The sequence below is a fragment of the Phodopus roborovskii genome, unplaced genomic scaffold, assembly GCF_943737965.1.
Source record: "Phodopus roborovskii unplaced genomic scaffold, PHOROB, whole genome shotgun sequence".
Classification (NCBI taxonomy): domain Eukaryota; kingdom Metazoa; phylum Chordata; class Mammalia; order Rodentia; family Cricetidae; genus Phodopus; species Phodopus roborovskii.
In genome coordinates, this window is record NW_026126470.1 from 26,284,182 (window position 1) to 26,572,539 (window position 288,358).

General features: G+C 46.6%; 2 protein-coding genes across 2 annotated transcripts; both read right to left on the reverse strand.

Moving 5' to 3' along the window:
• Positions 1 to 36,708: 36,708 nt before the first annotated feature.
• Positions 36,709 to 37,184, reverse strand: LOC127227485 (keratin-associated protein 19-3-like). The gene has a single exon (XM_051191832.1). The coding sequence runs from the start codon at positions 37,044 to 37,046 to the stop codon at positions 36,741 to 36,743; it is 306 nt and encodes a 101-aa protein (XP_051047789.1). The 5' UTR covers positions 37,047 to 37,184; the 3' UTR covers positions 36,709 to 36,740.
• A 49,045-nt stretch (positions 37,185 to 86,229) lies between these two features.
• On the reverse strand, positions 86,230 to 205,304 carry Tiam1 (TIAM Rac1 associated GEF 1). The gene is made up of 26 exons (XM_051191808.1): positions 205,157 to 205,304; positions 195,173 to 196,146; positions 181,348 to 181,795; positions 175,782 to 175,954; positions 166,453 to 166,677; positions 164,252 to 164,437; positions 158,986 to 159,132; positions 156,862 to 156,936; positions 153,988 to 154,158; positions 147,622 to 147,726; positions 141,225 to 141,306; positions 136,706 to 136,792; positions 131,055 to 131,279; positions 119,816 to 119,916; positions 110,660 to 110,839; positions 108,948 to 109,016; positions 108,561 to 108,686; positions 106,208 to 106,316; positions 101,296 to 101,475; positions 101,041 to 101,159; positions 97,076 to 97,184; positions 95,001 to 95,059; positions 94,415 to 94,517; positions 92,657 to 92,744; positions 91,938 to 92,110; positions 86,230 to 88,714 (listed from the first exon to the last, which is right to left on the reverse strand). The coding sequence occupies exons 2-26, from the start codon at positions 196,133 to 196,135 to the stop codon at positions 88,245 to 88,247; spliced, it is 4,773 nt and encodes a 1,590-aa protein (XP_051047765.1). The 5' UTR covers positions 196,136 to 196,146; positions 205,157 to 205,304; the 3' UTR covers positions 86,230 to 88,244.
• Between the last annotated feature and the right edge of the window lie 83,054 nt (positions 205,305 to 288,358).

Below are 288,358 nucleotides of genomic sequence, written 5' to 3' on the forward strand. Positions count from 1 at the left end.
TATTACTACTGGTATTACCTTGCAGTTTGTTTGTTTGTTTTTACTGAGCAATGCATAATAGACTTTCCCTTAGTCACCTCACCAACCCCCCCCCCCTTTTTCCTTGGACTGTGACAGAGCAAACCAGTGCAGAGGCTCTTCCATCTGGGATTCTTGTTGAGTACATTTTCAGTGTAAGTAAATCTGATGTCCTTGATGGGAAGCCCCATGAAAAATTACCCAACTCTTATTCTGGGAACCTGTGGTCAAGATGTCCCAACGAACTGAGTTCCTGTTAAGATGCCTGCTGTAGCAAACCTGCCCCTACAGCTCACTGTTTACCTCACCTTCTGTTAAACTGCTTGTTTGCCCAAAACCTCCACCTGAAGCTGCCTACTGAGATACCAGGTCATGGTTTTTGCCTTTGAAACCCCTTACTCTAAGTGCACTTGAGTCCCAAATACCTGCGTGTAATTCCAACCAACTGGAATAAATACTTTCAATTGGCTGATGTTCCCTAGGAATAGAATTCCACAGGTTACTAACTAGCAGGAACAGAGTCCCCCGCAGATCCACACAGAGACTCCAAGGATCTTGTCGTCCCTTCCACAAACTCTTCTGCCCACACCCTGCCCCTCACCACAGCATTAAGCAATCAGCCAAGACAGAAGTAAAAAATCATCGTCACATATCCTATGCCTGCAGTCTCTTCCATTCTCCAGGCTCAAATGAAAGTGGCATTTAGACTCACTTTTTAAAGTTTAAAAGAAAGTGGAAAGTGGCTTGGTTTTGACTTGGCAATCAGAGTGCCCCTTAAACATAGTCCAAAGGATGTTCAATTTTCACCTCAAGCAACAGAGAAAAATGAGGCTTGGCCTTAATGGACCTACATCAGGGTGAATAGAACCCGATCCTAGGAATTTCAAGCAGCCCTGGGGTCTTTTTACAGAGCTCAACCACAGCCTCTGCCTCCCTGTCACAATTTAATTCTGGCCTGCACAGCACATCAGAATAGTTGGGGATTATTTTTCTAACTGGTTGAAACATAAAATATGTGTCCTGGGACTCTACCTCCTGGGGGAAAAAAATATGCTAGAGAGTAGGAATGAAAAGAGATGGCCCAGTTCTGAGAACTCTAATTGAAGCAGCATGTAGAATGCTCAAAGCTGAGCAGCCTGAAGATGCTCAGGGGTTACAGTCTAAAGGATCCCTCTATTCTCAGAAGCAAGATGTCTTCACTTTCTGTAGTTATGACCCCCTGTCATGGAATCCCAGGCCTCTTCCTCAAGTAGCTCAGCTGGCCCCTCCAGGCCTGTGCTTTTAGCCAGAGCCCTTAGTGACTCCAATGAGCTCTGCAACTCAAAACATAGAACAATAGCGTCTTTTGCACTGTGGACCCCAGAGCAGTGGCATCTGAGTCTCCTGGGTCTTGTTTGTTAAAACTGCCGATTCTCTCATTCCACCACAGCCCTAACAGCCCTACTGACTCAAAGACTCTGGCAATCACAACCCAGCAAGACCAGTAGTGGTGGGTGTTAAACTCTAAGAAGCACAACCATCCTAAGTTCTTGGGAATCGGCTTGGAAAACACTGCCATGGTCAAAATGCACACAGGACTCTAAGACGTCATCGTCATAGGAGCCTGGGACAGCCTGGAAACCCTAAAACAGAGGCGTTCCTACTTAGCATGGGGCAATGAAACTATGGGAAGGAACAAAAGGCACTGGAGGGGAAGTGTGAGATGATTACTACGAAAGGCAAGAACAGGCCTCAGTCCTGACCCAAGACTCAGCTTAGTGAGGGAAGAACCTTTATTTCATACGTGTGATGTGTGAGCACATGTGTGCTTTCATGTAGAGACTGTGTGAACTAGAATTCCTAGAAAGAAGCATCTTCAGAAGGCTACAAACTAATTTAAAAAAAAAATCTCAGTCACTGGACAGTTTGAGATGTTGCTGATCCATAGCCTGACTGCAATTTCTTTTGGGCTATCTTTGGCTCCTTAAGAATCATCCCCTGCCAACCTCTGTCTCAGACCCAACATCCTGATAAACAGATTTAAAAAAAAAAAAAAAAAAAAAAAAAAAAAAACCTTTGGAACATATCAACCTAACAAAGCCCTATTCTCTACTGATGCGAGGGATAAGAAGGAGGTTCCTAGTTGAGATTCCTTGCCTGCTCTACCTACTTAAATGTTTCCACGCACGTATTTTTTTAAAATTCTTTGGTTTATAACGGTCGTTGGCTTTAGAATAGACTATTTGGCTTTAGAATAAACTATCTCTCATTCCCTTGAGGCAAGAGTTGTGATCCCCACTGATATGGGAGGTCCTTCTGTATGCTGTGAATATGTGTTGCTTTTATTGGTTGATAAATAATTCTGATTTAGCCAATGGTCCCTTGTAGCTAGGCAGGAAATCCAAACAGAGCTAGGGAATGAAAGGAGGCAGAGGTGGGGTGCCTTGCTCTTTAGATTTCCTGTTGCCTAAGGGTGTTGATGTCTTTGGGGAGCCAAGAATGCTAGGATGTTGGCCAAGTCCTGGAAGAGCGGGCTGTTTCTCTCGCTGCCCAGGCTCTTTAGGGCCATCTTGGGCAAGAGAAGTACATGCAGTGTCTGCGAGACTGGACCACTAGAGCTAGCCGCTGTGAAGCTATCTGGGATACAGATTTTGAGGGAACACCTAGACCTGTCAAGATGCTGGAAGAGATATGTATTAGGGGCAGAAGATAAAGCTAAGAAGTTCGGAACATTTTTTTTTTCCTTAGGTGTACATTTGAAACTTTTTAGACCCATGATCCTGGTAGTTACTGGAGGGGAGTCCCAAGACCAGGGGAAGGGGGAAGAGATCACACCTTCAGGGATAAGTGGAATAAGAAGATGGAAAACAGGCTGCTGATGGGCTGCTGATGACATTTATCTGGAGTCTATTTGACCCCTGAGAGGTGGATTCAAGTCAATTCCTGAAGCTTACAAGAATATGTTAGGTTTGCAGAAAGAGGTAAGTTTTAGATGTGTTAGCATTACCATTGTTTGTAATCTATACTGAAATCCACATTGCAGAAAAGTCAATAGACTCATGCCTTGGAGTCATAGTAGAAGCTTGGAAATACAAAAGATTTGGGGTTAAAAGCATCAACACTTTTCCCCTACTCAATAGACTGGATGTATATAGATTACACAGATGTTCCTAGAGCCATGAGAAGCACTTTTAAGTCTATACTTAGAAGACAACCAAAGAAATTTTAAAATCTTGACCTTTTGACTACGATAATAATAGTCAGTGCTTACCAGAACTTACTAATAGCTTATCAGAACTCCTTTAGGTAATGTTAAAGCTCTGAACTTTTGAGGTCTTGATATAACAATAGCATAGAGAGGGAAAGAAATCTGAAACATTTTTCTTTTCTTTTTATACCTTAGGTCACTTTCTTATTACAACTTAAGCTCTGTATCCTCAGACCTTATATAAACTTTACACCTTTATTCTACCCAATAATTCATCACAAGACACAGATGGTTGATTATTGAGAGCAGTCCTTATAAAGCAAGTTCCTTTAAATAAATAAATAGTTATATGCTACATTGAAATCTGATTAGTGAGTTTATCTCCTTTTACAGTCCGGTAGCAAAGTAAACTGTGTCTAGGCCCAGTAGTAGCTCTAGGAAATTGAGGCCTGCTTTTCACATGTGAAGAGAACTGGGAAGGTAGCTGAAGCCTTGGTTGCTGCTGTTTAATTGACAAAGCTATCACTAGCCTAGCCCTCAATGCCATCAGCTCCTGAATCTATTAAAAATGACAGACTTACCGGATAGCTGGAAAATCATCGTAGGTTCCTCTGTGGTCCTAGGGCAGTGGCAGTCTTCAGCCATCAGGCCCAGAAGATCCAACAGACTTCCTTGTGGAATAGGAACTTGGGAGAACTGGTCTACCTTGTCCAGTTAAAGTGAGGCAAGCAGCTCCCAAGTGCCCTGCTTGTCCACAGCTAGGACAGGGTCCTGGCAGCCAGTGAGGTGAAGGGCAGTTTTACATCCAGAGGCCGGCTTTGGCACATTTAAAGCAAGCTCTAGGTGGAGGTTCTTCTATTCCCACCATCTTCTTTGGAGGAGATTAGGGGTGCTGCCAGGAGCTGGCATGTCTGTCAACCACAAAAATGTTTTATTTAACATTTTAAATGCCATCTTCAGCAGATCTCTGAAGAGTTTGAGAACCACTATATATTAAAGATATCTAAACTAGACAAAGTGTTTCAGGCTTAACTTGGAAAACATATACAGGAGGCTAAATAAAGGTTGTTCCTATAATTAATTATATGAGTATTTAGCATAACTACAAATATAGCTCTGATCACATTAAAGAATTTGATCATTTATAAGGTGACTATTAACTTGCATGTCTTAATTATCCTTAACAGTTTACAATAAGTTAGTATCTTTTACAAGACTGAGACTTTACAATCCATCCCTGTTAGGTTTAGCCTTAAAAAATAATATTTTTTTAATTGAAGCTCTTCTAGTGGCAAAATAAAACTTTCTATTCGTAGATAAAGTTCAAAGAGAGACTGGCAACTCCACTGGTCCTTTCACAGTACACCGTTGTGGAATATTTTAGTTTTCTGTGTGGCTTAGTATACCAAGTAGCTGAAGCTTAAAAGGCCAGATAAGCCTAAATTGGAAACACTGGGGAAACTCTCCCAAGCTTATCACAGCTATCAGGGACAAAGTCAGAACAAATGCCAGCGTCTAAACCAGCCATGGGCACCCGGATGATGCAATGTATGTAGTATGTGCTCCTAGGCCAGGAAAAAAAAAAGGAATCCAAAAAAGCATGGACTTGGGTTACCCAGAAACATCAGCTGGGGTGATTCCCTGTGACAAGCCACCACATGGTAAGATGAGGACACTGGGTATGGGACCTATGGGTATCCCCAAAGCCTCCTTATTACTCTCTACAAATCTAAAAACTAGTTTACAGTTTCAAAATTTTTCAAAATTCATATTTCTGTATTCCTGTGATAAAGAATAGATCCACACTCTTGAATTTTGCAGGGACAGAGGGTGGCCCTGGACATCGAAGGATGCTTGCTAAATATCAGCTATAGCTTTTATCCTGGATATACTAAAATAGTCCCTCCTACACTGTATACAACTATCTTTTTCTCCTGACACTATCAACTCTACCCTAAGAGTGGAACAAAATCATTTCTAAGGACCACTGTCATCATGTAAGGTACAGAGGTCATAATACAAGAGCAAACGCATTCAAGTTCAATGCTGGTTATACCATTTCCAGCTGCACAGCCTTGGCTAAGTGACTTCACATCTCTGAGTCCAAGATTTAAAATGAAGATAGTAAGAATCTATAAGTAGACCAATGAGCTAGCTCACTGGATAAGGGGGCTTGCAACCAAGTCAGATAGTGTGAGTTCCATTCTTGAGACCCACAAAGTAGAAGCAGAGAACAAACTCCTATGAGTTATCCACTGACCTCAATACACACATACAAATACCAAATGCATACAAACTCAGAATGAATGAATAAACAAATATAATGAAAATATTTGAAAATTGTGAAGAATAAGACAAGAATTTTCAACTGCCTAAATATAATCAACCACAAAATATCACCATCATTAAACAGAAGCAGACACCCACAGCTAAACACTGAGCTGAACTCCTGGAATCCAGATGCAGAGGGAAGACAAGACCAGGCTACAGACACCCACAGAGACACCTGACCTGAACAAGAAGGAGCTAATAGGCCCCCAGCATTGAACCAACTCAGACCCACTTGAACATGGGTCTCAGAAGGCCTGGCAGTATCACTCTGGCACAAAACAGAAGAAAGGGACTCCCAATTGCCTTTGTCATATAATTGGGTGGGGGGAGACATTATATGAGCGATAAGACGGCAGTCACCCCAAAAGGCTCTCGCTTCTACGTGGAGACGAGCTTTTCAATGTCTCCTGCTGAGTATGCCTGTAACCAGCTCATGTGCATATTAGGCTCTGAGTGGTGGTCTGAGAATTCCGGCCCTACCGTGACATAAACGGCACATAGCCTTCCTCTCTCTGACTTCCCACCCACTCAGAAGCCTAACCTCTTAGGAATTCCCTTAAATTCATTCTCCCCTCAGGTGGATTTCCCCTAAAACTTGAAGTTTTTGGTCATTTAACATGAGGGTAGCAGAATAACCCATAATATTTTAATAAGACCTATGGAAGTAGGATTTTTTTTTTTCCCACTCCTTAGAATTCTCTACAAAATTCGAAGGCACCTTCCAATTTGGGGCATTTAGCTACAAGCACTTAGAAGGGGAAGAGTCATTTTCAGAAACGTGCTGCTACTGCATTACAAATAGTAGGGCTTGAACGCTTGACGAAGATGCTCAGACCTTTCTGCACCCACTGCCTACCTAGTGACTACGGTAAGTGAAATGAGTGTTGGGCAGTGAGAGAAAGAAGATCCGTGCCTTACACAAGCATCGTAAGATACTCTCAGGGCCCTACCTCCATTTTCCATCCCAGAGTAACAGGACAAACAAAGATCATCCTAATTTTCAGAGCTGGAAAGAGTGTCTTATGTCCTGAAGCCCCCATGAGGGAGCAAGGGGAATGATCGTCCTCACTAAGTCACGAAGGGGACTTAGCTTGAAGGGGAAGGCCATAGAGAATCCCCCAATCCCTCTCAACACTCCAACACCACATCCTAAGTTAGCCCCTCCCACCATCCTGATGCCAGGACAGCCAGTCTGACACTGATCCAGACGCACCAATATTCTGAGTCCTTCCATGTTCTCTGAGATTTCCTGAGGTCCACAATTGTCCATCTGCACATCTTGCCATAGGAATCCCTCTCAATGTTCAGCATCAATCAACAAGAACATGTTCCAAATCAAATGCACATGTGCAGGATATGCATGGAAAGGAAGGTATGCAGATGTGTAAGGAATGGCTATCATGAAAGCAATACTGAGCGATAAGGAAATAAAAATGAGTGTATCTGGGAGAAAGCAGAGCAGCCTCAAAGCCGTCTGCGATTCCTTGAGAGGAAATCGGGCAGCTCCTGAACTTGCTGATAGCGATGCCAGACTTACACAGGTCCACCATCAATTATAAGTCACAAAACAAGGGAAAACTCTAAAGATTTGCATCGGTGGTGAGGTGTTTCCAATTTGGGGTTCATTAAAATGTGAAAGAATAGAAAGGTCAGGAAAACAGAATAATTACGTGGCTGCGAGTATGAGAGCAAGACCTTGAGAAGTCTTTTAGCCGACCCCATGCCTCCTGGGCTCCCACACAGCCACTCAAATCAAAAGCAGTCCGAAGAATTGAGAAGATACTGCTCCTTCATGATTAGCCGCTCTCCCTGGGTGGGAGTGAACGGTAATTTACCACCAGTGTAAGCAAGAGGGGAGAGTGCATACAATCTGCATACTAAACATGGGAATACTAATAAAGACGAACGATTCTCCTCTCTGCAATGCCCCGCTACCAAGCCCCTTCCTTCTGCTCTGCTTTGAGGGGGGGTCTACTGAAACTCATATAATATTTTATTTTTACAAGAGAAAAGAGTTCCACTTAGGAATGCCCCAACTTTGTATATTTATGCCATGAGCTTCAGTAGATGTTTTTATCTTTTTTAAAGAATGCAGCCATCCTTGTTGAAGGAGGTGTGCCACTCGGGGTGGGCTTTGGGATTTCAAAAGCCCAAGCCAGGCTCATCATGCCTCGCCTTCTCTCTGCCTCCATCTTGTGGGTAACATGTTAAGTTCTCAGCTACTGCTCCAGTACCCTGCCTGTCTGCATCCATGCTCCACGATCATGGATGCTCTGAGACTAGAAGCAAGGCTCCAGCAAAATGCTTTCACTATAAGTTGACTTGGTTGTGGTATCTCTTCATGTTAACATCACAGTAACTAAGGCACTTGGGCTGGAGCCTAACCGTGATTTGAACACACACATTCATCTTGTCTGCCTCCTGATGCATTCTAACTAGTTACCAGGACTTCCCTCAGGACTTCTCTTCTTTGATCCACTGGGACCTGGAAAGACTGTGATCCAAAATAAGCCCTGCTTTCCAAAAAAAGAATGCATGCAACCACCCCTTAGTAGTCTCAAGGGATTGGTGTCAGGGCACACTCGGCCACCTCTGTTTCCAGACAAGCAAGTGCTCAAGTTGCTTGGATAAAGTGGTAATACTGAATAGAGCCTACCCATGGCTTCCCACAGGCTACATCATCTCCAGATTGCTTATGCACAGTACAAAGACCATGAAAACATCTGTTACCTTGTGTTTCATTTCAAGAATAGTAACAGTAAATGTATGCAGATGTTCGGTGTCAATTTCTTTTCTCAGGTAATTTTGATACATGGTTAGTTGGCTCCGCAGACACAGAATTCACAGGAACAGAATTCATGCAAACAGCCAGCCAGTTGTGCCGTCCATGCTAAAGAATTGGCCATTAGCTTCTTCCCAACTGCAGAGGGAAGGTCTCTCTTTGTACCTGGCAGTGAGCGCAGCCCCTGGCCGCCATAAATCAGCTGGGACTGTTTGAAATTCAACTCAGGAGCTCGCTGGCCCATGCCGCCTCTATTCTTGGCTTATATAATGTTTCAAATAATCCCCCTATTAAAGTAAGGATTAAATCAAATCATGCATGTTCCAGGTGTTTAAGGGGCCTTTGGTCTTTGCCATTGTTATGGGTCAGGTGTTGAAGGCCTGGTCCCCATCTGGTGACAATATTGAGGGATGACTGGATCATGAAGATGCTAACTCAATTATGTAACCCTTTGACATTCTAACTGAACAGACTACTGGGAGATAGAAGGAACTGGAAGATGAGACCTTAGGGGTAGGGAGGGGGGTCACTGTGTTGTGACTTTAAGGAGGATATCTTGTTGCCTGTGTCTTTCCTGCCTTGTGTCTCTGCTTCCTGGCTGCTGTGCAGGGAACAGCTGTGTCCCTCCGTCCTCTACCTCCCCAGCCACAGAGCCCGCCAGCGCTGAAACCACCCAGACCAGGAACGTTTCTTCATGTAGACATTTCTCTCATACTCTTTTGTCACAGCAGCTTAAAGCCTAACTAAACACCAGACACCCTTGCTCAGAACAAGCAGCAACAACAAAAACACTTCAAATGAATCTTTCAAGATGAAACTCTGACTTTGAAGTACTTTGTGTTGTTTTTAATTAAACCGGTCTTAGAGTGCAACTTTCAAGGGAAATAAGTGCTTTTTTTGTTTGATTTAGCTCGAGGCCAGGCCCCATGTGAAGATCCAGAATCAGTGAAGAGATGTTGATAGCCGAGTTCTGATCCCTGGGAGTTGTACCATCTAGGGCAAACAGTACTGCAGAACCTAGTGACACTTGGGTACCCAGGCTCCAAGAGAGGCATGGGCACAGCATCAAGAGCTACTGGCCACGGCAGGCACCCTCAGAGCAAAGGCCAATAGCCTGAGACTGCAGGCAGAGCTCCACAGGGACAGACAGACCCAGCAGCAACTAGCAAAGCAGGGATGGAGTCCGGTGACAGCTGAATGTGTTTGTTCTGACAGAAAGGAACCCGGGGCTGAGGAGGTGGCTCAGGCGGAAAAGCACTTGCCAGGCAAGAATGAGGACCTGAATTCCAACCTGCAAAGCTGGGTGAGCCATGCCTGTAACCCCAGTGCTACGAAAGCAGAAACAGGAAGACTCTCCAGGACTTGCTGCCCAATCCACCCAGCCAAATGTGCTCCAGGTTTAGCCAGAGACGGTCTCAAAAAATAAGAAAATAAGGCGGGGAAGTAATAGAGGAAAGCACCTGCGGTTGATCTCTTCTCCCCAACTCCCCCCACACATCCACTTGCCCATGCATACTCTCACACACACAAATAAACACATATGCATACATACACAAAAAAGAAGAGGAAGGAAGGAAGCAAGCAAGGGGAGGGAAGGAAAGGGGAGGGGAGGGAAAATAAAACATGAATGCTGCAGTCCCATGAGACAAGGGACCAGCCTGGACACTTTCATTCTGCGTAGCTGATAAGGAATCTGAAGGTCCCGAGTCAACACATTCACAGTTGTCTGTCTGGGATTCTGCAATCTTCAAATCAACCCTGCCAGCCATTTGCATCTTTCTTTCTTTCTTTCTTTCTTTCTTTCTTTCTGTCTGTCTGTCTTTCTTCCTTTCTTTCTCTCTTTCTTTCTCTCTTTCTCTCTTTCTTTCTTCTCAGAATTACGGCTGCTGCACATCTCCATGTTTCCTCATTCCCTGGTTCTGTTGGTTTTATATTAGGGTTTACCTGCTAGTGTTTCTTCCCAAGATGGCCTTCCCTAGAAGATCCACAGAAACGCTCACGGCTATTGAAGCTTGGCTAGGAGACTTTCTGCACACAACTGCCCTTGGAAAGTCAACGTGAATCAATGATTCACTGCTGGGAATGAGGACATTTTCACAGATCCCTAATGACCGCAAAGGAAGAGCTAGGGTAAAGTGAGGGTCCAATGTAAAACAAAATACGGGCATTGAGAGGAAGGGAGCTGAGCTGCACAGCTCCCAAGCGGCCAGAGAGGAAAGTAAATGTCTGCATTGCTGTGGAGACAAAGACACCAGCCTACAAAAATGTCCAGAAGCCGTAGAAGTTAACTCCTACGAGAACATTAGGAGGAACCCACTCCTCAGAGGGTCTGGGAAGCCCACCTTGCTCCGAGCCTCCTGAGTTTTACTCTGACTCTCTCCTTTGCAAGCCATAAAATTGTACTTGACTAAGGCATAAGCAAACTCCATGGCTGGAATACTTCCCTGCCTGATATTTGCACCTAATAGAGCCTGATTGATGCTAAAGATGTCTCAGCATAGCAGGTAACACCATGCGACTTGGCTGTCCTTCACATTGACAGGGGCCCATGTAAGAGCTGGAACATGTCTTTGTAGCCTGCCTGGTGTCTCTGCACCTGTGATTCTCAGTGGCTTCTCGCTGGCTCCCAGACTAGCTGGCAGAGGCTGGGATTGCTGAAGACGGGGATTCACCTCTTCACGGTATCACCTCCCCATGCTCATCTCTGAGCCACGGGTCAGAGCGGGGGAGGCACAGGTACCTCCACCATCTTTTCCAACCTCCAGGGTTTGGATCAGGCAGGGCCCTCGCTGGGAGACATCTGCTCCAGAAGCATGCCCATGCAATTCTCACCTTGGGATCTCATTTGGCATGTGTCCTGAGATCGAGTGACTATGATAAACTATAAGAAAGACAGAAGCGGATGCTCTAGGCAGATGCCTCTGAATAAGATTGTTGAAAGCCCAAGTTCACCAGGAAAATAATTTGGAACTTATTAAAAATAATTCAAACATGGGTTAGGTCCCCAGGGAACAATCCCTTCCTTCTGATGGCAAAGATTGGAAGGGCTGCACTGTTTTAAAAAAAAAAAAAAAGTGCGGAGAAGAACCAGTTTGAAAGAATCTGGCTTTCCTCTAGGTTTTTGCAGGAAACAAACTGGCTTCTGGCCTTCCTGAAACTGTCACCCAGTAGCACCAGCCGAAGCATAGGCACAGCCCCACCCAGATGCCCTGACTCCATCCTCAGTAACAACGTGCTTGCGGCGTAATCTATTACGAGTATAGTTAGAAGCTTCACGTACGAGTATAGTTAGAAGCTTCTCTTAAAAGTCTGAAACTAACTGGCCCAGCTGGAGATCCACACCCTGAGAAGGAGCTCATCCCTGACAGCCAGGACCCAGAGGTGGGATATGCCGGAGACTAGGATAGGACCAAACAGGGCTGGCAAAATTAATTAATTAATTAATTAATTAATTAATTAAAGTATTCCTAATGACATTCTGCTATACTCATAGATTGGTGCCTAGACCAATGGTCATCAGAGAGGCTTCACTCTGCAGTGGATGGAAACAGAAGCAGAGAGCCACAGCCTAACGTCAGGCAGAGCTCGGGGAACCCTGCAGGAGAAGGGGAGGAAGGGTTATAGCAGGCAGTGGTGTCAAGTTCACCACGAGAAAAACCCCCGAGCCAACTTACCTGGGCTCAAAGGGGAACTAACATCCAGGAGCCTGCATGAAACTGACCTAGCCACCCATATTGCATATACAACTGTGTAATTTGGTCTTCTTTTTAGACTCCTAACAGTGGGATCAGGGGCTGTTCCTGACTCTGTTGTCTGTTTGGGGGATGAGTTCCGCCTCGGACTTCCTCATCCAGCCTTAATAGAGGAGGAGGTGCCTAGTCTCACTGCAACTTGATATATCATGGTTGGCAGATATCCATGGGGGCACAGATGTATCTGAAGAGGAGGATGGGGTGGGAAGAGGGGAGGTGGGTGTTGCTGGGAGGAGAGGAAAGGGAGGAAACTTTGGTCAGGATGTAAAAACTAAATAAATAAACAAAAAAGTCTAAAACTAATAATGTGCGCACGATATAAGTTGAATAGCTTACTCCCTGACCCTTAAAACTAAAGGGAGGTGTGTGTGAGCAAGATGGGCATTATACTGGTAAATTATCAAGTACTATTTCCATTAGAAACAAACTCTGGGTGCATGGTTCTCCAAGCCCAGACTGCTGATGTCAAGGTTCTCAAAACTTTCTGTCCTGGGTGAGGCTTTGTAACATGAAGAGAAAAACAACAAGCAGCTAAGGGGGGTTAAAAAAAATTCCCTGTCGTGGGGAACAGTCAGAAGATAAACAGTCTCTGACACTACTATCCGATATCCCATGACATTCAAACGCCTGAATGGGAACAGGCAGCCATCCTCAGTCAGGATCCAGCGGACTGACTCAATGGGGCTTCCTCTGTGTGTTTCTTCTGGGTATGGTATACCCCCAATTTGATGATAATGCCTTTGCTGGCTGGGCTCTCCACTGGCTGGGCTCTCTACTGGCTGTTGCACACATTTGATTGACTAATACGTTGCTGTCTATCTCCTGCTCCTCACTATGCATTCTTTTACTTTTGCTTTATACATACTGAGTAAACTCACTCATGCCGGGGACGCAGCTTAGTTGGTAGAATGCTTTGTCTAGCATGCGTGAATCCATGGGTTTGATCCCAACCCTGCTTTGACAGGGTTCAGTAGTGAGTGTTTTCCAGACAGTGAGTTCCAGGACAGCCTGGACTACAAGAGACCTGGTCTCAAAAGCAGAACAAGAAACTCACTCATCTAAGCCAGAAATATGGTTACCGTAGATCACTGTCTGAGCCTCCTAGAACAATATAGCCCTGCACTCCTATACTAACCTATGTACTGAGAAGTAATGAGACTTGACCCCTTAATATATCATATAATATGAATCATGATTCAGATCCCATTTTAGATGGTGCAATGGGGGTGCAGAAAGATTAAACGCCATCCCCTGGTTCACACAGTTTCTTCAATGTAAAGCAAAGCCCGGATTCACAGCTTGGCTGAGAGTCTATGCTGCGATCTCCCCACGCAGACCACCATCTCTCTAAATGCCTATGTGTACTGGTTGGATGAAGGAGTTAAACATTCTCCATATCGGAAAATGTATTTTAGGTTGTTCTGCTGATTTGAAGGATGCTCAGAGAGTCTCCAAGCTACCTTTGGTAACCATCTGTGTGTTCATGCCGAGATCATGTGATCCGCTCTAAGTCACCCTTTTGTTTTTCCCTGGAAAGTGGAGACTCGGGACGATAGAGGGGTTTCCTTGAAGGCTAAGGTTTAAATCTTCACCTAGTTATTAGGAATAAAAAGGACCAGGAAACAGCCGCCTGGTCTGGTCCCAAGTTAGTCCTGGGTAAATCCTAACCAGTTCTCTTAATTTCTTTCCTTGGATTTTTTCAAGCTGTACCCTGAGAGATGATGAGTAGAGTTAGTAATAAATAGGGACAATGGGGGGGGGGGAAGCTGGGCCTTACATGCCCGAGATATAGGGAAGATGGGCTGCAGCTCGGATGAGAATATAAAGCTCACACTCTGTCTCTAGGGACTCATCTGAGAGCAAAATAGGGAGGAATAAACCAGGCAAAAACCTCCCCTTGACGTGGTCAAATTAAAGCGGGACCTAGAGGGGATGACCCTGGGCAGAGTGGAGCTCAGGGATCGGTCGTGATGCACTGAGCATGGGCATGGAATGAGAAGAGAAACATAAGCTGGCCGGACTTCTGAATCCCTGTGCACCCTCAAGGGCAAGGAAATGCAGTTTCCCTGGGGAAACCTGAGGGCAGAGAGCCGTTAAAGCACACAGCGGAGCTGTAAAGGAGCAAGTAAGAGTCAGGCATCATGAGGCAGGACAAGAAATGGTCATTACTGCCTATTTACCAGAGATAAATTCCGCCCCCCATGCCCCCATGGCTCCCGCTAAAGGAAACTACTCCATGATTGGTTTAGAAGTAGGCAAGAAAGAGAGCCGATGACACTGAAATCTATGATGGATGAAGATTTGAGGTGAGTAGGGACTAGAACCCTGGCTTTTGAGCCTTGATGACAAATGTCTTGATAGGGAAATGGCACTTTCCTCTACACACAGAGTGACTCCAAGGTGACATTCAGGTTGCAGTGAGCCCCAGCCTGGTCCACTGGAGAGAACGGACTCATCATTACTGCCATGTGGAACTGGGTAATTCTCTGGTGGGGGCTGGGGGATCCGGTTTTTGCATATTTCAAAATGCCAAACAACCTGGATGCCAATGGCACCACCATCCCAAGTTATTTTGATCCAAAAAAAAAAAAAAATGCCTTCAGTTATGGCCAAAAAATCCCCAGCAGGTAAAACTCCTCCTGGTGAGAACCACAGGGTAGAATGAAAAGATTAGTTAGTCATGTACTCTATTGAAACTTTAAAAGGGAGAGGAGGGCGGAGACCCATCTGTCCTACATGACATGAGGCACTTTCGTGTTAATCACACAGGATGATTGGGGATTCGAAGCACTTTCACTAATTATTTCAACAAGGGCTTTAACAAGGGCCCCTCCAGATGCCCATTGTTTCTTTGAGCTGCATTTTGTCTTACCCCACATCCTTTCCCCCTCCCGAGGCTGCCAGCTCTCTCCTCTAGTTAAAATCTGGCAGAAGAGTTATTATTTCCTTTTTCTTAATGCTTGTCAAAGTTTAATCAGTCTGATTACCAGACTGAAAATGAATGGCTGCAAAATTTGAGTTTCTAAAAACAGGAGATCAATCAGCACAATTGCACACACCTGATGAAGGCTACCGGCGACAGGGTCCCCCTTCCATGCAGCTGAATCCTCGAGAAGACAGCTTGACTCTCCCATAGCCTTAGATTATAGTGTACAGATTAACCCTCCTATTGCAGAAAGAGTCTGATAACTCATTCCTCAGTCTGTCTGGGTTATAACAGCCAACGGACTTGACAGGCTACTTCAGAGTCATAAGTCCCTAGTGTGGTGCTTGAAGGTTCAAGGCAGAGTGGGCATCCTGGATTATCAGAGGTGACATGAATTCAGTCATGTTCCCTTAACATTCATATACTGAGGTCTTGGGGCTGGGGTAATAACTCACTAGGTAAAATGTACACCCATGAAGACCAGGGTTCAATCCCCCATCGGCCACATAAAAACTGGGCACAATAACATCCTTCTATAATCCCAGCTCTTGGAGAAGAAGAGGCAGGGACTACCATGTCCCCAGGACTTGCTGACCCCAAGTCTAGCCAAAATGGGAAGCCCCAAATTCAGTAAGAGACCCTGTCTCTGAACATAATAGAGGAAGACCCTGACCTCCATAGGCACACTCATGGATGAGTACATCACACAAACTAAAGGAAGGAAGGAAAAAGAGAGGGGTGGACAGAAAGAAGGAAGGAGGAGGGGAGAAAGGAAAGAAGAGAAGAAGGAGAAAGAAAGAGAGGGAGGAAGGGAGGGAGGGAAGAAAGAAAAGGAGGAAGGAAAAGAAAGAAGTCTTAGACCTCAGTATCTCATACTGTGAGTTTATTTGTAGATAGGTGATGGGAGATGTCATTCTGTAAATGTTTCTCTTATGGGTTAATGAATAAAGCACTGTTAGCCAATAGGAAAGCAAGATAGGCGGGACTAGGAGACAAGGAGGATTTGGGAAGTAGTAGGGAGGAGACTCAAGATGGAGGACCTACAGGGTAGTATGCAGGGCTCTCTCTCGGGTAAGATAAGACCATGTGACACACTTAGATTAATAGAAATGGATTAATATTTAAGACAGAGCTAGCCAATAAGAAACACTAGTAACTGGCCAACAGCATTATATCAAAAACAGTGTCTCTGTGTGTTATTTGGGGCTGGCACAGCTGTGGGACCAGACCAGCAGGAAAAAACATGCTCATAACAAAAGATAGGTGCTTGACAAACATAATTAGATAAGATGAAGATACGATGGAGTAGGGTGGACCCCTGTTCTAATTTGACTGGTGACCTAATCAAAGCTCTAAATATGTTCTAGACACAAAGTGTGCTGTGAATATTAAGGCATTTAAAGTTTAAGAACATGAGAGATCACACCAAACCACTAGAAGCTAGGAGAGAGATCTAGAACCGATTCTCTTTCACACCCTCTCAGGAGGAGCCAATCTGCCCCTACCTTCACTTCAGACTTCTAGGCTCTATCAGCTGTGTCCAACCTGCAGCCTATGGCTGTGTGCATCCCAGGTAGCTCTGAATGAGGCCCAACACATCTGTATATAACACCATGCTGTAATAGTAAAATGTTACACACTCCTTCATGAGATAAGAAGTTGCATAGTTGAAGTCACTCAGTCTGTAGTGTCTCACCTTCAAAGCCTCCAATTTGACACAGGAATCCCACACCCACTTTTGCTCTGGTGTCCCTCTTTACTGCCACAGTCAGGGCATTAGACCAAATCACACTCCCTCAGCCTAGTGTGAAACATTCCTCACTACATTCAACTAATGGCATTACCACAAAGTATCCTTTTATCATGAGTAGAATTCTAACATGGCCCATTAGCCTTGGGAACTATGTCTGATGTGTTCACAGATGTCTGAACTTCACCCAAGGTCATTTGTGTAGCCATGTTCAATGCATTGGCCCCAAAGCATTGAACCTCCTTCCTACTTCCAGAACACACGTTTTCCATGTGTGTGAGGGAAGGTGTTCTCCAGAATCTTTTATGATGGAAGAGTTTTTAAAAGAAATTTTCTTTTTGTGCCATTACATAGCTCTGCAATTGAAAAAAAAGAGGCAAATTTGAGTAATTAAGAAAAATGCATAATTTTCTTCAAAGCATTCTATGATGGTTGGGTTTAATTGTCAATGGGATGCAACCTACAGATGTTCAAAGAAAATTAATCAATAATAGCTCTTAATTTCCAGACTTAAAAGAGTAAGGTGAGTTTGAGCTCCTCAGAGCATCATTCATGTTCTCAATGGGGAAAATAATTTTTGACATTTTATGGTCTGGCAGAGTGGTCTTCAAGCTATGGTAGGTTTGACCGTGCAGCAGGATGAAGAGTGGTTCTTTGGACTCACTGTTGACTTGGGCTCCCATGGAACTGTCTACATGTGACTCTAATGCTCAAATATCCACAGAGTTGCTCCTAGTATTAAAGACTTGGTCCAGGACTCTGATATTCCCTGACCCATCTCAAGGATATGAAAGGTTTGCCGCAGTGACAAGTTAAAGACCATCCCTCTGTCCAGAGCTGGTGCCAGGCAATGGCCATGCCCACTTTGCTCTCATACCAAAGGAGACACCACCTTCTTCATCTCAAGCACAAAGACCTGGGTTTGATCTCCAGACACCACATTTAAAAGAGCAAAACAAAGGGACCGAGTGCAGGGACACAGCCTTGTGACCCCAGTGATGGGGAGGCGACAGGCTTGGTAGCTAGGCAGCCTAGACTACTTAGTAAACTTTGATTCAGTGTACCAAAAGAAAGGTAGACAACAGTAAGAAACAACACTCAAGTTTGTCTTCTTATGCCCACACATACATGCCCAACACATGAGCAAGCACGTATGCGTACACACACACACGCACACACACACACACGCACATGCACAAGAAGTTTTCCACTTGCTTTGAGGCTAAGATTTCCTGAGGCTTCAAAATCCTGGCCCAGAAGAAATCAGCTTCCCATTCTCACACAGTAACACGTCAACACCAGGAAGCAGCCATCTAACACAGGCTCTGTGATCATCGGATTCTAAACCCCAGCCAGAGAAGACCTGAGTCCATCTGTCTGTGGTCTCCAGGACCTTTACCAGTAAGGTCAGCAATAATAGGCAGCGTTTAAAATTTGGAGGAACCGGGAGAATTGGTTTCCTTCTTCCACAACAGAGTCTGTGGCAGAATCTTTTTTTTTTTTTTTTTTTAATCCAGTCCATCCACAATCAATTCTTGATTTAAGGAATTATTATGAAAGTGGGGTAGGGGCCTCAACACTGTACCAGTTGATCCAGGAGGAAATAGTTTTCGAAGCTTTCCTAAGTCCATTTTGGCTGTCATCTTATACAACCTGTCAATGAGTAATTCACGCACTGGCACTGGCCCCCAGCCTGCTCTTGGAGTACACATGTGGTCTTAGCCAGCTGGGCTGTCCCTGCAAAGTGATGCAGACCAGGAATGGATTTTCTCAAGGGCTGGAGGCCAGAAGTCAGAGACCAAGCTGCATGTGAATTTGATTTCTCCTATGGGCTCTGCTTTCAGCTTACAGAAGGGAATCTGAGAATCTAGCCATATTCAAATATCTCTCTGCTGTCCCTTTTCCCCTCTTCTTGGAGGGATCTGAGTCCCTTTGAGTCAGTTAGGACCTCACCTTCATGGTCTCCTTTAACCTTAATTTCTGCCTTAAAGGCACAGTCTACACAGGACAGTAACACAGGCGCTTCAACACAGGAGTTTTAGAAGAGAAGATTCCTCCCATAACAAGAACAAAGCGTCCGAGGGTTTCTGCAATAACTTTCTGCCTCTGCCTTGAGATAGTCAGAAAAGAAAGGCCCCATGCACACTTCCTACCAAGGGCAGATTGAAATGTTCAAAGAGACAGAGGGAGATAAACCACTGGCCAGGAAAGGTTCACTTCTCCACAGACCATCCCCATACAAGAGTCTCAGCACTCATGAGGCAGGGGCATCTCAAGTTCAAGGCCAGCCTGGGCTACAAGCTACTTCACAACACAGCCTGTGGCTCTTTCCAATGAGATCCTTCCCCTTTCATTAATCTTGTCCCATTGATGTACATTTCTTCCAAATAATTTATCAAAAGTCATGCAAATTAAAAAAAAAATTTTAAAAAATTTAAAAAAAAAGTCATGCAAATTAATAACCATTTCAAAAGACAACTGGAGAAAGCCACAGGTTAGAAGACCCTGTCCCCACCACACACACAAGCACAAGCACACTGGAGTGCATGCACGCCTGTGTGTGAGTGTGTGTGTGTGTGTGTGTATGTGTGTGTGCGCGCGCTCGCGCGCGTGTGCGCGCCACACACACACAACACACACAACACACCTCCTTGCCTTGACTGGCAGGCTTGCTATCTTTTTCAGAGCTTTGTTTTGCTTCTCATGTTTTCCTTTTGTCTCCTTTGGATTTCATTTTGATGTGTGAGTTCTGTTGCACGCTCCCTCAGCTCAAGGACAAGGGCAGAGCTGACACAGGCAGACATAAATCACGCGGTTTCTCTACGGCACTTGTGAGAGTGCGCTAGGATTCTTCCCTCCTGTGTTGCGTCTCATCTCTTTCTCCCTTCTGTGAGCTTAGACACATCAAACACTTTGTCAGGAGCACATAGACCATAACAGTATTAGCCCTGCCTTGGAGTGGAGACTTCTCCTTTTCCTTTCCTTGCAAGAGAATAAATTCCTCCTGTCAAATTATGCATTTTGTTCCTAAGAACATGTTCTGTTTCTATGTCCTTAGAAATCTGCTGGTTTAGCGTGCACATCTTTAGGTGGCCTCGTATGTGTACTCTGTGTGACTGATATGTGTGATTCAGTAATTCCACTCTTGTGACAATATCTCAGAAAAACTGATCACTCTCAAACTATGTAAAAGTGTGTTTGCAACCAACAAGTGTCTGAAAGCCATGCTTAGCATCATGTGCAACAAAAACACTTCAAAGGAAATATGACCCCCTGAAAAATGTTTTCTGAATGACTTATAGTCCGCTTACAAATGAGACAAAGTACAACTCTTAAGGAAAGAAAACTGTGTAAAATGAGAAATATTTACAGCATTTCTACCCTAGTGTTCACGCTTGGCCAGGCAAGCCTGAACTTCACCAATTGTTGGGATGAGTATCAGAAACCTTCCTGGTTGTGCCCACTCCAACCTGCCATTGTTAATTAGCTGCTAATCAGTTCTGGAATCACAGTTAACATCTGGCCACTTTTTAAGCTGATTTTTAACATTTCGTTCCCTTGGAAACATTATGTGCTGTGAAGGCTTGCTTAAAATAGACTGTCTGAGCCTTTGTTTCGTGATAGAAAAATTACACAATTGTACTAAATATTTGGTAGCACTTTCTGCCTTTACTCTTTTACTGGCCTATGTATTTGTCATCTTGCCATTCAGTTGTCACTGATATCACTAAAAGTCCACACTGTGTCACTTCAGTTAATACCCAGAGACGGACTACAGCATGTCTGCTCTACGGCCCAGTGGAGATTTGTCTGCACTGCTATAAGCAAAATATCTGAGACTGAATAGTTGGAAACCAACAGAAATTTAGTCCTCAAACTTCCCAGAACTGAGAAATCTGAAGCCAAGGCACCAACAAATATGGTCTGCTCTGAGCTACCACGGTGATGAGGCTATCTCATTGCCGATGGAGAAGAACTTGTGAATGGTGGGTCCCTACCTCGTAGGGAAAGGAAAAGCAAGGGAACCTAAGTAATTCCCTGCACCCTACTATCAAGGCATTAACCACATCCATAAGGCCAGACCCCTCAGGATCCAGTGCCCTTACTAAAGAAGACGTGCAACTCTATCATCCTGGGACTCACACGTGAATTCTGGAGGAACACATAAAATGCCAGTCCTCAAACTATATATTTCCTGTCCCAGTAGAGGTCAGTAGCTTGCACCAAAACATAATAGTCAACCAGCTTTAATGCTCAGCACACTATTTTGTTTGGTCGGCATCCCTTCTTTTCAAAACTTTCCTGATGGAGGAAGCTGTCTGTTGATGTACATTCTGGAAGCTTCCCACTGCCCTATAACAGATGGTTCCAGAATAGATAAGGTCTTCAAGATCTTTAAAAAAAAAAAAACTAAACTAAACTAAAACTCTTGACAATGACATATTTTGTAGAGGGTTCTTGATTGCTTAACATGGATTGAACACACCTGTCAGAGAAATCCACAAGAAGTACAGTGTGTGGCAGGGAGGCAGTACACAGCCATCTATTCATACTGTATGATAACAGACTCTTAGATGAGAAAGCAGAATGATACATTTTTAAGAGAGTAAAATACTACAAGATTTCAAAGGAGAGCAAACTCATCTAAGAAGTCACTGGAAAGTGGCCATGTAGAAACGTCCGCCCTAAAACAGAGAGCGGATATTGAGTGGTAAAGTTGGGTGTGGGACCACTGCCAGGGACGAAGCTAAGAATGAAAAGACACTGGCTACTCAGGTCTTAGTACAGCTCTTCTATTGCTCAGCATTACACTAATATTTAACCTCTGGAGGACCTTTTCCTACTCCGTGAAAAGAAGAATGTAAATAGTGTCCCTGGGGCTGAGAAGCGGCTTGGAGAAAGAGCATGCATCGCATTTAATGAAAACTGGAGTTCAGTTTCCAGCTTCCATGTCAGGTGGTTCAAAACCACCTTCAACCCCAGCTCCAGGAGGATCCAATACCTCTAGTCCCTGTGCACTTGCATTCATGTTCACATACCCAGACACACATGTAACTTAAAATAAATACTTTAAATCATATTCATTTCAAACTGAGAAGAATAAATCCCTTAATGCCAAGTGTTTAGAGCAACATCCAGCACTGAACTGTTGCATCCTTTGCTGAATATCATCATCACCATCATCATCAACATCATCACCATCATCATCACCATTGTCATTATCACCACCATCATCACCACCGTCATCATTATCACCATCATCATTTGTAGAACTATTTTTGTAGCATGCTAACTTTGTATTCGCTCCTTGAGACTTTTGATAGCTTTGGTTAAAATGCTACTGAAGATCCCAGACTACATGAGACAAAGAGCAGAGAAAGAATGGATTAAGTTTGGAGACAAGATAATTGCTTGCAGTTGTGAGCAAAAGCAAAAAGGAAAATTACCGACAAAAATAGACACAGAGAGACTGTGAGACAGGAACCTTAGAGAGTTTCTTAAGGTTATGAAAGCAGCAGGCAGGCCATAAGGAAATAAACAGAAAGAGGGAGGAGCTAGAGACAGTAACTCCACCCCTCCAACTTCTGCTTCCTGTGACTAAATGCACATGTGCTCAGAGATCATTTAAATGACAGCCAGGGCCTTCTCCCTCTCTTCACAACGGGTCATCGACATCTTCTGTTTTCTGCCTCACTCTAGTCTCACATCTTTTACCAACTCTTTTTACCTCTACCTCAAACCCTAGAGCCAAGATGAGTATGACATGAGGTGACAGGGAATGCAGGAGTCAGCCTTTCCCCTACAGCAAGAATTTTTAAGTGAAAAGTTCAGTACTTTCGGTGGTTATATTCAGTTCATGCTTTGTTAAAATAAGTTATCGAGTCTATAAAAGATGATAACGATTCCAGTTTCCAGAGAGAAGACAAACTGAGAAATGAAGAGAAGGCTGGAGAGGCAGCTCAGTTGTTGAAATGCTTGCTTTGCAAGCACAGGACCTGAGTTTAGTTCCCAGAACACACAAAAAGCAGCTAGGGTGTTAGAGCGTGAACTTGTAATCTCAGCACTGGGGACACAGAGAAGGGCAAATCCAGAGGGCTCACTGGCCAGTCAAGCCTAGTTAGAACTAGTTAGAACTAGTAGGAGACCTCTTGTCGCCTGAGGAACGGTACCCTGGGCTCCACATGCTTGTGTTTACCATACACATGTGTGTGCAAGTGCACACACGTACGCACAGAGACAGAGAGGGGGAGGGAGAGAGGGAGGAGGAAGGGAAGGAGGGAGGGAATAATGGAGGGAGGGGAGGAAACAGCCTAAAGGCAACTGGACCCTAGGCCAGATTATCGCCGAAGCACAATTACATGGCTGCTTGTTCAGTAGTTTCCTTGTTCAGCATTTTCTTGTGTTCACGCTCTTATGTTAAGGACTCCGAGTCAAATCTGTCCTCTGAAACTTAAAATAGCCCCAACGTGAGCAGGGTCATGTGCTGCAAATCTCACCGGGTGATGGGAAACATTAGGGCAATGCTGGCGGTGTGCTCACGTGGCATGGTGGTGTGGAAGTCGAAGAGAAAGAGAATTCTTCAGCTGCTATGGGAAATGGCGATTGAAGAGGCAAGTGAGCTGAGCCTGAATCTACGCTCTGACTCAGTCACTCAGTGAATGCGAATTGCCTCTTTCTGTACTCATCCTTAAGCAGAAGTCCCTGTCTTACTAGAATGGCGGAAACCTCCACCCATCCTTCCCCAGAGCTCTAGCAAGGTTCTGGAGTATGATGCTTAATGTTACTCTGACAGGGTGTCTCCTGTATACTCTCCTGTATCTATGGGAAATTCCTAGACTGAGTTAACAGAGGTGGGAAGATCCAGATGACTCCACCCACGGAACAGGGAAGATCAAAGGGAACACGGGCATCCCTCACTCTCCGCTTCCTAACTGCACGAACACGGTGACCATCTAACATATTTCTCCCTGCATCGCTTCTGTGTCACGATGGACTATACCCTCAGACTATGAAGCAACATAAACCCTTCCTTCCTCGGATTCCTTTCATCAGGGGCTTTATCACCGCGGTGAGAAAATCAGTAACGCGCAAGGCACGGACAGAGCCCTGACACAGGCGTCTGCAAAAAACGACCGGCAACTCTGGCCACAGAGGTTTCTCCCTGTTTCCACTCACAGTGGCTTCGGGTCTGACAGCCCTCTGCCTTTTCCATGTTGTGTCCATAGCAAAACCCTTCTCGGCGCTGCCATGCGAGGCCAGACACAACCCGTGCCAGAGCAAAGGCTTCCATTTTCTCTCTACAGTTTCTCTAGGGACGCAGATTATGGGTCCCCTTCTCCGGTACTCACAGAGTGTGTGTGTGTTCCTTCCAGCATCCCGAAGAACGTTCCAGGCTGGGCAAAGGGTTGGGTGGGGCCTTCCTAACCTATTTCTTCCATACACTGGGTCCATTCTTTGTTCTTATCTGTGTGTTAATCTCTTCTCTCACAGCTGTGGCCCAGTGCCAGACAGAATTCATCTAAGGAAGGGAGGGTTTGTGGTGGTTCACGGTTTCAAAGGATATGAGCCCATCACGGCACAGAAGACGTGGACCTAAGACAGGGTGAGCAAATGTGAGTGGCGGAGACGCTTCACACCAAAGCGCGGGGCCCTGGCCAGAGGCAGAGTGATGAGTACATCTCTAAGGCACACCCACTGCAACCCACTTCTAATATATAAACTGCAAACACAAAAGGTTCAGCAACCTCCCCAAACAGCTGCAGCCGCTGGGGTCAGTGGGAAGGGCCCCACATTCCCCTCACATCGCCTCCCTCGCCTGAGACCTCGGATTCTTTGAAACCAAAGCCAAAAAGGCCTTCCCTGCTCTGCCCCACCATTTAGAGAAGCAAGCATCGATCCTGCTGGTGTCCATGATCGGCAGTGAAGCAGAGGAGGCAGCGCGGGGCAAAGAAGCCCGTGGAAGGGACTGTGGAGTGAACAGCAGAGGTCCCCTGCCTCTTCGCCAAGGAGAAACAGCCTTGTGGAAGACAAGCGCCTGACGGAAGACCTCGCAGGTGTTGGAAAGCATCACTAGATGATAAAGAACATCCCCCACCTATGCAGCGACCAGACACCATGAGATCCACCTGACCGGAAACCCAGAGACGCCAGCCATCCCAGGCGAGGCTACACCCACCTCCGAGTCCCAGCTATCTGAGCCTCCACCAGCTTTTTAAAAAGAAGTGAGTTCAGAATCCCTGCAGAAGCCCGAGACTGCCCTCATCAAATATCCGCCCAAATTAAGCTTTCCAAAGTCTTATGGGAACTGGGACAAGGAACTCTGTAGGGACACAAGATCTACAGTGTGCAGAATGTTGGTTAGCTCTAGGAAGGGTCTCTGAGGTCTTTAAACTCCAATGTGCAACCTCAGTTTCTTTCCCCTCTTCATTAGGTAAATTTCATTACTGGTTTTAAGTTTTGCCATTTACTGAGAATAATACCTTCCACCAAGAGATATTTATTCCACTAAAGAGCATCACTTCATTATTATCTCCACTAAAGAGCATCACTTTTGCATTTCTGGAAAAACCCTAAGCTCCCAAAGCTCAGCCGGCCGGTGCCTTGAACTTCTCATAGGAGGTGACATACTCTTCTTTTCAAATAATAATGGAAGCAAGAGACGCATCCCCAAGAGAGCTGACGCTGCGCCGAGTCCCCCACCTCTGTCTTTTCTTCAGGGAACCAATCTTCCGAACCCCAGGTTATATGTTCACACCTTCACACCTCTCATCCGTTACTGATAACAGTTTGTTATCGCTAGGGTCTGCTTGCTGAGGTCTTCAAAACACAAGGGTGGCCCTCTTCCCTATGCTGTGTTTACGCTTGCCTCCTAGGAGCTACAGCAATCAGACAGACAGACCAGACAGACCCACGCCTCCTCTTTGAAAACCAGTACACGGGCAGTGGCTAACTAGGCGTGCATCAGGCGTGTTCAGATAAACAAGCTTACGTGTGCCCTCCCCAGCCCTTTCAAGAGAGAAGAAAAAAAAATTTAATTGGATTGGCAACCAGTCTAATCTGGATCTCACTGGAACTCTCTATCAAATGTAAATTTCTGAACTGCTCAAGGGCATAGCGGGAAATCCCTCAATTCTCACTTCAGAAGAAATGAAGAACACAAAGCCCCTCACCGTGGGGACTCTGTGAGGGGCTGTAACAGAACAGGCCAGCACCACAACTGCAACCGCAACTGTGAGCTATGAGGTCACTAAATTCTCTGACCTATCTCAACTCAAGAGCACAAACTGCATCTGGAAATGCCAAGCGGGATCCCCACTGTGTAAGCTCTAAACCTGAAACTAAAACAAATCTATTTGGTTTCCTTCGGGGATATTGTTTCCATTTGTTGACACCTCTGTGGAAGTGTCTGAGTCCACTCTCTGTCACTATAATTGAATAGGGGAGACCAGGTAATCCATAAAATACAGGAGTTCGTTGGACTCTGATAGTGATATAGAGGCTGGGAAAGCCAAGGGCCTGATGGCAGCATCTGCTTGGGCATCTGGTCAGGGCTGCTTGCCTCATCTTAACACGCCAAAGAGCATCACACGTCAAAACAGCAAGCTGGTCTCACTAATCATCTCAAGCCAAAGCCCCATGTCTAAGTACCATTCACACAGGAATCCGGGGTTGTGTTTCTCATGCATCAACACATAAACATGTTTTCATTTCGAGAACCAGGGTCTCGAGTAGCCTAGGCTGGCCTCAATCTTGCTATATAGCCTAGGCCAGTCTTGAACTCCTGATCCTTCTGCCTCCACCTCCCATGCACTAGATTTGCACGTGTTTCCTACCACACTGAGCTGCCACGAATGAATGAACAAAATTCTGGTGTGCACATTCAAGCAAACAAACAAATGAGTTGTCTGTGTCTTCTCCACATAAAGGAATCGGGAACCATATTGCATCTGTCTGCCAGGTTCCAGGTCTCTCTCCTCTTTCCATTCTGTCCTTTAATTCAACCTAAGGACAGAACACTCCTGTCTCATTTTGTCCTGTTATTTCACTGATGAAACTCAAGAAGGTAAGTGAGCCGGGAAACAAAGCATCCAGCAGATTTAACCACAGAGGGCCAGTGTTGACAGGCAGCAATGAACCCTAACCTCTGACACAGCTTGCCTGTGTCTAGCCTCTCTCCCATGGCCTGGGGCTACCTTGAAGCCAGTCACACTAGGACAACGGTGCAAGGAAGTAAGTGCCCGTGAAAGAAAGACTTAAGACCACCGTGCCCTAGAGCCATGGACTGTGATGCTCCAGCATCTTTAGGGCATGCAGACCCCGGAGGAAGTGACGGCTTCCCTACCAACTCCGAGTCAGCCAGGTCTTGCAAATGGCAATGGATTCCACTGGAAACATGCCTTTCCAACACTCCAACCACCTCCTTCAGCAGACCTATGCTCTAGAGCGGTGGCTCTCAACCTCCCTAAGGCTGTGACCCTTTAGCGCAGCTCCTCGTGTTGTGGTGACCCCTACCCATAACACTATTTTTGCTGCTACTTCATAACTGTAATTTTTCTACTATTATGAATCACAATGCAAATAGTTGTGTTTTCCAATGTGTTTAGGTGACCCCGGTGTAAAGGCTGTTCGACCCCAAAAAGGGGTCACAACCCACAGGTTGAGAACTGCTGCTCTAGAGTCTAGAGCTTTATTCTTATGTCCTGAGTACCCCAAATCAAGGAACTGGACAACTAAACATATCCCTGTACCCAGAAGCAGCTATACTTATTCAAACTAGGCAATCTAAGTCTATGGAGCCTGCCTCATACGCTCTCTCCCATAGAAACTACAGTAAAGGCTTTTCCCCCACCCAATTTCCCAGATCAACTTAGTGCTTCCCTGTGTGGTTCCTGGTGGTGTGGTGTAGCCCTCTCTTGGACACTGAAATTGTAGCAATCTTTTCAACAGCAACCATCTACTGATTTATCGGCTTTCCTCTACCCGAAAAAAAATCACCTATGCGTGAAAATACACACAACTTACATTCATTAAGCCCTAAAACATTACAAGTTAAAGCAAGCCAGGACCCAGCAGGTAACAGTGGGGGGGGGGGGTGGAGCACTGTCCTCTAGGGATATCCTATGTTGGCAGGGAGAGGCCTGACTGCCCTTCCTTGAATCTGTCTAGCAAATCCCCAGTGAGCCTCCCATCCAAGCAGCCATCAGAGTCCTTGCTTTTGTAAACCAAAAGACTTGTCCACTAGAATAGCATCCATTCTGTTGGAGCCATTCCTCTAAGCCTAAGGTACAAGGAAAAGCAGAGAGGAAATGGTCCTGCTGATGATGAAAGTCTATCTTAAAAAATTGTAATCATGTCTGTGCTATACAGCCCCTTCCTTACACACTCCCATCATGAGTCAATTTCTACCAGGAAAAGGATTGCTTCAAGGTAGCTTCAGTTCCGGAATGGCATTTGCATTGTGATGGGAGCAGAGAGCACCAGCCCTCAGTCTTCCAAGCTTGCATTAGAGGTATTTTGGGGATTGGAACAAGCTTGTGGGATTTATTGTAAGGTTTAGGAGGTGGAGATGTGAATGGGGACCAGATGATTTCCCTACCCGTGGTTTTCTCAAGGTATTTCTGCACAAGACTAAAGCAGAAAAGAGGTTTTTTTTTTTCTCCTGCATATTTAAAATACAGTCTGCTTATTATAGATCAGATTGAAGGTAGCATGGACCTCTTTTCATTCCAAAGAGCAGATGAAAATGGAAAAGTGTTAGCTATTCTAAGAATCGTATAATCACAATTATCGATTTGAATTCCAGTTGCAAATACTTGCAACCACCCCAAAGCAATTTATCATCAAATACATCTTGAGGTTTTTAATTGTGTACACTTGAATGTATTTGCATATTCTCTGCACACTTCATCATCATTTTCTTTCCTGATAAAGCACTTTCCAAAGAAACTGTGCTCTGGCAGTTCAGAAGTGTATTGTTCTTGAATATCTCCCAAAGCTGTGGGTAATTGCTATCATAACCTAAATATTCTTAGAATTAAAAGGTAACCTGGATCTTATAAAATGGTTGCCACAGCACTGGCTTAGGAAAGGCTGGTCTAGGCGTCCAGTATGACGTCGCTCGTGTACACGCCCTGTGAGTTATTTAGGAAACTTGGCCACTGCACGTGAAGCTTTCCAAAGTTCACCTGGCCGCTGCCTTTGTTAGGAGTGAAGACATTACAGAGGAGAAGGGAAATGCTAAATCTTATTAAAGGGAGCCCTTTTATGTGACTCCTGCCTCCTTCCATCCATCCCTGACTCAGGGATAAAATAGATTGAGAGTCAAGCAATAGTTAATGCACCACACATTAAAAAAACAAAACAAAACAAAAATGTTATCAGTGACACTTAAGGTCACTGCAAGGTCAATGCAAACCCAACATCCCCACCCACCAGCCAATCAACCAATCAATAACATCGGCAGGGTTGGAGAGGTGGCTCCATGGTTAAGAGCACTTACTCTTCCGATCCAAGATGGACAGGCTATAACTGCTCGTAACTCCAGCTCCAGGGACTCTAACCCCTCTTCTGTCCTCCACAGACACCTTCATACATGTGCACATACACAGGCAGACACAATTACAGGCCCTGAAAATCTTTAGAAGAAAGTAATAGCTTTATAGAAGAAAAGTATGCATGGGTGAGGTAATGATAGACTTGGAACAAACATTGCTGAGGCTGTCATTTTTGTGTGTAGAAAATATTAAGTCAAACCCCTACTTGAATTCATGCACAAAAATCTATTCCGGTTTTTAATGAAAATGTAAACAGCCCAGGGGTATCTGTAGATCCAATGTGCTTGCAAAAGGAGAACAAAGTCGGTCTAACCAACTGGGGCCAAACTCAGACAACCAGAACTCAAGCTGAATCTTCTGAGCTTTTGAACCGGGTTTCTTCTTCTCAGCAGACAGCACAGCTCCCAAAGATGGGACAACAGTGTTGAAAATGAAGGAGATGATGGAGAGGAGCCAGGCTTAAACAAAAAGGCTCCAGAGATGCAATCTACACTGTTCTCCATACTATCTTACTGAGAAAGGATTTCTCCCACTTAACGAAGGCCCCCAAACAAGTTAATGTGATGTTTATAAAGTACTTTCCCATCATTTCAGACCTAGCAATGGAATCCAGCCACCTCAGTACCTCTTGCTGATGCCAGTCTAGTCAACACCCCATATCATCCAGCTATGTAGCAGCCACACATAAGGAATGGAGACAGGCCTTGATTCAAAGGCTGAGTATCGCAGATAAGGTTTTGTTTCTTTGATTTCATGATCCCCACAGAATTTATGTTCTGAAAACAACAGCCATTCCACATAGCAGCCACTGAAAAAAGAAAATAACTAATGTCTTAAAAATAAAAATAGCTTACCCAGCATGCTCTTGGGTCTCAGGTCAAAAAGTAGAGGTTAGCAAACTAACTTAGTCCCTTCCTTTCTGCTTGGGTTCAAGGTCTAATTATGTAACAATGGATATGAGGGTCTATCAAATGTACAGTGGCCAAACGGGAATGGGCCCCATAGGCCCCTGAATTTGAAAGCTTGGCCCACAGTTAGTGGAACTGTTGGGGAAGGACTAGGAGGTGTGGCCTTGTTGGAAGAGGTGTGTCCCTGGGAGTGGGTGGGCTTTGGAATGTCAGAAGCCCACACCAGGACCAGTGTCTCTCTCTGCCTGCAGACTGGGATGCATAGCTCTCAGCTACAGCTCCACTGTGAACTCTGTCTTCTCCCCTCCACGATGACCATGGACTAACCTTCGAAAATCGTAAGCAAGACCCCAATGAAATGCCTTCTTTCATAAAAGTTGCCTTGGTCATGGTGTTTTTTCACAGCCTCTAGAGACATGTAGCCAATTAGGACTCTAAGGAAATGCAAATAGCATGATTCAAACAAATGGAGACGAAGTAACCACGGTCACTAACTAGGGTGATAACACCCTAGAGGTTTTGTTAATGACATGGCCTGAAAACTAGAGTAGAAAAACTATAAAATATTCTCTATGCAAACCTCACAACTGCCATCAGATTTGGAAATAAAAAGTCATCCCACTTCCAAAACGAAAGATTCCCCCCCCCCTTTTTTTTTTTCTTTCCTTTTTCCCTTCTTTTTGGTTTTTTGAAAAAAGGTTTCTCTGTGTAGGCTTAATGCCCTTGAACTAACTCTGTAAATCAGGCTGGCCTCAAACTCATAGAAATCTACCTGCCTGTGCCTCCTAAGTGCCGGGATTAAAGGCCTGTACTACCATGTCTGGGTGAAAGATTTTTCTTAAATAAATAAAACACAATTAGATCACCCTGATCTACCACATTACAGAAGCCCCCCCCCCTAAGCTTTCCCTTCTGTCTCTCTCCCAACTGATTAGAGTCAGAGATGCCAGACATTCCTGACTCCTTCAGAGAAATGGTTTCAGAGACACCTGGATGAACATGAAGAGAGCTTCAAGGTGTGAAACCAGGGGTCAACTGGCATTGCTTTCCATGAAACACTCTCATGAAAATTTTGGATTGCGTGAGAAAATGTTGGTAGAGGATGAGAGGCATCGTGCCTCACATTGAGTGCTCAAAGCCACTGTATAGATGGACTTCTTTAACCTGACAGTTCTCTATCAATACATAACACGTTGGCCAAAACGTCATGGCTTAAACAATTCATGTAAGCATCCCACAGCTCTGTGGGTAACCAATCCAGTCAGGATGGCTGATTTCTCTACCTAGAACTTTACAAGACCAAAGTCAAGACTGCAGTCTGGCTAAGCTTTTATGAGAAAATCCTTGAGAATAACTGAATCCCAAGATGGTTCAGAGTGCTTGCAGAATCCAGGGCCTTGTGAATGTGGGTCTGAGGTCCCTGGTCTCTTATTTCTTGGAACTTCTCTATGACCATGAAGGCCACCTATGTTCCTTCCAAACCCACAAAACCGCTGCTTTTTCCTTGTGCTTCACGCCTCTACACCACACTTTCAGTGGAGACAATTCCACTTGTAAGAACTGAGATGACTGCATCAGGCTCATCCAGGTCACGGTGAGGCCAGTTGTGTCATTTAATATGATGCAATAATCAGAATGGCTTTCTGTCACGCTTCCAGCTTCCACAGATTAGAGAAAGGAATTTTTATGGGGGCCATGGAAGAAACTCTGCCTACATAAATGAAGAAGAGGATAAAAGCTAAGACCACGAAGGGAAAGACTGACTTGTTTTCAATTTCTCTGTTTAAAGTCGGGTAAGTTGTTAAACCCTGTCTACACTTAACCCACTTTCCATGACTATTTAGGAACACGGGGATCCATTATCCCTTTTCTTATGCACCACACATTACAAGATATCAGCGTTCTGTAATACTTGAAAAAGTAGATGACTACAATAAAACAATTCTCCATACACAACAGAGCAGTTGGACATTTGAAACTCACAGGGGTTGTAGCATGGTGCCCAAGACTTGCACAAGCTCAAGCCAGACAAAAAAAGTCCCAGCATGCTTTGGGGAAGGTCATGAAATACCATACCTAGCTGAGGAGCTACTGGCAATTGATAGCTATCGGGAGAGGAAAAGTCAGTTTGTTTTAGGCATATGACCCTGAGAGGTCACCAACACTCCAGTAGATGGCCTTATAGGCAGGCACACACTAACAGCACTAAGTAAACCCAGTGTAAAAGAAGGAGAAGAGGAGGAAGAGGAGAAAACACATGAAACTGAGGAAACACCATGGAGAGACTAAGAACATAGAGGAAAGACACAATAAGAGTAGGGGAAGATCAGCTGTTCCAAACACTGCAGCGCGGAGGCACAATCGAGGAAAACCAGGGTGTGTTGAAGAGAAAACATCACCAAGTCAAAGGAAGACGCATGACGCCGCGCCTTGCCCTGAGCTTCTGCAGGACGCTGCGCCTTGCCCTGAGCTTCTGCAGGACACTGCGCCTTGCCCTGAGCTTCTGCAGCTGTCACCCTCTTCCTGACCTTTGCCTTCCTTCTGTTTCTAATGCTTGATGGTTTGGGGGGATGGAGAACTGAAGTTGATTTTTCTTGATTTAACTGACAATAGCTGTAGCTATCCTTTTTCACCCAGCATCTGGCTCCTGGATCTTTATTGGTAAAAATAAAGGGATGGATAGAGGCTTAGTTAAAACAGTAATGTCTCCCTATGTTGAGGTGCCTGAGGCAGCCATGGCGGACCCCTGGCTGCCCAGACACCTCTAACTAGCTAACTCAGAGAGGCAGAGAAAGCAGCCAGCTGACCGGACATCCTCCTTTGTCAACAAAGCTTTCTTCCACCATCCCAAACCAAAACGGGCCTCCAAACTCAAAATCCCTCCCTACTACTTTCGGTGCATCTCTCTATCCATCCCTCAGACTCTCTATGGCTACTAGATGCTTGCTCTACCTCTCGGGCTATGGTTGATTTTATTTAATCCTGTTCTCAATAAATGGGAAGCTCTTGGATTAAGGGTGTGTAAGAGAGCTGGGCTATACCACAGCTAGAAGCAGGTTTACCCGATAATCAATGCAATCTTGGTTTTCAGAGTGTGATCAACTATCCTGCAACATGCCCCATTTTGTCTAAATGAAAAGTTTTAACTCTAATGCGGTAAAACTATATACAGTAAGAATTACAATGTCCAGTCCATTTGTATTTGGCAAATTTGGAGAAAGTACTCTATTATCATTCCTATCTTGGTAAGTCCAAAGTTTTGTACCTAAATCACTCTTTTGTAACCAACCTAGTTGTGATCGAGGGAGAGGACCAGCTGCCAATTCTCCCTTCCATGGGCAGACAGGGACGTGGAATTGAGGACTGAGCTCAGCGGCTAAGGGGGCACAGGTGAGCCCTTCATTTCTCCCACAGCAGCACGTCCTGCATGCCCCTCTCCCTCAAAACAGTGAGCAAGAGAGCATGGGCCGTGAGTCTGAGGCAGGTCAGACCCCTGGGCTAGCTCAGTAAAGCCCCAGAAGGAGCCAAGTCATTAAAACTGAGACAAAATAAGAAACCCTTGGGGGATGAAGTCACTGAGAAAACTATTTAATGATGCAATGTGGTCTAGCTAAACTGCCACAGCGGAAGATGTTTTTCCAAGTCAGGCTTACAAATAGTCTTTGATCTGAATTCAGCTATTTCAAATTCAGACTCAGCTACTTCAAATCTCACACTCTGAGAGGAGCTGGCAACTGCAGAAGAGGGTGATGCAACCCAGCTCTAGGGTTTTACGTTTTCTACCTATGCGTGCCTTCCACATACTGCTCCAGTCACCCAAAGGGTTAAAAAAAATTACTGACTTCAAGAAGCACTGAAAATGTATTCCTAGGAAGTGTCCTGAAACGTAGCGTTAGTTTAATCACATAAAGCTAATGCTGGTCCCCGGTGTCATTTAAGCCTCAGCTCTAATATCTTGAGTGGGGTTTGCAAGTGGACTGACCTCGCAGCATAGCGCTTGCCTGGTATTGGCAAGACCCTGGGTTCATCACAAAAAGTAAAACTTTTAAATTTCCAAAGGAGTTTCTGAGGTGGCATGTGGTGTCATCTTGTCTGAGATCATCAGAGCGGCTGTCAGAAGTTTCTTTTCAGGCTTGACATGATCATGGCATTCCATTTAGCTGGTGAGTTGGAAAAGAAAGTACAGTTCCCCCTGAGCCTTGAAATTTTAATCTTCCCTATGAAGATAAATCTCAGTGAGCACTCAGGCGAAGTTGGATTTAGTGAAACATTCTTGTGTGGCACATTATTTCTGTCAAATGGAAGATCCTAGTTGCGCGAGTGGTCATAAAAGCAGCTGCCTGGCCAAGGTTTGTGCTGATCTCTCTGTTCACAGTCCCCATGAGTCTTAGTCTCCAAGCCACCGGTTTTTCACATACACTCAGACACTTCTTCCGTAAGCGTGAGAAAATGTTTGCCATCAGCATTCGTTTTGTTAGAGCTCCAGTCATCTTTCTCAAATGCACCAGACACACTTGTGAATTCTGAAGGCTTTCGTGACCAGCATTAACACTAGCACTGGGAAGATGGCCAGGTCGGCAAAGGATTTACTGTGCAGAGCGGGAGGAGCTGAATTCACATCTCTGAGCAATACTGTTTGCTGACATGCTCACAACCCCATGCCTACCCTGACTTCTAATACAGTCCAGGACTGCTTGTCCAGGGAATGACGCCTCCCTCAGTGGGCTGTGCCCTTCTATACCAACCGCCAACCTAGATAATCTCTCAAGCCAATTCCTGGGCAGTCTTCAATAGCGACTCCTTTCTTAGCTGACTCTAGGATGGGTCAAGTTGAAGCTGAAGCTAGCCAGGACAGTGACTGATCACCTTGGAACCCTCCCCAGGTAGAAACAAGGAACTTACTGTCACCTCAGAAGTGCCTTTTTCTAGCACTGCCTTCCAAAGGTAACCACTGTACTGGCTTAAACCTTAATGACAACCTAACTTAGTTGTGTCTTGTTTCTTCTAGTTTAGAAACCGAAATACACAGGTCTTCAGCCAACGTATTCTACTATGGCAACGTGTCTTCATTCAAGCTCGAGACTGTGAGGTTTGCTCAGGTTACTGCATGCACACAGCTCTAACTGTCATAACAGTGTAGGTTTTTTGTGATAAGAATACATAGTTTTTTTCCATTCTACTATCCATAAGCAATAATTTTTTTATAATAGTGTCTGTTATAAATGATGCAAATATCTTCCCTCTCAGTGGCTTGCTCTGACACTAAATAAATTTAACATGTTTCTTGACAAATAGCAAGACCGTGTATGTAACCCCATAAGGAGACGCAGGGAAGGCGACTACGGAGGTCCTAGTGAGGCATTTTGTCAGATGCTGGAACAATACTTATACATAGAGATGAAGCTGATGAACCAGTGAGACAGACAGACAGGTAGACAGACAGATAGACGAGAACGTGGAGTAGGAAGAATGTGGAAACATGGACCACCACTACGATTCCAAATTTCAGATCGCATTTCAGATGACCACTGGACAAATACAACTGGTGCTACATTATAAAAGCCCTGGGCAAGCTTCCTGTGACTAGGTTATATGTGTCTTATATGATATAATGAGCACCATTCCTAATCTACTGTCCTCTGGTGACTTACAAGTGCCTGACCCTGACATGGACCCTGAATACACAATGATAAGTGTGGAGGCACAGATCTGTGAGCGTGGGTCTAATTCAACGCATCAATAAAAATGAAACCAAGTGAAATAAGCCAGTGGTAGGGTGACAAATACTACCTACATGATGTATCCAAAAATAGGCGAATTCACAGAAGCAAGAAGCAAAATGGTGGCTGGCAAAATCTGGGTAGAAAGGGAAACAGAGATTTAATATAAAATGGTTGAAGGTTTGGATTAAACGGATGGATAAGATCTAAGAATCAGCCAAACAACACCTGCCTATAGTCAACAGTGTGCTGTGAACTTTGCATTTATTACAAGGTGTTACAATTGAGCCGTGCCTCAACTGGTAAAGTGCTCTCCTGTATACAATCCCCCAGCTTTAGCTTCCAGCTCCAGACAAACCAGGCAGGGTTGCACACACCTATAACCCCAGCACTCAAGAGGCAGAGACATCCCAATCAACCTCTGCTTCACAGTGAGTTCTAGGCCAGCTTGAACCACATGAGTGTTTTTAAGTTCTCTTCCCACAGTCAAATAAAGTTTTGGAAAGGAGATACCATTTACTGACTGAAATGAATTTATTGAAACATGAAAGTGTATATCATATTGTTGTAATGAAAGGAAAAGAGATTAATAAGAGAGATTAATAAAAGAGACTGAAAAGGAGGGTTCCAGATTATTCTATGGGAAGGGCTCTCTTTGCTGTTGTCTCTTAATTCTGGAGTTTCTTTTCAGGGCTGTCTTGATCTTGAAGAGAATTCATCAGGCAGCCACTGCTGATGTATGCGGCTTATTGAGAACTCAGCAGAGCTATAAACATGAGTGGACTCCAGTAGTCCAAGGATAACTTCACTCTTCAGTAGAATCCAGAGAAGCCATAGCCTCCAAAAGATGAGGGATGGTAGACACCATATCTGTGGTTTCCATAGCTAGAACCATATCCGTAGCCTCCAAAGCCATGATTGCCCAGTCTATGGAAGCTGCCACTACCACAGCCATAGCCATAGCCCAGGCCATTGACGCCTCTGTGGTTGTAGCCATAGCCACTGACACCTCCATGGCCATATTGCAGGCCACTAAAGCTTCCATGGCCGTAGCCCAGTCCATTGAAACCTCTGTGGCCATAGCCTCGGCCTCCATAGTAGCTGCTGTAGTGGCTCATGGTGTCAGGAATTGTAGAATGGTTTAGAGGTTGAGGATAAGTTTCTTGCCTGTGACCATCACCAACCTCTCGCAGGTTTTATACCCTCACTGGCGGGTGGGGCAAGCCACGCCGCATTATCCCATTTGCGGAGATGGAATTGCGTAAGAAAAATCTCATCTACCTTATTGGGTAAAACTTTAGGGCAATTTCTTTCACTAATTAAAGATATTTTCGTTTGGTTTCTGTGAAGTTTGGATTCCAGTGGTAACGATGCTGCCTTCAAAGACCTCTCCTTTGGTCCTCCTGTTTAAAGCTCTATAATCAGACATGAAAGCATCAATCACCTCCAATTTCATCACTTGGAATAGTTGGTTCATTACAGCCCTTTCCCAGTACCTCTGATATGGCTTCTGCCTAATTTATTCATTGCCTAGGTATTTAAAGATAACCTAGTACACCTTGTCCAACAGCTGGAGATGGAGAGATCGTTGTAGGTATGGACTTCTCATCCCAACACATGACGGCAGTGCCTTCATCTCTTCTCATTATAATTACTAAAACATCTCAACTTTACTAATTAATGGGATTCACTAAGGTACTTTTATTCACTTATACGTTATATGCCCATCATGCCCATTCACCCACCTGCCCTCTCTTCCCTTTTTTCTTTCTAATCTTATCTTTGCTTCCCTATTGCTGCGATTAGACACCATGATCAAAAACAACTCGTGGAAGGAAGAGGGCCTACTTTATCTTACACTTCAGGTAACATTCCATTACTGTAGGAAGTCAGGGAAAGAATCCAGACGCAGGAACTGAATCAGAAGCGACAGAGGAATGTTGTGTATTCATTTGCTTATTCCACGTGGCTTGCACGGCCTGCTTCCTAATAAAACTTAGGCCACCTGTCCGGAGGTGACACCACCCTAAGGGCTGTGCACATTAGCTGTTATTCAAGAAAATGCCTCACACACTTGCCTACAGGTTAATCTGGTGAGGGCACCCTCCCGGTTAAGTTCCCCTCATCTCCGAAATCTCTAGCTTGTATCAAGTAGACAACAAAACAAAACACCGGGACAAACACTTTTCTCCCAGGCCCTAGTAATCTCTCTTCCACTTCCAATTCATCATTCATTTTTAAAGAGGAAGACGTGACACTTGACCAGCCAGGTCTGGCTTATTTCACTTAACATGGTGCCCTTTATAGTCCCATCCATTTTCCTACACACGACAGGATTTCATTCTTCTTTATGAACAATAACACATAATGAGGGGCCAGGGAAATAATTCATCCAGTAAAATGCTTTCCTCGGAAGCTTGGGGACCATGTAAAAAAGTATCTGATGTGGTAGCACTTGATTATAATCCCAATGCTAAGAAGACAGGAGATGCAGGAAGATCACTGAGGCTCTGGCCAGTCAGTTTGGACATCAGTGAGTTCCAGGCCAGTGAGATACTGTTTCCAAAGCAGATGGATGTTGTTCTTGAGGATGACACCTGAGGCTGGCCTCTGATCTACATACACAGACACACACACACACACACACACACACACACATACACACACATATAAACACACACATACACACACGTGTGTGTATAACTGCATCCACACACATATATACACACACACATACACACACATACACACATGTATCTGCAACCACACACATACATACACACACATACACACATGTATCTACAACCACACACATACATACACATGCACATAAAAAGCAATAATGCACTGTGTACATATATCATATATCATATTTTCTTCATCAGTTCATCTGTTGATGGGCACCTGGGATGACTCCATATCTTAGCTCTTTGGACAGAACTATAACATGCATGTACATATACATATATATGATATTCATATCATATTCTGACACCATTTTCTTCAGGTATGTACCCAGATATCACACAGCAAGTCTTAGTTTTTCTCTTTCTATGTGTGTGTGTATGTATGTATATATCTGTGTGTGTGCATATGTAGCCTCTACATTATTTTCCACTCCATGGCAGCTATGTAGTGTTTAAGCATTCTTATCTTAGATTTTATTTATTTTTATGTATGTGGATATTTTGCTTGTGTATATATATGCACAGTGCCCATGGCAGGTGGAGGCTAGAAGAGGGCTTCAGATCCTCCTGGGACTGGAGTTACAGACGGCTGTGAGCTGCCGTGCGTGTGCTGGGAATGGAACCCTGGTCCTCTGCAAGAGCAACCACTGCTCTCAGCTGCTGAGCCGTCTTGCCAGCCTTAACTGTTCTCTATGTCTCTATCCATAACAGAGCTTTCATTTTTGTGGTTGGCGCTGTTGTTTGATAATAGTCTTTTAAAGAGTGGTAAGATTGAGTCTCGTAGCTTTGATTTTCATTTCCCTGAAAACTAATGATATCTTATTGGACATTAGTATTTCTTTGCCACCTTTTTTTTTTTTGGAGAACTTTTCTGTTCAGATAATTTATGTCTAATTGGATTACCTGAGTTTTTAGCAAGTACAGTTCCTTATATATTCTAGAATGTTAACCTTTGGCAAATAAATAGAAGACACTTCTGTAAAAATCTAACAAAACATACTTGACAGTACAATAGGGCCATTTTTAATATTCTGGCAGGATCTTGAATACACTTGGTGCATTTTATACTGTTTATGAAATGTTTGATAGGTCTTATGTCTTAGCACCAGATTTTCCACTATTTTATATTCAGATAAGGCTATGGGAGAGATGAGATGATGATAGTAAGGGTTAATCAAAGTTGAGTGAGTATGGAAAAGCCACGTAGAAACCTACTATCTTACAACCGAATTGAAAAACAAAATACAGTTTGAAGGCAGATAACCTATGTGACTAGATAATAAAGCAAAAAAAAAATGAGGAAGAAAAATTTTAAGACACAAAAATGAATATAATTTTCTTTTTGAAAAGAAAAATGAATCTTCCTTAGCCTGTTTTCTATTTCAAAAACAAGGCACTTTAGACTTGGTGATGCACTTTGACTCATGGTTCTGAGGTGGGGAAGGCCAAGAGTGTAGTGCAACATCTCAGCTTCTGGTAAGGGCCTCCTCCTGTGGTAGAAGTCAGCAGGACAATCAGGTGGAAGAGATAAAGGGGGGGGGTGTTATATCTGCTGTGTGTGCCTGGCAAACCCTCTAACCAACCTGTTCAATTCTTAAAAGATCCATTGCCAACTCTGCCACACGGGCAACCAAATTTCAGCATGAGTTAGGATGGGAGGGCTACATCATATTCTAACCATAGCAGAAGCTCAGCAAAATATCCCAAAATAGGGACTAAAACCCCTACTAGCCAACCAATCGTATCAAGACCAAGTTCAAGCCAGGTATGATTGTAAAGAGTATGGTTTTCCCGCCCGCCGCCTGGTCTTCTCCCGCCGCTGCTCCAGCCCCAATTAACACACAGAGACTCTGTATTTGATATAATTCTGTTGGCCCGGTTACTTGTTTCTTATCGGCTAGCTCTGCCTTAATTATTAACCCATTTCTGCTGATCTATGTATTTCTCTTACCTGGGAGCCGGCGGCATACTGCTTTCTCCCGACTCTCCATCTTGGCTCCCTTCCTCCTTCCTCTTTCCTCCTTGTCTCCTAGTCCCTCCTATCTTGCTTTCCTATTGGCCAACAGTGCTTTATTCATTAAACCAATATGAGAAACATATACAGAATGACATCTCCCATCATCTCCTCTTTTCTGTCTAAATAAAAAGAAGGGTTTTAAGCTTAACATAGCAAAATATATAGCACAACAGTTATCAAGTAAGAATCACAGTTAACAATATTTAGTCCATTAACATTTAGCAAGATTAAAAAACTATTCTATCATCTATCCTATATTTGTGAGTCTAAAGTCCTATATGTGATTTATCTTTAAGCCTAACTAAGGAAAACTATAACCATAACTATCTGTCTTCAACTCCTTCAAAGACCACAGAAGGATAATATATAAACTCTAGAAATGACAGAGACAACTCACTGCCTGGTCACCCGAAGTTCTTTTGTAATCTTCCATCTTCAGCCCATAGGCCATAGTGTGTCTGGCAGACTCTTCAGCAAAGCAGGAAACTTTAAACTATCTTCTTGTATTGCCAGTTTGTCAGTCACTTTTCTCTGTCCCTGTAGACTGGCAGACTCTTCCATGAAGCAGGATCTCTGTAGCAATGTCCATCTTGAATCAGCAGTCACTTTTCTGTGGGTCCTGCATGTCCAGTTTATACAGCATAAAGTCAAACAGTCCAGACAAGAGCAGTATCTTGTCCAAATGGCTAGTCTTGCCATATTGGAAGTAAACTTCATAACGAGTTTGTTTCTTCAATGTCCATCTTCCTTTCTGATGCAGGTGGTGTTGCCAGAAGCATTTATGTCTCACTGTCAAGAAAAACCCTAAACCATTTTAAATGCCATATTCTATATGTCTTTGAAAGGTTTGAAGAATGCCTATCTATCTCAAATACATCTCTGTGTATCTTGAAAACCTAGCTAACTTAACTCTAAGCTTTGACTATCATAGGTAATTATCTATAATTTGTACTACATTATACAATACATTTCTGAATGAACTATATAAACACAATACCTAAACAAAAGGAGAAATATACACATCACAAAATTGACCTTAAATTGTATCAATAAATGAAAATCCATTCCAAAACAAAGTATTCATATCTATACCATAATCCCTTTTTTATCTTTAAAAAGATATTGGTTGTGATCATTAACCACTTATAACCAAGTCCATTTAAATGAAAACAAACATTTATAAACAATATTTGGGAATTTGGGCATCGTTCTTTCCAAACTACTTCCTGCTGGTAAAGGTGGCTGTCATGGGGGAATCCTAAGAAGACACAGAAATCCTGGCTGTAGTCTGCAAGGCTGTCTTGTTCAAGCTGTTTTGAATGTTGGATCACCAGTGACTCTATTTCAGGGGGTCTGGCTTGATCAAACCACATTAGTCTGGAAGGAATCCACAGATTTTTATTTTCTGTGGAAACAAAAATAGAAATCCTTTTCCCCAGTAACTTGTCCTTGAACTTAAATTTTTGAGTCAAAGCATTTTTAAAATATATAAATTGAATTAATTCAGCAGCATTTGTTTTAACAGTTGTTTCCTCAGCAGTCAAACAATACAAAGACAATATAATACCATACAGTAACCAGATTCTCTCTGAGCTTTTCATTTTTACGGGGCTTTATTATTACTCTCTTCTAGTTTTTCATTTTTTTGAGACAGGGTTTCACTGTGTAACTCTTATCTGTCCTGGAATTCACTCTGCATACCAGGTTTGCTTGGAATCACAGAGATCTGCTTGCCTCTGTCTCCCGAGTGCAGGGATTAAAGGCGTGGGCTACCACACCCAGCTGTTCTCTGTCTTTTTAAAACCATTTATTTATTCTCTCCCAAGCCTATGAATTTTTTAAAACACACTGTAAACCTTTAGCGCTTTTTCTTAATGTGAATCTGTCTTTACTGTAAATCTTTATCTTTTTGTAGCCACAAGTCTTTTATCTGGTAAACAACATTGCTGAAATGAAAGTCATAGGTGTTCCTGCTGTGTTTTACCAAAGATGGCGGTGGCTATTTTACCGCCAGCATTGAGAGCTGTGATTACTGCCTTGGTCTGCACTGCAATCCAGCCCCATGCTGCCGGCTTGGAGATGTGGTCGCTGCCATTGCCAGCTCTCATACACACCAATGAATTGTTAGCAGAGTTTCTTAAAAGCCCTGTGGTTTTTTGCCGCTTAAAGGAGCCGCGCAAATATCTGCTTGTCTCTCACAGAGTCCTAACCAAGAAAAATGCTGTTAGTAAGAAGCCTTGCTTGTCTCTGTTATTTTGTTTGTAAAACCCTTTTTTAAGCTTTTGTTAAATGTTAAGTGGAAGTTCTTACTAGCCACGTGGGCGCCATTTGTAAAGAGTATGGTTTTTTCCGCCCGCTGCCTGGTCTTGTCCCGCCGCCGCTGCTCCAGCCCCAATTAACACACAGAGACTCTGTATTTGATATAATTCTGTTGGTCCGGTTACTTGTTTCTTATCGGCTAGCTCTGCCTTAATTATTAACCCATTTCTGCTGATCTATGTATTTCTCTTACCGGGGAGCCGGCGGCATACTGCTTTCTCCAGACTCTCCATCTTGGCTCCCTTCCTCCCTCCTTGTCTCCTAGTCCCTCCTATCTTCCTTTCCTATTGGCCAACAGTGCTTTATTCATTAAACCAGTATGAGAAACATATATACAGAATGACATCTCCCATCATATGATGGCATGCGCTTCTCACCCCAGAAGTCATGAGGCCAACACAGGGTGAATCACCAGTCTGAGGCCAGGTTGGGATTCATACACATAGCCAGTCATTGTCTCAAAACAAAACAAAATGCCTCAAGTTCTAACACACAGGCAGTATGAATTACTTCACATTTCTAATAGCTACAGGTAGAATAATATCATTTTGGAACTGATGAAACAGTCTCACTTTACGGGAGGTAAACCAAGCTTGGAGATGAGCCCTCATCCCCCAGTGATGTTTACAACTCGAACTGAGAACTTTAAGCTCCACCTTCTTCCTTTCCCACCAGGCCATACTTTATCACATGCTTGACAGCATCAAAGCAAGGAACATTTCATTACACAAGAGATGGATGAAAGCTGCCCTCTGCCTGCCCTTCTGGTGAGCCCTGACACCCTGACTTTGGATCTGTACAGTGGTGAGCCATTTCTTTTCTCCTGGCCAGAACTCAAAGGGCTGAAATCAGAGAGGACTGCTGGGAACCCACCTGTCCACAGTGATGTCAGCACAATCTTCTGACACTGATTAGCCAATCAATTTAAGGCTGGACAGAGAGCTGGAGTGCAAGTCTGTACGTTTTACAGAGGAAATATGTATAGACTCTTGCTGTGTATTGTTTACTAAGCAGTGGATGCTAACAACAGCAGTTTACCGAGGAATGTAGCCATCAGTGCCTCTATAAGTAATCAGAACAAAACCTCAGGGCATAGACACCATATTCCTGCTTCCACGGGAAGCGATAGGAAGCAGGGTTAGGAAATTAATCTCCCACTCAAAATGCTCATCAAGGAGGGCGCTACCTCAGGAGCAGCCCTGTGGCAGGGCATGGAGGTTCATCCTTGGGTTCCTCGCGGCTAGAACACTTCAGTGCTATGCAGACTGGCACAGATGGGTGGGCCTTATACTACTGCACCATCCGATCATGGCTGTGGGAATGAATAAGCCTGCAGGGCGGGCATCTCTGCAGCTGTTTATCCTCAAAGGCACTCAAAGTCGATGCCATCAGTGTTCCAGCCCGGAGAGAGACCCAGCAGTGCACCCTGCTGTCACTAAGCACAAGATCCAGGCCCCTGCTGCCTACACCACTCAGACCTCCCTCTGGCAGAATCTATATCGCTGTGGCTTCTGGGCTCTTGGCTCATTCACTGAAGACAAATTTGCCAAGGGAGAACAGATGGATGTGTCAGGGAGTCAGCGTCTCCCTCTCCCTCCTAGTAACCATCCATTGACTCTGGGGAATCGGGGCCCTGGCTTCCCCAGCTCACTGGGGACAGTTCCAATGTGTGTACTTTCTACAATGCCTAGAATTCCCCACAAGGGCTTAAGCTCCATTCACCTAAGCAGCAACTGTTAATAACCTGATATTTACTGAACATCACCTTCCTTTCTCACCTCCCAACTCCCGCCAGTGCCCACCCCTCCTAAAGAATGTATTTGTGTTTGAACCCTTGTCTCGGGATCCTTGGGGGGGGGGGTCTTTGGCATGGTCCCCATATCGAAAGGCATGCCTGGTAGACTCAGGTCATCGAGTCTCCTCTGCTAAACTTGACTTGTAGAGACAAATGCCACCAGGGGGAAGGAGGCTGTAACACAGGGACATCTTTCTCAAGAAAATAAAAAGCCGCTCCACACAATTTGGTCTGCAGTAACAAAGTGCTAAAAACTGGGTGGCTATAAGCAACAGAAATTTATTTCTCATAGACTCAGAGGCTGGCACATCCAAGGCCAAAGCAGCAGCATCTTTAGTGTGGTTAAAACATACTTCCTGGCTCAGAAAAGCATCTCCTGAGTCTGGGCATGGTACAAGTTGTGAGCTGGCTGCCTTCCATAAGGGCAGGAACTGTGTCCTGAGCATTCTATCCTCATGGCCTTATCTCCCCAAGGCCCCACATCTTAATCCCATCATCTCAGAGAAGCATTTCAATGCATGTGTTGGTGGTAGAGACAGGTAGACACTCAGCCTGTCCCCCCAGCTGTGTTCGATACGCCAAAGCATAAGAACAAAGGAAGAAATTGGATCTGCACAACTCCACCTTCCTTTTCTCAAGGTAGACATGAAGGACGGAGTGAAAATGTTAAGACAGGCAAACACAATTGAAAACAGTCACATTCCAGCCCACAAAATCTTCCCACACAGGCAGAAGAGAGGACACCAGGCTTGTTACTGATAAACACTGAGCTGGAATGTGAAGCATGCCCAACTCAATCTGTTAAATTCCAAAGACAGAGAAACCTCCCACAATTCCATCACATACGTGTTCTCAAACAGTAACTGTTCCTCCGTGCAGACTTCATCGCACCTGTTGTTACATGTAGCTCATCCTGCAATCACCAGACACTGGAGGTGGCCATCTGTGTCTGCTAATCAGATTTATCCAGGGGACTAAACTGCTCACATCCTTCTCATGGGAGGCTTTCTGGATCAAGGCACCTGCTGAAGCTAGGCCGCCACCCTCCTACAGACACATGAAGAGACACGTCGAGCAGAAAGGCGTCCTGGGTGTAAACTAACAGACAAGAGGCTTATTCAGCTTTTGAAAAGATTTACATAATTTCTGAAAGACGGAAGTTATCACTTCAACTTCCCCCAAATCAAAGGCTCCAAGGAAGAAAAAAAAAAATATATATCTCCTCCCATATTTTCCACAGAGAGAAACTAAGTCCGTTTTTTTTTTTTTTTTTTTTTTTTTTTGTATCTGCCCTTACAGTAACTGCACCCCAGCTTCTGAGGAGATCCCTGGTAGGAATACAGGGCAATGAGCCAATAAACAAAGGGGAGAGATATACAAAGCTATAACAGAAGGAGGCCCCTGCTAAATCAAGATGTCCCTTGTCACCTGGGATGAAACTCTGGTTGACTGTAAAATGGCAAGATCTCAGAAGGTTTCAGCAGAGAACTGAGGTGCCCTGGCTTATGGCTGATCCTGGTAGCTTTGCCTGAGCAGGGCTCTGACCCTGGGATGCAATGGGTGCTCACGACCATGAACAAGAAGTAAAGCTTCCAGATGAATCTGTCACCTCTGCAGAAGGAGAGACAGAAAGCAAAAACAGCTATGAGTTAGAGGGCTCCCCACCAAGATAAGAGCCATCAGCCAGGAGCCAGAGGGCTCCCCCACTAAGATAACAGCCATTAATGCACAGGAGAGACAAGGGAAGAGCTCACAGAAAGGCCTGTGCAATAAATAGTTGTGGGCTGTGTATGGAGAGAAGTCGGGGAATCGGGAAGACCCTGGATAGTTCCTGCCTGAAATAGGTTCACAAAACTGAACAAGGTTCTCTGCCTGGTACTGCAGAGGTTGGGTGTGGCCATGAGGAAGGTACAGAGGACAGAGTCCTCCTGACTGCTGGCGCCTCTGCCAGCTGAGGAGAGGGCCACCGCCTGCCTTGCCCAGCTCTCCTCCTCCCTACTTTGCAGGGGTGAGTAAATCAGGTTCGCAAAAGAATAATTACAACTGCTCCTCATTGTTTCTGTCATTCTGTCCCTACCTAACCCTCACTTCCTGTCCCCTGGATCTGTGGATCCCCTGGGGTAGAGACTAGAGCACTGTCTACACCATGATCGATGTCAGCAAAACCATCAAGTCTCCCAGGGTTTCCAGGGCAGGAGCCATGTCACTTTGACAGTCACTAGGGAGGAACACTTCCCGAAACAGTAGCAAGTGGTTGCACTGGGGAGGCCAGCGTGAGAGACACAGCTGGGAACCAGCTTGAGACAGGTCCCCAGCTCACTGGAACACCTGCCTGAAGACATTTCCCTTAGGATTTATTTACCCTTCACTGACAGCTGTCAGCGGCGAAGAGCTTCGGGTCTGTTTCATGTCTTTAGAAAGCATGGTCCTCATTTCCCAGATGTGGAATGAGACAACTCCATTGAAAGTCTCCAGAGAAACAGTATGATAAGGGGGGGGAGGGGGAACAAGAGAGGGGGAGGGTGAAAGAGATGGAGGAAGCAATGGGAAAGGGGAGGGAGGGAGGGAAGGAGACAGGGAGAGAGGAGGAGGGAGGGAGGGGGAGGGAGGGAGGAGACAGGGAGGGAGGGGCAGGGAAGGAGGGGGAGGGAGGGAGGGAGGAAAGGCAGCAGAGAGGGAGGGAGACAGGGAGGGAGGGAGACAGGGAGGGAGGGAGACAGGCAGGGAGGGAGACAGGGAGGGAGGGAGAGGGAGGGAGGGAGGGGAGGGAGGAAAGGGAGCAGAGGGGGGGAAGAGAGGGAACTGGTTCGTGAAATGACAGAGACCAGAAGAGCTATAATACAGCATCTACATATAAAGCTACAAAACCAAGAAAGCCAACAGTACAAGCAGAAGGAGCTAGTGGCATTAAAACTGGCCTGTGCCCAGTGTCCCAGGACACCCCAGCTCGGAAGGTGAACAGACAGGGAGCTCACCCTCCTCTGCCTGTGTGTTTCTGGGCCTCACAGAACTGGGAGAAGACTACCCACGTCGTTATGTACGGGCTTTTATTTTTTTTAATTCAGGCAACTGACTTCAACTGCCAGTCTTTTCTGGAAACCCCTTACAGATAACAGAAACTTACCAGCTGTGCAGCCCACTAAGGTGGCCTATAAAATTAACTATCATTACCGAAGATACGACTGTGAATCCAAGACGTAGGGACGAAGACATCATCCAATAATAAGTACTTAAGTGTCTAGTGTGTAATGAGAGCCCAGTAAGTGCGATTTTCTATTTTTCCACTATCGATATCATCACATTTATTATTTATAGTATTCTTTCATTCTTTGTCAATAATCCATCTCTGTCTCTAACAAGGAAAAAATGCTGAGCTAACCTGACTATCCCTGTGAAATGCTGAAAGTAAGTGTCCGCCTTAGCCCAAGAAAGGAATAAAGATGGTCACCCGTCTACAGCTCAGTTCTCATTACCTTCTCCCGGCTGCCAGGACTCTCTGGCTTCCCATTTCAAATGTGCCAAGACAGTAGCAGCTAACTTCAAGGGCATCCGTTGCCTTCATCATAGAGTTCTGCCTTTTTCCTTTGTATTTCTCTTGGTTGGATGTTACTCGAGGCAAATGGTAGGCACTAAGTAATTGCTTGCTCAATGCAAGCTATTCTTAAGCTGTCTCTTTAATTGCCTCTCTCTGCATCAGAGAGAGTGATTGGGAGCCTACCAAGTAGAGCCTGAAGAGGTGGCCTACACTGCTTTAATTGTATTAATATTTTCCCTTTGACACCTACTGAGAAGAAAAGGTGAAATGTCCTTTAAATTAAATTTTCCGGCCTATGTGTCATGAGAAGTGTCATTTGCTAAGTCAAAGCCAATAATTGCCGTTCCCTTTTGGATGGCTGTCATGGTGCTGTTATCCCTTTCCCCCTCCAGGCAGGGGAGGCGTCCTAATGTACATATTAGTTGCCTCTTGCTTGCTCCTCATCCCTCGTTGGCCCTAATTAAATTTAACATAAACTTTGGCCTTGGATGAAGACAGAGGCAAATCTAGCATCAGTCCTTGAGTTATGAAGCCGCAGCATGATTTGTGGGTGGCCTGAGATAAGATACCACTCTGAAGAGAGAGGGCACCACCCCAGGAGAGGGGCCCAATAGGCTCTTCTGGCCTTGCCTGTCACATGGGACCAAAGGCTGAGCTTGACTGGGCTCCCTCTGAAGTCACCTAAGATTTTAGAGGACTGTTACCTCTGTTCTTTAAGCCTTGCAGAGGGACGGGACTTAAAACCACACCACAAACACTTAGTGCACTTAGCGCTGCACAGGGGACAGGCTTGGCTAAGCCTGCTTTGGAAGCTGGAAGTCAGGAAAGTTAAACAACCTAGAAAGAGGAGCAGCTGGCCCCAATGGCAGCCTAAAGAGATTCTTCTCAAGTCTAGCTCGTTGAGACAATATGCTTAGTTTGAGGAGAGCAGGAATGAGTTCCTTCCTCCTCCATGATGGAAAGTTGATGGGATCCCTCCTGTATAGGGTTCCTTCAAGTAGCCACCGCTGCTCAGAATTCAAGATGGAGACTGTCATGCCATGTTGGAAGATCATTCTACAACATTTGCCCAAGAGCACTGTACAAGCAGAGACTGGCCTTGAATCCTGGCCTGGGACTCAGAGTAGGGGCCATGGGGTGGCCCTCTAGGCCCATGTGTTAAAGGCTTGGACCTCAGCTTGGCAGTCAGAGAAGATAGTGGGACTTTAAGAGTTGGTACCTGGTGCAGGTTTAGCTCATCAGGGATGTGTCCCCCAAGAGCATTGTGGGATACCACTCTCTTCCCCCACCACATGCTTCCCACTGTGGTGTGTGCTTCCATAACTACAGGCTCAAAAGCAACAGAGCACGCTGACCCCCAAGCCGGAAGCTCTAAAACTAAGAGTGGGAGTAACCCTTTCGTTTTTATGAGTTCATTGATTCGCTGATTCTGCTGCAGTCACAGACAATAACACAGGCCGTTTCTTCACATGTGGCCCCAAAACCCTGGAGAAGAGAAATACTTTTATAATTACAGTAGGCTAGAGGTTGGCGAAGTCTTCATCCTCAAGACTGATCACAGGACTCAGTCTGCATGGCAGGTATGGTGCCAGCTCTGAGGGGGGAAATGAGGGGGACCAGGTAAACTCCTGGCTGCTGGCAGACGTGGTGAAGTAGAGATGTTCCGGATGGGGAAGAATCTGCAGTCTGAGCAAAGGTGGAAAGGGAAATAAAGGGTGAAGCCGAGCTGACCGAGAAGAGGAGGAAATGGTGTTGTTAAGGAGGCAAACGTCAGAGTTTCACAAGCTGTTCAAGCATAGCTCATTCTCTAACATGGTGCTCCCCTAGCCATCAGACTGAATGATCCACAACAGATGCTAAGGATGAGCTGGATTTCCTAGTTCTTCCTGTAGAGCTTCCTACAAAGGAAGCCCTAAGCACCTGACCCCCAGCATCTGTCTCTTTGGTTGGCTTTGTAAAAGTCGTGGCTCCCAACTTGGGATCTTCTCGCCACAGCCAGCAGACGTCTCTGCCTTCCCTACCCCTTTGGATCGCTCCCTTTTCTTTCCTAATTTTCTCCTTCCCTCAGCTCTAGCCAAGCTGATCTTCATTTCCAGAACAGGAAAAAAAAAGGGGGGAAGGGGTTACTCTGAATTCCATTTCCCCTGGGAGAGAAGAAAGTCAGGGTGAAGGGAGAGAGGAGAACCCCAGACAGGTCCCCAGGGATGTCTCAGGGATCCTCGGCCAAGAACCAGGTAAGGGCCCTTGTTAGGAAATCACGTGGATGGGTGGGCGTCTGTGCACCTGTGTGTTTGCCTGTGTGAGAGAGTAAATGTGTGTTTGAGAGTGTTTCAGTGTATTGTGTGAGAGTGTGAGTGCATGTGAATGAGTGTGCGTGTGAGAGAGAGAGAGACACACACAGACACACACACACAGAGACACACACACACACAGACAGACAGACAGAGGGAGGAAGGGAGGGAGGGAGTGTGTGTGCACATAAGCCAGGCTGGGGTATGGAGTCCTTCCTCACAGCTCCCTCCATAGACTGCAATGCAGGAAAGAGATTTCTCTCACCACACTTGCCAGAAAAAGTTCCCTGACTCAGACCTCATAGATCACACAAAGGGTGTCAGCCCACGGTTGGACTTCTGTGTAGCCACCAAACATGGTCAGCAACAGGAAGTCTAGACTTTACCAAGCCATGGAACTCTCTGGAGAAGGTGCTCTGAGACCTCCCCCCCCCTGCAAATTTTGAAAATTTGTAGAATGTTTAACTGTAAAGCATGCCCCTCAAATTTGATTATAAGTAACGATGCCACAAAAAAAATAAATAAATAAAGCCAGGTGTTTGGTGGCGCACACCTTTAGTTCCAGCACTCAGGAGGCAGAGGCAGGCAGATCTCTGTGAGTTTGAGGCCAGCCTGATCTACAGAGCAAGTTTCAGGACAGGCTCCAAAGCTACACAGAGAAACCCTGTGTCAAAAAAAAAAAAAAAAAAAAAAAAAAAAAAAAGCACCTCTTAGCATTTAGCTCTAGAATCACCTATCTCTGAAGACTTTTGGGAAGAAATCTGTGGTTTTTCGACAACATCAAGGAGCATCAGATCCATGATACAACTAAACCAGAGAGCATAATTGTTGCTAAGACTTAAAGAACACTCGGGGTCACACTCCATGGTTATGTTAGTATCCCCAAGCTGCCCAAATAGAGCCAAAGTAGCCTGCAGGATACCCAACAGGAAATCATTTCCAACACGTCTGGAAGCTGGAAATTCCAAGACCAAGATGGCAGCCAGGTAGGTTTCATCACAGGCCTCTTTTGGCTCGAAGATGGCCAGCTTCCTCTGTGCTCTTGCACAGTACAAAGAGTTCTGGCTTCTTCTTCCCAACCTCTTATTTTTATAATTTGTTTGTCTGTGTGTGTAGGGAGGGGGCACATGTGCCCAGCACACACCTAAAGATCAGAGGACAACTTGCTAGAGTTGCCTCTTTCCTCCCACTGTGTGGATTCCAGGGATCAACCTCAGACTGTCAGGCTTGACAGCTGAGCCATCCTGCTCTCTTCCTACAAAGATACCAGTCTTACCTGAATAGGGCTCCACCGTTAGGACTGTCTTTACTCTTAATTACTTCCTGTAAAGTCATCTTTGGAGGTTAGAGCTCCCAGCTCTGAGTTGAGGGTGAAGGACACAACGTAGTCTATAACAATAACGTTCTCCAGAGTTCTTCATAATTAACTCTCACAATGAGAATTAAAACCTCCCTGCAACTGGAGTGGAGCCAATGGAAAAACAATGTTACCTTCAAAAACTCCTGACATCCCGAGCCAATGAAGAAACATGTTTCCTTCAAAGATAACCTAACATCCTTGCTTTCTGCTGACATCGGGAGCCTGAAGACTTCCAGATGTTACTTATTTTAAAAATTGTTTCTTAAGGGAAAAAGCAAAATTATGGGGACACTTGTATAGACTTGCTGCTGGGTTAGAAATACTGGATGGTAACCACAAGCCTGTACTTAATTACGGGTATAGATTAAGCCCCTTCATAGGTAGAAGCATGCACGCATGTACACACACACACTTACTTTTCAGCAGGGTGCCAACCTTACTGCACGTGATGCCACACATTATTCCCTGAAATTCCCTGTTCAGAGCATATAGTCACCATGGACAGGTTTCAACCCCAAATATAGCCTCGGTGAACCTGGAAATCTGCGGTCATTGCCCTGTTCTCCACGGGGCTTATATACTAAGCATCTCACAGAAGAGCTAGCACTTCTGTTTAACAACGGCTTTGCCAGTGACACGCCCTCCGTCAACCTCTTGGTTCTTGAAACCAGCAGTGCCCCTACCAGACCCCATCCCTCCCACCCCAGGCCAGGGTCAGCCAGAGTCACAGTACTCAGTACCGTGGTGGCTGTCCCAGCAACACTTGCCTGTCTACCTTCTAGAAAACTGGCACCCTTGTTTGTGGTGTTTAAAACGCCATGTGCAGTGCGTTTTGTCAGAAAGGTCGCTTTAGTATCTACCAGAAATTGGCTGAGTTTTTAAAATTCATAATAGGTTCTACTTTTTAAAAAATGGAGAATAAATAAACTAGGCCAAGAAAACACAGCTGAGCTACCAGACTCTACAGTAACCAACAATCTGTGAATAATGTGCTTATCCAGCAGAGGTCCCCTCACCAGAGCTTCTCACAGGCCCCCTAAGAATAGGGTTTCCAATAGCAAGGGACAGCTTCGGTGTTAAAAGGATTCACTAAAAAAATCACGTAATGCATTATCTGGCAAAGCAAGGGACTGGCGTTGTCAGAAGAGCAAATAAAACATGTCCAAATCTACTGTTTTAAAGAAAAAAAATAAAACACTGCTTTAAAAAATTTACTTTTAATTTCAAAATCCATCCTGGGGAAGGTGGGTATATTTGTGCTCGCTGGAGTCATTTCCATGGGTAATTTCACATCTCTAAATGTCACTGTGTTTGCTGCCTGCTGTGCCCACCCCATCACAAGAGAGCTCTCCAGGACCTCCCCAGGCAGTTGAGCCCCACATTGTTAACATCTGTTTGCAAGAAGGCCCAGAGAAAATGGCCCTGAAAATCTGTTAGTGAAAGCAGTCTTTATTGGATATGTAATTCTGATTTATTATTTTAATCTCTCAGAGTGATGGGGGAGTAGGGTGATAGCTCGATATGTGTTTACAAGGTTTAATAGTCAAAGGCAAGTAGATAGCACATCTAACTTAGTATTTTCCTAAACTTTTGAATTAACTCTTCACTCCATCCTCCCTAGCCTCTAGCTCACTAAGCCACAGGCAGATTGATGTTTAGAACCCACCTATGTGTCTCGCCTAGTTCCGTTAGCAAAATGTCCATCCATTTCCCCTAAATGTCAGCCTATCATTCCTGTATGAATAAAAGCATGTCATTGTGCACGAATACATACACATGCATATAATCTATCATGCCTGTATGAATAAACAGCATGTCATTGTGCACGAATACATACACATGCATATAATCTATCATGCCTGTATGAATAAACAGCATGTCATTGTGCACGAATACATACACATGCATATAATCTATCATGCCTGTATGAATAAGCAGCATGCCATTGTGCACGTATACATACACATGCATATAATCTATCATGCCTGTATGAATAAGCAGCATGCCATTGTGCACGTATACATACACATGCATATAATCTATCATGCCTGTATGAATAACAGCATGCCATTGTGCACGTATACATACACATGCATATAATCCATTCATATGTAGAGGATGGCTCCACATCTTAGTGAGAGCAGAGCAGTGATATGCATGGGCACAGGCACCTCTCTGATGACCCGGCTTTATTTCCTTTAGAATATGACGGCTGGATCTTATCAAAGCGAGACAATAGTTAACAGAATGAGGAGACCTAGAGACTAAAAGAGAATGTTTGCAAAGTATCCACCTGAGACAAAATTAATATCCAAAATACAAAAGGAAATCAACACAGTAACAAAAGTTCCCATTAAAAATGGGCAATCGGTGGGCTGAAGAGACGGCTCAGTGGTAGAGAACACAAGCAGCTCTTGAAGAGGACCCAGGTTCAGTTCCCAGCACCTGATTTGAGCTGTTCACAAAAACTCCAGCTTCAAGGAATTCAACACCCTCCTCTGGTCCCCACGGGTACCTGCACTCAAGTAGTACACGCTCACCACTCAGGCACGCATACGCATAAACTACAATAGGTAGATAAATCTGTTTTTAAATGGGCAAATGGTACAGAAAAATGCATGGAACTGGAAATTATTAACAAGCCAGACCCAGACAGGCAAATATCACATGGTTTCTCTCGTAAAAGCTGTTATCCTTTAGGTCTGCAAAAGAGGAGCTGCAGACACAACTCAGTGGATAAAGCGCTTTCTGGCACAAGCATGGGAAGCCGAGTTCAGCTCCTCAGCATCCATGGACAATCCAGGTAACAGTGACACTCATATGTGATCCCTGTACCTCAGAGCAGGGGACAGGAGACAGACGTGAGCAGATGTCACTGCTGACCAGCCAGTCTAGCTGAAAGAATGAACTCAACACTGACCGAGAGGACCCTAAAAACAATGCAGAGAGGGAGAGGAGACACCAGACTAGCCTTGTGCAGGCACACAGGGTGAACTGTGCACACGGGCGCACACACACACACACAGATGCATACACTCTGCACAAATGGGACGGGGATGTGTTGAAATGGAGAGAGCTTGCCTAGAAAGCAGAAGACCCTGTCAGTGAAAAAAAAAGGTCAACAAGTCTAATAACTTCATTAATTATGAAGAAAGCACAAACCAAAACCCTACATCAGCTTAGCCCATGGTTATCTTCAAAAGACAGGAAATGGCATAAGCTGGCAAAGAGGTGGCCAAAAAGCCACTCCGCACACTCCCACACGCTGCTGGTGAGTGTGCAAACCAGGGAAGCCATCGTGTAGAGCAGACACAGCCACTGTGATCACTAACAACCACTAGTAGAAGTCGCCTGAAATAGACCTGCACAAGACTAGACCTTCCAATAGCAGCCCCAGATGGGGGAGGAGCTTAGGGTTCCCTACCCTTCCCTGATGAACTGCTGGCTACTGAGAGACTGGGGGGGGGGGTCAGGGTCTTCAGAATATACCCACTGGTAAGCCCACCAGACTCCAGGGTTAGTTCCAAACTCGTGGTAACACAAGGGGTCCTTGTTCTGCAGCTGGTGTCACTGCTTGGGGAGGTTTGCAGGTGTGACTTTGCCATACCAGATATGTCGCTGGGAATGGGGTTTGAGATTAAGGTCTTGGCTTATTTCCAGTCTGTTGTCTCTACTTTGTGTCTACAGTAAAGGGCATGAGCTCTCGGCTCCCTCCAGCCGCCACGCCTGCTACCACACTTCGTGGCTATGGAGGACTCATAGCCCAAATAAACTCTCCCTTCCGTGATTTCCTTGGCCATGGTGCTTAAGAGTAACTAATACATCAAGCTTGTATGGGATCCCAGAATGCCTCACCTCACCCTGGATGGGAGCAGGGTGCAGAATAACAAAGTTAGGCAGCTTTCAGTGACCTTTCTGTTTTCTGCCCCCTGAGCTCTAGACACCTCTAGACACCTCTAGACACCTCAGCCTGTTGTCTCAATTGCCATGCCTGGCATTCATAAACAAGGGGAATAAAATGCAATATGCAATCATCAAAGGTGAGAGTCATTTGCCCTATGCCCAACATCCAAACTTCTTGCACTCCCTAAATTTCTTCATGGTAACCAGATGTAGAGACCTGTAGTGCTCTTTTGATACTGAGACACTGTGATCTTTGTTTATGTGTGATTTTCATGTAATATACAGATGCATTTGGAGCGAATGTGTATACATCTGCATAACCCCTGCTCTTATTAGGATAGAGACTATCCCACCATATACACTCAGATATTTCTTATGCCTCTTCCAAAATCACCACCCTGTTCTGATTTCTCTAATAACTGGTAAGTTCTCTGTGTTCTAGAATGTCATAGGAATGACATCATTCAGTATGTGTCCTTTGGAGTCTCCTTCACTCATTTGATGTCATCATAGGGTGACACATGCGTCACTAGCTTCTTCTATGTAATACGTTGTATGAATGCTTCATATGGCTCACCAAGCCACCTAATGAAAATCTGAGACATTTTTCATATTTTATTATTATATTATTATTAAAGCTGCAATAACCTTTGACATGCAAGCCTTTTGGTGAAAGCATACATTTTTGGTTCATTTAATTTGTTTTCCATGTATGAATGTTTTGCCTACATATGTGCACTAATATGCATGTAGGCCAGAAAAGGGACTTCCTGGATCCCCTGGAACTGGAATTACAGATGTGAGCCACCATGTTAGTGTGAGTTTATCGTAGAGCAAAAAGCCAGGAATTTGCCACTTTGTCCCATTGTGGGTATGGTCCTCTCTTCACTGACAACCTAAAATGTGTGACTTAGTTTAACAAAAAGAATCACAACTTGGGAGATGGAGGCAGGGGGATTAGAAGTTCAAGACCAATTTCAAGTATATGTTGAGTTTGAGACCATCCTGGATTACATCAAACCCTGTTTTAGAAAAACCATAGAACAGAGAGAAAGAGGGAGGGATAAAGAAAAGAAAGGAAATGTCTGGGGAGATGACTCCCTAGGGCTCGCTGAACAAGCAGAAGGACTTGATTTTACATACACATAAATTTCAAATGTAATAGCTTGAGAATCTTCAATCCCAGCACTGCAAGAATTCAGAGGCCAGTTATCTGTTATACACAGCCACAGTGGGCCCTGTCTCATGGTGGGCCAAGGCAGAGACTGACACCTGAGTATGTCCTATGACAAGATGTTCGTTCACACATGCAATCATGCATACACACACACCTCATAAATACACATGTACACACACCCCATAAGCACACAGACACCATAAACACACATACACAAACACATTCCATATATGCATACACACCCTATCAGCACACATGCACACACACATGCTTACACACATACATGTGTGTGTGCACACACACCATACATAGAAGAAATAAGCTTCATAGTAAAAAGAAATGAAGAGGAGAAAAGCCATCCAGGGTGAGTTTGAAAATGCTTTCCAGCACTTCGGGGTATCCAATTAAGCCCAATAAGTTGGCAAACAAGTTTATTCTAAAGATCTGATGACAGACAATGATGACTGAGAAAACTCAGTTCTTTAGCTGGAGACATTTCATCTTCTACTCCAGTGACCATCCCAAGAGAAAGTGACAAAAATGACTTCATCTTTTCCTGGTAGCCACCTCTATCAGCATATTCCAGTAGCCTGATATTAGAAGAACTATCAATTTGGCCATGTAAGTTATGCCTCTGTCCATAAATTGTAGGTTACAGAGTTTTCAGACTAAGATTGTTATATGAGTAACAAAATGTTATTTTTTTAAAAAGCTCCATCTCAAAAGAATGCAGGCCTGTTGACACCTTGATTTAAGTCCAGGAAGATTCATTTCAGACCTCTAGCACCAAGCACTACAAGGTAATAAATTTATTTTTTTAAAAAAAATCATGCTGAAAGCATATACACTCGACCCTCAGTATCTGAGACGGAATGGCTCTAGAATGCCAAGAGCTATAGATGCTCACATCCCTCACATGTAAAAAAAAAAAAAAAGCACCACCATTTGCACACAACCCACAAACATCCATTAGGTCATTTCTAGATTACTTACCACACCGACACAAGGTCAGTTCTGAGGAAACAGTTGCTTTCTGTGCTCTCCAGGGACTAATGTCAAGAGAAAGAAGTCAAATGTGTTCAAGACAGGCACAATTCTCTTCTGAAATATTTTCTGTTCACTGTTGGTTGAATCTGAGGATGTAGACCCCACAGATAAGGAGGTTCAGTTGTGTAGATAGCTGTCAGCTAGTCAAAGAGCCATGACTTGTAGGGTTTATGTTCCTACATCAGACAGGTTGATGCGGGACCCACTCCCTTGACAAGCATCAGTACACGGTGGCGATAGCTCTGTGTCACCCCCTGACCCGTGTCTTAAGTGGGCCTGTCATGTCTACACTTTTACCATTGGGAGCCCTGATCTTGCATGGACGTTCAGCTCTGGTGCTGGAAAGATGATAAAGAGGTGACAGGAAGACAGGGACGGGCCGTGGAGAGAACAGAAAACCCAAAGCCATGACCCAGTCAAGCACGTGGAAGGGTTCCACCACCGTGGACCACACAGGTGAGATGTGAGCTGTCCAGGCTGTGCCCCTTCTCAACCCTTGAGCTGTAGGAAGCAAGCAAATAGAATAGTTATTTTAAGGCAGCAAACTCAGGGAATGGTTTTCCTAGCACTAGACAGGGTCATGTGGGGACCTGCCGGAAACCAGTTGGTGAAGGAAGACGTTTTAAGCCTGATTTATATAGAGATGGCTCTGCCTAATAAGCTCAGACCTGCCAAAAATAGGCAATTATCACACTTCTGTCAAACTGCAAAGGCGGCCCTGAAGGACAATGTTGAAGCGAAACTCTCCTGGTGGACAGAACTCGAAGCAAGCACGATTTTGTAGGTAGCGCTTTATGACCTACGAACAGTAGCTGACAGCTTGACAGGACAGGCAGGCAGGCCCTGGGAATGCATGTGGTTTAACTCGCACGTTTTTGAGAACATCACACATGAGCACTGTATCATTTCATCACTCCTGCTCCTCCCCACAACTCCTCCCCTGCCCCATGCCACTCCTTCCCAAATCCGTGGCCTCCTCTTCCAAATTATTATTGTTAAGTATATACATATGCAGGTTTTGTATAAATAATATATACAAATGTATAGATACAAATATGTGCGACCTACTTAATCCATTTAGTATTGCTCATATGGTTGTGTGTTCATGGCTGACCACCCAGGACTGAACAACCTATTTGGGAGCTTTTCCCTCTCCCAGAAGCCACTGACCACCTGTAGCTCTTCATCCAGGGGTGAGATCTTGTGGAATTCTCCCTGTCTGTGTTAGCTGGTGCTGCCATTTTGCAGGTCTGTTCAGGCAACAGTATTTTGCTGAGATTTCATGGGTGCAGCTTCCCTGGCACGTTACAAGAATGACCTATGAGCAGCTACGCTGGACCTCTGGCCCTTACAACCATCCTGCTCCCTCTTCTGTGAGGTCCCCTGACTCTTAGCTACAGAGGCTGCATTGAATTGTATCCGTGGGGGCTGGACATCTCATACACACTTGTTCTCTGCATTTTGAACAGCTTTGGATCTTTGTGATAGGTCCCATCTGTCAGGGACAGGCAGGCAGACAGGCAGGTAGGCAGGCAGGCAGGCAGATAGACAGGCAGGCAGTCAGGCACACACACACACACACACACACACACACACACACACACACACACACACACAGGGATATTTCTTTGATAAAGAGTGAATGAAAACTACACTTATCCATGGACAGAAGGGTAAGCTTTTAGTACATGGTTACAGATTACGTTGGTTTAGGGAAATGTCAGCAATAGTTTCTCCTCTACTGTATATCATCTCTCCAGCCACAAGTGGTTGGCTAGGTCTACAGTGCCTGCCTGGCATGAAGTCCCTCCCATTAAATGGGCCCACAGTCTAACCAGATAAAACGCCATTATTACACTGCTAGGGATGTCTTGTCAACCTGGCCGCTGCTGTAGTTCATAGGCCGTACAGCCGGGAAGGACTGTCCATTGCTCCTCTCCCTTCACAGTTTACCTAACACCTTCTGATATAGATGGTCAATCCTCAGGGAGGAGGAGACAAGATCAGTTCCAGCTTCATTCCTCCAAATCCTGTGTCAAAGGAATGTGGTGTCTTCAGCCATGGGGGTCTTACCTTCAAGGCACATGATCGTTTGTTTTAAATAGTGACAAAATAGTTATTGGGAAGAGGTATAAAGGCAGAACTTTCCGCATGGAGAGGCTGAAGATGTCAGAGTCTATGTGACTTTCACTAAAGAGAGACCTCACCATAGTGGGGATTTCCTTACCATGTGCACTCATTGACCGACATACATGAGATCTACCCACGTCTACTTCAAGCTACCCCCATCCTTGCCCAGTAGCACCTTCCATCGGTGGACAGCATGAAAGTAATGGAGATGTTCTACAGCCTCAATAAAAATAGCTCAGCCCGTTGCTGTCTGAGTACGCAATGCACCTGCGGCCGCGCCCCATGTGGAATGGCTAACATGGCCTTACTGCAGGGGAATACTGCTCACTGGAGCCCTCACTGGAAGACCAGCGATTCAGCCTCACTGGGAAAGGCACTTACTCTCCATGTGAGTTTGCCCCCCACCTGCACCAGCTCCAACCCAGCTCAGTATTTCTGGATTCTGAGAACTCCCCCTTAGTCATCACAGTTGCTTCGTGGTATCTTGATCCAGACCTGGGAAATCATTTTCTATCAGACAGGGGTGTGGCAAGCTCAGGATGCAGAATTCACCAGCCTTGCCAGGAGCCTGCTTAGCAGCCACCCTAACAACATGGGTGACAACATAGGAGTGCTGAGGACTGGGTACTCAGGTTATGTTCTTTCTTTCCCATAAATTTGGCAACCAGAACGTGGGCCTCAGAGCAGCCACTCACTTGGTTCTGTCCACGGTAAAATGCAGGAGCCACATGTGGGCCAGCTGATCACTGACAGAAACTGCCCATGGAAAAAGACAAAAACTTCCCGTTGAAACAATGATGCTTGTTCTTTGGATTCCAAGCATGTTACTGCAAAAGGACTCATGATTAGGCAATCAGGAGCAAGTGCGTGTCACCAGCTGGCCCAGACACTGAGAGGTGCCCACCAGTCTGGGGACACCCGTGGACCATCTGCAGCAAGAAAGACCTTGAGACAACAACTCCCCGATGACGTTCTCTCTCTTGCCTCCGTCTCGTCTCTAGGCAGAACGGGTCTTTTGTGCATGGAGAAGTCGGACTTGAGCCTGGTAACATTTGTGGATATATCAGCCATGGTTTCCTTTACCTCTCCTACCATGCTAGTGCCTGTATCTGGCATGGTCATAGTCTGTTGGCCTATCTTATTATTTAAATCACAAAGTGAAAAAGAAAGGATGTAAGAGAACCACCACCTAGACATGGATTAAGTGACAAATACTACATTATAATTTTGGATGGAAAGTAGTTTCAGGGTGTTTGAGGCATGGCAGCTTCATAGTAGAACATTAAATATGAACTACCAAGGTGCATGGATGTCAAGCTAACCAAGTGGACTGTGTAATTTTACATTACATCAGCCTGCCTCCTCTAATTCCCAGGACTCTGAGATTGACATTGAAATCTGAACTTTGACCATAGCAGACTGTCTCCATAATTCGGGTCAGCCTTATCCAACCAGCTGAGGGCCTTAACCAACCTGGAGACTGGCATCTCTAAAGAACAGAGAATCCGCCAACAGGCTCTCTTAACATCACTGAGTCGCTGAATCCCAAGCTACACGAGTCCAGGCTACAGAGTTTGGACTTCCCAGCCAGCATCATCACATGAGTCAATTCCATATGATTATTAACAATAAATCCTCTATGATGAATACATCAATTAGCTAAATCCTATCAGTTCTGTTTTCCAGAAAACTATGATAAATATACTGACCAACATCCATTCCAGCTGCACAACCGTATGCACAGGTAATGGCCCGTCTAAGCCTGTACCAGCCCACCTCTGCGGCCTTTCCTTCCACACTCCTTGTGAGTTCTGTCCTATGGGTGGCCAGAGCAGTGGCCTTTCTCTGGTCCCCTAAACCCTCCTCCCACCCCTTCTCCATCTCCTCTCACAACCACGTACGGTTTTAGCCCTTTAATAATTCTCTCACCCTATAAAACTCACAATGGCCCGTGACAGACACAGCATCGCTCACACGTGTACACACGCACGCATGCACACACGCACACACAATGTTCTCGGCACAGAAAATTAAAGACCAATACTGTCCAACAGTTCTTGCTTCTGGTGTCACGCCCCTTCATATACTTGCTCGCTGAGGAACTATACTGCTCGCTGACTGCAGCCGGGAACGCTTCCGAGACAATGCCGGGAAAGATCCCTGGGATCTAGAACCATGGCCATTGCCTGGAGGAGGGTTAAGTTCAACATAAAACAGTTCTGAAGATGAAGGGCACCTTGCACAGAGAGGCCACTCCATTCAAGGGAGCAGGGACCAGTTTCCCACCGCTTACTCACCATAGACACTGGGACAAGGAGCTGGTGTGCACACTAAATGTCCACCAGGTTCTCTTTCCTATTTGCATGTCATCTAAATATAATGAATATAACATGATTTCTACGTTACTTCTGTGAGATCCTTCGATCCTATATTCTGGGATAACTATGCATTATAAAAGGGTAATGACGGTCTCAGAATAATACCAGAAAGCCATAGAATCTGTGTTTATTGCTTACCATATGCCAAGTGATTTTCATTAGTTGTTTTGTAATCTTCTTGAAATGCTAAAAACCACAGTTTCCCATCTTTACTGTATGGATAAAACATTGAAAATCAGCAAGTTCTACTAACTTGCTCAAATCTCTCAGTTACTAAACATAAGACTCTAACATCTTTGTGACCTCAAATCCCATGGGCTTTTTTTTTCCTTTATGCTATTACACTTCAATCTGCATTATCAGAACATAATTAACAATATTGTTACATGATTATTTATAATAAAAGTTTAGTTGAAATTTTTCAGTTGAAATTTTGCATGTACCTTTTTTTTTCTTTTCCCATTTTTTTTTCACGTGCATGCAGTGTGCTTGTGTGTGTTGCACGTTTCTGGGCACACACATGTACGTGTGAAAGCATGCTTGTGAAGGCTACGGTTGACTCATCCTGGATCGCTCTCTTCCAGCTCACTGCCTTGGAGTAGGCTGACATGGCTAGCATAGCCAGCTTGCTGAGATGGGGGGCGGGGCATCCTCTGACTCCACCCTCTAGTGCTGGAATTGCAGGTGAGGCTTTTCCATGGACTCTGGGGACCCTAACTCTGGTTGCAAAGCCGCATGTTTACCGCTAAGCCACGCCCCCAGCTTACATTCCCATTCCCATATGCCTTTGAGAGCACCTATCTTACTGACTACATTAACAGAGGAGCAGCAAATTAGTTCACGGGATGTTTTGTATGCTCAAATCACTCCCAAGGACTTGATGCTCTTATTTAAGATAGGAAAACCAGAGTGCTAAGAAGCATTCCAAAGTTGGTCAGGGCGGACGGTGCTGGAATTCAGAATGTCTCATGAAGCCTGTTCTCTGCCTTCCATGTGTCCCTCGGGCTGGGGACCGAACGGGTCCCGTGTTTCCCAGAACCCGTGTTCTCACCTCCGTGTCCTAACACCATTTGCTGTTGATTCTCCCTTTAGACGGCTCCCTCAAACAGCATCTTGTTTATCTCTATGACAGTTCCAACTTCCGGCTCTAGTTAAATACCAGGTAGGCTCACACCACCAGTGCATTTGCATATGAGCAATCAGTTGAGCAAAGAAAAAGAAACATCTCGGAATCTTTAAACTGCAATGTCTCTACCCATCACGGCTTTCCCTTCCCCAAACACTCCTCAGGACCAGCTCTGCCTTTGCTCCTAGCCAGGATTCAGACCCGCGGAGGATTTCACTGCGCCCTGAGCTGCAGCTCACTGCGGCTGTTTGGGATGTTTACGACAAACTGTCCCATCTACAGTCAAAGGAAAAGATGTTTGTGTCTTTGTGACAGGAACCTGGGGACAGAGTTCCATAACTGTTTTCACTACCACCATCAGCTCCAAAGCAAATAAAATAAAAAATGAAGCTGAAGGGAAGACAGTTGGTTTTTAACTCATTACCATGAGGGAACATGCAATTCATAAAAGGAGAAACATCCACATAAATGCCGTGAGGAGAATGAGGCTGGCATTTAGAAAGCTCAGCCCATGCCTAGAGGACCACATGTGCTCCCCGGCTGCCCAGACAGACACGGTCATTTCCGTATCTTACAGGAACAACTGTCAGGAAGAAACTCTAAATTAGGAACGTCTCCAACTCAAAAGAGCAGGTTTTCCCATCATACTTTACTGCCTTTGTGCACAAAATTACTCAAATTTCTCTTCAAATCTCTGAAAACGAAGTTGTATGAAAGAAAATAAAATCTTAAAAGGGGGTGCTCTGCAAACCCTCCCTTTTTTCTCATATCTCTTATTCTATTTATAAGTACCACAGTGCTTAAGCCCCAGTAAAACTTGCTTTGAAACTCTGAAGTTTCTAATAAAAGCAAACAGGAGAAAATGTCCTCTCATCTAAAAAGAAAAAAAAAAAATCTAGAAATGCTCTAGCCCTACCAATCTGCAGTTCCAGAAGCCAAAACCCATCCCAACTGGATTGTGGGAGAAACCCTTCGGCCCTCCTGAAGAAGACCTTCCTCTTCCTAGCTGGTGGTTTTTATGGCTTCTCACCCAAGATGCCCTCCCTTCTCCTAACCCATGGGAAGTTAACCAGGCCAGAGTCTCCTTACTTACCCTGCAACTGAATTCTGAAAGAAACCAAAGGGAGAGAATAACTAAGAAAGCTCTTCCTAGAGACAACGATCTACCATTGTTCCTGATGCCTGCCTCCTGGTTCCACACATTTCTTTTCCTCCTTCACATTTTCTCCAGTCTCAAATCTCTCTCCCTCTCCTCCCCACGCTCCTTACCTCCCACCCCCATCTTCCTGCCAATCCTCTAGTATCCAACCTGAATTCTCATCTTGTCCCTTTACCATCGAATCAAGACTACATTGCATGAGCCCTGGGCTTGCTGTGGTCACGGGCACCATGGAGGCTACAGTGAACATACTGCATCGGTGCAACCCTGCCTGGACTCTTGCATGGAAGAAGGGAGCCAGGGGCTGCCAAGCTGGCTGGGAACTGCCCATGGAAGAAGTTATAGGCCAATGTCAAGACTTACTACAAAGAATGAAAGGGTTAAAACAGTGGGTCACGTAAAATTAGAGCTGATGTCACATTCAAGGACCTAATCATTTTAATAGGACTCCAAATTATTATATGGAGAAGTACTTGGGACGAAGCTGATAGGAACATCTCCTAAGGTGCGGGTGAGGTTGAAACAAGATGACATCAGAGACACAATGATTCTTCGCAAGATGTGATGGAGAGAGCATTATAACTTATTCCCAAAAATGGAGGGCGTGTGAGCATTTTGTGATGACATAAATACATCAGTTTTAGTCCTAGGACCTTTCTACACAATACTCTGCTTCGCCTACCACTCTGCCTGGAAAGATAAGGATATTTTGCACTAATTAAATGGACAGTTTAGCTTAGAAAATATCATTTCACTCAGGAGAAAAAAATCTAAGCAGAGAGTTGAGGAACAAAGGAAAATGTGTGGGGTTTTATTTGTTCATCTGTTTTAAGGTTCAGAGACCCTGGGAGAGGATATTATTGTCTTAGTTACTTTTCTATTGCTGTGGCAAAAAAAAAAAAACACCGAAGCCAAAGGACCTTATAAAAAGAAAGTGTGTAACTGGGTTTACAGTTTCAAAGGGCAGAGCGAAGGCCTGGCGGCAACAACAGCTAAACACTTGCACCCGAATTCTCAGTAAAGGAGGCAGAGAGCCCACCCCCAGTGACACACCTCTTCCAACAAGGCCACACCTCCTGATCCTCTCCAAGCTGTTCCACCAACTGGGGACCATTCATTTAAATATAGGAGACAGTGGAGGGCATTCTCATTCACGGGAAGTTCAAATGAGATGTCCCCCACAGACTAGGGCATTGGAACAGGGCTCCTCAGTTGGTGGTGCTGGTTGGGCAGGCTTAGGATGTATGGATGTACATTAAAAGCTAGAGCCCTCACCCTATTACCAGTTTGCGCTGCTCCTTGCTTGCCGTGTTCAGCATCCGTGTTCCTGCCACCACGCCTGCTGTTTGCTAGCACAGTTCCTCACCTTAACCCCAAGCACCGTCCATCCTTGTTTCAGTCTGATGTTCCACCAGAACAATGGAACAGTGATGCAGAGGGAGGGCCTGAAGGACCGGCTTGTAGAGTTGGGTCACTATTTGGTGGCACCAACCAGGGAGCAGAGAAAGGGACCCGAAGCAAGGCTGGGTCTCAAAGGCTCTCAAAGGCCCCGAGTCCAAAGTCGTCTAAAACTTCTCACTCTCTGAGAAGCAGCAGGAGCCTGTGGGGACATTTCACAACTGAACTGTGGCCACCAGAGCTCGTGAGGGAGTCATGCTTCGCCTGAGAGATTAGCAACTTAGAAAATCCTATCCAGAGTGGGGAAAGCCAAGTTTTTAAATAACGGAAACACACCACTCTGTGTACAAATACTTGGAGGGTGACAGCTTCGCGTGATCCTTGAGACACTGAAAAGGCCATCACACATAGAAGTTCAATGTCAGTCAGCTGTTGGAGCGGCAGGGCTGTGAGGGCAACAGCCTGTCTCCCAGCTGGTGAATGCACACTCTCTAGGGCCCCCTTTCCGCCACGTGACCTCTGCTCTCTGCTTCCTCTGTTTTGGGACCAGTCCCTCTCATTACCTCCCAGTCCCTTTCCTCTGAAGGCTTCTGGTGCAGTTTGTCTCTTCTATTGTTCTACTGTTGGATTTTCCTCTGAAAATAGACTTTAACGCCTTAAGCAAGCAGAGAGGAATAGTTGAGACCTAGAAGCAATTTGGAGAGAACGTGTGTGTGTGTGTGTGTGTGTGTGTGTGTGTGTGTGTGTGTGTATGTATGTTTATGTGTGTGTGTGTGTGTGTGTATGTATGTTTATGTGTGTGTTTGTGTGTGTATGTGTGTGTGTGTGTGTACATAAGCATTTAAGAGTGTCCACTGAGGTAGGAGCTTGGATGTTGAATCTTCTTCCCCCACCCCAGAAAAAAGATATTACTTGTGCCCAAATTCCCTGAACCTTGTGAACCTTGTCTTACTTGAGAAACAGCATCATCACACATGGGGTAAATTAAGCATCCCACAGGAAGATTGTCCTGAGTCAATCAGATGTCCCTAAAGTCAGAGAAATGTCATGAAAGAGAAACAAAGATCTTCCAGACCAACAAGAAGGAAATAGCAAGAGAAGGTAGCAACCGAGCCAAAAGTGGAAATACGATCCACGATCCATGCAGCCACAAGCCCAGAGATGCCCCAGGGACTAGAGCCCAGATAGGAAGCAAAAGGGATACTTCTCGTGCTTCTGAAAGGAGCCATCTTTGGTACCTTTATTTCAGACTTTGAACCTCCAGACTGTGGCAGAATAAAATTCTATTGTTTTACGTCCCCAGTCTGTGATTCTCTCTCTCTTTCTCTCTCTCTCTCCCTCTCTCTCCCTCTCTCTCTCTCTCTCTCTCTCTCCCACCCCCCAAGGCTGAAGGAGCCATCAGTGCAGGAAAGGAAGAGCTAAGAGTTGAGAGCCAGGGCCACACCCTAGGAACAGCAGGGCTTCCCAGACACAAGCACATCTTCTTTTACTGATTGAACTGAGTGTCTTCTCTTACACCTGAGAAGACGTGGGTCTCAAAGTGGCACAGGCCCCAGGGTCATAAAAATCAGCTGACATTTTCTCTAAAAACAGCCTAGAAGCCAATATTGAACAAAGGTTCCCATCATTTAAAAACTAATTTTTTTAAAGGAAAATAAATAGGTAAACCATTCAATCTACATAATGCCATGGTTTCCTGTGGCTTCATCCCACTTCCGGCGGCTGTGTATTTCAGTAACCCCTCTTTTCAACTCAACACCAGCTATTAAAGCCAAAGCTTCCTAACAGCATCCTTGGCCAATTTCCAGCCTTCGGGGAAATGGTGCACAAAATAATGACTTTGTTGACATGAAAAAGGGGAGAGAGAGGAGCAGAATGTACGGAACATGAAGTTGACAAGGTGAGACTCGGTGTCCTGCCGGAAACAATGGCCAATTTACATCCCTGGTTCCTAGAAGCAGGATCTGCCCAGACAGTTAGCAAAGCTGTCTGAGATGCTCACAGCACTCCACAGCTCATAAAGGGCCTCCCCATTATCCTGGCTTCCTTCCGTTGTGGGGATGGAACGTTACACGGCCAACTTGGGGGAGAAAGGTTAAGCCCATCATCAAGAGACACCAAGGTGGGAACCCGGAGGTGGGAATTGAAGCAAGAACATTGTTGGCCCTGCCTGGCTTTCTCAGACTGCTTTCTTGTGCCGCCCAGGACCAGCTCTCCAAGACATCTCCCATCACATGTCAATCATTAATCAAGAAAATGCCCGGAGACTTGAGCACAGGCCAGCCTGATGAAGGTGATTCCTCAGTTGACTGTGATTCCCCAGATGACTGTAGTTTGTGTCACGTGTACAAAACCTAACCCGCACACCCATCTACTTCCTCATTCAATAGCTTTTCCTCCAGCCGCAACACAGACTAGGGCAGAACAAGAGCTCACCCATTACAGGCAAGAGCACGGGCTCCGGAGAGCTGAGAGATTTTCTATAGCTGGAGACTCTTAAAAAGCGGGGCCCATTCCTTTGCAAAGCAGCGTGATGCCAAGCCTTGCCTCCGTCCCTCAAAAGCAAGAAGTGGACCTTTGCATCCGCTGAGCTGCCTCTCAAATCTCTACACGGGCCTGGCGGAGTTATCTTTTGGTTCTGCGTGCATTGCCCTGTGGGCAACTGGGTTAAAAGCCTACGTTCCAAGATGGCGGCGCCACGTTGGGAGGTTCTAGAAAGTTTAGGAGGTAGGCCTATCTGGAAGAGGGAGGAGTCTGCCTGAGTGTACCTGGTGGCCGGCCCCTTCCTCCTCTCTGCCCGCTGTCCACAATGAGAAGAAGGTTCTCTGGCGCACACCTTCATCTTCGACTCAAGTGCATGGGGCCAGTGAGCGTGGGACCGTGAAGGCAAACAATCCTGCCAGGCACTTTTCCTTTTCACAGTTCTTACTCCGGATGAGCAAAGTCACTCACCCAGAGACAGAGGGCAGGAACAATCTACCGTGGGATTCCAGAGCCAAGAAAGCCTTCTCCCCGAGGAGCTACACTGCAGCAAGAGCTCCTCCCTTCCCAGCTGCAGATGGACAAGGAAGGAAGGAAGGAAGGAAGGAAGGAAGGAAGGAGGGAGGGAGGGAGGGAGGGAGGGAGGGAGGGAGGGAGGGAGGGAGGGAGGGAGGGAGGAGGAAAGGATGGATTGGATGGCCGTGGGAAGAAGGAAGGGAGGGATGAGGGGAAGGGAGGGGACACTCATCCATAATTTACCCTAACTGTGAGGGGACCTCATGTCCTTCTTTCCAGCTACTTGACACATTGATCCCCACATCCCCGTCCATTTCCTCTCTCTGCAGCCCTCAGATTAAAACTTTCCTAAAAGCAGATAGGGCCTGAGTGAGGAAGAGAAGGGGGTGTCCCCAGGACACCGAGCATACAGGAAACAGTGCGCCGGGGAGGAGACCGGGGAGGGGGTGATAAGGGGGCAGGGCTTCTCACCATGAGAGCTGCACGCACCCACGGCCATTCTGCTTCATGCTGAGCCCATAACTAATCGGATGTGGAAGTTCACGTCTTAAGTGAGGAAATCAGAGGAAGAGAAGTAAAAGTGCAAAGATCTATTGTTCAAGGTCAAGCACGGGGTTCTGATCAATAGAAATGCTCATGTTGTACATGCGCATGCACACACACACACACTGCACACATGTACATACATGTGCACACATACACACCTCAGTCCAGGAGCTGCAGGAAGGGACTGATACATTATTTGGTTACTTGTTCCCCGTTGGTGACACTGTTTGGGGACATTATGGAACCTTAAGGATCTGCAGCCTTGCTGGAGGAAGTGTGTCGCTGGGAGTGGGCTTGGAGGGTTATAGCTTTGCCCAGTCCCTGCTTACTCTCTCTACTTCCCGTGTGCAGCTGAGACGTGATTGGTCAGCTGCCTGCTGCCCCCTTATGGGTATCTTAATCCTCCAAACCATAAGCCAACATACACAATGCTTTCCTCCAGTGATCTTTGGTCATGGTATTTCACCACAGCCTCAAGTCACTAATACAAAAGAGTTCCCTAATATGAGAGACAGGTCTTCTGATTTGCCATCCCCTAACTACAAATTCTGGAGCTGAGTTATACCAGACTTCCCCAAATTCACAGTTTTAGAAATAAACTCCAATTGGTAGTTTCTGTCATGCTAAGTCAAACCCAATTCATGGAAAAGGGCATACGTTAAACAATGTTGTAGAAAACAGAGTGAAGGGTTTCCATGGAAGAAGCTAGCATGGGTTTAAACAGCGTTCTAGCTGATGAACGCACTCTATCAGATGTAATGATTCGTTTTTAAGGACGGCATACAAAGTAACGGGACCCATACGGCATCTGCACACACGCGGCTGCATGCGGCTCCACCGTTACTGACTCTCCAGTTGACCCATATCTGATTCTTTTCGCCAAAGCCTGGAGCTTTTCAGTGCAGCCAGGAATCTTTTCCGGGCCATGTCACTGAAGGGCCATCAGCCCTGGGGCACTGCAGAGATTCGACAAGGAAAGATCCCACTCACTTCAAGGCTGGCTTGGAAATCGATGTGGGATGGGGGTGGGGTGGGGCAGGCTGTCATGTCAGACTCAGGAAGAACGCGGTGATAACTGGAGGTTTGCAGCCATCTATCCCAGTGTCCCAAGTTCAAGCACAAGGCCACCTGAGTGGCACAGGGCCAGGGGTCCTGGGAGTAAGGGCAAGGGCCTCAACAGCACACTGACCACCTGTCCACAGCGGGGCCCGCGGCCAGGGTGTAGGTGGTCTCGTTTTAGCCTGTGCTGGGAGAAACTCACATTATACAGAAACAGAAAAAAGTTACACTGAGCATCAGGGGCCCCTGACCACATGGACCGACCCTGTCTGCCTTCTAACCTGCCCCCACCCCACCTTCTTCTTAAAGAGACAGGTTCCACCAGGCTCTTCCTTCGCCATTCTCTCCTCCAGAAACAACTAATCCCCTAACTGGCTAATGGTCATTCCTTTGTAGGCTTTCCAATGTTAGTAAATATAAACTTAGGTTGCAAACTCCACACATGCTTGTTACCTCAGCTCTGAAGGAGGCAGATGCATCCTGGGACCCGATGGCCAAGAAAATGTAAAGGAGAGACACTGCCTCAAAAAACAGAGTCCTGGAAGGGGGGGGACCTGACCCCCTTCTCTTCCCTCAGTGCAAGTATTTAAGCACGTGTACCTACACACACACACACACACACACACACACACACACACACACACCACTCAAATAGACAAACACATAAATTAATGGGTAATTTTTTAAAAGTCTGAATACAGTGCTTGAAAGAACAGGGTGAGAGATTCATAGGAATCACAGAGCTGTCATTTGACAAGCCCTACAGATAATAAAAGCCTACCATTTTATCTATTTATTTAATTATTTATACAGCTGTAGCACCTGAGACGCTGAACTGTTCTTTGGGGTCACACACCAAAGAACCGCACACATTTGGGGTGGATCTCTACCCCTGCACTCACAAAAGCAAATATCTACATGAAAAGCAACACCAGAACTCACAAGAAATAGAAAGCTGGTCTGCCCGTATCTGCCTCGGTGTGACAGGCCCTTAGAGCCACAGGGTGTAAGACACAGACAGCTGGCCAAGGGCCACAGGGAGCCCACTGATGGCTTCCATGGGTCCTGCTGTGAGAAGCTGTGCAGACAGGCAGGCTTTCTTTGTGGCTCTAAACGACCTCACAGTCATGCTAAAGAATTCTTTGCATCCAGCCCTGGGGTGATCAGATAGCAGAAAACACCTGTATTTGCAACTCCTTTTCCCTCTCCAGAGTGCGGCACAATCGATCCCTAATCTCTGGGCAACAAAGCTCCTTTTTATAAAATGTCATTTTTCTCCTCTAAGTGATAAAATTTGATTTGGATGGTTAACTTTCCACTTAGAAGCCTGGCTGGACACTTCTTTTGAAGAAAGGCCAGGAACACCCTGGGGGAAACACAGGGAGGGGTGTTCATTAGTGGTCAGTAAAAAACACCATGGAGAAGTAATAAAATCTAGGTTTCTTTTCATTGTTTAACAAAAGAACTTCTAGGAAGTCATGAGGTAGAAAGTGAGTTTTGACTATCAAATGTCAAAATCTTAAATGCTTCACAGATTTAATAGGGGCTTTTCTAGACACAGCCTGTGGTGCTCCCTGTGAGGCCAGAACAGGTTAGAGGGCACAAGTTTGTAAGCGGTTCTCTCTCTCTCTCTCTCTCTCTCTCTCTCTCTCTCTCTCTCTCTCTCTCTCTCTCACACACACACACACACACACACACACACACACACACACACACACCTTGCCCCCACTCGTGCATGTGGCAAACCCTCAGGCACCCCTCACCTTCTATGCAAGGTTCCGTCCTGGCCGGGCACTCACCACCTAGCTAAGCCTGGGACCACCAGGGAGCCAAGTTTCCAGCTCTTCCGTGCTGAGAACACAGGCACACACCGCCGTGGTTGGCAGTTATTTCATGGATTCTAGGGATCAAACAGGTCCTCACGCTTGCCAAAAAAGCACTCAATCAACCGAACTATAACACAACACAACCCTCAAAAAAAAAAAAAAAAAAAAAAAAAAAGTAATTAAGGAACAGAACCTAGATTCCTAAGGCCGGACTTCTTAGGTGATCATTTCTTACAAATATAAAACTTATTTTCTGTACCTCAAAACTGGCAAAGGTTCGGAATGTCGATGCTCTTTGCGTAGGAGATTGTCATTAGCGGAAATAGAATTCACCAGGGAAGAGAACAAGCGTTCAAAGAATGTAAGCGGAAATACCGCTCAGGTACCCACACCTGTGCTGCCCGACGTTTTCAAAACGGGAAGCTTGAGAAACCAAGGGGAAAACAAACAATGGAAGAAAGAACATAAGAACTATACATTTTGGCCTGAGCAACATTGTTTCAATTTGTTTCGTACCCCACAAAAAAAAAAAAATTTTTCATGGTGAACGAGCGCCCTCCTCTGGTCAGATGGAGGAAGTTCAGAAACTTCACTTGGCCAAACTCAAAATTCAAACTCTGCTACTTTTGAAAAGAACTGTATTCAACATTAATCTAGCGTCGTACTTCAAAACAAACCCCACGAACTAACAAAACCAACTCAGAAGATGAGAACTCCCAGCAAAATAAGAAATGAGAATTGGACAGGATCTTGCTCACCTCCACCCTGTTCTTTCACGGTTTTTCTCCTCTGGTTAAAGTGAGTCGAGTCAGCTCAAAGTTAGTCTCTCCAGGTGGAACAGCTTTCCCTAAAGAGCACACTAGAGTCAAATGCAGAGGCAGGTAGAGGCAAGGTACAGGAGGACTCGGTGGCTGGCCCAGGTTCCACACAGGCCAGATAGCTTGATGCCAACGCTGGGTTATGTATTTGGGACCTCCATCCGTCTGTGACCACCTCTTCACCATTGAGAACAGCATAGTGATGGGCACTGGGGAACAGATGCAGGAGCATCTTAGGGTTTCTTCGGATAAACGTCCAGCAGGGTGTTAATCGCTCAGGTGGAAATTCTATTCACATTTTCAGGCCTTTCCCTGAGTATGCTAATTGCAGATGGTACCATGTTACACATGCAAGCATGTATTACACATTGAGCACATTCTGCCCATGCTCTCCCGCCCTCCCCTTTCTCTCCCTCTCTCTCTTTGTTCCTCTAGAGTAGACAGTTTCACTGTGTGTGTGTGTGTGTGTGTGTGTGTGTGTGTGTGTGTGCACGTGCGCGCGCGCCCATATAAAATCCAGGGTCCACAAGTGAGAGACAGCATGCCACATTTGTCTTCCTGGGGCTGGCTTCTTGTTTTGATTTTAATGAAATTTCCAGTTTCACTGTCCATTTTCTGGCAAAATTATCGTATCGATGTTCTTTTTGTCTGGAATTTTCCCAGTGTGTACACAGACCCCATTTTCTTGAAGACTCTTGGGACTGTGTTCTGTGTTCCCATCAACAGTGCACAAGTGTGGCCATCTCTCCACACCCTCATCTCTCCACACTCTCACCAACAGCTGTTATTTTTTCTTTGGCCTTCACCATTCTATGGGCATGAGGCAATATTTCCCTGTGATTTTAATTTGCATTTCCTAATGATGAGTGACATGGGGCCTCTTTCCATATGATCTGAGGCCACCTGGACATCCTCCCTGAAGACTGTGCATTAAGCCTTTCCGCCATTTCCCACTGGCTCTTTGATAATGCTGAATACAAGAGTCCTATCATAATATCTGTGTGTATACGTATATATGTACATATATGCATACACATACCTTATATGAGGTAATAACATAATTCCATCATTCCCCCTTCCCCCCCTTCCCTCCCTGGAAACCCTCCTTGCTCTCTCTCAAGTTCATGGCCACTTTATTTCATTAATTGTCCTTACATGTGTGTGCTTTCCAAAAAATATAAACACAATCTTTTCGTTTGTATAATGCTTAGTGTGTGTGTTTTCAGGGCTGGCCATTTGGTATTGGGTGCCCAATTGATGTGCTCTTCCTTGGGGAAGACTATTTCTCCTATTCCAAGCCACCCATACCTGTTCTATAGGTAAACTAGGAATAGCATGGGATTTTGAAACCTCAAAGTGACATACCTCCTCCAACAAGGCCACACCCCCTAACCTTTCCCAAACAGCTGCACCAATGGGCACCAAGCACTCAAGAATATTAGCCTATGGGAGCCACTCCCAGTCAAACCACCACCTGCCCTGTGTTTCCTTTGACTTGCACTTTTCAGGTCTGATGTCATCACGTTTGTCTATTTGGGGGGTTTGATGTCTGTGGTTTGTACATCATCCAAAAGACTCAACTGAAGACTTATTCGTATTTTTTCTGAGTCCTATGAAGGACTTATACTTAACTTATTGTCACACTTGCGTTAGTTTTGTATGCAATGGCAGAGAGGAACCCTGACTACATTTATCCATAGGAGGAGCCCAGTTGTCCCAAGGTCATCTCCTGAAACACTGTTCTTCCTCCACTGGGCAGAGTTAGTGACCTCATCTAGAGTCAGCTGGCCACAGATGTGCAGGCTTCTTTCTAGAATCGTGTGATTCTATTCCACTGGTCTGAGTGACAATCTGCATGCCCGGGTCACACTGTTTTGTCTGCTGTGGCTTTGTAGCAAGTTTTAAAATCAGGTCTTGTGAGTTCTCCAACTTCGTTCTTGCTTTCCAGCATTGTGTCTGCTGTCTGGGAGCTCCAGCAGCTAACTCCACCTGGCTTTAATTTTTCCTGGCATTCCTAAAGTAGGTGACTTTACCTAAAGCTCCTGTATTTCCGCCACTCTTGGAATAGGACACATAGACACATGCACGCCTCCAGTTTGACCCATCCTCCTGCAGGAAGAGCATGTACCTGCTGTCTGGGCTCGCTTTGCCACAGCATCTCACACATGAGGCTTTGGCGTCCTACAGTGCTGGTTCCCATGCCATTTATCAACACTCATACTCCCAAGCTCCATGCCGCCCACAAACAGCTTGGCAGATCTCTGTGGGGTTTGTTGTGTTCCACACCAGAGCAACTGCTTTTCCAAATCAGTTTCAAAACCTGAAGAATGTAACAATGCTATGTATCAACTCTGGGTCACCTTGCATCAGAACTGGAAATGTAACTCCTGAACATCATCCAGCGGCTCCCCTCACTTTATGCTGCTCTGTCCTGTGAACTTGGGTCAAATCCTTCTAAAGGATCCCTCTGTGCACGCTAGTGTAGCCCAACCCTGATGGACAGCCACTCCCTCCTCAGCACACCTCACCCTACTCATTTACTTCACCGATAATCCAAGATGCAGCTAATGGCCAAGCCCAGGGCTTAGGTCTGCATCCTCCGTGCTTGGAGTGAGAGAGGGGACCAGAAACGAAGATGAGCAGATGCTACCGCGAGAAGGTAGGATAGACTTCTGTTGAGAGACACTGATAGATGCAAGGAAGGTGTTCCTCTTTGGGGCAGCCACAGCTGACAGATTTCACGAGGTAAGAGGACGTTGGGGAAGGAAGGGCTCCAGGAAGGGCTGGCTGGAGAAGACATGGAGCCCGGAAGTGGTGCCTAAGGCGGTGGCACTATCCCTGAGATGGGAGGGTGGAAGTAAGTTCCGTTTGGGAAATACTAGCTTTGAAGGGTCACAGAGATGACCTTGAGTGACACCTCTCAGCTGTCTTCATTTTGTCAGCACTGGCTGGTTCTCATTCTGTAAGCCTTTGCTCCAGCTGTCAAATCTTCAGAGACTTGAGTTAGTTCCCTTTTCCTATTCCTTGAGATTTATTTATTTTTATTTTATGTACATGGGTCTTTACCTGCACTGGTCTGTGTATCACATGCATGGAATGCTTGCAGAGTCCAGAAGAGGGTACCCCGCATCCTTGGAACAGTTGTTAGCCACCATGAGGGTGTGAGAATCGAACCTGGGTCCTCTGGAAAAGCAATAAGTGCTCTTCTGCTGAGTCATCTTTCCAGCACCTACCTTAAAGCTGAAGCCTCCACAAGCACTGCTGGGTGGGCATGTGAGACTGGGTAAATCCTCTATAAAGTGAGAGGATGAGAGGAAATTGCATCCGGGATCCTTCCAGCTTCTAACACGATGCAGCACTTCCTGCATCCATCGCGAGGGGGCACCAGAGTGGTGTCCTCACACACAACTTGGAGGGACCCTCCCCGGGCTGCCTGACTATCAGAGGGTTGTTTCGAACCAAGGTGGGAAGTACGGCAGAAGCGGTCCTCTCTCCTGCGACAGGCAAATACGTGTGTCTCTAAAACTTCGTTTTAGCAGCAGCAGCAGCCGCCGCCAACACCGGGGATCCCTATAACTGTCTGACGGGCATCAAGGCAGACGCCACTGCCTCGCTCTTCGATGCCTGCGTTTTAATTAAATGTACGGATTGTCGAGGGAAATTGGATCCAACTGGCATATTACAGCCATTTGCATGCCTTAAACACTGGGACGTTCCCATCCCAACCCAGGGCAGAGGCTCCAGAACTGCCTGAGGGCAGATTCCTGCCAAGGACCCCTCACATCAAGATTGCTAAACTAGCTTCTATTCCTCCCTGGCGGAGAAACTCAGGACGATCCTATAGATCTCCACCAGGGGGCAAGCAGGGTATGTGGTACCTACATAGTTGATTAGCACAGCCGGGGGTTGTCCTTCCTATACCGATAACCCCATAAAAGAAACACCTGCGGAGACTTTTAGAGACTAGAAAGTCCCTTTGTTGTTTGGAAGAAGCAGGGTTCGCGTCGTGATCTTTGTTGGCCTTGCTCTAGCCAAGGCAGGGATGCTCCGGTTTAGAAATGCATGCTTTTGAGGCGCTGTCCCTCTGGGAGGTCTTCCTAGTCACCATTGGTGGCGCAAGTCACTTTTTTTATAAGCCTTCATTTCCAGCCTCTCACCTGAAGGGTACTGGGCCCATGCATCGACTGGATTTCTGAAGACAAAATGAAATATGCGAGGAAGGTGTTTTTGAAATGTGGGATATGGATGCCCCTAGCTAAGAGGCTAGGGTTGCATTGTTTTGTGGGCACCAGCCAAGCGTGTAAAATTATTTCAACATCGAAATGGTGCCGTGTAAGTCGAAACTCACTTTCTCAGCAAGTGTCTGAGGGCCTAATTTAAAAAAAAAAAAAAAAAAAGGTCAAAAAAACCCTTCATAAACACCAGGAAGAATGCCGTGGGAAGATGTCGCATGGTTAAGTTTTAACTGAATCTGCTGACTGAGGATCCCTTCGTGGGTACACACTGAGAGGTGCTAAAGGGATAGCTAAGTAGGGTCCCCTCTTTTAGTTCATTGCAACTTATATTTAATACAATTAAGGTATTATCAAATATAAATTTAGAGATTAAACTAAAATAAATACTAGGTGTGGCGATTTAACAGGGACAGAAGGATTGCCATGAGTTCAAGGGTAGCCTGAGCTACAGAGTGAGCCCTCATCCTCATAGATAAACGATAACAATTGGGGAAACGGGGGGGGGGGGTCTGGGAATCCACACCCCTTAGACGGCACATTGCATTTTGAGTCCTTGTCCTCATTCAGGGACAGAATTCTTTCTAGGACAGAATTCTAGGATTCTTTCTGCCAGTCACCTGGAGTCTTTGGTAATTTAAACTAAAATGACAGAATGACAAAAGGAATATACAGAAATGGATAGGCTATAGGATCTGCGAGGCCCAGAAGCGTTTGCAAGGACACGGGAACCTCAAGAAAAGGCTCAGCCTGCACAAGACAAGAATGGAAAGTTGTGAGGAAATGGGATGTGACAAAGAGCCATGAGCTAAGGGTGACCGCTGAGAGCACCTTGGCCTTCAGATCCTGATGGGAGACGGCATTCAGTAAATATGTTTCTCATACTGGTTAATGAATAAAGCACTGTTGGCCAATAGGAAAGGAAGACAGGAGGGACTAGGAGACAAGGAGGAGAGAGGAAGGAGTAGGGAGGAGTCAGCATGGAGAGAACAGAACCGCCGGCCCCCACTCTCCATAAGACCACGTGGAAATACATAGAAATGGGTTAATAATTAAGACAGAGCTAGCAGATAAGAAACTAGTACCCGGCCAACATCATTATATCTAATACAGAGTCTCAGTGCGTTAATTGGGGCTGGTGCAGGACAAGACCAGCGGCAGGCGGAAAAACTTACTCCTTACATATGGCGCCCACGTGGCTAATAAGAACCTCCACTTAAAATTTAACAAAAGCTTTAAAAAGGGTTTTAGAAACAAAAGAACAGAGACAAACAAGGTTTCTTAGTAACAGCATTTTTTTTTTTTTTTTTGGTTGGACTCTGCTTTGCAAGAGACAAGCAGATAATTCCGAGGTTCCTTTAAGGGAAGTTTCCTGACTCAGCACAAGCGGCAAAAAAAAAAAAAAAAAAAAAAAAAAAAGCACAGCTCTAAAAAAGCACTGCTAACAATTTATTGGTGTGTACGAGAACTGGCAACCACAGCGACCACATCTCCAAGCCGGCAGCATGCTGCTGGATGGCAGTGTAGACCGAGGCGGTGAGCACAGCTCTCCATTGGCATCTCTTCCTCCTGGGGTGATAGGCTCCTTGCCAGTCAGGTGTGGCAGCTGGTGCCTGTAACCACAGCACTCTAGGACTCTCAGGAAGGAACTGACATTAGTTTGAGGCCAGCCTGGGCTACCAGTGAAAGCCTGTCTCAACAGACAAACAAGCAAATACACTGTCCCTCATCCTCTGCTCGCCTCCATGCCCTGGTACACGTTCCGTCCCCTTTTTCATGAGTGTCTTATGACTTGTTTCAGAGGACAAGGGGGATGGCAAAGAGCCCTTCCTGAATCTCTGTTCTCGGACCCTTAGGCTCAAGAGAGTCACTATGCCAAGATGCCACTTGTGGGGAGGGGGCAGTATGACCTGAAACCCATCACCTTCCTGGGAAACACTGATGAGGAGGTAGGTGACGGTCTTCCAACAGGAGGGTTTAAAGTGCGTACTTGAGGGGTGTTTCTTGGACTTGATTCTGCCGCGTGTAGAGATCTTGAAGCAGCAGCTGTGCTTATCCACATTAGATATCCTGGCTCTTATTCCATAATAGATGCTCGATAAATGTCAGTGACATGTTCATTTCCAAATTACTAGAGCAAGTCAGATCTCGCAACCTTCAGCTCCACTCCAAGGCAGGAACGGACGGGATTTCTCACCAGCAGCTGATATGGACTAGTGTCCACAGCTTCCTTCCGGACTAGATGCCCATAAAAGAGTTTAAACCAGATGTCTGACCACACAGCCATACAGCATGGCTCTCTGTCATGTCAGTCACTAGGAACAGACATGCCTAGGACATACCTATGGAAAGCAGGGCATGGGCACATGCCTACAATCCCAGCCCTTTAGCAGTGCAAGGCAGGGGGATATATGTTTGAGGCCAGCCTGGCCTAGAGACACCTGAGCCCATTCCAAAAGGCACAAACGGAAATAAATATTTGTGCATGTGCATATGGTCACATTTCTATGAGGAAACAGAAAGTTAATATCAATAGGATTTAAAATGATGCCATGAATCTCCATTTTGGATACCAGCCTGTGTTGTTTTGATATCTGCACAGACATGGCTCCATCCTGACACAATCTTGGGGAATCCCTTTTGACTCTTGGCCCCGAGAAGAGTCCTGTGTGCAGCTGCACCCAGATCTGGCCCCGGGGGGAACCCGAGCTCCTTCTAGACCCAGGTTCCTGACTTTTGTATTTGTATCCCAGCCACAGAAGGGACCAGGGAGACACTTCTGCAGGAAGGGCACCGCCCCCCAGGTTTCTCTGCATGGCCTAAATTCACCTCTTATCCTTGCAGAGTTTCTCTCCTCAGAAGGTTCTGGGCCGGCCTTGCCTGGCGTCAGTAACCCCAGGTCCCCTTTCTGTCATGAAGTCTGGTCCAGACACATGCCAAGCTAAGCACTCTCGGCCATCAGCTCTGGTTCCAGTGTCCCTCCTCTGAAGTGCAGGTTGACATGTCCGCTTGCCCTCATGAATACATTAGTATGTCACAAACGTGCTGGAGGGAACCAGCATAGGCCTGCATGCTTCTCCATTTCTCTGCCGAGAGAGGACATGATGTTCACACTACTGTATGGTTTGAACAAGAAACACCCACAAGCGCATCTGTTGGACATTTGGTCCCCGGCTGGCGGTGCTAATGGCGGAGGTGGTAGAAAGTCTCCAAATCAAAGCCTAGCTGGAGGAAGTAGGCCATAGGTGGGTATGACAGTGTTGTGTCTCTGAAGGTCATGCCTGGACCCCATCCCCTCCTCTCTCTGCTTCCCACCCACCACGAGGCCATCTCTTTTAATCCGCCACGGTGTTCTGCTCCACCAAGCACTGTGGACAAAAATCTGTGAGCGTGTGGACCAAAGCGAGTCCTTCCTCCTCCCAGAGTGTTGCTGGCAGGTATTTTTGTTGGAACAATGAGGAAAACTGATACCCACCTGGTTCGTCACATAAGGAGTCAGGTGCAAGGTCATTACCAGCGATTGCCGCCATCTCCATCTTAGAGTTCTCAGGCTCTGCAACCATGGCAAATTACTTCTCTGGTCTTTTGCGACAGCAGCACAGAAGGACTAAGATACTAATGCAGTTTGGGCACTAAATGGCTCCTGTACCCACTGCCTTGGTCTGCAGGGTGGCGCTATTGGGAGGCGCTAAGGACCTTTAGGAAGTAGGGGCTGGTCCTGTGTCCTTAGGGCATTGAGGGCATGGAGTGTTCGTACCTGAAAGTGCTTCTGCCATGACTTGCCATCCTCACCAGAGGCCCAAAGGCTTGGGGCCAGCTTGTCTTGTACCCTCTAGGGCCCATGAGCTACAATATAAATCTCTGTACTTTGTGTGTTAATTGCCTGGAGTCTTTTGTTATAGTGACGAGAAGCTGACTAATGCTGACACCAGTGTCTTTTCATCATCATAGAATAATCCCCGACAACCAGGACCCTCTCTTAACAACTGCAACACAAGGAATAGAGCCTGAGGGTTCACACAGCCCCTGTGCTCAGGTAACGCCTATTGACTGAGTGAATGAATTGTCTGGACAGACTTCAGTGCACAGACAGAGCTAACTGTTACTGTGGCATGTGGACCCACTTGGACAATTTATGAGCCTCCCCACCTGTCACTAAGGATGCTTACAACTTTAGAGCAGCTTTTCAAGGAAGAGCATGACAGGGACCAAGAGAGTCTTGTCAACTTCAGATACCATCAAGACGCAGGCCAGAGGAAACGGTTACTGAAGAAATAGTGGCACCTGGGATCCACTTGACTACAGACAGAAACATACTCTCCCCAACCCTTACGCAAGCTTAGGCCCTGTGGCCTCGGTGTGAGACAGAACTGTAGGGTTGGTGGGATAGCTTGAATATAACTGGCCTCCATAAGCTCACAGGGAGTGGTGCTCTTAGGAGGATGGCTGTGTTAGAGTAGGTGGGGCCTTGCTGGAGTTTGTCAGTGTGGGGTGGGCTTTGAGGTCTCATATATGCTCAAGCTGCTCCCAGCGTCTCAGTTCACTTCCTGTTGCCTGCGGACCAAAGATGTAGAATTCCCAGCTCCTTCACTAACACCATGTCTGTCTGCACACTGCCATGTCCCACTGATTTGGACTCAACCTCTGATCTGTAAGATATCCCCGGTTAAATGCTTTCTTTTGTAAGAGTTGCCATGGTGTCTCTTCACAGCAATAAAAGCCCTAAGACAGTTGGAAAGAGTCCTCCATCTTCCAACATGCCCCCTGGTGGCCAATTAATCTCTTCTTCCCGTCATTCTTGTCTTTGGAATTGCCAGCCTCATCTGGCCACAGCGGCACACAATCAATGCCTTGGCCTTTTAAACATGAGATGCTAGCTCCCCTCCTATTCCAGCTAATCAGGAGAGTTGGAGAATTCAGCTTTCTTAAGCTCACCCAGCCCGGGTAATGTTCTGGAGAGACCTGACCTGGAGTTACAGGTCCACGTAGCATCTCTAGAACTGGTTACTTTATATTACAGCATTGTTGGGTTCAAACTGTGGTCTATGCGGCCATATGCAGGTAGTCTTGGCATCTTACAGTCTCCAGGGGGGAAATTCCATTTGGGTTAATCACGTTTACAGAAGCAGGACTGATAAAGTGTAGAGTCGTTTCATCAATGCATCTGTTTTCTTAAGGTAGTTTGCAAGTGTCGGCTTTTCAAGGAAAAGAGAATGGGGTGGGTTTTCACTGAAGCAAGAGGTGTACAAAGGCAGAAATCAACTTTCAAAGAGAGTAGGAACACAAGGACATGTGGCAATCTGAACTATGTCGACAGAAGGTGAATTTCTAGCCCAATCTCTTCCTCCTTATCGCGTCTACCTCCCAGAGGCAATTTCATTTCTGCGGCTTCAAGATTTTCTTGATATTTACCAGGATGCAGCAGATAAGAGCATTGGTATTGTCATCTATGGGAAGCGATCTGCTTCTCCTCATCCTTGGTAATGAAGTACATTCTATAGCATACACCCGGCTTTTGACACCTTGAATTATAATGGTAAAAATCAGAGTTGGTGTCTTCTGCGCTTTTCATGCATGTGAGAAGTAACTGGGATTACATGAGGTCCTGGGGGAGGGGCCCGCATGAAGGCATCAGTGGCTTTATTAGAAGGAGAAAGTCCAGTGAGATTTACTGTCTCACCACTAAATGGCTTTATCTCTATGTTTTGATGTACAGATTCTTATCAGAGGACATCGCTATTGGGCCCCAGGGGCCCAGACCGATCAGCTTGGCTACCACCCAGCCTGGGGGGGGGCGCTTTGGGTTGACCCCCACCACCTGCCCAGCACCTACCCCGTCTAGGACCAGCTGGAGCTTGTGAAGGACCTGGTCCTCTGGAACAATACCCACAAGAGCTCCAAGACCTGTGGCAGCCACAGGAAACCCCAGAGGCGTTCAGGTGAGGATCCAGTGATGGCCTTGAACCAGACCAGTGACTCCATGCAATGAACATTTGCCAGTAAGACTGATGGGACAGGGTGTGCTACAGGACACACCGAAGCCTCCAATGCCACCAGGAAGAATGAAGAGGTGTTGGAGAGGCAGGAAAGAAGAAGCAAAGAGATTTTTCTGTTGTTGTGACTTTTGTTTTGTTTTCACTTGGGGGTTTCTGTTTGTTTATTTTTGCTTTTGTTTGCTTACTTACTTTGTTTCCTGTATGGATGAGGGGAGGCTATGGAGAAACGGGAAGTTGAGCAGAATTGGGGCGCATGTGAAACTCCCAAAGAGTCAATAAATTAAAAATTAAAAAAATAAAAAAGAACCTAAAAGGAGGAGGAGAAAAGAGGAAGGGGAGGAGGAGGAAGAGGCTAAGCTAGCTATAGAGAGCACGCAGCCCTACTTCAGTCCCCACAGTAGTTCCAGCCCTGGGCTCCTGCCCTGGATGATGCACTACAAGCTGTAAGATGAAATAAATGAATGGTCTCCTCTCCAAGTTGCCTTTGGTCATGTTTTATCACAGTAACAGAACTCTGAGACCGCTTTACGCCGTGGTTGTTGGCTTTCTCCAGGGCATGTAGACAGACAGGACATGGTAGAACTCCCAGAGTTGGGACCGGTGACCATGTGTGAAATGATATCCCTTACTCCTTCAGTACCACCATTTCTTTGTGCGTGTTTGGTGTCTCAGGGGTCCTTGTCCCTAAGTGTGATCAAGGACAGTTGAGAAGAGCCCCTCTCTTTTCATGGAGCAGAAGGGAGCCGGTGTTGGAAGGAGAAAGCCTGCACTTAGGTCACAAGCACACTCCCAGGTGGATGGATCCTAAGGACACTGAGTACGGGGGCCTGGACTCCCTTAAATGGTCCACGTCTGTGAACTGCTGGGAAGAGATATTTTGGGTCCAGGATCATTGCTCTCTTGCATCTGAATCGCCTCTCTCCCACTGCTGCCAAAACATTTCCTGGGACTTGAAAAGGTTTGTTGAAAGCCCAGAACCCTGGTTTTCTACAAACACGTATCTCTTTATGCAATGGCTTTTAATAAAAGGCATCAAAGATTTGTTTCAAGTGAATAAAACTTGTTCCCAAGCCTGCTCCTCCCCTGACCTTTTATCCAGTCCACAAACTAAATAATGCTATTCTTGGAGCCATGTGCCCAAGTTTGACACCCAACTGCTTACCATCTGTTTGAGCCAGAATCAGGTCCCAGGACGTCTCTGGTCAGACCACCAAGCCTGAGCTTTCTTTACATTTTATTCTTAAAATGTCTGTAAGGCTCTTGGTTGGTTTTTTGTTTGTTTGATCGGTTGTTTTGGTTTGGGTTTTTTTTTTTTTTTTTTTTTTTTTTTTTTGGCCCTTTCCCTCCCTGTTAGTTGTGTGAGATCTTGGGTAAAGAATATATTAATTAAGCTTGTCTTGATTTTACTACTATAAAAAAAAAAAAAAAAAAAAAAACTCAGTCTTTAGATATGGAGGCAAAACAGGAACCAGCATTATGATTTGGGACCACAAGCAACCCAGAGACGTTTACACCTGGGTGCGTGGGGCAGTCTGTGTGCTGTGCTGCACAAGCCGTGTCTCAAGCATCCCCACTGTGTGTGTGTGTGTGTGTTGGGTTTCTTTTTTGTGTGTTTGTATAAGACAAAGTCTCACTATGTAGCTCTGGCTGTCCTGGAACTTGCTCCGTAGAGCAGGCTGGCCTCACGTTTAGAGACCCGCCTCCGCCTGCCGAGTGCTGGGATTGAAGGTGTGGGCCACCGCCCCTGGCCCTGCTTAGGGTTTCTTATTCTCCAAATCTTTAGACAATGATTTAAAAAAATATATCACTGAGAATTTCATTCATTAATACAGGAAATATGATCATATATACGATTCCTCAGGAATATGATACCATCTCCATCCACCGAGTATCATCAATACTGACCTTAGCCCACGAAGTTTAATATTATTCATTTTTTTATTGGTTAAAACGTCAAGCTTTGCCAAACATCTTTCCCTTGAAGACCACAACAACTACTACATTTTTCCTTTCTCTGAGACAAGGCCTCACTGTGTAGCCCTGTCTAACTTGCAGCTAGCTCTACATCCCTGAGTGACCTCAAGCTTGCACTCATTGACTCTGCCTCCTGAGTGCTCACGTAACAGGCAGGTGTCTCCTGCCTGGCCACAAGAACTAGTTTTTAAAAAAAAAAAAAAAAAAAAAAATCACAGGCCACCAACTCACCAAGTAAAAGCAATGCTACTACCTGAGTTCATTCTCTGGGATGTATAGGGTATGAAAGACCAACCTGTGTGGGCTATACCATGTCATGCATGTGCATGTACACACACACACACACACACTGTGGGCTATCCCTCTAACCTCCACAGGCACACCATGACATGCATGTGCATGTACACACACACACACACACACACACACACACTAATGTAATTTAAGAAAAGACAATTGTAGGAATTTTCTCCCCTACATTTAGTTCACCATCCTCATCGTTCTATCCAAAAAGGCACAGGGTCACCCAGGCCCTTTTTAGTACTTTTATTGTTGGACAGGCATTTACAACGTTCCATTCATAGACCTAAAAACATAAAAATAGACCTTCTTTCAGCTTATAAAAGAAATATATAAGAACTTTTGACATAGACACATCGTGACCTTATGTACAAGAGACAACGGCACCTCTCTAAGCACCAGGCTTTCCAGTATTTCCAATGGATGTGTTACAGGGAGACTAAAAATGCTGACTATTCAACACCTCTTCTTCCGTTTTCCATCCGGACACAATCGACCCCGAGACAGTATGAACAATGTGGTGATACAAAGGGTATAGAAACCATTCTAAAGCTTTTTAAGAAAACCAGAAGATATAGCAAAAACTTTAATAGAATAAAACTTTGAAAAGACCAAGCTCAAAGCCCTGGAAACCGGAAAGGGGGAGGGAAGAGGATAGGAAGGACAGGAAAGCAAGCGGGGGAGGGGGCTTAGAGCATCATGTTCTGAACTCTCTATGTGGAAATATAAAGTCATAACTGATTCTTATAAAATATAATTGCTAAAGCTACTATAAAATTCAGGTCTTTAAAGTACCTACCGATGTATCAAACACCAAATAGATATATATATATATATATATATATATTTATTTATTTCCAAAAAGAAAGTTTTCATATTATTTAAACCCTTCTTAGGGAATGGACATCATGAAATGGGGAGGAAGGAGGAACACAGAGCTATAAACCTTTTTTTTTTTTTTTTAAAAAAAAGAAAGTGCTATAATGGGTTTTTTTGCCCTTCCTATTTGGACATCCATCTAGAAGAGTAGGCCCCTTAGCAAGTTTACCCTGTTGCGTTGGCATGAAGTAAATGTTAGCCACCGAGGATGTGTTTGAAGAGGTTCTGAGATTTGGTTGTGGACTGTCAGGGAAGGGGGAATCACCTACGGATGAAGATGCAGTTTGATGGGAAAAAAAGCAATGACCACCATGGCAACCCATGAGAAGGAGGCTCCCAACTCTGCCATGTGCAACAGACACACACTGCCCGTTCCCTGCCCTGTAATCCAACCAAACTCCCATCTCAAATATAGATTCAGACATGTAAAAAAAAATCTGTTTCTCGGGGAAAAAAAAGTTTATTCTTAGCATGAGCTTCTTGTTGGCCATTTATATATAAATATAAAGTCATCATGCCTCACTGGCTCTGCAAAAAGTTATATATTCATTTTCAGACTGAGTTACACCTAACACTGCAAAATTCTCATCTCTTTGTGCCCCTGCATCTCAAGAAAAATACAAAAAAATAGTGTTTCTTTTTCTCTCTCTCTTTCAGTGATAAATTTGGATCTCTTCCCCAAGAGTTTGGCATCTTTATAATTCTCTGCAAAACTAGAGCTTTCAAACACTGACATAGAGTAAGACCAGCTATAGACGTAAACAAAGGAAAAATAATAAAAGGCTCATCAAACAGAGGCGACCACCCTTTCCTCCCACATTCTTAAAATACACGGGTATGCTCAGACACTGAAGAGGGAGGAGTCGGAACACTGCAGGCTGTACAGATCTTTCAATTTGTCCCACGTGCGTGCGTGCGTGCGTGCGTGCGTGCGTGTGTGTTTAAAGGTGGTTGTTTCCCAGCTGAGAGACTAGATTCAGAGGGGACAAGCTGTGATGTCTGTGTGTATGCTACCCTGTCCCCCTGATACTTTGCTTCGACTGCCGGGGTGGGGACAGACTGATTTCCAGTGCTATAGAGTCTTTGTTCTAATTCTCCAGGCCCCGATGAACTGAGAATAAATAAAAGCCCTTGGTAATATACAGAAGGTAGGACTTGAGCTTAGCTGGGATTCTGAACGATTCTCTCTGCTGTCATTAAGAATGACAAAGGTGGGTGGCTACATGGCTTCAGACCTGAGTCAGCTGCCAGAACCTGTGTGCAAGAGTGGAACCTAAGGGGACATTCCCGTGGACGGCACAGGAGGGTGAGCGGAGTGGAGGGTGGGCCGACGTCATATCTACACACAGTCTCTGGGGACAAGAGAGTCAGATGTCAGTATTCAGCTTCCTGGAGGGGGCAAAGTCCTCCCGCCTAATCCAAATGACTTCCTCGCTCGCATTCTCCAGGCCTCCATTGATGCCCGACAGGGCGGCTTGCTTCTTGAGCTGTGTCATGCGGGAGGCATGGCTATTGAGGGCTCTCCGTCCTCGGGCCCGCTGACTGATAGAAGCAGCCTGAAGCTGCTCCTGCAGGTCTCTGTCCACTGAGGCGCCCTTCACGGACTCACAGAACTCGTCATCGTCACTGAGGATGTCTGTCTCCTTGATGTCATCCTGCTCCTCATACTGAGCAAGATCAAACTGTTCCTCTACCCATCGGTCAGTGTCCCCACCACTGGGGGGCTGCTGGGGCTCTTTTTCCGGGCTGCCAGCCAAGACGGCATCGGAGTCAATGGTAAACCTGTTTCGAGCCAGTCGCCGCCGCCTCCTCCCAAGAGACTTGCTTGGGGCAGACACTGCGCACACACACAAAAATATAAAAAATAAACCCCCACACGCTTTACCATGAGATGTAAACCCAGCAAGCAAAGAAAAGAAACATCAGAGGTGAATGGGCTTCGGGGGCTCAGGTCTAGCCCTTACCGCCCTTTTGATCTGAGCTAAAGATGGTGCTGTAAGGACAGGCCTAGAGATGAAGGTCAGGGTCAATAACACGAGAGGCTGTAGGCTATGGGGAAGGAAATAATCTACTCTGTCCTGGGCACCCACAAGACAGGCAACACAGACGCCTGCTGCCTCCCTCGGTGTTGGGTCAGCGACTGTCCTCAACACAACCATGCTCATGGCACAGAGCTGCAGAGGTTCCCAGGGTCATCTAGCTACAACAGAGGTCTTTGGTGAGCCCGAGAGAGGCTTCTAGGTTTTGCTGTTTGTGTAGAGACCACAGTGCTGTCTGGAGCACTGGACTGTGACACTGCTTTCTTGGGGCTTGAACAAAAGGTTTCTTGGGGACTTGAGTTAGACAGAGGGCACCACATTCTCTGGGAGATTTTATATGAAAAAACCAGCTGCCAGAGGGAGACACAGCTACCAATCCACTTTTTGTGCCGTTTCTGATTTGTCTGATATGAATTCTGAGGCTAAGCACATACAGCCTCAGTCTCAACTCCTAACTACATGCTGTCAATCACCAACTCTTCTACAGTGGGATTACCACACCAGCACCCGACTGGAATGAGAAATAAACAAGAGAGACCACTCCAGCACCGGGAACAAAGGGCCATAGAAAGTTACTGAAAGTTAAAACCTTGGTGTTCGTGCATCTACCTCACTTTACGTCCTCCAGGAAGGGAGGGTTACTAAAGGCAAGCAAACAAACAGTAACAGCGCATACTCCCAGCACACACAGACACACGCAAGCATGGGCTCTTGTGGGAATGATGCCGCTTCTCCTGGAGGAGCACAGTGGCTGTTGCATTGGGTGCCCTGAGGTGAAATGCAGGGCAGGCTTTCCACAGCCTCTGACACCAGTCGGGAGCCGCTGTCCTGAAACCCCAGTCTGAAAAGCAGTGAGGCTGCTTCAGCCCTATCAGACGATGACTACTGTCAGCACCCCGAGTGCCCCATTAACTCCAAACACTGAACAAACGGACACCGCTCTTGTCTAAAGGGAAAAAGAAGACCAAATCCGGGTCAAAACGGTAGGAGATGAAAATCTACTTCTCCACTGGGGGAAAAGTAAAAGCGTCTATTCAGGCTGAGCCTAACTCCATGGAGTACAGCCTGACTTTCCCCCAGTGGCTACATTCAAATGACACCAATTCATTACTGGCCTACTGGAAACGTGAGTGATCTTCATGACGGAGTATTAGGGGCCACGTGTGATCGTGCCTGCACCTTTGAAATGTGCCAAAGTGAGACAGACGGGCAAGCAACAGCAAAATATGAATTAAAGAATATTGATATACAAACTCTTTTAGCTGCTCCATGAGTTCCAAGTTTTTCATAAGAAACGTGTAGAATATAAAAAGGCCTAACTCAGTCACTGGCTGACTCTAGAGTATGTGTGACAAGGGCATTTGCTGCTATCCAAGCTGCACACCTCATATGAAGTGCAGAATGAATCAGGGTTTGAGTGTCCTCTCTGAAAAGGACACTCAGTCACCCGGCTAGCATTAGTGAGTCCCTCTCGGTCTCAGGGAGACAGTCTTTGCCTGAACCCCTGAAGTGCCATTTTATAAATCCAGGAACACGGACACTAGATGATAGTGAGTTACTTCAAAAGCAGAATGAATAGAAATAGTTTTCAGCAAAAAAAAAAAAAAAAAAAAAAAAAAGTGAGCCATCAGGAAGAAAAAACAAAACAAAAGCCCTTCGATCAAACAAATCCAACAGGCTATGGCATCACAGCTTCTTCTTGATATCCATAACAGTTTAGGGCAGGGAGTGGGCCAGTTTTATCTCCAAGAACATCTCAGTGGAAAACCTTTGGTATGTCCCATAGGCAAAACATGTGTGCATGTGTGTGTGTGTGTGTGTGTTTTCTCTTTTTCTTTCTTTTTTTTTTTTTTCAAATATATTTCTGATTTTAGGTTCCTAGGTTAACAACAGAAGCCTACCCAAGAGTGGTTAATGTCCCTGAGATTGGAGGAAGAACAGCACATAAAACACCAACAAATTTCTCTCTTGCTGTAAAGCGATGAACTGATTTTATAGGGGCACACCTTGAGAAGCTGCGGATATGGGTATATGCATGACTCTCAGGCTATTTGGAGAACCTTGCAGTTTGGGGGTGTTGGGTTATAGGTTTTCAGTAAGCATATCAACTGGCGGAAGAACAGACTTAAAGTAGCCTCTGCCAACATTCATTAGTTAAACTCAAGGGACCTAAAGAATGTCAAGTGAGTCACAGCTCTTCATGAACCTCTGCAACACAACTGAGAGCTGGTGGAAAGGTTAATTGGGTCAAAGGTAGAAATCTTTTTCCTACAAATGTAAAAGCAATTTCTTTCACTGGATCCCTCCCTGAAAAACTCTGGGCTGCATCTTAGGAAAGGGATGATTAGAAGGTTGATGGCATTGAGTCTGTCCTGGTGTGGTCTGTGGCCATTTGCACATGGTAGCAACGGTGTCCCTTGCTGCTCCAGAGAAAGTCCTCTGAGAGCATTTCCTGGGGAGCAGTTAAACTCCCCATTCTTCTTTTCCAGTAGCAACTGACACCTTCCCCAAATTAACACCGAAACCAAAACTAAAGTTGGAGGTGAGGTACGAAGTGGGGTTACCATCCTCTGCGTCATTCCTGCCTGAGCAAGGGACCCTCACTGAGACCATGAAGAAACCGTGTCCTCAGAACAGTGGGCTATGACCCTGCTGACACCTAGCTCGCTGTTTTTACTCAACAAAGCTGGCTGTCATGCAAAGCGGAGCCTCATTCCATAAGCAGGCTAAGAGCGCCCCTTCCAAAAGAGGATGCATTAGCTTGCTGGCTTGGCCAATGACAGGAGCTCACCAGCCGAGAGGAAGGCAGCGAGGGGAAGATGAGGGAAGGGAAGGGAAGGAGAGCGAAGGAAGGGAAGAGTCCCCAGGACCCACCAAAAGGAGACAAGGCAATGAGCCTCACCCCGTGGAACAATGTACCCTACATTAGCCCCTAGAAGGCCACACCTAACTCCTGCTCCCCGGAGTCCTACAGTGGAGCTGGGGTGACGGGAATCTTGTAGGTCTGAATCCCCATAGTACCTGCCCTGCTCATGGCTGGCCGGGCACCTTTAAGTGCACATAATCTCTTGCCTCCGAAAGGGACATACTGCTGGGACGAGGGAAGGCTTTCCGTTTTCAGGAGCTGTCTTCTGTGTTTATCTCGAAGGATCGAGTGCACAGCCTTTAGGAAATCCTTTCTGCTCTCTGGGGAGCTGCGAAAAGAAGAGTTACACATGTTGGGAAGCCAGCACTCAACAGAGGGAATTCATAATGCCATCAGGGCAGCCAAACACGCCCCCCCCCCAGGGCAAGAGTGAAAGCCGCCCCGACTGCTTAGCCGCCTCCTTAGGGCAGAGACGCTGCATCTCGTCCCTTCACACTTTGCAAATCATCTTCTACAGCCAACCTGGGACAGGATCCCACCAATGGTGAACGGACAAGGGGCAAAGGTGTCTCATACCGGGAAGCTGCCAAAAGTGTGCTCTCTATACTCAAGCCACAGTGTTACATGTAAAACGTCACTAAGGAAAAATGAACAAGACTGTTGTAGCTTTGCAGCTCACCCACAATGCCTAACCCTGGCATGCTCACCCTCCATGGCTGCCCAGCGGGCTCACCCTGGATGGCTGCACTCTAATGAAGTATTTGTTTACACATCTACTACTATTTGGCAAGCGTTAACTCCCGGCTGGTCCGCAGTACAGACAGGAGGAGGACAGTGCCCAGGTCGGGGCTTGACTTCCCAGAACCCCGCTCACCTGCAGCAGAGATGGAAGACCCGCTCTGGCCTCCCTTCCGATTCCGACTTCACGTGGACAATTTCACACACCGAGTTTGCCTCTGCGTCTAGATAAGATAATGTCAGGTTAGGCATATTTCAGTAGACTTATTTACATTTTTTCACAGATGAATTTCTCAAGCTTGATATCTGCTTAAACAGTGCAAAGCAGCCTGAACCAACTTTACTTCACTCCAAACCTGAGTTAAAGGGACAGGCACTAGAAGCTCAGTGAGTGCGTGAATACACACACACACACACACACACACACACACACACACGTGTGCAACTCCAAGTGAAAGCCAGAGAACAACTTGTGAGGTTCCATTTTATCCTTCCACCATATGGGTCCTGGAGATCAAACTCAGGTCATCAGGGTTGGCGGCAAGCGCCTTTACCCCAAGAGTCAGCTACCTTTGGTTGAACTCACAGTGCGGGACCCGTGGATACAGAGGGCCAGCTCTACTGGCTGAAGCTCTGTCTGGCCCACAGTGCTGCATTGTGTTAAGTCATGAGGAAAGTGTTCGTGAAAGGAGCCATTCACCGCAGACACTGACACACCTCGGTGTTGGCCTCACCCGGTGATTCAGAAGCCTGGCCACCAACCCTCCCCTGAGACTGCATCAGCTAACTCTCCATCTGCCGAAACGCCCCAAACTAAGGGAACAATCTGAAATCTCCAAGTACTGATTCTTGAATCCACTGGAATGTACCTCATAATGTAGCATTGTGGCCAGTCTTTTTAATTCAGTTAAAATATGCTTTTATCCAGACGGCTTTAAATTTGATTAGAATGAAAAACAGAGGTTGGGAGAGAGAAATGTCATTGTCACAAAGACTGCTCTGTTTTCAGAATGTGAAGTCTTTATGTGTCTGAACCTTAATTAAGGCAAAATTCCTGGCTAAGAAAGAAGCCTACAGCTTGCCACAGAAACCAGCCCTCCACATTTATAAGCCCGGTATAAGAAAACATGATCAGATAACTCATAAGTCTATGGCATTAGAAACACAGATGTCGGGGGGGGGGGGGGCTGGAGAAATGGCTCATAGGTTAGGAGACCCGATCACTCTTCCAGAGGACCCAGCTTCATGTCCCAGTAGCCCCCACATGGCAACTCACAATGGTAACTCCCTTTTCTGGCGCCATGCACACGGTGTACAGAATACCGGAAAACAAAATCCAGTACATAAAACAACTTTTAAAAAAGAGACACTACTATAGCCTGAAAATACTATCATGGCTGCTATAGACCCATGATCCAAAAACACCTGCAAATTTACCTGCAAATCGAGTCCAAGGAGCCCACTACCCCAAACAACTTTGAAGAAAATTAATAAACGACATAGAGTTTTATTTTCTATTCACATATGAGGCAATGGGGATGGAGGGAGGGGTTAGCACAGAAGGTAAAAGGTGCACTGGCAGGCCGAGAATGAGCACACAAGCAACTCCCGTGCCAGGGCCAGAGAGATGGCTTAGCAGGTAAGGGTGCCTGTTGCCAATCCTGAAGACGTCTGTCTGAGTCCCACATGAGAGAGGAGGAGAACCAACTGCTAGAAGTTGTCCTCTGACCTCCCCAGAAGTGACAACACACGCACGCACACACGCGCACACACACACACACACACACACACACACACACACACACACACACACACGCGCGCGCGCGCGCACGCACCTAAAATATAATCGAGTATAAAAAAGAACAAATGGAACCCTGGCACACGTTGGGCTCACCTGCAGTTGGCAGAGCTCGTACTTGCAAAGCTTCAGTAGGGATCATATGGCGAAACCGGAAAGGGTCCCACTCCTCATAGACGGAGAGCCTGTGAGAGCCAACCTGCGGGACGGAGGCAGTCCACTGTTTTAGAGCAAGGCAAATTTACCTGGACCAGCTCCCCTCACTTTCCACAGACGCGGGAGCTCAGTGTATCAGCGCCAGCCAAAGGGACATCACATCCCCAGCACGCACTCTGGGTTTTACTGGCAGACATGAGAGGCTGCATGATCAATATGAATGTGACGTTGTGCAAACGGCTTTGCTAATTAAATATGAGGGTACTGGAGAAGGGCAAAAGTGGCGTTAGGAGGGTTCTGGCCGTGGGAGACTGCAAATGTATTCACTCGCAGCATCTTACACATGAGCCTGCCTGCCTGCCTGCCTGCCTGCCGGGAGGAAGCCAGTCCGGGGGAGGGCTAGGGACACTGTAGGGACACCGACAAAGCAGAGAAGAAGCTTTTGCTGACAACGGTAGAACTGTGCAGACACAACAGAGGAGTAGACAGAGGCACCGGGAACACGCGGGGAAGTAGGGACACTTACAAGTTTCTTCTTCTGCTTGGTGCCATCTTTATACACCAGGACCACGGCAGTTTTGAAGACTACAGCGAAAGATAATAAAAGCGGTTACAGTATGAAGCGTATAGGGCGGTACTGTACAGATACAGTTACGAGAGCACGGGGATCCCCAGTGGTGGACTACCACCCACCTTGACCTTATTTACCACACCTGAAAGTCAAAGCCTGCCGGGAAAGACGTTCCTGCCTTTAATCTAAGTAGAGAAAGACTAAATAAATGGAAATAGCCTCTACCCCCCCAAAAAAGGGTGGTTTTGCCTTCTTATTTAATAACACAACAACTAGCTGGGCTGACTGTAGTAGCTGGAGGACTAATACAAATGCCTCTAATAACCCTGAAGGTGGCTTGCATTTGTGGAAATGCAGCCCCCTCTGTGTATTTCCCCTCCCTACTCTCTATCTAACAGTGCTCATAATCCAGGAAATAAAATTCACCTTTTCAACCTAAGGGAATGAAAATGAGTTAATGAAATGGAACATAACCCATCTCTTCTCAACAGTAAATAGGGTGGGAAGGTATTGGTAGAGTTATGTATAGCCTTCCTTCCAGAGAATTCCTTAAGCAACGCCAGGCATGGTTAACCTGGCAGGGGTCTGAAAGGAGACCCAGGGTTGGCATCTAGAAGGGATGGAAAGACGATTCCAGCCCATCTCTGGTTCTTTGTGTCAGTCTCTGCCATAGTTTAAATATCTGTTTCCCAAAAATCCATATGTTGACAACCGACCCCAGATTGTGGTGATTTGAATGAGAGATGGTCCCCGTAGGCTTGGGTAGTGAAACATTTAGTGCCCAGTGGGCTGTCCTATTTGGACGGGTTAGGGAAGCTTTAGGACGGACCTTGCTGGAGGAAGGGCATTTCTGGGGAAGACTTCCCAGCCTGGCCCCATTTCCAGTCTGCTCTCCTGGATGTGGTTGCAGATGTGATCTCTCAGCCCTGCTGGGACCGCCTGCTGCCATGCTTTCTCTGACACAGCAGACCCTCCATCTGGGAGGCCTTGGCAGTGGTGTTTTATCACAGCCACAGAGAAGGAACCACCCCGAGGGAGCGGCTTTAGAAGCAGGGGCTCTGGGAAGTGACTGGCCCAGGATCAGCCACTCTGAGTACAGTGAGTGCTCCTGTAAGAGAGGCTCGGAAGAAGTTCTGGCTTCTCTGACATGTGGCATCTGAAAAGTGGGATCTGGTACCCCAGACACTGCCACAACATCCCAAGGAAGCTTCATTCTCTGAGCCTGAGGACTGGTCCAGACACGTGGCAGCTGGAGGAGACACAGGCTGGTATGTCAGGCACAGGCTCTGACCCTCTGGAGACCACGGCCAAGTACCTGGCTTGCTTTCCACCCTGCTTCGGGCACAACAGCCTTCCTCTGTCTGCAGGAGCACTTTCGCCTGCCTCCTGCTTATGATGTTGCTCAATCCCTTGAGCCCTACGATTCCTGGCATCCCTTGTCAGAATAAAACACAGCTATTTCTGTTTGTGTCTTATTTTGGTGTCCACTAACAGTCAGGCCCATCTTGTGAGGCAAGATGCTAGTGGCATCGGGCAGGACAACATCCATTTTGGGAGAATGCTACACTGTGTCCTAAGACTAGAGTTTTAAACCAGAGCAAAAGGACAAGCAGGCCGCCATCCACAGCTGCCTGTTCAACAGTGTTCCTCTGCAGGGACTCTTTCCCACTTCGCAAGGCACTTCCCGTTAGTTAGTTGCGCCCAGCTACTCAAAAGAGTTTGCTCTTGGTTTTTCATTTGACTTTTGTTTATTGTCAACCCATTAAAGACTCGTGGACTAGCAAATACAATTATTCTTAAAATAAGATGTTAAAAAAAAAAAGGTTCCTCGCCTGTGAAATCGTCACAGCCACTGAGTGGCCACTACCCTGAGCCCATTCATAGAGAAGGCTTAATTTATATTTGTTTATATTTATTTCAAAGAATTAGTGGCTGGAGCAGTAAGCTATAATTAGCTTCATTGTAATAAACCATCTCTTGGAAAATAAGTCAGCTGTTTCCCATCCTCGGTTCCCTCTTCCGACACATACCAAAAGCTGCCAATTCTGGCTCCTTCTTCCACTTTCCCAGCGAGGCGGGTGGGTTCAGCCAGACGACAGTGGTGTGCAACAGCAAGTCACCCATGCTGAGATCTGCAACCTGCAAACCAGAGACAGGCAAGTTTTCAGAGTGCTGTGATCCACACGGAGGCTTACGTGCGGTTTTAAAATACGTTAGGCCGTTGTCAACTACAGTTCATAACAATGTTGCTCCTAAAAAATACTGGTTTTGTACGGATAATTAAATATGGCTAAACAGCTTTATGTGGTCATTCTACATTGCACATGAATCAGAGTATCGCGCTGTGTGCTACAGACAGATGGCTTGGACTTACCACAGTTTGACTTAATGTTTCAACTTGCAGTGAGCTCACTGAGCAATTAAATGCATTTTTAACATCAACATTTCTAAGTGAACAAGGGTTTACCACGATATGACCTCACTTGAAGTTTAGAAACATCCAACACAACATTTATTTATTAATATACATGAAGAAAGTTTAAAAGTAACATAGAAAGCCACACACCACATTTTAAAGATACTTTCTCATGTCAGTAAACACCATCCCCCACTTGAAGTTGCAAACCTAGAAATGCCAAATAATGTCATCACAGTTGCCTTGTTTGACCTGGACACAATATGATGAAATTTTAATGAAAAAAATCTGTTAATTCAGACATGTCCAAATTGGAATAAAAATCAACATTACCAAAAACCACATGGGATACACACACACACACACACACACACACACTATTTTTTCCTTTGTTCTATGTTTGTCCTATCCAAATTTTAGGAGTGATAACAAAAGGGTATAATATAAGCCAAGGTTCACACACACTAAATATGTGAGATCCAGTCTACAAAATTCAAGTCCAATGAAGGAAATGTCTCAAGGAGAACTAAAGGTATTGGTGGCGAATGACAAATGAGTTTAGTCTTCAGGAATAGTGAATCCAATAATCTCCTTTTCCCAATTCATCAAAGAAAACCTTACTTCACTTTAGAAGGGGAAAGGCCAAATCACAAGTCTGAAGATTTCTTGCTAGACTTGTGCGGAATGAACAAGGAATGCCTCAGAGGACAACTAACCCTGCTCTCGGCAAGGTCAAGTACCAACACTCAGACAAAGGGTTTAGTTTTAGCCTCTAACCAGAAGTGGTGACCCAAAGAGGCTTTATAGTAGCCTCATGTTCACACCCGACAGCACCGCAGTTTTTTCAATCGCCAGTGGTCAAGGAAAATCTGAGAACACTCGATGGAAAATCCCCACCAAGCCATACACTTAAATTGACAACATTCCAAAGACTACGATGAGACCTCACACCATCCCTCTTCATCCTTCCCGGAACTTCCACTATCCAGAGTGTCCATACCGTATGCGCCACTTGCCCATTTATCACTTAGTAGCCATACTGAACGTTAAATCAACTGTTAACGGTAACACAATATTTGGTTTAGTTAATAATGGCTCTAAAGCCCAAGAACACTGACACTACCAATTCCGATATAAAAAGCCAGAGTGCTTCTTTCCCATTCAAAAGACAAAAGGTCATAGCTCAACTATCCAGCTAGCTTTGCTGGCAGGTCAAACTGCAAAGGTGTGGCCACCATAGTTACGGTGGAAAAGCTGAGTGTGTGTGTGTGTGTGTGTGTGTGTGTGTGTGTGTGTGTAGGGAAGGTTCATGTGATTAGGGAGGTTTAGAGACTGTTACTATAAATGTTTTACAGAAGAATGAACAGGTAGATAAAGTCACAACCTCTAGGCTGGGGATACTCTTGGGTCCTGTCCTGTCACCCGGGCAAAGGCCTGCATCCCAGGGAGAAAGGACAAATCCTCTGCGGTCACCGCCCCAGGCTCTCAGGCCCTAGTGTTACAGTGTGCTGGAGCCATCCCAGCTCTAGGCGGGGGAAGGAGCTATGCAGTTATGTCCAGTTCAGAAGTGGCCCTCACAGACTTCCTCGGGCTGTAGAAAACCCAGGTTGCCCCATTTGCAACTCAAAAACTCTCTCCTTGTGCATATAAACCCAAGGGCTTGGGCTTTTGTGTGCATCCTTGTGTGCTGTCTTTACATCTCCATCCTGCCTTCTAAATGTTATCTTTTCCACAGTCTGAAACCCTGCAGCTCTGTCTCACTGAGGACATGTAGATGAGCCTGGGGCTGGCAAGATGGCTCAGTGGGCAGAGGCACTAGCTGGTGCAAAGAGAGAGATGACTCTGACAACTGTTCTCAGCCCTCCAAACACTGGTATCCACACCCACACCCACAAATGTATGCAATTTTAAAAAATCAAGCAGCTGGATAATGGCCCTTTGTATTTTTGCAGGAGGCAATTTCTGCAGAGTAGGCGAGCAAACTTCGCCAGCTTTTGCTCCCACCCTCCTGATCCCTGCAGAAGCATGCACTCGATCCCCGTCCCTGAGGCAGAAGTAAAATGCAGAATGGAATGCTTTCCCGTTGGACCTAGGAGTATCGCGACACTTCAATCGCTACTATCGCGACACTTCAATCGCTACTTTAATCGCATCTTTACAGCTCACCTCAGCATTGCCAACATTTTTTTCATCCAGTGTAACACAGGAACAATTTTTGATTCACTCTGAGCCTTTCTTAGCTGTGTGTGGCCCTCCCTGTAGGGCGGGATTTTGGATACAGGGAAGAGAATTATTGTCACTGGAGCCAGCATCCACCTACCAATCGTTTCTCAAGTACCAACCCTGTGGCTGGGACTACATACATGTTAGATATTCTAATCCGGGGCCTCAGGGTCACCCTTGCATGCATTCACAGACAGAAACAGCCCAGACTGGGTAAGGACATCCACTTCTACATGCAGTGCGGATTAAGTCTGGAGACCCCAAAGGCAAAGAGCAGAGCGTCAGGAACATGTTTGCTCTACCAATAAAAAGCTCTGGTGAAAACAGAAATTCATGGGTAGCCTTGAGCATAACTGTCAATTGGAAGTTTGGGACAATGAGCACGGGGTACACCTGTGAAGGGCTGTCCAGGTGAAGGCTGGCCTGGGAGAATGCCGGGCAGGGATTATCTTAATTGCCTTGGGAAGGTTCATCTTAACCGTGGGTGGGGACCCTGGACTGTCTGAAAAGGAGAAGGCAAGCTGACCGCCAGCATGCGCACACTGTTCTCTCTGACTGACAACACCATGACCAGCCCCTTCACATTCCTGCCACCGTGACCTCCCCGCCAGAGTGGGCCTTTCCCTGAACTATGAGCCAACTGAAGGCCCCTTTTAAAGTGCTGTGCCTGAGTATTTTATCAAAGCAACAGGAAAAGAAGCTAAGACACATGGTCTTCAAAGGTGAGAGGCCTACTGTTGTGCATCAGTTGCCTCAAGATCTGAAGCGTTCCATGTCCCAGGAAGTGTCTCGAGACAAAAGGCAAACAATTCGAAATAGCTTCAGGAAGTCCCCGAAACCAACCAGACTGGCTAGGCCCCTCCCTTGCAGAGTTAACAATAAAGGCAGCCAAGAGTCACTCTCAGTCCAGAGCAGCTGCCTGGAAGAGGCAGAAACCAGCGGAGCTACCTGGAAGACGTGTGTTTAGACCAGAGTCACTGAACAGGACACCCTCCACCCTGCTGAGCTGCGTGCAGGCTGGGCAGTGTGCTCCAGGCTCCCAGCTTTGTGAGCCGTCACTCATGCTGGGGTGGGCTTTGGAGGCATAGCTGTCTCTGAGTCATTTCTGCCCCTGTAAGTGACCCCCTCACCCATATTCCTGTAAGTAACCCAATAAAACTCATCGGTTCACCAAGTAGAACTTGGGTGGCCTTTGTACTTTGGTCTGTCACGGGATGCTTGTCCGGCGTGAGTGGACGCACGTGTGTGTTGCATCTCCCCAAGGAAAATTCTTGCTGTGCAACACCCACCAGAGAGAACAATCTCCCTTCATAGAGAGCATGGAGGCCGAGCGTCGGGGGAGGGGAGCCTCCTCACCTCTTTCTTCTCTCCTGTCTGCTCAGCAATCAGTTGGTCGAACACAGCCCCAAACTCTTCGTGGATCTTCTGCATCTCATTGATGTGGCTGGCAACCTTGTTCATGGTCTTGATGGCCACTAGAAGGACACAGGCATTGGAGGGGGCTGTGCAGAGGCCAGGCTGGGTGGGGCGGGTGCAGTCGGGGTGTGGAGAAGCTGGGGGAGGGGGAGAGGAGGGTGGTAGGATGGGGGAGTTGGGGGAGGTGGTGCTCACCATCCAGGTGGTAGTGCTCCTCGCTCTCAGCATCAGTCAGTGCAAACAGCTCCCTGAGCAGAAGCGGGTACTTGAGGACCCTCTGGATGGGCTTGATGAGGTAAGACTCCAGCGTGGAGGAGTGTTGCTGCCTTGGGTTCTGGGCGTCTAGGAATGCCTTGAAGGCAGTGTCCGTCTTGGCTGGAAGGGACAGAACACAGACCGTCAGGTCGGCACACCCCAGGGGCCCCTCCCACCTCGTCTCACACTGGCTCTAATTCCAAGGCTTCTTTTTCTAGGACTGGGCACAGCAGGCTCCGGGGAGAGGGAGGAGGTCTCTGCTGAGGCACACATGACGGGCCTGTCAGTCATGTGTGTTTGACAGGGATGAACACTAGTTAAAGGGTTTTGTGCATCCTCCTACACTGACATTTTTGACTCTGACTGTCCTTGGGGAAGACTGCTCTTCCCAGGCCTAGCCAACTCCTAAAGATAGTAAATGATTTGCCTGCAAGAGTCAATTCAGAGTGTACCTCTCCCACACCTATGAGTTCTGGGAGGTGCTGACATCTGGCTCATCACTTCAGGGCCAGATGTCACGCCTCTCAGCATCTGCCACACCCCAGAGCCCCCTGGAGTCCTTCCAGCTGTCATGCTAATCCTCTGTGCTTCCCCAAGGGGCCCTGCGGGGCTGTCTCCTCCTCCTGGGACCCATGAATGACCAACTATGTCTGCCAGCCCCAACACACCAGTGTGATCTTAATGCCAGCTGAAGCCTCCACCTGGTTGGTTCCCAAGCACTCCATTGCTGGGAGCACCTTTTTAGACAGGCAGGAAGGAACCAGAAAAAAGCATCCCACAGCCTCATTAAGTGGAGTGAGGCCAGAAACCTCAGAACCATCTGCTCGATGTCAGCTCGGTGCTACCAGCTGTTAGCATCTGGATGGTGTGGGGAGCTGACCACATTATCCCCAGCCTCCCATTCATCTGTGTCCCAGCTGCGATGTGGCCCAGGGGAACGGTGGAAAGGGCATCCCAGGATGACTGGGGAAATGGATAATGCCTTCCAGGTGCAGAGTAATGCTGAAGAGAGGCAGAATGCATGAAAGGGAAGGATGGCATGCTCAAGCAACTTCTTCACAGTGGACACCTGCTGTGTTCGGCTGGCGAGAACCCAGGCCAGTGCTGGCGGGTGGCTGCCCCATGTAGGCCTGCAAGATGAAGAGCGAGCCCCTTCCTCCACACCCTGCCTTGCATGTCTCTGCTGCTCATCTGTTTTGGAGTTGCAGTCTTCAGATCTAATCAGTACACAAACATCACCACTGCTGGAACAAACTCATTCCTCACACTCAGAGCCTACATACTCCTCAGGGTCACGGTTGTCCCTCAGAGAGTAGACCCAGCCCTCCCTGGACTTCGATTCTTCATAACAGCACCCAGTCTGTCAGAGGAACCCGGTAGAGTCCAGGAATCGAGGCGCAGTTTCCTAAAACTCAGTGGCTGTTCATTTTTTTAAAATGCATGTCCACCCCAGGTGGTTATAGTGTTACATAATGCTGGAGACACCGTATGAGAACGCTATGAAATGGTGAGTGTTTCCCCATTTAAGCAGCAAGAAAAACAGCGACCGCAGGAGAAAGAGATCACGAGGCCACAGCTTTGGAGCTGCTTGAAACCCAATTAGGAAGAATCAAGCCGGGCACAGCACCCTACACCTAATCACAGCACTCAGGCAGAGGCAAGAGTCTCTGTGAGTTCAAGGTCAGACTGGTCTACATGGCAAGTTCCAGGTTAGAGAGAGCTACAGAGTGAGGCCCCGTCAAAAGGGGTGAGGTGAGGGACAGGAGGGAGGGAGGAGGGGGGAGGAGGGGGAAACGAGGGGGAGGAGGCTGGAGACCAGATTTCACAGGTCAGCTCATGATTCTCCTTCCAAAAAGAAACACACTCTTGAAGGAAAAGGAAGGACCTGGGGGCAGTAACCTAGACGTGCTAGGGAAGCTGGGCTGGCGCTGACACACGGAGAACCCTGATTTCTAATACCCAGTTCCCCACGTGCAAATATACACCTGTCGGTCACTGGGGTTTTCTGAAGGAAAATGGCCCCCACAAGGGGGCGGCACTCTTAGGAGGTGTGGCCTTGTTAGTGGAAGTGTGTCACTGTGGGGCAGGATTTGAGGTCTCTCTCGTATGTATAAGTCAAGCCATGCCTGTTAGGAACTTGCAGCCAGCTGACCCCCGCCCCCGACGATGGGCTCCTGGCTGTGTCATCACTACATCAGCCTTACCTGGCGGCTCAAGCTTTACCTGGCTGCCAGAGGACTCAGTTACGCATGCGCAAGCCCCCCTTTTAAAGCAAGTGCGCCAAGTGTGCCTCCCTCTCTGGTTTCTCTCTCTCTCTCTCTCTCTCTCTCTCTCTCTCTCTCTCTCTCTCCTGCTTCCGGTTGGCCACCAGCTACCCCCTCTTTCTCTCCCTTCTCTCAATAAACTCCACGTGGGCGCTGAGTCTCGTGTTTGTGTTTCTTAGGCATTAGCTGCAGCAAAAGAACAACAATGCCCAGAGTCTCAGTCCACTTCCTGTTGCCTTCTGGTCAAGATGAAGTCAGCACCATGTCTGCCTCTGTGTGGTCATGTCCCTCCATGATGATAGTGGACTAAACCTTTGAAACTGTAAGCCAGCCCCAATTAAATGTTTTCCTTTATAAGACTTCAGTGACCACGGCATCTCTTCACAGCAACAGAAACCCTAACGAAGACAGTCACTGAGTCATGAGATACATTTCCTAGGAGGGAGGAGCAGGCTCTTAGAGCACAGTTCAGACCTCCTATCCAGCCCACCTCAGTGCTAAGCATGGCAGACACACACTCCAGTTCTCAAAAATCCTCCAGCTCAACTGATAATCAAAAAATGTAGGCCATGCCTACTGTTTTATGGGACAATTTGGAATGATGGTATAATATTTTTCAGATGCAAAAACTAATGTTTTTGAATTAAGAAAAAAAATCCACAGAGGCAAATTTAATCTAATTGAGTGATTAAAAAACTACTAATCGCTTGAAAGAATATAATGCATGCATAACTTCACTACAGAGCAAATAACCCTATAATGTTTACTTTGGCAATCTGATAATGATTGGCAATCAATAAGAGTCTTAAAAGAAACACACACACACAGTCAATACACATGTGACAACATGGGTTAAGATTACACAGCATGGCCTGGAAATTCTCAGAATCCTGCTGCAAAAACTAGCACTCCCAGAATGCCTCACATTATCTGGGGCAGAGTCTTTTGTTATCCAAGGACCTGAATTATTCTAGTATCTCCTAACATTGTTTTTCACTTAAGCCGAGCTAGTTCTCTTGGGTAGCAAACATAAACACAACGCATGGAAATTATTCAAGCAGGGACTTGATGAGAAATGTTTTCCTGTCAGCTGCAAGGCATTGGAGGAACAGCACACTCACTTCCAGAGACCAAAGCCAAACCTTGTACTGATTCTGTCTTCCAAAGAGACACTTCTCTAACACCTCTGGGAGGGACTCTGTCCCAGTGTGGCTAATACAGGGAGAGTATTACTACACTGACTTGTGAAAACTTTTCCACTAAACTGAATTGGGCTGGGGTTTTTATTGTTTGTTGTTTGTATTTTAAAGACAAGATCTAGCCAGATAGACTAGGCTAGTCTTGAACTCAAGATCCTACCCTACTGTCTCAGTTTCCTGAGTGCTGGAATTACAGATGTGTGCTGCCACAATGGACCAGACGTAGCTTTTTAAAAATGGAAATGTAGTAATTATACATATTCATGGGGTTGGGTGTGGTATTTTAATACATGCTTACATGGTCAGCAGCAGCAAGAGCAATCAGAATTCCGTCACAAACATTCTCACCACTTTGCATTGACAATACACACTCTGTCTCCTCTAACTATTGTCAACCACCATCACTCCTTCGTGCTTCCTGATTTTTCTCTTGGAGGCACTGGGCTTGAACTTAAGGCTTTCTGCACGCAAGGTGAGCACTCTATACCACTGTGCTATGTCCTCTGCTGTGCACACAGGTCTCATCTGTTTAGTTCCATTATCCATCCTCTTCCGAGCCCCAACCCCTGTTGTCCTCGGCCTCAGCTAATTTCCATACCTCTCTTACTTCTGGGAGACCAACGTTTACACACGGAGGACCACCATACACTGAACTGTGGAGGCTGCAGAAAGTTTCTGGAGACTTACATAATGTTTATTTTCTCAACCATCCCCCAGGGAAGAATCTGGGCTAGGGGCTGCTCAATGGTAGAGTTTATCTTACACACATTAGACCCTAAGTTGGATTCTTAGAAGAAGGAAGGGGGAGATGTGGGAGGAGAAAGGGGAGGAGGTGGAGAAGCGGGGGGGGGGGGGGGGTGAGAAGGGAGGGAGAGGGCAATTAGAAGACAGGGCTTTCCCAGCATGAGAACTACATTCCGGTCTGCGCAGAGATAACTGCAGTGAGAATTTTCATGAATAAGTGAAATAACTTCAGAAGTAGTACCGACAGCTGCTACCACGCCACTGGAAAGATGACCCTCGGGAACAGAGAATGCATGATGCACAGTGAATTATAACAGGCATTAAGGAAAAGGAGGACCAGCTGGGCAGTGCTGGCAGACGCCTTTAATCCCAGCACTTGGGAGGCAGAGGCAGGAGGATCTCTGCCTGGTCTACAGAGTGAATTCTGGGACAGTCAGGGCTGCACAGAAAAACCATGTCTCATAAAAGAGAGAGGGGGTTGGTTTTTTACATTATTGCAAGAAGATGCCAGCCCAAAATGGCTGAGTCAAAATTTTCATCGCAAGAAAACTGATAAATGATGAATTTAAGACAGTGACCACTTTATCCACACAAATGTGACTTGGCAACCAACACACCCGTCTAAACCACCCAGGCCGGCCTTACCTTTCACCAGGACCTTGGGGACTTTCGTGTGGCTGGCACAGAAGGCACTGTAAAGCTTGAAGCGGTCCGCGTAGTACAGGAAGGAGCCCCCCAGAGAGAACAGCACTTTCTAGATTAAAGAGAAAACATACGATGGGCTCCATTCCCCTCCCAGCAGACCCAGCAGAGACCTGAGCGGCAGAGACAGAGCAGGGAAATCACACTGTGTCCCTCTCTGCACCACCCAGAATCTCCAGGCCTGTCAAAGCCTTTCTCTGTGCACCAAGGAGCTAAACTGGTTGTAGGAAAAATACTTTGGTTTAAAATGAATTCTATAGATGTCGAGTTTTTTTTTTTTTTTTTTTTATTTTTTTTTTCCAGTATTTATGTGGGACCTAACTGAGATGTTTGAATGCTGATGAGAAAATAAAAGATTTTTGGGAAAGAAACACCCTGAGCTCACTCATGAGTTCCTTCTTGGCAGGGACAAACCAGACAAATGCAGGGAAGGCTTACACCAAAGTGGAGAAGGCAGGACCCTGGCTACCACCTCCCCCTTCTCCAAAGCCCCTCTGTGCTCTGCCAGGGAGTAGATGAGAACCTAAGCAGTTCCAAAGCAAGTGTCACCTTCAAGCATGGACAGCAGCTCCGTCTGTTCTGCATCGACTGGGGCCCCAAGGGGACACAGCAGGACAGACCTCACAGCAGGACAGACCTTCTTGTTAGGACGGGGAGACACCTGGTGTGGGATGCTTTTTATCCCACGCATTTTATGAGAACGAACAAGGGAGCAAGCCTCAGAAAAACATCTTCCAGAAAGTTCACATGGGTCTGGCCTTGCTTAGAGACAGGCTTAGAATTACAACACAGGAGACGAGGTGACTCAGCAGTTAAAACTTGGGAGCTCTGTCCCTGGAACCCATGTAAGGTGGCAGGCTAGAACTGACTCCACCATAGCACGTGCACACATCATCATCATCATCACCATAATAGTAATAATGATGATGATGATGATGATGATGATAATTTTTACAAAGTAATTAAAGTTAGGCTCCAAACAAGGGCTTAACACCTTAGATGTAAATGATAACCTGAGTTTCCAACTACACAGTTTATCTGACATAATTCGGAGATAGTCTATTAATGGAGAAAATGTCTACTTTAGACCATACTTAATTGGCATTCACAGTAATCAGAGACCTAAAAACTCTTCCTCATTCATGTTCAACCCTTCCTATACTTCTCAAGTGCCATGGCTGTAGGACTACATATATACAACATACAACATGGCTATTCAAGTCATGATCACAAACTACACAGGAAAATCTGGGGAGAAAAAAAAAAAAAAACACTTCTTTGCATACAGTAACAGTTACGAAGTGTTTCACCATACAGCAACAGATAAAGCAGGACCTCCATGTGAGCTGCACAGGATGGGAGGGATTCCCATACTGTGACTGCGGCTGCCCAATGCTGCTCACCTGAAAATTCCCCAGAGGAAGTTCCATCAGCCTGATGTGAACAAACCTATAATGTCGGGATGCCTGTGGTTGGGAGGCAGTGACAGGCAGGAGAGGGAAATCACAGGGGTAGGCAGGAACTGGCTTTCAGAGATGATTATGTCATTGTCCTGACTGTAGTGATGGTTTCACAGTAGGTGTGTGTGTGTGTGTGTGTGTGTGTGTGTGTGTGTGTGTGTGTATGCGCGCATGCGCACTCATACGCACATACATTATCAGAGCCTGTACTTTAAATAAGCAAAATGCTGTGTCAACCATACCATAGCTGGTCTTACTTTTAAAAGCACGGGGTGACATGTAAGCCAACACACACATCAGTGAGTTTTGTTGATATGAAATATGGAACGGGAAACTCCTTCCAAGGAATACCACCCAGGTGAGAGGAAATGAGTGGAGGGTGAGTAACCCTTACTCAGACAGGAGTCACACGTGTTCTTGAGGACCACAAGGATGCTGTCCATCTGGGCAGCAATCAGCATTTCTATCAAGCAAAGTTCCCCAGAACAGGATAAACTGATTTTTACTGACACAGCAGAGGACTAATTGAATTTGTTACTAGTTAATGTATTTAACTTGCTATTGGCTAATGTAACCTGAAGGTCCATGCAGCTTCCAAAGGAGACATTTAATGGAATCAATAGCGTCTGACAAGAAAGATGAAGTGGCCTCTCTCCACCAACTCCCCTGAGGAAGCCCAGCCCCTCCACCCAGGAGTCCTGCCAAGCCCTCAGTACTGTGAGCTCTACAGCCTCCCAAAGAACAAGACACCTGCAGCATGGCATGGCATAGGGGTTCATCCTGACCCAGCAGTGACATGGAGTGGCAGCTTTCAGTGGCTTGAGTGTGAGGCTTACCTTGAATTGTTCAACTTTCTCAAGCTTTTCCAAATCAGGGACCAGTCTTACTCCATCTTCTAGAGTTTTAAGGAATTCGACTTGAAACTCGACCATTTCGGTTAAATTTCCAAAGAGTACATCAAGCTAAAGAAATGAAAGAGAATTTAACGTACCCCATATTACATGAAGGATCAAAAACATTGTTTGGACCTGGCTGTATGATTTCTGAGTCTGCTATTACAGAATAGGGCTGTCCCTCACGCTCCAACTTCACAGGCTTTATGTGACCTGCTATGACCAAATGGATTCCAGATGCACCCAGTGTTATGGGTGTCACTGTCCCATTCTTCAACATAAAGTCAATTAGCAGCGCACCCCACACAGTATCAAGACAGCCAACCATACCTCATCCTGGGTGAGAAAGATCTCCTTCTGAAGGGGCTTCAGGTACCTCTCCATGAGGCAGTTCAAGTCCTACAAACCAGAAGGACACTTCATCAGTATACCCAAGTCTACAAGTGTCTATGGGCTGAAAACACAAACTGTGCTGAGCGCTAAGGAGCCAGTGATGTAAGTCCACTAAGACAAGAACAGGCGGCCCACGGGCACAGCTGAAACGGATTCTTTAACTCACGGTATACTCTGCGAGCAGGCTAAAGAGCTCCATACAGGAATGAGCATGACTGTGTCCCAATAAAACTTTATTTTCTAAAACAGGCAGCAGGTTAGATATGGCCTGTGGGTCACAATATGCTAGACTCAAAATATTTAGACTGATTTAGACTAAAATGTAAGTAAGTGGTTAAAAGCTGATTGCTGCTCCTTGGAGGCGTAGGCTGAGATTCTAGTATGTGGGAGTCTGAAGCAGAGAATCTTGAACTCAGGCCAGCCTGGGCTCCAGAGTGAGACCTTGTCTTAAACAAACAAACAACTAGATTCTCATTGCTGTCAATTGGGGTGGGAACAGGACAATTAATAACACCCAGGAGACAGATGCGACACTTCTACCTAGACTCTCATTCAGTTATGAAAAGACTTCTATCAGTCCATTTTCATGAGTGCTCAAAAGCTTTATTTATGACTGGTTACACAGTTTTCTTATTAAAGCTCATCTAGTAGGATCCTACATTTTAAAAGGCACTTAATTTAGTGTGTGTGTGCGCGCGCGTGCGTGCATGCATGTGTGTGCTTGTGTGTGTGTGTGTGTGTGTGTGTGTGTGGGCGCGCGCGCGTGTGTGTGTGTGTGACATGTACAAATACCATGCCTGGAGAAGCCAGAGAAAGATGTCAGGTGTTTGGCTCAATCACCTTCCACCGTATTTCCTTGAGAGAGAATCTCTTACTGAACCCGGGGCCCGCCAAGCTTTGGGCTAGGCAGGCCAGCAAACTCCTGGGATCTGCCTTCCTCTGCCCCCAGGAGATGCAGTTATAGGGCCATGCAGTCAGTGTGGGAACTGAGATTTGAACTCAGGTCCTCGTGCTTGCACAGCAAGTACTCGTATCCACTGAGCCATCTCACCAGGCCCTCTACTCAGATTTAGTAATAGCTTATGGTAGTTTTAGAAAAGCTGGGAAGATGATTTAATGTTCACCACCAATTACATAAATATATACAATAATTAAGAATTTATATTTATCAATGTTATTTAATATACTAGTTCCATTAAAAAAAAAAAAAATCAAGATCTTGACATTTGTGCTTTGACCTTGGTGTTGGTTAAACCTCAGGAAGTGTAGTGGTGGTTTGAAAGGAAAAGGCCCCCAAAGGGAGTGACACTATTAGGAGGTGTGGCTTTGTTGGAGGAAGTGTGTCACTGTGGAGGCGGGCTTTGAGGTCTCCTTTGCTCAAGCTTCCCTCAGTGTGACAGTCTACTTCCTGTTGCATGTAACATACAGAATGCTTAGCACCTTCTCTAGCACCATGTCTGCGTGCACGCTGCCATGTCCCACCATGAGGATAATGGACTGAACCTCTGAAACATAAGCCAGCCTCATTTAAATGCTTTCCTTTATAAGCGTTACCATGGTCACGGTGTCCCTACGCCTACGTAGCAACAGACTCACTCCGACGGTGAGAGAAGGTGGGTAAGGCCCTGAGGCAGGGGAGGCAGACGTACTTTCACATAGGTGCGCTCAGTCTCCAGCAGCTCACAGATCACTTTGCGCAGTTTATCGGCATCCGACAGTTGTCGTGTGGTTGCCAGCTGAGGGCCTGTGGCGTCCTGAGGAGATGGGCTCGAGTCAGAGGTGTTCATGTCGTGCAGACTCCGGCAAAACGCGGCAACCTGTTCTGTGCTCTGTGGGGCACGGGTGATAAGGCAAAGCAGATGGAATCACCTCTTAGCCGGGGCCTTGGAGGCATCCAGCTCACCTCAAGGCATTCTCCAACTTAATGAATTGTCACATTGGACTGCTCTGTGTTTCCCAAAATGTTCCACACTTAGGATCCTTGAGTGCCGACAACCATAATAATGAGAGTATGTGAGTGCTCACCGCCCACCAGGCACACCAGTCTGGGGTATTTAATACTCACAGGGTGTGAGAGTCTGGGGTATTTAATACTCACAGGGTGTGAGAAGGGCTATTACAAGTCCCACTGAGCAGTTGAAACAAAGGAGTCCCAGAGAGGGTAATAACTCATCCAGGTCACACAACTAGGAAGAGGCAGTGGCAGATGCAGAATTTAACCACCCAAGCACATTTCAGAGCCTGCACTTCTGGGGAGTGCTGGGGGGGGGGGGTTGGAATGAGACACCACTAGGAAGGAAACCCGGATCTCAGATACACCTAAGTGCTCTTGTGTCATCCCGAGCCCCAAACCAATGTTTTGAGCCATTCTGTATGACAATGAGAAGCTAGGGGTTGATAACATATCACACAAAGACCAATACTCAGTCACCAGATGCTGTTGTGTGCACTCTCTACTTACTTAGCATGCCGGAAGACAATGTCTGTGTGTGATCATTAAAAACTTTCACATTTAGACGGCTGACTGGACCTTTGGTAAGTTCTGTTTCCAGCTCCTCTGCTCCCCTTTGGCACAACGTGGCTGACCCTGAAGCGAGGCCACCTTGGACCTTAGCCCCAGGAGGACATGACTGAGGGGAAGGCTTCAATGATTGCCCAAGATGTCCTCACCCAACAAGTTTGGGAATCTACAGTCCCACCCTATGGAGTGATGATGTCTGAAGGCTGCGGTAACCCCGTGGGCTCAGGGGCTCACCTCATCCAGTGAAGCCCATGATCCCCTAATCATCCCAATCCCACAGCTCGGACCCTTCAAGTCAGGGTCTACACTGGCAAGAAAAGGTACTAGCATTTGGCTTGGGGTTGTCTGTAAAGACAAGGCCTCGATATATATATACACACATATACATACATACATACATACATACATACATACATACATACATGTATACATACATACATGTGTCTCTGGCTGTCCTGTAATTCACTATATAAACCAAGCTGGCCTTGAACTCACAGACATCCAAACTTGTCTGTTCCCTGACTGCAGAAGTTAAAGGTCTCATGGAACTGTTGGCTGCAGGCAACCTGGCTTGTCTGTCTATTGCAGGTCAGTAATGTTGGGTGGGCACCTTCTACCTTCTAGTCCTCCAGGCCTTCTACTGTCTGTTCAATCCCAAACACAAAAGCGCCCTTCTCCAGGAAATGATGGCGTTAATGAAGAATGACTTATCATCTAGGATAAACATTTTTTTCCTCAAACAACAGATAGTCCACAGAGCTTCGTGTCACAGCTGTGATAAGGCAGGAAAGTAGGACCTAGTATATTTCTTGGGCCGGGATTTAAATACAGTGAAGGGTGGTTTGCATATGCAAAAGAGCACACAGACAGAGTTTCTCAGACCCCACCACACACACACACACACACACACACACACACACACACACACACACACACAGAGATGCATTAGGGGCAGCATAAGGCAGGAAAGCCCAGAACCTGGACTGCGATTCACATGGCTATCATTCTAATTTTCTTACAATTGCCATGGCTTATTTACCGCCACTGCTAACTCCAGTACTTGCCAGAAAGAGCATGTCATCTATCATAGGTACTTTTTAGGATCCTCCAGGAAACTGTGTGTTTCAGGCATGTAATGTCCCTACTGAAATTCTTCACTTAGGTGATGGGAAACTCACCCACATGGGCTACACTGTGGCTCTGTGGGTTTTCCCTCACTAAGATTGTTAGAAAAAGGAGAAAACGCCTGTTTACATCAAAGCCTGTCTGTGCAGAAACAAAGGACTCCGGTATGTGCCCACACACTGGCTTGGGGTCCCCTTGATAGAGTCAAATTGGGATTTGTCATAACAATAGAAGCAAGGAAACAAATATATCTATCTTAACAAATTGTATGTGCCTCCTTCCTTCTAATGATCTAATGATAATTAAGACGGGTAATGTTTTCTAATGCGGTTATGACAGGGTTGGGGGGAGATAAAATGCCCTTCTGGGGAAAACCTCACAGGCAGAGGCTATCAGAGTTGACGACCGGTGCCCTGACCCCACCCTATCACACACTCCCCTGGGCTGCTCTGATTTGCTGCCTGGTCAAGAAACCTAACAAACAAACAAACACACACACACAGGCCTGGCACCTTTGCTTCCGGAACAATTCCAGCCACAGCTAGCTGACCTTCACACACAACTCCCACAACAAACACAGCCTTCACCGAATTCCAATTATGGCAGGATACCCTTTCTTGTACGTTTGTCATTGAGACGACTGCCCGTGGGACCTTATATATTATTCCAAGCAGATCCCTCAACTGTCCAAAAGCCAAGCCTTCTAAGAGGTCCTGACACAAGAGAGGCAGGCATTCCAAAAGTCATGACCCACCTGGAGGTGTCACGCGTTTTGGTTAAATGCAGAAGGTATGGAATGGGGTCTCTGGGCTCTTGGTTCCTCTGTGATATCATGAAAACCTAACTATTTCCATGGCTGTGAACAGGGGAGCCGCCTTGGTCTCTGTGAAGCGGCACTGTAGCTAGGGAGGACCCACTCTGGTTCTCCATGCCTCCCCTGAGGAGCCTATGTGTTCTCCTTTCTTCTGTTAGAACCCCAAATCTATCCTAAACGTATGTATGCATGTATGTGTATATATACAACACACATAAACAACATATATGTGTATGTTATACACAGACGCACGCACACTCATGGTAACTACAGGAAGTGTGGCAATCCGACTTTATCTTTGGGGTTGCTTCCTGAGGTTTCAGTTATCAGAAAACGCTAAGATTTTGTTTTGACTCTTTCAGGGGAAACCCTGTTTACAAGGCCTTTATTAAAGTACTTTATATTTTATGTTCTTACATTGTTGTGGGTTTTATGTACAACTGCTCTGTTTATTGGTCGTTATTAATCTCTTGCTGTGCCCAATTTAACATTAAATTTTATCAAGGACATGTATGCATGAGAAAAAAAATGCAGTAGACATAGGAATTGGTAGTGACCACCACTGAGGGTGTCAGGGTGTATCCCACAGATAAAGGGGACTGTAAAACGTGCCCGTCTGGAGAAAAACTCACAGGCAGACAGTCCCAGCTGACAACCAGTGCCCTGTTCCCTTAGCTTCTTGGAAAATATCTAAACGCTCTATGGGGCTCCCTTGGAGAACCCACCCGCAACCACCCCTCCTCATTAGACCCACCCCTAATATTAGCTGAAGCTGAATAGAATCCTTCACAACACTCTGCTCTCCAACTCAAGGAACACACTTTGGGGTACATCCACCGCCATTGGCTCTAGCAGCTGCCCCCCCCCAACCAATACATGTTACTTGAAAAAGAATATGTATTTGGAGATGATTTAAAAGCTGCTACAAAGTTTGTTTGAGAGTTTTGTTTGATTAAAATATTACCTCTAACATATCCTTCGAAGGAAATCTGAAATGCAGGGCCCCCTTGGAATGTCTCTAAGCTACTGAATCCACATATTGTTGCCCAGTTAAATCTCCAGCTCCCTCGACTGCCTGCCAGTGTGATTAAACTCCTAATTAGGTCAAAGTCAGCCTGGACCCTGTCCGTGGTACCTGTAAAGAACTGGGCACTCCAATGGCTGGCTGTCAGGTGGCTGTGGGTAACTCTCACACACACACACACACACACACACACACACACACACACACACACACACACACATGCCTCAGCCAGGCAGCCTGGGTGGGAGGTTCCCAACAAACTCCTACATGAAGGCAGCGCTGGCTCTGGGGCCAGAGCCAGACAGCCCAGGTACTTGCAGCAGGGGACAATGGTGTCTCTCCACCATCAGTAGAAAGAAGCGAAGGAGCAGCACGTGTAGGTACTGGGGCCTTTAAAACTGCGGAAGGGGGGGAGAGATGCCCCAAGTGAGACTCAGCCAATATACAGAGGAGGCCAGACAACCAAGGAGGGGTCAGGCCACTTTACCAAGGTCAGCATGGGGCTGGGTGCTTGTGACCTCCTCTCCCTCCCTGTGCAAGATGAAAAGAAAGGACAAAGGGGGTGGGCAGGCTCTTAAGGACACACTAGCAACTGGAGCGACCCAGCTGTTCAAGCCTTCCTGTTATGCAACCACCAAAGGCAGTGTCTGCCTCCAGATGAGCGACTTCCAAAACTATCCTTTGACCGACTTAACACTTCCTACGGATTTAAAAGGAGCAGAAGTGGCCTCAAATCTTACAGCCTTTATTTAAACTTTTTTTTGGGGGGGGGGGGAATGGTGGAGCAAAAACAAAAAAAAAAAAAAAACCACCAGTTTCAGAGGGCATTACAGTCATTCATAGTTCCTACAAATTTTTACCAGCTTTTGGGTCTCTTCTAACACATTTCAAACAACAAACACCAGGCACAGACAACAGACCCACATCTTAGGGCCAGTATGGAAAGGCTTAGTTTGATTTTGTTCAACTGTTTCTTGACATGAGCTCACCAGTGCATTTCCTTTTTAGAGCCTTAGCATTTACTACGGGAGCTGAAGCGCTGAAGTAGGTCAGCTAATGCTATGCTGTTAATTTACCAACCCTCCTTCACCTACTGCAAGTCAGCAGAAAGAAATAAGGCCCAAGGCAGCAAAACCCTGCCAGCTGTTTCCCGGTCCCTAGCCAGAGGTGGGGTGGGAGGGGAACATAAAATGCACTCAAAATCTCAGCAGTCAAAAGAAAAGGAGGCAAACACCAGTGGTAGTTTTAAAAGATCAAAATAAATAAGTAAATAAAATGTAAGTAAAAAGCCAAAGCTCTCTACCACTTAAATCTGAAACACCAATTCAACTGCATGCTAACTACTGACCCCATCCGCCCAAAACTGCCCCGACTTATGTATGTTCTTTGTCAGCAAGGGTCTGGAAGGAGAGGGGATGAAATGAGGACATGTGGGACAAGCATAAGCATCATCAGTTGAGCACAGGAGCCAGTCTCCCCCAAAGTGGACAGAAAACAGCAAAGCGCTCACCAGGTGAAGCGTGCGGTAGAGAGAGCCACCAGCCCTGTCATTCTCCATCCTGGGTTTGCGCTTGATTTTCCACAGCGCAGACATCCTCAGGGAAATGGTCTCATGGCATTTCCTCCCAGCACTTCATGTGGTCAGCAAGGAGACCGGAGTTTCTTAAAATTCTCAGAAAGCCCCGGCCGCCTTCCCCGCATGCACAGAGCATTCTCTCGCCGGGATATCCCATGCTGGCTCTCCAGTACAGACCTGTGTCCACATCTCAACGCAGAGCTGACAGCGTGGCCGCAACCCCCAGAGAGGCACCTGCTTCCCCACCTGCGCTCCGGGCGGCTGTCAAAGGCTCTGCCTTGGGGAAGAACTCATGCTTCGATTTTTACCTGGCTCAACAATAAAAGTCCCAGAAAGAGAGCGCCAAAGCAAGCAAGAGAAGAAAGCAGAGTGCCTCCCCAGGCTGCGGGTGGCCCTGCCCTGCAGCCGGCAGCGGGACCAGCTGATTGGCCAGCATCTCAAACGGCACAGGAGTATTAAAGTCCCAGCTAGGACAACTTCACAGCTCCCCTCACGGTGTCAAAGGAACCCCCACCACGCAAACCCGCTCTTTCAACTGTGTGCCCTGCCACACTCTACACTAACGCTTCACCACAGAAAAACAGACGCAGTTACAGCATGCATGAAATCCCCAAGCAATTACAGCCAGCATTGAAACAAGGGCAGAAGCAGCTATGAATGGAAAGGCACTGGAAATGCCTGGGAAACAAACCGGTGGCCTGGAAAGCAGGCCCCTCTGACCTCGGCTGGCTTGCACTTCATCCCTCAGATAGAGAGTTTTCAGTAAGAAGCTGCAGAGAGAAATAAGCCACGAGGGTGAGGAGACTAGGGTTGTCACCAAGTCTCCTTGGTGCTGAGAAGGGACAGTGGCCTTGTGACAACCTCACCCCCTTCAAGGTGACACTCCTGAATCCTCTCCGGTGAACAACAAGCTCACAATTATCCACGTGCTCAGCTCCAGAAAACCACCCACAACTGACCCTCATATAAAAGAGAATACAAACAACTTCTCTCCATCCAGTTCATTTAGAAGGGAACACACAACACACTCAAAACAACCCACAAGAAACAAAAACCACCACGGGGTTTCCAGCTTCACACTTCCCACCAGAATGAACGCAGCAGGACATGGTGGCGCACACCTTTAATCCCAGCACTTTGGAGGCTGAGACCTCGGACAGATGATCCAGGCCAGTGTGGCCAACATAGCAGCCAGGGCTAATAAAGTGAGATCCTGTCTTTTAAAAGCAAAACAACACAAAAGAAAGAGAAAAAAGAAAACTAATCACTTATTTCATTATTCGGTTGGGGGCAGGCATGTCAGGGTGTGGGGCATGTCATGGTACACGTATGGAGGTCAGAGGGCGATCTACAGGATTCAGACAGCCCCTTCCATCGCAAGGACCCCAGGGACAGACACCAGGTTGTCAAGCTTGACGACATGTTCCTTAACCTGCTGAGCCACTTCACCATCCAGCTTCTATTAATTTATTAGGTTTATTTCTCTACCTGATGAATGTGTGAGTGTGCATGCAGACAAGGCTTAATCGTCCCTTCCAGGCTACAGCAGAACACAACTTAAAAATGAATTTACATACCAACAAGTCCATGCAACCAAAGCGCTTAACCTTAATCAAGAGACACTTTAGGAAGATTAAGCATTAGGAAAATGGTTAAATGGCTCATGGCTGTGTATCTAATTGGCCTCTAGCACCACTAATAAATTAGTTCCCTCTTTCATGAAGCCTGATATTGAATGTCAGAACAAAACAATCTGGCTGCAGGTAATTTAAATGCAGGCATTAGTAACACAGGGCCTGGGGCCAGACTGGGGTTTTATCTTGCTTTCATTAAGACAGAGCTACATGTGTTTCCCAGCAAGTGCCTAACCCAAACCCCAGCCTCCTCTGTAAGAAGAACTGGAGACAGTCTTTTTCAGGAGTGTTGTAAAGATGACTGCATATGAAATGGTACCCTGATATACACCAAAGACAGAATAGGCACAACTTTATTAGTAATATTCAGTGGGACCTGGTCACCTGGTCACCAAGATCTGCCAATACAATTTGAAATTTTTTGGCTTTCAAATCTCTTAAATAAGAAATTTAACCTAACAAGGGCTCCTAAAGAAGCCGGGAGAGATGGCTCCATGGGGAAGAGAACTTGGCTTACTCCGGGGTGTCAATTGCTGTGATAAACACCGTGCAAACCAGCTTGGGGGAGGAAAGGGTCCCTTTGTCTTATACTGAGGGAAGTCCAGCAGGAACTCAAGCCAGGAGCTGAAGCAGAGACCAGGAGGAAGCTGATGACTGGCTCTTCCCATGGCTTCCTCAATCTGCTTCCTTACAACACCCACCCGCCCAGTGAGCTGGGCCTGAACTAGTCACTAATCAAGGCAATACCCAAAGGACACTCTGATGAACGCCCCGCCCCACCCCGCCCCACCCCACCCTGCTTTTGCAGTCTGGTTCCCATTCCCCACGTTTAACAGCGCACAATAACCTGTAATTCAAGCTCCAGGAGATCCAACCCCTTCTTCTGGCTTCCAATATGTGATTTGTTCATGTGAGTAACCAGTAAGTGTCAAGGAAAATAATGGGCAGTGGAGAGATTAACATTATCTGACAAGGTGATTATGGAATAGCCTTAATTGTAACCAAGACAATCATTCAAACCAGAGTCATGTGAGAGAAGACGGGACTGCCCTGATCAGACTGGCATGTGGGCAAGACTCTGGGGCGTTGCCTTGATTATTAATTGATGCAGAAGGGCTCAGTCTACTGTGGGTGGTACCATCCCCTAGGCAGATTGTCCTGGACTGTATAAGGAAGTTAGTTAAGCCAAGCATGGTGGTATAAGCTTTCATCCTAGCACTCAGAGGTAGAGCCAAGGGATTTCTGTAAGTTTAGGGACAGCCAGATCTACACAGTAAAACAGACACTGTTTCTAAAAACGGGGAGGGGGGGGAGCAAACCAGCAAACTAAACTTTATCCTGGAGTAAGCCAGCAAACAGGCTTCTTCCATGGTTTCTGCTTAGGGTCCCTGCTTAGGATCAGCTGTGTCCTGAAGTTTAAGATGAAATAAACCTTTCCCCTCCCTGAAGCTGACAATGGTCTGAGTGTTGTAATCACAGGAACAGAAATGTAACTAATACTGTGATGCAGTCTGGAAACATGTCTTTTTGGGTTTTTAAACACTGCTGTTTCAGGAAGTCTGGAACCAATGGAGAATTACAAGGCAACAATTTCATCATTTGACACCAAAGTATCAAAAGAAAAGTTTTGTTCACAGTATTCAACTGAAGAGCAGTATAACTGTCTTAATAGGGAAAAGTTTCCTCTCCCTTTCATGTAAAATAAAGTGCACCTCGAACAAGAGCCGAGAGCAGACTGTTCAAAGGCAGCTCGTTACAGAGCCCCTAAGTAGGAAGAAGGCATTGCTGACTCAATTACGCTCATTCGAGATGACGCTTCATCCTCCACAAATGAAGATGGAGGCGGGAAATGGGATGAAATTATAGCACCAACAGGGAACTCCAGCCATGGCAGAAATTAAAGAAAGAAACACTCAATTCATTACAAGTGATTTCTGCCCCTCCCCCCCACCAATATGGGTTTGTTACCAAGGCTGTAACTATTTAGTAACATCTCAGAAGCAAAAACCCACTTCATCCCAGGGAGAGGAGGCCTAAGCACACAGAGCTGCAGAGGTGGCGTGTCAGCTGCGATCCCGCAGGACCCGAATGTGAAAATGAAAATCTCTCACCTTGCTGCTGTGGTCTGTGTCATCAGAGGACTCCAGGTCCCGTCCTTCACCCTCCTCTGGAGTTAGCTCACTGCTGCCTTGCTCACTGCCGAGGCTGTGCCCTGCCGCAGAGAAGCAGAAGAAACGCGGGTCAGCACATACAGTCCTGGCTAAAAGCCACACAGAGTGAAGTAAGTGTGTGTGTGTGTGTGTGTGTGCGCGCGCGCGCACGCGCGCATCTGAATACAAGTATAATCTTGGCTCGATAAATTTTTATTGTCACTACCATGATATTTCATATACATTTGACATACACTTTTATAGTTTGTATGTTGGACAATGTAACGTAATTGTCATGGATTAAATGTTTCCCACAATCCTATGTTGAAACAATAACACCCAACACCAACTGGGTGGTATTTGGAGGTGGGGTCTGAGGAGGTCACAAGGGGTGGCATCTACATAACAGGTTAGTGATGGAGGAAGATTCCACACTCACATACACACATGTACTCTTGTGCATACACATACACATACCCATGCACACATGTAGACATTCATGCACACAAGAGACACACACACACACACACACACACACACACACACACGGGGGGGGGCGAGGCGACAATAACAATCACATCTGAATTCCTGGGGACTGGTTAAACAGATTCCTGTTCAACAGACATGAACTAGGTAGGGCCTGACATCCCCCTTTCCACCTGCGCTGCGTGTCCCAGGCCAACACTCAGGTCCACTGCCCACAACCTGGGGTAGAAGGATTTTTGCAGAGCAACCCCTTCCCAAGTAGAATCTGAACATGCAGGGACCTGGGGGCCACTGCCACTCCTATCTGAGGACACACAACCCTGAAGCCAACTCCCTGAGTTGGACAACTTGGAGAGAAAGGAGAAGGGGGCAAAGGAGGTCTCCCCTGGACTATAATCACAAGGCTGCCCTTGGGGGTAGCAAGGGTTCAAATGTACACAACGCGCTTCATCTGAGAAATGGTGGGGAATCCTCCTGTCCTACTGCTGTGAAGAGACACCGTAACCAAGGCAACTTACAAAAGAAAACAGTTAACTAAGCTCGCTGATAGTTTTATAGTTAGTCCAGACCACCATGACAGGAAAGCGTGGTGGCAACCTACCAACCGGAAACCAAGCATTAAAACATCTGAGCCCCTGGGGCCCATTCTCATTGAAGCCACCACACCACCTCACACGGTCTCTCTGCATTTCCAGCTGCACAGTATGTGCAGGGGTGAGACGTGGTCAAGCAGGAAGCCATAACCCAGCATTACAAAACACGAGGCGGCTGGAGATGTACTTCAAGCTAGCAAGCAGCAGCAGAACAGGTAATTCCCTGTAAAGGCAGAAGAAGGAACACAGGAAATCCAGCGACCCCATACAAAATGCCAAATAAAAACAAGGCTGAAATTATTTTTCACAACAAAAAAGTGCTTTCAAAAAAGACTATACAAATTAATAGAATTTCTAAAATAATAATAACAGCTGTAGTCACAGAAATTAAACAGTTGATGAATAAAAAAATAAATCAAAGTTTTGTTAAGTTTTGTTTTCCTTTTTTTTTTTTTTTTGTTTCTTCTTCTTTTTTTTTTTTTTTTTTTTAGAGAGGATTGGTAAATCCATCTGAAAGCAGTGCCTTATTCTAGCAAGTACACCTTCATAGGAACTGTGATTTCAGTGAATGACCACTCAAAAGTTTAGGTATGGGTATGGCGTGATGGCTCAGCACAGGCTGCTCTTTCTGAGGAACCAGGTTCAATTCCCAGCACCCACATGGTGGCTCACAAGCATATGTAAGGACAGTCCCGGGACAATGCACACATGTGGTGAATAGCTATATACTCAGGCAAAACACCCACAAACACAAAACAATAAAGCCAACACACACACACACACACACACAAAGTTTTAGGGTACAGAGCTCAGTAGTAAAATTTTCATCCAGAAACTGGTGAAGCCCCAAATTCAGCCCCTGGAACCCCACAAATAAACAACAAAAGACTATCCCAGAAAGAGAATACAATAAGAACTCTTAGAAACAGAATGAGAGCATATAACCCACTAAAAAAAAAATTCTCTAAAATACGTATTTCAGGGGGAAAACTGTTAAACACATAACCCTAAAAAAAAATCTGGTGTACAAACTAAAATGATACAATGCTGACATTCATACAGATTAGGCTTAAAATATAAGACAACCCCCATCTCCTCTCCCAGAAAGACATTCTGTTGTTAACAAAACGGAAAAAAAAAAAAAAAAAAAAAAAAAACTGTTTGGAAGATACAATTAAAAGACAGCTGAAGGAGACAGAGCCCAACGGAAGAAGAAAAACTACCTTTGGTTTCTGCTAGGCTAAAGAGTATGTCCAAACTGTAAGAGCAAAGGGGAGAAAATAGGGACAGGTTATGTAAGTTGCAAACAGAATGTTTAAAGGCAATTCAGGAAAGAGACGGGACAGAGAGAATAATGAATGAGATCACAGACATGGGTCAGAATGCACCGCTCTTCTGGAAAATGGTAGGCTTAAATAAAGACAGCATAAAGAAAAGCCCGGCAGAAGGGCACACACCAGAAACAGATCAAAACACAGGGTAGAGTCCAGACATAACCGAGCACACGCAACACTCTAGAAACGACTAAGTGCAGCAGACTTAGGCCACAGAAGACACAAACATTTATAACGGTTAAGCCTGATTTGTGAATGAGTGTCTAGCCCTAGTCCCTGGGATTAGCATTTTACACAAGCAAGCCATCTACCAAAGGCCCAAACTGCCTTAACTCAGAGAATCTGCATTCAAGCAGACCACACTGGCAACATTTTTCCTAGAACTAATAAAAAGTCCTGTAACACCAAAGACAGCAAAGGAGAAGAAAAACAAGACTGAGGTACTTTCCCTGCCAGAGAGCAAAACAATAGATAAAGTTACAGTAACACAATGTAGCACAGAACAGAGTGTTTAAAAGAGCCACACCCGTGGATGGAAGGGTGACACTCAGCAGACGCACAGAAATGGAACATTTGACAAATGTTGCAAGTGCAGTGGGTGGCCCGAGTGGAAAAAAATAACACCGGATCCTAACTCACACCAATCACAAAACCCAGCACCTGGGAACAGACTCTGCAGAAAATGTGGTAGAAAATACAACTGACAAGAGAGAAGAAAGAGCACACACAATACAGGCCCGATGCTCTAAAAGCCGCTAGCTCAACCCCTCTTACCCTGAAGAAGCAGTCCTGAGACCACACCCACACAGGACATCTGGGCTGACACCTGGCCAGCAGAAATAATGCCGTGAGTGACTCCAGGTGAAGAGAGTAGAGTCTCCAACCCTCTGAGCTCAGCCCAAGCCTCCAGGCTACAGAGAAAGAGTAAGGCTGTGTTGCAGCGGTGTGTTCTACAAGAATAACCACTGAGTGGACAGGAGTGGGTGCTAATGGCCAAAGAAAACAGGAGAGAGGAAGTGACGTGACGGTGACCCACGTGAAGAACAAGAGGGTGAAGATCAGAGTGGCCAGGACAGGGATCCAAGCAGGAATGGGGAAAGCCTCCTTCCCATACTTCAGATCCTTCTCTAGGTACCCTCAGCTTAGTGGGCTTACACACACACACACACACACTACACATGCAGACACACAGAGAGACATACAAACAGACACACACTCATGCACACAAGTGCATACACACACACTACACATGCAGACACACAGAGAGACATACAGACACATACTCATGCACACAAGTGCACACACACACACACACACACAGAGAGACACACACACACACAGCGGCACTGCACTTACTACAGAATGCACTCCTCCAAACAGCAGAATTATCCTCTTGTCTGGGGACATTTCCATGTCCACCCTTCAGGAAACAGTACCCACCCTCAAAGGGAAAGAGTTGAAGATAGGGTTGGAAGGGACTGAAACCCCAGCACAAGGGACAGTTCAACCCTAGCCCAGAGCACATGGCCAGAAAGGCACAGGGAGGCTCCCCCCAGAGAACAAGGGAGCCAGAGCACACTCAGGGCAGAACCTTCTGGCCATCTCAATAGCCACTACGAATAACAGGTAAGAGTATCTCTATGGCTTGTAAATAACTTCCACATCATGATCATGACTTTATGCTTTAAAACTCTTTGCAGTTATTCACCCCTCACACCATTAGCTAAGACCGACACAATGCAAACCCAGCCACAAAAGTTTACCTTATAATTTAGCATTTCTTTAGATGATACCTCATCCAGTTTTTTTTCAAGGCCTTGTGGCAATTACATACAAAGGGAAAAAATCCTTGTCTCATGAGATCTGCAAGCAATGTGTTCAAGTTAAACAAAATCTCTAGTTCAAACACTGAAATTATTTTGTGTGTGTGTGTGTGTGTGTGTGTGCGCGCGCGCGCGTGCGTGCCCCTTCTTTGTGGCCCCTTCTTTAAGCACTGAGCCATCTCAAGAGCCCAGAGCCCATAGGAATGAACTTCTAAAAATTATTACTAGTACTGGAGTTCAGTGAGGGGTAAATGTGATTAATGGAATGGTGGAGAGGGCTAGAAAAGACTTGACAACCCTGAGTCTCTGGGTTTCGACTCTGGGATTCAACTGTCGGGCTACGGTTCCACTTTCTTTCTCCGTCATGTCACAGCTACACTAGTAAAAGAACCCCAGGTACACCCCATAATACATGGCAACAGCGGCCAAGAAAATCAGAACCCAAAACTACTATAGAGCAAAACTGCAGCAAACTGGAGACAGCCAAATGTACACTGGGGGTGGGGTGGGGTGGTGCACACATGTAATTCCAGCACTGAGGAGGCTGAGGCAGGAGGATGGCAAGTTTGAAGCTAGCATGGGCTATGTATGTAGCAAGTTGTAGGCCATCTTAGGGTAGCGCACCAGCCTGTGTCACAAAGAAATAAATCTGTGCCAGAGAGACAGCTCTCCAGGCACACGGTAGGAGGGGAAAAAGTGACTCCCGGGTGTGGTCCACTGACTTCCACACGCATGCCACGGAAATATGCCATGTGCACATGTACATGAGTACATAAAAGAGAACAGTAACAACAATACTGCGGAAAAAGTCAAAAATTGCAGATTCTGGCATATTGATCTTGTCAGCTTGTTGAGAAATTAAAATATAAGTACATTAATGGTTCTTTAGATCATTTTCATTTCTGTTTTATGTATATCAGTGTTTTCCTGCATGTATGTATGTACATGCTTTGCGCGCATCCCTGGTGTCCAAAGAGGCCAGAAGATGGTAACTCTAGAATTGGAGTTATAGACAGTTGTAAGCCACCACGCAGGTGCTGGGAATTGGACCTAGGTCTTCTGCAAGAGCAACAAGTATTCTTAACTACTGAGCCATATCTCCAAGCCCCTACACTGATGATTTTTAAAAACATAAAACTGAAGCTCCCCCCCACACCCCCGCAGTCTTCCAAGTAACACCCACCCCCAATTCCCACACTGAGTCTGACAGATGCCATCAATAGCATTTTGATGGAAATCAAGACAAGGCATTGGGTCCCCTACAGCCCAGCAGGTCCCACAGAAGCACACCTTGAGCAAAGTGACAGAAAGCAAGGCACGCCAACAGTTTACTAGGCACACATGGCTGCGAACCTTATCGACAAACAAACAGGGGCCATGTGTGGCTGGGAATCTGTGAGACTTGGGAGAATCCACAAGACTGGACCAGATTTGCTTTCAGGGAGACAAAGCTGTCCTGCTCTTTGACCTGACCCCCCCTCCCTGTTCCCTAAGTGCTGAGCCCCCAGAACAAAACAAAGCCTTCCATTTCTCTACCGCACAAAAATCACTTACTGGCCAGGCAGATCCAGCGCTGTCCCTGCCTGCTGCAAACACAATCCTTCCTCTGAATGGAGGAGCCTTAGTCGTGAGCCGCAACACGGGGCCCTTTCCTGTGAGCCAGATGCCAGGGAATGGACTTCCTGCAGGAGGTGCATCTGTGCTCACTGCAGCCCACAGTTTCCTCTCAGCAGCAGACAGATGTGCTGGAGGCAGATCAAAGGGTCTCCAACTCTCCGGCCTGAGCCTGATCTAATCGTCTCTAATGTGTCACTGGCCAGATGTCAGCCACCAGGGCCCACCTTTCTCTGGCTCAAAATGCAAGGAGACCCACTTCTCAAATAAGACGCAGCACCAGCCAGCCCCTCTAGGGAGCCCAGTGTTTTTACTACAAAAGTGCAAGCTCCTCGCTGAGATTAACACAAGGCACCTGCTTCATCTCAATCAGCCAAGTAGAAGTCCAGGGATGGGACATTGCCACTGCAAGGAAAGGTTTGCTAATAACAAGAGACAAGCAAATCTCTGTGAGTGTGTGTGTGTGTGTGTGTGTGTGTGAGTGTATGTGTCTGTGTGTGTATGTGTGAGTGTCTGTGTGTGTGTGTGTGTGTCTCTGTGTGTATGAGTGTCTGTGTGTGTGAGTGTCTGTGTGTGTGAGTATGTGTGTCTGTGTGTGAGTGTCTGTGTGTGAGTGCGTGTGTTGTGTCTCTGTGTGAGTGTGTGTGTGAGTGTCTGTGTGTGAGTGCGTGTGTTGTGTCTCTGTGTGTGAGTGTGTGTGTGAGTGTGTGTCTGTGTGTGAGTGCGTGTGTTGTGTCTCTGTGTGTGTGAGTGTGTGTGTGAGTGTGTGTGTCTGTGTGTGTGAGTGTGTGTGTCTGTGTGTGAGTGTGTGTGAGTGTATGTCTGTGTGTGAGTGTGTCTGTGTGTGTGAGTGTGTGTGTCTGTGTGTATGAGTGTGTGTGAGTGTGTGTCTGTGTCTGTGTGTGTGAGTGTGTGTCTGTGTGTGTGTGAGTGTGTGTGAGGGCCACACTATGTAACCCTGGCTGGTCTAGCACTCACTACATTACTCAAGGTTACCCCTCTCTCTCAGCAGCCCTGCCTGTCACCCAAGTGCTGAAATGACAGGTTTTCATCACAATACCTGGCACTAAACACACAGTTAAAACTCACAAAAAGTACCCCAGATGCCACCTGAATGACAATTCTTAAAACTGGCATAAAAGATGGGAGTTTCGCAATAATCACTATCAGAAGTATCTTGGTTTCATTAAATAAATAATATATAAATCTCATGATTTATAACACAGTGGTTTTACTCATGAAGAAGCTGACTCTGAAAATAAGTTCCCCTCTCTCTCTATGGTAGGAACATCAGCAAAGCACATGAAAACATGATGGGCACATGCTTTGGGAAGCTTTTAAAAACATTCAGATCTGTGTCTGCCTTCCTACACTGACGGTGGCTGACGCGCATAGCTGGCTGAGGATCGTGTACACCTTCTAAGAAACCGTGGTTCTGAATTGGGAGTTGTGGGGGGGGGAGTGGACAGCAGTGGTCTCTGAGGGCATTTTTGTTTGGGGGTCAGCAGGCACTACTATCTTAGAACAGCTAGTAGGGATGCACAGAACAGCATCTCACACCAAAGAATTGCCTGGTCTGAAACCGTACTTACGATCAGTATTCAAAGCAAATCCCCTAAGATCTTAACAGCGACTTCTTGGAAACTCCATGCAAACACCACAAGTCCTCACACCAGCTCCCCCTTTCCAACAAGGATCTGCGGAGAGTAGCGGTCACTGCGGAAGCCTCCCTTTTCCAGTCCTGGGTGCCTTCCTTCCTTGTACATGTGTGAACACGTGCTTCGGAAACAAAGGGGAGAATGGGCCAGGCAGAACTTGTGGGCTGCAAATGGCCATGGACTAGAACTGACCGGGTCTGAGACTCTGGAGGAGGCCCAGACCTCGGCCTTGAAGGCAGTGTGGTAGCCATGCACGATGTTCTCTCCTTTTATCAAGGAGGAAAAGAACATGCATTCCACTGCATGTCACCAGAACATTCTCATACACTCAGGAAGTGTTGGTGGCCTAAGCAGTTCCAACTCTAGGTATGTGTGGAAATCACCCAAGGAGTCTAAAACACCATCTAAAACAACCACCAAAATAAACACAGGAGCCAGAGTGACTCAAGAGCTGTGAACGGGGTCCAGGGACCGCAGTGCTACAGAATTCCTTCTCTCCACCAGGGAAACTGGAAGCATGGTGAAATTCATAAGCCAGAGTGTTAGACAAGCCGCCCGGTGCCGGCGGGAGTGGAGGAGCGGACAGGGAGGAGGCACAGTTACTGGTCAGACTACCCCCACGTCCTCCATGACAGAAACCGGCTTAGGATGTAACCTGTTTCTCAAATACTCACTGCTGGCCTAACTTATTGACTTATTTAACCATCACATTGACCTAGCAGGGTGGCAGTGTGCTCTTGTGTCTATTTTATAATGAGGACACAGGACACAAGAGTGGAGGGTGAATCAGGACTCATAGGGGCTGACATCAAAATGATCGCAGTCCCAAAGAACCGGGTTCAGGGACTATTTTTAACCGACTGTCTATGATGTTTCTACTTACAAGCCTCTATGTGAGAAAGAGGTTCAGAAAGAATCGAAGCTTGAAAGAGAATCAATACTTTCAAACCGGGCTCTCGGGGGAAAGTCTGGTCAAGTCAGCATGCTGGGCAGACAGTACCAGGGTTCACATGGGCCTCAAAGTCCCTGAAATGTTCACGCTTCCCACCTGGGTCTTTGTCCAGGTAACCAAATACTCGGTACGACCACCTTAAAGGTGCCCTAGCACCAAACCCCAGACTCTGCTACTTGGATAGCTCCTATATTTAGTCACTGCTAAATTTAGTCATGGCTGGAGTGGAGCCTACCCATTGTCCCACCGCTCTGTGCTAACTGCTGAGTCTGTGTTATCTCTGCCTTGCTGTGGGGCAGGCTCGCCTGGCTACCCAGCCTGTTTCCTTTCATCTTCTGCTGTTAACTGAGGACCAGGAAGCGGAAGCATCCACAAGGCAGAGACCCAGGTGGGGATCATGAGCTCCAAGTCACGGCCCGTTTGGTTAGGAAAAAACAAAGGAAAGAATGAATCTCCTTCAGAAGACTCCAAGGTTGAGTTTTACTGTTTTAGACAAGAGTAAGCTCAGCGTTTTTGACGCAAGGATTCCGCAGGTGCCTGGCCCTGTGGGAGGTCCAGGTTTAGGATTCCATTGTATCAAAGATAGCACAACTGCTATCTACACAGAATACACCCAGATCCTTCTACAACAGACACATGTAGCCAAGAACACTTTTAATTAGAAACTCCCCCCCTAGTTTACCAAAATCTCAGTACTCAAGAGGCTGAGGCAGTGGGATTCCAAATTGGGGGCCAACTTGGAATATATAGTGATTCTAGGATAATCTGGGCTATTACACAGCTGGACCTGGTTCCAAAAACAAATATTTAAAAACACTCACGGAAATAATCTGTGCATATTATTACAAGGGTCTTTTCAGTAAAAAAAAAAAAAAAAAAAAAAAAAATAGACAGTGACTGTTAATAAGGAAGCAATTTCTGAGCAAGAGTCCATTTTACACAAGGACTTTACCTCTACAGGGCTAGAGAGTAAACATTCCTGGCTCTGTGGACCAGACCTCCCCATCACAACCTCTCAATCTGCCACTGCAATGGGAAAGAACCAAACTCAGGTGGGGTGATCAGGTTTCAGTTTGTGGACTATAATACGCAAATTCTGAATTTGTATCTATAAATGATTGATGGAAAAATTAATACAAACACAGCCACACACTATTCATGTATATGATCACAAAATTCTGAAGCAACCTAATATTACACAGCTAATGTGTTTCATTCTGTCTCCCTGCAGAACAGAGACTGTGGGTTGTTTTGTAGGATCACAAACACCGCCTTGTGGCCAACTGTGAGAATTACGCCATGGTCCCAATCCCCCTTTTCTTGACATTCTGGGCTAATTAAAGCAGCTTTTTAAAGTGTGACACCCAGTGTGACATAGTGAACAAGGAAGTCAACAGTAACTAAGTGCAAAGTGTGATGTCCAGTATGAAACAGTCATCCAAGAAGGCAATAGTAACTAAGTACAATCAATTATTCGAAGCTTCTACTTGTCAAATTCTTCAAAGAGCCACTACACAAAACCATGAATGACCACAGGCTTCTTGATTAGGCAGTCAAGCTGCAGATGGTAATCTGACAGCAATGGCAAGGAGCAACACACAAGTAAGTACCTACAACACAACATTAAAACTAGAGAACCCCCCCCCCATGCATGTCCACGCAGCCTCGGGCTTTTTTCTCCCCCTGAAAACACAAGATGAAGAGGAAAATAATTCGGAAATTAAGCCCAGTCAGTGAAGCCAAACCATAGCACCAGCTCATAAAAACTGAACTCCAGCAATCCACTCGGCTCCTTTGTTCACTCCCTCCCTCTCAAGTTCAACAGGGAAGGGTCCCCTGTGTGAGAAGCTCCGTCCAAAGGGCCAGAAGGTAAAGATGAGGAAAAACCCACCCAGTCCAAGAAAACGGACCAAGAAAGAAAGACACAGGCAAGAAAACTATCGCGGAGGTGCCCTCCTGTGAAGCTAGCATTCCGAATGCTGAGGCAGGGGAATCTTGGGTTCAAGGCCAACCTAGGCTATTCAGGGAGTTCCAAGCCAGTCTGGGCTACCAAGTGAAAGCCTGTCAGGAAAAAAAAAAAAAGAAAAGAAAAGAAAACTCAAAAACAAAGGAAAAGGAGCCAACCTAATAGCATAATATGGCTGGAGCCCAAAGAGACACAGTTTGCAGGTCATGGAGCTGGGGGTGGGGGTCCCAGGAAGGCTTCCAAGGCAGGGGCACCCAAGCTGCTTCTATCAGACTGAGTATATGGTCGCCAGAGAGCAGGAAAGAAAGCAGTAAGAGTAGCAGGTGGAGAGAGCCATGGCAGGTTTCCACCCACCTGATTCGTGTTCACATACGTGAGTCAAACCAAGCAAACACCTGCTGGGCAAGTTTCCTCACGCAGCATCCAGTTTCTCTCACATGGGAAGAGGACCAGGGCTGGGCAGACTTGGGGGATGGAGGAAGAGAAGGCTAGAGGAAGCCCAAGCATCTTGTGATCCCATACATCTATCCACAAGCATGAAAGGGCGGCCGCCCACCATTCGCTTCTCTCCAAGATGACAATGAGCAAAAGAAACACCAAGCAGATACTCCATGACAAAAGCACCTTCCCCTTCCCTTTTAAAATGTCAACAGGGAGCACAGGGCCAGCTCCCAGCTCCACTCACTCACCAATGCCTGCAGGGGCAAGCCCTGTGCACTGAGTGGGTGCACCTCCTGGGCCACAGTTCACAAAGCACAGCCCAGGGCCACATACCTGGGTTGCTGGTGAGGAAGGCGAGGGGACTCTCGCCAAGGTCCACAGGGCCGTCCACTCGGTGGGGTGGGTTCTCCAGAAGCTCCAGCCCTTCTTCCAGCTCAGGGTGGGTCCTCACCAGGAGGCCCAGGGAGGGCTGGGAGAGGAAATCTTTGAGCATAGATGAATTCAGGGTGCCAGCAGCGCGATTATTGATCTCAAGAATCTCATCCCCCGCCTTCAGGCCTGCCAACGCAAGACGGAAAAGTTTGAATGTCACACAAATCAGAGCATAACTACTTAGAAGTTCTGCCAGGAGGGGCATGCCGAGCTCTCCTGTAATGAGTCTCACAGCCCCAGGGCTGCTGCGAGCAGGGTGCAGTCAGTACTCACATGGGTTTGAGAAGGCTCTAGAACAATGGTTCTCAACCTTCCTAATGCTGAGACCCTTTAATATAGTTCCTCACATTGTGGTGACCCCCAACCATAAAATCATTCCATTGCTACTTCAAAACTGTAATGTTGATACTGTTATGAATCAGGATGTATGTATATATCAATGTTTTTCGATGGTCTTAGGCGGACACACACACACACACACACACACACACACACACACACACACACACGGGGTAATGACCCACAGGTTGAGAACTGCTGACTTGAACCAACTCATTACTTCTTCAATGTGGTCTCAGCATCTGCCAATTTTCTTTTTCAAATGCTGACTCTGGTTAACTTCCAAAAACCTTGTTTCCAGCACACACTTGTATCTACTGTCTCTGTGAATGTTGGCAACAGTGTTTCATACACACTTGTATCTATTGCCTCTGGGAATGTTGGCAACATTGTTTTGTATATACTTGTATCTATTGTCTCTGGGGAAGTTGGCAACCATGTTTTGTACATACTTGCATCTATTGATCATTTCCATGGAACTAAAATGCAGAAGTTTCTTCTGTCTACCACTATAAGTAAGATTTTTTTTCATTTTTGCTTTTTTCCCAAATTCACTCAGAGGAGACAGTTTACAGAACCAAATGCAGCTGTTATCATATAAAACACTCTCTCTCTCTCTCTCTCTCTCTCTCTCTCTCTCTCTCTCTCTCACACACACACACACACACACACACACACACACACACACACACAGAGGACTTTGAATGACACCAGGACCTGGGGAAGGACATCTTCCATTTCATTGTGGTAGGGTCTTCGGAGGCTTCTGCAATCTTTGCAGGTCATACCCCTCAGGAAGGGACAACTTTTGGGGCCCAAAGGGACAGTTGAGCACAAGCCCGAACTGGGAAAACCAGAAGCTATGACTAATGAAGAGGTAATTCAGACCTTTACTACAGGCATTGCAGCTGCTTGAGAAGAAGGCAGAGGAACATACTGCTAAGGCAAGGGAGTCTCCCTGAGATGGGAAGTGGATGGACGCATAGAGGAAGCCACCCCACCCAAGGTAGCCATGGATCCCAGTTCCGCCTCTGCAGAAGAATCATTCTACAGAGTTCTCACTTCCCAGATCTGAAGTTAACCTTAGCTATCCTCGCTCAGATTTCTAAAACTTACAAAAGCCAATACTGAGCATAACACACACACACACACACACACACACACACACACACACACCTACCTCTCATGGGTCATGGGGAGGGGATGGAAATGAAATGGTAATGTTTTGGTGTCAAAGGTAAAATTCTGTTGAGGAAACAGCTCACTGTATTTAAGGGTTATTTATGTCTATGTGTGTTTTGTCTGCATGCATATCTGCACACCGGGACAGCATCAGATCCCATTAGAGAGGTTGTGGACTGCCATGTTGGTGCTGGGAATTGAACCTCTGGAAGGGCAGCCTGTGATTTTAACTGCCGAGCCATCTCTCTAGTCATGAACTATCAATTCATTTTTAGATAGAAATCTGGAGTATTTGAACAGAAAATATAAAATTTCAATATAGGGAAAGTAGGGTGTTGGTGTTTAGTTTTGACATGTACGTGTGTGTGTGTGTGTGTGTGTGTGTGTGTGTGTGTGTGCATGTACATGTGCATATGTATGTCCTGGAACTCACTATGCAGCCTGACAGGCAGAGTAGGAACAATGGCAAATTGAGTTTTGGCCCCTGAAAACTTTGCTCCTATGTCCCTGCACGCAGAGTCTGAGTGCAATTCTCCCTTGAAAGACAGTCTTTCCAGTTGCAACCAAAAGACCTTGCCTTGTCTGGAGGGCCCTAAGCCCACTGACAAGTCTTCACTGGGCCCAAGGAGAAGAGATTCACAAGAGAGCTGGGGTCAGTGAAGATGGATGCAGAGCCTGGGGTAATATAGGCACAAGCCCACAGGCATGTGGAGCCATAGACACTGGAGGAGACCAGGGAGGGTTCTCTCCAAATGGCTCGGGATGAGCACAGCCAGTGAACCCTCGCCTGGCTTCTTTGGAATTGCTGGGCATAAATGTCTGCTGCCGTAAGCCACCCAGCTTCCAGTTGTTTTGTTATGGCGACCGCGGGAAGACAGCACAGAATGAGCAGTAAGAGGACAGGCGGTATCAGCAGCCCTGTGCTGTGGAACGGCGCACCGAGGCCTTTCTGTTCCCATTTCAGCACGGACAGGCTCTGTGACTGCGTCACCCCCAGCTCTCAGTCTCCTACGTAAGAGGGGAACGCAGTGATGAGAGGAAATGAAGCTAATCACGTGACCACCGAAGATACCCAATAGACACTGGCTCTCGGAGTTGCTCTTTACTCCCAACTGACCCTGGAAATAAGAAATGACCATGAAAAACACATGCAGACAGTATCCAAGCAAGATGACCTGTGTCCTTCTCGACCATGTCCCGTGAGACCATCATGAAAATACTAGATGACGGCAATGGCTCCAATGGTCTCAAAGGGAGAATGATAGCCCAAAACAAGCAAGGCCATGATGAGCGGAGACGAAAGAACACAGTGGGTACTAAAAGTCCGTTCTGCACGAAAGTCCATGTGGGATCCAACTAAGAGCAGCCTGTGTGAGACAGCAATAGGGTGGGGGTGTCCACAGGGGCCCCGCTGCAGCATGGGACAGCCAAAAGCCCGATGTGGCCAACGGAAGAGGGCGAAGGTGAAGAGCAGCGTGTACTAATGCGAACAGCGTGCTCAGATCCACTTAGGCAGCATTCCTTAGGCCTCGCTTCTGAGAACACATCCTGGTCATTTTAACGGGCCTGTGTTCGGAAAGCCAGCCGGAGTTCTATTGTACATGGTAAAGAGTGGTCAGAGAACTTGGAACCACTAATTCTGGGAGAGACAATGTCTCCCAGACACAGATCTCAAAGGCTGGGTGCAGGATAGCACCACACTAACCTGGAAGAGTAGAGGGGAGCCAGGAGAGGGGATATTTGGTACTCAGAATGCACACGTGGGATGCACAGTCTGCAGTGAGCCCTGAAGAGGGTAAGGCGGGAAGTATGTTTTCTAATCGCTAGAGCTAACACCCCACACGCCTCCTCCAGATGCCGCCTGCTCTGTGTGGAGTGTCAGCATGGTCTTTGTGGCCGCAGAGGACACATAGGCATTGGTCTTGCATCTGCTGAGAATACTGCTCTATGGCACAAGGAGGCTGGGGAGACATTTGTTTTCATAGAGAATCAGCATTCTCAGATTCAAAGGACTCAAAACAGGATGTGACTGAAGCCAGAAGATCCCCCACCCCCAGGGCCACGCCCACAGCACACTCATCCTGCTGAGTGCGATAAAGATCAGATCAGCCTGCAGGTCTGGAGGGAATGAATCTGTTCACAGCCAAGTCGCACTCAGTGCCTCTGCAAACCCTGCCTCCTGCAGCCTAGAAAGTCCAGAAGGAAGGCACAGGAGGTTGTCTCCATACTGGCTAGCACATAAATGATCCTGCCTATTCCTCCCTCACGCCCCACCTTCTCTGCCTGTGCAGACAGACTGGATCGAGATTCCCCCATGGTTACAGCACAAGGTGAAAAACCCACACGGGGACTCACGAGCTATGAAACAATCAGTAGTAGGCTCACAGCTACAGGGGTGGAGGCAGGGAATCCTGCCCCCTCTGCTCGCAGCGGGGCCAGGCAGAGTTCCTGACACAGGAGATTTGGGTAACCATGGCTAAGTGCAGCTGACACAGACGTGCTGGCCAACATAGATTTTGTTCCCACAAAATTCCACACCAAGAACAAAATTCCTAAACTCACTGACCTGCTTCATATTTTCTTAAATATAATGAGCTGAACAGTACCCCCCCCCAAAAAAAACAGAAAACAATCATGTCTGCCTACAACATCTGGAAGCAACCTTCTTTGCAAAGAGATAATTAAAATAATTTTGTTAACTATATAATGTTACAGACATAATTAAGTCAAACTAAACCCCTAACTACTTCAAAACTCACGGAGCTTGAGGGTGAGTGTTAAACAAAAATGACCTCTGTTCTTAGAAGGCAGCCACAGAAAAGCTACGGACACGGAGGAGTGGCTATGCTGAGTACAAAGGCAAAAATGGGAACATGGGTTACAAACCAAAGATCACCGGGGATGCCTGACAGCTGCCGTATCTCCGAAGAGACACCTGGCAGGGTCTTCCAAATAGGGTCTACTCTGCCAACTCCTTGGCTTCAGACTTGTAGCATCTTGAGCCACGAGCTGAAACATTCTGTATGTTTCAGCCACAGAGTTTCATCTGTTATAGTGGTCCTGAATCTAATGGAATGGACAAGTTCTGGCTTCTTCTGGGACCCTTAGCATGTAAATTCCAGGAAGGCTCTTGACAACATCCACAGACGTAGTGGAGTCATATTTGCATGTAGCCATATTTGAGTCATCTGTAAATTACCTGTAATACCTAAAGCAACATAAAAAACTATCTACGTTATATTGCTTAAGGAAAGATGACAAGGGCAAAGTGAGTATATGTTCAGTAGTTGGTAACTTTTCTTAAGCACCACCCCCTTAAAGATTTTGCTGTACAGTTGGTAGAACCCAGAGCTGCACAGCACATGGGTAAACAGGGTCCACCGTAATCTAGGTTGAGAAGGGACTTGAAAACTACAAGCAGGCTGTTGATCAGGGCTCAAAGGCAGCCAAAGGGCGTGGTCAGCTCAGGGAGGACCAAGAGAAGCAGGCAAGACGTATGTAGGCAGAGATAACAGCAGAGACGAGGAGGCTGGATCTGCAGACTCTCCAGGAAGCGACAGAGTAGAAACGCCACTTCTGAGGGTGCTGCGGGCTAGGCCAATGCCTATGACCAAAGGTCTGCTTGCCCCAAGGCCCAGAACTCTGCAGAAGATAAAGAACCATCGAAGGGGACTTCACAGTAGTCCCATAGATACAGGAGGCTCAGAGTCTCACCTAAAACCTAGGAGACGGTGACAATTCTTGCACACCCATTTCATGGAGTGAACCCCACCTCCTGGGAATTGTTTTCAAAAAGACAACATTCTTTATACACAAACCCCCTGAAATGTCTTTCTCACAACCAATGGGGGGTGGGGGGAAGCAGAGGGAAATTATGGGGTGGAGGTGGAGGTGGTGGTTTGCAAGTCTGTAGAACCTAACAGTGTAGAGGTTGATGCAAGAAGACCACATGGTGAGGCCCTGCCTCAAAAACTAAAAAGGAAAACAAACAAACAAACAAATAGAAGTAAGCAAGGCCTCCACAGTCTTACCGTTTTTGGATGCTAAGCCCGTTTCCTTGACGCTGTTCACATAGAGCCTCCGAACTCCATCTTCATCCACAGAAGAAAGGGAAAACCCTACAGAACACAAGACAGAAGGCAGGCTCATGCCTGTGAATGTTTAGACAGCAACAGGGGCGCCTGCTATGAGACCAGAGCTATGTCTATATTTTGGGTTACACTTGGGAATTGTTTTTCTTTCCTGTTGTTCAGATTGTTTTACACAGCAGGAAAAAAAAAAGTATTTTTAGATCACTCTAAAAGCAACTACCTATAAAAATAAATATCACTACCCATTACTCTCCATACTTCATGCTCGCCCGTCAACGCAAATAAAAGGACATTATTTTATGTCACCTGTTTCCTGGTGAAGGGCACTGATTTGCCTTTTCCATCCTCTTCCTTACACAGCACAAAACAGACAGACTGGCTTACCTCACAGAGTCCCTCCCCTTTTTCTCTGCATTCAGTCTACACTGTAGGACACACCGTCCCCAGCGGGTGACCTGTCCAGTGAACCCTACATCAACTATGCAATTCTGCACCATGCACTTGGTTACAAAGTATAGACATCTAGACTTCAGAAGCATACTCAATTCTCAAGCAGGCAAATAATCTCGACTGTGAACAGACCCTGGGCACAACATCCTTTCCAAAGTCTATGCAAGCAGGACACAACTTTACAAAAACATACAGCATTCTGAAGGACAAATGGGCCGGGCGGGGCCAAGAGGCTCCTGCCTGCACCCCTGGACAGCACAGGTGACCATGTCCTATATCAACAAGTGTTAAGGAAACTCTACAAGCTATGGTTAGCTGAATGAAGACGACAGTGGTCTTACAGCCAATTAACAAAGGTTTTCTGTGGGATGGGAAGGCTCTAATCTCAGCAGACTCTAACAAAAGCCAAAACGGTTGCCAACAGGCGCAGAAGGGCATCATTCATTATCAAACCAAGGTAACCAGCAATCAGGAGGCTGCCACTGCAAAAACAGGAAGGCATTATGAGTGATAAATGGCCTGGTGACCTAGAAGAGGAAGTAATTAAGACTCAATGAAGAAACTAGACCTCCAGCTGACTTGATGAACTGCCAGGAAATCCCTCATCCATCCATCCATGGCCAAAGGGAATCCACAACAGAGATTCAGGTACAGACACACACCATAAGGACTACACACGGGTAACAAACATAGTTTCAGAGGTACTCAGATAAGGGAAAGCCACAGTGTGAACCTGTGCATACTTCACTCACAGACATCTGAGGACAGAGCTTCATCTAAGTAGCATGTAATCTAAGCGCCACCTAAGGGCTGGAATGGAGAGAGACATTCCCAGATGTTTATTCTTTTCTTCCTTCCTTCCTTCCTTCCTTCCTTCCTTCCTCTTCCCTGAGGCAGGGTTTCTCTGTGTAGCCCTGGCTGTCCTGGAACTCACTCTGTAGACCAGGATGGCCTTGAACTCACAGAGCTCCACCTGCCTCTGCCTCCAGAGTAAGGAGATTAAAGGTGTGGGCCACCACCACCGTCTAGACAACACTATGACACGGTCTGAGCAGCTCTGATCTATAAAGTATAGCAGCCATGTCCACACTCATGGCTTTTACCTTCTATGGCTGTGACCTTCCACACTCAACTCTAATTACAACACATTCTCTATTATGGCTCATTGTTGTTATTCTCTTAGTGTGCTTAACCTACAAATCAAACTTTACTAGGGGCTGGAGAGATGGCTCAGTGGTTAAGGGCACTGGCTGCTCTTCCAGAGGACCCAGGTTCAATTCCCAGCACCCACATGGTGGCTCACAACCATCTTCAATTCCAGTCCCTACTTCTGGCCTCCAATGGCAGTCATGAAACATGGCACACAGATAAACAAACAGGTAACATATATATGCATACACATTAAAGCTTTGAACTTTATTATTGATATACATGTGTAGAAGATAAAACAAACAAACAAACAAAACATGGCATAGGCCTCTGTGTTATCTACAATTGTAGGCACCTGGGGAACATCCCCTAAGGAAAGTGGAGGTAATTATAGGGTAATTTTATGCCAAGGGCTTACTTCTGTGTCCCAGAATCACTCAGTCTAGACCAAGAGCCTAAGACCTTGGAAATCTGTTCTGTTCTAGATTCCCACTGGTTTCCTCTTCCTTGACAGAAATTAAGCCCAACAAGCAGGGGAATAATCACAGCCCAGAGCATCCAAGTCCAAGGGACCGGGTACTTATTTATGCCAGTGCCACCAATTATGGCTTTAATCATGGAGGTCACGCTTCTGTTGCATAATGAGCCCTTCATAAACATGAATTTGTCGCCATTGAAAATGTCCTCCAGGCTTTCTGATGTGTTTAGTTCTAGGGTCAATCAGTAAATGTCATGAAGGTATAACAGAAGTGGTCAAGGCTATAAAACTAGGTCCTATTCATTGGGCCACAATCCTCTGACCAGCATTTTGGGATGAGGATATTTGCCTGGGGGAGGAAATGCGGAAGGAACATAATACCAGCTGTCCTGTGAAGGGTTTGGGAATTTTCAAACATTTACAAGATTAGTAGCAGCATTCAGAGAAAGATCTCGAACATGTGTAAACAGTGGCCTTGACATTCTGCCAGCAACTGCCGGCTCCTTCGAGCACACAGTAGGACCACACTCTCCAGCACCTTTGTTCAAAGGTGGCTGTGTGATTTTCCTAGACCTGTGACTGTCACTAAGTCCTGATTCGCCATTTCTTCTATTTCATCTATTCAAAGTCACAGACAACACCTCAGGTGACAGCCGCTCCAGGCTGGTTTTGGAGTACAGACGACAAATAGTGTCTTAGACATTCCCCAAAGGACATGTGGCCGGTGTGAGAAGGAAATGTCAGCTGCAGGGCGCTGGGCTTTATGAGCATCACCTCTGCTAACTTTAGCTCTCCAACTTTCAGATTTCCACACTCAATGCTATTTGTTATTGTTTAAACTATCAGTAATCTTAAATATATAAGGACCTGCACCTAAGGACATCAGAATGCTGACGGCCATATTGGAAGGTGTTACCCAGCAGGCAGACCTGTGGTGTTTTGTTTTGTTTTTTTTTTTTTTAAAGATGTACACAACAGTCAGGCGATGGTGGTACACACCTTTAGTGCTCAGGAGTCAGAAGCAGGAGGATATCTGTGAGTTTGATGCCAGCCTGGTCTACAGAGTTCCAGGATACAACTATAGCTACAGAGAAACACTGTTTCAAAATAAACAAATAAGAGAAAGAAAGACCCACCCAAGTCTGGCCCTTGACTGGCATCTACCACTTAGTCTAAGGGAAACTCCCAACACTCTAATGCAGCTTGTATGTCTACACAGCACAAACAATGTCATTCAGAGTGAGCGCCTGCTGTCCTCCAGAGCTCTAGGAGTGGGTGTGTGTCTAGATGACCGGCTTTCCAAGAAAGGCCTCAGAGGCCGGTCTCTCCAAACTCCCCAACAACAGTTGATCCCGTGTGTTGCCACACTAACGGAAATTGGGGAGGGGGTGGGCTAGAGAGATGGCTCAGTGGTTAAGAGTACTTGCTGCTCTTCCAGAGCGCCCACTTTGGATCCTTGCACCTTGGGTGGCTTACCACTGCTTGCAGGGTCCAGTTCCAAGGGATTAGCGCCCCACCTTCATACACACCCTACACACACACACACACACTCCTAGTGCCCTACTTCTTCTCATGGTAGATCACAACCGATGTGAAGATGTGGAGGAAGAGTAGGGACTCGACCCTACCCTCTCTCTCTATTGAGTGAGCAGTACTGGAACCCTAAGCCTGCTGTCCCTACACTCTCTCTGGTCCTTTTGTCTTTGTTGATTTTGCTTAGTGTTATTTCACTGTGATAAGTCCAAGTCCTGGGGAACACTACGCAGTAACTCCTCTAGTGAAGCAGCACCCCAGTGGCAGATTTGGGCACCAGAGCACAGCAGTAAGTCCTTTTAACTTGGGGGGACATGACGGGGGGACGGCGCCTTGTGTGCGGGATGGGTAAGTGGATAGTCCCTTCGCATGTCAGACACAACAGAAAACAAAGTAATCCCCGCCCACTAGGTCCCATTCCTTCTTCTAAGAATTATATTTCTGTGTGCGAGTGTGCGTGGCCCACGAGTTCAGGTACCACAGAAGTCAGAAGAAGGTGGGGCGCTAATCCCTTGGAACTGGACCCTGCAAGCAGTGGTAAGCCACCCAAGGTGCAAGGATCCAAAGTGGGCGCTCTGGAAGAGCAGCAAGTACTCTTAACCACTGAGCCATCTCTCTAGCCCACCCCCTCCCCAATTTCCTTCTTACGACAGCAGAGTCTTGGTGGCTTCCCACCCCGTGCCCAGGGTGAGCATCTCTCTTGGTAGCTCAGCTGCTCTTCACAGCACAGGAGCCAAATGTGTTGTTTGAAACAGGCCCCAAAGGCTTTTTATTGAATCGTAAATATGTACACACTCTGTTTACACAGAATATGTTCTAACACCTAAGAGCAAAGACAAACACACCTACCGTAATTCCCAGAGGCTGACTCTGACTTCTCAATGTGAATACTCTGGGTGACTTTGGGACAGATTTCAATTTCTTTGTAAAGCTGCAAATCACAGAGAGAAAGCTAATTAGGATCCCATCACAAATAGCTCCTTAGGATTAGTCAGCATTCTGTAAATCTATATTTTTCATAAGTGATGCTTGAACAAAAACACACACTATATCAGTCATTTTTTTTTTTTAATGTTTTAACTTACTGAGAGCTATAATGGAAATTTAGAATCCTCACCACCAAGCTCAGCTACAGTGTGGTTTCTAACCACCCCCCTACATACACACACACACACACACACACACACACACACACACACACACACACACATCACTAAAGATAACACCCTAAATCCATCATAGACCTGAAAAACAATGCCTCAGTCATTAAATCCTCCAGCGCTTGGGCAGTGGGTGGTTATAAACATGCTGAGTGGGAACCCTCAGAATACAGGGCACCTCTGGGCTTACACACACAGCTCCTCCATGTGGGAAACCCACAGCTGGAGAAGCTGGTAGAGACAAACTGTGTGGATGCACAAGCATCTCTGGTAGCCACTGAACTCTACAAAATTAGTTTAAAAAAATCAAGTATGCAAATCAACCAACTATCTAGACACCCAACACAGTCTATACTGTGCTTCTGTATGAAGTCAGGGTTGAAAGAGTGTCCAGCTTGCACTTCATACATCTGAACCCAACCTCATGAGACAAGGCGTCCCAGCAATGTGGCTTTTCATCCCCTAAAGGGACAATTACGATCTCCATTTTACAAATAAAGGGACTAAGTAAGGCTGGTGAGAAAGTACTTTTAAAAGTTTAAAAAGCCAAGGTCAGTAAGGCAGGATCTGAACCCAATCTCCCAGACTAACTTGTGAAACCCAAAGGGGCCCAAGGTCAGGAGAGTGGATCCTCTTAGGGAAGAAAGCCTAAAGCTGAAACCCAAATTTAAAAACAAAAGAGCAAGAACAAATGCAAACTGTTAATTGATCTTGAAATGAAAATAAGTCTCAATGTGCAGACTTTTACAGAAGCTTCACTCTGGAGCACTGAAGCAAAGCCCTTGCTGATGGCTGCCCCTCCCTGCCTCTTCAACATGTCGTTTTATTGAGACATGAAGAAGGAGGAGGAGGAGGAGAAGAAGAAGAGGAGAATGCAAATTTCTTGTTTCAGTGTACTATGACACTGCGTGATGGTGGTTAGAGCTAGGAACGATAGCGGTACAGCCGATGTCAGGGGGTATATGATCTTATTTAGATACTTCAGAAATGTCCCACAAAATTAAATTCCCCAATTAGAAGACTCCAGTGACACCGATTTTAAGATCAGAAAATACAGTCACCAAAGTAACAGATACGGAATTACTAAAGTAAAGCTTACCAGGAATAGCAGGTCAGCACAGTGTTCAAATTCAACTTTACCCATTGTTCATCTCTGCTTAGCTGGAGCCCTGGGAGGGCATTTTTAAATATGTGTGACAGCTCATCCCTCCCGCCAGGTGGCAGTATGGAACCGCTCTAGCCATCGCTGGGAAGACCCAGTGGGAATATGACTTCTGCACAATCTCTCTGCTTTCCGCTGGTCTCCAAGGACAGCTCAGTGTGGCACAAACAGGCCCCTGAGCCACATGATCACTCTTGTGCTGACTGAGACTGAGACTGAGACCAGATGGGAGCAAAAACCTCTAATAAAATACAGGAAATTTCAAGAATACACTACGTCTTCAAATGACTTCTATGAAACCACAGTCTGGAGCTAAGGAACTTGAAATCTGGTCACTTTATGAACAAGTAAGTGGCACACACATTAAATTACCTCTATTTCATTAAATTGCTGGAACTGCAACCCCTTTGGGTCTCACGAAATCATGTGCTGTCTTCCTGTCTCCTCTGGGCACCCCAGCCTAAGCCACGGTGGTCTCTCATGTAGACCACAGTGCTCTGGCCTGCCGCGATTCTGTGTGCCCACTGTCTGATGCCCTATGTCCATCTGCCACACACCAACCTCAAGGAAAGTGTAACAAGAGGGCGGCTTTGTCACCGCGAGGCCTGGTCCCAGGGCCTACATGACGCCACAATACCCAAATCCCTGCAGACTCGACAGTCTTATGGAAAACAGCGCAGTGTTTGCATAAAGGCTATGCCTACGCTCACCCGCTCTTAAGTACTGCGAACTGTCTTCAGATTGCATTGGACACCACCTAACACAGCATGAACGATGGGTAAATGGTTTCCATATTGTGTCATGTAGGGAATAAAGGAAGTCTATTCATATCCAGTACAGCATGGCCATCACACTGTACACGGTACTGTGTGTACCATGTACAACAGAGTAGAAGAGGTTTTTATCCGTTTGTTTCTGCTTTCTCTTCACAGACTCCCAATGTACATCTCGATGGCTGCACAGATGTACAAGGCCATGTGTAATGTCCCTTTTCTACTGTGGTTTCCCCTCTCATTTGGACTCGATCTACACAGCCTCCCTGTTCCTTTCTGGCTTCATGCCTGGCACCTTAATTTGCTTTTTTTGGTTTTTTGGGGTTTTTTTTCTCCCTCCTAGCATGGCACAACCAGCTAAGTCACTTCCTCCTCACCTCAGACTGACACAGTTCTGTCACCTCCCTTTTGCATGTGTTCACATGCATGTGGAGGTCAGAGATTGATGTCACTTGTGTACACATGCATGTGGAGGTCAGGGATTGGTGTCATGTGTGTACACATGCATGTGGAGGTCAGGGATTGGTGTCACGTGTGTACACATGCATGTGGAGGTCAGGGATCGGTGTCACGTGTGTACACATGCATGTGGAGGTCAGGGATTGGTGTCACGTGTGTTCACATGCATGTGGAGGTCAGGGATTGGTGTCATGTGTGTTCACATGCATGTGGAGGTCAGGGATTGATGTCACGTGTGTTCACATGCATGTGGAGGTCAGGGATTGGTGTCACGTGTGTACACATGCATGTGGAGGTCAGGGATTGGTGTCACGTGTGTACACATGCATGTGGAGGTCAGGGATTGGTGTCATGTGTGTTCACATGCATGTGGAGGTCAGGGATCGGTGTCACGTGTGTTCACATGCATGAGGAGGTCAGGGATTGGTGTCACGTGTGTTCCTTGCTCACTCTCACTTTAAGTTTCATCAGCTGGTGCCTCACGAGCCTCGGGTTGGACAGTTCAGCTCTCCTGACACCTGCCTGGCCAGCACGCTCTAAGGAAGCCCCCTCGTGTCTCCCCCTGCACTGGATCGCGGGTACATGCCACTGTAGCACCTTTCACAGGGATGCTTAGGTTTAACTCTAGAGCTCATGCTTGTGTGGCAAGAATTTACCCACTGACCCTTCTCCCCACCCCGGGTCTCCTCTCCTTGGGACACTCTGTGAACTCTTCCCACCTCCCATTCCGACAGCAACCTGAGCACACCGGCACACCTCTCCGTTTGCCCGCCCCAACATCTTTCTCAAGATCTGCTGCCTCAAGATCTGCTGCTGATGGCGGCTTGTTTTTATATGCATGTCTGCAAACCTGGATATAGGCTCTTCTAGAAACAGGATTCTTTTTCCCTTTGGCACATACCCTGTGAGAATTAGAGATTATGCCAAGCACAAAAATGCTAAGTAAATATTCGCTAGATGAATGAATAAAATCAATTAGTCAATTTTGCCTGCACATTTTATTCCCCTATCACTTCCAGAAGAACTCACTTAGTGTGAGATTGGAAAAGTATGGTCTCTACAGACTACACCCAGGTTTTTGACCATTCCATGGATGGTTCCCAATAGCTAGTCATGAAGAGATAGCCAAATGGGTAACATTTACAATGATATAATCAGGAAAGCCTACAGACAATAACCATTAGTAGATATTCAAAGCAAGAGAACTCCCTGCCCAGTAGCACGAACACTCATCACCCTCCAAGAAGATGTCAAGTCCAGGGCTCTGTTCGGCGGCTGACAGCAGAGTTAAGAGTTTGGGGCGGGGAGAGGCATATATAGCCCCTGAAGGGCACTGGGATTAGCGTGCACGGGAAAGAGCAAAGCTAATAACACCATGTGGGCTGCTGCTTCTTCAGAAAGGGACACGGAATCAAAGGTCTCAAAAAGCAACCAGCAGTGCTCAGAAAGGCTCTGCCTTGGAATGACGCCACATCCAGGCGAATGACCTAAAGCAGGGGTCCAAAACCAGGGACCCACTGAGAGGATTCCAGGGTAAAATTTCAGGAAAGAGGTAAAATTTACCCCATAAAACTGTAAAATGTAGCATCTTCTTTGTTCATGAATGCACGGAGGCAACACACACAGCAATACTGAGGGTGCCTTTGGCTGCATCGTGAATAGAAAGCAGTTATCTTGGTATCATATTCTAATTGCCACTGAGATCTGCCAATATTATTTATACTTGCCACTACTTCTGAGTACTGGTAGCCACCACACCTACTACCAGGTCTTATAACTTAGAAGTTTTGTCAGACCAACGCTGCCCAGAGGCACAAGAGGCTTAAAGAACTTGGGAAGATGGAGGTGCTGATCTAACTGTGGCAACCGCTTCCTTGGGGAATCTCCAGGCCAGAGACCTCTGCAAAGGGGGAACACAATGCTCTCTTTGTACTTTAGATTTTTTAAAGATACAACATGTACATGATAATTACAAGCCCAAACAGACCGAGATTCGCCCTCGATTACCTCACTGGATAAGACTGCATATCTGAAACTTAAAAACAATATCTGAGGAGTACTAAAGTGGCTCAGTGGTTAAGGTCACTGGCTGCTCTTGTAGAAGACCCAGGTTCAGTTCCCAGCGTCCACATGGTGGCTCACAAGAGTCTGTCTTCCTACTTCTTTAGGTACCAGGCATGTACACTATGCAATATGCATACAAGAACAACAACCACATACATAAAATGATAAAATAAGTAAGTCTAAAAAATTAAGAATGATATATGAGTAATAAAAATGTTAAAGTCATGGCTCAATTAGCACACATGCCTGGTATACACAGGTCACAGCGATGAAGCTACAGATGTTCACCACACACCTGGATTTTTTTTCCCTCCAAGAAATATCCTGTTGTGTTGTTCTCCGGGCTAGCCTTGAACTCCTGGGGGTCATGAAATCCTCCTGCCTCCGCCTCCTAGGTACTTCCTTGTTTAAGTAAGGAAAGGACTTTCACAGAGAGTCCTTTCACAGGACACAAACACTGGCTATTCTCTACTTCTCTGAAGGAACCCATGGCCTCCTCCATCAACGCAGTGGTTTAGAGTGGACTGACCATTTTGTTTCTTTTCCCTTTTTTTCAATATTTGTCGTGTGTGTGTGTGTGCGCGCGCGCGCGTGTGTGTGTGTGTGTACGTACATACATACATATGAATGTTTTGCCTCAAGCATGTCTTTATTACATGTGTGCAGTGACTTCATAGGCCAGAAGAGGGCATCAGATACCCCAAAACCATAATTATAGATGGCTGCCAGTCACCATATCGGTATTGAGAACCCAAGGTCAGTCCCTCTGCAAGAGCAGTCAGGGTTCCAAACAACAGGACCACCCATCCCTCCAGCCCCATTTTGATCCTTTTTCAACATATAACATGATCGGACTGTTAGAGAAGCGAAATATCACAGTTTCCTTAAAAAACATTTACAGGGATCTGAGGTGACCCTTCTAGAACGTTCCAGATGGTAACCACTGCAGTGGAAACATAATTGTATAAATTATGTGCTCAACATTGGTGAGAGGTTCCTAATATAAGAAGTACAGTTCAAAATGTTGATGTAAACACCATTTCCTCTGAAACCCTACACTGCTGTTCCCTTTCCCAAAAGGAACCTCTGGCCTATACTTCCGTCCGAGGTAAGGCCCTGCCCTATTTTTCTTCCTGTTGTGACAACAAGAAGCTCTGTGGCTCCAGAAGGATGACTAAGTCCTAAGAGGCCAGAATGATCTCCAAGAGAGGCTGGGACAAGGCACCAGAGGGCTGGGGTTCGTTTGTGTGTTTCTTGGTTTTGTTTTACACCCAACAAGATCTGACCCATCAGTTTTGATAAGAATAAGTCACACAAAATTGGAGTTGGTGCTTTTATCGTGACAACAGACTGAAGTCTACAGGAAGAGCGGCCATGAGGACTGAAGTCTTGCTGAGCTTTACCTGTGGGCTCCAACGTCTTCTGTGACTGCAGCCCTGCTCCCTAGACAAGCAGAGGACGCCTGTGATACATAAGGTTATTTATCCCTGCCAGCTCTGGAGCTCCGGATGAAGTGCACTCCTTCCAGAACTTGCTCCTCTCCCACCAGCTACAATTACCACAAGTGCACACATAACTTGAAAACCATCTCAAACTGAATGTCCGCGGACAGCGGCAGGAAACATTACCAGCTCGTAAATGTCCTCCTCGGGCTGGGGAACGTAGAACTGCATCTTGTTCTCCATTAGAAATTTCAGGCGCAGGTAATGGGCGGAATGATCCAGCTGATGCGCCTGGGATGGGAAGGCGGGAAAAGGTCTGTTTAGTAGTGAGCAGACGAGGGCACTTCTCTAAGAACATGGGACTTGCTCTCTTGCCTCCTGAGGACAACCGCGATGACGGGGTGTGTGGTAGGTTTCTATCCTTAAAAGGTTAGAACACATACAAGTCAGACCTGGTACCCATTAATAAAACTCCGCAGGGATCATGCAATCCAATGCAGAAAAGTGAGTCAAAGCCTTCTATGTATGTGACTAATTGTACTCTATACAACTGGCTTTCCCAACAAAATCTATTACACTAAAAAAGCCCTTGCATGTAAACACACACACACACACACACACACACACACACACACACACACACACACAGAGTAACAAGAAAGGAGGAGGGAACATTAACAATGAGAGAAAAACGCTGTGCCCCAGGAAATTTGGGGACCCCAGGACAGGTGTTAGCAGCTCACTGCAAGCAAGTTAGCATGCAGGCAAGACATCTGGATTCTAGCCTTACTTATATATTTCAGAATGGGACTCACTGAGGGCAGTGCAAGTGTGCTCCAACCTGGGAAACACATCAAATGATTGGGAATTAGCCGTTCTATTGTCTAGGATAGGCCAATGGATCTACTCTATCTAAAAAGCCATTCTTGAATTCATTTTCATATTTTGATTACAAAAGATACCATCATAATATGGTTTTATAAATCTTCTCAATACACGAAAAGGAGGCATGTGAAGAAAAGAAAAAGGCTTTTCAAATGTTACAATACACCAGGCACCACGCCTTTAATTCTAGCACTCAGGAGGCAGAGACAGATGGGTCTCGTTGAGTAAGAAGCCAGCCAGGTCTACAAAGAGAGTTCCAGGACAGCCAAGGCTACACAGAGAAACATCAAATGCTACAAGACTCAATGAAGCTATACTAGAAGAGATGAAATATATAATGGATAATTTTAATTGTAAAGTGCCCCCATCTATCACTTAAAAACACATCCCCAAATACTGCCAAGTAAGTGATAAGCTATTTGTTTCCAAAATAATCAATGAAACTCAGCAGTATATATTCTACGTAACTTGGGGATTTACTGCATGGACTTCCCTTTTACGTATATTTTAAATTTCTCAAATTTTAAAAGTAAACTTCCAATTTCATATAAAGCAAGTGATAAGAATATTGGCCAATGGACTGTGATGAGAATTATGTTTTGTGGGGTGGGTGAGATGGTTTCACTACGTACCCTGGCTGTCCTGGGACTCACTCTGTAGTCCGGGCTGGCCTCAAACTCAGAGAAATCCACCTGCCTCTGCCTCCCCAGTAAGGGGATTAAAGGTGTGTACCATCACCATCCAGCTGAGAATTATCTTTTAATAATGAAATTCATTTTAATTGGTAAATACTCCTACTCTATACTGTCAGTATAAATACAAACACACAGAGCAAACTAATAGCATTCCTGTCCTTATTCCCTTAACATTCACTCAGTCACAGCTAACAACGTGGGCAGTGTGCCCAGCAGGCACTCCATGAAGTTGCAAGGGTACAAACAGCAGTTGGATCACTGCAGGCCTCTGGAGCGTGCTTGGGCTATGAGAATCCATATGCAGAAAGAGGGAGACAGAGGAGCGGTCCGAGGCTCATGAATGCATGCACGGGGGACACTCAGGTATTACCACAGGAGCACATTTCCAGAAAGCGGAAATGAGTTCCTGGGAGCACAGGGCAGAATGTCGCTGGCTCTTGAGGGGCCCCAGCCTGTGCTTAGTTCCACAGACTGCCGTCCACTGAGCAGAACAGACACCGTGCAGTGAACACATCCCCGGCACCTGACTTTCACTATGTCTGAGACAGGACGCCTCTATCTGACAGCCCATGGCTCTCGATGTCAGAGGGGAAGAAGGGGGTGGCTGAGCTGAGGAAGCCTTTAAGAGGGCTACCCACTGCTGGTGGGACAGGAAAACAGTAATAGGGCCATGTGACAAGAAACGTTCCCTGTGTGCATGGCATGCGCGCGCATGCGCAGGGAGGGGACGCTTCTCTCTCCCCAGGTCCTCACAAAATCTGTGATTACAAGCAAAACTCTTGTTTTGCCATCTGCTCCCTACTGAGGTGGCGGGGTTCGTGGCATCTCAATAACAGGGACAGAGCAGCTTGGACACCTTACTGTCGTCATTAATAAACACTTGTGGACAGTCCTAATCAGACTGTCACTTTCCCTGCCCCCTTGTGAACATGACTACGGGGGTCAAAGCTCAGAGGAGCGCTCACTGGCCAGCTGTGGGGTCCCCCCAGGCCCCAGACAACACAGTGCTGACATTCGGAACTGCACAGGGAATGACAAGCAGCAGCTGGGGTTAGCACTGTACAGACAACAGGGTTCAGACTGCATGCATTTTCCCAAACATCTTTCTATTACTCATTCTCTTTTAAAAAAATAACGGTGAATCATGCCGCAGCTGTGAAAATGACCACAGGCTCTGCTACCCCAGTGCGGGACTTCAATGCTAGCACCTGCCTACGATCCCTGCACTCTGAGGTTAAGGCAGGAGGGTTTCAAGGTCGAGACCAGCCTGGCTCCTTAATATAGGTTTAAAAGGAAATCTAAAGTCCTTTACGGTTGATAACTATTGCGATGCTAAAATCAGGCTTGGAAGATGGGCATTCCTGCGGGTCCTCCCATTTTGGTGAAAGTTTCAGGATCATGAACCCACATAATGTGGTTGATCTCAAATAAAACACAGTCCTAAGAAACTGAGGGCTGGAGAGATGGCTTAGCAGTTAAGAGCACTGGCTGCTCTTCCAGAGGTCCCCAGTTCAATTCCCAGCACCCACGTGGTAGCTCACAACTGTCTGTAACTCCTGGCGTTCTGGCATACTCACACAGGCAGACACGTAGGCAAAACACCAACGCACATAAAATAAAAATAAGTAATTTTTTAAAAAGCTAATTAAATCCTCAAGAGCATTATGAGCTTCAATATCAAAGTGGGTCCAAGTATCATCTGTGTTCATAACACTAGTTCATGAAAAAATAATTCCAAATGTTAGAGAATACTGATGGGTAACTATTGAGCATCTGGCTTATTTAGACTTCGTAAAACACTCAAGAGAAAATTTCCTTGCAAGAGGAATCCCATTAGGAAAGAAATTAAGTAGTACAAATTTGTTTTCCAATGTACATTTACTCAAATCACTTAGCACTGTGTCTGTTTTGGGGCAAGAAAACTAGCTATAAATTGTGTCATACAATATATATCACAACTGGGCAAATTTGATTTTAGTTGGCATATTTTTTTTAAGATTCAGATCCTAGTATAATTCTTTCAGAGGATTAAGCAATGATGTAGATATTTTAAATGAATGGTTGAAGACACTGAAATACTTAAGAACTAACTGGACTGGGGTAAAGTGTTTGCAAGGCAAGCGGCAGGACCTGAGTTCTCCTTCAGGAACCATGTAAAACTGCCAGGAGTGATGGCAGGTCACATGATCCCAATGTGTGGGAGGGGACAGGGCGACCCCGGAGGGGGGGGGGGGCGCTAGCTGGCCAGCCTGTCTATTGTACTCGGTGAGGCCCAGGCCAATTAGAAACCTTCCTTAAAGGAGATGGTTTGTGTTCCCACAGATAGTCCCTGGGCCTCCCCTTACACAATGAGCAGACACACACACACACACACACACACACACACACACACACACAGACACTTAGTAAAAGCATGTAATAAAATTGACACCATGGTCACACATGAGCAATATGGGTAACTATGAAAGAATGAATCGTTTTTTTTTTTTTTTTTGCAATTTTTTATAATTGCAATAATCTGAATGTATTTTTAAAAAAAAAAAAAAAAAACAACAGCCCTTTAGGCTGACATGGCTACAGGCTACATCTAACAGTCATTTCAGTACCATTTATAACATGAAATGTATATCTTGAAACATTTACTGTACCAGGACTTGACTGGTGATCGGATGGCAGATGGAAAACTGATGTGAAATGATGTGGGTCAGAGAGTAGGAAAGAAAATGGGCTAATGCAAAAGACAGAAGAAAGAAACCATTAGACGTTAGGGACAGCATCCATCACCAATGACAAGAACAAAATAAAAGACTCCCATTCTTACGTCTCGGTTTTCCATCCCTCCTCCAAAATTCAAAATCCATTCACCATTAGATCATTTTATAACGCATGACACCCCTCTCTTCCCTTTCCATCCTTAAGAATAAAACTGCTCAACTAACTACTCAAGAGTCAGGACGATATCTAGGCCCCAGCTCTCTGTATACTTTACTCCACTGCATCCCTTTCCAGAGAACATCTGTTTCTTGAAGTACAGCATGCAAATTTTCCATTTTTAAACTCGCGAGCTGTAAGCTTGTTCTACAGTGTCTTCATTCTTTGTTTTGGAGGGAAATGGCAACCCAGGGAACCCTAGGTAGGATGATCTATTATTGACACCGGAAGGGACTTGTATGTTGAGGATGGCCACAGAAACTCAGCAAGTAACCAAAACACAAAGGAACAGGGCGACGGTATTATTTAACAATGGTCTCTATATCACAGAGACAACATCACTTTTTAGTACTCTTAATTTCTAGAAAGGCCAAATACTTAAAAAGGAGCCTAAAACTGGTCTAGCCAACTCATTGTACCTACCACAGATTAACATCTCACAAAACCATGGTAACCATGGTTACCATAAAACTGTGGCTTAATTTTCAATTCCTTAAGGACACTTCTCCACCTGGTTTATGCAAAAAGGCCAGAGTTCTACTTGCAACAGCTCCCACTGAGAATAGCTCCCACAGCTCCACAGAGCTCTCTAAGGAACCATGCTTAGCTATAAATAAAAGAGTGCAGAAACCCTCAACAGGCCAACTTTGGTAACTAATTAACACGGAAAGTTATGAACAGAGATTCCATTCTGTTCAAAACCTAGAACTCATGCTCATGTGTGAGCTGCTATCATTTATTTTTAATGCCTATATAGGGCCAAGTTTAGCTTTGTCCCGAAATAATAGGTTGACATAGGCTATTTGAAAATCATTAATTTGAGCTGTATTATTCATCCCCCCCCCATTTCATTAATATGAAGAGAGATATTTTTTAGGCATTAGCAATTTTTTTAAAAAAAAGTATAAATTTCTGAGAGTGTAATTATAACATACTTGTTGAGGGAGTGAAATTATTCAATATTTACAAGTCATATGTTGAAAGAATGGGGCTTTTGAAATGTCATTTTTACCCATCCACATGGTTCTGGAATAAAATTAGAATACAAAAGATTTCCACTTTTGGAGCCTCCTGGCAGATCAGCTCACTCGCTAAGAAGATTTTCTAGGTTCTTGTGAGCTTCCTACAGACAGAGGCTTTGAATGAGTGTCCACCTGTCACAACTCACACACAGGCTGGGAGCAGCCAGCGAGAACTAGGCTGAGGCATTCCAGGTTCATTTTGTTGGTTTTCCTCTCCTGTGACTGGGCTGTGAGGAAAGTACGGAAGGCTTTCACACCCTCACTTTCTCTGCCTGCAAACTAGGGCAGAAACATCTCCTTTCCAGACCTGATGTGATCAACTAAGGTCACCGACGCATTACTTTTGGGAAAGTGGAAACCAGTGTGCATGAGTGACTTCCGCCTTCCTGCTGTCTGTCACTCAAAGGCACTCAGCTATGAGAAGAATCTCAACTTGAAAAAAAAAAAAAAATCAAGACATTTCCACATCATAAAGCACAAGCAGAATGAAACCTATCACTTTCTGGTTAAAAAAAATGCAGGCTAATTCCATGTTCACAGAGAGAGGAACTTCCCATCGTGTCAAACTTACTCTCACTTCAGATTTTCTCTGACTGAAAGATGTCACTGGTGAGTCAATTACTACCAAACATCAGGCTCTAAAATGGCTCCCACAGGGCGACGCTGTTAAGCACATTTACACAGGTAGTAGAAGCGCAGAAAGGCAAACAGCAAAAAGTCCACAGTGGCTAGTTCTGTATTGCATCTTCATCTCAGGTTTTCTATGCCGTGTGTGGGTAAGGTAGTATACTCATTACAAACCTAGAAATGTATACATGGAGACAAAACACTCCCGGAGAGCTTCCTGCCCCTCACACGGACACTGCTAACATATGATGCATACTAGCACAGGGCTGTGTGCATGAACAAGGCATACCCTGTGCCTCCGTCCCTCAGACTGTGCACACCGGTACTCGAGAAGGGACCTCCACCCAATTTTGCTCTTCCCCGGAAAACAACCTCAACAGCTACATACATACCTTGCAGATGAGCTCCAAGGTGTCCCTCGCAGTGTCCCCAGGCCGCACAACCGTCAAGGCTGGCTGATTATTGGGCAGGCAGAACCAGGATGGAGTAAAATATTCATGGACCCAGATGTCGCAGTCTGGATTGTGCTGGTGGACACTGGGTAAGACCACTTCCTTGTCCCGCTGTGGTAAGAAATACAGTAAGCAGGGTTGCAGCAGTCTGGACCTATCCATGTCAGACCCCAGGTATCTGCCAGGGAAGCAGCTCGTGGGAAGGAGAGCCAGCATGGGAGGGAGCTCTCCGGAAGAGGAAATACTGAGAAAGGAGCTGTGTGAGGGGAAAGGCAGGCAGCCTTTGGCTCTGGACATGGGGACCCTACCCAGATGGCTTATGGCCACCATGTGGGTATGGCATGGACAAGCAGATGGAAGATGGAAAAAAACAAGTCATTCATTTGGTTCAGTACACTGTTTCTTCCACAGAGGCATTTTAAATTTTGAGCAGCCAGGTCATGGAGGCACACACCTTTAATCCCAGCACTTGGAAGGCAGAGGCAGGTGGGTCTCTGTGAGTTCAAGGCTAGCGTGGACTACCGAGTGAGTTATAGGACAGCCAGGGCTACACTGAGAAACCCTGCCTTTGGAAAAACAAAAACAAACGAGAACAACAACTAAACAAAACTCTGAGCAGAAAATTCTATCAGCAAGAATATCTGCCATGTAAACTTAAAACGGCAAAGCAACAATGTGCTCACAGAGATAATGCTCTGGCACTCCATGTGGATAGGCAGCAGCATCCTGTACTCAACTTGGGCCACAAGGACAACTTCCAGGAGGAACAGCTCCACACCCCAGTTCAAAGAGCTGCAAGGGTCTTCCTTAGGCCATCAGCACGGCTAGTCATCTCAGTCCCCCACACTGGCTAAGGGCGGGGGAGGAGCGCACTTGTGGACTCAGGAAGGGGGCGTGCAGATACAGCTGGGATGATCCTAAGCGAGTAGAATGGCTAGTGCAGAAAACAGCCCGTGGATGGCTGGCACATTAGGAACCAGTCAAACAAGCAAGGAGAGAATGTGTTAGATCATCACAATGTAAAACACTTGATGATCGAGCGATATGCCTTTATTAGGGATTTGTAACAAGAGCCCCAGTTGGTAAATATAGATCTACAGATTCCCGAGAACAAGGCTAATAGTAGCAACTTACAAGAAGAAACAAACTCCTCGGTGGACCCTGGGAGGTGGTAAGATTACTTCCATTAATGGAAATCATGGGGTTCGGGAGTGAGGAAAGGCCCTGTAAGGGAGGCAGTTGTGGAAGAGTCTCAGGCCTGCTTTTGAACACTACTCCTTCTACAGATAAGAGGGATTCCAGGAAAAGAACGGCCAAAGAGCAATCATTTGCCTACCGCTCCCTACCTACAATTGAATCTTCCCAGGCTGTCCCCACATGCCACATTAAGTAAGTGCCCCTTAGCACTGGATCAACCATAGGTTTGCATCTAAATGCCAGGAAGTAGAATTTTAAAAAGTTAGCCTAAAAAAAAAAAAAAAAAATGGAAAATAGAAACACACAAGGGGACTCAAGAGTTGTCTCATCCCTATAACCTATGCACAAGAAAGGGAATCGTTTACAATGCACAATGTATAGAAAACTGGCCAACTTCGGATATGGCAAAGTAAATGTTAAAGGCTATGCTTGGATCGTATATAGGTGCAGGAATCTAATTTCATCATGAACAATTCTTCAAAGAAGGTGTGATGGGAGTGTTTTCCCTAAGCTAACCCTCCAAACCCAGGATGACACATCGGGAAGGTCTGAATACACAGAAGCTTTTCTTGTGACCACTCTTACCCCCGTTCCCTCCAATACCAAGAACTCCACACTGTACTCTGGTTTCTGGGGCTCAGATCCTTCATGAACACTGGGCTTAGCTACTGCTAACTAATATTCTGTCGAACTGATCTGGGGAAAGGCGGCCAGGAAATCACTCCAGCATTGTGTTGTCAACATTAGGACCCCAAAGGAAAGTGGGACTGGGGGCCTGGAAAGGGGGAGCCCTTTTTTAAGAGAGGCTACAAAAAGTGGCCACGAGGGGGTCAGTGTCCTTGTGGGGTTTTAATCCTAGTAGTTTGAAAGCCCTATTAAATTAAAGCACAAGGCTGAATCAAGTCTGTGAACCTCAAATTGAGTATTTGACTTGGGAGCAAACACATTAAAGAAAAAAAGAAGAAAGGAAGGAAGGAAGAGAGAAAGAGAGAAAGAGAGAGAAAGAGAAAGAAAGAAAGAAAGAAAGAAAGAAAGGAAGGAAGGAAGGAAGAAAGGAAGGAAGGAAGGAAGAAAGGAAGGAAGGAAGGAAGGAAGGAAGAAAGGAAGAAAGAAAGGAAGAAAGAAAGAGAGAAAGGGAGAAAGGAAGAAAAAGAAAGAAAGGAAGGAAGGAAGGGAGAAAGAAAAAAAAGAAAGACTATCAGAACACTTCTTTGAAACTAATGGAACAAAATAGCATGTGTGGGCAGAGAGTGAGGGCATTAAGATCTCATCTCATGGGAATAAAAGTTGCACATAAAAAGGAATTAGCAATGACATAAAATGTTCAGTTAACTCAGAACTCAAATCTTCTCTTAATTCTAGTTGGAATCTTACACATCAAATGCTAAGTATGGGAAATGTTATGTCAGCAGGGAACTGTTCTTATTAGCACCAAGAGTTAAACAGAAAACGATTTCTCCACCTCACGACAACCTATTACATAACTTTTAAAAAACCTGATCACTTCAGTTTTTCAAGCTGAGTGTACTTGATTTTAGCATCCTCCCGCCAACCACAGCATTGTGCATATGCTAATGTACTCGTGTGTCTCCAAAAGGAACACGTGTTTATTTTTACCTTGCCATCTGGAACAGTGTCATCAAATATCCCCTCCAACGATTTCTTTACTGTGTCAGGTCCTTCTCCAAACACCTGCGTGTGCAAAAGCCTCATCTTAAAAAGGAAATCTGGGCAGTGGGGGGGGGGGGGAGGAAGCATGGGTCAGCAGCTGGAATAGGCAGGGCTTTGGGGTAATCACGAGGGCAGAATTCAGGCCCTCTTGGATGCCAGAGTATGTCTCAGTTCAAGGTGGAAAACCACAAGAATCAGATCACAATAGACCAAACTTCCTACACCTTTAATAGTTCGAAAAGAAACATTTGCTTTTAGAACGTGAACAACTCATCCACATTTACGAGAAAAGGCAAAGAACTAGACTCATTCACTAGAATTCACCTCACAGACCCAGGCAGCTACTGACCCATAATTACACTGCCTCTCAAAGTCACAACCCTCTGCAGAACTGGAGAAGATATTTGTAGATTTTGTGTTTTATATAAAAAAGTAGAAAGGGTTTTTTAAATTTAAAACCCAGATAACTGCCTATTTTTTGGAATTTGATAAACTGTGTGACTTAAAGATAAAAAGAAAATAATCAATACCTAAACACAGACACAATAAATTCTACATTCAGGCTATTAAATGAGCATGTGCACTGGGATAAGGTTAATACTTTTTCTATCCAGTGTAAATGAGGCAGGCTATAGGAACAGAATTTGTGTCTATTTTACAGTTCTGAATTAGTGATCAGATTCCTATTACAATTTTTATGGCTAAGCAAGATTTTTTTTTAAAATATGTACTTTATGAATTACATGAATGATTAAACAACATGTTGTGAAGATGTTTGCTTGAACTTATTGAAATTTGGTCAGACATTTATAGAACATGAGTCAAACTTGTAAGATCACTCTCCCCAGAAGGAGGGGAGAGATGCTGATGCCAATGGCCCACTTCTGCAGAAAGGATGGAGAACCATTGGGTCTCTACTGTGCCAAGTCCACAACAACAAATTCTACATTCTACCCTCTCTGAAATTAGAAAATAAACAAGGTTGTTCCGCCCCCCACTCTCTCATCGCATGCTTAGCTAGTCTCTTTCATTCAGGTTTCGTCAAGGCCAAAAGGCCAGGTTTAGAGTGAATGTGTAGGCCAACTAAGGAATTTAGGACAGCGGCCTTCAGAACCAACTCTCAAAACTTCATCCTATGGAAGCTGGTGGCTTCAGTTCTCTGAGTAACTGGTAAGGGACTGCTGTGATGAAGTCACATGGAGGTTACACTCCGGTCATAACCCCTCACAGTCAGTGCCTGATGGTCCAGACACAGTACCCCATGACGGTCCAGACACAGTACCCCATGAAATGAATACTCCCTCCAAAACAAGGAAAATGGCTCCTGTCTCCTGGTCTCTAAAGTCTAGACAAATAGTTTGAGGCTGTTCAGTGGGCCCAGATGACAATAATGGAGAGTAGAGTTTTCTAGCAGAAACAGCAGCAAGAAACAGGCCTTAGCAGGAAAGGGAAGATTAGGGCCACTGGGTGTGGTTACGCAGGGCTTCAGCCACCATCCTTCTAGAAGATGGCTAGTTACGAGAGCCTCTGCCAGCCCCTGACCTGAGCAGAAGCAGCAGCCATGGTTGTCTCTCTCACATTCCTGGGTCCTTGTTCCCAGAGACCGAGGAGCTGCCCCTTTAAGGCCACCTTCCATATCTCAGAGACAAAGAAATGAACACATTTCCCTGGAGGCTGCCTGTGATCCGGCACCCGAGACGGCTGAGGTGTAGCTAATGCTCACTTGGCTTCCTGTGGTGGCTGCTCTCTCCTGAGGACTTGCACGAATTCTGCACTTTTCTTTAGTGGGTCCGTAATTAACCAGAGTTTGGGTAGAGTGCAGGTGGCAGATGGATGGTGGCGACAGATTAATAGCAGAGCTCAATGTTTGGGTATAAATTACTTATTAAAAATTGTCTAGCACAACTAACTTCATGTCAAGTTGATTTAAAGTGTCATTAAAGGGAGGCACGCACACACACACACACACACACACACACACACACACACGCACACACGCACGCACGCACGCACGCACATCAACTGACCCAGAAGCAGTGTCTGTAGGTCCTTTGTGTGGACGGGACCTACCTGGTTGATGGCTGGACGCCCCTGCTTCTTTTTGGAGGTGGTGTCCAGGCCCCAGAGAGAAGAAAACCTGCTCCTTCGCTTGCTTGCAGACCTGGACATGGCCTGAGTGCGTCTTCTCACTCCGGTCTCACCAGTGCGGGCTGCCACCTGGGATCGGGGAAGGCAGAAGGAGCCACAAGAGAGGTCTGTAAAGACTGACATAGGTGCCCTCAGTCGCCACCACAGCCCTACCCTTGGGTAAAGCCTAGCACACTTCTGACCCCAGTTCCCACAGCATTAATCCATCTCACACAGATAGATGGAGGAGATTCTGGGAACCTTCACTAATGTAAAATGGAAAGTTGGCAAACTCAATCACTGTAGGAAATCAATAACAATCAATAAAATGGTAACAAAAGATGTCACATTACTAAGAGTTAGCTGTCCTCCAGTCTGCTTGACCTACTACTGCACTTAAAGCATGGAACCACACACATTTCTAGAGGTGCTTTGTAAAACACTACAGAACAGTTTCTGCATTTTAGTAAAAATGATACCAAGGCTGGTAAAAAAACAGATTTGTCTCCTATGATTCTACAATAAATCTACACCAACTGATGTCTCTTCCATCTTTTGGGATCTCTTCAAAATCTTAGAACACATAAAACCATCCTCCTTGCTAGATAAGTAACCTCTGCCCCAGTATCCAGCATCTCCACCAGGAAATCCCTAATGTATCTGGGCACTTGGCCAAGAAATCAAAATTGGCCTCTCTTCCTTGGAGCAGAGCATGGGCTTGTGACCATTTCTGATAATGGGACAGCTTCTAGGAAATGTTCTCAAAGAAGGAGGCTTTCTCTTCTCTTTGGTGTAACTCAGCGCTGGTGATGAGGACTACAGACCACAGCCTAAAATACCAGGTTTTTCCAGGATGGAAGACAAAGGTAAAGGAACCACCTTGTCAGACTGGACCACTGTACTACATACCTAGAACAACAAGATTCTCTCTCTCTCTCTCTCTCCATTGCATTAAGGACTGACCCCAGGACTTTGACACACGCTGGGCAAGCACTTTGCCACTGAGCCACATCCAAGCCTAACGAAGGTACAGATGAATGGAGAGTTTTCTCTCATGTGTTCATGCTTTATCTCCTCCCTCCACACCTCTCTCCATCCATCCATCCATCCATCCATCCATCCATCCACCATCTACATACATATGTGTAGTAAACACAGATCTTCTATAACTTACATGTGTTATGGTCATGTGAAAAGGAAATTACACGTGTATTTCTTTTTAAAGCTATACTCTGTTGAGATGCCTCCAAGGTACCATCCAACAGAGAAACATTTCAGAACAGGACGGGACACCCATAGTTGAGGCTGCCGCTGTGACAGTGGCAGAGGTGAGGATCTCTGAGGATCCAGAAAGGCCTTAGAGCTGCAGGCTTGAACTTTACCCTATAGGTTGTAAGCAATGTCCCAGGAACTTCCAGAACGTCTGCCAGGAGATCTCAATAGGCCACCCACAAGATCTCCTTCCAAAAGGGCATGGCAGGAGGCTCAGTGACTCAGACAGACATGAAATAAAAGCCCCCACCTGCTCTCTGCTGCTGGAGGTGAATGTCTTAGAAACTACTTGTCATAGATTCCCACGGGCCAACTCCCAATGTGACAGATGCCAACTGGCAGCAGCTTCGGTGGTGGGACGGTGTTGGGTAACACACGGGGCCTCCATCCCTCAGCATGATGGCCACTAGGCATTTCCCCGAGACTTCAGTATTAAAAGTATCAACACAGAGGAAAGCCAGTGAGGAGACAGGCAAGGACCCCGCATGTTCTTAGAACCGAAGCCAAAACAGCTTCTCTGCCAGGGCATTAGGGAGACGGGTTTTGGACTAGGATGAAAACAGAAGGGTGCGGGAGCTGAAGTCTTGCCTTGTCTCGGCTAAGTCCTTAAGAAACACAGATCAGACATTTAAAAGCGGGAGCCAAGACTCCCATGGGAAATTTTATGAGACAGATTTTAACCTACACTCATTCTGGAGGCATTGGGGGCTGGGGAGAGAACCCACGAATAGAAGGCATCATAAAACACGGTCAGATGTTCTGGCCACTACTTTCTAAGCTGAAGGAGAACAAAGCCTGTAAACTGATTAAATCAGAACATGCTGACACATATACGCTCCCACGGCTATGCAAACAGAAGAAATGGTGCTAACCTTTAAAACCCAAACCAGATCAGCTGTCTGATCTCAGCCTGTTTACAAACAACAACAATGTCTTCTAGTAAGAACAATGTCTGTCTGTCTGTCTGTCGTTTGCCCCCATGCCACACACAGGTAGCCAAAAGGAGTCAGCACCCTGCATCCATGGATTCAAGCAACATCCCATCAAAATTATTCAGAAAAAAGTTCCATATGTATTCTGCACATACATTATTTCCTCTTCATTATTCAGCAAACAATATAGTACAAGCATCTGCATACCATTAGCATTGTATTATGCCCGGTAAGTGATCTAGACGGGGTTTAAAGTGCATTGGAGGACGCCACATTACGTGAGGTCCTTTGGCATCCCAGTGGGTCCTGATGCTGCTCTTGTGAAGATGCTGAGGAATGGTTATCACAGCAGGCTTGTGTTAGCCTGCTCATTTCCTTCCCAGCATGCCTCACTGTCTGCACTTACCATGCTCCATGAACTGTGAGTGCCCTCCTTCCCGTCTCTCCTACATGAACATGAGGACAGACACTCTGTGCTCTTACAGCCCTCGTTACAAGGCTGGCAACCCACACATGCCAGGGGTGTCAATCAAATGAATAAATAAAACACGGGAAATTAAATGGTGTAGCAGCAATCATTTAAAAAGTAACTCTTGGAGTTTACAATCTCAGGGGGAAGAGAAACCTGGGTACACGAAGACTCCCAGAGCCTGGCTGGCTGACTGAGACCGTTTCAAAGACTCTAGCGGTTATTCACAAGTGCTCAGTCCTTGTGGGCACTAAGAAAGCCCCTCCCCTAACCCTACCGCACTCCCCCACCTCACCCCACCCCACCCCCCGGTGACAATAACAACCAAAGGGATATAGAAAATGGGCTGGCGGAGGAACTGTCGGATAAGAGCTCATGAGTTTCTCAATGATCGGCCCTCACAATGCATCCTCTGTGGCGGCCACCTGACTACTTTATCAGTCAGCTCATCTGTGCAAACAAGAACAATGATAACCTTTCTTCAAAGAGCAGAGCAGGGACCCTTCAGTTAATGAAGGCAAATCACTCAGCGTGACTGGGACCAGCCAGTGAATGGGACTGCCATTGTGGCTCAAAGCCCTGCCCTGGCCCTGGCGGCCTGGCCCCTTCTCCATCCATCCACTCCCACTTAAAAGGAGTGGGAACGCCCCAGACAAAGGAGGAATTGAAGAAGGCCTCAACTCCCATGAGAGGAGGGGACCCTTAGGGTCAAACGACAAGGCGAGATGGGGGTGGGGGAGAGCAGCGCTGAGGTATCCAATAAATCAGATTAGAATTCTGCTCGGGATGTTCTGTGGGGGCTGATGCACAAACAGACCCAGAAACCCTATGGAGTGTGCTAACTTGTTCTGCCTCCTGCACAGACTGGCAAGGGCGCAGGGACACCAGGATTGTTACACTGAAGCAGCTAGCAAGACACAGGGCAAAGGAACAGAGAGGCAGACTTAGGGAATGAAACACTATTCTTCCAAATCAAGGAGCAAAACTCCCTGAGAACTACCAATGCCACCTCTTCCTCAACGGGGCAGATTTAACTCACCTGCCGTCGCATGGAAAAGAATGCACACATCATAGACTGGAAGAGAGGGAACTTACAGGGCCCAGAGATCAATTACAGACAAGTAGCTCAGCGGCAAAGGGGAAAGGGGATGCAGATGCTGGGGATTGACAGGGTGTGTCTCACTGAGACAGACGAGCTTGCCCATTAATAAAGATAAACAAGTAAACACTCTTGATTGGGACATTCTGACAGCAGGGACGTGAATTTGCTTATATCACTTTTTCCCCACGCGGAACAGAGATTTGGCTAAGTTAAAAACTAGTGCTCAGGTAACAGACCTAGATCATACCATAATGAAAAGCTGGGTTCACAGCTTAGTTCTCATTTGCCCAGCTATGACTTAACAGGGAAAAATTAAAATGTATCAGCCACAGAGAGAGGTGGGCAAGCAGGCCAGGAGCAGAGCTGTAATTGGCAGAACAAGACAGTTTTTAACAAACTCTAGAAGTTGGAGTAAGACCTCTTTCAAAATGCAAATCTCCCCTAATTATCTGAATGAAGATGCTAATCTATTTACAAAGAACACAAATGTCCCAGACTGAATTATAACGCAGAACACAGTGGCGTGCACAGGCAATACTCAGCTAAGACCTCCGAAGGCAGCCCAGGACCCTGACACTTGACATCTAGTCCCACGGGAAATGTGTTAAAGGTGTACTATAGCTCTGAGGGTGTCCACCTGGATGGGCTAAAACATGTTGCTTGGACACTGGTTTTTCCCCCCTTTGGCAGAATGGGCCCAAAGTACATAAAGCTGTTTGTAACTCAGCAAGTACTCAGAGTGTGAACAGACAGCACAGGAACACTGCTGCTTAGGAGTCGGGCAAAAACTCCCTTCTTAGGACACGTGCCCAGCTGCACACCTCTGAAGCCTGGCCTTCCTCCACACATCGTGTATTTACAGCCATCAAACTATGATAAAAAGTGAGACCTCCAGTCCACAACGCTCTGTGTCTAGTGTATGGTGTGTGGGGACAGAGGGACTAGATCTATATACACCAGGGGAAGCCCTCCATGCATCATTTACAGGAAGTTATTAACTTTGAGGTTTCAAATGTCAAAACTGTCTAAAAGTAACATCTATCCATAGACATTGCAGGGGACATATCTCAAGATAACTCCTTTATGATGCTGGGATGTGGGGTCAACGGTAGAGTGTTTATCTAGCATGTATGAGGTCCTGGGTTCAATTCCTAATACCATGGAGAGGGGCAGACTGGGGTGGGAGAAGGGATCTGGAGAGATGGTGCCTTTGCGGATTCCTTGCGCCATACACAGTGTTTGCTGTTAAGAGAGGTTTGATTACATTTCCACACAGGTTCAAAGGGAATTTTGCATGAACTGCAAAGTGAAGACAGTCTGGAAATCTGTACAGGGCAGCAAACTAAGAAAACCGTTGAGAGACCACTGTCAAGTCCTGTACAGGATTAAGCACCAAGATAAATATTTCTCCAAAATTCGTTTGCTTCTACTCACCAGGGCATGAAAAGACGAGACGGAAAAGATCCCAAGGCGGCCCATTGCCACTTTCGTCGGCCGGCTTGCAAAAGCAAGTAGCCTTTTGGGGTTTGGCAGCTCCCCGCCCTGGAGGCTGGCTAAATAACAGCGGAAACGAAACAGGTCCATCTGGAACTGTTCGAGATTCTGCTCCCAAACAAAGATCTACAATAGTGAACAAACGGACAGAAAGGTCAGAAAAGGTGAAAACAAATGCTAGCCATCCTTTTCTGCAAGAATCTTGCAGATCCCTTTATTATAAAGGTACTAATTACAACTCTTGAGGGTAAACAACAGGGCCCCTGGGTCCCCTAGGGACACATGCTTTCTTCTTTGCAAAGATCAGTAATCATAAACTCAGCATCATTACCATCAAGTACATTGCTAGCATAGATTTCACAGGGAATTGTGTGGGGGTGGGGGCAGCATGTGTGGTATGTCATTTCTGACCACAAGCCTAAGACAGAAGGACTGAAAATGTAGGGGTCTCCATGCCGACTAAGGAACTCTCATGTCGACCAGGAGAGAGAGGACTTTTACAAACAAAAGTAAGGCCAACTACAGGTCAAAAGCAAGTAAAACAAAAGCTTTGGTAAAGGTTGGGTGAGTGTTAAGAACAGGGTTGGAAGCTGTTAAGGGCCAGTGTGGAGATCCAGGGGTTAGGATACAGGGCTCCACCCAAGGCTAGTGCCCACACGTGTCCCTGTCACTCAAAGTGACAGAGTATCCTCTGGTTACTGACATTCGAATAAGATCACGGAGGAGCGAGTACATTCAAGAATAATGGACTGGCACGGAGTGAATGCTCGTGGGACTAGAGCGATGGCCTGGCAATTAAGAGCATTTGCCGCTCTTACAGAGGGCCTGGGTTCCGTTCCCAGCACCCACACAGCATCCCGTGACTGCCCGTGACTTCATTTTCTAGTGGCTCTGATGCCCTCTTCCGGCTTCTGTGGGCACCAAGAATGCACGAGACAGGCCAGCACACATCAGATGACACATAAAATCAAACCCTTAAAAAAGACAGGGTGAGAGCTGAGAGAGGGGTCCTTGGTGACATCTCCCTTTTCAATCTTGGTTAAAAATCGGTGTGAAGACACATGTTCATGATGGCACTGTTCAAAGCAGCCGAGAAGCTGCAGATGGCTCAAGTTCCCCTCAGAGAAGAAATGGGTAACAGGGCCGCATGCGCTCAATGGAACAAGGAGGGGTGGGCCCGCAGAGAGGCGGAGGCAGTGCTGTATAAGCCCCGGTCCAAATCAAACTCCACAAAGCTATGTGAGGTGAAGAAGGCAGGCGCAGGGGTCACACACTAAGCGATTACATTCGTATGGAGCACCTCAAAGGGGCAAACCTGCTAGGGACAGAGAGGGGCGAACCTTTCCAGGAGTGAGGTTCCCTTTAGAAGTGCATGAAGAAAGTGGCCACCTCACATTGCAAATGTACTGACTGTTCCCTTTACATGTTTTTTTCCCTTATGTGAATCAGCCTGAATTTTAAATCTACAGTGAACAATGGAAGAAAGAACAGAGCAAAGGGGCCTGTGCCCTGCAGCTATAGAGATTGTGCACAGACTTTTCTGGTCAATATCTCTAAAACATTACAGCACGTTTGGTTACATAATGTTCATATGCAGTAGGCAACACAGATGATCTAGGGGTGAATTAAAATGCCCGAGAGGATGTGTGTATAGGTTATTTTATGTCAGGGACTGGGCATACCCAGATTTGGGTTTCTGCAGGGGTCTTGAAACCATTTTGCAATGTGTAGTGAGGGGCAGCTGTATGGGCTTTAAAAAAAACTTTTATTATTTTTAATTTAGGATTCTAAGTTTACTGAGGAATCAGGAATGAAGCCTCATAGCTTACCTCCATGGTAAGGTGGGGAAAGAACCAGTAGCTTTTCAAGTACAGTTTCCCCTAGAATCAAACTGGTAAAAGCTGGAGGGCTCCTGTCTCTGATTTCTGCCTCCCATTCAATGTCATATTGTTCCCTTTAGCTCATAACAGTCAACTCTGAACAAAGGGTGAGGAAATGACAGTCACAACAAAGAGCTTAAGAATCTGGGTGTCAGGCTGCTGCCATGGTGAGGGAAGCTCTTTCAAGACTCCAGACAGGAAAAACAAAACAAAACAAAAGACCTAACAAATCTCCAGCTCCAGACACAAAGGAGCAGTCACCTGGTCTAAAATGGTCTTCTTCTTCTTCGAGTCGGTGACTGAGGACAGCTGCATCTCACCCATCTTCTTCATCTTCTCATCCATGTCGATCTTCTGCTCCAGCTTCTTGATTTCCGACTTGAGGAGGCGGAGCGTGTCTTCCTTGTGGTGGTGTCTTGCGACGGCAGCTGCGCAGGCAGAGTGGATGGCGGTGATCCAGTTTTCCAGCTCTGTCTGGCTGGTGGTCTACACAAGGAGGGCGGGGGCAAGAGTCGCTTCTTAGAAGATGACAGAAACTAAGTGTGTGTTCAGGGAAGTAGTGCTTCTGAGTCGAGGTGTCTCTCTCACACGCGCGCGCAAGCACACACACACACACACACACACACACACACACACACACACACACACAGCTACCTTAACTTACCCCTTCTAGAAATCCACACAAGAAGGCCAGGCCACCACCCTTCAAGTGCTACCCTCAAAGCCACATGTTACCCAATGTGCCTAAGAAATTAATTTTCTTGCTTAAATGATACATCTGAAGAACTTAGCCCAGTTTTAAGCCGCTGTATCAAACTAGGGTTGGGGAAGAGTTCAAGGCAACCAGGATCAATACTGCCTTAGGGAAGTCCAGGAATAACACCCGTGAGCAGCAAGAACCCAGCAGTCAACCACAAACTACCAACAGCCTATTTAAGAAGAGCACTAAGATGATGCTTTGTGACACACACCAAAGGACAGGTGACCTCCAAACGAGACAAATGTAAGACAAAGATGCTCTGAAAGGCAAACATGGTAAAGTTTGGAGGTGAAAGCTCAGGCAAGATTATTATACGCAAAATCATTCAACACGCACAAGCTCTAGCCAGACCAAATCCCAACACGGAGGAGGGGAGTGGTCACAAGTCCCACGGCTAGCTAAGAGCTATTGGTATTTGATAGCTGCTGGGAGAGGTCAAGTCAGTTTGCTTTAATTGTGTGACCCCTGGTTTATCAGTCAGGCTCTACACCAAGAAGTGGTCTCCAAAGCAAACAGGGTTAAAAGATCGAGAGAGGCAGGGGGTGGTGGCACACGTCTTTAATTCCATCGGGAGGCAGAGATAGGCAGATCTCTGTGGGGCCAGCCTGGTCTACAGAGCGAGTTCTACAGAGGACAGGGCTACACAGAGAGACCCTGTCTCAAAAAATAAACAAACAAACAGATAAATATTGACAGACAGGAAAAGAGAGGGGGAGAGAGGAGAATGAGAGACAGGGGGAGGGAGAGATGGGTAAGGAGGGAAGAGAGGTGGGGAGGATCTGGGAGGAATTTGGGGAGGGGAAAATATAATCACAATAGGGTCTATAAAATTCTCAAGAATTGATAAAAACACTATGTTTTTAAACTAGGAGATCAAGCAGGAATATGTATAAATGTGGAGATTCTAGACTTTTCTAGATTCTCCCACAAGCCCAAAGAATTCAGTATATGCAAAGGCACAGCTAAACTGAAGAAATGATTGGCTCCGTCATTTCTCGGTAACATTAATGTGGCTGCTGTCATCGCTTTTTCCTCTGTGATGCTAATCGCTATCTTCACCTCACTATCGGGCTGTTTTACAAAGAAAATTCTTTCAACAGGACCCCACACAAAACTCTCTTAACAAGACTCCCCCCAACCCCAGCAGCATATTATTCCCTGGTGGTTAAGAATGGAAGGTTTAGTCTAATGACGATTGAAGGTAGTGAATCTGAGTTTTGTATTCATCCAAAGACATGGCATCCAACATTAAAAATGCTGTCTTGCAGGAAAGCCAGCTTACAAACCTAAAAGACCTGACAGTTGTGTTTATAAAGAGAAACACGCCGTCAGTGAATAGACTGCAATCATCTGGCCTTGCTCCTAGTGGAACAGTAGCAGCGACAGGCAAGCAACCGAGACTGATCTGTGTGGACTGAGTAGGAGGAGGAGATGAGGTAAGGACATTAAAGCCACAAGTAAACTCAGGATGTAAAAATCCAAAAGGAGTTGCATGTGTGTATGTGTGCATACCCAGTCTTTAGTATTCCCTTTCAAGGTCCTGATCATACACCTTACCCTCCCCCCAAAAAATGAGTTCAAGCTCCTCCCACAAACAATGAGCCCACGACATAGTGTGTGACCCTGGACCTCTCAGGGGCGGTGGCAGAACTGTTTCCATGGCAGTAAGGGGCTACCTGCTATATTGATGGAGTGTGCCCTCTAGACTTACTGTCTAATCCAAGTTCTTTGCTTCTATCATCCGCCTAACTGCATCCACTCTCCACTTGACCTAAGCTTGGGTCAATGAAAGACTGTCTCCAAAAAAAGTGGACGCTGTCCCCAGGCTTACAACACACATAAGCCCTGGCACATGCATAAACAAACAAGTAAATAAATGGATAAATAAGCAAATGACTTGCAGTCAAATCAAAGCAATAGGAAAATGACGTCAGTCTTCCAGAGCTAGAGAAACATGTGATAACAGGTTTATGAAAAAACTTACCCACTAGCCCCTTTAACCACTAAGTGCACACGTCTCAGCCATCTAACGCTAAAACCCTGTCAGTGGCTGAGGAATTTCCATTAGTGAGATTTTTTTTCCTCCTGCTGTCCTGTCTAAATAAAACAGCAGTCCCCGCCATTCCCTGTCATTAAACCAAATCCAGTTCTGAGCAGAACAATCCACTAAATGAGCTTTGGAGCAAATTTGGTCCTTTGGCAGCAGCAAGAGGGAGCCCTGTGCCGATGAGGGCAGGAAACCTGTGTGCTGACCGCTCTCCCCAGCTACTTCTAAGGAGAAAGGTCTTGAACATGCCATCAGTTCTCAGGCTCCAGTGTGGCCTCAGCACACTGCTAACTTAACGCAGCGGGGTACAGGAAGGGCCTCTCTGCAGACTCAATTCTGACACCCAGAAAGTCTGCTCAATCCACTAACCTTGAATCACCTCCCTACAGCAAGCAAATTTCACCGGGGACACAGTCTAAGAAAGCGTTCATCGCCAGAGCCCAGTGGCCACAGAGGCAGAAGAAGGAGAGACCACCCACACCCACCCATATGCCCTGGCCCATCACACAAACGGCAGTAGACAGGTAGAGAGAGCAGTTCTGGGATTCTTCCTCCACCTTCTGGGGATGCTACAAGCACTACATGAAGTTCAGTGAGAGGTTCTTGCCAACAGATAATCAGCCAACAAAAAAAAAAAAAAAAGAAAAAAGAAAAAAAAAAAAAGGCATTTGCCTAAGAGCCACTCTGTGTTCAGAGAAGGGATGAAGCTTGCGGCTTCATTATGTATTTAAATAGATCTAGCTTCAATTACCCAAAGCATGGAGGACCCTTGGTGAGTTCAGATAATCAATGGTTTACGTGACTGGCAGGAAAGGGAGGCTCATTTCAAACTGGAGAAATTCTGGAGAACAAAAGCAGAGAGGGCCAAGGAACTAAAATTTGGGACAAGCTGTGTTGAGAGAAGCAGAAGAAGAATTCCACAAAACGTTAACCTTCATCTTTAATTTAAAAAGACCGGAGAGGGAGTGTCCATCTTTTAGGATGCTACATGATGAGTCCTTTTCCTCGGGGTTGCCCATATCCAAGAGCTGTATTAATACAAGCCTTAATAATTTTAATAACAGTAAGGGAACTTAACTCTCCTCTCCCACTGGAGGTCAGGCAACTGTGCACATACATTCACTCTCTTCCTGTCCCCAACTAGGGGTCATTTTTATAGAAGGGGGAGTTGAGTCCAGGAAGGTAGCACCAGAGAAGCAAGAGCTGATGGCTGCAAACAAAGAAATGCATGGTATCAGCCCCGAGAATGTGAAACACGGGACACGTGGCTGGGTGCATGGTATCAGCCCCGAGAATGTGAAACACGGGACACATGGCTGGGTGCATGGTATCAGCCCCGAGAATGTGAAACACGGGACACATGGCTGGCAAAGCTGAGCAGACCTCTTGAGAAAATGCCAACAAAAACGGTCCACTGAGGTCCCTCCTCAGGCCACTGGTGTCTGTCCAGGCTGTGAGAGTAACTGACCACGGATGATGGGCAGGCAGGTTGAGGTGTCTCATGACTGAGTATGAGCACAGAGTGATCACCAGGTATGAGATGCCAGCCTCTAGCGGGAACGCCAGAGGACAGAGAAACAAGAGCAGGTACTCTGAAGTTTCCCCTAAACAAATGGCATCCTCAAAAAAGCCAGAGGACCAGAAACTGGAAACCAGTAACAGTGTCTGTTATAGAGAAGGGGACAGGGACAAGGAGGTGTGCTGCCCATGTCAGAAGTTCAAACCACCAAAACTAGCTCATAAGTAGGCTTAAATAGCCTCCCCTTTCTCCTTCGTAAGTAGCCTGTTTGAGGCCTTTTTTATGGCAATGGGAAGCTGATTGACAGTCTCCAGTACTGTACTTTTAACACAGAGAAATTTCTGACACATTAGCAGAAGGGTATGCCATGCCTGGTCCTGCCTATCACTCTGCACCATACCCTCCACTGGGGGGGGGGGCGGTTCTGCTCCAGCTCTGCACCCCAGGAGGCTCCATGTCTTAAAGTGTTTCCCTTGAGAGTCGTAGTGTCCCTGCTCTGGCCTCCAGAGTATCTGTGTCTAGTGTAGGCACCTGGGCAGAGGCCTCCTGAATTCATTAATGCTCTTGCTGTATAAGTTAGTTCCTGCTCTCCCGGAACTAGATTTGTTAACACAAGAGCAGGCTGTCAGATAACAGAGGTGCACACACCCGTTTGACCCTTCTGTGCACACCCACTCTCCCTTTCACTTGCTAGCAGGGGCTGCAGTGGAGTATGTTCCCACTAAAAACTTTCTACGGTGCAGCCTAAGGGCAGGGATACGGCCCACGGTGTTGGGAAAAGGGGATTTGGTTACAGAGCATGTCAACACACAAATTAGCACAGAAAAGAAAGACGGAGATGTAGCTTGCCCTACCCACAGTACCAAGGAGGGACTTAAGGATCCACCGTGTTATCCACAAACTCACCTCAAGGGCAAAACCATGAAGACAATATTTAACAGGAATTAAAGTTCGGAGTTTGGGTTGAGGGGGTCTAAGGTACCTCAAACTCAGAATGGGTTGACCACGTGATTTAAATGTTATGGGAGGGGAGAACGTGTGCAGCAAGAACCTCAACGCAGGGTGCACAGGGCTGAACACATGAGGACATGAGGTGCAAGCCACGCCCCAGATCAAATCTGCAGAAAACGGGGGAATGGCTCGAGCCTTGGACAGATAGCCCAAAGAGGAGCCGTGGCTACCAGCAGAAGACCTGGGTCACACTGATTAATACCCGAACAGGGAAATAGCAACAGCTAACAGTTTAACAAAGAACTCACCCCCCAACAAAGCAGATAGGTGAAAAGCTGGGAGCTGACCTGCCCGCAGGTCCTTTCGGACTCGATGCCCCGCCCCGGGGAGGAGAGCCGCACAAGTCCCAGGATGCTAAATCCCCTCTCTGGCCTTCTCTATAGAGTCTACTGGATGCTGCTTTTCCCCCAACCTGTGACCCTCACGCCCTTCCTAAAGTCTGCTGCCTGGAAGTAAGGTTTCCCAGAGACTGGAGAAACTCAAAGCCTCCCCTTATTCACAGGGAAGCCATGTTCTGCTTGTATAATACGGTGGTTAGAAAAGGCACAGAAAACTTCCCTCTTTCTGTTTCTGACTAGCATCCAAAGGTTGATGATGGAGACAGAGAATTCACTGTCGGACCAGGCTAATCAACCGCTTAATCTGTGACCCAAGAGAGCGGTGCAGATGCGGTCTCTTCAAGTCTCCCTCTAATGCGGACAACGTGGTCCGCTGAAAACCAAGAAAAGGCACTCTTCTGCTAAAGCCACATTTTTTTTTTTTTTCATTCCCTTGCCACTGCAGGACTTTCTGCTCAACCAAGCCTCTATCTTGCCTGTCCCTAGGCATCTGGGGCAGGAATTTGAAACACATGTTGGGATGTTCCCTTCCAGCGGCTGAGTTGTGCGGGGAGCTGTGGCATCCTCTAGCAATGGATGAGTGACATCCATGGAGGGACTCTGGACTTTGTAAGTAGCCGGTGCTGCCCGGTATGCCCGGTGCTGCCTCTGACACTGAGTCGGAGGAAAGAGCTCTAATGAAAACAGCTTGAGGCAGGAGCTAAAGCCACACACTCTGCAGACAGCATAAAATTTCTTCCACATCAGCTGCTCCAACATTCTCCCTCACCCCCGCTGCACACAAAGCCCCTTTCCTAGTTCTGTGGGTAACTTGACTCTCTTTTCCAGAGTGGACTCAGCAGCACCTAGGCTCCGAAAACAGTGTGCAGCGATTGAGCCCTGCGGCTGAAATAACCTCCAAATTATTTCCATAATCACGGCTGATCTCCCTCGCTTTAACCTCAGCCCTGCACACACAGGTTTCTTTCAAATCCGGCCCCTCTGGAGTTATGTGGATTACAATAAGTAGATGGCAGGAAAAAATGCCTTCATGGATCCCAAACAACAGTAATTTCCTCTGAAAAGGTTCATTTTGTCCTTTATCCCACATAAGTAGCATAAAAATTCCCCATAACAAGAAGACAGAGGTTTCCATGAATACGGTCTTATGTTGCTACGAAAGGCATTTTAGAGAATGATTTACTGGGCAGATCCCACTAGCAATTTTATAGCCACCTAAGTCCTTTCAACAGGAATTTGTATCAGAGGTACAACAGCAGGGCCCTCCTAACTGTCAATCAGATTGTCACATGATGTGTGTGGTGAGGACCCAACCCAGGCTATTGATGACAGAGGTCCCCAAGGAGCGGCTTAACTGCTGAAGCCAGAACCCAATCCAGGCTACTGATGACAGAGGCCCCCAGGGCGGCTTAACTGCTGAAGCCAGAAGCCAGAAAAGGATGGTCACTTTCTTGTCACCACTGCTTCTGGCCACACCCTTCTTATGATGAGCGCCACACCAAAGAAACAAACAGAATGCATTCACACAACAGGAGGGGTGGCAAAGGGAGTCTGGGTTAGCTCAGCCCTGCTACTCACTGACCGTGAACATGGTGGCCCTGGGTTAGCTCAGCCCTGATACTGACCATGAACATGGTGGCCCTGGGTTAGCTCAGCCCTGATACTGACCATGAACATTGTGGCCACTGGGTTAGCTCAGCCCTGCTACTGACCGTGAACATGGTGGCCCTGGGTTAGCTCAGCCCTGATACTGACCATGAACATTGTGGCCCTGGGTTAGCTCAGCCCTGCTACTCACTGACTGTGAACATGGTGGCCACTGGGTTAGCTCAGCCCTGGTACTCACTGACCGTGAACATGGTGGCCACTGGGTTAGCTCAGCCCTGCTACTCACTGACCGTGAACATGGTGGCCACTGGGTTAGCTCAGCCCTAGTACTCAATGACTGCGAACCTGGCGGCTGCTCCTGCCTGTGTAAGCATCGGCTTTACAAGTGTGGTGAACATCAATCAATAAATGAAAAAGAAAAAGAAAAAAAAAATAATCTACTAGATGACCCAGGCTGTGAAGCAGTCTAAGACAGGGATAGACTTTAAATCGGCTATGCTGGACATATACAAATAAAGGACACCATTTCCAAAGAAGCAAGTGAGAGAGTAATATTCCAGTCCGACTATTGTGTCATCCATGGGTGGCGGTGCAGGGAGCTGAACTCGTGACCTCTTGCACACTATGCAAACAGTCTACCAGCTGAGACTCATCCCTAGACCCTTGACTATCGATTCAGAAAATACTTCCTTGTTTCCAAGTTAACATTGCTTTTTAAAGGGAATCCTCTGAATTTGCTCAGTTGTAATATAAACAGAAAGCACTCATCAAGAAACCGATTTTCTTCTTTATAGAATCGCTCACAGAGGTTAAGAGTGTTTGCTGCTTAGGGTGGTTTGAAGGAGAATGCCCCAAGAAGCTCATATCTGCATGGTTAGTCCCCAGTGAATGAACTGTTTGGAAAGGATTAGGAGGTGTGTCACTGGGGATGGGCTTTGAGGCTTCAAAAGCACAAGCCAGGCCCAGTGTCCCTAGCTCTCCCTGCTGCCTGTGGGTCAAGATAAAGCTCTCTCTCTCCCCAACCCACACACACCCTATACATACAAGAAACATAATGCATTTCAGGCAGCATAAATCCAATAGCGGTTACTAAATCACATTATAAGCTACACAGAAACAAAAGAAGTAATTAATCACAAAAATCCGTCACAGTTCCACGGATGACAGTGGGCTTCTCTTTGACGCCATGGAAGCAGCAGGGTGGCAATTTCGATGCGTGGCATAAGGCTGCCAAGAAAGAATATTATACCCAGAAAAACTATCCTCCCCAATGAAGGACTAGCAAAATGGCTTTGGGAGTAAAAACACTTGCCACCAAGCCTGATGACCTGAGTTTGATCCCCAGAACCCACATGGTGGGAGGAGAGAAGTGACTTCTGCTACTTGTCCTCTGACCTCTGCACCATTCTCCCAGTCCCACACACAACTGAGTAAATGCAAACCTGAGTTATCACCACTCATGTCCACAAAATTCCCCTTCATCAGCCTGCAAACCATCCTCAGGAAGGAAGGAAGGAAGGAAGGAAGGAAGGAAGGAAGGAAGGATTGATCAAGTGACTCTCAGATAAACAAGTGTGTTGGCTTGGATGATAAAGAGCACATTCATTCTACTTGATAAGCATTCTGATGTGTATGTGTGGAGTGAGGTAGCTATGGAGTGCCTAAATCGCCCATATCTCACCCTGGGTGGTGAATGTCTATTTATCACTGGATGTTGCATTTGCATCTTGTGGAATAAATGAGGGGAACCTTCCTCACTAAAAGAACAGGAAGTTCTTGTTAACTCACTATAAAAGGAGATGTTCACCTTGAAGCCGAGAAGTATTTTGGGGGAGCAATTAATAGTCAGACTTCAAGAATGCTTGATTTAAAAATAAAAAGTTCTGGTAAGCTGAGAAAGAGAAACTATTTAGGGACAACCAGTCCTTTCTGGGCTGTAATTACTTTACCTTATGATTAATATTAGCAGAGAACATATTATGATAAAAATTCTGACAGCTCAAATCACACCTAAATTAAGGAACTCATGATCCTATTCCGAGTGTTGTACATTGCTCCTGAAGCCACACCATGAAACCCAGCAGTCCATACCAAGCAAACACAAGTTTCTCAAACCCAAAGCACACTCTCCTTCAGCCTCACATTCAAACTCTGCATGGGGGGGGGAGGGGTGTCCCTCATTTCTGCAACTCACTGCAGGTATTTATTTATTCGTGAAAAATCTTGCCGTTATATTAAAAGGAGAGGAGGGCAGGGTACTTGGGCAAGACAGGAAGGCTCCTTGTGCACTGAAAGAGCCCCACAAACCTGGAAGAGGAAGGCGTCACCCAGGGAGTTGCTGAGGCAGAAGACAAAGTCCTTCTTAGGGTGCTCGGGCACAGCCTGCACGATGCTGTTCTCCACCCAGACGGCGTGCTTGGGGACACTGTTGTGGTCTATCCCAGACCTGCCGTCACTCTCGTAGAAAAAGAGCGTGCAACCTGAGGAAACAGAATGGGGTCTGTGTCAGGGTTTCGAGCTTGGCCAATGGCAAACCTCTAAGGGAAACAGGCGCTAGTCATCAGGAAAGGGCTGAGCATTAAAGTGTGTGGGAACCCAAGAGGTAACGAAAACAGGCTGTTGCTTGCAATCGGGCCTTCGATGGGTCTGTGGAAAAATCAAGGGCTTGAGTTACACCTTCCAAACTGGCAAAGGGATCCTTCACACGTTCTTAGAGCCTGCTCTCTGTGTCAGAGTGGCTAGCTGTAAGCATCCTCATGGGCAGGCGTGCTAGCACACACTGGTGTGGAATAGAATATTTGTCTAACTATGTAAAGATGTGTTGCTGTTTACCCTTGCCTACCTAAGACACCTGATTGGTTAAATAGAAAGCTGGACAGCCAAAGAGAGATGGAGGGAAAAAGACAGGGAGACACCAGAGGCCAGCCAGCCAGGCAGCTGTCAGACAGACAGACACAGAGGAAGCAGGAAAGCAGGACAAACAGAAGGAAGGGGGGGGGGGGCACGGCAAATCATAGATGAAGAGGAACAGGTTAAATTCATTTATAAGAGCTAGCTAGAAATGGGCATAAGCTGAGACTCAGCATTCACAATTAGTAAGTCTCCGTGTCATGACGCGGTGGTCTGAGAAAGCCTGCTACAGTACAACAATCCATCTATAATCTCAGCACTTGGGAGGCAGGGGCAGGTGGATCTCTGTCTAATCTAATCTAGTCTACAAAGAGAGTTCCAAGCCAGCCAGGGTCCCTGTCTTTGTCCTCACACAATACAGACTTCTGGGGCACTCAAGCCCATTGTTGACTATAAACACAGTAGAGCTTCCCCAGGGTAGCACTACCAGGAGAAGACAGCCTCATCCTTGAAGCTTACACCCAAGCAGCCTCCTGTGATGTGCAGCCAGGAGCTCTAAAAACTGTACTGTGGTCCCGGCCCTTGGAGAAAACAGTAGTCCTGGATTTAGGGTTTTCACAAAAAGATGTATTTTTGGCCTCAGATGCAATCTATATTTTTCTTCCTAGAATAAAACTATGCCCTTATGCTTTCTGAAACAGGAAGTGTGTAGGGCTCACAGGAAGGTCTTAGGGAAGTCAGAACCTTGGATCATCTTTAACTGGACCATGAAACAATGAGACAGTAGCTATAGAAACATTTGATGAGATTGAAAAGCACCTCCCTCACTGCTGGAATTAGGAGCTCACTAAAATACCAAGTCCTAGCTTGATGCATAGGCTTGACTGGTCCACAGCTCTGGGCTGGACAACTATAGCACTTAACACATATTCTCAACTGGTCCGCAGCTCTGGGCTGACAACTGCAGAACTTGTCCACAACTTCAACCCAAGCTACTCAGTCCAATTCAATCACCTCCTTACTCCAAGCGAAAACCAAACCTTATAGGAACTGCAAAGCCCTGGAACGCACAATGCACTTGGTTACAACAGAAATCGACACAGGAAAACTGTGTACGTGTAACGCAGGAAGAAGCAGGTGAATGGAAAAGACATTTCCACTGGCACACCCTCCCTGTGTGTACAGGAAAGCCCTCCCTGTACGACTTCACACCCCAGAGTTCCCAGGCGAGGTTCTCTCCTAACCCAGCAGTCAAGGCTGCGAAGAAAAGGCCAGTAACTTTCAAGTGGAAAAAGTGAAGCTCAGAGGTCAGCAGAAGACAGGAACCTGTCAGGATTCAGAAAGGCGTGCTGGCTCCTGCCAAGCTGTGTCACCCAGATCTGGGTCACTGGGACAGTGTGATGGATCCCTCTTCCCGCGGGCTCCTTGATGCCCATACTATGGCTTCCTGTGTTGCTTATTCTTGAAGAAAGAGGTACAGACAAAACAGCCATCTCTGCTATGGCCCAACTATACAGAATCCATTCGTTATTTCTATTCTATGCCAAGAAATGCTGGCCTCAAATGTGGAGTAAGAGGGGTCTATCATGCTTTCTTGGAGCCACATATCCGGGCTTTCTCATGAGTAGAATCATCCCCCCCACACACACACACACATCTCCATACTAAGTCCTAATCCCCAACCTTCAGATGGGGTCATATTTGGTGATATGGCCTTTAAAGAGGCAGTTGAAGTGGTCATAGGAGTGCCCCTTGATCTAAAGACTCACGTCCTATCAGATGGACATTGGACACAGCTATTACAGAAGGAGAGCACGTACTGAGACCCAAGGAAGACAGTCGCAGCCACATCAAGGCGTCAGGCACCAAAGGAAAGAGCCCAGCCAACACCTCCACTTCAGACTGGCTGCCGTGAGACGAGAAAGTTTTGTGGTCCAGTGTTATGGCAGTCCAAGCATGCTAGCAAAGGACCTGTCTCCAAACCTTTGGTTCAGGAAGCAGGAAGCACAATTTAGACGGCATCACAGGCAACTGGGATGTAGGAGGTCTTCATGCCAGGCTTTAACGCCCTCAGCAGCAATCAATAACATGGATGAAGGTGCGTGCTGTGCACCTTCCTCCAAGGGGGGGGGGGGTAAGACCACATCTTACAGGGAAGCTTGTTAAGACTCAGTGTGTTCTTGAGGGGAGGTGAAACCTGCCATCCTGCAAGGAAGCTTCTCAAAACTCAGCAAGCAAACAACTCAACCCTCCTGGAAGTCCCTGAAACCGACCAGATGCACTAGGTAGGCTCTTTCTTCCACAGACTCACATAGATAGCAAACCCTGCTGAGACTCTCAGACAAGCAGGGTTGCATGGAAGAGGTTGAGTTGCCTGGAGAACCAGAGACTGGCTGTGCTACCAGAAAGGGTCCAGGGCAACTGAGCTACCTGGGAGAGACACTCCCCTGCCTGTTAAACTCCCTGCAAGCTGTGCAGCAAGTCTTCAGGAACTGGCATCCACGCTGGGGTAGGCTTTTGATGATCCGTCTGTCTTTAAGCACCCCCTCCCCCAGAGTCTGTAATGAACCCCAATAAATTCATTACTTCAAGCCGGGCTTTGGTGTGTTGTCAATTCCCTGTCAGGGTCAAGTCTCCCCAGAAATAGCACCCAATGGAAACGGTACTAGAGGAACGAGAGATGTGTACTTCTGGGTGGGGCTGGGGAGAGGAGGTCTTTCTTCTCCAACTCATCCCATGACAGCAGAACAGAACGGCAGGCATGGCAGAGCCTTCCGCACACAGCCACACACACTTCTCCAAATGAAGCTAGGCCAGGTGTGTGTGGGAAAGGCCAGTAATGGCTTTCCAACGTTTGCCCATTGCGAAAACACCTTGTTATATAAGCATGACCCCAAAACACATGGACAAAAACATTCTAGAGAAACTGAGCAACACGACCTGGGCCTCCCGCTGATCTACAGGAAAGAGTCAGCACCCAAGCTTCAGGGGGTGTTCTGTCTAGCCTTGCTGTTGCCCTTGTCATCACAGGTACCTTGTGCATAGCACAATCTACAGCCAAACCAGGCACATAGGTTCCTATCTCTGCAGGCATCAAAACCAACCAACCAAACAAACAAACAAAAAGCCCATTGCTAGCCCACCAGAAATGGCAGTCACCCATCTCCTGATCGTCCTTCGGGCCATCTGCACACACACATTGCTCAGGCAGACACTAGCTCTGCTGAGCAGAGTGCTGGGCAGACCCAGACCTCTACTGTAGGATGTTGCTGCACTGGCCTCAGCTGGCAAGAGCCAGTGTCAAATGATCTGGTTTCTGCATCATTACCAGATCAGTCCTGGCTTCTTTCTCCTGCATGTTTCCTATGTGACCCACCCTCCCCACACCCATCTCAAAGCTAGCTTTGTAACAAAAACTCTCAATGTGCTTAAGTAATGTTTTTCTTTCTGTAACATGGTTCTCACAATGTATTGCAAAGTCTCCAGGACAGAGACCCATCAGGGCTGGGCAGACACAGACACAGCCCCCTTCAGAAAAGGGACCCAAATAGCAACAAATAGCACCATGTAGGCACTGAGAATCTTTGAGATTGAAGCACACTGATGCCCACATGCCCGCTGTGTGCACAGCCAAGAGTACTCCAATATACATAGCCACACTACAAAATAGTGACTTATTCAGAAACAAATGTTGATTCAGACATCCCGTTTGCATCAGGTTGAAGCCTGTAAAATTAGTGACATTCTGCCACTTAAAAGTGAAAGAGTCCTCAAACCATCAGCCATTTCACTGGACTAAAGCGAAGGACTCTCCTCTCTACAACAGTCACTGTACGAAATAGAAACTTGAACAACCCAAAAGAAAATTTTAGAGGGGAACTCATTTCAAAACTGCCCATCGGAACCAGCAGTCTGTGAGAACACTGGACCTGACATGTTGAACCAGCAGTCTGTGAGAACACTGGACTGACATGTTCCCCTCACTTGTGTTGGTGGCTTTTAAATGTCAGCTTGCCACCACTTGGAATCACCAGGGACCAGTCTCAACTGAGTAACTGTCTTTACCAGGTTGGTCTATGAGCTTGTCTATGGGAGACTGTCTTGACTGCTAACTGATGGAGAAAGACCCAGCCCACTGTGGGTAGCACTCCTCCCTAGGCAAGAGGACCATGAACTATATATATAGGATGGAGAAAGGTAGCTGAGAGCAAGCAAAAGCCAGCAGGGTGGACCCATTCACCCCTCTGTTTTACACTGTAGACACAATGTGACTAACTGCTTGGGTTCCTGTCTTGATTTTCCCAAAATGATATACTGTAACCTAGAATTGTAAACAAATTAAACCCTCCCTTCCCCTGTGGTGGTTTTGGTTGGGGTACTTTACCACAGCAACAGAAAAGAAACCAAGACAGCCATGGAGCCCAGAGACCAATGTAATGGCATTTGCAGGGGCGGCGAACAGGGCAAGAGTTACCGAATACGAGACATAAAGCTCAGCTCAGATGAGTAATTTATAGCGACCTGCCTACACTGTTGCACACATAGTCAACAACACATATCACATATTTAAAGATGTGTTAAGTAGCCAGGTGCAGTAGCAGGGACCTATAATTCCAGTGACATTGAGGCTGAGGCAGGATGATTACCGGGTCAATTCTAGCCTGGGCAACCTGCTACCTCATAACAAATAGAAAAATAAAAAGAGCTATGGGGATGTAACACAGACCTAGGGTGCTTATGTAACGTATGAGAGTCCCTGGGTCTAATTCCTAGTGCGGAATACAGAGACAGAAAAAGAAAATCAAATCCCAAACCAGGTCTTTCAGTTCTTCAGTGAGGGCCCTTACCTTCACCATCCTCTCAGGATTTAATTAAAAATAAAAAAAAAGTATATCTAATGTTGTGTTTCTGCCACAACAGACCAAGTTTTAGATATACAACTATGAAATGCCGCATAACCGTGAGCACCCGTGGAATGCACCCACTGGCACTCCCAGCATGCACCTGGGCCCGCCTCGCTTACCTTTTAGGGACACCCAATAGTGCTTCCACTTCCGCCGGGTGGCAGACTCCACCTTCTTATTCTTCTTGTGCACAAGGAAGTTCTTGACTGCCAGTGCGCCAGCCTTGCGCACGGTGCCCTGCGCGGCCGTCAACAGGATGTCCGACTGGCCGGGGGAGCTGAGGGTACCGCTGCTCTGCTCATCGCTGTGCGCAGAGCCGGCCTCCTCCAGGCTCTCGCTGTTGGTGGTGCTCATCTCCAGTTCCCGCCTGAAGTTCTCGTACACCCCCTGGCGTGCAGCATCCCCAGTAGAACTGCTGCCGCTGTCGCTGCCCACAAAGGCTCGGCCGGTGGGGGGCGAGTAGCTGGAGTTGGTGGCATTAGATCGCCTGGACAGGAGGTCCGTGTCGGTGGTGGCCCCTTCGATGCCACTGTCTGCAAACTCGCTGCCCTCTCCTGTGTTAACATCCTTGGGAACAGAAAGGGAGAGAGAAGCAGACATGCATCACGCGCAGAAGGGACTCGGGAGCACTTGGTCCAGCCTGAGGCTGTGCAGCACAAAAGGCCCACGGGGTTGGGCTCCACCGATGCTGGGCAGATCCCGCCTCACGCCAGTGCACTGCACGGAGGCTGGGGAAACAAACCTTCAACCACCCCCCAATGTGGCCCATTGGCTCAAAATGTTCAAGAAATAATAATAATAATTTAAAAAAAAAAAGGCACAGGGAACACTTCCAAGAGCTTATCGTTTATCTGGCTTAATTAGCTAAGTGGCAAACCAGCTATTGAGATTCTACCAGGACCATAGAGAGGGAGCTGAGAGCCCTCAGCCACCTCCCTCAGCTGGCCTTGAACTCTGAGAAATTCAGCAGGCTGATTCGTTAGCTGTTCTGGAGGTTGGGGTCACAATGCATAACTAGATCTTTACAGCTGATCCATTAAAAAATAAAATAAAATAAAGGGCCTGCTTAGGAGTCTGTTTTATAATGGGTGACTAAGTAGATTGCTAGCACACCCACTCACCCAGCAAGGCCCCACATGCCAAGAGCAGGCAAGAGTCCTTATGCCCTAATCAGCCTGGCTCCCTGAAAACAGACTTCCACTCTGCATTGTGAAAATCAGCGGGGGGGGGGGGGGGGGGGGCAGCTCCAATGCCACCTCTCCAATTACTTTGTCCTTTCGAAGCAAAGCGGGGATGAAAGGAGCCTGAAGTAGGCAACTCATTGCCCTGGGCTGAGTGGCAAAGCGGGAGTATCAATTCCCCGAGGAAAAGTGTTGGAGACGGATGCCAGAGCTGACCCTGTACACCAAGCAGCGGAAAATTTCCAGGTCCCACGGGCAGGTTCTTCAATGCCAATTTCAATGGCTCTAAAGCACTACAGGTATTTTCATAAACAGTAATTAAATGATGGGGAGTAATCGAGGGATGACAGTGACGACAGCAGGTGACAGGCTGGCTTAGGAGCGTGAAGGATGAGAACCATGACTGATGTTTGTCATAGGAAGAACCCGAGGATGACACCGAGAACAGGGCAAAGCAGTGTACAGAATGGCAATCTGGCCAGTCCCACTGATAACTAAGTGGATACTGATTAAATCTGTGCTGGGAGGCAAAGGGGCAGCCTGAGTCATACATACCACAGCTAGGACTGTCCCACACCAGGTGGGAATAAGTGCCATGCCTCTGTCTGTCTGTCTGTCAGTCTGAGCCAGTGGTTCACAGCTCACTATCACGAGAAGACGAGGGAGAAAGGCAACAGGAAGTGTGGGAAGAAGAGGAAGGGCAGGTCAGAGGCGGCAGCCATAGGCGAGCATCCGCCAAGCATCAGCTCCACTCCAGGTGGAGTTTAGATCCCTGGCAGCAGAAAGGGCTTATGGGAGACAAAGCGATCACAGGCAGCTCAGATCAACCCCTGTGCTGTGTTTGGATCCAGCTTGTTCTCCACGGGTCTGAGAGCTGGAGCTTGGTCCCTGATGCAGCAAAGCTGTGGGGTTGGGGGGGGGGGGCTTTAAGAGTTGGAGTTTCCAAACAGGAAGGAAACAGAAAAGAAATGCAAGGGTAAAGAAAAGAGGTGGGACCTCATGGGAAGTCATGGGGGGGGCGGAGTCTGACCCTTGGGAAACACCGATGCTGGCCTTCTGAATCGATTCCTACAAGAGTAAGCTGCTAGAAAACAGGTCCTGGTCCCCTCAGTCCCTATGACCCCACATCAACCATGCAATCTCCCCCTCTCAGACTGACTGACTCCCACTGTGATGAGATGTGCCAGAAAAGACCTCAACAAAGCCAGTAGATGCTGCAACCCAGCTCTTGAACCTCCCAGGCCAAGCTAAATGGATGTCTTTTCATTACAAATTAACCAGCCTGGGGCATTTCATTCTAACAGTGAAAAACAGACCAGCAGACCCTGTACCTGCTGCCCTATTCCTTCCTTTTATGTTCTTCTGTTTAATAACAGCCATGGATGGTCACAAAGAACCCAGATCCAGTTAGCCAAAGATCCACTACACAAACAAAAAGCACTATTATCAACCCACACTTCTCTCTGGAGGAGACATTTACCATATGTGTCCCTGTGGATGTTAAGACAATAAGGAAATCTGACAATTTTAGATAACCAAAAGCCGTGGGGATCGGAAATCTGTGAGTTTCTTAGATTTGACTGTCACGGGCCTGTATATCCATTGCTTCTCTTCTATTACTGTGTTACATAACCAAGACATTGTACAGAAGAAGGGGTTTACTTGGGCTTCTGCTTCCAGAGATAAGACTCCGTCAGGTTCAGGAAACATGGCGGGCACGGCTGCTGGGACAGAAGCTGAGAGGGGGTCCCATCTTAAACCGCAAGAAGGAAGGCAATGAAATGGTCTTTAAACTCTGAAAGCTTTCGGTGACACGCCTCCTCCTACAAGGCCACAACCCGGAAGTCTCCCAGACAGCACCACCAGCTAGGAACATGGTATTCAAATGCCTGAGACTATGGAGGACAACACATCATTCAAGCCACCACAGAATCTATGAAGGAACCAGCTGTAGCCACTCAAGCACAGGCAGTATCCGCCTCAGGAGCTCCTTAGTTCATAGAAAAAAGATGACGTCACACATCTTAGAATTCCCAGAGGCCTTGGACAGGAAGGAACCTTACAGAACCACAGATATGAATACCAGGGCTCGGAAAGACCTAATTCTGGATAGTGGCAGATGGAAGGATCGAACTTACACTGCTGAGACTCGTTCCCACTATGAAGCAGGGCGGCTCGGCTGTGGGGAAGCTTGTGACCAGAGTTATGCCTGCATTATTCAACTCCACCCTTCTCCCACTTTGTTTAAGTTATCTCTAGCTTTCTCTGGAAAAAGCTAAGGGATTGCTCCTCTATTTGTTCTAACTTGCACAGCAAACAGATAAAAGCCAATGGTGGAAGGAACTGGAAGAGGGTGAGAGCCGGCTCTCTCTCAGTGCCCATCTTTCACAGTCTACAACAAGCCCACAAGCCACACCCTCCTTTACAGACTGCCTTGTCTCCAGGCAGCCAAGTGTTAAAATAAGGACTCTATGGACACTCACCTCTACGTCACACCTGGACATCTGCTCTTGCCACCTGAAGCTGTTAACTTGCCATGGCCCAGGTTGTGCGTGTTCAGCTCTGCGATGGTCACTAAATTGAGCGAAGGTGAGATTGCGCCAGGTAGGAGGCCTGTAGGCCCCAACTCAGTGCGCATACTTTCAGAGCACATGGCTCAGTGCAATCGCTGGGGAGTGCCCTTGGGTCTGCCCCGGACACACCGCCTCATCCCAGGAGTAGTTAATTGGGCACAGCAGTACACATTCCCCCCTCCATTTGACCTAACCCATTGGGAAACAGATGTCAGCTGCCCTGCTCCAACCCCTATTTAGCCATGATGCTCAGGCTGTTCCACATACCCCGAAGCCCATGCTCTAGCACTGTAAATGATGGGTCAATCCTGCCCAAGACATTGCTCAATACTCTTCTCTCCTTCCCTTGCCATAACATAAAACTCTCTTGTGGTCGTCTTTTGAAAGGACTCCCCTGGTCTTTCCTGGTCTCTAGGCAATTTCACAACTGAGAAACCAGATCCTCCCCATGTGGAGAAGCAAGCACCTAGCAACCCCCAGCATCAAGAGGCATGGAAGACTGACAGTGAAGGAAGGAACGGAGGGACCGCCTGGAGGCCACGCAGTCTTCGTATAAAATCAACCTTCCTTCTCACCCAACTCAACACCTCAGCATGCGCTCTCTTCTAGCCTATTTGGCCGAATACTAAATTTTAATTTCAAAAGTCGGAGGAGAGATGGGGTGATGGCTCTGGGGTGAAGTAAGGTGCTTGCCATGCAAGCGTGAAGACCAGACCACTCACACTTGCACACATATATGCAAAAACGTATCTACAACATACATGCATACCATACATGCACATGAAGAAGTCAGTGGAGATCTGGGGATGTGGCTCGGTGTCGAGGGCTGCCCAGCACTTCTGAGGCCCTGGTATCTTCCCTAGCACCAGAAAGGCAGGTGTAGCAGAGGAAATCAAAGGAGGTGAGACAGCCCTAGCCAGCTGAAAATAACTCTCTGGATAGCACACGATCTAGCTGAGACTTGTGCAAAAGAGCTCAAGGTCAATGTCCCTACTAGAAATGCCGCATGGAAGAGATTTCCAGGTACGAGCAATATCCAAAGGACAGCGATGTGTTTAAATCTCAGCCTCTCAAGACCAAGCCCTCCCAACCAGATTTTCAGAGCACTCGCTAGCTTCCACTCCCCTGGCAACTTTCCAAAGACACTGTCCGCACTTCCCTACCAGATACACAAGAACCCAGCTGAAACTCAAAGCAGCTGCCAGGAAAGGGCCACGGTGGGGATCCCTAGGCTGTGAATGAGTTCCGGTACTAAAATTTCAAAACCAAAGCCTATGTCTTCTTCCTTAAGACCCAAAATCACCAGCATGAAGAATATGGACTGACGAGACCTTGTAGCAAGGCTCTGGGTCTTTCCCCAGAAGACTTATAAACAAAAGCTCCGAGGGACAGCTCCCTGTGCTCAGGAGCAGAACCAATTTAGAAAAGCTAATTAGCCACCAAGTGCAAGGGCCCTGGGACAATTCAGAGACCAGCAAGATCAACTGGCCACTTGCCTAAAAGGAGAATGCAATTAGAAACTGTTTTTCTTGGCCACGTTAATTTCCCTGATGGATCTAGCTTAGTCCAAATCTACCTGTCCTGAGAAGCCATAGACACAGCATAAGGGATTCACAGGACTTCAGTAGAGAGAAGGGTGTTGACTCCAGGAAGCCTTGAAATAGAACTGTTGTTCCCCTCATGTTTTCCTCCCCACTTATTCCTAAATATACAAGAGCTCACATCTCCATGCATCTCTCTCCCTCTCCCTCCCTCCCTCCCTCCCTCCCTCCCTCCCTCTCTCTCTCTCTCTCTCTCTCTCTCTCTCTCCTGGACATACTCAGTATACTCTACTTTAGTATAGTATAGAATCTCAGTATAGAACATGCCAATTCCATCTAAAAGACTATCAGGGTTCCATTCAGTGCCGGGAATCCTCGGGAATCCTGGGCCCTGTGTGTGGCAGGCAAGTCCTCTACCACAGAGCCATGCCTCCAGCTACTATGCCGGTACTACTTAATAAAACACTTCATGACATGCGAAGTGATTGTGCCTCCGACATGCTGGGCACCCTGAGCCACTACACAAATGTTAACCATAATTGCTGTCATCACCATCATCACCATGTGAGCCCTTTCTTGCAGGCCTAACCATAGTTACAAGCTTCTCATACCAACATGGAAGGGAGCTTGCTTGCCTCTGAGGAATCCGGTACAAACAAATCTCACGAGAAAAACATGCAGGCAGAGAGGTGGGAGCTTAATGCTAATTAGGCTTTTAAGTCATCTCTACACTCTCAGAACAGCACAGCAAATAGGAAAATGTCCGCATAACCTACTGTGAATTAGCAGTTACCTGGCACTTGCTAGAACAGAAGAGCAGCCCTCTCTCCCCTTATCACCCTCTCCCAAGACAGTAGCTCCATCCACAGCTTGCTAAGTCAGCAGTGGGAGCTCATGACCTCTTTCAATGCAACCGCTGGAAGTCAAATCTTTTTACCTTTTTCCTTTTTTTTTTTTTTTTTTTTTTTTTTTTTTGCTTGTTTGTTTGGTTTTTCAAGACAGGGTTTCTCTGTGTAGCTCTACTAAATAAAAAGGGAACCCAATACACAGTAGCAAATACTGGAACCATTTCTTCAGGTAACTCCTGATGCTTGAGTGCTCTAAGTCCTCTATGCTCTAAGTGGCATGAGTCATCCCCAGCTCTTCACCCGCTCCGCTCCGCTATGGATGAGCTTCCGCCTCGGAGCCACCCTCCCTCTACTTCCTGTACCACCTACAGGGTCCGCTTTTTCCCTTGCTACCTCCACAGCCGTTATCACGGAGCGCTTCCTTCCACTAATCCAGGGTCACACACTATTGCCAGATAAGCTCTCCCAGCACAATAGGGAGGGTTCCAGAGCCTGCCACTCATGACCCTGCACAAATGCCTAGCATCAGCACCTGACTCTGGGTGAACGGAGACACTCCTTGGAGGCCATGGTTGCAGGAATACCCATGCTCCTTCTTTTCTACCGCAAGTCTTCCTTTAAGTCCAGCAGTTGCCATGCCAACCCCTCTGCATCCTCCACTTCTTGCCAGTCCAACTCTGCAGCCACACCGGGACCCTTGCTGCGTCCTCAGATGTGTTAGGTAGCCCCCCTCCCCCCCCACAGCTCAATGCCCAGCCCCCTCCTCTCCTTCAAGCCCCAAGTCTGACCTCTCTCAAGGTCACACCCTGACCTCCCAATCTGAAGTGGCCTGCCACACCCCCTCCACCCCCACCCCGCCCGCCTTGCTTCTACATGGCATCACTTACTACTGCACTATCTAGTTTGCGCCACGCACACCCCCGTTTCACCACAACTCACTCTAAGAGCTCTGGAGTGTCTCTCTTCGACACATCCCAAGTGCCAAGAATAGCGCCTGGCACAGGATAGGCACTTCAAAAATAATTACTGAATGAACTAACTGCTGCTCATTTCCCACCACTATCTCAAGACAAGGAAAACAGTTTCTTGTGGAAAAACATTTTACTTTGATGTGAAGGTTTAGTCACTGCCAAGCTCACTAAGGCTCGCCTGAAGTTGAGATGACAAATGAGTCTCTGCCGTAAAGCTTACATTTGCAACTCCAAGCAGCTCTGTGCGTCTTCGGTGGATACAAACCACATTTCATTTAAATTTTTTATTTCATATTTTTTTATGACGCATACATGAACTCAGAGCGGAAACTGGGTTATCTTGTGGACCCAGAGCTCTTATCAGTGGGCCATCCCACGTCAGCTGGGCACGGTTGACAAATGAAAAGTAGGTTTGAGGACTGAGTTCTTCACTCGGTTCTGAGGACCTTGTCAGGCTGGCTTCGTGACCACACCCAGCAGGCCCTCACACCCTCATCCTAGCCCCGTCCCACGAGCTGGGCGTCCAATCATCACCCCCACACACTGTTGTGAGGAGGCACACACTCTTCTCTACTGGTGCACTATATTAAAAGACTGGGATCCCCCCCCCACAAACTTGAACTTCCTCGCCTCTTTTACTATAAATGAGTAGCAATCCAAGAATGGACCCGAGGTCCCTGGGATACATACATGCAAGGGGTCCCCGCAGCTCTTTCTTTCCCAGATCCCTGAGCAGAGAGAGGAGAGTTGAGCAGCACCCTGTAAACGGACAAGGCTTAGACTGGAGACTGATGCTTTCCTGTGAGCCAGAAGTCAGAGACTCGTGCTAACACCAAACAAAGCCTCTCCACACAACTATGCTTAATTTTAGATAATAAAAATTTAAATGTAAAGATATTTACATGAGTGTGAAATTGGGCTGTTCTTAATTTTAAATGAATTAATGGGCATTTCTTACATTCTATTTCAATTGCTGAAGTGATGACTATTTCAAGGCATACCCCATATAAACAGAAGCTCCTCGATGTCTAAAATATCTCTGGAGTGCACAAAGTGGTCTGGGAAGTGTGGCTGTAGCTGTTAGCCCGTCTCCCACCCACCACCCACTGCCTCCAGAAAGATCTTGGCAAAGGAGTCAGACTCCTTGTTGGAAGTGGATGGGCTTGTTTTCAAAACAAGCATCTCACTTCAGAATTTACATGCCAAAAACAGTGAGACAAAGATGGAAATATCCCCCTCCCCCCATACAGAAAGGTAGAAGGGGGAAAAAGAGAGAGGCTCTGGGAAAAGATCCCACATGAAAATATTTCGTTTCATGAGGCACGAATGTAAGAATGTTTTTTTTTTTTTTTTTAAAGTAGTCCCTTAAACAGTTTACTTATTTTATGTGTATGTGTGCCCGAGTGTGCACACATAAACCACGTGTGTGCAGGAGCCCACTGAGGCCAGCAGGGGGCATCAAATTCCCTGAAAATGGAGTCACAAATGGTTGTGAGGAGCTGTGTGGGTGCTGGAAACTGAACTCGGGTCCTCTGCAAGAGCAGCCAGTCCTCTTATGACTGAGGGGCCAACCCTCTAGCACTCAACAAAATAACACTTAACCAGGCATCTCTAAATGGACTTTAGGGGACCCATGAACCCCAAAGATATACAAAAAGGTGTGGTCTATACGTTTATGTCAGAACAAGGTTTTTAGCTGGTTCTCAAAGTATCCAGGACAAAGGTAAAGGCTCATTCAGCTACAGGGCCAATTTCCAGCTCAGATAATACACTCGTTTTCTGAGTCATGTAAGCTAAATTTAAAAATCATGATTTTTCTAGGAATTTAGATACTCTTCTGATCTAATACTAGACTCTTCAAGCCACGCATGGTGGCACATACCTTTAACCCCAGCACTGGGGAGGCAGAAGCAGGTGAATCTCTGTGAGTTCAAGGCCAGCCTGGTCTACAAAGGGAGTTCCAGGACAGAACTATTAAAATGAGAAACTCTATCTCAGAAAAATCAAACAGAGGCTCCTCATCTTAGTAAAATCAAGTCTATTATCCGTTCATCAAGGGGAAAACCAGGGACAGCTTCTCAAATTCCCCTAGCCATCTAATGAGAATGGGCAGTACCAATTTCACTTTTAGCTGACAAGGCCCTTTTTCCTTGGACAGAATTGAGGGTTTTAACCTTACAGACAGTCTAAGGCTGTGGAAGGTACTGCCATGGAGGGCGGTCTCTAGAACAAAGTGGAAACACTATGGAGTCAGAAGGCCAGGGTTTTGCGATCTTACACCTAAGTTCTTCAGGTCCTTTGGTGGTTAGATGAGAACGGGCCCCACGGGCTCATAGATTTGAACACTTGGTCACCATGCAGTGGCACCGTCTGAGAGGACTAGGAGGTGTGGCCTTGTTGGAGGAAGGGTGTCACTGTGGGACAGGCTTTGAGGTCCCCTATGCTCAGTGTGTCAGCCGATTTCCTCCTGCCTGCGAGGTGTAACAGTCTCAATTCAGCACCACCTCTGCCTGCACGCTGCCATGCTCCCCACCATGATGATAACGGACTACACTTCTGAAGCCGTAAGCCAGCCCCAATGAAATGCTTTCTCTTGTAAGGTCGTTGCGGTCACGGTGTCTCTTCACACCAAGAGAACACTGACTAACACCCTTCTGCCCTGAAAAGCTATGGAGTCGGGCAGAGAGGATCTGTGAGGTTCCTCCAAGAAGTTGCCATCTTGAAACTAGGCTGAGATGAATCCCCAAGGTCTAGCAGAGCTCTCTGCCTCTTCCTGTTCCCACTAGATAGACAGCAAGGTGCACAGGTTTCCTGGGGCTGCTGAGATGTTGGCGACAGGCCATCACACCTCAGCGAGATCTCCCCAAGCTCTCTAGATTCTGTTGCTCCTTGCCACAGGCTTAGTAGAAGGGAGTCCCATTCCTTCACTTCCCGTTTGGACGGATGGAAGGCTCCTCAAGTGTGTACAATGGCCCCAAGCCAAAACTCCCCTCAGGCACTCCACAGACACTCTGAGCCTGCCATAAGACAGAACACCAGTGGCACTGTCCCCTCCTCTCCCCCGTCCTTTAAAGGCCTCAGAGATGCAGAAGATGGAACCCCAGAGCATGAAGCCACGCCTTGCCTTCTTAACCAAAGCCACTCCTCACTGGCTTAATTTGGAGAGCCCATGCTCTAAGTTGTCCATTCACTCCCTCCTAGAATACGGAATCGCCCCAGGAGACGATTCCTTTGAGGGAAGAAAACAAAAAAAAAACAAAACAAAAAAAAAAAAAAAAAAAAAACAAAAACAAAAAACAAAAACAAAAACAAAAAAAAACCACACATATTTGTGAGGTTAAACAACCAAAATGGAGGCAAAAAATCCAAGCCCAGACTTGGTGACACCCTTGACTCTGCATGACACCAGGCTGCCCTCTCCTCCGTCTGTTACTGAAGAAACAGGCGCCGAAGAGGCAAGTTCAGCCTGAAATCCATCCAGCCATCACTTAAATCCAAGGAGTGACCTACTCTGTACTGTTACTGAAATCAATAGCTAAATTCTGCTCTATTTGTTCTCAGGACAAACTACATACAGCATGTGTATATGTACAAAACATGCGTGCCCAGATGCAGGAAGTAAACAAATAACTGTGTGCCAGGTTCCATGGCTCATCATGCGTGACACTTTCAAAGCGTCCATGAGAACTCTACAGCCTGCCCATTTCAGAGACAAAGCCACTCCCTGAGCACACAAAAACAGGAAGAATGGCCAAAACCTCTCTATGTGATCATTTTCTAATCAAATGAAATTGTCCATATTATTTTGGATCTGGTGTGTTTTCTCCAGGCTGAGAGGTCGTGCTCTTGGGCCAAATGCTTGCCAGGAACTTTTTCCGGTGGGACTGTCGTGGCTGACAGAGCTACATCACCAGGGCCGACACGGAGACTAAGGGCTATGATTCAAGCTTGTTACAGAGGTCCCTTGGGTCAAAACTTTGAAAAAGAAAAGAAGAGTTCTTTTCAAGGAAGCTTCCACACCCACTGTCTCTTAAAATACACTGTTTGGAACACAGTGGGCTCAAACTCAGACTAGGAAAATGTGGGTGGATGGATAGTGTTGTGCATAATTCTGGGGTTTGTTTCAAGTCATTAAAGATCCTTACTCAACATATAAAGTCAATACCAAAATAATACTTCCGCTCATTTTCTAGGCTCCACAAAGGGCTTCCAAGCATGACAGCCCTTTTGGCTCACCTCATATAGCCCTGCTGGAAGATGGTGTCACTCTCCCTGGACAGGGAAGGATCTATAAGAGTAAGTGACTTACCCAAGGACATCCAGAGGAGAAGCAGACAAGCCAGCATACAAATGGCCTTCTTAGAATTCCTCGTTCATAGCACTTTGCATTACATTAAGCGGTGGCTCTATGAGACACCACTCTTAGATGATCTCACTTCTGTATATTAACTTGGGAAATCAGCTGCCATTTCCCAGTGGAGCTCTCGGTGGAGACGGATCTGGAGGGGAGCGCTGTCTCGCTTTGCCCCTGTTCCATGGGTGGTTATGACGTAAAGGCATATAGCATGTAGGGCCAAGTAAAAGTCTGGCTATCTCTGGTGTTAGAACCATGGAGAAAGCAATCAGAATACAGCTGGGTACCCCTCTCCAACCTTGCAGAGAGAAAGGACTAACTCTGCATCATTCCAGGCAAAGGTGTTGTCCAGGTCAATATACCCTTTGCCAAGGCAGGCAGAGTATCTCTTTGTATCGGTCCTGTGATGCCAACTTGATGGCAGACAATTTCAGGGCAGACCTTCAGTACTCTTCATGTGACTCTTTAGTAGGCCACCTGTCTGTGACCTGTCAAACCGACAGTTCGGTAGTAAACCTCACAGGGTAGTTAGAGGGGCCTCCAGGTAGGATGTTAACCCTTCACAATCTCTTATATTTATGGTTGTGAGCCTAGCCTTTAATGGCTGAGTTATCCCTCCAGCCCAACTCTTCACAACCTCAACTCAGAAAAAAAGAGGTTACAGTTCAGACAGTATCTCTCAGATGCACAATTCCTAAGCACCTTCTCAGATGACACATTCTTAGTTTTCATCAACTCAAGATCTGGGTGCAAACACCCAACTGCCCCAAGTCTTCAACCCACACAGTACCACTCACTAAGCATGCTCATCATTACAATGGTGAACAAATCCACGCCGCCCCCAAATGGCTGCTTCTTAAGTACTAGGCTCCGTGACTCATGGAAGACTTCATTCCATCTTCTCAAACAGCCCTATTATTGCCCCTCCTTGGCGTGTGCACATCCACGGTGCTGAGGATGTGACCCAGACCTCTTTCGAGACATGCAAGTGCTCTGCCACTGAGCTGCAGTCTTCAGTCCCATCGCCTCTACTTACATAGGTGAAGAAATGAAGGCTCTCAAACAACTACTCACTTGCCCAAAGTCAAATGGGTAAGAAGAGGCGAAGCCTCTAGGAAAGTGGTTTGGTGGCATCAGCAAAACCCATCTTCAGGCAGAGACCCAGCCTGACACCAGGGCCCCCACCCCGCAGGCCCACCTTAAAAGTAACACAGCCAGTGTGCCCCTTTGACCCAAACCGGAGCCAGGCCAGAGAGTGCAGCACTGCCCCCTACTGGGCAGGCCAGAGTGCAGCAGCCTTCGCAGGTCACCGCTGACACCCAATGGCTTTCAAAGCAAATGGATCGGACCCACTCATAGATCAGAAACACAATCCACTACCCACTTCTCAACCTGGGCAGAATCCTGAGCTCCCCAAAACCTGCCACAAGGAACAGCAGCCTCAAGAAACAACCAAAGCACGCAGGGCTGCCTGACAGCCACTCAAACTATTACTGCCTGCAAAATCAGTGGGCCCTCCTTCCGCTGGGAACACCTTCCAAGCCTTCTATGAATCTGTCCACTCTCCTGTGCATCAAACTGCCAAGTGAGCAGCTAAGCATCTTTGTGCCCACTTTTCAGGGGACCTCTACAAGTCAGGGTTTGCCCAAGGTCAAACAACCTGGCCGCAATCTAGACACAGGGAACCCAGCCATCCTTGTTACACCTCCCTCCAGAGACAGGGCTGGCTGCATAGCAAGGAACAGGGAAGTGAACCGGCCCCTGGTAAGACAGCAAGCCTGCCCACACCAGAGAGAAGCCGACAAATGACACAGCCTACCCTGAATCAGAAGCGCCCCTTCAGAGGAGCTGCCCCGCTGACTCCCCACCTGCTGCAATGTGGACATGAGCTCCAAGGGCTGCAACCCCACCATGCCCGCATGTCCACAGAAGACAGTCCCACCAGGGAGGTGCTGCTGGGGGACTGCGTTAGCAGGCAGGTCCCCAGTATGAACTTCATAGTGCTATTGCCATTCGTAGCACACCCTCCCACCCTACTACACACACACACACACACACACACACGCACACACGCACATACACACACACAGGCATGCACACACACGCATGCACACACACAGGCATGCACACACACACACACGCACGCACACACGCACACACACACATGCACACACACACACGCACACACGCACATACACACACACAGGCATGCACACACACGCATGCACACACACACAGGCATGCACACACACACACGCACACACACACACACACACACACACACGCCCCTCAATCCCCACCCCTTACCCACAGAACTGGAAGAGGGGCGCAGCAGAAGTTATACCAGCTGCAGCAGCTGCCAGACAAACCGGGTAAAGCCGGATCTTAAGATGAGGTACCGGTGAGAGCAAACCCATGCACTTTTAAGAGCCATGCCCCACTTCCAAAATACAGCAACGGAACCCTGAGGCTTTACCTGGGTTGTTTTCGCTCTTCTGCCTTGTATGCTCTTGCTAAGGCTAATCTGTGGGTTGGTGGCACCTTCAGAAAGACAGTGCGATCTTCTACAGGGAAGTGTGTTATAATTACTGTACGGAGGACTCTCTTCAGCAGCAGCCGGTGGCATCTTACGCTTTGCGAGATCAGGAATATCAGACACCAAATTCCGACAGTAGCCTGAAAATCTGTTCCTCGGCCCTCCGTTTGCCTTCACCCCAGAGCTTTTCTGAGTGTACAAGTCACCCAGGGAGTTGGCTCTCTGACAGGTGCTGAGCTGCCTGGGACTCGCCTCTGTTTCCATCCCCCGAGCCTCTTCGCAATCCTTCTCTTCTGCGGAACCCAAGATTTCTTCGTTGCTTGTTAAATGTTCTTGGCTCAGATCTGAGAGTGAGAATTCCAGGCTGTCCTCCCGCCAGATGTCTGCAGATTTGGAGCGTTTCTTCTTAAAGCTCGCTGTCTCCATGAACGTGGGCCCATTGGATGTATAGGGACGCTGCCTCCTGCCTCCCTCAGCCAAGTATGTAGCGTCATCCCCGTAGAGCCTGCTCTCCTCCGAGTCTGGCATGCTCTGCACAGAGGCGGCCGTAAGGACCATGCTGCCATCGACGCGGGGAGTGACAGAGGAATCCGTGTAAGACACGGGTCTCAAGCCCATATCTACTCGGTCCACCCAGATGGGGTCCCCGAAGTCGTCTAGGGCTCCTTCTTGGGAGAAGGGCTCCAAGCCATTTTCGGCCAGGGACTGAGGGATGCTTGGAGTGCTGCTGGACCGGGTGCTCACTTCGGAGTTCCTGTGGATAGCCTTCCCGGAGGAAGCATGCCGTGTCCTCCGCGTCTTGTGTGACAGCCGCAGGGAGCGCGATGTGTGCTTCCGCCCCAGGCTGGCACGCTTTTCTCCATAAAACTCGTGGTCTGCATTCTGGCTTTCTGCGTTTCCCATGGCTTTATGGTCTGCATGGCACAGGGGGGAAGAGGAAGAGAAGAGGAGATCACTGAGTCTGTGTTAGAACGGGTGTAAAGGTCTTCAGAGGAGAGCTTAGGGTCAGGCTGAGCAGCCGCTTTGGCTGCGGGGTTAGGTGAATAACAGCACAGCTTTTAGGTGCTGTGGGCAGGTGCATGGACTGATACCTGGCAATCCAGTATTTAGAGAGCTATCTTTGCTCAGAGGGTGGATGCCCAGGGGACACCAGAGTGTGGCTCCCACGCAGGCGGCCATTCTGCTCACCTTGGCTTTCTTCTGACACATCAGAAAGCCTGTTCTTACTAAACACTGAAACCACACTACAAAACCTGGGGCATCCATCAAAGCAGCCGTTTTCTTCCTCCCTTTCTGCCAGGGGTTCTGTTTGTTTCCACGGTTTTCCTTGTGTGGGGCTTTTCTTTTCTTTCTTTCTTTCTTTTTTTTTCTTTTGCTTTACTTGGATTCTATCCACACCTCAAAAATCAATCAAAACTTGAAAGCCTCAAAATGCATATCTAATCAATTTTTCCTAACAAATCAAAATCATAAAGAAAATAGACCGCTACCATTCATTTCACAGCCACTCTGGAAACTTTGATCTGTGGGAGGAGGGGCACAGGCAGGACAAAATGAAATCCTCGTTCGGCAGCTGACTAATGGGTTTATTTCTGGGAGCAAATCCAACCTGTGAACATGAATCTGATACAGGCTGCCCAGAAGACAGAAAACGTGTACTGTGAAGGCAGCGAACTCCATCCAGCCTAGTGGGACCAACCAGGTTGACTCAATCCTCCCTTAACACATTCCTAGTCTCCAACGCTGACCGGATGACACAATGCTATTGCCCACAACAGCTGCGAAAATCTCCACAGCTTCACAACTGTGTCTCTATGTGGCCTCTACCCTTGCTCCGGGAGCCTCTCCATTTCTCTTCCAAGTACACACTCAAAATACCACATGGAAATAGGAGAAATGAAAGAAGGCCGGGCCTCCTCAGGCAAAGCCCCCCACTGGCTCTGCCAACCGCACCCATTCACAAAACATGTGCTAACTACCTACCGTATTCTAAGAGCCAGAGGTGAGCCGAGATGACAAACACACCTTCTACTCTGAAACTGATCTAGCCATGGAAGGTGCACCGTAACAGAGAAAACAAAAGGTACCAAAGGGAAGAGAAAATGAGGTTGGTGACCACAGGAAAAAAAAAAAAAAAAAGACAGAAATGCACTAACATAAGGCAATCACTACAGTCCACTGTTGACTCTAAGCTGTGGTTTCAGCTCTGACAAGCCTATCTGATTGTGCTACCGTTTACAGCACACAGGGAAAACCTCCAGGTAATGTGTCAGAGGTAACCCATCCAGATACGAGATGTTAAACTATTCCTGTGGTAGAATATTCCCCGCTTGGCTACATAGCTCCATTCTCACAGGGGATTTAACCAGAAAGAAGATTCCCCCTTTTTACCAGCAATAAAGCAATCGTCCTCGCCTCTCTGGCTGACATCTTTAAGGAGCATAAGGAAAAGATGGTCCCTGCAAGACCATGATACAGCTTAACCCCTAGTCTAGCACTTGCTACATGTTTTACAAGCATATGTAAACACAGACTTCACTCTAACACTAAAGGCCATGACCAATTTCTTGGAATTCACGTCTTATTGATCTTGGAAGTATTGGGAATCCAACAGAAAACCTTGCACATGTTAAGCGCATGTTCTCCATTGAGCTACATGCCTGCTCACACAGCCATCGATCTGTAAGGAGAAGGAGGATGTCTGGAGTTGGAACCCAGGGCCCTGTGCATGGTGAGCAAGCTACACTGAACTCACCCCCTATCCCAGCTCCTAGTTTCCCAAAAGTATAGATGAAGATTCCTAGTTGAGCATAGTGGTTCAAGCCTTGAAACCCAGCACTTGTGAGGCAGAGGCAGGCAGATCTCTGTGAGTTAGAGGCTGGCCTGGTCTACAAAACAAGTTGCAGGACAGCCAAGGGTACCCTGTCTGGAAAAAAAACATTTAAAAAAAAAAAAAAAAAGATTCTTATGTGTTTTGTCAATAAACAGAAGACTGGGAATTAAGGAGAGCTGCCGCTCAGTTTCAGAGTCACATGGGCTGAAATTCAGAGGAGGATGGGATATGAGCACAGGAGCAGAGAGGAAGAAGAGGCCAAACTGTCAAGTCACGAGTCACACTTGTCCTCCCATATTACATCTATCAAAAGTCCGCGAATATAAACGAAAGCCAAGAGAAAACCAATCAACTTAAAAGCCCCAAGAGAGCGTTCCTAAAGGAAATGGCCCAGTGCGCTAGAATTATAACAGCCTATGCATCATGCTGACGGCTCTGCTGGATTAATAGCACTTTTAGTAGTAAGATCCTTTTCATGCTCCAAGGTAGGAAGGAAGCCATTTTTATCTTCAGCACAAGAACTTGGAGACAAATGCCAAATCTCCTAAATCCTACCAGGACAGATTCTCAGGGGAGGACTTCGGCAGAGTCAGCACGAAGCATGAAGCAATAGGAGTTAAGGAAATAAGTTTCCAGGGGCTGCAGAGGCACTCCCTAATTTGAAAGCTTTCCCCGAAGGTCCCTGTAGGGAAGGTTGGGGAGTAGGACAGGCTCTGTACATAACATAAGGATAAAAAAAATCAAAACTGTTCACTGCAGAAGGGACACAAGCCCTACCCCACTCCAAAAGACAGGGTAAACCCCATCCCTGCTTACACCCAGGTAAAAAAAAAATATCAGCTGCACCCATCAGCTTCCTATTCAATCCCCACTGCAACTTTGACTGATTTTTATTTCAAACACACAAAACCTGGTTCCCCCCCCTCTCTCTCTCCCCCTCTCTCTCTGTGGGGGGGAGAGGGGGGAGAGCAGGCTTGTTAATTCAGGGTATAAAGTGACTTTTTAAAAAAGCTCTGCAAAAAGCCTGAGAACCTCTGCATTGGAACCAGAGAGATACTAAGTACATACGGAGTTCAGTAAAAGCCAGAGGTGAGCAGTTGAGCTGTGCCTCATCTACATGGTTACTACACAATCCCCAATAAAGTGGGGGCAGTCTTCAGGCAAGGGGGATAGACAGAAATGCATGAAAGATGGGTAAAAATGCAAAAATCTAGAAAGACACAGGTTCAGCATCCCCAAGCCATGTCAATAGGATGCCCATGCAGAAGATTCCACACCATTCCTTACAGCAGGGTTACAGCCAAACTCAGGTGCCTTAAAAATGGTATGTACGCTCACCTTCGGTGTGTGCGAAAGATGTGTGTGTGTGAAATATGAATGCTTCAAGCATTCCCACTAGGGTCCCACCCCCAAAATATCCCAAACATCCCGGAGTCTGAAATCTGGAATACTCTGAGCCCCAAGCATCCTGGCTAAGAGATATTGAGACCTGTAGCAGCTCTCAGGCTGGGAGATCTCACCAGCGCCTTTCCTTCAGATCTCTCATTCTCAGCAGGGTATCAGCAGTGGTCCAGGCAGCTCTTACATCCAGGAGGCACAATTTTAGTACACCAACAGCTTCTAACAATTAAATCTCAGTGGCATTCATTCTTCCCTGGCCTGGCTCAAGCCGCCCCCTCCCCAATGTGCTTCCTTCTGCCTGCAACCCTCTTACAGGTGTCTGTCCCACGAATCCCCTCAGTTCACTGACGCCTGAAGCCACCAAGGTGCTGTGAGGGAGGCGTCCCCGCCTTTCAATGTGGAATATCAACCTCTCCTGCAGAGCTCAGCCCTTAGCCTCCCCCCGCCCCACCCCCTGCAAAGTTTATCATGGCATAAGTTCCTTTGCTTGTCTTAATTCCATACACACACACACACACACACACACACACACACACACACACGTCAGGAAAGCTGAATGTTCTACTTGTTTTGTTTCCTCTTGTACTGTCGGAGCCCACAACAGAGCCTGACAAGAAGTGAATACTCCATAAAAAGGAAACAAACAACCAAATAAATAAATACTGAATAGATATTGCCCTCAGTCTAAACGGTGACAACTCATACAATAAAAGACAGGCATGGAGGCTGGAGAGGCGGCACCCGCTGTTCCTACCAAGGACCAGGGTTCAATTCCAAGAACCCACATGGCATCTCACACTCATCCGTAACTCCGGTGGGTGGTGCTGCTCTCTTCTGGCCGCCTTGGGCACTGCATGCACATGGCACACAGACACATGCTAGCAAAACACCCATACACAGGAAATTAAAGATTAAGACAGATAATCAGGACCAGCAGGTTCCACACTGCCCTTGTCTGAGAACTGTGCTCCCCTACTCCTGCCTCAACCCAACAAATCCCACCTGCACTTCCTGTCTCCCTCTATGGTTTGAAGCTGCCTGCCAGAAGCTTGGGAATAGCTAAGCTGAGTAGCCTTGTCTGCCTGTAGTCATGGTCACAGGGCAGAGCTGCTCATTTCAAGACTCAGGCAGAGTGAGGGGAAGGTCAGAGCAGCATGATGGCTGTGGTAACATTTCACAGTGACAAGGGTGGGCTCAGAAGGTTCAAAGACCCCTCTCTGGGGGACGAGGGTCAAGGGCAGAATAGGTAGAGCTTCTACATTCTCGAGAACACCGAGATCTCTTAGCAAAACTGAGGAAACAAGTTTTCCAGTGAGTAATTATAGTAAATGGGCCTTTACGCTCCATCAAATTAAATACCCAAGAAGAGTTAGCAATTATCTTTAGGAAGGTTCTCAAATGCACAAGGAAAGATTGATTCTGTAGGGTACCTTAGCTTACTGAGTTCATTTGACAAAATGATACAGATACTGTATCCCATATATCACAAAGTGATACAAATACTGTATCCCATATTATCACAAAGTGATACAGATACTATATGGGACATACAGAGATAATGGGTATTCCAAAGGACATACACATACTAAACAGTGTCAAATCCCTGCTTTCTCAACATACTTGTGAGCCATGCAGCCAAGAGAGAAACCGTGAACAGGCATACCCCTTTAGTAATATTTCCCACGACTCTAAATATTTTGAAATAAAAACTTTGAAACAAATAAATCAAGCTCTAACTGAATGGAATTGTCTGGTTCTAAAAATTAAATCTAAAAACAAGGAAATTTTCTAAAGAAAATACATGCAGAATCCTCGAAACCCTTTTCCTTTTACCTAGAGATTACCTAGAACATTCCACTATAAACATCTCTAATGAATTAAGCAATTTAAAAAAAAAAAAGAAAGCAAATACTTAGTAGGCATCAGCTAAGAAAATGCTGCAAGGAAATGTAGAGAAAAATGTTCCAAACTAAGGTTAAATAAAAGGGGGGATGGTGACTATCTGGGGGCAGAGCTTTTGTTTCACTGAAGTAGTGAGCAAAATCAAATTGTTAATATGCACCATCAGTAAGGAGCAAAGCACAACTTAACTCCATCACTCACCACAAAAATCTCTAAACCAAAGAGCAGACAGATGTAGGAAGAGCCCAGAAGCCACCCAATAGAGTTCCTCCTTTGTTTTTATGGATCCAACTTCTCTCCCAGACTGGCACAAAGGCTGAGCATCAAATACAGCTGTGAAGAGGCAACAAAGACAGAGGACAGCCCTGTGCTCCTGAACAGAAGCCAGAGGGTGAGCAGGAACCTCAGGCCCTGGAAGGACCGCAGGCCAGTCTCTCCTAATATGTGCAAACCCATACACGCCTTGCATGTGCATGCCTGGGAGAGACTCGAATCAGCACAGCAAAGACTTACCGCTGAGCTGACCCTTGAGCAGCACAAGACCAACGCTAAGGCACTCGATGCCAGGCTGACACGGAAGGTCGCAACAACCAAGAGCTTTCCATCTTCACGCTAAATCCAGCCAGCAACTTTCAGATTCCCCGCTAGAGGGACAACCACCACAAGATCCATGCCCACCAGGAGATTTTCCAGAAGACCGGGGACCTCAGAACATGGGGTTCAAAACCCCCTTGTAGCATTCCAAGGAACTGGGAAAATGTAACTAGGTTCTGGGGTAAAAGCCATCAACAGATGTCTAGTGGCCCAGACACGAGGAACTTTAAACTATCTCCTCAAGAAAAAATAAACATGTTTGAAAAACATAACTGCTAGATGGGTGGTGGTGGTGCACCCCTCTAATCCCCACACTTGGGAGCCAAAGGCAGGAGGATCTCTGTAAGACTGAGGCCAGCCTGGTCTACAGAGTGAGCTCCAGGGCAGCCAGGGCTACACGGAGAAACCCTGCCTCAAAAAATACAGAAAGAGAAGGAGGGAGGGAGAGAGGGAGGGAGGGAGGGAGGGAAGGAGGGGGGAGAGGAAGGGAGGGAGGGAGAGGGAGGAAGAAAAGGGAGGGGAGAGAGAGAACAACTCTTTGCTGTATAGGATCACCATGAACAAGAAAGACATGCTCAGAAAAACACATTTTAAGTTTATTTATTTTCCATTTATTTTACGTTCATGAGTGTTTTGCCTGCAGAGGTTGGAAGAAGCATCATCTGATCCTTTGCAATTAAGAGTCAGAGGCTCACAGTTGTTGGCCACCATGTGGATGCTTGGAATTGAACCCAGGTCCTCTGGGAAAGCCATATGCACTCCTAACCACTGGGACATCTCACCAGCCCCCAGAACACATCTTTTTTTTCCAAAGTTATTACATAAAAGTTAGAGTCACACACACACAAAAGCCTGCTTAGCCCAGTGCACCTCTTCTTCAAATTGCTTGGGAACACATTAGCCCCCTGAAAACATAACCTCCTACAGAGAATTTAAGCTTGGGAAAAATCTGAGCTATCACTAATATTAGAGGGGGTGGCAAGATCTATAATTTATTGTATATATTACACTTTTTAATTTGGTCAAAGCCCTGGACAGACAGAGCAAAGGAATACAGTCCAGCAAGTGCAGGTGACTGGGGGAGAAACAGGGGAAGGGACAAAGGATACAGGAGGGTAAGCAAATTATCACATCCCTTGAGCACACAGCAGATTATAATCGTGTTTTTATGATTTACGGTGTCTAGTTCCCTAATGACAGGGCATTCTGTGGCAGACAGAAGGATGTTCCATCCCAATGAACAAAACCCAGACAGTAGATTGGCTAGCCCTACCTTGCCCTAGCTAGGAGTCAACAACCAAAACCACGATCCCACCATTAATACTAAACGGCTCTGGAAGAAGACTCCTCTTACCCACAAACGAAAACGTCTATTAGAGATGAGCTCTAAGCCACACTCTTGAGAAAGGTAAACTTCCTCATGAATACTAGGAAGTAAGTATGTCCCTCTCATACACAGGGCAATGTGTGAAGGATGGAGTGTTTACAGGACACTTCAGTTTTCACCGCCGTTAGCTGTTCTCTGTAGCGGTGGTGGGACTGAATCCAAGGTCTTGCACTAGAGTAAGTACGCACTCTAACAAAATCCATTTTGTTAAAAGATCCGGTTTATTTTTATGTGTATGGACACACACACACACACACACACACACACACACACACGCACGCACGCACACACGCACGTGTATGAAGGTACCAAATAAGGTCCCTGGATGCCCTACAGCTGGAGTCATGAGTGGTTTTGACTAACTTAACAAGGGTGCCAGCAACCAAAACTCCTTAACTCTAGAAGAGCAATGAGTCATTTCTCCAGCCACTATGGTTTTCTTTTTCTTTCTTTTTTTTTTTTTTAAAGTAAAGGCAAATAAATGAAACATTAACAAGTCAATGAATTTTTTTTTCCCATTTAAAAGAGTAAAGATGTCACACTACACAGACAGCTACAACAAAATGTAAGCTCTGAACAGATGGCTTGGGAAAGTGTCTAAGATAAGGAGAAGTCTACCTAGCTTTGTATCTATGTATCCCTTTCTATTTCTGATTCCTGGCACTTTGACCCCATCAAAGTCACTAATTTCCACACAGCCCTTCCCGTTTTGCGCACCTCCTTATGGCGGTGGCCATCGCACACTTACTCTGCACCTTCTCGCTACAGAAATCTCAGCCCTGTTCATCACTAAGACAGCCAAAAGCAAGGGCACTTCAAAACCTACACCGCACTGGACTGCAAGGTCTGCAATTCACATAGACAAACCCTGTCCCCATCACAAAGAGGTCAAAAGTTAACTGCACAAGCCAAGTTTCACTTCTGTGGATGAAGGCAGTGTTGAGTCCCAACCATAAGCTGGCTAACGATGGGCATGCGTTATAATTATTAGTAGCACTTTCCACTCCCCCGAGGTATCTAAAAATTTTATTAAAATAAATGCAGCGATTACCCTTCCGTGACTGGAAACCAGGCCTCCGAGGCCCAAGTGGAAAGGATGAGATGTATTTATTTCAAAGTTAAATTTGAAGTGAAAAAAATCACAAGACAACAGATTGCAAATTTAAAATTAGATTCTGGTGGGAGGTCTTGGTTTGGAGCCTGTTTTTTCCCTATTGGATGCTCTGCCTGAAGAAGATGGAGAGAGCTAAGATTACACTGAGACGAAGCTCTGGAAGTTTTTGTTACTTTGTTACAAGGCACGAACAGAAGTTTTTGCCAAGTCACACACAAATATCCCAACCCAAGAGACCAAGTGCGTTTTACAGCGGATAAGCTATGATCTTTGCTTTAGGAGACTGGTATTTTGACGTATTTATCTTTGCTCTTTAAAGACAGCCCAAAGCAGAAATAAATCATTGTTTTGAAGCTGGGTCTGGGAACCAGGTTTGCTTTTTTTTTTTTAAAACATAATCCAACATAAAGATGATGAAACTCCGAGATAAAAGACCCTGAGGGCAATTCACAGGAAAAGAAAAGACTTCCCAGGTACCTACCCCATCTTTCCGTCTCGTTTTTTGGGTTAACGCTAATGCCTTTCAATTGTTAGACGGGTGCAGCTCTAATCCACAGAAGTGACTCTGAATTCCTTTCCCACCATGTACACACAGCATAGTCACTCCCAACACTGCAGCCCACTGTAGCCCTCCCACCATCTACCAAATACTCCTACTCGACCACAGCGTTCAGACAACATGTCCAGACCTACCTGAAAAGGCAACAGTGGTGCCCAGCCCAACTGGCCCCAAGAGCACTGTGGCATCTAGATACTGAGGCTGGTAATGATGTCAGTGGCTGGAGTTGGGGCGGATGTCAGCACCTGCCCCACAGGGAATCACCTGAGTCTGGGAGAATGAGCCAAAAACCTGGAGGAGACAGAAAAACAGAAAGGCAAAGTGAGGCAGAAGAAAGAAATAGTGTGTTCATCAGTCCTCTAATATCAATTCTAAGTGAAATATGATGCCCTTGGATAAAGGGATGTGACATTAGCTCCAGGATACAACTGCAGGCTCAGTCAGACGCGCATAAACGCCATTTGTACTGATGGCCACAGGTTTTAACCTGCCTGTCTGTGGGTGCACTGGCTGACAGCAGCTGGTTACTGCAAGGGACTGCTCATCGTCGTCTCTAACGGCCAAATTGTGTTAACAGGAAGACAAGGGAGCCTCGACAATCTCACAGAGGCACGTCACTCATAAAGAGACTAGAAACAAATGATGTGGGGGGGGGGGGCCCACAACTTAATTCCACAAACTTTTTTGGCCTCCATGCATTTCCTTCAGGTGGCAAACACCACACTCTGAGAAAGCTCAGGAGGGAAATACAGAGGAAAGAACTTAGGTAAAATGTATAGACGGCACTTAGCAAAATAATTAATAAGAAGACATCAACAAGGACAGCTCCAAGACAGACAGTGTTGGTGAGTTCCTCCATTTTTTACCCTTGAAGCTGATGTTTTTTCTGAGGTGAAACTGCAAACACTAAGGCTAGCAGAAAGGTCTGAAGGGCACCTTTGACAGGACACCCTCTCCAAGCAGACATTCCTGTGTGGGCTGCCGGCCGCCACCACCCGCCGTTGGTGGTTGCAGCAAGGTAGGAACCCGAGATGGCAACAAACCCTTGGACCTGGAACCCTGAGAGAGATGCCTGTGTGGGAAGGAGCCACTCACAGGCAGTAGTAAGTAAACAAATGCACACGTCCGTCTGCACAGAACAGAACAGTGAGTTTTGTTTCTCCTTTATCTTGGGAAACGTGCTGTTTAGCCGCGAAGCCCCGTGACTCACATTGGCAGGGGAAGGAACAGAAGTCCTAGCCATACCCCATTATTAACCCACAATGTGTGTGTAACGAGTATCTCCCATCAATGTGTGTCCTTTCCAGGACTGCCCCCACTGCCACCCTGTCCGTCCCCTTTTCCGAGGCACCCGCCCCTTCTACTGCTCTCTGCAAATTTCCCAAATTTCAAAGCAGTTCCTGAATTGCTTAGGAACTGGCAGATATTAATAAGCAACAACCCATTTATATTGAAATGGACTCATTACCGTGCCAGCTGCCAATAATTTGCAAGGCCGGGTTCTCGCTGGCAGAGCGGCCTTGCAGGCGGCTGTCCTCCACCTGCGCCACGGAGGCTGATAACGCAGTTTTTATACTTAAAAACAAATTGTCCTATCTGCCAGGATTACAATGTTTTCGATCTATATTCTCCTAGACCCGAACAAAGGAACTAACTGAATGGATAAAAATATAGGATGTTATTCAAATGGAAAACAATGCCGAGTCTGTTTGGTATTGTTTGTTTTTGTTTTTAAGTTTCCCTCCTGATTTGGGGAGGAAAAAATTTTGCCCATAACCTTGCCTGTGACTGAAACATGAGGGAGCCTAATAAGGAGCCCACGTTTGCTCTTTTGTAATCAGAAGATGCGCTAAGGGCACAATGAGCCAGCAAGCACTCACTTGGCTGCGAGTGCTCAGACGCCACAGTGACCTTGTGAATGTGTGCCAGGGTGCCATGAGAAACAGTAGTGTCCTGAGTTTTCTTCAAGACTCACAAAGCGTTCTAGGCAACCAGAAGGCAACAAGCTGAGGGATGGGAGACGGAGTCTGGGAAAACCGCTGCACGCATCTGTCACAACTTGGCTTTTCCAGTTGAAAATTCACTTGCAGACTGATAAAGGGCAGACCGTTAATTTTACCACCATCTAAAACTGGGGATAACAACAGTTCCAAACTACTGGGCTGCTGTGAGCACTAAATGAAACCGTTTGTGTTACATAACCCACTGCCCACCTACCCAGTGATCAGGTCTGTTAAATGTGAGCTACCCTTGGTACTACTGTTTAATGTTTGTAGACCATAAGGAGCACACTGGGGGGGGGGGGGCTGCTGTACAAGGGGCTAGCACGACACCAGATCCACTGAATCCTACAAGTAGAAGGAAGCCCACCCCTTACGTTTGTTATGGAACAATCTGGGGACCAGATTAACCCAGCTGGCAATGGGGCACACTCAGCTTGCCAAGGCTCCTGTGTTCACACAAGGCAGGCTTGCACAGCCCAGCAGTTGCCACCGATTTTCTTATGTGACCACCCTGAGTACTGAGGTTTTCTGTCTCCCTGTGGCTCATCTTCCTCATGGACCATCTCCCAGCCAGGTATCGCATGACCAGTTTGCAGGGGGGAGTGTGAACTGGGGCTGAGGAAAGGTACACCACAGGGCTGAAAATCCAACCGCCCCAGTGGAAGGAATGATGAAGATAAAGCAGACATCCCAGAGGTTCTGCAGTGTTCCAGCAGGATTCTCTGCAGCGCTGTTGCTGGGGATGGGGGTTCTTTTGTTCTGTTTGGTGTTGCTTTACAAGTAAGTACCAAGTGTACAGAGAAAAAGAGTATTGTGCTTGCCTTCAAAGTGCCTAGCTTCAATGGTCAGACTCACTAAATTCTAAAAGTAAGTGTGCTGATTCTTACTTTGTCCTTTTTTCATGCCCCAAAACATCTGTAATTAGTCAGTTATTGAGACTCAGAAGAGTTCCTGTTGCCCAAAACCTAAAAGTAGGGAAAGGGATAAGGTAAGGACAAAATTCTGAACATTTCCCTCATACACGATGAACGCCAAGAAGATTTAGGTTTTAGTATTTGTATTAGCTCTCAAATCAGAATGGACGATGGATGGATGGATGGATGGATGGATGGATGGATGGATGGATGGATGGATGGATGGATGGACAGGACAGACAGACGGATAGATCAATCAATTGATCTAGGGTACTAAACTTGTTTAATGACTTAAAACTCAAGAGTAAAGAAAATCCAACAGTGTTTTCATTTATTTGTTTTTTAAACTGTTAAAGACAAAGACGTGGAGTGACTTCCATACAGAAATAATTTAAAATAGAGGGGCGTGTAAGATGGCCCGCGGGGAAGGGCTCCTGCCACCAAGCCTGAAGATCTGAGTTTGACTACAGGGGTGTCATAGCAAAAAGACAAAACCCTCCCACAAGTTGTCCTGTGACTGCCACACATGTTCCATGATGAGCTCAGTGTGAGTGAATGTGTGTGTGTGTCCCCATCTGTCTGTGCACACACTCCCACACATACAAATAAAATGAAATTAAAAATAAAAAGGATAAAGGCAGTTAGGACTGGGAAAAGAATCAAAGTCAAATGGGAAGCAAGGGTGGCGGCGGCGCACGCCTACTGAGCTACACGGCCGGCCGGCTTAATCTCACAGGAAGCCGGCAACACCGGCCCTGCACCGTGGCGCCTGTAAACCCCACCAAGCCCCCATCGCTCTCAGCAGGACGCATGGCCCAGGACAAAGACGGGAGCTCCATCCTTCCGCATGGGCTCAGCAACAGATCTCTCATGCATACTTCTTTATTTGGCGACTGACTGGGGAAGTAAATACAAACCTAAAATTCTGAAAGCAGCAGTTTGGAATAGATTGCAAAGAACACTGGAGAATGCCCTGCCTGTCACTTCCTGGGAGGCTCTCCCCGGACAGCGCTTGCCATCCAAGGTGCTGGACTATGACAGAGGGGTGGACCCCAGTCAGACATTTTGGCCCTGACCAGTGACCACACTCACCTTGTGTAAGGACAGTCCCACCGAGACGGTGAGTCTGCAGGGTTTGTCAGAGCTGAGACTCCAGTGAGGACTCTCACACAAGGATGGGCGCCCACCTGCTTCTCAAATGGCCCGCAAGACCACCCAGGGCTCTGGGACTGATCAAGAATCTTAGCGCAAACTCAATCAACTCTCAGTATAGATGAATGAGCGTGACATGGAACCAATTCTTACTCCGTAAAACACGAATGAAATGACCAGTTTTTTTGTTTTTTGTTTTTTTGGTTTTTTTTTTTTTTTTTTTTGAGGCAAATATCAACAAATATTCTAAACAGCCAAATGAAAATCCCCCAGAGTTTCCATGTACACCATTGCCCTAGTTCTGAGCAATGTTCCCAATGGAGACAAATACAGCCTCTAGGTGATGAAGCAAGGGGCAGATTCACAGCATCACCATTTGCTGGGGTGCAGGCTACAAGTCGGGAGCCATCTGCTAAAGCAATTATAGTTCTGGACCTCTGGCAATGCCTAACAAACAGGTTCTACTGGGGCAGCCGTTAGCACACTGGGACTGAAGTCACCTGTCCTACCCCACCTAGGGGGAGCTACCATTTAAGGAAAGCACACACTCCGCCTTGCACTTGTGTTGATGATGGCTTTGGGCCAAAATACTCAGTTTCCTGAAGTTCTTCCCGTTTGTCACCTTGCAGCTTCACTCAGACACCTCCGGCTGGGACCCGCCAAGGCACCGGGACACCATCACCACTGCAAAGCCTCCTCTACTACTGTCGTTTGGAGTGTGGAAACCTCCAGTCCCATGGGGATCTGCTCCACAGCTGGCGAGCCGAGCCCCCAAATATCCACCAGCCTGGTGCTAAGAATGGCTCCAATGAGGCCCAGCTTGCTCAAGTGGATTTGAGGACCTTTCCAGGACACAGTACGACAGTGACATTAATTCAAAAAGAAAAACAGATTTTTTTTTTTTTTTTAAACCGCAAGCATCATCTTTCTCTCTGTCATTTCTAAAAGCTGTAAAGAAAGCGGCTGACCACTGGAGCATCCCACGCAGCATCCCAGCATAACGGCCGTCTGAGGCCAGAGCACGCACAGCTTTGGGCCCTCGGCTCTTGACACTGTTCGCCTCCTCAAGTCAGAGTTGCACAAGAAGCACACCCATAATGCTGTGTGAGAAAATGGAATCTTTTGTTCCCACCTCCCTAAAATAATGGGAAAGAAACTAACTGTAATTAATGTCTAAGGCTGCAACCATGTCCTTTGTCACTGCCATGAGGCTCAACTGTCAGGGCATTGCCAGTGACAGCAAAGGGTTGTCAGAGGCGCGGGAGAACAAAGTAGGAGAGGATGGGTTTCCAGTGGAAGCACTCTCAAACCTCCAAAGAAACAACCCTTACACTGCATCCCAGAATAAGGCTCGCATGGTCGTCTCAGGTCAGGGGAGCTTTCAGAACACACCACTTTGCTCCACAATCATTTTCCAGAATCAAGCCACTCACACATCTTCCCTTGTACAGATCTGCCTCTCGTTCTCATGGAAACTAAAGCTTCCACCGTGCAACAGGAAAGCCAGTTTCCCGGGACACATGGCATTGTGGATAGTAGGCGAGATCCGCTAGTCATCCACGGTCAAGAACTAACGATCCAGGAGGGAGATGTGGTTCAAATCCTCAGGTTTTTCCAAACCTAATGATCATCCTTGAGCCACAGAATGTGGTTCCAGGTCAGTGCACAGGAGCTTTGAACCCAGATCTTCTTGGGCCCAACTAACTTACAGATAGGTGATCAGGGCCTCCTTTTCCCTTGCAGAGCAAAACGAAGTCACTAGCTAGTTTAAATCTCCCAACTTCTCCATAAGCCAAACTCCATGCCCAGAGCTGCCATTCACATGGAAAAAGGCGCCACCCTGGAATCTCCAGAGTGAGGCCACAAGACCAGGAAGCCAACATGGCCACCATGCCTATGAACCTCTGTGACACAGAGATGACAGGAAAGATCACTCGAATGGTGGGCTGAGAAACCATTTCTTTGGCAATCCAGAAGGAATCCTGCCCTTCTCTGGGGCTGCTTTCTTCTGTGGCTCTGTTCCAGATACTATTGGCTGGAAGTCCTAAGAGACGGCAGAGCTGTTGCGTACTGCAGGTAGAGGGAGGCCTCGCACTGCACTGGCGATTCAGGAAAGGGAGACACTCTAGCAATGTCAGGTCTGTATATGTATATGAATATGTGATCAACAGTCCAATGGGTCACTAATAGCCAAAGGGGTTGATAAGTCTCATGGGAAACCAGTTAACCATTTTGAAATTAAGTTGAATGACTTTTTAAATTGTTTTAAACTAATTCTTCCTGAGAATTTTCAAAGTGTAAAAGAATTCTTTCGCCATGAGTCTCATCTTTTTTTTTCCCCCTTTCTTTCCCCTCCCCCCCCCTTTTGGGCTTCATCTGCCTCCTGAGTACTGGAACCACCACACCTGGTTCAAATTCCATCTTTTAGAAGATGCCAGAATAGAATTTGTAGACTAGGCTGTGTCACAAGGTGGACCAATACAACGGTGTTCAAAGAGCCTGAAGTCAAGAGTCCCAGTCTGGACCAAGACACTCCTTTACTCCCACTCAACAGTTCATCTGAAAATCACTCAAGTCCTTTGACAACTATACCACGAAGCCTTCCAGCGTCAATCATTCATTATTCTAGGATCTGACTACTTCCGCTTTAGGAGAGCTGAAATTGAGTGCCTCTCGTAATCGTGATGTCGTATTCGGCTCTAGTCAGCAGAGCCTTTCTCCCTTCCCAGTGGGACATCTTACAAAAAACAGTATCACAAAAAACAGCGCTTAAAAACAGGTTTTACAAGAGTTATGCTTGGCTCAAGTAGAACATCTGGTAACCTAAGTTTCCTGGGCAGATGATGTGTGTCTGAGACGAGGCGTGAGAACATCTTCCCATGGTGCCTATAGCCTGAGAGAAGTGTGACCACCTCCCCACACTTTGACATTATTAATAGCGAATGACAAGAAAAACTGACCAATTCTGCAAGAAGAAGCTGCTGAAGCTTGGGACATGGTCTTTAAGGGGTTAAGCATTTAGCTTGATTTAAGAGAATGGGAAGAAATGGACCAGTGATGGGATCTAATCGTATAAAAGAGAAAGGATGAAACTTTCCTCTTTTTTTGCTAAGAACTAAGGCATCACTTTGAACCTTAAACAAAAACTCAGTGATAACTGACATTTTGGTTTACTTTCTTAAATGCTTTTTTTTTTTTTAAAGGAAAAAAAAAATCTAAAGTATCCCCTTCTATGTATTAGTCAGTTTGTGCTGCTATAACAAAACACCTATGGCAGGATAATCTATACACAATAAAGATTTATTCTTCATAGTTCTAGAGACTAGAAGGTCCCAAATCAAGGGACCAGCAATCCGGTGCCTAGGGAAAGCCTGCTTCTCAATATTTGATGGTGACCAAAGGTCTTGCCTGGCCTCTAAAAAAAAATTTTATTTTTATTTTATGTGTATAAGCAACTTGCATGTCCATCTGTGAACCACGTTCATGCCTGGAGATCATGGAGGCCAGAATAGGGCAGCAGATCCCCGGGAACTGGAGTTACAAATGGTTGTGAGCAGCCATGTGAATGCTGGGAATTAGACCCAGGTCCTCTGCAAAACCAGCCTGTGCTCATGAGTGCTGAGCCGCCTCCCCAGCTCCTTCTGCCCCTTTCTAAGTACTCTTGGGGCCTTGTCACCTCCCAAAGCCATCGCCTCTTCCCACCTTTCAGTCTCAGGTTCCAACATCTGCTGGGAGGAGACAGCAGCAGGGAACACCAGCAAAGGGGGAGACCAGCGAGGGACAGCGGCGAGGGAGGAGACCTCCCCTCAAAAAAGATCAGATAGAAAGGTCATTTAGGTGAAGACACAGCTAACAGCCAATTGCACCCAACAAAGGGCCAAAAAAAACGAGACCAAATAAGAATCAACAGAACACCTCGAATAACCAGTGAGAGGACTCTCAGCAACTGTGAGAAGCACACCTGCAAAGGTGATTACATTACCAAGAGGCAAGCGCTTATCATAAAAAGAAAAATGATGCCTTTACCTTAACTCTGATTCAAGTCCTGCCTCCAAGATCCTCTAGACTTGCAGGTACCCACTACACTCACTGATTCCTTAAGGTCCATTTAAATAAGGTCTTCAGCAACCCCTGTCCCACAGCTGTGTCAATCACAGGTCAATGTGACCAAGATGTATAATTAAGATCATCAAAGAGCCTCTGAGACAGACACAGTACTCCCGACTGACCTGTCCACCCGTAAGATGAGAAGTCAGTGTAGCCTAAGGCACTGCAGAATTCTAGTGATGCTCTGGGCAGCCAGGCCAGCACAGAGAACCCGACAGTGAAGAACACATAGGGAGAAAACAGGGAAATCGAGGTAACTGTGGAGTTCCAGGTAACTCAACCCAATCTTTCTCACCAACCATCCTCCTTAAAATTACGAGGAAAGGTCGGCCGGTGGTGGAGCCAGCACTCCTTCAATCCCAGCGCTCAGGTGGCAGACACTGGCAGATCTCTGTGAGTTCAAGGTCAGCCCAAGCTACCAAGTGAGTTCCAGAACAGGCTCCCAAGCTACACAGAGAAACCCTGTCTCAAAATAAAATAAATAAATCAATAAAATAATTGAGAGGGCAGAGTGGTCTGGAAGTTTCTATTTCCCACCCCAGAAAAGCAATCCATGTTTCTTTGACTGGCTCCCGTAGAGACCCTGCCCCCACGCCCAGCATCCCAACGATAAGAACCGTGAGATTTTCTCTTTCCCACCAACAGGTAGTTGCGAATAAGAAAAAAGCATCACCGAGCCAGACCCTGACAGCTGAGGGCCAAGAGTGACTGGGCCTCACTTTAACAGCTGCTGGGACATTGGTTTTGACTGAGTAACTAACGACCAATGTTCATCACAGCCAAACTGAGAGGGGATAAAATCACACGATGTAGTCAGTCACAAGCTGAATCTGTAAAAGTGGGAGCAATACAGCTACCAAGTAGAATAAAAACCACAGCAAAACACAGACGTGCCCACTGCGCTGAAGTCAAGGCTCTTCTGGGGAGGGACTGAAACACGGGCACATCAAAGCCCCTGCAGAAAAACCAATACATAAAATCACAAGGAAAATCTGTGTCTCTTGTGACAGCAACTGGATTAAAAAGCTTGACATTTACTGCCAAGTAATAGCTTCGGGACCACACAGAGAGCGAGGCAGACGCCAGGCCTGGCTTAGGAGACTCGGCGCGGGGCGCTGATAATGCAATGCGCTTTACTGACATCCCCCTCAATGAAACACTTGTACGCATGCCCACCCGAACGGTATGAGTGTGTGCCGCTGTGCCCTGATTACACACCTAAACCACTGTCCTAATAAACTGCACGTTCTCAGTGCATGAGAACCAAAGAGAAATCCACAGAGATGTGAAGTAAACGCAAAACAGTGGGTGTCGTTTTACAGTGAATATGCGGTGCCCATGAAGGCCAGAAGAGGGTATCAGACCCCTAGGACTGGAGTCAAAAGACAGGTATGAGCCTCCATGTGGGTGCCATCTCTCCAGGTGCCTTCCTGTTCTGTTTTACCTGCTTACTAAGAAGTTTCCTGTTCTCACATGTAAGGCCTAAACTTTATATGTACGCTTATTAGGAAGTAATGTCATAGAAAGGCCAACCTTCCCCAGGACAGTAAGGATTTTAACATACTGCCGTTCCTGGGGATATATGCACTGAAAACCTAAGGCTTCTGAAAAGCCATCTATTGCCAGTCCCAGCCCTCATCAGAGATCATTAAATAGTGTGTGTGTGCATGCGTGCATGTGCATGCATGTGCGTGCGCTCGCACTCAAAACGAAGATAGCAATAAAAATCCCTTCTCTGGTAGTTAATGAAACAATCCCATACGCAGACGATGAACACACAGCAGAAAGACAGCGCCTCCCTTCCACACAGCATGGGTTTCACGACCATCTCAGATGTGATAAGCTAAAAAACGTGCTTCCAGGCAATGTTCCATCTTGGTGTGTGACTAATTCCAGGTACAGCTGGAAGAACAGGCTAAGAAATCTCAAGCGATTAGTATAGAAAAATGATGGCTAACAATAAAGCAACAGAAAATACTAAAAAAAAAAAAATCACTTTTAGAAGGGGATAGTTTGTTAAAATTAGACAGAGTTTTGAGCCTCATAGTTGCTGGGGGTGAGGAGAGAGAGAGCATTCATCTTCCAGAGAAAAACCCCATCTCTGGCTACCTTCCAATCCAGGCAGCCATTGCTAACAGAAGAGGCTTGTGTGGCGGCCTCAGTTGACACCTGGCTCTGTTGATCTGTATTGCTCAGAACTAGTCCGTTTCCTTGAATTCCACGCTTTGCCACAATCTTTCCTTTCTGGGTTCTGCCCTTACTCTTCATCTGACTCTACACAGAACCTGGTCTGTTACAGTGACCTGCCTGGATCCTTCCAGACTCCCTCCCAACCTGAGCACCTCTGCGGAACACCATTTACAGTGAAAAACTCCCACACTCACACTTCGGTTGAACAAGGCGTTATGATCTGTGACGGTAAACAGGCATCGACTCAGAAGCGGGTGGATATGATATTCAATGGACCGCTTCCTTGCAGGTCTGTGCTGAAGCTGCAGCGAGCTAACCCACGTGAAGACACTGCTCCTTGGTAAGTTAGGTGGTGCTTCCTGGGAACTCACCGTTTCCTTCTTCTCCCCCTCAGCCCCTGTTCCTCCCACACGGTCCTTGACGCGTTCTACCCATTCCATGCCTTCCATTCCCATCCTACTCTGCCCCCCCTTCTTTAATCTCCATCATCTGTCCAATCTACCCCACTGCACGCAGACCAAACTAACACCATTCAAGACGCATCCACACAAGTAGCCACTCAGCCCGACCCACACGCTGCTCCTTGCACGAGCAGAGCGGAGACCCACCTGTGTAAAGTAGCGTCACTCGGAAGGGATGTCTACCGTCATATTTCATGACAAATAAAGTGCATGTGAAGTGGTTAGAAATCTGCTCTCTTGTGAATAAAGTGTTTTGTTGAAAACAACATCGCAAAGCATTGATCTCCCAAGGTCTCTTCATCCCCTCCCCCTCACCTTTTCCCTCTGGAGCCCCATTATCAATTATTTGATTATTTGTCTTATCCTCTCTTGTGGCCAGGTTTGGTGGTTCACACCTATAGTTCCAACACTTGGGAAAAGAAGACATAATGCAAATTCAAGGCCAGCCTAAGCTACAATAGTAAGTTCCAGACCAGCTTGCCTTACAGAGACCCTGTCTCAAAATACAACCCTGATGAGGACTGGGGCTATAGCTCAGTAGACTATCTGCTCAGCATGCATCAAGTGTTGGATTCAAGCCCAACACATAAAACGGACATGGGAGGTAGAGGCAATAGGACCAGAAGATCTGTGTCATCCTGAGCTACACATCTTCTCACGTAACAAAACAAAGAGCAAAAACAAACAAACAAAAACCCTCAAATCTTCTGATAACATTACAATTTCTATGAGGGAATGGCTCATTACCTTCTCTCGGCGATCAATGGGACATGTCCACTACACTGTTTATAGCCATAATCCTCCACTATTACCTACACACACACACACACACACACACACACACACACACACACACACACCTGAAAAACAGGGTCTACTGACTTGGCCAAACTACGGAGACACCAGAGTCCAGCCAAGCGGACGAGTAAAGTGAGCCAGCAAGCACCCTTCCATCTGCCCTTGTTTTCCTCCATTACCCAGGGGACGGGATCAGTGTCTGCCAGGTGAAAAATTCCAAAGTGGAAAGCGTCTGTCCCCGCAGTGTTCACAACGAGTACCCAGCAGGTGTTGCTGGCTGACTCTGCTGGACCACGAGTCTACTTGGTTTGTGCTCTCAAGGGATCCCAGGCAGCCCCTCAAGCCAACCAACACCTTCCAACATGGTGATGCTTTCACAGGAACACAGAAACAGTATCAGTGGGTTGTAGACCGGAGCCACCTCACAACACAACTGTGCACAGCTCCAGGTTAACTAAGTAGCCCTTCCTTTAACCCTTCTCCCCGCTGTCCTGTGGCATGCACGCAAATGTGGAGGCCTGGAGTTCAGGAGCTTCCCTGACGCCAGGCACTATTTCAGTCGCAGCCTTGAAATCACCACCCTCTCCCACCTGGGATCCAAGACTTCAGTGCACAGCGGGGAGAGTGTGTGGGGGTGTCCCCAGCAAGTCCTCAATTCCAACACAGCTGGGGTTGGAGTTTAGCTTGAAAGCCTATCCATGGGAGGAGGGTCAGAACGATTGTTCAGTGCCCTCCTACGCCCTGCTCATGACTAATGCATCATGCTGGGAAAACATTTCCCCCCAGTTAGTAAGAACTGACAAGTCCTCATTTAAACTAAACCAGTCCTGAGAAGGCTCAGGAGGTACAGAGCCTGCAAGGCCTGAGCACACCCCTTCCTGAAAACACCCACCTTCAGAAAGACACGCTAAGCACTCGGGCTTCAGGCTGCCTCCCAAGCAGGCTTCTTCATGGCCAAATGAAAGAACACACACCATGCAGGTGGGCAACCGGTACTCATTTTCAAGTGCTGGCACAACCTGTTGCCTTGGTGCAAGTCAGCTCCTTTCTCTGTGGCTCCAGATTCTTCCGAGATAACACTGACCACCTCGAAAGTGCTCTGGCCACTGTGGGCCCCACAGTCCAATGGTATGAGGTGTGTTAAGTCAGTTTCTCATCACCATCAAACAGCTGAAGTAATCAGCTCATAAAGGGAAAGGGGTTGTTTTGGGTCCATGGTTTTGGAGGCTCTAGTCCACGGTCGGCTGGCCTCATTGCTTTAGGTTCTGTGGTGAGGTAGCTCATGATGGAGGGGTCTTGTGTTGGATGAAAAAGCGCTCCATGGACAAAGAGGGAGAAAAGATAAAAAGGAAAAAGCTGAGGTTACCCCAAAACCTCACAAGGCAACGTCCACGCACTGGGCCCCTTAACCTTAAAAGGTTCCCAGTAGCGACAGTTTGGAGACTGAGCCTTAAATATAGGGGCTTTTGAGAGACACTCCAAATTGGTATGTAAGGGAGGGGGAGGGTATGCACATAATCAATGTGGAGATTTACTTTCCCAGAAGTGGTTTTCCATTCAAAATAGCATCCATGAGAAGAAGGAGGGGATTAATCAAGTGTATTCACTAAACAGAGCTTGGCGATGAAGATAACAGTAGCCTTCTGCTTCTGCTGATGGTGTGTGTGCCCCGTGCAAGCATGGGGAGGCAGGGCTGTGTGAGGCCTGAGCTAATGCTGGCACCACACCGGGCGGGGTGTTAGCTCTGCAGCCTCCTGTTTGGATCGGCTTCTCTTGCTGTCCTCACACTAACAGGAACAGTGAGCCCATCTGTGCGGCACCCACCGAGTTCAGCTCAGTCCTTCGCAAACGTGAAAAGACCCGGACGTCGGTTCTCATCTTAAAATGTTCCCTCAAAACAATCGGCCTCAGCCGCAACTGAACTCAACCCCAGCTCAGTACACAGGCTCTGTCCACGGACTGCTAGAAGGTGGGCAGGATGGTTCAGTAGGTGAAGCACTTGGTACAAAGCCAGACAACCTGAGGCCAATCCCCCGGTGCCAGGATGAGGAGAGAGAGCACTGGCTCATCCTAAACCCTGCAGGCATGTCTACCAACTCTGCCATGGAAACGACCATCTTTATGGTGGCCAAAAGGACAAAGCATGAACAACTTAAAAATTCCTGACTGTGCATATACCACCCACAAGATACACAAGAGGTCAATAATGCCTCCATACTTGGTTTAAAAAGAAACAAAACACATCCACACGTCAAATCGGAGCCTGGTTACCTTTGGTTCCAATCTGAAGCTGCTTCTCATTCACTCCAAGGGGCCTAGAGCTGGCTCAAACAGCAAAGCACTCACTGCCCAACCGTGAGGACCTGAGTTTGGACCCTGACATCGACATAAAAAAGCCAGATGTGGCAGCAGAGCCCTGTCATCCTAGTGCCGGGAGACAAGAAGAGGACTCTTGGGAGGGGTCCAGTCTGGCCACGTCGGCAAGCTCCGGGCTCACAGAGAGACACTGTCTCTAAATAGAACGTGGAAAAGTGATCATCGCAGACATGCAATGTGGACAGCTGACCTCCGTTTGCTCATGTGCACATGCACAGACACACTAGAGAGCATGCAGACACACACACACACACAGAGGAATATGTCACTCACACACACACACACACACACACACACGGGCACACACGGGCAACACGGGCGGGCACGCCACACACACATACACTGATAGCCTTCTTCCAGGTCATACTGACACAGAGGAATATGTCACTCACACACACACATGGGCACACACATGTGCACACACACACATACACACGGGCACACACACACTATATTCACTCAGTGCCATGCCTGCCACACGTTAGAAGAATGGCATCTGGACACGTGAACTAAGAAAAAGAGTACGTCCACCATCAATCACCTCACAGCAGGTAAACACAGGGGCTCTCTTGGAAAGCATTTTGTAAACTGGAAGAAACCCGTGACAGAACCACAAAGTCGCTGTTTTATGGAGCAGGATGGTGGGTGGTGTGAAAGGCGGAGAGGGCTGTGAAGCGCAGAGGTCAGCTTAGGACAGCGGACAGCCCTGCACTTGGATGGCGGTGCTTGTGTAGCAGGGCTGCACCTAACGCCATTGCACCATGTGGACGAAAACGGCCCCTGTGTCCGTTGTATAAAGTGTGTATCACACTGTAATTAAAAAACCAAGAACACGGACAAAACCTGCAGGGCGCTTAGTAATTTTAAAAGTGAATGTGTACGATCAGTTAATTCTACACACACACACACACCAGTTAATCACCATAGCAACCCGGGACCAGGTTCGTGCATCATACCTACGCCACTTCTCGGCCATGGCATATCTGTTGTCTAGGGGATACAGGAGTGATTCAGTCATCTTTGGGTCCAGGCCCATACCCTTCAGCTTCTGCTGGGCTCATCTGTCTTCTGTTACTTCCAAACAGGGCAGAAACCACAGAAGGGTTTACCAATGCTCCCAGAGACACACTACCTAAGGTCAGAGTTAAGATCTTCAGACCCAGCAGCCAACAGGGGGAAACTTTCACTTAACCTGGCATGCCCAGACTTCTTCATCCTAGAGCCTTCTTTTCTAGAACACACGGACAGCCTGTAAAAGGTGAGTGTTTCCTCGGTTCCCGCTGTGGGAAACAACCTTAACAAAATGTGCCTGTTCCTACGTCCTCTGCCTGCATTAATCAACTAATCAAGGTGGCTGACTCACACCGGCTGCTTCAAGCATCAACACCATGCCAGCAGTAGATACCTGGGAATCTTCCTTCTCCAGTGTTCTATCTTCTCATCCAAATCTTTCCCATCAGCCATAAAAGCAGCACGCAGACTGCGAGGAAGATGGCAAAGACGAACCCCAGCTCATCATTCTTGGCTCTGGCACGGCTTACTCACTGGGCATGAACCAGATATCACACTCAGGGAGGGAGGGGAGGGAGGGGACGGAGGGAGGGAGGGGGTATATGCTTTAAAGAGAAGTATCACATACACCTCCTCTATCATCGCAAAGCCACTGTCATAGGCCAGGTATAAAGGGGTCAGAGAAAGAAATACATCACTGTGTCTCATACCTACATTGAGGAGTAAGGCAGAACACACCATGAGTCCCTCAATAATTAAAGGGTGGGGAGTGGGGGAGTCACCAATGGCCATGAACCAAAATTTCGAATTAGGAGTTTATTATTTTGCTTTGTTTTTAACACGATGCATTCAACATTCTTAAAGGCAAAGCAATGAACTGGGGGGGGGGGGGGAGGCTGAAGAGTTGGCTCAGAGGTTAAGAGCACTGATTGCTCTCTCTCTGAAGTCCTGAGTTCAATTCCCAGCAACCACATGGTGGCTCACAACCTTCTGTAACGAGATTTGGTGCCCTCTTCTGGCATGCATAATTAATAAATACGTAACAAATACATAAATTTTTTTAAAAAAGCAATGAACTGTTCAAAAATGCTTTGGGGTGTGATTAGCATATTTAAATCTTTAACAGACTTTACTATCTCTTTTGGGGACTCGGTTTAAAAATGCAACTTTCCCCATGCCCGCTGGTATAAAGGAAATCACAGCCCTGGTTTCTGGGTGGTAACTCAGGCCTCACCTCCACCACCGCCCTCTTCTTGTGCAACAGCTCTGAAAAGACAAGGAACTTCTGACATTGGCCCAGGCTTGGGGGGGGGGGGGGGGGGGACGCTAAGCCTGTCAACTGTTGTTTCTTGTTGGGGCACTGTGCCTCAACATTTGTAATAGCAGTTTGTCAGCTTCTTTTTGTTTGAACTTGACACAATGGGAAAAGCCCTTAGGGGTTAATTATTAATCTCCAAATGAAATCTGAAACAGATAATGAGCAGGTCTTAGGCAAAGACACCCAACAACATAAGTCAAAACCAGGACTGTTCCCAGGCAAGTGCATAACTAGAGCCATGAGCTGCATGGAGGGAGGGAGGGAGGAGTTGGCCCAAGGCCCAGGGAATCCTGCTTCTGCTACTTAATTCCCAAACAACAGGAGAAAGTTTCTTCCCTGCCAAGCCTCAGTTTCCTCTAAGATAAAATGGGGGCAGAATGAGTGAGAGGAGGACCCTGGAAACCCTCACAGTATACACTCTGGTCCTTGGAAGTCACTGGTAGCTGCAGGGGGGAAACCTGTTTGTCCATAAACCCTGATATTTTAAAGCAAGCATGAAAAGTGCTCTGGAAAATTCATTCCTGAATCCATAGATCCTTGTTCCTCACGGCTAGCACTAAATACATAAGATTGCGTAAGATCCCCAACAAGGACTAACAATTATAGGGCAGTGGCATCCTCTACAGCTCATGTACACTGCTCGGTAAAGGGAGAAGCCAGCTCTTTAGTCATTCACATCTTTATGTAATTAAAAAAAAAAAATCGTTATTGCTTGTAGCTGTTGATGGCTCATCTTCCAAATAAGAAACAAAACTGTAGTATCTTGGAAGGAATGCAGCCAGTGGGTTATTCTATTATTGCCCAAGCACTTGTCAGGAAAGAAGCCAGAGAGATGGCTCAGTGGGTAAAAGCATACTTGAGGACCTGAGTTCAAATCCCCAGAATGGACATAAAAACCAGAAGTATACGTTGAGAATCTGTAATCCCAGCACTCTTATGGGAAATGGGAAGCAGAAACAGGACGGTCCCGGGACGCCCACGGCCCAGCAAGACCTGTGAACCAGAAAAACAAAGGTAGAAGGCCAGTCACACAACACCCATGGTCCTTCTGGTACCTTCAACACATCCACTATGGTGTGCATTCGCCTGTGCTCATACACATCCATGCACGCACGCACAAAGCACTATTCAAAAAATAAAGTGAATCAGATTTACTAAACATGGTTATTTCTACATAGACATATGTACTCTGATTATATTAACATGAAATTTTAGGAGCTAGAGAGATGTCACCTGCTGTGTTTAAAAGGAATTGTTGCTCTTCCACCTAAGTTCAGATCCCAGCTCCTGATTCACGTGATTCACGCTGTCAGTAATGCCAGCTCTAGGTGAGCTGTCACTTTTAGCGCCTACAAACGTCACACACACGCACACACACACACAGACACAAATGAACATTCAACACAATTTTGTAGTATTTACTTCTAAAGTGTCACACTTCTAAGGGACAAAATCAAGTTCAAGGTATCTCAGCGTTGGGTGAGGTCAGTGGTCAAATTGATTTGCTGTCAGAAAAGCCAACATCCAAAATCAGGCTCTTTGTAGGCACCACCCTACCCTGCCCCTCCCCAGCTATGTATGAAGTGACAGGAATGTCAAAGCGATGGTAAAAGGACAGGATCCTTCCACTTCTGATTAACAATCACAAACAACCGCCATTATGCAGGGGATACTGTGTACAACATCCTTAGGCCTGGGGAGAGGGGCCATGCACAGCTCTGACACAGACACAGGTTCCCTGCTTAGGCCTGGGGAGAGGGGCCATGCACAGCTCTGATACAGACACAGGTTCCCTGCTTAGGCCTGGGGAGAGGGGCCATGCACAGCTCTGATACAGACACAGGTTCCCTGCTTAGGCCTGGGGAGAGGGGCCATGCACAGCTCTGACACAGACACAGGTTCCCTGCTTAGGCCTGGGGAGAGGGGCCATGCACAGCTCTGACACAGACACAGGTTCCCTGCTTAGGCCTGGGGACAGGGGCCATGCACAGCTCTGATACAGACACAGGTTCCCTGCTTAGGCCTGGGGACAGGGGCCATGCACAGCTCTGATACAGACACAGGTTCCCTGCTTAGGCCTGGGGAGAGGGGCCATGCACAGCTCTGATACAGACACAGGTTCCCTGCTTAGGCCTGGGGACAGGGGCCATGCACAGCTCTGATACAGACACAGGTTCCCTGCTTAGGCCTGGGGAGAGAGGGTCAGGTACCAACTCCAACACAGGCAGGGTTATTGTCACGGGTCAGTCTGGAAAGATCTAGTCCAGGCCTGGGAGCACATGGTGTGTTACACAGGGCACAGTTTACAGGAGCCAGATGGACAGAGGAGAATTCACAATTACACACACAAACTCTGGGGTGTTTCTTTTTTTTAGTCTTCTCTCATATGTTACATCCTGACCGAAGCTCCCTTCAGATCCACTCCACCTCCACTTCCCTTCTGAAAAGGACGTTCCTTCCAGGCTGTCAGGGCAAAGGGTGGGAGGGGATGGGAACAGGAGTTCTGTTCCCATGGGAACGGGGAGTACTGAGAGAGACAACAGGGACTGGGACACTTGGGGGACAAGGTAGGAACCTAGTGCAATTAAAAATGCTGGTTTTACCTTTGTTTCCTATGTTTTTTTTAATGCAACTCTGTAGCTGTGGAACATAGCAAGGGCACTATATATATATATGGACACTGTTGGGATTGTGTTTCATAAAAATAAAACCCAGATAGGAACCCTATTTTAGATAAAGTTAATACAAAATAAACAGCAATTGCCTGTTCCATTGACCTAGGTGAAGGAAAATACAAACATGATCCAATGATTATATTATCTACATAATCTAATTATTCATCTAAAGTATTACTATTTTCTAAGAGGTCAGATACTTGGAAAACTGGTTTTTGGTACTACCCCTTCTTCACCTTCTAGTAACGTCTGGTCTTGAGTCTCCTGAATTACAGAAGCATCAGTATCTCCACAGCTATGAATGGAGAGATGATTTATTGCCATGTTTTTTACAAATGATAGCTCTGTGTGTGGTGGTGCACACATTTAATCCCACAGAGGCAGGTGGATCTCTGTGATCTTGAGAACAGCATGGTCTACAGAGTGAGTCCCAGGAAACCCTGTCTCAAAAAAAAAAAAGAGGAGGAGGAGAAGGAGAAGAAGAAGGAGAAGAAGAAGAAGAAGAAGAAGAAGAAGAAGAAGAAGAAGAAGAAGAAGACTAAAGAAGCAACTTGTAGGGGGAAAAAATCACAACACGATAGAAGCAAATGAGCAGTGAGTGGAGCTGTCGCTCTGCCCAGGACCCTGCACAGCAGTGCAGGCAGCACCCTGACTGACTGCTCAGTCAAGGTCTCCGTGTGGCTGCCAAAGCCACACACATACATAGACACCCCGCAGATAAGAAAAGCCCCACCCCTGCACTTTCCTTAGAAACTTCCCGCTATCTCCAAGCTCCAGGTCTAAGAAACGGCAAGTAAGTAAGGACCGGAGGGGCAGGAAAGACAGAGGAGGAAGGGCAGTAAATAACACACACACTATACGCTGAGAAGCTTAAGCTAGACGCGGTGGCTCACACCTATAATCCCAGTACTCAGAAGGCAGAGGCAGGGGGATGATCACTGGTGGGCTGCAAAGTCAGACACCGTCTAAAAAACAAAACAAACAAAAGATGCCCCCCAAATAAGTACGGAAATCATCTCAGCAGCTTACTTCAAAAGAAATCAGGGTTAGGCAGGATGGCAGTGGTGCCCGCCTTTGATCCCAGCAAACAGGAGGCAGAGGCTAGTGGGTCTCTGAGTTCGAGGCCAGCCTAGTCTGCAGAGTGAGTGGCAGGGCAGCCAGGGTTACACCGAGATAAACAAAAACAGAAACAGATGATGATGATGACGACGATGATGATGACGATGATGACGACGATGATGATAAAGGAAGAAAGAAGTCAGGATCAAGTTGCAGGGTTATCTCAGAGGGAGCACACATGCTTAGCATGCTTGAGTTCAAAATGTGAAAAAAGAGAGAAATCAGGAAACACCGATTAAACCCTAGTTTTAAACTCCCAAAGGTTCTGTTTCCAGAATGTCATCGGAACAAACTGTCCTTCAAATTCCATCCTGCAGTCTCAAAACTGGGACCAAAGTCAGTTCTATCCAACCCCAACAAGCACCACAGGCCAGCAGCAAATGTGAGAACGCAATCATAAGACAGGGTTTCAAGTGGGGCTGTGGGGACGGGAAACTCAAAGCAAAAGACCCTTCCATTCCCTTGTGAACCCTGACACCACACGGGAGTCTTAATCCCTGTCGAGTTTTCAAGTCTAAGCTTACCCCAGTCCTGCCTCAGAGAGGCACCTTGCCACTCTACATGCGTGCATGTACAAGGATGGGTTCAAATAAAGTTTTGGTTTTTTTTTTTAATAAAAGGGTAGAATTTTTAAATGTTTTGCTTAACAAGAATACACAACAGCAAGTGCTCACTGGGATCATCTCTTCAGTAAAATGATCTCTCTGAAAAAACACGCTTATCTGTAAGCCATTTTTCAGGTTTACACGTAAAGCCACGGAGCTGAGAAAGAGTTGAGACCACATGCTACCCAGGGAGAGGACCCATGTCAGGGGCCGACTCTAGCCACCTGTTACTCCAGCTCCAGGGGATTCAAAGTCCTCTTCTGGGCTCTGCAGGCAACTGCACCCATGTGTACATACCTATAGAGGGACATGGACATGTAATTACAAGTTAAAGGTAAAAACCTGTGTGTGTGTGTGTGTGTGTGTGTGTGTGTGCGCGCGCGCGTGCGTGCGTGCGTGCGTGCGTGCGTGCGTGTGTGTGTATAAAAACGTAAAGCCAAAAGTTTCGGCGGGTTATTTTTAGTGTGGCAAAGTGGAATAAACCAGAACGTTATTAAGTGACAACAGACAAGCTTTAGTTCAGGCATAGTATCACAGAACTCCTACCATTAGGGTAGCAGATGGAGGGAGACTAGGAGAGGAGGGTACTGGGGATGGGGAGGGCCACTGGGGAGGACACAAGCATCAACCCAAAACAAATGCCATTTCTCGGCTCTGCCCTGCCTTTCCAGGGCCTGGGATGGGTACTACCTAGCCTGTCTGCCTCCTCTCACAGCTGCCGCTTGGCCTTCCTCTTAGTCATGCCCCTCCTTAAGAACCTGCCCTTGCATCCCCTTAGAGATTATATCAACACCAACTAGTGCAGAGAAAGAGTGATTACGACATTTGCAGAGTTGGTTTTGACATGACTGAACTCCTCTGGGCCCTTTAACAGCATGTCAAGGAATGCACCTGCAGGCTCGAAGCTGCCCTTCCTCACCGACTGACAAATCCTCAACAGCCCCCGCCTCACTGTTTCTCAATTTGGGAACAAAACCAATCTCCTTATAAAACCTTCCCTTCAGATGTCCACGGTCGAGGATCCCAATACAACCATCAACTAGACTTTTTTATAAAAGTCTGTTAAGCCAGGCATGACGACACAGAAATGTAACCGCAGCAGGGAGCTGAGGCAGGAGGATTGAGAGTGAGACCCTGCCCCAAAACAAAGAATAAAAACAAGCCACGTTAGCCAGAATGCGGAAGGTACCCAAACACGGAGGTGGCTCGTATGGTGTCTGTCACACATCCTAACGCCCAAGGCTGTCAAAAGGGTGGGCACAATGGGAGTGGGGAATCCCCAGGAGAGAGTTCCCACAGCTCAAGTCAAAGATGATTGAAGTAGCAACAGGAGAGACGTATCACCAGTCATAACTGGTTGGCTTGCATATGAAGTGTTTCTGAAGGGCTCACACACGATTCAGAGGTGAGGGCCCTGGGAAATGCCTAGACCCTGATGCTCTGACTTCATGTAGGAATGAATGAATGGCTCCCAGTTTTATATACTAGGAAGCTCAAGCCTGTTCGAGGGTCACTGGGATTAAGCCTCAGAAGAATGCATTTTGCCCCCTGTCATTTTGTCTCCATCCCTCTGTCCTATCCTCACTCAAAAAGATGAGCAACTCTGCTCTGCCATACCCTTCCCCATTGATGCCCTGACACACTGGCTCAGAAACTGGAGAGGCACCCCATCTCCAAATACCATCAACATTCTGTGACTGTGAGAGCTAAGTTCTCAACACATGGGTTGGGGAGACACATCTAAACTACTCTTGCGGGAAGCCATAAGTCTATGCTGGAAAAAAAAAAAGTAAAGCTGAATTCTTGTAATGAGGAATCATTTCCAAATCACAAAGCCCTTACAAGGAAGGAGAGCGTAACTATCCAAGCCACTCACTGTCTTAGCCACGTGACCAGGATGACCACACACGGCCCTGTGTGAAATGTATCAAAACCAGCCGCTCTCAGAAGACACAAGATCGTGCACACCATGACTGCGCGTGGTGCAGAACACGGACTGAGCCGTGTGAAAACATGCAAAGCCACTGGCCTGGGGTTCTCAAGTGTCAAGAATGCATTGAGGAGCTGGATGAACGTAGAGAAAGAGTTAAATGGACAGACCGGGTTCTCAACTGGAATTGGGCGGGCTGTACTAAGGGCAGACAACAAACCTCAGATGGGGTATGGGATGGGGTGGATGGCATCGGTGCACCAAACTAGTCCCGTGATTTAGGTCCCTGCATGGTGTTATGAAGAAGACTATCACTATAGGGAAACAACAGTAAAAACGGCTAGGAAATGGTGGGCCACTTACCCTCCAACGATTGGTAGAAAGAAAATAGCTTACACTACAGTGCCAACTTTTCTGTGTTTGTTTGTGTGTCTGTTTGAGACAAGATCTAGCTGTGTCGCCCTAGCTGGCCTGAGGCTCACCAGGTGGACCACACTGGCCTCAGACTCAGAGGGCTCTACCTGTGTCTGCCTCCTGGTGCTGGAATTAGAGGGATGTACCCCCACACCAGGCCTTAAGGTTCCTAATCATATTCACTTATTTGTGGGGCGGGGGGTTGCACAAGTACCACAGCACGTTTGTGGAGGTCAGGGCACAAGCTGCCTTCTCGCCTTCCACCAAATGTGTTCTGACACAATTCAGAGCATCACAGGCCATCAGAATGGGTGACAGGTGAACCAGAAACATTAGGCGGTATCTGCTTCCTCTTTCAGCAAATCAGTACAAATCTGGGGCCGCATGCTGTCATTTCATGCCAAGCCACTCGTGGGGCAGCTGTCAACACTCTGAGTACCCAGAAATCTCAGAAACTCCTGCCTCTGAGCACCCTCGGTAGGTCAGAAACCAATCTTGATCACATTTCCTACGGGTTCCAATTCCAGCCCCGTACTAACCAGGGCCAGCCCTGCTTAGCTTAACGGGTCAGAGGAGACCCGGTGCATTCAGGTGGTACCGCCATGGACTCCTGTGGGTCTCAATTCCCACATCTTCCCTAGAGTTAGGGCAGCAGCTTGAGGGTCTTAGCTTAGGTATCACTCTTCCGACCGACTCTGTAGTATTGAATAAGAAAGGCGCCCCCCACCCACCCCGTCTGACCCTGGCTCTCTCCTCAAGACAGCAGCAGGACAGAGCTTGCTTTGTTGGAAACACCTCCAGAGCAGGCTAATGACTACGAGGGACTCAGCTTGTCACAGTCAGGGAAGGAACGGGGGTAACGAAGGTGACTGCAGGAGGAACGTCTCAGTGGGACTGGGGAATCAGAGATGAGGTTCTCCAAAGAAAATAAAAAGGATAGGAAAGGGAGTCCCAGGAGGACAGCCCAGTTCCTCCAGGGTAGTGCTGTACAGTGGTTAGCTGCGACACCTGCCCAGCAATACGACGCTGGAAGAGTTATCCAGCTTCTGCCTGAGTTTCCCCATTCACACAATAACAGATAAGGATGATTCCCTGCTGTTGTTCAGAACGGTTTAAAGAGGTCACATTCTGATGGCTAGAATCCTTCCTGGCAGTGGCTCCTAGGTCCCTGTGACTGGGCTGGGAAATCTTCACTCCCTCAATTCCCAAGTGAAAGGTGACTGAGTAGCTTAGTGTCACTGCCATTGTGGGGTATCAGAACTTAATCTAGAACTTTCCAAAGGCAGCATGCTTCAGCTGGGAAGACCGCAGCTGCCATTAACTTCACTGGGCAGTGAGGATTTGATGAAAATGAAATTCATTTTGCCTTAGGCCGTTAGGAGGGTTCTGTAGACGTGAAGGGCGAGTTTGGTTCCCTTGTTTTCAGAGGGTGCATGGGGACATTTCTGCTGTGCCTGATGATGTGACCATGGCTAAGTTGTCTGCTTCTTGTTACCTCCTCTAGAGCTCCCAGTACTGGGCTAACTAACTCCCCCGAAGTCTCTCCCATTAGAGAACCCAGGAAAGCTAGGGAAGGACTCAGAGCTTAGCCCAGACATATGGAGTCAGTTTGGATCCCTGAATGGTCACAGGGAGACAGAGTGAACCACCCACCCTCGACTCCTCAGGCTGCAAACAGTTTTGGCTTCTAAAACAAGCTAGGACTGACACTGGGAGGGTATGAAGCCACCGAACTCTGTCTAGGGTTAGAGGCTACAGGGGTCAGCCCACCTAGCACAACACTACCTTTAGTTAACAAAAACTTGTAAGGACCTTACAAGTGGTCACAATGCTACTAAAAAAGTTCCAAAGGACTCTTAAACTGAACTCGGGTTTTGCACCGTGGACACACTCAGTTCCTGAAAGCCCAGACTACCACTACAAAAATCAGATGTTAACCACCCCCTAATGAAACCCTGGCAACCGCATTTTATGCTAGAAGTTTCATGACATTGAAATGACAAACTAAGCAAGTTAGAAAAATATCCTTTTAGGAAAAGCTTCACAATGCATGATGTAAGGACATGGGTGGCATGAACAATAGTCATGGGAGAAAGCTGTGTTTATTTCTGCAGCCAAGTATGATCTGCATTTTTAATGTATTTACACTTAGCTCATGACTGGTAGGATTCGAGCCTCTGAGGAAGGGCTGCATCCCAGCTTTCTTGAAGAAGGAATACAGAGCCAACTTGTCCTGACAGGTCAACACCTGCCCTGCCTTCCTGAACTATAAGGGGCTGCCAGGGAGATGCAGAACAAAAGAGACACATTCCAATCCTTGGCCATTGTCTCTCCGCCATTGGAAAGCACTTTCAACACAGGGCAGGAGAATAATGTCCCAAGCTGCTAACTCAGAAGGAATTGACACCCTGGAGAGAGAGGGGAGGAGGGGAGGGGAGGGGAGAGGAGGGGAGGGCAGTGGGCTCCGGACCATTCTCATAGGGGAGTGGATTCGACTTTGGAGACATTGTCATTAGGGAGAAACTCTACGGTCCAAGTCATTGCTCAGAGAAAGAACCAAGCTGTAAGCATTAAGGACGCATCATTTCAAATACAGCCACCAAGGTTTCTGGGGACAATGGTCTAAACAGCCAGTTCTTATCCTGGATGAAATATACATTTTACAGACCACATCACTCACACTCTGGTCATGAAAAAAAATCCAAAATGCCCCCGTTCCTTTTCTGCCACCCTGAGATTTAGCAGAGCGCCCAGGAGGCGTGGAGAAGGAAAGTGTGGTGGGGCGGGAAGGACCCCACCCCATTCTCCAGCTAAGGTGTCTCCAGGGGCACCTCTCTACTCTGGGGGGGGGGGGGGGCTGGACTTGGCTCAGAATGCAGCTCTGAGGCCAGAAGGATGATCAGGTTAACTACTTAACCATATTAAACTCCAGTTTCTCATCCGTAAACAAGCTTTTTAATAATACAGCCCTCCCAGGTGAGCTAGGAGTTACACACATCATACTGGAGTTCGGAGTGCAAGCAGCAATAAAAGTTGATTATTATTGGACTATATTACATAGTGTGTCATCTCAGAGCTGTGAAAATTACAGGAAGGTTAACAATGAGAGTCCTGGTTCCCTCAAAATGATAACCCTGCCCCTTCACAAAACCTTTACCTATAAGTTACTAAAAATTTCAGTTCCTTTGTTATTACAAGGCATTTTTCTTGGAGAAGGGGTGTGTATGTCTGGGTATATGTATGCACACACATTCATGTATGTATCTCTGTGCGTACAGGCATGAATGCGTGTGTGCCTATGTACGTACATGCATGTGGGGGTTGCAAGAAGGATGAAACTTAAGCCCTGTCAGTCTGCATGTGTACAGTCACTCAGTCTGTGACTACAGGCTGTGCCATTTTACAACCCAAAATTGGAGACCCTCACTGCTGAGCTGAAGGAGCTGAGCAGAATTCCAACCTAAGCCCCCTTAATTCCCAGGTTCAGACTTCCCTTCAGGGCTGTGCTTGGCATTAACAACTGCATTTCTTCTGAAGGGAAGGTGTTCAGATCGTGTCGAGGGAGGGGGAGGGGGAGGGCATGATGCATGAGTCAGAGTCAGGAGGTGCGATTTCAACCAAGGTCTCACACAGCATTATTGGAGATGGCCCAGCGATGCCATACATAATGCTTAAACTGTAGTCCTATGCAAAAACCAAAAACAACAACAACAACAACAAAAAAAAAATGTTGGTGTGCCCAGTGTGTCCCATTCATTATTTGACAAGACCAGGCAAGCACAAACTTAAATTCCCCAAAGAATGTGAACATGAGTACCTTCACTGGGGACACGTTTGTCCTGAGGACACTGACCATCACACACATTTGGTAGGCTGTCTTCTCTAAAGAGGAACGCAATGCCTACAAGAAGTCCTCCCAAGAGAAATGTCACACTGCTCTCCCTGTGTATTTTTATTTTTCCCACCACTTTTACTCTAAGGACGCGTCTGTAGTCTCAGTAGTATTCTGAGATTTTAGGGAAATCCCCATCTGGCTTCCAGAGTACCATTTGCAACATTCGTCGGTGACAGAATGTTGGTTCACAATCTACAGAAAGGCAAGACAGATTTTTCTTTTAATGTCATGTATGATGTGTGGGGGCAACATAATTTATACAAAAACTCCAGGCTACATTTTTTTCTTTAAATGAAGCAGATGCTGGGGGGGGGGGCACTAAATGCCCTACAGGTTACCCACCTGACTGGTGAGTTCAGAATGGGCAAAACCACAATTTCCCTCAACTCCGAGCGTCTAACCCACGGAGGAAACTGTAGTTACCACGCGGACTAGTGATTAATGGGCAAGCTCGTTCACTCTTGCCAACAGTACAGCAGGATATTATTATCTCCCACGGAGGAGGAGACACGGGGGATCAGGGAAGTGCTCACACAGATCCCTAGCTGGAGAGACGCTTGACTATCAGGCGAGGGTTGTGAGGCATTAAGACTTAAGCTCCCTGAGCTTAGAGGTGTCCTGAGAACAAATACAAAGATGAAAAAGGACCTCTAAATTGTGACCCTGTCTATCAGAAAGAAACCGGACCTGAACCACTTAAGCACCAGGAGGAATAATGCTCTTCTTTACATGGCTTAAAACTTTCCACACTGCCTCAAGGACAGGGCAACTCAACCCAGTCTACATACATATAGGAACATAATGCCTGGTTTATTTTCTATTCTTTTTGGCAAGGTTGTTCCAAACCCACCAAGGCTATTTCCTGTCTTTCTTTTCATTGTTGTTTTGTTTTGTTTTGTTTTGTTTTCCAGGACAGGGTTTCCCTGTGTCCTGGCTGTCTTGCAACTCCCTCCGTAGACCAGGCTGTCCTCAAACTCACAGAGATCCTCCTGCCTCTGCCTAAGGCTATTTTCTAAACACCGAAGGGTCTCAGTGCTCACTCAGGATAAAAGCAGGTCTAGCCTGGCAATCACAGTTCCTGTCTGTGTTTGTTCAAGTTCATCCTAAAGGGATGGCTCATGCAGCCCTGCTAATTTCAGCACTCGCATATAAACCACAGGACTCGACCCAGTACAAGGATTCTGAGACGGTGTATCCAGAAGACCTTCTCAAACTGGACGCAAAGCTATCTGCACAGATATTCCTCCACTTAGAGCAGGCAGGGCTGATGGCTTTTACTCGCTTTTCAAATTAATGTGACTGACACAAAGCTTGTCCCACATATAATTAAGATAAATAGACCAAGGGAGGAGAGCATCCCGACGTCCGTTTCATGGGTGAAACCAAGTCATGAAAGCCACAGATGGCACTACAGCAGAACACAGCAGGTGTCCATTTACTCCACAAAGTGTGTGCCTGCCTGAAAGTGTAGTAACACACTCAGGGTCAGGTTGGAATGGGGGGAGGGTAAACAAGGAGGCCACTGATATTCTTTACATTATCCTAGTACTACACTCATTCTAAAAATCCTTCAAGTTGAAATTGCCAGCTACCTGTTTCCTTCCTGCTCCCACAAGAAACCCAACAAAAGCGTTCAGAAAGGATAACTGTGTGGGGTGGGGTAAGACGACCACGGTCCCCAAGTCTGGTTTTCCGTTGCTGCCATCAAGCACCCTGATGCAAACAACTTAAGAGAAGGGGTTTCGTTGGCTCACAATTCCGGATTGTAGTGTGTGATGCTAATCTTGGTTGTCCATCTGGGATCAACTAAACCCAAGATGCTGGACAGATTTTACTATCTGTGATAGATTTTCTCAATCAGATTTTTTTTTTTTTTTTTTTTTTTTTTTTTTTTTTTTTGGTTTCTTGTTTGTTTTGAGACACGGTTTCTCTGTGTAGCCCTTGTCCCGGAACTCACCCTGTAGACCAGGCTGCCCTAGAACTCACAGAGATCTATCTGCCTGCCTCTAACTCCTGAGTGATGGGATTAAAGGTGTGAGCCACCACCACCCAGCCTTAATCAGATATTTGAAGCAGGGAGATTCACCCTCAATCTGGGTGGCGCCCCCTGGTGAAAAACAAAGGAAGGAAGCTTTGCCTCTGCTTGCCCTTGCTCTTGCTGGCAAGTTCATCTATCCTACTGCAGCAGCCAGGGTTCAATCGAGCTTGAGGATTCCAGCACCAGACTGGGACTGAAGAAACATTCAGCCTCATGAACTGAACTCCTGAAGGGGTCTGGGACTTGCCACTGTGAGACAGCCATTGTTGGATCACCAGGACCAAACACATCCTGTAAGACAGGCTAATAGATCCCCTTTTAATCTCAACCTTGTGTGCACTATGTGTTGGGGGGGGGGGGTGAGTGTATGCAAGCATGTGTGTGTGTGCCACCATGCTTGATTTAGGAACGGTTTTCCCTTTGGTGTAAACCCCAGATTCAGGACAAGGGTGGAGTTAAATGGGATTTTTTTTTTTTTTTTTTTGGGTGAGACTGGGTTTCTCTGTGTAGCTTGGGAACCTGCCCTGGACCTACCTCCATAGAGCAGGCTGGCCTCAAACTCACAGAGTTCCGCCTGTCTCTGCTTCCCGAGTGCTGGGATTAAAGTGTGCCATCACTGCCTGGCTTAAATAGGAATATTTTAAAGACAGAATATTTCATTCTATTGTTGAAAGTAGATTTCCAGAATATGAATAGTGAGATAGACCTGCCTGCACCCCACGCCAATAAAAGTTCAGATAAGTCATCAACAGTTTAGTAGGCAGCTGAGTGAGTCTTGACTCTGAAGACACAATGACTGATTTCCCAAGAACCATACTCTGTTCCATACTCATCATTTTCATTTCAAAAGTCTGATTTGCAAAAGCTGCCAATTCAATCATGGTAAACCCAACAAGATTTAATGCTATGAGAATACAATTTGGGGGGCTCAGAGAGAAGAAGACTAAAGAATAAAAGAGCTCTGTACATACATCTCTTTGACAATATACTCGGAACACTTCCTCGGGGTCTCCACAGTGCAGGACTGCCTCTGAGGTTTGAGATGCAGTGGTGTCCTTGTAAGGATGGAAAAATTTAGCCTAACTCTCCCTAGACCCTGCCCCCTAGCAGTGAGTAGGCAAAAGGTCACATTCTTGGCTGTTAACTGTTTACGACAGGGCGGTTTACGACAGCACCTGTAAGTGAATCAACACAGGAAATGAGCCTTGCCACATTACCCAGAAGCCCTAGCGAAAGCAGGCTTCCTGGGCTAAGGGCGGGCTTGGATAGTTCAAATTGATTGTCCCCACTGGATGTTATGAGATGATTGGTTTGTGATGCACGGGCTTTGTTGTAACCCTATAAAAGCTGTCTGAACCCTATACCAAGAGTTAGTCCTCTGCCCCACGTGGAGTATTGGCTGTGGACCCCAGTGCACTGGAATATAAAAGACTTCATGTTTCTGCATCAAGACCGCTTCTCGTGAGTGATTTGGGGGGCCGCCTTTCCTGAGTCGGGGCGTGAGGGTCCACGCCCTTACACACAGCACACAAATGGCTGCAGTATTTGTTTCTAGGGCTCTAAAGGAAGGCGGGATGGGTAGATGACCTTATGGTGACATAAATAAATGTCCCTTGTACAGAAGGAATTGATAAATGATGACAACACATGTTCAAAAGCCACTCACTGGTCCTCAAGTACATAAGGGGGGGCCTGCTTTTTGCTTTGGGGCAAGTCCATGGGTGTGGGCTGGGTTATGTGGTGATTCTGAGTTCCACATTCTGAGAGACTACCAAACTTTTGCACGGTGGCTGCACGACCTTACCGTCTCACCAACGGTTCCAGCTACCCCATCCTCTCACCAACACTTTTTACTTTCCAGTTTAAAACACACGCACGCACATACGCACACACACGCACGCACGCACACCAGGCTGATGAGATCAGTTGGTAAAAGTGCTTGCAAGGTAAGCCGGACAAGCCATGTCCATTAAGTCCCCAGAAGTCATGCAGAGGTGGAGGGTGAGGACTGACCTCGCAAAGCTGTCCTCCGACCTCCAGACACATGCAGTGACACTCACTCACATACATCATTAATAATAACAAGTGTCAGAGTGTACTCTGCAGCCATGCACAGTGGCACAGGCCTGTAATCCCATACCTGGGAAGTAGAGGCAGATTTCCTAAGAGTTCAAGGACAGCACAGACAGTTCCGAGTGAGCCAGAGCTCCAGACTGAGACCCTGTCTCTAGGGAGGGGTTTGGGGTGGGAATGAAAGCTCCATGGCTTAAATTTAACCAGACGAGACAAAGGTACCGCTGTAGCGATAACAAAGGGCATGACACTGTGGCTTTGATCGGCATTTTTCTAATGATTCATGATATAAATTGTCTTTTTTTTTTTCATGTGCTTATTCAGCCACCTGTACATCGGCCAGAGAAATGCCAACTTGAGCCCATTGCCCATCTTATAACAGGACTGTTTTTAGTCACCGCTGAGTTCGCTCACTGTGTTCACAGCGGCCAGAAGGTGGAAACTGCTAAGAAAGCACAGTACGGACATATTAGAAAATGTGGTTCAGCCAAAGAACGCTGAGCCACAGCAACGTAGAGCAGCATGGTGCTAAATGAAACAAGCCAGACAGAAAAGAACTGATCCAGGAAATTTCACTTATCCAAAATAGGTAAACTCACAAATGGGACACAGGATGGAGGTGGGCAGGGGCGTGGCAAGTTGCATGGGGGATGAGAATGGGGAGTGATGATGCTTCAATGAGATGGTTTCTGTTGGGGATAATAAGAATTCTGAGAACTGTGGTAATAAATGCACAGTCGTTCATTGGAAATGATTTCATTTTATTTTGGGCATATCTTACCACACACACAAAAATAATTCAGCACACTTCTGTTTACTTTATATTTTTAAGTATAATTACTTAAAAAAAAAAATTAGTCAAGAAAGTTTTAGAGGGTTCTTAGTCCATGACGGTTGAGTCTCCGAAACAAGTAGGAAAAGACACTGAGGGTACATGGCGGCAGGGGCTGTGGAAAATTCCAGGTGTACAGTGACTAAGTGGGTGATGGTAGTGGCGTCTAGCTCACAGGGTCTCACCAGATTCAGAGCTGTGAAGGACACAGTGATCTCAGAGAGTCACTGCAGACAGACAGAAGTTATCAGGGATGCTAGAAGAGCTGATAGACACGATGGCAGCAGGCGCCCGTGTCTCCAGCAGGCGCTTCCCTCTGAAAGCTCCGTGTTCTTCTGTGCTCTTAAAACACTCCAGGAGAAAAATTTAAAGTGAATACCAACTGTAAGAATCCACGTTGACAGAATTAACCACAGGAAAAATTAGCCCTCGCTGACACTCCATAACAACCAACTCAGGGCCAGAACTGGCTCGTTGCTGGCAAAGGCACATGCCATTATGTCTAACTGCATGAATCTGGTCCCTAGCATCTGCATCCATGCATGGGCCCTGACATTGCCTGCCCAAGGAGAGAACGCGGTACTCAAGTAGGAGATAAAGGATTTTATTTATGTTGCCACCCAAGCAATAAAGTGGATTCCTAGGCCATTTCCTTGCTCTAATTACTTTTATTTAAGGAACATATTAGCAGTACCTCCCTCCAACTAGGGCTCCCATGGAATAAGGAAACCGTATTAAGCAAACAATACACGGAATCGACGACAACGCTCAGAGCAGAGTGCTGTCATCGGGTGTCCTTTAGAATTTACTCCGGGGACCGCCAACCTTAAAATAACAAGCATTCACCTGTGCCTGCTCTAACAGCTATGTGCGTGGCTTTAATGCCATGACACGGAGACAGCACTGAAGACCCCACCTTCTCAATACTTCATACCGCTTGCTTCTCGACACACAAATGTCCAGAAAGGCAAGACGATGTTGTAAATCAATAGCACTCTTGCTACTGGCTGCTAGGAACTTCTGCAAATGGAGCTAAAGATTTTCTGTTTAAAAAAACAAATCCAAGAACCGCGCTCCTCTTCGAACTGTGTACACACTTCACACCCTGCCAAGTGCTTTTCCCCACTTGTCACACAGCAGCCCTTGGTCTCAGTGACAGGAGCCCGGGTCTCCCTCCTACAGGCCAGCAGCTGGGTTTCCCGCTGCTAATGACAGGACCAGTCCACTTCCTCCTGGCTTTGGTTCTGTTTTGCTCTCCTGATGGACAAAACCCCATGCCTCCTTTGTCAGAAAGCAATGGCTCTCTCCGGCTTGTTCTATTACCCCAGCTTACAGGGGATGCATACTGGAGGGACACCATTTGGGTACAAGGCCCCAGGCTACTAACTAAAAATTGCTTAATGCCAGCTGGGCAGGCAGCTGACATTTCAAAGGCACTGCCTACCTAGCTGCACATCAAACCAAAAGGATGGAAAGAAAACCCAACTGCATCACCAGCCATCTGTACCATACCCAGTCCACATCATGAAGCACCAGAAACCTCCAGGGAGGCCATGAAGGAGACAGAAGAAGCAGCATTGTCTGCAGGGACAATGCTGCCAAGCTGGGGTAAGATTGCTCTTAAGACATTCCCACCAGGAAACGCTTTGCAGAGAAGCTCTGGTGCCAGATGAAAGGCAAGGTCGGGTGTAAAATGCTTGTTACTCTGCTGGCCCCAGAGGCTGTCCCTCCGAGCTTTTTTGCAACAGGGATGAAAGTGGTTTCCCTCTACCCCTGCTTACCTACCAGTACTGTGAGGCTTAATTAATATGCACTTGGGGTTTTAAGATCACTAGATGAAAAGGGGAGCAGATGTGAACATTATTATTATTTTGTTCAAAGTAGACTGGTCCACTGACATCTGCGGACAAGTTTACCACATGCCACTTAAGGCAGGCAACCGGCTCAGAGGCCAAAAAACTCAGGTGTGTACTTCTGAAAGCACCCAAGGTCTGCTGCACACTTCCAGGCCAGGATTTCAGATGCAGCTCCTGAGACGTTAACTTTCCAGTCAGCTGCCTGAACCAGAAAGGGAAGTGTGCACCGGGGACTGATCAACAGCAAGGCTGGAGCTGGAAGAGGCAAGGCAGAGCCCGGGAGGAAGAAGAGGGCTCTCCAACTGGAAGGCGAATGAGCACTGGCTGCACAGAACCGTGTACGGTCTTCAAGCATTTCTCATCTACCCTTGAACTCCTTATAGAATTCTTCAACTAACTACCCTCAAATGATGAAAGTCCCTTCTCTTACCAACTATAAAGACAGGTTTTTGCCTGGAGAAGCTAAAATTTTATTAATACAGATCCGATGGCACCAGGGGGATCCAGCTGTGTATGCAATAACAAAATTTAATCAGTGCTTAGAGATATGGATGGCTAGAAGCAGTGGTCCTATTGAGGAAGTTGCTTGGTCTACTCTCCACTCAGGAGCCCACTTACACCTGAATCAGATGAGAACCCCCTCATACCACAGTCCTTCAAGGTTCTATTACACCAAACCCTTCTTATCCCTAGCCCCTTGGCTTTCTCTCTTGATCTATCCAACTAAGCCTCAGGGATCCCCACAATAACCCCCTAAAATGCTGGCCCAGCTGTCTGCCCTCTCTTACCAGAAGAGCTTGCTCCCTTACCCCTGGGCTCTCTTGGTATTGTGTCACTGCGATGAAGCCCTTCCTTTCTAAACTCTTCTACTCCAAAGTCCTTGCTTCTCTGATCTCCATGGTGTCGATCACCTTCCAGATGGTAAGTGTGTCAATGGGTCACTGTCTTCCTCCTTCAGAATGCCAGGTATAAGAGGGCAGAGAGATTCATCTACGTCGTGTTCACTACTGAATCTCCACTGCCTAAAACTTGAGCATGGCCCAAATGAAGGCTGTGGTAAATACAGATGACCCGGATGCTGTCTTCAGTAAAAGGGAATCCCTCCCAAAGTCCCAGGACAATCTTCACACCAGCTTAGCTCCATGCTCATGTGCCCTGTGCACACAGACCCTGGAAATGACTCAGGAAAAAGGCACAAAGACCAGTCTGAGCTCTGACCATTTCTTTGGGTTCCTAGGACTTTCAATTACTATCAGAGTCCTAGCAACTCTCAACACCCGCAAAAGTCGGAACTTCTGAGCAACACAGAAGGTGTAAAAAAAAAAAAAAAAAAAGAATCAGAGAAAGAAGAAAAAGCCCACTTGGCATCAAGAGCGCCACCAAAGTACAAGGACAGACAGGACCTAGACTGGTGCCTCGTAGCTATGAGTCCCCCCAGACAAAGGCCATTTGTGCACACCCCAATTCTGCAGACACAGAGACATAGGAACCTCGCATGCTGCCTAGCAACCACTTCTCAAGCAGGCCTCAGGGGATGGGAAGAATTAACACAGGCCAAGCATTAGACTCTTGACTGGACCCCCTGGGGAGAAGTCAGGGGTGCATCTCCTCAGCTTGGATTCTCCAAAATTTTATTATATAGATCATTTTAGGTTCATAGCAAAAGTACAGAGATTTTTTTTTTTCCCCATAGACTTTCTGTTCTGTAAGAACAGACCTCTCCCCCTTCCTACTAGGAAGAACATCTGTTAAAAACTGATGAATCCACATGACATATCATTATTACCTAAAAGCCTTCATTGACATTACTCTGGAAGATACATGTTCTTGGGGTTCAGAGAAGACATGTATCTTGTTTTTGACAGACTACCCAGTCTACCCTTTTTCTCCTACCTAGCCATCCTTTCCTGCTCCCCGGTCCCTAACAACTAAATCTATGGTTCTTCCAGGCTTTTTCATGATTTTTTCATTTCTTTTCAGCACCATATAGTATGCTATTATGTGAGGTAGGTGTCCACCTACTGAAAGACATCTTGGTTGCCTCCAAGTTTGGACAATTCTGAATAAAGCTGCCATGAGCTGCATGTGCAAGGTTTTGCACAGTGCTTCATATGGGAAAGACTCACAGAAAGAGAAATGCAAAGGATGATCTTACTGAGCCTAAACAAAATGAGCTTCACACTCTCTAGAAAGCCGCCTCTTTCTAAGAACACTTGACAAATTAAATCTGGCAATGAGTCTGGTTTTAGTTTTACACGCAGACGAATCCATCTCTAACATGATGCTTTTTCCTAAGTACTTCAAATACATTTATAAACCATAAATGTTAAGTGAGATTCAGATACTGTCCTTTGGACTAAACAGGGAGGGTGCTGAAAGACTCAGGTAACTGTGCCACTTCAAACATGCCACAAAGAGTAAAACAAATTTTCAAACCAAGTCCCCTGGAAGCCTCTGGAACTAAGTACAGGAAACAGGGACATAAACAACTGCACATTAAAGACTAAACAAGACATAAGAATCAGGCTGGGCCAGTAGCTCAGCAGTAAAGCATCTATCTGCCTAGCATCCATGAGGCCAGAGGTCCATCCCAACCAACATCAAAAGTAATAGACAGACAAGTAGGTAGATGATCTTCAACATACAGGCAACCTGGGTCACACGGGTCAAAACTGCAGGAAAAGTGAACTTCATAAAAACAGACTGCGGGTGTTAAACTAAAATGTTCTCATGCCACGAATGAACGCTGAGGAACAGGGGTTGTGGGAGAGCGGGAAAGGAATCTGAGAAAAAAGTCATGTTGTAAGAAGTGACAGACCATAAGAAGCTACTTAACTTCTTCATTTCCAGAGTAAAATTTCATTCTTAGGATGAAGGGCTCTAAATCATCAACTGCCTCTAGGGCCATGAACCCCAGTCACAGGAAACGGTTTGATAATCCCAACACAAGGCAATAGAAGGCCTCGCTCCTAACAGCCCTGTCCTGCCCGGGAAGGCTAGCAGCAGAGAAGAGAATTCCCCAGCCTGTTTCCCACAATCCCAAACCTGGGCTGACCCAGGCAACCCTGTTTAGGTGGCAGGCAGTGGTCACTGAATGAGATCCTTCTGCAGGAATCAGTGTCGTTCACACAACAGAAATAGGAGCGTGATGATCTGAATCTCACGTCCATCTCCATGACCTCTCTCCAGGAGAGGGAGCGGGCCAACACCTGGGCCTGCCTTTTGCTAACTGCAAAGCCCCAGGGAAATTGTTAGTCTTGCATAATGTATCCAATTACTGAAGGAAAGCAAGTTACCCACTCTTGTGTTCCCCTCGGCTGGCAAGCGACAAAATAATGTCTTTTCCCATTTGGGTAGTTTCTTTCCCGATGTAAATTACTTCCAGATCCCGTGTTTTCCGGAGTTTCCATTTTCAACCTACATGAAACCTCTTAGTCCTGGAGTAGACGAGAAGGGAAGGAAAAGAACCCAGCATTTTAAACATAACATACATACAAAAGTAAACTCCAGCCACAGAACCTGGGTCTGATGAGTAAATAAAAAATACAATGTGTCAAACCAAGGCTGTCTTGACACATTAATGTCCATATCTAAGTCCTTAGGTAATGGCTTTGTGTTGGCTTTCTTGTGAGGATCTCACTTGTAGGTCACTCGCTGTGTAAGTTGTGGTCACACAACAATTCTGCTACTTCAACCTTCAACCACTAAGTGATTGGATCATGGGCATGGGCCTTGAACCTTCAACCACTAAGTGATTGGATCATGGGCATGGGCTGTGAACCTTCAACCACTGAGTGATTGGACCATGGGCACCGGCTGTGAGTAGTGAGCCATGAGCCAATGTATCAGCCCTTCGCCTCCACCGCTTTAGGAGAAAAAACGCTACAGAGGATGGAACTTTCACCCCTGGTTAACCAGGTGATGAAAAGCAGAAGTAGGAAGTACCCAAGAAGAAAGAATGTGAATCTCTTGACTTCGCCTTGTCTAATGAACGCTTTTCCATATTTCACTAAGTAAATACCAACTGGCAAATAAGAGTAATCATTTTACCCCAATACAAATAACTAAGCTTATCCTAAAACAAAAAGACGGGAACAAGACATGGGAAGGTGACCTAGATCAGAGGAGAGGCTAACCGTCGGTGGGAGGAAGGGGAGGCGGGGATAATCGGAAGCCATGGCATAACTGTAGGAAATCGTCTAAGAACACAATTAATACAAAAAGAAAATTCCGTCCACCCTGAGGAATGATTTCTAGCAAAATCAATAGCAACACTGGACCTACATGGGAGGAAATGCTCAGAGCAGTGCCAGGGAGCTGTGCAATACAAGTCCCACACTCACATCCCTAATGGTCATACCAGGGACACAAACAAAAACCCATCTGGTGGACCTGTATGTCCCACACCTGAATGGGTTTTTAAGATGAACACAAATGGATTTTTTTTTTTTCCATTTACAAAGAAAACAAAGTCTGGAAATAATCACATGAAACAAGTTAAGCCAGTCTCAGAAAGGCAAGCAAGTATGTGTTCCTCATATTTATGGTCCCTAGATTTTATGCAGATACATAAAATCATGTGCATAGACATGCCATGAAGCTCCCTAAGAGAATAGACAGGACTAACCAGACGGGCAGGATGAGAAAGGGCAGGGTAAGGAGATGGAGGAAGGTGTGCAGCATAAGATGCACACACCATGTCTTCACGGAGCACAGTGCCATGTACAACAGGTGTACGCGATGGAAAATAAATTAGAAGTCCATTGTGTTGGATATTTTTAGGACTAATGGCCTCTCAGGAATGTGTACACACTAGATTACTGTAATCACTGAGAAAAAATAAAACAGAAATATACTAAAAGACCATGTGGGTTGCTTGTCTAAACTTGAAATAAATACAGGGGCACTCCCCAATTCATGATGGAGTTACTTCCCAATTACACCCATCACCTTAAGTCAAAAGTGCATTTCCTAACCCTGACCTATTAAATGCTAGCGTTTAGCACTGCTACACACTGTGGACCCGGGCATGCCTCCCTCGTGGTGACTGGGCAGCTGACAGTGAGCTGTCTGTCAGTGACAACGAAGACATAAGCTATGAACGTAAGCTTTTGACACTCCCAGACCATAGGAAGCTCCACATTCACAACTTCAAATGTGGTCTGCACCCTTGTAAAACTGAAAATGCTAAGTCTAACCACCCTAATTCTGGGGCCATGAGTACTATAGACAAACAGAGTGTTCTACACATACAGAAAGATGACAGCATCCTTACTAATTTCCCCATCTTCATTCAGCCTCACAGCTTGCTGGTTAATGACTCACCCCATCCTTTTTACGGGGCCACCTCTCTCTCCTTACAGTAACCCCTGGAGAGATAGGGAGCTGGCCATCACACATCACTGACTCTCCAGGGCACCTCGGAAGGCCACACTCATAGCCGTATAATGAATGGATGGTTTGCTAAAACAATCAATCAACGAACTCCCCACACTCACCCCCTCAGAGAAATTACTACGAAGCACAGCGAAGAGACGCCACTAGCCCTAAAAGCACGGCCACAATCTGACCCATTGGGACTTCGGTAAACACATTAGAAAAGTGTCAATAGTTCTTAGCCCAAGGCTAGAATAAGAGGAGCTTGCAGCGGACTCCGAGACTTAGTTTGTCCACCGTGGTGGAAGGCCACGCTTGGTCTGCACACAGCCAATGGCAGCGGCATCCTCCACTGTGCTCTCCAAACCTCAGGTGCTGATCAGTCACTTGCTGGCCACTCGCCATCAACCCTTGCTGCTCCTTTCAGAGCTCTGCAGTTCACACCCTCCCTGTCTGGATTCTCTTCCTCAATACGGTGCTTGCTTTTTAACATCACAGCCTATGGTCCTCCTTACACAGACTGATGCTGTTTAATCAATGGGGAAACACACCGGTAAGCGCTGTTCTGCGCTCCGCAGGGGTTAGAGGTGCCCACCCTCCCCTGAGATTTTTGTTCCCCCCCACCAACCTTGAAAGTCATGATAAGCAGCCCCTCACCCCACCCCACTCCAGTTCATTCATTCCTGTAAGAAAATTAAACTCTGCAGAACATCAGTTAAGGCCTGTGCTTGTGCTCTGGCTCCTTCCCAAGTTAAACACTTATGTAAATCCCACACCACTGCCGTCTGGACTGAACACAGACCAGGGCACCCAGCGTTTCTCGAGTTTCCCTTCTGTTTACCCACTGTCAAGTGGGTGTTTCCCAGGCAGCCTCTCCTCCTCCCACAAAGTCTGGCTGCAACCACTCTACCCCCAACCCAGGCAACCAAATGTGACATCAAAGGAGCTCTGGAATGGCCATCTGTCCCTGCCATGCCAATGTTTATGCAATGTGGGCAGCAGAGAGACTCGCCAGAGGAAAGGTGTCCCAAGCAACCAACTCAAAGCACCAACATCCTAAACCTACACCATGGATGGAGACCACTCAAGACAGAGATGGCCTCCTACACATATCACAGACTCGAACCACTCAAGACAGAGATGCTCTCCCACTCCCTGAAAAGACTAGAAAGCAGCGACTTTTCTGAGGGAATTCAAAGAGCCAGCTCAAACACCCCATCTGTGGACAAGTATCTAAAACTAAAGTGAGATTCCTAATTCTGCAGTTTTTAAAATATCATCTACCCACTCCACGAGTCATACCTAGACATAGTGTTTCAAGCAACACTGACTTTAACCAATTCACAGAACACTACCGACCTTGTGAGCATAGAAATGAACACACAGGCTCTGCATTCTTTAGTCAATGTGACATCATCATCAAAGGCCCTGTTTCTCTCCAGAGGCAATGTGACATCATCATCAAAGGCCCTGTTTCTCTCCAGAGGCAATGTCACATCATCATCAAAGGCCCTGTTTCTCTCCAGAGTCAATGTGACATCATCATCAAAGGCCCTGTTTCTCTCCAGAGGCAATGTGACATCATCATCAAAGGCCCTGTTTCTCTCCAGAGGCAATGTCACATCATCATCAAAGGCCCTGTTTCTCTCCAGAGGCAATGTCACATCATCATCAAAGGCCCTGTTTCTCTCTAGGACTGATGGGCAGTGTACACAGAAACAGAAGTCAGTAAAGTGTGGGATGAGCTCGGTCCAGCTATGTGGGTCCCATTTATGGATTCAAAGGAGTCTCACACATGTCACAAGAAGGAGGGTTGGTCGTGCAGGCAACCCCCCCCCCCCATACCCACCTCTCTAAGTTCACACATCTAACCAAATGCAGACTGAAAGCACTTGAGGAAACAAATGTGCATTTGTACAACACAAGTACAGGTAAACTTCTGTCATCTCTAAGTAACAATGTATAACAACTAATCTCATAGCATTTACATGGTATGAGACATTATATACATATTGAGAAATGAGTTACAGTTAAACAAGATATAATGGTTTTTTGTTTGCTTTGGTTTTAGGCCTTTCTTTTGAATTTGATGATGGCGGGGGGGGGGGGCTGCAAGAGTAGAGGGCAGATGCGAGCAGACAGGGAGATAAGTGGGATGGGTATAAAAAATCAAAGAAGTATGCTCAAATGATTGTTTCAGTAAAACAAAATCAGGATGGTGTACATAGGGCTTCTGAGACCGAAAGAAAAGATCCTGAAACTCCCTACCCTGACTGAGAGTACTTAGCAGGTACACAGTAGGTGCTCAGTGTGTCCTGTACGTACGTATGTATGTATGTATGGTCTCACTAAGTGCCTCTGGATGGCCTGCGACTGCTATGTAGACCAGGCTAGCTTTGAACTCACAGAGATCATCTTGTTTTTGCTGGGATTAGATGTATGTGTCACCATGCCCAGCATGCCATCTCTTTCCTGTTGCTTTCTGAATTCTACGTTAGCCATCTTCCCATCACCTTATAATGAGGTCACGCCCAAGAAGCAGAGCACGTCTGGTATTTTGATGAGAAATCGCTGTGGAATATGGCTGGCCACCAGATAAAACTCAGCACACTGAATTCCAACTGACATCTTTGGTGTCTTTCAAAATGGGGGAAGGAGCAAGAAGCTTGGCATGTCTATCCTTCCCATTTCCCTAGAACACACTTAGCCATGGGCCTGAGCACTGGGAGCAAATGGACATTAATCATCACATAAAGCCGCTTTGGCTCCCTGGGGTGGATGGCTGGGCCCTGCACTCAAAGCCAAGGGATGATGCATCCATCGCATAACTCAGCTGGAGCAGAAGCAGTATGAAAACACACAGGCTCGGACAAGCATGGGCTCCCTTCAGCCTGCCCCTTGCTCCCTTCTAAGCTGGCTCTTTCTGCACGGTGTTTCCCCTCATTGGAGACCTTAGAAGCAAACCTGACATTTCTCTGGATGTCTCTGAACAGGTTTTAGACGACCTCTAAAGAGTTTCTAGATACTCCTACATGGACAGAGCCCTTAAGATTTGTGATACACTTTCAGGGAGGATGGTATTCAAAGGGAGTGGACTAGCCACGCTGGGACCCTGGAGTAGAAAGGTCAGAGGGTCTAGAGTAGGAAGGCAGCAGGAGGAGGGGAGAGGACATAATGACTGAGCACAGCGCTGGGAGAAGACCGCTCCAGGGGGAAGGAGCATGGCAAGGACAGCATGCCCTGAGACACAGCTAGGAAGACGGATCGGAGAGCAGCCTCTCCTGAAGCGCCCCGGTGCCCCATGCAGCCACTGTAGTCCACACAATGGACAGTCTGAGGGGACAAGCAGCCCCACAACAGTGGCCACCTCAGTTAGGAGAATAGACTATGGAGCTACGGGACCAGGGCTTACATGCAAGTTCTGCCATTTCCCGATGTTGTTTCTCTAGGCCACTGTGGTAAGCCAGAGACAGGACATATGCATGGTGTGCTAGGTCGAGGAGGGAAGGAAGCCACAGGAAGTCCATGGAAACGGGACAGGAGCACCTTCCCAGTGGATAGCTTCTACAAAGATGAAACTGAGGTTTGGGGATCCCCGGGTACTTGATCAAAGGAGAGACAAGCCCTCTCAGGGAAGCCCTCCCACAGAGAGAGACTAGGGTACTAACTAGCACTTGGTGGGGGAAATTTGGAAGGAAGTAAAATGGGTCCCAAGAGTAAGGGACAGACAGAGTGCACTACAACACAGGCTCAGTTGTTGCTGACATCATCTCTGCCTCTCGAAAAGAGTACATAAACCCAATTAGGATCACACTGTAAGAAATAAACACCCAAGAAGCTTTCTCTGGAAGCTGCTGGGCTCCTCAGAGGGGAGTGGCCAGGGCTGGCTCTGGGTTCTGGCAGTGAGAAGCAGCAGGCTGGACTGGAAGAACAGGTTACAGCAGGGCCTACTGGCAAGACCTGGAACGCAGGTGGGAATCTTAGAAGCCCAGGTGGTCGGTCAGGGCCTCAGGGAGCAGCTGCCATTCTGGCTCCTATTTTGTTCAAAGTCAGCAGCCCCCAGCATCTTCCCAAAGAAACTTGCTTAACATTAAAAAAGTGAGTACACAATGTACCATTACCAAGGCAGGAAAACCTGGGAAGAATAACACCAATCTCATATTGTTCAAATGCTCCACTTTAAAAAAAAAAAAAAAAAATATTTATTTCATGTGCGGGAGCGTTTTGCCTGCAAGTATCTAAGTGTACCAGGCTTCTGTGGAAGTCAGAAGAAGCCACTGAACACCTTGGAAGTAGCATTAATTGAGTGCAGCCACCACATGGGTGCTGGGAATTGAACCCAGGTCCTCAGGAAGAGCAAACAGTGCTCTTAGCAGCTGAGCTGCAGCTCTGTCCCTTCAAAAGAGCCTTTCGGTGTTAATTGCTCTCTCCCAATGAAATCAATGGGAACTACAGAGACCACTGTCCCCATCCACAGTGCGGAATTGGAGTAATGCGAAGCCCTTTCTGCTGGACCTCCAAGGAGGAAAGGGAGATGTCTTTTCAAAGCCTTTCTCCTAAGTGACTCAGAACACACGTTTAGCCCTAAATCCCTTCTGGTGAAGCTCCAGGCTCGTCATACAATGAAAGTGTCGGGTCTGATGGCATCGATGACAGTCCGTGAAATGATTTCCCCGAGCAGGTAGAAGACTGAGCCTCTCTCATTTAACATGATCCTACAAGCAACACACACGTGCTGGAACGCCAAGTCCCCCTCCCCACGCATACCACACACACATACCACACCACACACACACACACACACCACACACACCACACCACACACACACACAAACACACACACACACACTCCCTGTGCTGTCTGTCACACCTGTCCTTCCTTACCCTTTCCTAGTAGCAGACAAGAGGCAAAGGGGAAGCCTGGAGCACAAGGTAACAGAAGCAGGAGCACACCAAGCCCGTGCCCCTGAGAAGCTGAAGCCCTCACAGGTTTCAAAGCCACTGGTTCGGAGTGGGGAGAACAGTGGCCTCCTGCCCGCCAAGACCAGTCGCCAATACCACACCGCACCTTCCGCTGTGCCAAACCAGCAGTCTGTGTGGCACTTTGTGACAATAGAGACTCGAAGGTCTTAGAGGTCAGATGCTTAAACACTTACCCCAGGCCAAAGAGAAGAGCCTTGGCCAGGGCCTCCGAGGCTGCCATCTGAAGGGGCCGCTCACTTCCTGCGACAGGGGCTGCAATTCCTTCCTCTGCCCTGCTTTTGTGTCTGGAGAGGTGGGTTTCAGCTGACAATGACCCTACCTGTCAAAGCAGATAAAGAATGAGTTTAGGCTCATTTTACATATATTTCAAGGACACTAGTGGGGTGGCGTGTAACTGTTTGCTCCAAGATTGAAACATTCCACCCAGCAGGGAAGCTCCTTGAGCATGAAGGTAAAACACTCAAAACAACTTTGGAAGTCCCTGAAACTGACCAGATTCACTAAGCCCTCCCAGCCAGGATAAACAGTAAAAGCCTCAGCAAAGAAGTCGCTGAGACCAGACCAGCTTCCTGGAAGAGGATTAGACCAGAGTCACTTGGAAGGACACTCTCAAACCTGATGAGCTACCAGGTGCCGGCTGCCTGCAGGCTATGTGTGCACTGTGCTCCAGGTTCCCAGCTTTGTGAGTCGTCACTCATGCTGGGGTGGGCTTCAATGACACAGCTGTCTTTGAGTCATTTCTTCTGCTGTGACCCCTCACCCATATTCCTGTAAGTATCTCCATTAAAACTGATTGGTTTACCAAACTGGATGTAGGTGGCATCTCCATTTTGGTCTGTTGTGGGATCCCCAGACAAAGTATGGTACATGTGTGTTGAGTATCCCCAGGAAAAGCTTTGTCACACAGGGAGACACAGGAAAAGCGCCTCACAGGTCACAGACCTGTGTGACAGTTGCTGTATCTACACATCCAGATAGTGTGGCTGAACGAAACTCTACGAATCCATTATGCAAGCAACACTTTCCAAAAGAGGTGACATCTGCCCCGCACCTTTCACCAGATGAGCGCCATGGTAACACTGGTCCGAAAGTACCAAAGAGGGCCAAGCCACTTGTGAGAACTCCATCTTCTTCTCTCCCCCCCTCTAACTCTACCAGACTCAAACAGCTGTGCCAGCCTAGCAGAGCAGATAGGCTGGACTAAGAACAGCTGTCTGTCTGTCTTCCTTGACGCCTGAGGCTTCTTAGTTACAACATATAAACCAGGGCTCAATCCTTGGGCAAGTATTGAGGGGCTCTCATGTACCATAGGGCCAACCAATGCTATTCAGCTCAATATCTCTCTGGCTCCCAGATCAGCCCCGGTAATTCCAGATGCATGAATATGAGCAAATCATACCACAAATTCCCCAGACCCTTTTTAGTGGCCAATTCCTCAGAAGAATCAATGGCTTAGGGTTGGGAGACCTCAAACCCAATATTCCTTTCTAAAATCCAGGCAAACACTTCAGTCCTGAACGTTCATGTTACCTCCTCAGCTCTAATACAGACATGCTTTCCTATTCCTGGCTGAGTGTGGGGCTTTAGGAGCACATCACTTCTGTACCAGAAAGTTACAGGCATGACAGAAAGGTAGGGAGGAACAAGAAAAAGATGACATGGACTAAAAAATAATGATCATCCCAGGAAGCTGTGGTAAGGACTGGAGAGAAGAAATACACAATCCCTTTGCAAATAATCAACTAGGAAACTAAGATTAAGACACAGGAAATTTTAAAAGGTGCCCCTGGTGACCTCACTTACAACGAAGAGGGTAAAGATGGGGCACCTTTTTGTGTTATCCCATTTCCAACTCTAATTTAATAATCACCTTTTACTGTTCTGCTAGGCAGACATTGAGAAGTACTAAGCTTCCAAGTATGACCAGAAAGGACAGGAAGCAGGAGACAATGAGCTACCACTCACAAAAGTGTGCTGCTTGGATACTCTCAGTAAAACCCCACAACCCCAAGTGGTTTACATATTTACCTCATCACTGAAGATATAGAAATTCAAAAGTCATTATCCTGAGACCTGGCAACTGCCTGGCAGAGCCAGAGTCAAAGCCACGCACTCAGAAAGGTTGCACTAAACTTTAAAACACTCAGGCTCGTGCATTAAATATGAACAGAAATGAAATGTTCCTCCCCAACCATCACCACAATTTGTCTACTCTTGCACAAGGGAAACGTGTACTGCAGAGAGGGTTGAATGCTCCCACACTTCACATTAAATTACCTCAAAGCCTCATGCATACTCTGGTTTGACGCTTCTAAAACAATCTCACAGGGTGTGCCCCAGCGAATCCACTACCCACCTTGGAACAATTTGGCCCAGCATGTATGACACTCACAAACAGAAGGCGCTTTAATAACACCATCAACGTCAAAGACACAAAGATAAGTACATGATGTCTTCCTCCTTGCAGCTGGGGGACTCAGCTGTTTGTTTTCTAAGGATGCCATCAAACCTTTTGTGACAGCATCCCCATAAGGCAGAATTTTTTAGATGTACATTGGAATGTTTTTAATTCAGGGAAGAGGTAGGCTTTCTATGTCGACTACAAACAACCCAAGTTGGTTCTTCCCACAGCAATAAAACTGACAGCATTAGGAAGACTGCTCGGAAAAAAACCACACAGCTGGGAGAGTGTCTCAGTGGTGTGTTACTTCTCTAGGAGTCATGTATTCAGTCCCAGTACATGTACACACACACAAACACACACACACACACACACACACACAGAGAGAGAGAGAGGGGGGGGGGAGAAAAGGAATAAATAACCAACGATGCAAATGAAAAAGGAAACATGTTTCCGTATGCATCCGACTTGAATCTTTCTAACTAACCGTTCACCAACACACTTCAAACCCTAGAAGAATTGGGAAACTCCCAACCAAAATTAGCTGGTAAGACAGATGTCAGTGGTCCCGTGTCTGGGGCAAACTGAACGCGAAACTTGAAAGGGATATAAAGCACGCAGGGCCAGTTGAGGAGTGGGAGCGGGCAGTAAGGGGAGCCCCAAGAAGTGGAGAACAGGAGCTATTTGGAAACTTAGTGGTCCTGCGGCAGGCAGTCAACCCCAGCTTCAGACACTGGCCTAACAGTCCCCTGGGACAACACCCAAGAGCCTTTTATCTGTGAATCACTGTTCCCCTTTCTCTAAGGCTTACTGCTTCATAAACTCCATCAACTACTCAGGGTTGCCCTTGCCATCACAAGATCCAGTTCAGCCACCCTGCAGAGTAACAACTGGTTCCTCAGGAGTAGGTGTGACAACATCACGCTCATAGCCACCAACCCATTGAGCTGTTCTGGAGCCACTACCAGGTGTGACAGCCTTGGCCATGCCACCTGATCTCCCTTGGGACAGGTCTAGTTTGGTTCAAGAGTCATTCGTTTACCTTCAAGGAAGCAGAAGGTCCCCAGCTAGCTAACTATGCCCCTAGCAGCCTGTGCCTGACCTGCAATCCGTGAGTGCAAAACTGTAGGACAGCCAAGCCATCCTACCCAATGCTAGGAAAAGCACGAGATCAGCTGAAAACACCTCCTACTCCACTCCCGACAAACTAGTAAAGAGCTCGGCTGCAAAATGGATAGTTAGTTGCAAAGCTAAGAGGCAGCCATGCCACCACCTTTTTATTCCAAAAGTAATTTCATGAAGGGTTAGTTAACAATAAGCATTCAGAATCCTGGCTCCAAGTGCATCATCGCCAAGCCACTGATCACACACGAAATTAGCAAAACAGGTATGTCAACCACAAAACTTCCTTCTGACCACACACCCCAGAAAGCCTGCTGAAAACAACACCCCTCCCCCCCCCCCAGCGAGTTTATGCTTTGCTAGGATATGGCCACTTACAAAGACCCCCAACCCGGGTACCACCCTCCAGCCAAACTTCCTCTCTTTGCCCCACCCAAAATTCGCTTAAGCAATGGATCAGAAGATCAACCAGCTGCGGCAGAAAAACTCACATTAAAAAAAAAGAAGAAGGTCTAGCGAAACAGAGTTAGTTCCCCAGTGGCAACCAGGCTTTTGGCTCAACTAACCTAAATGCAAAACCAGTGGGGAAAGTAGTCATTCTACAACTCCCATCCAGGTGCTGGTCCGGAGCCACAGCTTCAGAATATCCGAAAACCAGTCCAGCCTAGAATCCCGAACCTCTCCGAGGATTCCCTCCATCCCCCGCCCCCCACCCATACATAGCCTAGTAATTGCCCGAGGCGCGCGGCAGGGCTGGGTCCCAGGCAAGAAGGCTCTTTGGTGGGTGTCAAGATCGTCCCACTGTCCCCGTCCCGTTTCCCAAACATTGATCCTCGCTAAATCAAGAGAGAAGTTTCCGGGCCAGAACCCCCTTTCCCGGGGGTCAGAACCTGCGCTACAGGCAGCTTCTCACAGCTCAGCGGAGGGCACAGCGCCCTGGGACTCGGCAGAAATTAAGCAGGGCCAGCGCGCGGATCATCCACGAACCCAGCCTCAGGTCGCAGTTAAGGGTTCCAGGGGTCTTACCCAGCCTCACCCCAGCCTCACGCATCAGCTTCCAGAGCCAGCGGCACCCAGGAGACTCGCGGGTGGAAAATGGATCGAATTTTCCGAAGCTCACCCGCGGCTCAGCGAGGCGCACGCTCCGGGCTGCCTTTCCATCTCTCAAACTTCCAGTAACTGAAATCAGGAAGCTGTAGCCTTCCCGGCTGCCGGCGAGGGAGTGGGTGTAACTTGTGAAGTTTCGTGCTATGATGAATCTGGTCATTTGGGTGTGTTGGGAGAAGGCCTAGAGCTCCTCCCTCTCCCTCCTCCTCCTTCTCCTCCTCCCACCCCCCACCTCGTCCCCTTCTTCCGTAATTGTTGCCTTTGGCGGCCGCCTAGCTGAGGACTGCAGCTGGCTGTCACTCAGCAGCTGGCTGTCAGTCCAGCACTGCGCTAGCCACATCCTGGGAGAAATTTATTCCTATAGGGTCTTAACTGTTTTACAAATGAAACTGGGTGTTCTGCACAAAGTGTAAGCTCCCTAAACATTTGTTTAAATAAACATAGAAAACGGAAAAAGGAGGAAAATAAAAACCTTTGCCAGCTACCTTTAAAACCAATGAATGGCAACTGTTAACATATGCAAACTATCCAGAAAATTCTCCAGACATTCTCTCTCGCTTGCCCTCTAAACAGAAAACAGCCATGTTTGATTCCTATGAACAATATTACAGCAGTTCCTAAAAACTGGAGGAAACAACACTACCTTACATTCCCCCACAAAGCACCCCGAAGAGTATCTACCCTCTGGCTCCACCTTGGATCTCAGACATTGGTTTCATTAAGAAAACTTCTGAGCCTCAGGTGGCTGGTTAGAAAGAAGGAAGCAATCACAAGTTAGCAAGCCAGAAAGCTGGGCTAACAAACCAGACATTGGACCTCAAATGGCTGAAGCAGTCATGGATGAAATTGACAGATGAACGAGGTGTTACTATTTCATAAGGTTATTGGCTGTGGCGAATATCAAAGATATTGACCCTTGCCCACATATACAACATGGGGCTTCCCTCATGGACACAGACCACGAAATAGAAATACAACAATCATTAAAGTTATCACAATGACTCATACACCAACCTAGAATGAGAGGCTGGGAACAATGCTCAGAAAAACAGAGTAACTCTGGGGGTGGGGAACTGGCTAGTTAGGGAGTTAACTGGCTGGGTTGGTAAGGAGCTAGTTTGTGGTGCTTACCATGCAGACATAAAGAACGGAATGAGATATCTCACACCTAGGGAAAAAAACCCAAAACTCCAGGTACATTGGCATGTGCCTGTAACCCTAGCATTGTAGAGGCAAGTACAGGAGGACCCATGCTGGCCAACCAGCAGAAGTGACTCTGTGAGCCAAGCGCAGAGAGAAGCCCTTCCTCAAAATATAAAGAATGACTGAAGAGATAGTCAAAGCCAACTTCTACCTCCATACACTAACACACAGATGGAAATGTGTATGTGCTCATACACACACGCACACAAATACACACACATAAACACACACATACACACACATATATATAAACACACACATACATACAAACAACACACACACACAAACTTCCAGGAAAACAATGATCAGAGTTAGTGTGGCGGAAACCACAATTTTAAACTTGACAAATAGCATGCCCACATATATAAACATAAGAAAGACGTGTCTGGCTAATCTTTATGATCTTGGTACTCTGCAGAGATTGTCATGAGACACCCAGGGAAGAAAACAAACACTGATGTGCCTGTGCATAGCTCTGCAGGAGTAAAATAAAGTGTTTACATGGGCCCTAAGCTACAGATAACTTTACCCCAGGGAATATTTGTAAGTATGTGTAGACACTTTCCATTTTCACATTTGGGGAGAGATCCTACTGAGAAGTAATAGGGGCAGACTGCCTACAACACAAAGAACCAGTCAGTCCTGGGAGCTCAGTGCTGTTCCTAAGAAAGCCTAGCACAGGAGTGCCACCATCTACTGTTGGCTACCGTGTCACTCATCCAGTGGCATCATCAACATCATCAACACTCTCCCCGTCCCTCGCTGATTAGCATTTGGTGGCTGACAACCATCCACACAGGCTAAGCAAAGGCAGGAGCTGGGTGAGCAAGGAAGATGCTTGGTCTGGGATGGAGTCTCAGTGTCCAGGCACTCACAAAGCTGATGAGCAACCGAACTGGGGTGAAAATAAAAGGGACAAGAAGATGATTAAAATCAGGGTACCAGCCTTAGAATGGGAGCCAGCCCAACCAAGAGGAGGTGCCGTTATTCCCTGGGACACTGAAAGACACAGAGACAGAGAAAGATCTCAGATGGCGACTTCAGTCATTTCAGTTGGCTAGCAGCAGCCTATGTCAGAACAGGGAGGGTGTTTAATCTTGTTACACTTTGTCAGAAGGACGTAACAAAGCACTTATAGGTAAAAGAACATGAGCTCCACTGTCCCCGTGGAAGGCAGAAGGGTTTCTTCTCTAAGATGTTTCTTCAAGTGCTATTTCACTTCTGACTGACAGATAGTTGTATGGATTTGTCAGGTACAATGTGACGTTTCTATTACTGTGTACTCAGGACAACATCCTAGTCAGGGCATCAGCAGACAGACCACCTCAAGCATCGCACTGACTTGTCCAGCTGTTTTGAAGAATACGGTGTATCAGTGACTGCCTTCAGCTAAGCCCTAGATTCCTGAAGTAACTAGCTTTGCATGTCCCCTCTGGTCATCCCTTCCCCCCCCACACACACACACACCTCCTCCTCCAGCCTCTAGCAACCACTGTTCACTACCTGGTGTAGTTTAAATGAGGATGTCCCCTACCCAGCTCCAGTTTTCCAATACTTGGTTCCCAGTTGGTGGCACTGCATTGGGGAGGTGGTACAGCTTTGCTGGAAGATGCATGTCACAGGCTTTGAGATTCCATAGCCTCACACTTCCTATTCACTCTCTCTCTCTCTCTCTCTCTCTCTCTCTCTCTCTCTCTCTCTCTCTCTGCTTCATGCTTTTGGCTAACCCTGAATTGGATCCCTAGGCTTCCTGGTCCCATGTTTCTCCCTCCGACCACCACCCTGCAGTGATGGATTATTCCCTTTCAAGAACTGTGAGCCATAGAATTTTCCTTCTGTAAGTTGCTTTGGTCGTGGAATTAAGTAATACAGGGAGTTATGGAACCTTTGGGAGATGCAGTGTGTTGGAGGAAATGTCCCGGGGGAGGGGAGGCCTTTGAAAGTTTATAGCCAGGCCCTACATCCTGTTCACTTTATTTCCTATGTGTGGGTAAAGATGTGATCAGCCTGCTATCTGCTGTCATGTCTCACGCACCGTCACAGAATCGAACACTCTGGAACCATACACCAAATAAATTATTTTTCCTGTAAGTGTCTTTGGGTCACTGTGTTTGTTTCACAGCAATGGAGAGTAACTACCACACTGTCCTGAGACAGGGTTGTTTGCTCTTGGATCCCAGAGACTTTCAGTTCTTTCTGCAATGATTTAATGTCTCCCTGGAACAAAGGTGCTGCGGATGGTGTCCGTCTGTTATTTTACTCAGGACTTTCCAGAAGACGGCTTGCTCATTCTGAATGCCCCTGAAGCCACACTTAGGGCAGGCACCAGATGAACTTACGCTGGATTTAACTGAGTCGGCTCCCATCTCCTTCCCTACTTCTTAGGCCTGCCTGAAGTGGAGTTCCCCCTGACTGCCTCTGGAGACCTCCCCAAGACTCCTTGAAGTCCAATCTCAGCTTTCCATGAGGATATAATTAGATCCAACACCTGGTGTCATCATTTAGTGCCAGGAAATTTTCAAAAGACCTCAAAAGAAAGGCCGCTGACACAGGAAACCCCACTAACATCTGAACAGACAAGCTTCCAGGCAGAGTGGACCTCAGAAGAATATCGCTTGCCACCAACACATGTACTCCTAGAGCTGGAGGGTTACCAGGGATTGCCAGACTGGAGCACCCACCACACATCAGACCAATATGTGGCAAGGAAGACACCGCCCTCTTCAACTTGCCAGCATCTTAACCTACAGTTTGAAACTCACTGGATTTTTCTATTAAAAGGTCTTACGCATTTAGGTAAAGCGAATGTAAGTGTAGTTATGAACCTGACCAAAGCAATGGACTAGTGCGTAAGTACACTGTAATTCTGAACCAAAGAAATGTGCCCAGTAGAGGGAGCACTGACTAGTCCCCTACAGTCTCTCAAGATCAGAATCACCATGGGGATGAAGCTAACTGATCCACGCTACAGAGATAATCTTGTATTAATGAAAGTGGAAGCACCCTCGTATGAATTTTTCTTTTGAAACATCAAAAGCAATGGCACTCTTAAAAGGTCTCTGCATTGTGACTGGATATTGATACCAAAACTAGCAAAATAAACATGGTAGAAAAACAACAGTAAGTACATGGAGAAACATCCAGAAATAGCCAAGCCTCTCTATTCCAAACCCTGTCGGTTACACTCGTATTCCAACACCTAACTGGCTGTGGCAAGGCATGTATGTAACTCCAGCAGCTTAGAGACTAAGGCTGGAGGATTGCAACTTCCAGCCAGCATGGGCCAGATAGCAAGTCTGTGTCCCCCAAAAAACAAAGGAAAGGAAAACCCATGTTGAGGTTTACTCACACTTATTTTTTGCCAAAAATTACTCAGCTCTGTCTTTAGCTTGCTGTTTCACACACTAGGTTTTTAAGAGAAGACTTTTAACATCTCCATCCTGTTCAGTGACAAAGTGTCATTTGTAGGTCACTGTCCTCTGGATTTCCATTTAAGGGTCTTCAGAACCAGCAGGAATCTAGCAAGCCTCACCCAAAATGTACCAGTTAAAGCACGACGCTGGCACCTGCGGGACATTCACTTCCACCTTGACCAGCTCAAGGAGAGAGCTGATGGGAGCTGCCAAGGACAAAGCCAGAGACACTCACTCCATCAGGCTTGTTCCCTAGCAACAGACCACCCCCTCAAATTAGGTGATGCCCCCACAAGGATATTAAGTAACATAGTCAAGTTATCTGAATGCAAATAAATGGTCTATTTCCCAGAATGCTTGCAGTTCTAAATACACGTCTTGTCAATCCTGTAGAGCCACCATAGAAAGTGAGCCAGTCCCGTGGAACGATGTCCTATGGTTAGTTATACACTGACTGTCAAAACAAATCATTTATATCTGAAACTGGTTGAGGGCTAAATATGAACTCATGCCTCCCACTCAATCATCTGAGAATCTGCACGGGAACAGGGAACGTCTCAGAGTCCTTAGCATGGCCCAGAAGAGCCTTCCTACTCTCCTTCCTTCTGCCTCCCAGGTAATGTCTCACAGTATAGGCACTTGTTAAATCTGATTGGTACGCGAAGAGCCACAACCTCACATTAAGCCTGTACAAATCAACTTAGAAATTCCTTACAGTGTTTTCCATGTCTACAAACTGAATACTTGATAAAGATAGAGGGCTTTTCTCACAAAATATAACATCAGAGGGAAAAAAAAAAAAGGCCAAGAAACCATTAATGGCCTTTAATGCTACCTCCAGAGTGTCCTGCTGGGACGGTGTGGGCAATTCCTTAAAATCTGAGACTTCAATCTTCTCAATGATCAAATCATGCTGTCCAACTCTTCTCCATGTCTCTGGTTCTATCTCCCAATTATGTTTTTCTATGATTTGAAAACTTCAATTCGTGTCACTGCCTCAATTAAGACTTCCTCATAGAGAAGAACAACTTCTACCACACCAAAATGAAGAGTTTCAAACTCACCAGTGGCCCAAACACTAGGAACTGAAGCCAGGCCTGGAACATGAAGGGTGATGAGGGAAAGACAAAAATGGAGGCATTAGATGCCAAGACAAGGAAAGAAAATAGGCAGGAAGCCTTAGCACCAACCATAGTAAAACATGGGGGCGGGTGCTGTCCTGTCCACGTGCAAGCAGTGAGCCCGTACATTCCACGGAATTCCACGCATGCTCTGCGCCTTCCTCATGGGGTACACGTGACTTGTGGGCTTTCCCGGGTGTGGGATCTTTCAGACACCCTCTGTTTGGTAGCAATAAGCAATAATCTTTGCCATTGACACTGAGAGACAGGTAACACAGAATGACTGAAGGGAGCCGATAAGGACTCAGGCTCCTCCCCCAGGGATTTGCGGAATGTTCCTTTGCACTGTGTGAAGATGTGTCATTGTGATTGGTTTAATAAAGAGCTTAATGGCCAACAGCTAGATAGGAAGAGGTTAGGCGGGACGGAAAGGAAGGACGTTCTCACAAGAACTACAACCCAAATGGAGCTTAATTATCCTAAGGGAAATACATAAGACACAAAAGGACAAACATTACACCGTTTCACGGTCACTGGAAAGTTCTGGAAACAGAGCAGCGTGGTGGTTAAATGAGAATGGCTCCCACGGGCCCATCTGTTTGAGGGATGCTCGGTCCCTGTTTGGTAGACCTGTTCTGGGAAGGTTTAGAAGGTGTGGCCTTGTTGGCTGAGGCGTGTCACTGAGGATGAATGGGCTTTGAAGTTTTGAAAAGCTCACATCAGGTCCAATCCCTTGTTCTCTGCCTCCAACTTTTGAAAGGCAGCTACTGTGCCAGGGCCGTGGCTGCTGGCCTGTGGCCATGTTCCCCACAATGGTGGTCATGGACAGGAATTGTAGGTAAGCCCCCAGTGAAACACTTGCTCTTATGAGCAGCTTCAATCATGACGTCTCCCTATGATGTCTCTTCACAGCAATAGAACAGTAACACAGATTTAAGATATTCATAATTTTATAAAAAGTAATAAACTAATTTACTTGGTTCGTGCATATGTGGTTTTCAAGCACTACTGAGTGCGGAGAGCGAGGATCAGGCCCCTGAAGACTGTGGGCCAGCCTGACCCCCTGCCTGTCCCTCCTGTCACATCGCCTTGGTCTTCACCTCACACCCAGAACACTGACCGTCTCTCACTGTAAGAGACGAAGTGAGACTGTGCCAACTATCAAATTAAATCTTTCAAAGTTATAAAGACGCGAAGAGGCACGCCCTTGACAGCATGCCAGGTGTCGCTGTCACAGCTCAACAGAGCGTATTTCATGTGCCCTTGTGTCCAGCAACCCATGTGAGCCAGAATTTCAAAGAAGATCGAGAAACCAGAATGGGCTGAACATAAAGGGTTAGAGTGAGAGAAGTGAATTAAACACAAACAGGAACATTGTGTATGACGTGTTCAGACCATACTCAGGTCCCTCTTAACAGCTGTGGCCAGAGAGGCAACGGCACCGAAGATGTGACAGGCAGGGTAAGTGACAGGGTGGGATCCCAGCCAGCCCCTCACCTGTGAAATGGGGTCACTACTGCCCTCGGAGTTGGTGTGAAGACAGCTTCCATGACGACGACTTTTCTCTTGACCACTTTCTAAATGAAAGCTACTACAAGAAAGACTCACCCATCTCTTTGCCTGATCCTCAGTCAGTTAATTAACCATGGACCTACTGGTGATCAGACCCATTTTACAGAGATCAAATCACAGACAGGCTCAGTGAACCCACCCAAAATGAGGGGTGGGTCTAAATAAGAGTCTAACCTACCCTTTGTGCAGCCAGAACACAGCTCTCCCCACCCCTACCTCTGCATGTGGGCAATCAACCATCCTGCCATCGTGGACCCCGGCATCCTCGTAGCCCATGGGTCTGTTTCTATCATCATCACTTTTTGTCCCATTACCCCCAGGCTCTAAGTTCACAGTCAGAGCACTTGGTGAGACCCCAGAGCTTCTGCCTGATTCCTCACGTGCATCTCAAACACCTTGGGATGACAGATGCAGCCTGATGCGCTAGTGTTTGTCACAAGCTGCATGGAGCTAATCACCGCCGCATCTGACAGAGACAGGGGAGAAGACTTACAACCTGAGCAGATCAAATGGGGCAGTCAGCAAAGAAGATGAGTAATCCACAGATAGGAGGTGTATGGAGGTGTGCACTGGGCCGGCTCACCAAAGCAAGGCTGTAAAGAGCCGGCTCACAGTCTGGGCTGTGACAATGAATCATTAGGTGGATACTTTATTCTGACCTATTTGCAACACCTGCCTCAAGTGCTGATACTATATTTCTTCCATGCAACAAGCAGAATCACACGCTCAGTTCAATCCCCTCACACTGTCCCAAGCTTCCCAGTGAAACAAGGCAGGTGACCCACACACAGTAAGGGGCTGGTGGTGCACCTTCCTGGTGAAGGTCCTAGGAGTCACCCATGCCAACTGCTGTGGGGTAGACCCTTCCAGAAGGTTGATAAACGTTTTACAACATCACTCGGACCACAGAAGCTCAGCCTCCACCCCAGTGCCTGGTTACTAAGAGGACAGAGTCCTCACTAAAGACCCCAGTGCTGGGCACTGTCAATATCTTAAGTTTCCTTTCTCAGCTGCCACGCATCCACACACCCTGCGCAGGCGAGCGCTCATGATTCAGACCTCTCACCCCTCTCAAAGCCGGGCACCTGGGAACTTTTATTCTCTTTCTGGCCACGGATGAACCCAGCCCATTCAAGGGCATCTGTAATCCTTACATGGGGTACTTTCCACTGGCAAAAACAAGTCAGGTCAGCAGCCTCCTCGCCACCCTCAAAAATCACAGGTAGCGACTCACACACTGCCCATTTCTAGTCTGATAGACACACACTAGCATACACAAAAAACTACTGGCCCATGCTGTTGCAATAACCCAAAACAACCTGCTTGGCTTTTAGCATTAACCTGGGGCTCTGTTTTCATAAGGACACCCCACCAACTAGATCAACCTCCCATGGAAACTTGTTCTTGCCTGTACATACACCTGACATTGAACTGTAGGCCTTTGCTAAAGACAATTGTACTAACACACTATAAGCTCTTTCTAACTAGGCTGTATGTGTTCATTGACCCTGCCCACACACGCACAATGAAAGCCCTACAAAGACAGCTATTCTAGACACCCCTGCTCACAGTCTCGTCCCTGATGCCTTGAGACGCACATGCTACATGACAGGCCCTCAGTAAATGACTGCTCACGACCACCTGACAGCCGCACCACACCAGAAGCACAATCGAAAACATCCAAGCCTGAAGTCTCTCCTGCAACCGACAGGCACCTTCTGTATGAAACAAAATAGCTAGCAAGGACGGGGACAGGGACTAGGGCAAGAAATACGCATCACGTGGGCAACACCGAAATACGGGGTGGGGGGTCCCAAATACATCACAATATTCACGGAGCATTTAAGACGCTGCTTGCTCATTCAGTCTTTGAGGAGCACAGCTTGGAAACAGACTGAGGAAAAGACACGGTAACTCCCAGGCACCACCACTGCCATCCATCCCAGCTTCAGCTATGAAGCTCCATCTTCCCAAGCCACATCTCATATCTTGAGTCTTGACATCCGTGGACCAGAGAAATCCAAATCTTGAAAGCTTAACTCCCCCCAAAATGATGGCATTTGGAGGCGGGGCAGGATAATTTATGGCAGCATAGCGCACACACTTGGGATTGGTGCCTTATAACCCGTCTCTCATTTGTCCTCTCTAGTGGAGACGTACACATTAAGGAGGAAGAGGCCCTTTGACACACATGGGTTCTGCTGCGTCTTGACCTTGGACTCCTCAGCTTCCCAAGGTGAAAGAAACAAAACTTCTGTTACTTATAAGCTACCCGCCCACCCATCTTATGGAACTTTGAACAGACTAGACCCCAACCCAAACAATCTTCACTTTGGAGTTCGTGTCCTTAATGCCTCAAATTCTTCCTTCAGACGCTGATTTTATGGGCTGGAGAGATGGTTCAGTTCCTCTTCAGAAGACCTGAGTTTGGATCCCAGTATAAGAAACAGACTTGTCTATTAGAGACAGCTAGTGTGCCAAGAGCTGGTGTCCTATAAACCTTCCCCATCTTGTCAAACACTTGTGGTACTTTCCTATTTGCCCAACCCCCTGAATCCCAGACTTTCCTATGGCATGGCTCTATCACACCTTTCTTTCCCCTTTGCACTGATTATTATTAGAGCGTCTCCTCAGATTGTGAAGCTGAACTCCTACAATAGGGTGGGGTGAGTCAGTCACCACCCTCTGTTTAACATAAAAATTTATCGAGCTCCCTATGGTCCCCCAGTGTGGGTCAATGCATCCTTTTGTAAAAATCAAAATGCTTCACCGAGCTACAGTTTTGTGTCTCTTTGTATGACACCAGTAATTCCTTTTCCAATACACTAGGGATTTGTCCAGGATGAAAATCCATCCAGTAGAGTGTGAGGATCCCTTCTCGTAAGGGAGACACATCCTGAAGCCGCGCTGGAACAGAACCCAGGGTCTGGAGTGGTCAACACTCCATATTAATAATAACTGAAGAACAGAAAGTTTCTTGGCAACTTAGAGAAGGACTCAGGCAGGCATCACAGTGACTAGGCAATTCCACAGGCAGAACAAGGTAAGAAAGGTTACAAGGAGTGATGACGTATTTCCTTAGTGGTTGAGACATCCAGAAGACCGCGTGAGAATGACTGAGCTCTGCTCTGGGCACAGAGTGAATTGGGAACCACGGTCCACAGTTCTACAGGTGTTAATGCAACCTCATACATCTCACTGCCAGTCCCTTTGACCTACTCAGGGGTTGGTACCAACCTGCTTTTATTGCCAAGAAGTGCCAGACTTGAACACCACCCTGCAAGAGTTGCTCACAGGTGAGCAAAGCAGTTGGCTTGGACTGAAACAAACTTCTATCCTAGAAACTGGAGCCAGCAGTGAGGGTTAAACATCTAAAGGCAGGGATGGGAAATGACCAAAATAAAAAAGAACTCTAGGAAAAAATTAAAAATAAAGTTCCCTCTGGTAACCCCTTGGGACTCATGCTTAACCAGTGGAAGGATCATGAGAGAAATAAACAAACAAAACATCCACAGTTAATAAAGTATTGTTACTTCATATGGACCCCCCCCCTCAAGCCAATCTTTAAGCCTTCAGACTTCTGGCCTTGTCTGCCAACTCTTAATCGCACATGTTAACAGAAAGAACCGTTTCTCGGGAAGACACTGACTTGGCTCTCTACCAGGAGAAAAGATCCATGCCCCTTAGTCTACAAAGAAAATAAAGAAATTGACCAATGTGAGGAAGATCTTCAACACCTTCCCCTTTCCTCCTAGCCCCAGAAAATAATCTTGGACTTTACTTTCCTCCATGGAGGTTCCTCTGGAGCAGGGCAGATGGATCTGTCAATGACCCTCTGACGTGCTCTGGGGCCAGGAACCTGAAAAAGGAACTAAACTCCCCTCCCTGACTTGCGGCTGCTCGTGAGCCTTGTATGGAATGGCATGACTGTTTTCCTTCTCTCTGCCATGCCTGTCCTCAGGATTCCAGCGTGGTTGGTGACTTCCTCACCGTCTTGGTTAAAGCAACCACAAATCATAAATCAAAATAGTGACGCTCCTAAAACTTCCTGGTACCACCAGGCCCCCAGAAGATCACTGCACCCCTACAAGTTCCTGCTACATAACTCTATTTCACTATGCCCACTTTGCATCCATGATGAATTAGCCAATCGCATCAGATTGTGAGGTCAAGCTCCCGCCAATGGGATACAGTCACCACCCTCCTGTGGGACAAAAACTAAGTGAACCTCCACCTTGTTCTCCTGCATGCCCAGGTTGTTCGCTGCACACTTTTGAAAAGTAAGTTGCCTTGCTTAATTATTTTTGTGGAATACTCTTTTCCAATGTCAGCTATGGCAGATGGCTCACAAGAAATTCCTTGTGAGCCATCCTGGGGATCCATTTCCCTCTTCTGACTTAAATGGGCACCCGTACTCACTGCACATACCCCCTACACACACGTGTATGTACATAATTAAAAATATTAAGTCCTTAAGAAACTGAATTTGGGCTGGAAAGATGGCTCAGCAGTTAATAGCACCAGACACAGAGACGGTGCATTTATACATAAAATAATACAATAAATAAATTTAAACAAAGAAAACAGAAACTGAATTTGTGTTCTACCCTTAAAATTCCCTCCCTCAATCTGTTCAGCCCTTTCTCACCCAGACCCTTTTGGCATAAACACCACACAGGTTAAATCTAACAAACTAATCCATTAACTCCTAAATTAAAAGAAACTCAGAGCCAAACAAAAGATATATAAGCACAGTCTCACTTTAAATTCATGATCATTACACCATTAGTATCAAATGTATCTTTAGTGTCACTAGCAATCACCTAGACATTTCCAATCTACACAGTCATGAAGTTTGTATATTCTTTCTTCCCCCAAATCTCCAGTAGTTTCTTCTCACTCCTTCTCTCCACCGATGACCTTTACTCCTACAAAGCCTCCGGCAAAGCTCTATCTCCATCCACCCACTCCAACTTCCTGTAGACATAGATAACAATCACATCTAAAGCCAGTTCCTCCAACTAAGACTCCTTCCCATCCTACCTGGACTCAAGGAGTACTCCAGCCATCTCTCTCCTCAATATGGTCAGGTCACAAATACTCCAATCAGCTGTGTTCTTCCTGTCCTATTTGAGGCTGCTCGGTTCCTGCCGAGCCCTATTGCCCTTTCTCGTGATCCCGAGGCAGCTGGGCTCACACCTATTCTATGTCCTTCCCAAGAATGACCTACAAACCGGCAAATCCAATGCTTCATTCCCCATCTTCTCCACACTGACCCACCCTACTCATCTACAGTGGTGTAATGTCTGCACCCGCCAAGACAGCATGATCCTCCCATCGCTGCTCCGGTTGCTTTTCCTGATTCTGTCCATTCCCCGTGTTGGACAGATCCAGAACTTGAAGTCTGGAGAAGACAAAGGTTCTGTTTTTCAGTCCGAGCTCAGTTTCTCTCAGTATGGGAAACACACAGACCTGCCTCCCAGATCCTATGTCAGGGAAGGCCCTGCTGTCTCCTGTGAGGACTATCTCACTCTGTAGAGTGAGTAAATCAAGAGGTTAGAGTCCTCCAAAGAACTCTGGAAGGTGCTCCTAGCTGTACAGGCAGTCCTGTAGAGCAGTGTGACACCTCTGCTCAGGCATGCTTCCTCTCCCTACTCCTAAAAGGCTGATTCTCCTAAGAACTTTCTTCCTCCTAAAGGTCATCTTCTTACACACAACCGTGAGAGACCGCAGCCGGCATCACAAAGGTGACTACATCTCCCTAGGTGTGAGGACACTGCCACTCCATCAAACATACCATGTCCAGACACCCAAGTGAGAGCTGATCCTTCCGTCAGGACATCTCCCAGGCAACCTTCCCAGCTCAGCAAGGGTAACAACCTTCCTAGAGGTTTAAGCTGAAGGGCAATGAGGAGCAGGTTGCACATCTCTTTCACAGCCCACATCAAATCAGTCAGAAAATCCCATTGTGCCCTCTTTGCAGAAATGAAAAAAAAAAATCTACACGTCTGCTATCAGCAGAGCCTGGCCAGGATGCTCTCTACAGGGTTCTGATAAAGCTTAAGGGTCTCCACTACTGCTCTGCTCTCTACAGCACATCTACCGGAAGCCGGACAGATCTCTAAACGCGTGGGTCAGAGCCACCCGTGCTCTGCTCAGGAGCAGGAGCCTCGGCAGGACCTGCACAGCCCGGACCTCACTTCCCTGCCTTTTATTTCCTGCCCCTTGTTCTTACCAATGACGCCACATTTGGCCTGAACTTTCTGGACACACCCTTTCTTTCTAGAACATGCCTACATGCGTCCATCTTTATTCAGGCAGCACCCACATTTCTTCCACATTCCACTAGAATGACCCATCTCTACGTGCTCATGTTTTCAGTAGTGCCTACTACCTCTTTATACCCTAAATCATTAAGATATGTTTTACTAAAATAGGATGAGGAAATAATCACCAATGGGTACTAGTCATTAACTAACGGTTTTCCCAACACTGACAATATGGGATAAGGCTCAGAAGGGAAAGAGTGACAAAGAGACAGAGGTTGGTGACAGCACAGCCCTGTGACCCCAGCACTGAGCAGGCAGAGGTGGAGTGGTCACAGGTTCAAGTTCATCTTCAGGCATCTCGTGTGGAGCCAATCTAGGCAACACGGGTTACCAAAACCAGGAAGGAGACGACGGCAGCAGAAACACGTGCTGGATATAAACCCAAATGCACCAACCCGAAGACTCAAGGAGCCCCACAAACTCCAAAGGGCACGACCACAAATGGCCCGTGTGTTTCAGGAGATCTGGAAAAGGCAGTGCCTGGGGGAAAACACACATGATGACCTACAAAAAGGTGGCATCAGGCTAAGCACCAAGCGCTCAGCAGGGCAGGAAGAAGTGGGTGGTGATGAGCCCGGCTAAGTGAACCTCCCTGTCAGCAAGAGTGCCAGCTCAGCAGAAGGGAGGCTGGCCTGAGGCAGAGACATGACAGCATCAATAGCAGTTACAGGAGGGTTAAAGAGAAAAATATCTCAAAAGCACACAAAACACAGTAGAGGGCACATAGAGTCAAAATACTCCAGTACCTAGTATTGGGGTGGGGGAGGCTAGAGAGAGAGAGAGGGATTTCATTATCTAAGAAAACTATGACAAATTTTGCATCAGGAAAAACATTTTAATGGGAAACAAATAAGGGGCAAAACAGCATACTTCCAAAGGAACGCTATAAGGAATGTTTTTACAACTACCCACAGAACCAGAGCAATAGTTCACTGGGAAAGGGCACCTGCTGGGCACCTGCTGCCAAGCCAACCGCCCCAAGTTGTTCACACATTTGCTGTGTCACATGTCCACACACACACACACACACCAAAATTACCTAACTGGTTCACTAAAATAAAATCATAGGAACTCAATGTTCTAAAAGACCTGCTCTCAAACTAAAATATGCCAAATGTTTTTGAACAAGCAGTTTACAAAAGAGGATAGTCAAACAAGCAAATAAATTAGAAATAGGACATAACATTGTGAGTTATGAAGAAAACTACACATTAGCACCAGAAAAATCTACTTGTTAGTGGACTTATTATAAGAAAGTGACAAAAAAAAAAAAAAAAAAAAAAAAAAAACTAAGGGTTCCCAAGGATGTAAAGTCAACAGATGCTCTCTTACACTAATAACAGAGGGCACCCAGGTCAATCTCTTTACTGGAGAAGAGAAATCAGCAATTCCGGTAATGGGGACACGGCTGTGAATGCAGGACCAGAGCAAGGGCTTGTCCGAAAAGACAACCACATCACACTTCACAGTGGCCCAAGGCCATCCTAGCCCTGGGTCCACCGCAGCACAACGGACTGCAACATTACGGTCCAAATGAAATGGGCCATGCATGACAACACACGACAGACGTAGATCTTCTCCCACGGTCCTTCAAACACTGGGAGACAAAGCCAGACTCAGCAAACTTGTGAGCCATGGGTCCCCTCACACATGGGCTTAAAGCAAACTGTGCATGCTGGTTTTGCCTCGGCATTACTTACCTAATCTTAGCAATTGGGGAGAGGAGGCAGGAAGACCAGTTTTAGGCCAGTCTAGGATACATAAGGAGATTCTTTAGAAAATAAAAACAGACTTATAAAAGCCAAGTCGACTGCCATTGTTTCTGCATGCATAGATAAGTAAACTACAAAGACAGAAAATGTGATTTCAGGAGCGGCAGGCTCATTTGTTACCTTGAGGCAGGTGGGGATAAAATGTGACTGTGGCAATAAGGAGGGTTGGGGGAGCTGCAGGGTGGATGGTCACTTTACCCATCAGGCCATGCACCCACAGGCTGTGCCCAGACTCAGGATACATGATGCATTGCACAACTGAAGAAGTTAATAAAATCTGGGGGCAGGGAAAGTATCATGGAGTAAGCTATTTTCCACTCTTATTCTCCAAATAAGAAAGTCTTAATTTCGTCTGTGGCCATAAAATCCTGTCTAAATATCAGGGTTCCATTAAACAGCTCAACAGCCCAGCAAGTGAGGCAACTAATGATAGATAAATCACTTTGCTAAGGAATACACTTCACAGGCAGTAGTGATGCACACCTTTAATGCCAGGGGAGGAAGGGAGGGAGGGAGGGAGGGAGGGAGGGAGGGAGGGAGGGAGGGAGGGAGGGAGGGACAGAAAGGAGGAGGAGGAGAAGGATGAGGAGGAAGAGAAATTTTACCAAGGCATGCTGTTTGAGATCATAAGGTCGCAAATTCAAGTGGCTTTTCTTGGATGAATATTGTCAGATAGGGGAGGAAGGATTGATGGATGGAGAGATGAATAATAAATTGATACATGGATGCATGCTCATTTTGGTTTGTAAATATACACACGTATGCAGGTGCACATATACAGATATGTACACACCACGCAGCATGTATGAAAATGTCTGTGATCTTGGGTGTGACTGGCTTGAAAACAAGAGCAGGATTTAAGAGAGAACCCTCCCCAAGGTCCCGCCTCTTGTGTCCCTGGAGTGCCTGAACTATGAACACGATGATGCCAGCCCAAGGGCATCACATAGGAAATGCAAAGGCTAAAATTGTCCTGCCTCACGCTGAACCTAAAAAGATTCAGATCATCCACCTAAGGTTACCTTTTCTCACAATGAATCGTGGACTCATGACCACCAAATAAGGAAATAACTGTTTTTTAAAGAAATGTCAGTCTGTTGTCTGCTGGGGCAGCAGACGCCCTTCATCTGCAATGCCAATCCCTTGCTGCTGTGCTTTCTTGATAGGAATGGGCCTGCAGAGTCATCGAGGACTCCGATGGGAGAATTTGCACAGGTTGGCAATGGGAACCAGGTTTGGCCACCTTTGTTTACAACTGCTTTTCTCCCTACAGTACTTATGTGCTGCCTTCTTCCATTAACCCTAAGCACAAACATGGGTAAACACCCAAACGGGGGTCAATACTGAACCTCAATCCCTGAGACACAGTGACTGGTGAAGGTGGCTAATGACTCATGTAAACTAATCATAGATCTGCCTTGACTTGTGTTCTTAAAAAAAAAAAAAAAAAAAAAATTATTGCAAGTTACTTAAGTTGAGGGAGGAATTTCATGAGGTAAGGTGCTACCGTGTGGTCAGAGGACAGTTCACAGGGATCAGTCCTCCTCCACATGGGTCACAGGGATCAAATTTGGGTTGTCTGCCTGTGTGTGAGAGGCAGGTGTCTGTATCTGCTGAGATACAGATCATGGTATTTTTGTTGCTTTTGTTTTTTGGGTTGTTTTGTTTTTTTCCCCGAGACAGGGTTTCTCTTTATTGTTTTGAAACCTGTCCTGGAACTTGCTCTGTAGACTTGGCTGGCCTCGAACTCACAAAGACCCGCCTGCCTCTGCCTCCAGAGTGCTGGGATTAACGGTGTGCGCCACCAACGCCAGGCTCAGATCTTGGCTTTAAAGCACCATGTTCTCAGCTATGGCTTTGCTTAGTTTTTGAGGCCCAAATCAGAACAGCTGGAACCTGGAAGACAGGGATGGAAGAGGCCCTGCCCCTGCATCCAGGGTCCCCAACTCCAACCTTTCCCTGGTCTTCACCCAGGAAAACAAGTGCCTCTGGCGTTTCTAGCGCAGCGGGCACAGCTCTCGCTCACGAGGCTTGGTCTGTCTATGGTGTCTTTCAGGTTTTACTGCGGAGCTGTTTTTGCAGGGACAAGCAGCTTGCCCTGTGAGCAGTGCCTCTCTTCATCGTACATCGCCAGCCCCTCCGCTTTCCCTGATCGTCTCGTCCTTGCCTAACAAACACCTTTGTATGTTTCTCTGTTTAATCTTTCTTCCCCTTTCCCAAACACTGAATAATCACAGGGTGGATGTGGTAGATCTTCCTCCAAGTGGATCACTTTCGACTTGGAGACTGAAAGAGGAGCGCTAGCCTTCAGATCTCAATCTCAGAGTTCACCCCAAGAAAGCACTCAGCTATGGAGGAAGCCAGTTGCTCAGGGCAACCAGAGGAAGAGGAAGTGCCCTTAAAACCACACAGCAAGCAGAGAACCCGCAGGCAGAGAGGCCTCTTCTGCTAGCTCTACCGAGGCGCTCTGCTCAAGGAGAGACAAGTGGTGCTCAGCTCCATGAGCCAAGCTGAGCCATGACAACAGGCGGGCGAACACTCAGCTCTTCTTGTTGACTTAACACCCATCCATCCATCTCTCCATTATCTCTGCCATGAGGCGTGAGGTGTCAGCATTACACACAGTGACCCAAATGTATGCACTAGCCCACTGATTCCTTAAGTTCATGGTGAGCCTCCTTCACACCATCCCAACGCCTACGGAAGGATGAAAGGTCCTCTAGCCTCGTATTGTCTGCTTTTCTATGGGACACCAAAGATAAACCGATCCCAACTGCAGCAAATCTGTTAACCACAGAGCCATTAAAAAGTAGGGTTGCTGGTAGAGTGATCTCTCAGAGATTAACGAATGGGGTTCCTCTTCTCAACCTGCAATGGAGTACATGAGTAGCCCTTAGAGGACCACACTGAATACCTACACCTGCACTCATCTCTACATGAGGCTTGCTGCCCTTCAGTGATGCCCACACTACATGAAGGGATGCGGAGAAAGCTGAGTTTGCATGGACGGTGGGAGCTGGTGTGTGGGAGTGATGGTAGAGGGACAATGAATGATAGCGTTAGTACAGTCAGAAAAACAACACTAACACCAATCATAAATGGTCCAGAATGGGCAAACTCTTCTTAGAAAGTGCCAGGTAATTAATTAGTACTTTAGACCTTGAGGGGATGATTACTCTATGTTGCAACTATTCACCTCTGCCGTGTCGACAACTGTGGATTAGACTTTAGTCTCAAACATTAAAACTCAAATGTATTCTGGGGGATACGTTATTATGTGATTTCCTCGTGGCAGAGACATTTTAGAATGTTCCTCATGACTAAGTCAGCCGCAGACAATCTAGTGCTGGGCACCCACTAGGAGCCACCAGCACGTACATGGTCTGTCACTGACTGAGACTGCTGAATGTGGTACATAACTGTATGACTCTTCTCCTAACCACTTAAAACGTGTAGAAGCCATTCCTACTTCATGGACCTCACAAACAGGTGAATCCAGAAGAATCTGGCCCTCAGACGGAGTTTGAGAATCCCAGAACTGGTCTCTAAGCCCAACAGAGTCCAGGAGAAAAAGATCTCCCTCACAGCCCTTGGCGATAGTCTCCTCTACTCAGTGCTTTGTGTGTGCATCTCCTCGCATCCCCTGTGGCCAGGTATGGATGGACTCTGTCACACACAGTGGCCTATAAGTCCCTAGTAAAACAGCAGCCATGCTTGACATTTCTATAGCTCTAGCATTTGTCTTAGTATCTAGAACATAATAGCTTCTCTGTGACTTGCCTAAGTCAGTTTAGTTTATGCTCCTCAACACATCATTTCACTGATCTGAGGATTACTCCAGAAGGAACCAGCCATGAATATCATCCCCTCAGAAGGGTAAGCAAAGGCCACAGAATGCTACTCATACATTAGCGTGGAGTTGGAATGAAGTTGGACTTTGCCCATTGGCCAGAGCAATTCAGTTTGTGCAGTTTAGAATACCGGGGTGGAGATGGGGGATGGGGAGGGAACAGAGAAAGGGGGACACACAGGATGGGGAAGGGGAAGGGGATGGATTGTCTTATTCTTCCCAACAGGAGAAAGCCCAATGACAGCATTTTGTAGTAAGACCCTACAGCCTTTCACTGCAATAGCTGTAGTTCCCAGGAAATGAAGATGTTTAAGTCCCACCCCCTTTAATTTTTTATTGGAAATCCTGAATAGAAGTGTGTCAGGCATCAAATTTACAAGCAAAGTAAACACAAAGAACCAGAGCAGAATCTGTGATAACTCAAGATTATTCAAATTTGGGTAGCTTATCGAGCAAGGGCTCTAGAAACGGGAGGGTAGAAGGCAGGTAGGTAGGCAGCAAGGGAAGAGGAAAGGGGGAAAATCTCACGTTGTAGCTCAGCTTGCTTCATCCTCATCCCCACCCACCCCAGCCCTCATAAAGAAACCAAGATCCTTCTACTCCAAAGAACAGAGGGAGACTATAGTGAGATGTTCACACTGTCCACACCTGTGGCACTGACCACGCCCATTGGTGTGGAGACAGGGGCGGACGAGACCTGGGAACTAGGTCTGGGGAAGGGGCCCCGAGCTCTCTCTCTCTCTCTCTCTCTCTCTCTCTCTCTCTCTCTCTCTCTCTCTCTCGCAGGACAGGACAGAGGCATCGGGAGGCAGCCTGATGTCAAACGGAGCAGAGAGCAATTAGGGGCCGGCTGCACTGAGACATTGAGACGGGGGTCCTGGAGGAAAGAGAGAGGGTCTGGCCAACTAAAATAACAACACGTTGTGCAATTCGCCAGCTATCCGGTTTTAAATGGTATTTGTGTTCTTCCTTGCCAAAACAAAGAAAGATCTCCATAGCAACTAACCTGAACACCTCAGTATTCAGCAAGCTTACCTACCAAATAAGTCTGGCAAGAATGCATCTTCTTACTAAAGGCCACATGAAAGAGGAGCCAGACAATCCTACAGGCTGTGCATTCTGCAGAGTTCTGAAGAGTAGTCCACCGTGAGACACCCCGGAAGAAGACAGCACACTTGGACACCTTCACTGTTTCAATGATTCTGGCATTGGCCACTTTATACCCACAGATCAGCTCATCTAATTATGTCCGTCCCCATCCTCGTGTGTTGATACTCCCCACATCATCACAGAGCTGATTCCAAGATTTTAGCTTCATATGACATCTTAGGGGCCTGCAGAGATAGCTCGGTCACTGAAGAGCTTAACACACAAGCTTGAGGCCCCACTAAAGGGACTGAATTCTGAACCCCGGCACCCATGTAAAAGAAAGGGACATTGGTGTGCACCTGTGACCCCATGGTGAGTAGGTAGAGACAGGGGGATCCCAGGACTCACTGACCAGGTTCAGTGAGAGACTTTCTCATATACTAAGGTGAGGTGCAACTGGAGAAGATACTCACCATCAATCTGTTACCTCCATATACATGCACACACAGGTATGTGTACGTACACACATGCACACACAGGCACGTGCGTGCGCACACACGCACGCGCGCACACACACACACACACACACAGTTCTCGGAATTACTGAATAAACCACACATGAAGACCAAAAGAGATGCAGGTATGGGAGTGTGCACCTGTAATCCCAGCTCGGAGGATCAGGAGATCATGGTCAGCCTCATCTTCTGCTACATTTCAAGTTAGAAGTCAGACTGCACTGCACAAGACTGGCTCTACACAAAATAATCCAAAGAACAGAATCCGAGGCTGGGCTCAAAACTTAGTTAATCCTGACATCCAGTCTCTCACACTTTCATTGGGGGAATCTAAGCACTAATGAAAACTTCAGCCAACCTTCGTGTCTAACTTTCAAAGTCTCAGTAGGAAAGTGAAAACTCCATTTTGTTAAAGGGACTGGAACAACCCTAAAGTGACTTACCAATGAAAGTTTGCTAATTATTTTAACTGCAATTTTAAGATTTTAAGGAAGAACACTTATGAGATAGTAAAACTTCCTGATTTTCTTTCCTTGGCTCCTCCATGCATAGAGGGGGCTTTAGGACGTCAAGATAATTATTGTGAGCTTTCCAAATCACCTCTGGAAAGGTCAGAGTGGATCCCCTCTGCAATCCGCTACTGTTAGTAGCTTAGCAATTTCTTCATTGTCGCTGGCCAAGTCACACGTTTAACATTGTTAATTAGAGTGATACAATGTGCCTCGGTTTCAAGTCCAAAATATTCCAATCCAATCCAAAATTAATCTTTGGGCTTCGAGTTTGCTGCCAAGAATCAGAGAAGCTAAAAATAGAAGAAACAAAAATCACTTCACAAAGCAGAGAAGAGCTTCCTGAGGGACTCTCAGCTGCCAATGGAGTCAAGATGGATTCCAAAGGCCAGGCGTGGGCCATGAAGACCAGAAGTGTGGAAATGTGCTCACCCCTCGGTATATTTTTACCTCAAAATGCAAAGGTATATTAGACACATGTGTAAAGCATTGTGCTACCAGGGAGGAAGCAAGCCGACTAGGAAGGGTGGAGTGGAGGGCAGGGAGGGGAACTGAGATCTGATGTCATGTGCGAGTTCTGGGAGCTGGAGAGACCAATGTCAAGGGCTGGCTAGCATCTGATGGAATCATCCCATGGTGGAAGTAAGGAGATGAAGCCACTCCCAGCACATCAATTAGCATATTCATGAGGCAGAGCCCCCAATCTCCCCACTGCCTCATGCTGATTAAGATTCTGTCATGAGATCTCCAGGAGCAAGATCTACACCCAGCACCACTGACCGGGACTCGATGCGGTATGGTCACCTGTCTCTCCCTCACCCCCAAACCTGCCGCTGAAAGCGTAGCTTTTAAGACAGCAGCATTTGAAAATGGGAGCTTGGGTGATGTGGGATAATCTCCTGGTACACTGTAAAGATTTGCCCTCTTACTGATTTAATAAACGCTGATTGGCCAGTCACCAGACAGGAAGTATAGGTGGGCTCCCAGACTAGGGGAATTCTGGGAAGAGGACGGTGGAGACTCAGTTGCCAGCCAGATGCAGAGGAAGCAAGATGAGAAGGACTTACTGAGAAAAGGTACCAAGCCACATGGCTAAACATAGATAAGAATCATAAGTTAATTTACGTTGTAAGAGCTTGTGAGAGATAAGCCTGAGCAACAGGCCAAAAGGTTTATAATTAATATAAGCCTCTGTGTGTTTATTTGGGACTGAACGGCTATAGGACGAGACAGGACAGAAACTTCCATCTACACGTGGGTGAATGACATCCTTGTAAAAGGGATATAAGAAGCCCTTCATCCTTTAGACACATGAGCAAATAGCTATCTGTAACAAGCGGTGACACCAGACATGGACTCTGCCTTCACTTTGAACTTCTACAACTACAGAGTGTTTCTCCTTTATGTTGGTTGTTGTTGTTTGACACAGGTTTCTCTGTGTAACAGCTCAGGCTGTGCTCTGTCTCCTGAGTGCTTGGATTAAAGGTGCACACAACCACCACCTGGTAATTCTAAACCAGCAATTCCAAACTACCCTTTACGCTGTTTTGTTATAGCAGCCAAATGGCTCAGATAGGATTTGTGTTATCTATATTGTGATTCTAAAAGTGTTTTAAGAATACTCTGCTAATAAAGACACTCACCACCAACTCTGCAGACCTGAGTTTGAACCCACGATAGGAAGAGAGAAACAACTCCCATAAGTTGTCCTCTGACCTGCACAGACTGACTGTAGTATGCTTGGGCTCACACACATACATACACAAAATAAAGTAACAAAATATTTAACTGTAAGACAAAAAAGCAAATTGTAAAACTGACTGGATATTTAATAACAAAGTTAGAGTCAATATAACTTTTCCTGTTCTCTTTTAATGAAATAGTCTAATATACCAGCAGATAAGATGATGGTGTCTGTGATGAAGTTCTAAATTCTAAAAATCCTGTGTGTGTGTGTGTGTGTGTGTGTGTGTGTGTGTGTGTGCAGTTTGTATGCATCTGCATGTATGTGCACATGTGTATAATTGTGTGTGTGCACCTATACGGGTCTATGCATGATGCATGTACGTGTACATTTGTGTTCGAATGAAAAGTGACTGGCCCCATGCTGATAATCCCTTGAGCGAGTGAAAGGTCACAGATTGTGTGTGAGACTCTACTGTATTATTCTCTTGGCTGAGAAATACTTGAAATTGTCTACAATATAAAATCTTTAAAAGAAAAAGAACACACAGTATGTATAAGAAATATTGTGGTTTGCACACCCAGAAAATGCCTCTGGGTGGCCTGAGGGTGTGTGTGGCCTGCAGACATACTTTGTTTGGACTGTGGACTGTTTAAAAAATGTTATTTCCTTCTTCATCCAACATTTTAAAATAAGACTTCACATAAAAATTAGTATTTCCGACTTGTCTTGAAAACTAAGAAAGATCTGGAAGCTCTGGGCTATTTCAACAGCCCATGGAGCAGAGCCCAGCACTGACTCTCCAATCCTGGCATGCATGCATGACCTCCAAAGCCTCCCTAGATAGTAGCCATTGGCGTCTGGCACCCACGTCCAGGGTGTCCAGAGCAGCAACTCTGAGCTGACACCAAGGCCAAAGTCTCCAGAATTCACATGTTCCCTGTCACCAAAAGACCAGTCACCAGAGGTTCCTGGCAACAGTTGCAGGGCAAGCAACAGAGAGTCTCAGTTGATGTTACACAGTGCCTGATTGGAAACATGTGGGGTTTAACTCAGCGCAAAAGCAAACTTCGGCATTCTACCATGTATTTGGCTTGAGGACCTCCCTCCCACTGTGCCAATGTTTCTTATCATTCGAGCTCAGGACTGGCTTCTATCTGGTGCCACAGACTGCCAGAAAGCAAAGGCAGGAAGGGGCTAAGCATTCTTTCAGCGTCACCCTGATTGCATGTCAGGCCGAGGGAGGCTGAGAAGTCTGCCCATTCTCCCACGTTTACAAAGGGGTCCCCGGAAAAAACAGTGGGAGCCCGTGATATGAGATGAAGCATTGACAGCGCCCACACATGACCCAAAGTCATGGGGATACAATTTGTTCCTGAGTATGTTTAGTGCCTTCAAAATCCTTCCAGGGGCTCAGTGGTTAAGAACATGTACTGCTCTTCCAGAAGGCTTGAGTTTGGTTCAAGACACCCATGTCCAAGGGCTCACAACTGCCTTTAATCCAGCTCCAAAAGATCCAACCAGCCCTCCTCTGATGTCTGCAGGCACATGCACTCACCCCCCCCCCCACACACACACATAAAAAACCTTTAAAACAGTTATTTTAGCTAGGGATGGTGGCACATGTACTTAATCCCACCACCCAGGAGGCAGAGGCAAGTGGATCTCTGTGACTTCAAGGCCAGCCTGGTCTAAGCAGCAAGTTCCAGGGTGGCCAGAGCTACATAGTAAGAGCCTATGTTTTTGTCTTAAAAACAACAAATTGCTTTCCCGGTGTGACAAGGGCAACGTTTCTTCACACAAAGACAAGCTCTCAACCTGGAACAGAACAAGGCTCAAAGCACACGGGGTTTGGTATGTCACCGTCATGGCCGCTCCATGTGGGGTAGCAGTCGCCAAGCACGGCTATCGCTTCCCCAATGTCTGTCACTGGTACAGACCTTCAGTCTCTTAGATTCCTTCTCTTCCACACGGCTGCCTCAAAGGCCATTCTTAGGGTTAAAGAGTGGCCGCCATATTTGTAAGAGTCCTTCTCTGTGAACTTGGGCTCTTTCCCAAAGTGAGTTCACTTGGATAAACAACAGGCTATTCTTAAAATTTAATTAATTCAGCTGCAAACACGTTAAAAAAAAAAGAAAAACTGTACAGCACCCTAGGGTAATTTAGGTGACACCCTGGCTCCCACTGGTGAACTCATTAGCCTACTGTTCACCTCTCAAGCTGGTATACCCCCACCTACCCCCCCCACCCCCCACCCCCGTTCTCATCACTTTTAGAATGCCTCAAGTTAGCAACTCTTTACTGGAATTAAACGTCTGTCACTGGTGTCCGAGGCCACCACAGTAACGGCTGGCTGGGATTTCGTTTTCTTGGCATACAAACTGGCTTTGGGGAGCTCTTTCTGGACCGGTCGTCAGAGGCTGCATCTCATCAGTCTCAAAAATGCCTGAGTTGTGACTCACAAATACTCACCACAGCTGCAAAGCAGGAGGTTTGAACTGTGACCCCAGAAGCAAAACTTTAGGACCCAAGGGATCATGTACAGCCAGTCCCCGCTCAGTCAGAACTTGACACCATGGAGATGGACAAAACAGGGCAGACACCTAAACGAAAACAGTGACCCCAAAGATAAATAGAAGGACTGAAGGAGAAAGGGGGTGAGGGGAAGATGGGGCTTGAGAAACTGAGGTAGCTAAGGAATAGAGTTGGCATAGAGGGTATGAAACTACTTCTCAAACATACCTTGAGGCCAATGTCTTTGAGCATCTACGACATGGCAGGCACTGAGCAAGGCACGGAGGGCCCGTTAGAGAGTGGAGGAGAGGCAAGGAGCAGAAGGAGACGCAAGACACTTCCGGGAATTCTTTGCTTTGAAGGAGCGGTAGAGATGAGGACAGTTCTGAACCCACTTGGGAAGATGCTGACTGTGGCGTGAGGTCACCCACACAGAAGGAGCCAGAGATCCATAATTCAAATGATAAAACTTAGCCATCAGTCTACATTAAAAAGACCTGCTCTGTCTTTCAGATGGAGCCCTCCTTCAGCCCTGCAACCTCATCCACTACTTGCCCTTTCCTGGTCGTCCTCATGAACACCAGCTTTTTCTGTTCTCCCTTAAGCAGACCGAAGACACCGTCGTCCCACAGCTATCGGCCACATCTTTGATACCTAGACAACACCTGGAGCATCGGTCACACCTACAGGTGACAAAGCATCTTCCCTCAAACTCAGTAACGAAAACGTCTGTGTGAGTTCCAGGTCCAATGTGGGCAATGCTTAGCACAGTGAAGAAAACCAGCAGCGGGTGTAGACTGAGTGCACCCACTCACTGCACACGGCAGGCAGGGGTAGCGGAATCACCTCACATTTCAAGTGCTGGTTAGAAGAAAAGAGCACCATGGGAACTGAGCACCAGGTAGAATGCTGTGGCTTAGTTAAGTGTCCCCAAAGGCTCACGTTCTAAAGGCTTGGTCTCCAGCACACACAGCTCTTGAAAAGTGGTAAAACTTTTAAGAGGAGAGGCCCAAAGGGCAGAAACTACATCATCAGAAACACCAGTTTCTCCCAATCTCTGTCCCTCCCTCCCTCCCCCTACTTCTCTCCCCCTCTCCCAACCAAAATAAGAGCTGCCTTCTTCAACATAAGGCACTGCCTCGTCACATTTCCCAAAGCAAGAGTCAAATAACCATGTTCTGAAATACACAACCCGAACCACAACCAAAGCCCTCCTCACGAAGATCTTATCAAGGACAAGGCGTTACAGTGACGACAAGCCGACGAGCAGCACAGCAGACAATTAGAAGATGGACGATACAGCGTCTCTGGCTCCCGCTCTCCATTTCGTAGGTCCACTTTCGTCATCACGCTTCAGAACCAACGCACGGACTATTCCATACGCATCCATCTAGGTCTACTGGAGCGCTCTCCTTTTGCAACGCCGTTACCAAGTGAGGGAGATTAGTGGCCTCACAAGCGCATTCTATTCCAGGTCTTGAAGCCAGGGAATCAGATCCTCCTCTAATTGGCCTGAATGCCACACTGGAGGAAGAGTGCCACAAAATATTTGTTTACACTGGTAAGATGTGTCTTTGGCAAGGAACCTCCTGATTGGTTTGATAAAGCGCTCAATGGCCAATGGCTAGGCAGGAAGAGGTTAAGCGGCAATTCCGGAGACAAAGAGGACTCTGGGAAGAAGAAAGGCAGAATCGCCAGTCAGATATAGAGAGGAAACGGGAGATGCAAGATGGAAGAGAGGTAACACCATGTGGTAGAACATAGATGTAAACTATGGGTTAAATTCAGTTATAAGAGCTAGGTGAGGGCAGCCCAAGCTAAGGCAGAGCTTTCATAATTAATAGTAAGTCTCCGTGTCATTATTAGGGAGCAGGCTGGCAGGACAGAGAAAGACTCACAAGAGGTGGACAGGAAGGGCGCTGCCACCTGGCCCACTTGAGAACTCACAAGTGCCAGGTCTGCCTGTGCCCATCCATCACCCTGCCCTGCTAAGAAATCCATCCAGCTCTTGTTCCGTGTTCTCTCTGCTGAGAAGGAAGGAGAGCATCCTGACCCCAGCAGGGAGAACACTTCAATCTGGGAACAAAACAGTATGCGACAAGATCTGGCTGGCAGAAATTGGAAGCAGAAATCCATGCAACCTCGAGGATTTAAAACTACAATCAGGCAACTGGAGGTCAGAAATGAGCTGATAAGAGAAGAACAGATACTGATTATTCCTCTGGTCATGAAATCAAATTAAATGCATCTACACTCCTTTGTAAAGGAAAACTAAAGCTTTCTTTACGTTCATTAAGAATGGCGTTTGGCTCAGGTTTAAAGGGTGAGAGAACGCAGAGAGAAATTTGGCAAAGGCCAGAAGAAAAGGGTGAAATTTCCCATCTTTATTTTGTAAGCAGTGCCTCAGACGCTTTAGCTTTGCGCCACCAATTATGTTTCCCTTGGGGACATCTGTTTAAAAAAAGAACCAAACCTCACTTTTCACCTCTCACGCTGAGCTCTGTATTCTTATAAAGAATATCCTAAGGAGCCTCAAGTTTAGGTTGAGCCTCAACCAATATATCATATAAAGGAAATAACAGAAGTTTACAGTTAGAAAGAGGAAATAGGAGAGACATGAGTTCCCGTCACCACCAGCACTGTAACAAACAAACACAGCATAATCGCCTCTGCCCAGGCAATCGTGGCAATTGTGTATAAAAGGGAGTGTGTGTACGTGTGTGTGTTTACATATGTTGCAAAGTTGTATGTATTTATGTTTTAAAGTAACAAAGACTAAATATTTGGAAGGAAAAGCATCTAACATATCAACATGAATTTCAACAGGAAGCGAATAGTAGTTATTTCCTTAGTTATTTTTATTTCTTCACAATGTCCACCATGCACCATTATCATCTGCATATGACAGGAGAAAATAAACAGCTCTATTTTATCACATATATAAAGAGTTATGATTGAACAAGATATATTGAGGTTTTTTTTTTTGTTCCAAAATGCCAACACTAAGTATAACCCACATTCTGTGCCACCCAAAAATCCCATGGAGTGAGAGGCGATGACTCGGCCACAGTTTTGTTCATGATGGTGGTCATTTATTAAGTCAAGGTGATGCAATGACACATCAAGGCACATGCCTTTAATCCTAGCACTCGGGACCCAGAGACAGGTGGATCTCTGTGAGTTCGAGACCAGCCTGGTCTACCGAGCAAGTTCCAGGACAGCTGGGGCTCTACAGAGAAACCTTGTCTAGAAAATTAATTAATTAATTAATTAATTAAAGCTCTAGTCAGTAAAGCCTTTTTGTGCATTATTACCGTCTTTCAATAACCTTCAAATGTCAATGGTACCACCACATCTTTCTCTTTTGTTTTTGCAGGAGGGAGGGGCAGCAGTGTGTGTGTGTGTGTGTGTGTGTGTGTGTGTGTGTGTGTGTGTGTGTGTGTGTCCACGCGTGCGTGCACGCGCGCAGACCTCCAGCTCTTCCTCTGCTTTTTCAGTGCAGGTATGTGCATGCATGTATGTGCATGTACATGTCTCTGTATGTATACCTGTCTACCCAGAGCTTCCTTTTGCTTGTGTGTGTGTGTATGAGTGTGTGTGAGTATGTGTGAGAGAGAGACATATCTGCCCAACCCCTGCTTTTGCTGTTTGGAATACATATCTGGCTGTAAGAGTGATCATCATCAAGAGGACAACTCCCAGGCTGTGGGATTGTTTGTCACGTTCTCTCACACACAGGACACAGGCTCTCTTTCCCTCTACACTTCACGTTTCTACCGGAAAGGTCGGGCAGTGTTTAACGCAAACCCCTGATTATGCACACTAATGAAGGCAAACATTGGCACAGATGCATGTTTGCTACAAGATTTCCCTAATTGCATTTTGCTTAGGCTACCATCAAAATTAGCTAGCACCCTACCTCCCCATCGCCAGCCCACCATACACAAACATCATAATGGGGAGGAGACATTATCCAAAAGGCATTCTGGGAAACAGAGAGCTGGCTGAAACATAAAGTAGGCATCAAATAACACAGAAAGAAGAGTCCCACATACTCTTAGAATCCCTCATAGAAAACAATGACAGTCCAAGGCCTACACACACTCTGTCACACCATCAGTTACACATCAATGTGTCCAATTAGAAAGAAGGCTTGCATGCTGACTCACACCATGTTCTTCCGATGGTAAAAAGCAGAGAGAAATCCATAATTCCTCTGTATCTATGCTTTCCTGGATAAACAGTAAGTAACATGGCTCCAGTCTGAGAAGCATCAACTTCAAGGCAATTATTAGATGGTTTTGGGAGGGTTACAACATGAATTTCATTTGCCCCCTCCAAAACATGTTGAAATTTAAACCCCATTATGAGGTATTAAGAGCTGGAACCTTCATGGTGGTCTTTTGGGAGCGAGCATGCGTGCGTGTGTGCATATGTTTGTGTCCGTAGAGACCTAAAGCGGATCTTGCGAACCACCCTCAATCACTCTTCCAGCATATTCTTGAAGGCAAGGTGGCTCAGTCAAACCCAGAGCTTATCAATATCCTGATTGCCAGCTTGCTCTTCGATCACCTATCTCAACCTTCCAGAATTACAGCTGGCCAACCTGACATTTACAAGAGTTTGGGGGAATCTGAACTCCAAACTTTGATCCTCAAGTCTGTGTAGCGAACGCTCAACAGCTGAACCATCCCCCTAGCACGGTCCCAGGCTTCATTAAGAGCAGGGAGAGCAGCCAGAGGAAGCACACATGCACTACCAGCTCTCACCATGTGATGCCCTGTGGTACCTGAGACCTCTGCCAGCAAGAAAGTCATTGCCAAAAGCATGCCCTTGATGCTGGACCTCCAGAGCCACGAGCAAACCTCTCCCCCTGAAACCTTAGTCTGTGTCATTGATGTATTAGCAACAGAATCTGATGACTACAAAGTAAAGGGCAAAGTCTTAGGTGGGTTAGAGAGATGCTTCCCAAGCTCCCCTTTGCTAAACAAACGGGCCACTTCTCAATCACGCGGCATGAACCGTCATATCATTGCTTTGGGAAACACTCTAACGGCTCCTGAGAAGGCCGAAGCTAGAGTTTTCCCAGGATCCACCAATTCCACTCCGGGTGCATGATGAAGAGAAACAAAAGCATTCACATCAAATTTTCATAGTGGGAGCAATAGGGACAGCCTGAAAGAGAAATAACCTAGACACCCATCAACTGAGACACAGGTGAGCAAATCATGGAAAAGGCAGACAAGTAAATCCTATTTGCTATGAAGAGAAATGAAATGTTGATGCATGCTACAATTCAGATGAATATATCATGGTAAATGAAAGAAATTAATAACAGTGATCACACATTTCTTTTAAATGTCCAGAACAGCTACTCTCAGAGACAAACGGGTGGAAGAGTAGTTGTGTGGGAAGATTAAGAGGAAGAGGAAAACAACCGCTAATAGTTTCTTTCTTTACAAAATGATTTTCAGGGTTATGGCAAAACTCTAAGAACAACTGAGGTGTTAAGAATATGAATTATAACTCAATAAAGCACTTGATAAAACCAATTAGAGGACGTGAATCTATTAAAGCCACAATATAAATAAATTAGTAACCTAGTATTTCTAGTTCATTAAAATGTGGGTCAGTCAAATTCTAAATTTAATACACAAAACCTTCACAAAATAGTCTTTGCAGCTAAGGCAATGCAGGTTTACCAGATAGGTTAGGGACAGGGGTTCTGAACTCAGAGTGAAGCCTGAATCCCTGCCTATCACTCACAGGATAAAGGATGCCCGATGGCGCTAAGTGTCTGCAAGCCTCCGTTTCCCTACCTGAGACAACGAGGGAAATAATAATGACTCTCAAACAGTTCTTGCAAAAAATAAATGAGACATCTTCCATAAGCTGCTAATTAAAGCCTGACACAGAAGAGGACTCAGATCCAACTCCATCCGAGTGTCTGGGTAACATACCAACTCCGGGAAAAGACACACAGAACACAGCTCCCTCTGTCAGTCAATACCAACCCGGTGATTTTTTTTACTGCAATAAGGGGTTTAGTGCCCTTGTAGAAGATAAGAGGAACAAGGCCTCAACCATGAGAGGGTACAGGGAAGATGGGGCCTTCAAACCAAGAAGGGAGCACACTCAGCTGACACCCTGATCTCAGTCCTCATGTTCTTCAGGACTCTGTGTGTGCGTGTGTGCGCGTGTGTACACAATATGTATGTATGTATGTATGTATGTGTATGTATGTATGTGTGTGTGTGTATATATACATATATATATATATATACACACACACACACGCGCGCGCGCGCACACACACACACACTACTATCTACACCACCCAGTCTGTGGTGACCTATCACCTTGAAATGAACTAAGATGAAAACCGGCTAAACTGGACAGAAATTGTACAGGTGGACACACTAACTGGGTCACTAGGAAATGCTTGAATTAAGATGCTGAAGGAAAGAGGAACAAAAAGAGACACACCTCTCTCATGAAACGCTGCTCCACAAACCCAGACCTGTGATGCTAGAAGCCCTAGCACTCAGTGACCTGTGAGTCTGGATCAAGGACCACTAGGTAACAGGGAAGCCACTGCTCTCAATCACAAGGTACAAAACAAAGATGCAGCTTCTGAGATTAACACAGCAGGCATGGCAAGGGAACACACAGGACAGACCTCAACTGTACACTCTGACCGGGTCCTCAAGGAAAATGAAATACACAAACTCTCCGGAGTCCGCAGTCTTGGGCCAACAACTCATGAAGGAGCAAAGAATGAATTATACCAAGCCAGCTACTTCATGACAATTGGTTAGCTGCCCCCCAAACTGGAGACCTATCGATGGGACAAATGAGGAAACTCAGCACACCAGAGGGAAAGCTGAACTACCTATGCTTTTTCTTTTTACAATGTACAAACTCAAAATCATAGAAATAAAAAGTTCCTCGGTCATTTGGTGATATTTTAAATGCACAAATAAAAGGCAAGTCCTTTGCTATTGAAAAAAATCACAACAAATACAATAAATAATAATAACAGTGCTAGAGTCCCAGTGTTTGGGTGACAGGGAAGATAAAAACATAAAAGTAGTATGGATGTTTTCCCCATTGCATCTGCTCTGTATTATGAACATCCTTTAAAAGTGTAAAACATGGCCACCATTTTCACAATGTAAAACAATACAAAGTTTCAATCATTCCCTCTTCCAATCCAAACAGTGGTCTCTAAGGGTCATGAGCCACTCAGCAGTAACTAGACAGTGCAAAATGACACCTGGTAAATACCTACTGTACGCAAGCCTCAGCCACATATCACTCACCAGAACCTCGTACGATGGATCCTGTCCCAATACATCTGCACACATGCACAGTTTTTCCATCCCATCTTGAAAATATGCTCCAAATGGATCGTAACAGACCCCCAATCTGACGCTGGGCTTGTCCATCATCACTACACCCTATCCAGCGAAGGCTGTCATTTGCAAGGGCAGTGCCGGTGAGCCTCAGGACCCAGGAAAGGTCCTACATCTACACACGGTCTGCAGGCATCTGGAGAAAGCCTAACTGCACACCATGTGGATGGATGCCCACGGCAATGAGGAACCCTGAGGGGCAGAGAGGAGAGTACCAGGTACCTGGTGCTGAAGCTGGCGTTGTCCAGACCACCCTCACACGTGCTGTTATCCACCCCTTCCGAGAAAGAGAAGCTGGGATGGAAAACAAACTGGCTTTCCAAGGTTATGTCGCAAATCACCTGAACAATCTAGGACAACGGACAGGTTTCCCGAGCTGACAGCTGTTCCTCTGTCTGTTAGGACCTGCTGTCTCGAAATTACCATGCTCAATGCAACACCCAAGGAGCAGTGCCAAGGCCAGGGTCTAAGTAGAGCAAGTGAAGATATTTGCTGGCTGGTGACTGCATTCCTGTCACTCTGGGCCACTCGTCCTGCGGTGGCCACAGGTTTTCAGATGTGTTCTTCCTGTGTCTAGCTCAGTACCGGGAACACACGTTCAAGCTGAATGAATGAATGAATGAATACAAAAGAGTATTCTAGAAAGTGCATAACTTTCTAGGCCTGAGGATACAAAAGGAACTAAGTCAATGCATCATCAAACGTTTGTTTTGTTTTTTAGATGAAATGCTAGGGAAGGAGGGGCCTCTGCCCCTACTGTCTTGAATTCTCTGCACCCTACTGTACCTCAGAACAAATCAACTTGAGATTGTTTTCTCCTTCAAAAGTAGAGTCAGAGCATCCTAGCGTAAGTCCCAGGGACAGATGAAGGACTGTGAAGGAAGCTAAGAGGGCAGCACAGGCAAGATGCTCACAGTACTGCGGGAATGCACAACGCTCTCCTCAGTGGGGTGTGGGAACCATGTTCCTCTTTCTCGTTACCACTAACCTTTAACGCAAAATGAAGGTGTTCAAAGCACAAGTCAGTACCATTAGGACCAGATAATATGGATGGATGGAGGGACACACGGACAGACAGACAGACAGACACACACACATAGACACACACACACCATCTGTTATGTAAACAAGACAGGTCTATTGACAAGGTACAAGAAGCAGGACAGAGCAGGCAGAAAGAGACAAGGCGCCAGCCAACAAGAGTCCATCTCGAAGGCTGCTTGTGTGGTTGCCTGTACTTTTCTTTCCTTCTTTTTTATTTTGAGACAGGGTTTCTCCGTGAAACAGCCATGGCTGCCCTGGAACTCACTCTGTAGACCAGGCTGACCTTGAACTCACAGAGATCCTCCTGCCTCTGCCTCCTGAGTGCTGGGGTTAAAAGCGTGCACCACCATCTGGTGCCTGTACTTTTCATAACTCAAGTTTTCCATATTTGAACTTGGGAGGTGATGATGCACACCTTTAATCCCAGCACTCAGGAGGCAGAGGCCGGTGGATCTACTGTGAGTTCAGGGCTAGCCTGGTCTACAGAGCAAGTTTCAGAATTACACAGAGAAAGGTCTTAAAAAACAAAACAGGATTAGTTATTTATTAT

What these genes read in the sequence shown, in the direction of transcription:
- Tiam1 (XM_051191808.1), bottom strand. Translation starts at nt 196,135, where the DNA reads ATGGGAAACGCAGAAAGCCAGAATGCAGACCACGAGTTTTATGGAGAA. An exon ending in CCTTGGAGCTCATCTGCAAG is followed by an intron (nt 147,727 to 153,987) that starts GTATGTATGTAG and finishes TTCCCATCCCAG; the next exon opens with GCGCATCAGCTGGATCATTC. An exon ending in CCAAGCAGAAGAAGAAACTT is followed by an intron (nt 94,518 to 95,000) that starts GTAAGTGTCCCT and finishes TCCGTCCCGCAG; the next exon opens with GTTGGCTCTCACAGGCTCTC.
- LOC127227485 (XM_051191832.1), bottom strand. Translation starts at nt 37,046, where the DNA reads ATGAGCCACTACAGCAGCTACTATGGAGGCCGAGGCTATGGCCACAGA.